At 47.1% G+C, this 257,719-nt stretch overlaps 1 protein-coding gene across 2 annotated transcripts; it reads left to right on the plus strand.

Annotated features, from left to right (window-relative positions):
• Positions 1-47,478: 47,478 nt before the first annotated feature.
• SLC24A4 (solute carrier family 24 member 4) lies at positions 47,479-241,720 on the plus strand. Of its 2 annotated transcripts, none has more exons than XM_055555672.1 (17): positions 47,479-47,740; positions 49,791-49,901; positions 176,742-176,818; positions 179,979-180,053; positions 182,822-182,906; positions 183,435-183,538; positions 184,325-184,399; positions 187,130-187,155; positions 189,663-189,716; positions 191,581-191,723; positions 196,494-196,663; positions 200,363-200,567; positions 222,512-222,678; positions 227,901-228,015; positions 232,320-232,432; positions 232,772-232,837; positions 234,224-241,720. In XM_055555672.1, exons 1-17 carry the CDS (start codon positions 47,611-47,613, stop codon positions 234,374-234,376), a joined length of 1,869 nt encoding a protein of 622 aa, XP_055411647.1. In that variant the 5' UTR covers positions 47,479-47,610; the 3' UTR covers positions 234,377-241,720. The 2 variants fall into 2 exon arrangements, with proteins under 2 accessions (XP_055411647.1, XP_055411648.1); XM_055555673.1 differs by having other exon boundaries at positions 191,581-191,666.
• The last annotated feature ends 15,999 nt before the right edge of the window (positions 241,721-257,719 follow it).

A 257,719-nucleotide genomic window follows, 5' to 3' on the forward strand; every position in this document is an offset into this window, starting at 1 on the left:
TAAGACCCACCTCAGCTACTGATTAGCTCAGAAACCTTAAACGAATCAGTTCATTTCTCCAAGACTTGATTTCCTCATCAACAAAATGGAGATAAATGCACCCACTTCCTAAGGTAGTTTCGAGACCCTGCTGCTTCTACAGCTCAGTTCTGGTCAGGTTCTCTCACTGAAAACTTTCCATTCCCATTACTGTGTTGTCCAGTATGGTGGCCACAAGTGGCTATTTCAATTTCAATTTATATTGATTAATGTGAAATATAACTGGGTGTCTGGTTCCTCAGTTGCACTAGCTACATTTCAAATGTTCAACACCCACCTGGGGTGGGGAGTAGAGGCTGCCATATTGAATAGCACTGAAAGTTCTATCAGACGGCACTTGATAAGCACTGCCAAATTCTTGGTCCCGCCCTGTCCTCCAGCTCTCCTGTCCACCTTTTGAGAGGCTGTAAGGAATCCCACAGGGGCCCTCGGAGGAGAGTTTGAGAACCACTAGTTCATAGGCTAAGGTTCAGACTGCTTTGCAGCCTGGCCCCAGCCCACTGTATTCTCCTCCTCCATCTCCAAGTTGCCACCCCCTCCCCAGCACAATGAGTTTCCTCTCCCTAACATGCCCACCCCCCTCCTCTGCTTGTATCATGTAAATCATCTTCCAGGAACTGGTTTGAATGCCCTGAAGTAGACTGCACTCAACTAGAAGGGTTAGTCACTGTCTGAAGGCTGCAGTCCATGGGGTTGCTAAGAGTCGGGCACGACAGAGCGACTTCTCTTTCACTTTTCACTTTCATGCATTGGAGAAGGAAATGGCAACCCACTCCAGTGTTCTTGCCTGGAGAATCCCAGGGACGGGGGAGCCTGGTGGGCTGCCGTCTATGGGGTCGCACAGAGTCGGACATGACTGAAGCGACTTAGCAGCAGCCTCCTTTACTGGTACCTTAACTGTCTTGGATTGGACCTGTCTCCCTAAACAGCCTGTGAGCTCCTGGAGGGCAGGGGCCATGCCCTTTATCTCTGTATGCCTGGTACACGGGCAGCACTTAGGAAATGTTAGTGAGGAGCATGGACGGAAGTTGGGTGGGGCCTTGCAATGGGCCTGTCTCCCCAAGTACACTTATGGAACTGGGGTGCTGTTCTGTTCTCTCAAGACAGCAAACTCACACTGACCGCTGCATACACACAATCCAGCCCCGTTTCTGCACGGCTGCCTGCAATTCTCTGGCCTGTCCCCAGTGCTGGCAGGACACGTGGCTGGGCCAGGCCTAGAGTTCCCGGCTCCTCATTCTTCTCTCCCATAAACATTTGTCAGGCACCTACTACAGGGATGGCAGTAACTGGGGGAAGGGGAGTGGAGCCCAGGCAAAGCAACACTATCCCCTGCCCTCATGAAGTTCACATTCTAAGTAAAATAAGCAATAAATAAGTAAAACATCTCTTTTGTCAGATGGTGCAATGGAGAAAATGAAGCCTGGAAGGGGGAGAGGGAGGGTGGGTATGGGGCAGGAGAACCATGCTGAGGGCATCATGGTGTGAAGGAGGGTGGGCAGGTGGGTTTCATGGGAGGTGAGTGACACCAAGGCCATGTGGATGTCTGGGTGAAGGATGGTCTGGACAGAGGGGACCACAAGGACAAAGGCCCTGCGGCGGAAGGATGCTGGGTGTGCTTGAGGTCAGATCAGACAAAGCCTCGTAGGTCTCTTACTGTGGACTGAGCTGTGTCCCCTCCAAATTCCCTTGTTGAAGTCCTAACCCTCAAGGTGGCTGTGTTTGGAGGCAGGGCTTTAGAAGGCAAAGTTAAATGACAAGGGGTTGGGGGGTGTCCTAATCTGATAAGTGAAAGTCGTTCAGTGGTGTCCAACTCTTTGTGACCCCGTGGACTGTATGTAGCCTGCCAGGCTCCTCCGTCCATGGAATTCTACAGGCCAGAATACTAGAGTGGGTAGCTGTTCCCTTCTCCAGGGGATCTTCCCAACCCAGGGATGGAACCCAGGTTGCCCACATTGCAGGAGGATTCTTTACTGTCTGAGCCACCAGGGAAGCCCCAAATCTGATAAGATTCTATAAGCAAAGGGAGAGAGATACCACATCAGTGAGCACACAGTGAAGCCAAGCGGAGGGTCTCACCGGAACCTGACCATGCTGGCCTCCTGATCTTGGCCTCCCAGCCCCCAGAACTATGAGAAATAAATGTCTGTTGTTTAAGCCCCCCAGTCTGTAGAATTTGTTATGGCCACTGGAGCCAACTAGGCCACCTCTGTAGGGACTCTGGCTTTTACTCTGAGTTGGGAGCCCTGGGAGGGTTTGAATTTGAGTTGCATGTACTGACCTATGGTTAAAAAAACTTGTCTGGCTTCCTGCCCAGAACAGAGGGGACAAGGGGACAGGGAGACCCAAGAGAAGTCTGTTGCAAACGTTAGTCAAAGTCCACACAAGGGGATATACTTCTCAGCAACAAAAAGGAACAAAGTGAAACCTACCACAACATGGAAGAACCTCAAGGACACCCTGCTAAATGAAAGAAATCAGACACAAAGACCACAGACTGCATGATTCCACTTACATGAAATGTCCAGAAAAGACGTGATGGAATGTTCTAAAACGAGACTGCGGTGATGGTTATGTAACTATAAATTTACTCAAAATCATTGGGTTGAACCAGAGTGATAAGAGGGGAAGTGGTGAGAAACAGGCATTATTTTGTGGGGGCAACAAATAGGATTTGCTGACAGATTAGACGTGAGATGTGAGAGAAAGAAAGAAGAGGCAATTAGTGTGTTCATTCAATCAGTCATGTCCGTGCTCATACTAACAGAACTTACTATGCTGCAGACCCTGGTCTCAATCCATTACAAGCCCATTTAATCCTCATAAAAATTCTACGAGATAAAGATTATGGACCCCATTTTACAAATGAGAAAACTGAGGCACCGCAAGGTGAAGCAACTTACTGATGGTCATGTATTTAGGATGAGTCCCGAGAACTAGATGAATGGAGTGGATGTGTACTGAGATGAGGCAAGCCTGTGACAGGAGTTGGTTTGTAGGGACAGAAGGTCAGAAGTGCTGTGTGGACATGTCAAGTTTGAGAAGCCCGGTGGACTCATGGGATAATCAAGTCACACGTTTCAAGGAGGTTGCTTTGCTGTAGGACCCTCTTGCCTAAGCTTAAACCAAAGGTGTTTTTACTTGGAAATGCAACTTGGAGCTGTCCTAGCTCCAAGTTGGAGCTGGTGGGATGAGATGGGGGGCCTGAGCCCTAAACAGCTGGGAATGGGATGTCAGAAGTGGTAGTGGATTGGGTCAGTGGAGTCTGGCCATCATGGGTGGGGCACCTGATTTTTTGCCCCACCCTCAGGACAAGCCAAATGTGAGGACAAAATTTCTGATTTCCAGACATGAGTCAGCACACCTGGTGAGTCTAAGAACCTCAGGCAGTGAGTAAGTTTCTCTTCAGCCAAGCAGACAGAGCCTCAACGCAGAGATTTGGGTAATTAGGATCATTTGGGGAATTAATTGACCTGATTTGGTCTCATCTGGACTACACAGGTCTCGCCAACATTTGCGTTAAATTAGAGGTTGTTCCCTGTTGACCCGCTGGTGGGAGACTCTCTGAGTGAATGACTTCACCTGGCTTATAGAGTTAAATGCAGCGTCTATACTTCCAGCCCTGTGGTAGGTGGGAACCCATCAGACTGGCTTCTGATAATCCACAGACCACTTACACAGAAGGCAGGCAGGCAGGCTAGGTGATCTTCAAATCCCACCTGTATTAGTCAGCTAGGGCCACCATAACAGAGAACCACAGACTGAGTGGCTTAAACTGAAATGTATTAGCTCACAGTCCTGCAGGCTAGAAGTCCAACGTCCTGTTATTGACAGGGTTTGTTGTTCCTGAGGTCTCTCCTCTTGGCTTATGGATAGCCGCCTTCTCCTTGTGTGCTCACGTGGTCTCCCTTCTAGGCCTGTGTCCTAATCGTTTCTTATGAGAACACCAGTCATATTGGATTAGGGTCCATGCTAATGACTTCATTTTAACCTAATTACCTCTCTAAAGACCCTCTCTCCATATACATTTGCATTCTGAGCTACTAGGAATTAGGACTTCAACATATGGATTTGTAGGGACACAGTTCAGTCCCCAACTCCATCCACAGTTCAGGAATTCAGGGTCTGTTCTCCTTGCTAACTCCCCATGAACCTAGGTGTGACATCCTCCCTTGGGCCTCAGTTTCCCCATCTGCTCTGCCTCCCTCACCTGGGAGGCTCAAATTAGTTACTGTTCAAGAAAGTGCTTGGTCATCTCCAAAGGGGTGGTCCTGGGAGAGACAGAAGCACCCCCCAGGGAGCATTTAAAAAATTTATTTATTTTTAATTGAAGGGCAGTTGCTCTACATTATTGGGTTGGTTTCTGCCATACATCAACATGAATCAGCCATAGGTACACGTATGTCCCCTCCCTCCCATCTCCCAGCCCTCTAGGTTGTCATAGGGCTGCAGTTTGAGCTCCCTGAGTCATACAGCAAATTCCCACTGGCTATCTACTTTACACATGGTAACGTCTTTGTTTCCTTGTTGCTATCTCCATTTGTCCCGCCCTTGCCTTCCTGCCCTGTGTCCACAGTCTGTTCTAAGTCTAGGTCTTCATTGCTGCCCTGCAAATGGGAACTTTTTTTAAGTCTACAGCTTCACGCTTTGGGTTGTGACCATAGAAGGAAGACCTCAGGACTGTTTGAGGGCAGGAGCCAGGAGCTGCCCTGCTTCTGGGGGACATTTCCACACCAAGAATGGTCCTCTGTCATTCACGACTTTCAAATATCCTCTGTGTGTTCATGTGGGTCAAAAAACCAACCGATAATCATCCGAACCTAGCACCTAATTCTATTTTACGTGTAAACAAAAAGGATTTTGTTTTGCGAAGTTTAAATGTATACTTTTTACAGGAAGGCACTGCCAGCAAATCAAGGGAAGATTGCGCCTTGTTTTGTTTGGAACTATATCAAAAATTATTCATCATTTTAGAAAACTCACATTTTTAACAACACGTTCAGTAAACAGCCCTCTAATGCAGTGCTGTGCACGGCGCTTGAGTCATTGGTAAGACATGCTTGTACCAGCTTGCGTGTGTGGCTGCCTCGTCCATTTCAGCTAGAGATACAGGTGTCTCCTCAAGCTGTCTCCTAGCTTAACTGTGAAATGAAAAGCGAAACTGTTAGTTACTCCATCGTGTCCAGCAACACCATGGACTGGAGCCCGCTGGGCTTCTCTACTCATGGGATTTGCCAGGCAAGAATACTGGAGTGGGTCGCCATTTCCTCCTCCAGGGGATATTCCAAACCCAGAGATGGAACCCGAATCTCCTGCATTGCAGGCAGATTCTTTACTGCCCAAGCCACCAGAGAAGTCTGTGAAATATATTGTCCTAATTTACTTTCCTTCCATCCCTTTTACTTTTTTTTTTTTTCCCATCCCAGGGCATCATATATTTTCTTAAAATTATGAGTTGGGTAGTTATATTATCTATGAATTTCACTTAAAGATTGTAAAGTGAATGCTAAATATTTCTAAATGGTGCCTCTAATATAGGGGTTGAGAAATTCTGCTCAAAGGCACCACTTGGGTACCGACTTGTGCCCGGCTGGTCGGTGCGGCTCTCTGGGGATTTTGCATTTCTTCAGCCCCAGGGCACAGGCGCCCTGACATCTCAGGTGATCTGGTTGCAGTGATGCTCCCTCAGAGAGAAGGGAACTTCTTTGCTCTTGTCATTTCTCCTGCCTCGCACCCGGTGAGGGGCTGGCATCTGTGTTGGTCACTACTCATCACGTTAGACGATAGAATCGGTCATGGCTGAGGTCTCTGGGCTTCTGTAGGTGAGGGCATGGCTGAAAGCACAGCTCCCCCGAGCCCAGCTACCTGTACCAAGCAGCTGGCAACAGCCCGAGAAGCCAAGTCACCCAGAGGCTCGGCTGGGACAGAATCCTGGGGACAAGGTCGTCACCGGCAACGACACTGGGCAGGGCGGGGTGTGCGTGCAGCCTGCACCCTGGGGCAGGCCACCCTGCCGCCCTGACACTTGTCTGTGCTCCAGCTTTGCTCCCAGCCTGGGTTCCAGCCCCTCCCCGCCCTGGGGCCTCAGGCTTCATTAGCCACACGGCACAGAAATGAAGTCTGGCTCCCCTGGGACGGCCACTCTCCCCGGGGTGCCGCAGATCGTGCCCCAACCTCTCTCCCTGGCCCGGATTGGCCTTACTGCTCCAGGTGACACAGAAAGTCCACCAAGAGAGTCCTCTTTGGCATCAAGCCAGAGATGGCCCTGCAGTTTCCCTCGGGGCACCTGCTCTGCGTTTCCTGTCCCTCTGTGATAATATCTCTCCACTGCCTCCTCCTCCAGGTCATTTTCTCTGATCTTCCAGCTGAGAATTCCGAAACACAATGCCCTGCCCCTTCCTTGAACCCCACCGCAGTTCCTGGGCTCCTACAGAGAGATTCTTCAAGCATGCCTCACTGCTTATCAACATGCAGATTCCCCGGTTGCCTCTTGGACTCGCAGAATCACAGTTTCTGGGGATGCGGCCATGGAATCCATTTTTTATCGCTCATATGAGCTCCCTGGGTGATTCCAGCTTTTTGTCTAAATTTGGGGCATCCTGACCTACAGAATAAAGTTCAGTTGTCTTTGTGGCACTAGCGTCTTTCACGGCTAGGCTCTGGTCTAATTATCCAGCCTTGTTTGTCACAACAGGACTCAACAGTGATCTTGTCATTGTTCCTTGCAAGTGTGGGTCCTACCCTTTCCACATTCCTCTACACATGTTCGTCCTTCTGTCTGGAAGAATGGTCCCTCCTTTCCCCCTTGCAAACTCCTGCTGCTGCTACTGCTGCTAAGTCGCTTCAGTGGTGTCCGAATCTGTGCGACCCCATAGACGGCAGCTCACCAGGCTCCCCCGTCCCTGGGATTCTCCAGGCAAGAACACTGGAATGGGTTGCCATTTCCTTCTCCAATGCATGAAAGTGAAAAGTGAAAATGAAGTCGCTCAGTCGTGTCCGACTCCTAGCGACCCCAAGGACTGCAGCCTACCAGGCTCCTCTGTCCATGGGATTTTCCAGGCAAGAGTACTGGAGTGGGTTGCCATTGCCTTCTCCATGCAAACTCCTACACGCCTTTTAAGACAAAACCCAACAGCACCTCCTCTGGAAGCCTTCCCTGATTGCCTCCTGATAAGTCCTTGTGGCTGCAGAGCAAAGTCATACCTGCTTATAGCACTTTCCATCCTGCTGTGTCCTCATCCTTCAACCCCACCTGGCAATGCTCCTGCTCCCTGTCAGCCCCAGGTGACAGGAGGACTGTCTTCTTTCTCTTTGAAACCCCAGCAACTAACATACTATCTGGTATATCCTTGGTGCTTGGTAAATTTTTATGTAACTTTTTAAGTGGTCTCTTGGACATTAATTTCCCATCTCTTCTTAATTGGGGTTCTGCCTTAGGGTGCTGGGCTTCATTTAAACCTTGGTCGTTAAAGAGCAGTTCCTTTGTTTCTTCTGCGTGGTTCACATTTAGCCAAAGAGATTTATTTCTCCAATAAACCCTGCTCTCCAGACAGCCACATTCATCTGCTCCTCCTACTGAGAAATGGAGGGACAGGATGCATGTACATTTCTGGTGCTGGGGAATGCAGAAGAAAGGACCAGGGAAACTGGGTTCAGTCTTACCACCAGCCAGCTGTTGATCAAGGCTGCTTGCCTGGCGTTTGTTTCCTCTGTTTGCAGGGTTAAATGAGCTTCTTTAGGGGGAAAAAAATCTCAGAACTCTTTTCTTCGTTCTATTGACTGCTCTAATTTTTAATATGGAAAAAAAGAGAATCTCGGATTCTTGTTCTAAAAGGGTAGCTAAGCTGTCAGGGAAAGCAGAGCTGACGGGTGTGTTACTAGCAAACCCAACTGACTCCAAGTACTAAGCTACAGAAATGCAGGCTGGGGATATTTCCTACCTCCTGGTGACCCAAGACTGCTGGAGAATTTCTGCCTGACATTGTGAATTCAGGTACAAACTTGGTTTTAAGAGTTGGGGTTGGGACATCCCTGGGTCTTGTGATTGAGAATCTGCCTTCCAATGCAGGGGACATGGGTTCAATCCCTGGTTGGGGAACTAAGATCCCACATGTCTTGGAGCAACTAAGTCTGCACGCCACAACTAGACAGAAGCCCACTTGCTGCAACTGAGACCCGATGCAGCCAAACAATAAAAAATAAATATTTTTTGGAAAAAAAAAAAAAGAATTGGGGTTGATACTCATCTGATTTCTTCTGCATGGATCTCTTCCTTTCTGTTTTTCCTGTGCGAGAATTTGATATCTTGAAGGATTCCTGCTGCTAAACTGTTTTTGTAGATGCAAACCAATTGTTCTGGTGGCGAGGCTATTGTATTCCCTGCCAACTTATCTCCAGGAGAATTAAGGGGTTTAGGGAAAGGGGAGGATGGCAAGCACTAAATGAATTGGCTGGCTGCTGAATTGGACACAAACAGTACGGTCTTGCTCCTAGAATTCTGGAAGTTCAGGGTGAGAAGGAACTTTGGAGGTCATCTTGTCTAGCCCCCCTTTCCGCGCTTGGCCTACCTTTGTGACATTCCCAGCAAATGTTGATTATCTAACCCCCATGCAATCACTTCCCATGCCAGAGAACTCATTACTCTCTTAGGCAGCCCATTCCATTTTCTGATTGCTCTGCTTGCCAGTTTTCTCATAGGGTTCAGTTCAGTTCAGTCACTCAGTCATATCTAACTCTTTGTGACCCCATGAACTGCAGTACACCAGGCTTCCCTGTCCATCACCAACTCCTGGAGTTTGCTCAAACTCAGGTCCATCGAGTCGGTGATGCCATCCAACCGTCTCATCCTCTGTTGTCCCCTTCTCCTCCTGCCCTCAATCTTTCCCGGCATCAGGGTCTTTTCCAAGGAGTCAGTTCTTCACATCAGGTGGCCAAAGTATTGGAATTTCGGTTTCAGCATTAGTCCTTCCAATGAATATACAGGACTGATTTCTTTTAGGACTGACTGGTTTGATCTCCTTGCAGTCCAAGGAATTCCCAAGAGTCTTCTCCAACACCACAGTTCAAAAGCATCACTTCTTTGGCACTCAGCTTTCTTTATAGTTCAATTCTCACATCCATTCATGACTACTGGAAAAACCATAGCTTTGATTGGATGGACCTTTGTTGGAAAAGTAATGTCTTTGTTTTTAAATATGCTGTCTAGGTTGGTCATAGCTTTTCTTTCAAGAAGTAAGCGTCTTTTAATTTCATGGCTGCAGTCACTGTCTGCAGTGATTTTGGAGCCCCCCAAAATAAAGTCTGCCACTGTTTCCATTGTTTCCCTATCTATTTGCCATGAAGTGATGGAACCGGATGCCATGATAGGGTAAGCTGATACTTCTAGAGGAGGGCCTTGCTTGGATTGTTTGTGTCATGTAAAGAGAAGTTAAGGATTGGAGGTTTTCTCTTGCTCAAACTAACCATCCCTGGTTCTGTACACTACCTCTGTGGGGGATGGGAACCCACATCAGTGTTACACTTTTCCCAAAGAAAGGAGGTGTTGTGACAGGAGCCCTTTGGGGAGAGCTCCCCAGTGGCACAGTTCACTTACTTCCCAGGACAGGCATGTGAATTCCATCCACAGTTATTCACATCCAAGTGGCGGCTGTCACTACCTCAGTACTTAGTACCTTAGTACTTAGTACCTTAGTACCTGGGCACATACAGGGTACTCAGTAAATATTTACTGGATGAATACAAGGATAGATGGATGAACGGTTAGATGAACGGGTGACTGGTTGAATAAATAAATAGATTAATGGAAGAGTAAATAAAATTATGACTCACTAAAGTGGAGAAGGCCAACCTAGATGTGTTTGGATCAATCAATCAATGTCTATGGAACCTCTGCTATCCTATATTGTGCTGAGTAGAGGGAAGGAATGCTGGGGAGAAAAATGAGTGGTTTACAAAGAAGTATAGATATGATCTTTGTCCTAATGACGGAAACAAGCTGGACCCAAACTTGTGAAAACAGCTTCCTCCCTCTCTAGATCTGATTGTTGTTGACATCTGTCTGTAGCAAGTTACCATCAATGTAACTTTGGCTCTTTGGAATTCCATCCTGTGATTTGGGATTAAAAGAAGTTACAGCTGGAAGGGGCTTCCTAGGTGGCGCTAATGGTTAAGAACCTGCCTGCCAATGCAGGATATGTAAGAGATGTGGGTTCAATCCCTGGGTTGGGAAGACTCCAAGGAGGAGTCCACTGGGATGGCAATCCACTCCAGTATTCTTGCCTGGAGAATCCTATGAATAGAGGAGTCTGGTGGACTACAGTTCATATTGTTGCAAAGAGTCTGACACGACTAAGTGGCTAATACACACAAGAACTGGAAGGGATATTAGTGATCAATCAGTCATGTCCTCTCTTTTACAGTGAGCACCTGGAGATGGGAGCCAGTTGCCCAAAGCCATGTAAGTCGTTAGTGACAGGGCCACTCCTAGAATTCCTGTTTCTCAACTCCCAGTATAGCACCTCTTTCTAGCATGCTTTCTTTGCTCAGAGAATATCTGTTTTAATCCACATTCATTGTGAACTTGCTCCAAAATGTCTGCTTTGCAATGACTTTGCAGACCTAGCTGGCTTTGGATTCCATAGACATCATTCATTTGTTCCTTCTCTATCCAGCCACACTTGGGGGGAATATTTGTTATTTCACTTAGACCATTAGTATTAAGGATAAATGATGCTCTGTATATTTATTTTAAATAACTTGGAAAATAGTCTCCTTGGTTTTTATGTAAGGTTTGCAACAATCTTCCTTGGAAGCCAGTGTGGAGATGAAGAAGGCTACGTGTGATTTAAATTTAAAGATGGGCCAGATATGACCTGTGATCAATTTTCAGTGGCTCTTGTGCACTTGGGTTGCAGCGACATTAAGGAAAGCTTGTAAAATACCTAACTGAGCACTTAAAAATCTAATAAATAAGAAATACAATGCCACTGTCAGAAGCCGTGATGGAGGTTGGAGGGAGCCAGGGAAGTAATTTGTGCAATAAATCCTGTGAATTCCTATTATTTTTTTCCCCTTCAGACAGGCTAAAAATAGAAGTCCCAAATAAATAAATATATATCAGAGGAAGAAAAGAGAAAATGGTGATTTGGAATGAATCCCTTGATGGTTTAAGCTGACAATCTAGAAATTGGAATGAGAGATTATAAGTATGGGGTATGATATCACCATGTCTTTTAGGGAGCCATATTTGATTTGGCAAAATACCTATTAATTAAGGGCCAGTTGGGGGAAAATGTTGCCATGTCCCTTAGAAACAGATCAAGGCAAATAAGGTAAAGACCCAGGAAAGTATGAATTTAGTCCTTATTTGGCTGATGTCTTCTGGACATTCCAGGGTCTGAGTTCTTTATGGTCATTAATAACCATGACCGGAGGTGTTTCAGCTCTGAAGTCTCAAACCATCTGGCTTCCCCTCCTATCATACAACTACTCTTCTGATGACCATCAGTGACTTCTTTTTCACTGAGGCCAATGGACACTTATCATATTTTATCCCTTGCTTCATGTGGCACTGATACTGACCCCCTGAAATGTGCCTTTCTCAGCGTTCATGATACCTGCAGCTTGTGCTTTTCCTCCTATTTCTCATCCCTGTGTTCTCAGTATCCTTTGCTGGCTCCTTATCACCACTTGTGTTTGAATATTAATGTCCCAAGGGCTGTCCTTCACGCTCCTCTCACCCCACACATTCTGAGCAGCTTTGAGACTCTCAACTTTCTGTCTTCACCCATTATATGTCTTAGCTCCATGTTTTCAAATTCTTTCTAGATCTGTGCTGTTTAATATAGTTGCTGCTAGTAACATGTGGCCTTTTAAATTAAAAATCTCAAAATAAAAGAAAATTTAACAGTTGGATTTTCATTTGCATAAACCACATTTAAAAAATTGAAGTATAGGTGATTTACAATGCTGTCTTAGTTTCAAGTGTACAGCAAGAAGCTTCAGTTATACATAAATATATATATATATACACATATATATATATATGTCTACTCTTTTTCAGATTCTTTTCCATTATAGGTTATTACAAGATATTGTATGTAGTTCCCTGTGATATTCTGTAGGTCCTTGTTGTTTATCTACTTTATACATAATGATATGTATCTGTTAATCCCAAACTCCTAATTTATTCCTCTCTGCCCCCTCTGCCCATTTGGTAACCATAAGTTTGTTTTCTATGTCTGCGAGTCTATTTCTGCTTTGTAAATAAGCTCATTTGTGGCAATTTTTAAGACTCCATAGATAAATAATATCATATGATATTGTCTTTGTCTGGCTTACTTCAGTTAGTATAGTAATCTCCAGGTCCATCCATGTTGCTGCAAATGACATCACTTCATTCTTTTTGTAATGGCTGAATAGTATTTCATTATATATACATATACAACATCTTCTTTGTGCATTTATCTATCGATGGCCATTTAGGTTGTTTCCGTGTCTTGGCTATTGTAGACGGTCACACAAACCACATTTTAAGGGCTTGATAGCTGGGTGTGGCTTTCATGTTGGACAGCGCAGCTACAGAACACTACCATCATTGCAGAAAGTTGTTTTTTTTTTTTTTGTCCAGCCCTGTGGCTTGTGGGGTCTTAGCTCCCCAACCACAGATTGAACCCGGGCCCTTGGCAGTGAAAGCACAGAGTCCAAATCATTGGGCCACCAGAGAATTCCCCACAGAAAGTTCTGTTGGACATGCTGTTCTAGTTATTGCCACCTGAATAGTTGGAGAAGACTCTTGAGAGTCCCTTGGACTGCAAGGAGATCCAACCAGTCCATCCTAAAGGAGATCGGTCCTGGGTGTTCATTGGAAGGACTGATGTTGAAGCTGAAACTCCAATATTTTGGCCACCTGATGTGAAGAACTGACTCATTGGAAAAGACCCTGATGCTGGGAAAGACTGAAGGCAGGAGGAGAAGGGGAAGACAGAGGATGAGATGGTTGGATAGCATCACTGACTCAATGGACATGGGTTTGGGTGGACTCCAGGAGTTGGTGATGGACAGGGAGGCCTGGCATGCCGCGGTTCATGGGGTCACAAAGAGTCGGACATGACTGAGAGACTGAACTGAACTGAATATTCCACAAACACCTCAAATTAATCCTGCCTCAAGTATATTATCAGATTAACTTTGGTGTGCATGGAAAAGGCTGACAAAAAGACACAAGAGAGGGGGAAAAAAAAACACCTTTCAGTTGTAAGTAATATAAAACCCATCTCAATGGTCTTAAATCATAAGGGGAGTTTTTTGAGCCATGTTACTAAATGGTCTAAAAGAAGGGCGAGTTCTAGCAATTCAGCAACATTATCAAGGACTACTATCTCTCTACTGTATCTGTAGCGTTGACTTCATCCAAAGGCCGGCACCGATTATAGACACAAGGTGGCTTCCAGAAACTTCCAAAGCAACAAACTTCCTCACTCTTGTTCAAGGAAGACAGGGGTAGTTTCAGGTACAGAACACAGTGTTTTTTTTGTGTGTTTTTTTTTGCAGATTATATTCCATTATACCTTATTAGAAGATATTGGTATAATTTCCTGAGCTATACAATTGATCCTTGATACTTATCTACTTTATGTATAATAGTTTGTATCTCTGGGCTTCCCTGATAGCTCAGATGATAAAGAATCTGCTTGCAATGTGGGAGACCAGGGTTCAGTCTCTGAGTCAGGAAGATTCCCTGGAGTAGGGAATGGCAACCCACTCCAGCATTCTTGCCTGCAGAATCCCACGGACAGAGGAACCTGGCAGGCTACAGCCCATGGGGTCACAAAGGATCAGACATGACTAAGTGACTAACACTTTCACTTTCAGTTTGCATCTGTTAATTCCTTACTCTGAATTTGGCCCTTCCTCCCTCCCTTTCCCCTTTAGTAACCTTAAGTTTGTGTCATATGCCTGTGAGTCTGTTTCTGTTTTGTATATAGATTCATTTGTATTAAAATTATTTTTTAGATTCCATGTTAAGTGATATAGTATGTGTCTTTCTCTGACTTATTTCACTAAGCATTATAGTCTCTAGATCCATCCATGTTGTTGCAAATGGCAATATTTCTTTTTATGGCTGAGTAATTTTCCACTGTATATATGTACCATATCTTCTTAAGCCAGCTATCTGTTGATTGGCACTTGGGTTGCTGCCATGTCATGGTTATTGTAAATAGTGCTTTTGCCTTGGCATTATCAATCAAAATCTTGAGATTCACTTTGGTTGGACCAGTGCATGCTGACTGCCTATGCCTGAACCAATCACTGTGGCCAGAGGCATGGAAAGTAGACTGGCTTAGTGCAATGGTCCATCCCCAGATCTGGAATCACTTGGAATGAGCTTTTCCTGATGCACGAGGGTTCTCAGACAGGAACTGGGAGCTTCAGGGAAGACATGACAGAAACATGAATCAGAGGTCTTACCCACAGACATCTGAGAGGAGGGGATAGCATGATTTTAAAAGGAGATTGATCAGTGGAGTTCATTTTGAGTCTGCTTTATTTTCCAGAGAAGGCAGCGGCAACCCACTCCAGTGTTCTTGCCTGGAGAATCCCCATGGACAGAGGATCCTGGCAGGCTACAGTCCATAGGATCACAAACAGTCGGACAGGACTGAAGCGACTTAGCATGCACACACATATTCTTTCTCAAGTTGGGGAAAGAAATACAAAGAATCAGGAAAGGGGATGGGAGCAGACATACCGTCAATGAACACAGCACCATACTTCCTGGTTCAGACAGGCAAAAGGTAAAAGTGCTTCTCCAGTGGTACAACCAATTGTGATAGATGCCAAAATTAGAACAGAAAGCTTCTCTATAATTTTTATACAGCTTTATTTGTTTGCCAATACTCCATACCATTGGTAAGAAAAGCAAAAAGTCTTCTTAAAATTTCTGGAAAAATGCACTTTGTTGCATGGGACCAGAAGACAGTAAGTTCACGTCTTTTCAGCAAGTATTAGGACAAGTATTCAAGTGGATCAGACTGAAACTGCTTTCCTTCTGCATCTAATGAGCATCTTAAATGCAGAGAGAGAAAGCAGCCTCACAACCTCCATTAACAAATAGTACTTTATTCAGAGAGCCTTAAAAATGTCTTTTAGCTTTAAGTATTTGTCCCATCTAGAGGGTATCCAGTGGAGGGGCTTCAGTTTTCTTTAAGTAATTTGGTGCTGGGGAAAATTGTCCAGAACTTGTTGAAATTTTTTTTCCATAACTGCGGGTAAAGATTTTTATCTGAAGTTGCTTAAGATTATCTTTTTCAAAGTCAGAACTTCGGAAATGTGTCCACTGTGGCAAGCCATCCTGATAATTGTCTACAAAGCTCTGGAAAGTGGTGGAGTAGAAACCATCCAGTGTTCTGGGTTCAATTGTATTCCCCAGAAAGATATGCTGAAGCGCAAACCTCCAGAGCTTGTAAATAAGATTTTATTTGCAAATGAGGTCTTTGCAGATGTAATCAATTAAAGATGAGGTCACACCCAATTGGGGTGGGCCCCAATCCAAAGACTGGTGTCATCTGGATACAGAAATAGAAGCAGAGGCAAGAAGTGAGGACAAAGGCAGAGGCGGGATTGGTACAGCTGCCAGCCAAAGAACAACCAACACTGTTCGAAGCCACAAAAGCTGGAAAGAAGCAATGTAGACTTTGTCCCTAGACCCTTCAGATGGTGTCTGACTCTGCCAACACCTTGATCTTGGACTTCTGGGTCCAAAAGCATGAAAGAAAGAATTTCTGTTGTTTGAAGATCCCCTCTGTGTGGTAGTTTGTTATGACAGCCTGAGCAAACTCTTACAGCCACCATGGGCTCCAAGGTCCTCTCCCAGTTAGAACAAGACCCAATCTCTGCCATCCCTGGATCTTCAGAGAAACTCAGGTCCTAAACTGTCAGACTGACTCAGAGTGACCTTGCAAATACCCCATTCTGCTGCTATGGCCACCTGCTGGAGTTGCTGTGTCATTTTTTTGCTTCCCAATCTTTTTTTAAAAATTATTTATTTATTTGGCTGTGCTGGGTCTTATTGCAGCATGCATGACCTTTGTTGTGACATGTGGAATCTTAAGCTTCAGCATGCAGGATCTAGTTTCCTGATGAAGGGTTGAACCTGGGCTCCCTGCATTGGGAGAGTGGAATCTCAGCCACTGGACACCATGGTAGTCCACTGCTTCCCAACTTTGAAGACTTCTTCGACCTTCTGAGTTAAGTCTCAACAGCCAGGTAACACAATTTAGTTACAACAGGGGAGATTTGGAGAGAGAAGCCATACATGATCCAATTTTCGGGGTATGAAGTCACTCCTGAGCCCAAGAACTTTTGCACCTTCTGGTAGAAGGCCATTGACTACAAGAGCTACTTCTGAAATCTAATGACTGGAGCCTTGGATAAGATGCTTAAGATATATAAACCTCCAGTTCCTAATCTGTAAACTGGGTCTATAATTCCTGCTCTGTCAATTTCTTGGGGTTTTGGGGGGATCAAATGAGAGCGAATATGAGTGAACCAGTTTGAAATGAAAATTGCTTACAAATCTAAGGTATTGATTTTTATCAGGATGGCCACAAAACCCAATTTCTAAGGAGGGAGGGAGAAAGTGTTAGAGTGGGAGGCTGTGGGAATTTAATACCAGGATGTTTCTAAAGCAGAACTCAGGATGGAGAACTGCTCAAGGTCAACCAGCAGAACCAGAGATCTTTAACCAGAGTTTGGCTCTCTAAAATTCACCATTCCTCACTCCAACAGCCTGTCAGTTCAGTTCAGTTCAGTTGCTCAGTCATGTCCAACTCTTTGCGACCCCATGAACTGCAGCACACCAGGCTTCCCTGTCCATCACCAACTCAAGTTTGGAGCATGCTCAAACGCATGTCCGTTGAGTCAGTGATGCCATCCAACCATCTCATCCTCTGTTGAGCCTTTCTCCTCTCACCTTCAACCTGTCCCAGCATCAGGGTCTTTTCAAATGAGTCAGTTCTTCACATCAAGTGGCCAAAGTATTGGAATTTCAGCTTCAGCATGAGTCTTTCCAATGAATATTCATGACTGATTTCCTTTAGGATTGACAACAGCCTCTACACATTTGTTTTTTGTTTTATTTATTTATTTATTTATTTACTTATAATTTTTATTTAGCAGGCAGGTCCCTGGTGACTCAGATCCCCTGGAGAAGGAAATGGCAACCCACACCAGTATTCTTGCCTGGAGAATCCCATGGACCGAGGAGCCTGGCAGGCTACAGTCTGTGGGGTCACAGAGTTGGACTTCACTTTCACTTTCAATTTTTATATTATATTGGAGTATAGTTTATTTATGATGTGTTAGTTTCAGGTGTTCAGCAAGGTAGTTCAGTTATACATGTCCAACTCTTTGCGACCCCATGGACTGTAACCTACCAGGCTTCTCCGCCCATGGGATTTTCCAGGCAAGAGTACTGGAGTGGGGTGCCATTTCCTTCTCCAGAGGATCTTCCCGACCCAGGGATTGAACCCAGGTCTCCCGCATTGTAGGAAGACGCTTTACCATCTGAGCCACCAGGGAAGTCATAGTTATACAATTACATATATCCATTCTTTTCCAGATTCCTTTCCAGATTGTTGTTGTTCAGTCACTCAGTCATGACTCTTTGCAACCCCGTGGACTGCAGCAGGTCAGGCTTCTTTGTCCTTCACTATCTCCTGGAGTTTGCTCAAATTCATGTCTGTTGAGTCGATGATGCCATTCAACCATCTCATCCTCTGTCTCCACCACCCCCTACCCTTTTCTTCTTGCCCTCAATCTTTCCCAGCATCAAGGTCTTTTCCAATGAGTCGGCTCTTCAAATCTAGGGAAATACTAGAATATTGAGTAGAGTTCCCTGTGCTATACAGCGAGTCCTTGTCGTTTACCTGTTTCATAGATAATAGTGTGTCTATGTTCATCCCAAACTCCTAATTTATCCCTTCCCTCCCGACCTTCCCCCTTTGGTAACCATAGGTTTGTTTTCTAAGTCTGTGAATCTGTTTCTGTTCTGTAAATTCATTTGTATCTTTTTAGATCTCACATGTAAGTGTAATTATATGGTATTTGTCTTTTTCCATCTGTCTTACTTTACTTAGCACAATAAAGACTATACTTTCAGGGATCATTTCTAATAGTTTGTTACACATTTTCTTCTTTAAATTATTTTTTATAATTTAGGACATTTCTGCCTCTGCTTCTCCCCCTCTCAATTCCTATCCTCTCTCTATCCTCTATTCCTCACCCTCTTTCTCTCCCTCTCAAACCCCATCTTTCTTCTGAAAGGTTTCAAGTAGAATGAATTCAGTGTTCTCAGCCAAGTCTCTGCATAAAGAGCTCACTATGTACTTTAACAAAAATTATCTTCTTTGAAGAATCCCTACTTTAATCTCCCCCAAGGCAGGTTTTTGTGGTGTTAGAACAAAATGACACAATTCTCTTCAAACTAAAAGCCTTATTAAGTAGCATTCAGAAAATCTTGCCGCTTCCTCTTCTTACCTTCCTTGTAATTGGAGGCTTAATTAATTGGATGAGTTTCAATGATTTTTTAATAGCATGTGGTTATTAGGACTAATCAAATACTCCAGAATAATTGTCTCAACTTTTAGAGGGGGGTGATGAACATCTCTAACATTGTTAAGATTTAAAAAATACAGCTTGACTGAGTTAAAACTTTGTTCTATATCATGCATGTCTCAGTGGGGCTGAAACCAACACATACCTGAGCCAACAGCCTTTTCTGGCAGATGTGGACCCAGCAGGTGACCCCGACCAGGAGAACATCTCTTTCATGTGAGGTCTCTTGTCAGGCAATGAAAAGCTTGGTTGTTTCAGGGAGACCTGTTTGAAGATCTGATTACAGAAATGGGGGAGAGACCTTTCGATTATATCATGTGGTGTCATCTCACCAGGGAGACAATAACCACCACCCCAGGCTGGAAATGCCTCCATCCCTACTGACTATGGGACTTCAGAAAAGTGTAGGGGTCATGAGATTCTCAGCAGGAGAGTGGAGCTTAATGATTCCTGCCCTTACCTGCCCTGTCCGCAGGAGAGACTGTCAGCAACCTTGACATCAAACTGCAAAACTGTGTAAGTGGGAAGTGCTATTCTCCATGTAGTAAATGATCTGAGCAACCAGAGAGAGACCAGAATGGAGCTGGTAGACGTCCCCTGTACCATGACTTTCTTTGACTTAAACATCAAGTGAGCTTCCAACCCAGCCCCTGCTCAGGAGTTGGCCTTGACACTCTGATTCAAAGGGGACGACTCTTTAGGACTCCCTGACATGTCCTTCCCCATTGATTTTGCACTATCCACAAAGAAAGTGTCATACCCAGAGATCTCCCATAGCAAACTTAGTCCTTCCATCCCCCGTGGTCCTGCGGCTCCGGTGGCTGCTCCCCTGTGGTTGCTGAAGGCCAAGCCTTAGAGCACCAGTGAGGGGGAGGCCGCCCTCAGCTTGGTACCTCCGGCCGCCGACTGCGACTCCCCCCTCGAGTGGAGACGCACCTGCAGGTCCAGACACTGCCGCCTGCCGCTCGTAGGTTTCAGGGACAGTGGACCACACCACGCCTCCATTTCCACCTTTGATCAGAAAGCTCAAAACAAAACAAAGCCTGGCCCCAGGACACACGCCTTACTCTTGTCAAATCTCCCCTCTTTTCTAAGGCCCAGGGCACAAGGAGGGGCTGGACCTGTCTCTGGCAGGGAGGGTGCTCTGGGAGGTCCCAGAGAATTGGTCCCCAGCAACTGTGAGGTCCTTGCTCGGGGGCTTTGATGCAAGCTTCCCTGCCAGGGAAGGTGGTGGCGCTGGTGAGGCCATTCCTCAGAGTCTCTGCCACTGGCTGGAGCTCACTCTCCTTCTTTGGCACCCTGATCCATGGAGTGGGCTGGCAGAGAAGCGGCGGGGACGCAGGGGTCCTGGGAAGCTTGGGGATGGCCCTTCTGCAGGCAGTCCTTCAGAAGGAGAATGAGGCTTCTTCACTCTTGCCAGTGCCTGCCTCACCACCTTCCAGCAAGAAGGAGAATCCCTTCCCCTCTGTGGGCAGCTCTGGTACTGCCTTCAGTGGCACATGAAGGTCGTCTCTGGTTACCCCCTTCTTCCCTGCGGTTGTAGGCCATGTAGTTTAGCTCCATTACTAAATTCATAAAATTGAGACAAGGTGTAGCGGTCAGATTGGAACCTGTTCAAGGGGACGAGAACTGAACCTGGGCTTAAGAATCCAGGAAATATAAGGTTTCCTGTGAACGTCTCTTCCGAGCCCATATCTGGTTCTTCCAGATTCCCAAGACAGGAGCCTGGAGTCATCCTCCCAACCCCTCCCACGACCCCACTGATCTTCAGTCAGTCAGCAACTGCAGTCCATTCATCTCCTAACTTTCTTCCAGGTCCGAACCCTGGTGCCTGCCCCTTTGCCCCATCAGGCTTAGTCCACACTTGGCTTCCTCCATGTGATTTCCTTTGGTCCCTCTTCAAACCATCTTTTCATACAGGCTGCATAGTGCTTTCTTTCAAAGTTGAGTCTGACCACGTCACTCACTCACTCACGCCGAATCCCCAGGGAGCTGGTATTGTCTCCAGGACATGAACCCAGCCCCGTGGCCTGACACCCAAGGTCCTTGAGGAAGTGGCTGGCTTCCCCAGGAATGCTTCAGCCATTGCTTGGCACATTGTCTTTCTCCCTGTTACTGTTGTTTCTCTATTCAGGGGTGTGCCTGATTTTTTCTTTATGTGTAACATTTCTGAAATTCATACATGTCTGAAACTGACACACATACTCTCATCCCCCACCCCACCCCTGCCCCTAGAAACTTAATAAATCAATGGTGCATCACAGAATCAGAAGCGTATTGGATCAGAGGAGACAGCGTGGCAAGTGGCAGAAGTGACCATCACTTTGGCAAGTAAGGCAGGAAATGGGGAGAGCTGTTGTGTTCTCAACTTGATCTAGTGGAGCTGTCTGAAGGGGGATAGGAAGGGTCGAATTGGTCTTTTGGCAAGATCTGACTAGAAGTCCAGTGAAGAGTGGATTGGGATAGGGGTTCCCAACCCCCTGGCCACAGATCAGTACTAGTCCGTGACCTGTTAGGAACCCGGCCACACAGTAGGAGATGAGAGGCAGGTGAGCTAGTGAAGCTTCGTCTGTATTTACAACTGCTTTTCATCTCTTATATCACCTCCTGAGCTCCACCTTCTGTCAGATCAGCAGCGGCATTAGATGCTCACAGGCGCTCGAACCCTACTGTGACCTGCACATGTGAGGGATCGATGAGAGTCTAATGAGAGTCTCTCTAATCCTGATGAGAGTCTAATGCCTGATGATCTGAGGGGGAGCTGAGGCAGTGATGCTAGCGCTGGGAAGCAGCTACGGATACAGATGATCACTAGCAGAGAGGTTTGACTGTGCAGGGACCATAATAAATGAATTGCTTGTGGACTTTTACCAAAACCCTATCAGTGAGTGGAAAGTGACAATTGGCTGCATCTGGCGAGTGGTATAATTATTTCATTATATAGCACAGTGTAATAATAATAGAAATAAATTGCACAATAGATGTAAAGCACTTGAATCATCCCCAAACCATCCTCCTGCCCCCGTCGGTGGAAAAATGATCTTCCAGGAAACCAGCCCTGGTGCCAAAAAGTTTAGGGACGGCTGGATTGGATGATGGAAGGGGGATGGGAGAGAGAGCAAGACTTTAGAAGCTGAAATGTCTAGAGGGCACTTTGCAGATAGACTTTAAAGTAGGGCCCCTTAATGTACAGTTAGTGCACATCGAGTGTGAGCCAACTTTTTCTGTAAAGGACCAGATGGTATCTCAGACTAATGAACGTCTTTAAGATATTCCGAAAAGCCTGCTCGGTAATCCTGCTTTAGTAACTGAGTGCATTGCCCAGTCCTTTCTAGCCAACAAGCATTTCCCGCAAGCTGAACCTCAAGTTTAATTGGTATTGTATCCTCTCGCTCTCACACATGGATGCCAGGCACAGCTTTAAGTACTGCGGATAATTCAAAGGTAATTAAGACCCTAGGAACTCAAAATCTAGTCAAAAAGAGAGATCAGCTGAACAACCAGAGAGGGATTCAAACATGCTGTATGAGAGATGTGACCCAAGGGCCATAAGAATACAGCTTCGATCTTTCTGGTCTAACAGAAGGCTTTGCTGAGAGCTAACACTGGAACTGGTCCTTGAAAGATGGAGTAGGGTTTGTCCTGGAAGAGGAAACAGCCTGAGTGGAGACACAAGGTGAAAATGGTGTGTTCTGGAAGAGAAAAGGGCCCCCAGAAAGAGAACTAGGGTGGACTGAGTGAGTGCAGAGCCTGCAGGAGAGCTTAGAAAGGCAGATGGGGGTGGTGAGGGGGTGGTGTAGGCTGTGGAGGGCTTTGCCCACCCTGCCAAGGCCATGGAGTCTGATCCTGAAGGCACAGCTGACCAAACGAAGACAAATACCGATTGCTCCCCGGAGCCTGAAATACTAAACTTGGACATTAAAAATTGTAAAAGTTCTCCTGCCTTCTCTGCTCTGACAGCTACCTCAGTTGCAGTTCCAGCCATGTCTCAGAAACACCCCCACCCCCACCAGCCCCGAGTTCTGTTCAGCTGCTCTTGGCCGTGACGTGACAACTCTTCTTCCGAACAGTTAAATGCAAATTTTGGGTCTCCTCAATCTATTTCCACTTATTCCCTATGGCGATTGAAAGATTTGCCTGATGGAAAGTGGGAAGACAAATTGTCTTCTCCTTGGAGACATCATCTCTGTGCCTGCCATTTAGAAATGATTCCAAGTTCATGCTTTGTGAAAAAAGTTACAAATTTCTCCCCGGCCTGGAGTTAGTGTACCCATCCATGAGTGACCTCACCTGGGTCTAGGTGTGGTGTTAGCTGCAACACCCCATTGGTGCAGCCTTGGGGAAGCGAATGAAGTCACAGATCAAAGTCACTGCTCTGCATTCATTCACTTATCAAATATTTATTAACCACTGATTAGGTGCCCAGCACTGGGCAAGTAGGAGGTACACACACGTGAATCAAAAAGTGCAAGTCAAATAGCACCACTTTGTAAAGAAACTGTACTCTAATAAAAATTAATTTAAAAAAACTACAAGTCTTCCCCGACTAGAATATAAGGTCCACGGAGAAGGGACTCGGCTTGTCTGAGTCATGGCTTTATTGCCAGTCCCTATCCTGGAGAAGGATATGGCAACCCACTCCAATATTCTGGTCTGGGAAATCCCATGGACAGAGGAGCCTGGTGGGTTACAGTCCATGGGGTCACAAAAAAGTAGGACACGACTTAGCGACTAAACAACAGCAATTATAGTACCCAGCACATAGTGGTGGTGGGGGGTGGGGGTGTGTGTCAGTCAATATTTTTCCTAATGAATGAAGGAACAAAGGCATTTCTGTTGTAATGGAAACAATACTGGAAATCTGGGTTTGAATCCTGGGATCTGAGTGTGAGCAAGCCAGTTTCTTTATCTATAAAAATGACTTGCTTCATCAATTAAGTAATTGAAGCTTTGATCCTAATAATATTGAACACCTATAATTCCACATTATGTCCCCATATATCTTCCTGCATGGGAGAAACCAATCTAACAAAATACTATAAACGTCATGGGTTCCAAAATCTACTCTCTGGGTCCCAGATAATATCAACTGATACTAGAAACAGGGGAAACCAAGGCTCCAAGAGAATAGAGAGAAAAATACAGAATGAGTAACTGCTGCTTTTCTTTGTCAGTGTGGTGTTCAAGAGCCAAAAGAAGGACAGAAGCCCCACCAATTCCTGCCCCAGCCCAGATGTGTGGTGCGAGTTGATGGAACTTTCTCTAGCCCCCTCGTTACACAATCAGCAAAGTGACGTGATCAGCAGAGAGCTGGGTGCTCTGCCCCCACTCCCCTCTGCTTTTTGGTCAAGTGAGTCGCGATGGTCAGCAAGCCTGCCCTTCCTGGGCAGTTATTACAGTTCAGATAATAGACCCACAGGCGTCAGCCCTGCATTTATCCGCTCACAATGGCTCAGTTCTGCACCGCAGCATTATTCCAAGCCCACTTTGAAACAAACGCGCCTTGAAACACACATAGATGTGTCCCCCTGCCCCCACGTCTGCTGGAATCTTGAAAAGACACCTCAGCGAAACCAAGCTGGGCTATAATGAGAAAGGGCTGTTCCTGAGCACGAGCCCCAGGGCCAGCAGAACTTTAATCAATAAACTCAAATGCCAGGTGAGATTGAGATGCAGAGGCAGAGTGAGATGCCAGGCCCTGCCTGGCTTGCCGAGTTCCAGCTGATATAGGGCTTCTCCCAGATTTGGTCACAAACAGATGCAGAGGACATGGGTGACCTGAGATATTTCATGATGTCCTGTTTAGATGAAAATGCCATCTTCCACCTCTCTGACTATCTCCTTTCATGCCTGAGGTGTCCAATGGCAAGCCAGTCTTTTACATTATTGGAGGCACTGGGTCCCTAAAGCTTCTCTCTAAATATCGGAAGTAGGAGATACACTTTTTGTCACCACCATCCACATCACTGTCCCCATGGTCATCAGCTGTGCTCTGATTAGTTTTCACAGTTACAAGGGGCTCCTGTTGGTTTGCCATTTAACCCTCGCAATACCCCGATTGAGGTACGTGAGGCAGAGACTCCCACTTTTATAGATGAAGAAACGAGACTCATACAGGTTCAGTGACTTACTCAGGGTCACCAGCAAATACACAATAGGACCAAGGACTCTTATGGTTGGGATGGACTCAGAGCTCATCTAGTCCCAGGCATCTCTTCTCAGATGCCTCTTAGCCTCCTAGGCAGGCAGTCGCTTCACTTCCACTTGGATGCTTCAAGCAGTGAATTTACTTCCGTACAAGACAAGGGCTCGGTTCCACTGTTTCTCAAGCCTCCTCATCATTCTGTTCTCCTTTATATTACGGAGCCCACGTCTGTCTGCCTTTATTTGATGACCCTCTTTGGCTACATGGAGTAGGTTGAGTCCTTCCCTATGAAAATCTTTTCTGTCTTTGAGGATTCTTATGCCTTCCATTCCCAGGTCTTCTTTAAGCCAAAAAACTCGCCAAAGTTTTAAGAAACCCTCACTATCATTGTCAACCATTCTTGAATGTGTTAAATTGTCAATATTCCTTTAAAGATGGAACCTATCTGAAATTGACATGATAGTCTACCTGTGGCCTGAGAAACAGAGTAGAACCCTTACTATCCCCTTCTTGGATTAGGACCCTGAGCCTGTATTAATGCCACCAGAGTCTGCAGAAAATCTACCCTTCACCTAGAGTAATGATATGTAGGGAAGGTAAGATTTGATAAACAAATCATAGAATAATGAGACAGAGGAAAGGTAAGATTTACCAAAAGATCCTGGAACAGCAAGTGAGACACAGGAAAGGTGAAATTTGATAGGAGGGAAGCACAGAATGCAGCAGCAGAGAGGTTACCCTGGGGACAGGATGGTGGGGACCTTGTGGGTGTTGGAGCTGCTAGAGAGGACAGGCAGAAAGTCTAAGAAAAGAGGCCCTTGGGTCAGCCATACACCCACCTTCTCTGCCCTCCCCTGCAAGGTCCCAAGGGCTGCTTCCATCCCCATCTTGTGATGGCCAGGGTGACCGAGGACATGTACAGCAGAAATGGCTCATAGTCCACAGTCTGTCCTCTCCTGCCATTAGTTAGAGAATAACAGGATCAGAGCTGGAGAGGCGGCCCCCCAGTTGAGACTACATTTCCCAGCCCTCCTTACAGGTGGGTGTGGCCATGTAACATTTTCTCCAGTGGACTGTGAGCCACTTGCTGGTCTAGGTCTGAGAAAAATTGGCAGAGCTTCTCTAGGACCTTCCCTCTCTCCCCCTCCCTCCACCAGCTGGGATACAGGATGTGGCAGGGACCCAACTTCAGCCATCCCCAAGAGGATAAAACCTGTGGCAGTGGTTCTCAAACCCGAGCTCATCAGAATCACCCAGAAGGCTTGTTAAAACACAGATTGCTGGGCCCACCCCCAGTGTTTCTGGGGTGGGGCCTAATAATCAATTCTGACAAGTGATTTCTTTTTTTAAGAAAATTAATTAATTTTAATTGGAGGCTAATTACTTAACAATATTGTGGTGGTTTTTGCCATACCTCAACGTGAATCAGCCACAGGTGCACAGGTGTTCCCCATTCTGAGCCCCCCTCCCACCTCCCACCTCCCTTCCACCCCACCGGCTTTGACTGCCCTTCTTCATGCATCAAACTTGCACTGGTCATCTATTTTACGTATGTTTCAATACTATTCTCTCATATTGTCCCACCCTTGCCTTCTCCTACATAGTCCAAAAGTCTGTTCTTTACATCTGAGTCTCTTTTGCTGTCTTGCATATAGAGTGGTTGTTACCATCTTTCTAAATTCCATTTATATGCATTAATATACTGTATTGGTATTTCTCTTTCTGGCTTACTTCACTCTGTATAATAGGCTCCAGTTTCATCCACCTCATTAGAACTGACTCAAATGTGTTCTTTTTTATAGCTGAGTAATATTCCATTGTGTATATGCACTACAGTTATCCATTCGTCTGCCAATGGCCATCTAAGTTGCTTCCATGTCCTAGCTATTGTAAACAGCGCTTCAGTGAACATTGGGGTACATGTGTCTCTTTCGATTCTGGTTTCCTCAGTGTGTATGCCCAATAGTGGGATTGCTGGGTCATACAGCAGTTCTATTTCCAGTTTTTTAAGGAATCTCCACACCGTTCTCCATAGTGGCTGTACTAGTTTGCATTCCCACCAACAGTGTAAGAGGGTTCCCTTTTATCCACATCCTCTCCAGCATTTATTGTTTGTAGACTTTTTGATGGCAGCCATTCTGACCAGTGTAAGATGGTACCTCACTGTAGTTTTGATTTGCATTTCTCTGATAATGAGTGATGCTGAACATCTTTTTATTTGTTTGTTAGCCATCTGTGTATCTTCTTTGGAGAAATGTCTGTTTAGTTCTTTCTAACAAGCTATTTCTAACAGGAGATACTGCTGCTAATAATTAGGGGGCAGTCTGCAAATGACACCTTAAGAATTTCTGCCTCGAGGGGTTGCCTGAGTTTAAGGACACAGTGAAGATATTAGAGACTAGACCTCAGTGAACCTGGGTACACAGAGGCACCTCTGAGGGATTCCTGAACCATACAGGGTGGAGGGCCCAGGACCAAAGTCTGGGCGTCTCTGGTCAAGTCGGCATGCAGAAGGGTGAGCCATGCTCTGGCCTCTGCTGTGTGGTGATACAGTTTGCAGCTCTGAGCCCACAAATCAGGATGTACCAATGACTCAAGATTCTGTTCCTTTCAGTTCTCTGAAACTGGGCTCTGCTCATCTGAAGAGATCTTAGGAGATGTCACCTTGGATGTGGGGTGCCGGCCCCACCCCTGACCTGGGACAGGGAGACGCAGTTCTCCTGCCATCCAGCAGACCCTTCTCTGTCAGCCATGATGCTGTCCGCCTGGGGTGCCTGCTGTTTGTCTGGCTGCAGGTTCCCCGTGCTGACCTGCTGGGGGACCTATCAGGACCAGCAGGAGCATCCCTGTGAGCGCCCCCTCTGCCCTCAGGCACTGTACCCACTCTCTTCTGTGCTTCCTCCCACTTTGATCCACTCATCTGTTTTATTCATGTCCTGATAGCTGGATTCGCCTCAAAAGGGTTTTAAGGTAAATTTGTTTTCTGGACCTCACAAAAGCCTGTGAGGTAAGGATTATTATTTCCATTTTAAAGTCCTTGAACTGCTGCTTAGAGTGGGGACATAGCATAGCTAGTGGGCACAGCTAATGGCAGAACTGGGATTGGAACATTGATCTTTTTGACTGCAAATCATGTTCTCTCTTCTTCCCCAATAGGTATTTTTTTTTAAAGATATGAAGAATTGATACATATAAAAGAATATATGTAAACTTATGTAGATTATGTGCTATGCTTAGTTGCTGAATCGTGTCCGACTACGTGACCCCATGGACTGTAGCCCTCCAGGCTCCTCTGTCCATGAGGATTCTTCAGGCAAGAATACTGGAGTGGGTTGCCATGCCCTCTTTCAGGATGTAGGTTATAACCCATAACCAAAAAAAAAAAAAAAAAAAAAGCCCCCTGTGAACCTGCCCTTGGGTTCTCCGTGGGACATGCTGCCTCCACACAGACATTGCCAGGGACCCTACCCTCCAGGGGCCAAGCTGAGCTGAGGGCGTTCTGGTTTTTTCCTTTGTTCTGTCGCTTTCACCTCCCCTGGGAGTCAGGCGTGCCATGCTCAGCTTGGAGACAGAGAAACCAAGGTGCTGAACCTCTCCCAGCCAGACCAAGATCCCAGGTGGGGTCCCAAGGTGACCTGAGGTTCACAGAGCCCAGGGCGTCCTCACCTGGCTGTCTGTCACACCCTCTGGGCCCATTTTCGAACACGTGGATCCCTGGTCCCCATCCCTGATCTCCAGGGCTGTGGTCCAGGGCAGTATTTTTTCAGAATTCCATAGGTGATGACCCTGGTGCAGCTGGCCCACAGTCCAGGTTGGGGGACAAGGTTCTTGGGCCCCAGGCTACACCGAGCGACCTAGGGAGCTGGAGCTGGAGCTGCAGAGCCAAGGCAAACACATCTACTTGGCTTTGCCCCCTTCCAGTTCTCAGGGTGACCTGCAGCCACGGGAGGGTGGGGGTGGGGTGGGCTCCTGATACAAACATGCAAACCTTTTCCTCAGCACTCCACCCCAAAGGCTGTCATTTCACCTAAGACCAAGGTTAATGAATGAGTGTCAAGGGTTTCTAATATTTGTTGTTTATAAGGTAAGATGAGCCTATTGCTAGAGCTGACTGAAGACTCTTAATTCAGTATTCTACTGAGAAGCCTGGCTGTCACCCAGCTCTTGGCATCAGAAATGGCTGGGAATCCTGCACTTTGGGAAGGAATACACGCTGCCAGAGTCCCACTGGTGCTGCCTGTGCTGTCTATGTTTCCAGCTTCACCAGCGGCATTGGTGGCGAGCTGTCTGGTTAACCCTGCCATGTGCAGTGATGTCCATTTGCATCAGCCGTTTGGGGAATCTATCATTTTCCAATAACTAGATGCTAACATTATATTCGGGCTTCCCTGGTGGCTCAGTGGTAACGAATTCGCCTGGTAATGCAGGAGACATGGGTTTGATCCCTGTTTCAGGAAGATCCCCTAGAGAAGGAAATGGCAACCTACTGCCATATTCTTGCCTGGAAATGCCCATGGACAGAAGAGCCTGGCGGGCTGCAGTCCATGGGGTCGCAAAGAGTCAGACACAACTTAGTGACTGAACAACATCAATAACGTTAAATTCGCATGCAAACTATCCACACTCCTGTTGCAAAGACAGATGTGAACATGCACTTCGGTACCCACAAATTTACTTGGATGGTGGCATTGCATGTTACCACACAGTTCCTTTTCTACTGAAAATTGGGACAGGTGGGGGCTAGTGGTCCACGGGGCATCTTTTATCCAATCGGGTCACCACACGACAAAGTTTGAGAGCCATCGACAAAGTTTGAGATGCCTGAGCCTCTAGGCATTACCTCCTGGAGTTGGGAGGGACTTCTGCCCCAAAGTCAGGGAACCTCAGAATCTGCTATGGTTTCTTTAATAAACTAGACCCAAGAGGTAGTTTCTTCCAATTTCTAAGTCCAAGACCAGGCACATGTACAGTGGCTGCCTGCCCAATAACGTGCTATTTCATTTACAGCAGCCCAAGAGCGTAGCTTGGGCGTGTTAATATTGGATTATTTCTCTTCATAGTTAGCTGCCTCCTCACTTCCCTGTCTCCATGGCAACACTTCTCAAACACCACTTCATACTCTGAATACACAATGTAAACAATCTGCAGTTGAACATTTCCCAATTTAGGGGTTTGGAGCCACAGCCAGCAGGCCTGCCGTTAGAAATAAAGGCGAGACTCCAATCCTGGGAAGCCGCTCAGAAGCAGTGCGCTGTGAGAACACACGACAAAGGATACCCGAGCCAAATTCTTGATGGATAAGAAGCCCAAAAGTCACTCAGCAATACTCTGTCCTTTCTTAGTATATGCGGGACTCAGGGTGACTCACTGAACTGGCAGGGACTCCTCTGTCATTTAGAGACAGAGGCTTGAAAGAGAGAGAGAGAAGGGAAGTGACTTTCCTATTGTCACACGGGTTGTGATGGAGTGAAGACCAGAACTAGGGCGAGTCCAGGGAACTGCACATGCTCACCTCGCATGCGGTCCCCCAGCACCTCTGTGCTCATGATAGATATTGTTGGTCCATCCTGGAATTCTTTCCCGTTGAGCCTAGATTTGTGCTTCTCAATTCTGGCATTATCACTCTGGGAAGTCATTGCCAGTTGATTGGAAATGGCATGTGAGATGGTGATGGTTTGCCATCCAGCATGACCAGTGCTAGATCCAGTACTGCAAAAAGAATGGCATCAGTGTGGGTCACTTGTATGTTCCAGAAGCCTGGAGATCCAAGAAATAGGAAGATAAGGCAGGAAGAAAGTAACTCAATAGAGCATCTTCTGGGAGCCAGACGCTGGCCAAGGTTGGTGTTCCCATAAGCATATGACCCAAAAGATGCCCATTCAAGGGGCGTCAAGGGTTGGCTCAGACCAGGAAACAGTCAACAGAGGGGCAGAGCCAGGTGGAGAATATCAGAGAGGAGCTAAGCATGGACATTACAAGAAGCATAAGGCAAAGCGAGTCCATGGAGGCTCCAAGGAATGGACGGGGGGAAGCTGAGATAGAAGAACAACCCCAAAGGAGGAGAGTGGAGCCAAAAATGGGAGACCAAGCCAAGTGCTGGTGGGTGTGGGGCCCTGGGGGAAGCACAGCTGATAGGCAGAAGTGGGCAGGAGTGTGGCAGAGCAGAGAAACTTTAGAGAGGCAGGAGACTGGTGAGGGTGCCCCTTTCCTCCAGGGGTCTGGTACAGGGGCAATGCTGGTTGTCCAGAGCCACCTGACATGGGGCTTCCTCAGCAGCTGGGGGCCACACCATTTGTGTCTCTTGTCTTGAGAACTGCCTCCTCTGGGCTTGCTGGCTGCAGAAATGCTCCCCGAGGCAACCCAGACTGGCACCCCACCTGTGCTTCAGGGAAAGGCACTGATCCATCCAGGCAAGGGAGCCTGGAGGAAAGCCACATGTCCTTTTTCCCCCTGGCCCAGAAGAACACCACTGGGTGCTAGGAGGGCCTCAGTGGGCTCCAGGATCAGGCAGCTCTACTGTAGGAATTTCCCCCACTGAAAAAATAGGGACTCAGCTTGCTAGGTGGGGAATGGCTTAGGACCCCAGTAAAGGCATTGTTTTTTTCTCTTCATCAAAGGAGATATTTTTCTTTCTAGTCTCTACCCACGTATAGTAATGCACACATTTTCCACATAGTTATAAGCATTGCAAGGATGATTGTTGGGTTTTTTAAAATAGAAAAATCTCGGATCTTTTACTTTCTAAGTCTTAGCAACCCTTAGCATCCTTTGATTTCTGAGCAAATGATCACATGAGTGCTGTATCTTTAGCAGAGAACCAAAGTGCACCCCTAGCCTTAGGGAGTTGAAGACAGACTCAGATAATGGGTCCAGAAAAATGCCTCCAGTGGTGTCCAATGGGAGGAGGTTGCCATTCCAAAGGGTGAGCACTGCAGGGAGTGGGTGAGGAGGGGGATTCCCCCATTTAGCTGCCAAACAGACTTTGGAGCAGTGGAGGATGGAGTCCATCATTTCTAGATTTTAAACAAGCAAACAGAAGGGGAAGCTCATCCCTAATATAGTTGATGCACAGTTTCTGCCTTGTCATCTGCATCCCAGGGGCCCTGATTCTGCCTCTTCAGCCATCAGAATGCTGATGACAAAGGAGTGCATGGCCAAGGGGGGTTTACCAGTTGTCCGTACTCCTAGGGATGGCATATCAGGTTTCTCAGTGAGACCAGGGCAAGTCCCAGATCTATAAATGTCCCTGAGAGTCAGGCCTGGGCTTCAGGTCCCCATTCAGTAACCTGTGCTAGGCTGATCTTGCCTGGGGCCCTCTTAATGAGGAGGCAACATCCTTAGGGCATTACCATGGAATGAAGTTAAGATTCACATCAAGGTTCTAGGCTGTGATGCTCTGGGGATTGCATCTGAGCATTAGACCTGGGGCACTGAGAATGCCTTGGATATTGTTTCTGCTTTCTGTTCGTCCTCCTGCCTCCTCTCAGAGGAAAGACAAGGCTGATTACAGCATCCCCTGCCAGAGAAGACCTCTTTGCTGGGGCAGTTTGCTGAATGGAAGGAACTGCAAGCCAGGACACAACCTTCTGGCTTCACCTATGACTCACTGTGACCTTGGGAAAGTCTTGTCCCTTTTCTGGGCTCCAGTTTCCCCATCTGTAAAGTACAGGGATTATATAGCAGGATTCCTCAAAACAGCAGTTCTGTGGGATTATTAACTGGAGATAAGAGCAGAAAGGAAAGTGGGGCCAAATTAGTTTGGGAAATGTAGAATTCAGCAAAATAAAAATGCTCCATTGCTGTGGATGTTCTCAGAGTCTTTAATACACTTTGCAGGTTTCCAAAAGATTATAGCATAAGGTATTTCCAAAATTTAGGCTTCCTTGGTGGCTCAGTGGTAAAAAATCCATCTGCCAACGCAGGAGACGCAAGAGATGCAGTTTCTATCCCTGGGTTGGGAATCCCCTGAAGGAGGGCATGACAACTCACTCCAGTATTCTTGCCCGGAGAATCCCATGGACAGAGGAGCCTAGCAGGCTGCAGTCCATGGGGTCACAAAAGAGTCAGATACAGCTTAGTGACAATAGCGCATTTCCAAAATTTATTTAAACACAAACCTTCTAAACTCTTTCAGGGTCAGTGTTAGAATTCCTTTTCATTCCTTGGAGAGCCTACACAGTCATTGATCTTCACGTCTTTGAGCATCTCAGGCTGTTTGGTTTTTCAGTTTGTTTCTAAAATAGAAATAGTCCTTGTGAAGTCTTAGGGGTGGGGTGAGGATTCACCTTAAACCAGAGGCTCTTGAAAGTCCTTGGAAGATGGTTTTGGTAGGGAAGGGTTTGGGAGGGAAGTTTCTGTCTCTCCAGCAGAAACTGTATTCCAAAGCAGGTGTGTCTACTTTGTACACTTTTCCAGGGGGACCAGAGTAGAGCATTTGTCAAATTTTCAAAGGCATTTATACCCCAAAGATGGTGAAGCCTTGTGTTCCTATTTTGTCGGAATCTGAATGAGACTTTGAAACCTTTAAAAAGTATTTATTTATTCGTTTTTGGCTGTGTTGGGTCTTAGTTGCGGCACGCAGAATCTTTGCTGAAGTGCATGGGTTTCTTTCTAGTCGTGGCCCGTGGGCTCTGTAGTTGTGGCATGCGGGCTTAGCTGTCCCGCAGCACGTGGGGTCTCAGTTCTTTGACCAGGTATCAAACCCGAGTTTCCTGCATTGGAAGGCGGGATTCTTAACCACTGGATCACCAGGGAAGTCCCGAGACCTTGTTATCTTGATTGGAATCAGGGCAGTGAGGAACAGGAAACAGAAGTGACTGCAAAGTGGACAGAAGATGGGGAAAACAAGAGGGTCCAGCAGTGACCATACAGGGCAGGGTGCAGCATTCCCAGTTTCTTCCCTCTTCCCCCTGTGAGTGCCTCTAAAAGTCACCACGTGATTCTTTATCGATGGAACTCAGCTACTGAATATTAATGCTCCAAGGCAGGGAGAAAATTACCACTGCCCCAGAAAGTCTCCATCTCTTACAAGTCGCCAGGGCTCCATTTATTAAATTCTTGCTCAAGGGCACAAATGTCCAGAAAGTATGTGTCTCCTCAAGGCCAGATACTTTCTCTTCCTCAAAGACACTGGGGCCTCCACCTTGGACTCCATACATGAAAACCGGTGAGGTTGCTGAAAAGCTGAGAAAGGGTGGCAGGAAACTGCCCTGGTTCCACAAGCAGAGTCCACACAGACCAATGTGTCTGGAGGCACTGGGGCATTCGCAGAGGTGGTTCAAAGAAGATTCTGGTGGAACCAAAATCAGAAGACTATATCCACAAGACTTTGAAGTGTTAATTCAGCAGAGTTCTCAAGTTTACCTCTCTGACCATCCTTTGATCACTGGCCTTTGCAACAGAATACTAATCATAAGTTTATGCATTATTATTTATCAGCAGCTCGGGGGATTAGAATTCTCTCTGCTTGAACGGCCTCATGACTGTTTACACACATGACCCCAGGAAGCACGGGGTTAGCAGCAGTCCAAGGGAAGAGCGTCACTTACTGTATCTGCTCTCACAAAAGCTCTTTCTTTATATCTTCAGAAATATCTCCACCCTGCAGGTAAGAATTGATGTTCAGAGCCTGGGTCAAACGGGGGAAGATAGGAAGTTCAGACCCCAAAGCTAATTGACAGCATTCATCCAAAATCCTTTAAATTAATTTAAAATGATGAGTCATACCCACCCATCCACATTTCGTAACAGTCATGAAAGTATTAGTGTTTCTTTGGGGGGCTCTTTATTATGCAACCCAGTGATGAATCTCCTCTGAGCCTTCAATTCCCTCAAAGAGTTGCAGTTTGCTAATTCATTTTCCAGTGGGTTGAGTCTGGGTTGATCCCAGCCTTCTATTTAGCTTCTTGTTTCAGCTTAAGGATGGTGGACCATGTGAAAGTTGGTGTCTGGCCTAAAAACCTTGCTTGATGTTTTAAAAAGACTTTAAATCATCTACCAAAGCAGAATCATCCATCCATTCTCGTAACAGGTATTTACCAATGGCTTAGATGTGCAGGTATGAGGGGAAACACTGAAACCACCCACCCTGGCCAGGCACCGCAGTGACCATTTGCATGAGTTATTTTATGACGAGAGGTCCTGATAAGGAATATGGAACTAACAAGCCACCATCAACCGGAAGAATTTGGGGACAGGTCAAAAGGAGACACCAGTCCATAATGTCATACAAACCTCCCAGAATCCTCCTTGCTGGAATCCATCTTGGCTGAGCGATGCGTGTGCCATCAGGAAGGAGGCTGAGTCAGAATGAGTGTCCAAAGACAATCCGGAAACTAATCGTATCATCATAAGGCTTCCCAGGTGGCGCTAGAGGTAAAGAACTCACCTGAAATGCAGGCCATGTAAAGAAACATGGGTTCGATCCCTGGGTCAGGAAGATCCCCTGGAGAAGGGAATGGTAACCATTCTAGTAGTATTGCCTGGAGAATCCCATGGACAGAGAAGTCTGGTGGGCTACAGCCCATAGGGTAAGAAAAGAGTCGGACACCACTGAAGCAAGTGAGCACTCAGGCACTGTCAACATAAAAGCCGTGAAAGGTGAGCCTGGGAGCCACGTGTTCAGAGCAGTTCTGCTCTCCATCCGGGCACCTGATCCCAATAAAGTCTCTTGCTTTTGTTAGCACGTGTGTCTCCTTGGACAATTCATTTCTGAGTGTTAGACAAGAAACTGCTCATGGGCCCTGAAAGGGATTCCCCTCCGTGCAACACAGGCGGGTGAACTCTGAACTTCCATCTCACTCTGGCTTTTCTGGATCTCAGTTTCCCCACCTGTCAAAGGAGGGCTTGGACAGGAAGCCACCTTCTTGGGGCAGGACAATGAAGAGCAGAGATCCTGGATCCAGACTGCCTGGCTTTGAATCCCAGCTTTGTCATTTACCAGTTGGGTAAACTGATGATTACAGCCTAGTTGGGAGGATTAAGAGATATAAAGTGCTTTGAACACTGCTTGGCCCCCGAGCAAGGATTGATAAATGGGCTATACTGTTATGATTGTTCTTGTTAAGGCCCTGGAGAGATGACTCCGTGTGCAGGGCACAGACCCCCTTGCTATATCCGCGGCTCCCCAGCTGCTCAGCTGGACTGCATTTCCAGCCTCCCTTGCAGCCCTGGCACATGGCTGAGCTCTAACGTCCCAGTGTGGGTGGAAGTGAAATCGCCATGTCCAAGTCTGACTCATAAAAATCTTCCCTGGAGGTTGAATTTTCCATGTTTCTCCCACTCCGTTGCTTCAGTGCAGGTGAGCTTGGCACCCCTAGAAGCCCAGTGCTGAAGATGGTGTGGCCACGAGAGGGAAGGGACTGGGAACTCCATCTCACCACTTGGAGAAGTGCTGCCTGCCTCGACATCCAGTTCAGCCTAAGCCAGTGAGATCTGTGGCTGGGCACCAGGCTAGTGTGGACATTCACAGCAACTCAGACATCTTTTCCAAGGGGCCAGACCTGCTTGTGGTTGTTCAATGTCTTGTCTCCAAGTTTCTGATGTTATCTGGGTGACTGAGCCAAAGGACACCCAGTTCTCTGGCTGGGGACAAGAGCTTGTATGTCCAGCAAGCCCTGGACTTCTCTCTGGCAAGCTCCCCACAGACAACTGCCCGAGTCTGGCCACCCGGGCTGGCTGCCCTCACTTTCTGGACAATGGGGCTGTATTTCTGCCCAGATGCCACAAAGAGCTACTCAGGTTCCCCAGCAGCAGCCCATGTTAAAAGTACTCCATCTCAGTCATCAGGTCTTGGTCCTCCCCTGTCTTCCCCATGGTGGTCCCTTGAGTGGGAATTAGCAGGAGGGTTGGGGAGAAGCCTCCAAAGTGGGCAAAGTGAAACTTTTCCTCGTTAGAACTCAAACTGTAACACCCTCCCTGATGAAGCCAGGGCTAAAAGGATGCTCACCATGTGAAATTGGTTTCTGGTGGAGAGTGGTTTGCTGACCGTGTACCTGAGTTGGAGCCACGTGTGTTCCCGTGGTCCAGAGGCACTTATTAATTCCCCTTGTGGCTGAGTCCCTCTCCCTTTGATGAAAATCTCCTCCAACACTTCCTCTGTCCCTCTCTCCCCACCCTTGTCATTCTCCTCCTGGCGTGACTGACATTTCTCCCCGTGTATTCAGGCCCTTCCGGAGATGCAGAGAAGTCAGGGCTTTTGAGGTCTGAGCCATTAGAAAGAAAGAAAAGTGAAAACAAAATAAAGCACTTCCAGAGAAAAACAAGAACCCAAGTTGCTCTAGCCTTTGGCTGAGCAGTACATCAATTATAAAGGAAAACCCAGCTTTTGTGCAATGTCATGTTACATACTGAGCTTGGAGAGGTCAATCCAAAAGCAGAAAATTAGCAAGGGTCTAAATTGGAGGCACCTTTGAGCCGCGTCCCTTGCCAAAGAGCCCTTCCAACTGTCCCTTGGGGTCAGCCCTACCTGCCTCATTTCTACTCTCAGACTGACAAGCGCCAGGTGGTCAGAGAGGCAGTGGGCAGAGGGCACTCAGGAGTCTGCACCTTGGAATGGAGACTTGGACTGTGGCTGGTTACCCTGGGGATTTTGGCCAAGTCACTTAGTCTCCTTAAGTCACAATTTGACATCTGTGTGGAGGCTGACAGTTGCCCACCTAAATCCTTCCTCCTCTACTTCCACAAGCACAGGATCCTCCTGGGCACAGGCTGCTCAGGGAGGTGTTTTCAGCCTTCCTTGGGCAGGCTGATCACGTGACTAAGCTTTTCGCCAATAGACTGTAAGAAGTGACACAGACTGGGCCAGGACTTCTGACACCAAGTGTTTCTGTTTTGTGCTCTCCTCCTCCGTCCCGTGGATTGCAACCCAGGCATGCTGGTGAGCCAGCTCTGACCACGAAGATGTTGAGAACGCCCTGGAGGGTGGAGCGCCACAGCATGGCAGGAGCCTGAGAGACGAGGAGGAGCAGAGCCACCTTACAAACCTGGATGGCCCTGTGGGGACTCTCGCATAAAAGAAACGACTTGTTCTCAAAGACACTCTTGTTGTTTAGTCACCAAGTCATGTCCGACTCGTCTGTGACCCCATGGGCTATAGCCTGCCAGGCTTCTCTGTCTGTGGGATTTCCTAGGCAAGAATATTGGAATGGGTTGCCATTTTTTTTCTCATAGGGATCTTCCTGACCCACAACTCCTGCAGCTCCTGCATTGTAGGCAGATTCTTTACCGCTGAGCCACTAGTGAACCCACTCTAAGACATTCTTCAGTTCAATTCAGTTGTTCAGTCGTGTCCAACTGTTTGTGACCCCATGGACTGCAGCACGCCAGGCTTCCCTGTCCATCACCAACTCTCGGAGCTTGCTCAAACTCATGTCCATCAAGTCGGTGATGCCATCCAATCACCTCATCCAGCTTTGACTAGATGGACCTGTTTAAACATCTTTCCTCTGCTAGTTGGCCTTGACTGAGATTTCCTGTCATAGTCAGTAACCAGGAGCTGACCCAGGAAGTAAACAAGGACATCATGTACAGCCTTCTATCTCTACCCAGTGAACTAGTTAGCACACTCATGAGATCTATCAGAAGGAGGAGCTGTGGCTTGGTGTGGTAGGTGACGGGTATGGCTAATGAGCAGAATATGTGTGTACTTAGTCCCTCAGTGGTGTCTAACTCTTTGCGACCCTATGGACTGTAGCCCACCAGGCACCTTTTACCATAGGATTTTCCAGGCAAGAAACTGGAGTGGGTTGCCATTTCCTGCTCCAGGGGAACCTTCCAACTCAGGGATCAAACCCATGTCTCCTGCATTGGCAGGCAGATTCTTTACCACTGAGCCATCTGGGAATGGGCAGAAGACTGGCTTCAAATCCTAGCTGTACCTCTAACTCCTTCTGCAACCTTAAGTAGGACACTTAATTGTGAGGATCCTTAGCTTCCTGAAGCATCCATAAAATGGGGATGCTAATTCTGGATGTGCCTGTTCCCCAGGGGTATTATGGGAGTCAAAGGACACAAAATGGTGAAAACCCCACATATGGCAGTTGCCAATGGGAGAAACAGGTCAAGTCATATTTGCTGAATGTGCAACATTGTCTCTTCCTTCCATCTGTATTTGCTGAGCATCTACCAAGTCCGGTGAGTGTGCAGGGGAGGTGTGGTTCTTGTCCTCACAGAGCTTAGAGTCTGCTGGAAACTATACACAAGGAAATGGCTGATCACAACACAGCATGATGAATTCTTTGACAGAAACACAAGGCGCCAGAAAAACATAGAAGAGGATGCTCTTAACTCAGCCTTCAGTGGTCCTGGGAGGCTCCTCAGAGGAAATGATATATCCTTTAAGATTGGAAGCAACAGAAAGAGTTAGCCAGGTGCCTTAGTCCAGGCTGCTTTAACAGAAGTACACATAGCAAGTGTAAACAACAGAGAGTCATTTCTCAGAGTTCTGAAGGCAGGGAAGTCCAACATCATGGTGCCAGCAGATTCAGGGACTGATGAGATCCACTTCTGATTCATCGATGGGTATCTTCTTGCTATGTCACTACAAGAGGAGTCCTCTGGGGTGCTATTGTGTGTGTGTGTGTGTGTGTGTTAGTTGCTCAGTCATGTCTGACTCTTTGCAACCCCATGGACTGTATTCTGCCAGGCTCCTCTGTCCATGGAATTCTCCAGGCAAGAATACTGGAGTGTGTTGCCATTTCCTTCTCCAGGGGTGCTATTATAAGGGCACTAATCCCATCCACGAAGGCCCTACCTTCAAGACCTAATCACCTCCTAAAGGTCCCACCTCCTAACACCATCAAATTTGACAATAGGTTTCAACATGTGAATTTTGTAGGGACACAAACATTCAGTTCATACCACCAGGAAACGTAAGCTTTGGAGGTGGCAAGGCATGGCCATGGAAAATGAAACAAGGGTCACCTTTGAAGAGCAAGAAAGAGCCTGAAAGAGGTTTGAACAGCTGGAGCCTGGAGTGAAAGTAAGGGAATAATGAAAGATTGAACTGGAGGCACCAGGAGGTTCTGGAGCAGGCTGGGTAAAACAGTCTTGTCTGCAGCTTGTATGAAATACCAATGCCCAGCTCCCACCCCCAGGTGGTTAAAAACAACCCAGGTGAATTGAATGCAGCCAATATTGAAAGTACTGATTAGATCAAGCAGTATCTTATTTGTTCAGTTCAAGAGCTTGAGGTCTAGCTTGAAAGCAGCAGGGTATCTCTGAGGATTCTGTGGGAGGAAAGGACATAACTGGATTTTTCCTTTACCCTAGCTGCTGGGTAGTCATTTCCAGTAGTCATGTGTGGATATGAGAGTTGGACCACAAAGAAGGCTGAACACTAAAGAATTGATGTTTTTGAACTGTGGTGCTAGAGAAGACTCTTAAGAGTCTCTTGGACTGGAAGGAGATCAAACCAGTCATTCCTAAAGGAAACCAACCCTGAATGTTCATTGGAAGGACTAATGTTAAAGTTGAAGCTCCAATACTTTGGCCACATGATAGGAAGAGTCAACTCACTGGAAAAGATCCTGATGCTGGGAAAGATTGAAGGCAAAAGGAGAAGGGGGTGGTAGAGGATGAGATGGTTAGATAGCATCACTGACTCAACAGACATGAATTTGAGCAAACTCTGGGAGATACGAAAGGACAGAGGAGCCTGGCATGCTAGTCCATGGGGTCATAGTCAGACATGATTTAGCGACTGAACAACAACAAGAATAGCTGCTGGATGGAGGAAGGAATGTGATGTAAAGACTGGGTAAGAAGGCTGCTCGGGGGTGCAGGTGAGGGATGGAGCCAGAGCTGATATGGGGATGACAAGAAGGGGACAAACCTGAGGCCTAAGTGACAACAGACCGGAGGGAAGTGGGGAAGAGGCAAGAAGACAAGAATGAGCCCCAGATTCCTGACACAGGGCTGAGAATTCCTGAAAAGACTCCAGATATAGACACATGAGTCAGTAGCAGAGAGTGAATAACTTCAGCCGGAGAATTGATGAGCTTTTCTGGGAAGAGGGGTATAAAAAGAGAAGAAAAGAGAGCCTAGGACAGAGGCACAGAGGACCAAAGGAAGAGCTGGTTGGAGAATGAAGAGAAAAACTAAAAGCACACACTGTTAAGATCTTAAGTTAAGGATGTGACTATTGTAAGAAGGGTATATTCAGAGTGTCCAATTGTGTTGAGATGCATCTACAGGTCACTGGTGGCCTTGACAGTGAAGATGAATGGGAACTTGGGGTGGCACTGAAGTGATGGTGAGAACGGGCTCCACCTAACAGAGGCAACTATTCTTTATCTTTTTCACATTGTAACCAAGCCATGTTCATTTATTCATTCCATAAATACTTCATTTATTAAGCACCTAATGTGCTGGGCACTGTGTTCAGAGCTGTGGATAAGACAGCAGGTCCTTGAAGTCCTCACTGGCCAGGAGGAGACAGATACTCTCATCCATTTCACGAAACCACGTGATGGAAGTGCTATATTGGCGATGCACGCCAGGGGCTTTGGAACAAGCTGGACCAACTCTATCAGGGAGGGGGAAGGGGCAGGCAAGAAAGGTTCCAGAAAGCAAGGGAGCGGATTGAGGTTTGCACTGGTATGGCTGTCATGGGGGTTGCCCACTGCAGAGTGCAGAGCTCAGCCTGGCAGGGGAGGAAGGGCACTTCTGGCCCCTCCCATGATGCTGGGGCCATGTGACTAGCTTTAGCCAATGAGTGATGAGTAGTGGTGTGCAGAGCCCAGAGTCCTCGACTGCCAGCTGAAGATCCTCTAGAGGGCTTTCTACCCTCTGGCATGATAAGCAGCGGTCTTTGAGATTGTGGCTGCTCCCAAGTACCCAAGTAACTGCCCTCAACACACACACCTCTTTATAGATAAGAAACGTAGGGGAGTAAAAACTATTTTCCATCCACCTGTCTTAGGTTCATGGGCCCTTGTAAATTAGACCAACAAAAGACAAACTAACAAGAGGGAAAAAAACGAGCTTATTAACATGTGCATCATGCATACACATGGGATTACCCGCTAATGAGTAATTCAAAGGGGTGGTAAGAACTTGGGCTTACATAACATTTTAATGTACATTTCATATACACAATGGAATATAAAGTAACTTCATATACACAATAGAATATTACTCAGCCATTAAAAAGAATGAAAGAATGCTATCTGCAGCAACATGGTTGGACCTAGAGAATGTCATGCTGAGTGAAGTAAGTCAGAGAAGGAAAAATATGACATCCTTTAAATGTGGAATCTAAAAGGAAATGATACAGATGAGCATATTTATGAAACAGAAACAGATTTATATTGCCAGGGGGAAAGAATAGGGGTAAGGGATAGTCAGGGATGTACACACTGCTGTGTTTTACATGGATAACTAACAAGGTCCTACTGTGTAGCTCAGGGAACTCTGCCCAGTGTTATGCGGCAACCTGGAGGGGAGGAGAGTTTGGGGGAGAATGGATACATGTATATGTATGGCTGAGACCCTTTGCCGTCCACTTGAAACTCTCATGACATTGTTAATCAGCTGTACTCCAATTTAAAATAAAAAGTTATAAGAGGTACATTTTCAGAGAAGTGAGAAGACAAAGGAAAAAGACTTTGTTTCTAGGGGTGGCAAATTTGTGGGAAGGCAAATGTAAGGGCTTCCCTGGTGGTTCAGTGGTAAAGAATCTGCCTGCCAGTGCAGGAGATGCAGATTTGATCCCTGGGTTGGGACAATCTCCTGGAGTAGGAAATGGCAACCCACTCCAGTATTCTTGCCTGGGAAATCCCATGGACAGAGGAGCCTGGCAGATATAGTCCATGGGCTTACAAAGAGCTGGACACGACTTAGTGACTAAACAATAACAACAGCAACAAAAATATAAGGGGAGATCAATGGTGGATAAGGGTGAATTTTAGCAAAGTTTGTAGCTAGATTCCTCTGGTGCTGTCCCTGGGTTGATAAGAATCTAAAGTAAGGAGGGGGCACATCTCTACAAATTTATTTCCTACATTTAGGCAAATAGGGGAAAGGCAAGTAGAGGAAGCTTTTTTTGTATTTGCTTCTTCTTATTTAGCTTCAGCTCAAAATAATCCTTATGCCAAAGTGGCATGTTTTGGGGTCAAATATTCTGCTACCCTGAAGCAAACTTTTGTTGTTTTACCATATGTTATGGTTATCAGGGCATAACCTAGCCCAGTGGCTCTCAAAATATGGTTTCTGGACTAGCTGCATCAGCTTCACCTGGGAACTTGTTAGAAATACAAATTCTCAAGCCCCGCCCCAGACTTCAGTTCAGTTCAGTGGCTCAGTTATGTCTGACTCTTCGACCCCATGGACTGCAGCACACCAGGCTTCCCTGTCCATCATCAACTCCCGGAACTTGCTCAAACTCATGTCCATCGAGTCAGTAATGCCATCCAACCATCTCATCCTCTGTCGCCCCCTTCTCCTCCTGCCTTCAATCTTTCCCAGCATCAGGGTCTTTTCCAATGAGTCAGTTCTTCACATCAGGTGGCCAAAGTATGGAGTTTCAGCTTCAGGATCAGTCCTTCCAGTGAATATTCAGGATAGATTTCCTTTAGGATGGACTGGTTGGATCTCCTTGCAGTCCAAGGGACTCTCAAGAGTCTTCTCCAACACCACAGTTCAAAAGCATCAATTCTTTGGCGTTCAGCTTTCTTTATAGTCCAACTCTCACATCCATACATGACTTACTGAAGCTGAAACCCTGGGGTGGGGCTCAGCAGTTGGATTCTGAAGCATGAAAACTGCTGTCCTAGGAGTTGCCAACTGATACTGCCATCTGGAAGACAGAGCAGGAGGAGTTACAATTCACAGAGAAAGTCATTCTGGTAAACTTGCAAAAATGAAGAAGAATTAAATGGTGGGGCTCTTCATATCATAGGAATGAATTTTTAAGAAAAAAAAATATTTTACGTATCTCCACCAACTGAGCCTTCCTATCAAAATGGTGAAAACTGGTCACGTGGACGGTCTCCTGCTGTGTCACATGACAGAAAACACTCTTGCAGAGGGAATACTCGGAATGCACCGTCACTGAAGCCAGAATTAGGCTAACGAAGACAAACCCAGAAATGCACTTTCCATTTGTCTCCATGGCCCTGCTTAGAGAATGCTCCTGGATGCTTTGAATTGAAAAGAACATAAGACCCAATTCTCTCTTCTGCAGGGTGAGTCATTGGAACTGCAGCAAAGGCTATTTGGTAATGGGCAGTATTTAAATGAAGCAAAAAGTACAGTTTCAAACGAATTGCTTTTTAAACTGTCAAATAAAAGGAATCCATTTGTGCATATGAAATTATTCCAAGGGTTCTATTAACTGAGAGCAGGTGAAAGATGTCAAAGAAACGTTCTATTAAAGAGCAGGTTAAATGTTTAAAGACAGACACCTGATGAGACTCCTTTGGCCTGTTTTCTATTCAGAAATGTCTATTTTCGCCAGCCCTACATGAGCTCCATGCACAACAGTTTTAAGAGAATATTGCATGCTCAGTGTCTAAGTCATGTCCAACTCTTTGCGACTCTGTGGACTATAGCCCGCCAGCCTCCTCTGTCCATGGGATTTTCCAGGCAAGAATACTGGAGTGAGTTGCCATTTTCTGCTTTAGGGGATCTTCCCAACCCAGGGATTGAACCCAAGACTCCTGCATTGGCAGGTGGACTCTTTATCACTGAACCACCTGGGTATTCTAGTAATAAGATTCCATTTTTAAAGCTTCAATAAGTTTTTTTTTAATTGAAACATAGTTGATTTACAATGTGGTATTAGTTTCAGCTGTACAGCAAAATGATTCAATTATATGTATATATGTGTGTGTTTTCAGATTCTTTTCCCTTATGGGTTATTACAATATATTGAGTATATCTTCCTGTGCTATGCAATAGGTCCTTACTGGTTATCTATCTTACACACAGTAGTGTGTATATGTTTATCCCAAACTCCTAATTTGCCCTCCCCACGCCCCACCCCCCAACACTTTTTCCTTTAGTAACCATAATTTTATTTTCTATGTCTTCAGGTCTAATTCTATTTTCTAATACAAATGAGTAAGCTCACTTGTATTATTTTTTAGATTCTACAATAAGTGATATATAATATTTGTCTTTGGTGTATTTCACTTAGTAATCTGTAGGCCCATCCATGTTGCTGCAAATGACATTATTTCATTCTTTTTAATGGCTAAGTAATACTCCATTGTGCAAATATACCACATCTTCTTTACACACTCATTTGTCAATGGGCATTTAGGTGGCTTCCATGTCTTGGCTATTGTATTATAAATGTGCTGCAATAAATCCTGAGGTGTATGTATAATATGCCATTTTGTTCATTAGAGTTGCCTTAACCAATGTGATCTGAATGCTGTCTTGTGGGTGGGATGAAAGCATATTATCACTTTAACTCTTTTTCACTTGGCAAAAATAGGATGTCACCAGCTCTTTGCTAGCTTTCCAAATGCCACATTTAACACTGTTTTATGGTTTTTTATTTGCTATTGCTAAATAGCAATCTTTGTATAGCCTGGTCATTAAGGAAATTCTTCAAACATATGAAAAGTGGTTTTTTTTGGTCCCCAGCAGGGATGCTTGGTAGAGGTCACGCATATAGAGGGAGGTCCTCAATGGTAAGGCTGCTCTACAGACAAAACAGAGCCCTGAGCTGTTCTATACAAGGCCTACCTGGCTGTTTCCATCTCATTTACTCTAGGGGTTTCCACTGCAATTAGTCTTGTGTTCATGCCTTCAGTATCCGTGGGTACTGAAAAGGGACTACGGAAAATAATTAGTGAAACTTCTCCCTCCCCTGGCCTTCCAGGTATCTCACTTGTGTCACTGTGCCAGGCCAAAACAAGCAATGCTTAGTCTGAGAGGAACTGTGCAGATGGTGTCCCACTAAAATCAGGGGGACAGATTTGAAAGGGTCGCGCTTCCGACACTTGAATGTACACACAAACCTCTTAGGGGGTCTGGTTAAAAATTCACATTCTCAGTAGGTCTGGGCTGGAACCCTAGAGCCTGAATTTCTTGCAAGCTCCCAGGCAATGCTTATGCTGCTGTGGACCACATTTTGAGTAATAATAAAATAACACACATTCTGCAAAAACAGTGACTTTTGCAACTGACTCTGTTAAACCAGCATTTATCTAAGGGTCTGGCTCCCCTTTGATTTGGGGTTCCTTGAAAGCAGGAACTGGATAGTACACATATTTTGGTTGTTTTGTTCTCTGACTGGCACTTGGCGCTGATCCCGCAACTCGGTGGGTGTGTATTTATTTAATTAAACAGACCTGGCCTTGTTCCAAAAAGGATTTTACATGGACTTAACCCCTAGCACGCTCTAACTAGGTGCTCTATGGCCAGGGGAAGAAGTCATTCCCAGGGGTTGAGGCCCTCTCGCTCAAGGTCCCCACCACCTGCTTGCACCTGGATTACAACTCAGCGGCTGCTCTTCTGAAATTCTGCCTCCTGCCCCATTTTTAAAGCGGTTTACACTAGAGGGCCGATCAGAGAGAAGAAGGAAAAACAAAACCAAACCCAGAAAGCCCCGTGAAGCTGTACGGCTCCAGAACATCAAAAGCTCAACTCTCCGCGGCGGGGCGGCAGAACTCTCGGGTTTCTCTCCAACGGGTCTCCTGCGTTTTGCAGGTCAGCGTTGCGCCCCCGCCGCCGGCTCCCCCGCCCTCCCCGAGAGCCCTGCAGGAGCTGGTCCCCGCGGGCGCGGGCGCTTGTTGGTTTGGTGCAAACGTTTGTTATCTCAGCTAGAGCAATTAATCTTCTGCATCTCCCGCCCCGCGGGGGTGTAGGGGCCTCGGGTCGCCTCAGGGGTCGTGCAGAGCCCGGACTAGAGCGACCGCTCTACGGAAACCCTAGTTTCCAGAGTCCCTGCGGTGCCATAACCTGTTCCTTTCTGCAGCAGCCCCGCAGGGTTAGAGAAGGGCTAGTTTCGGCTCCGTCGGGGCGGGGGGAGAAAAAGGGAGAAGGAGGGAGATTGTGTGGGTCAGTAGTTGAGCCTCGCCGGGGAAGGGAGGAGCGCACCGGCGAGTGCGCCCTAGGGGAGGAGTACACGTGCTGGGGAGGAGGGGCAGGAGGGGAGGAGAAGGGAGGCGAGAGCTGCAGGCGGGAGGCGCCACGGCCTCGCAGACGCAGGCGCCGGTAGCCGGAGACAAAGTTCCCGGGGAGAGCTCACCCCCGGAGGGCCGACGTCTAGGCGGCTCGCGGCGAGGGTCGCAGGTCCCGCGCGTCCAGTCTGCCTCCCGACTTGAGCGCACTGGGCCGGCCCGGCTCGGCTCGCCGGGAAGCAGGGGAGCATCGCTGGCCGGCGACCGCCGCCAAACTTGGAGGGGGAGGATGCTACGAGTGGGAGCGGCGGCGCGGCGCGCGGGGGCGCACTGAGTGCTCCCGCGGGCGCCCCGGGGCACTGCTCCCAGGGCTGCGGCCGGGCGAGGGCGCCGAGGCTGAGCGGGCAGGTAGCGGCACCAGCGCCGGTACTGCGCCAGCCCTGCGATCCAGGGCCGCCAGCGCCACCGTACCGGCGTCGCCTCCTTGCCACCGAGCCATGGTGCGCGGAGCGCGCACACCGCGCGCGGGACTCTGAGCTCCGGCCGCGCCGCGCGCCCCCCACCTCCTCTCCCTGCTTCCCTGCTGAGCTCGCCCGCGGGCCATGAACCTTTGGCCTGGAGCCCCTGGCCTCTGAGCCTCGAGTCGCCCGCTCCAGTTCACGCCGCTCGGCCCCAGATAGCACTCCGGCCGCTGGGGCTCCCCATCCTCTGACAGAGGCGGCATCCAGGCGCTGCGGAATGGCGCTCCGCGGGCCCCCCGGGCCGCGCAAAGTTCGCAGGAGGCGAGAGATGCTGCCGCAGCAAGTTGGCTTCGTGTGCGCGATTTTGGCCCTGGTGTGCTGTGCGTCTGGCCTCTTTGGCAGCTGGGGTAGGTAATGGTGCGGGCCTGCCCGGGGAGTTGGGGGGTTTGGGCTGGAAAATCGCGGGGCATTTCTGAGAGGTGTTCCCTCTCTTCCCAGCCAGGTTAGCTCCAAGGGTTCATCCAGTCCCCTCCCCATCAGGCAGGTAGAGTGCACCCAGGAGGGCTGATGGCTACGCTCTGAGCGCTGGTGCCTGTTCCCCTGAGCTGCGCGCGGCCGCTGGGGGCTCAGAACGCGGCTGCAGGTCTGTGTTACTAAGGCGAAAGCATGAACCACTGGCCCCTCGGCGCCAGAGTTCTGTCCCTGGGGGTGCCCAGGGAGTGTGGGGAGCGCAGCGGCGAGGTCCATGTATAGATTCTCTTGGCGTGGGGCGGAGGAGACTGAATGGACCTCCTTCCAATTTTGCAGAGCACGGAAGATTGCTTTCCGCGTCCCTCGAAAACCCAGGTTTTGAGGCTGGGAACTGAGTCTCAGCTCTCGCCCCCGCCCCTGCCGAAGGGGCGCCCGGGGTATCCTGACGCGTCCTCTCCAAACCCTAAAAATGGTGGGGCAGTCTGTCCCCTGGGGAGGTTGCCGCTGTGTTTCAAAATCACTTTTCAACTCCTCTTAATCCCCGCGGAATTAGAGTGTTGGTGCCTGGAACCACTATCCACACGCCTTGCATCCGAGAAGAGACAAGGAAATTTGGGAGTTGCTTAGGATATGCACATTTAAGATGGAGAGAAAAAGAAACTTACAGAAAATGTTAGGGATGGAGTAGGGGATGTGAGCCCAGGTGGGACCTTCAGAGACATTCAGAGTGGCTAACATTCCCATTGTATGGGTGATGGGGACCTTTTAGTGTTGTTTTTAATATTCTATTTTAATTTTTAATGTTCTCTGGCAACTTTATTTCAACTTTTCAATTGAAGTATAGTTGATAATGTGTTAGTTTCAGGTGTACAGCGAAGTGATTCGGTTATACATATATGTGCATATGTATATATGTGTGTATTTTCAAACATTTAAGAAAACGAAAGAAATGCTGTGATTTAACAATCAGGATATGGGGAATAAAGCAGATGGTACCTTCTTGAGCAGTTAGGGACAATTTAGAGAGGCTCATATTGATTGATAAAAATCAGGTGGCACTTTATTAAACTTTATACAGCCTTTCAAAACTCAAACTTTGTGATTTGAGGATGAAAGAGTAAACAAAACTTGCCGTTTCCTAAAGAAATCCAGAAAGGTTTTTTGAACACCATAGTACCTGGTGCTTTGCAATTGGGCAAGTTGATGTGTTTTCTCCCTCAATTACACACTAGAAATAACAAAATACCTAGAGGCTCTTAGATGTCAGCATTATAGAAGAGGTATTATTACCCAGCTGAAGCAGTGTGCACCTCAGGAGAGGTAAATGAATACTTTAAAGGTCTTAAAGTGAGAATTATTTTTTATTTGCTGGATCAGGAAGGCCTTTAGGAGTTCAGCTGCACTTGGTCATCAGCATCCACTCCAGTGATCTTCCTGGTTACTCAATATGGCCCTCGGACCATCAGAATCGGTGTCACCTGGGAGCTTGTTAGTGTAGAATTCCAGGTCCTGGCTCAGACCTACTGAACCAGAATGTGCATTGTAACAAGGTTCCCAGGTGATTTGTACGCACATTCAAGGGTGCGAAGTCCCGGGCCAGACCCCATCACCTTTCTGCACCTGTTTGCTGACTTTATCCTTCAGGGCTGGGATACCTGAGCATGTTTGAACTTAAAGAACTTAATGGTCACCTGTCTAAACCCTGTATTGCACTTGTGAGGGGCTGAGACCGAAGCAATCTTGGCCAAGGTCAGAGCGCATGCTGACCTATCTGGGACTAGAAACAATGAACTAGATCTAGGAAACAGATTACTGTAGGTGAGCAGGTGATACTGTGCTTTCAGTAATGGTATCACTCCCTGCAGATGGCTTTAAATAGTCAAACAGGGCTGTTGCTGACAGAGCTAGATATATGCTGTATGGCCATTGTAAGAATGTAGGTGCCATGTTGATCTCATGGTGTCTGTGACTTATTTTCCAATCCAGGGCACAGAACAGCTTCTGTGAGCAAATATGTTCTCCCAGACACATGGAGAAATAGAAGGCTGATGGCACCAGTGAATGGGACTGAGGCAGCTAAGAATTGCACAGATCCTGGTAAGAGATTCTTCCCAACGCATTTGACTTGGCCTCAAGATGGTATGGATGTAGACAGTCGTCACCAGAGCTGAGAAAAGATGGTTTTGTGACCCTGAATGGGAAAGGGTAGCAATAAGGAGTTGAAGCTAACATATAGACATTAATCAGTTGTGCTGCTAAGCAACTCACGTTCTTTATCCAACAACTGAAAAGGTCACATTGGAGAGTTTTCGATTTTCAGTTTTTGTTCTCACAGTGCTACTGAAGGGTCAGTGTTCTGCCTGCACCCCCCATTTTGTTTGTCTGGATGTCTTCGTTTTCTTTCCCTTTTGCTCGCTGAGTCCATCTGATGGAACTCCAGGGGCAGCACACCCAGCTGCTCTGGGAGAGGACACTTTGGGATGACCCACCAGGTCATACCACCCAGGGTCGCTGCAGGGGTGGGACACACTCGGGCCCCTTCTCTGGGAGAGGAATTCCAGGTATCATTACAACCTGAGAGATGGTTCTCCTCGCCCTGGGAGGTGGTTTGATGTTCCTCTTCAGACTTCTCCAGGGGGTCAGAGGCTGTAGGGACCCAGTCTTGTCTGTTCTTCTTGCCAGACACAGGCTTTGCTTAAATGGGTAGAGATTTCTTCCCAGGAGCTGTACTGGCCAGCTAATGGAAGCTCAGATAGGCCAGTCCTAGGTTTTAGCTTCAGCTCCCAAACTTGGGGCTCCTTGTGCAAAGGACTCAGTGGGATGATGCATTTGAAAGCTCTTTGGGAACCATGAAGTTTTATCTTCTTATTTTAAAAAATTGAAGTACAGTTCATTTCTAATGTTGTGTTTCAAGTGTACAGCAAGGTGATTCAGTTATACGTAAATGTCTATTCTCTTTCAGATTCTTTTCCATTTAGGTTATTACAGAGTGTTGAGTACAGTCCCCCATACTATAGAGCGCGGGTTTATACTATAAACCTTGCTGTTTATCTATTTTATGTACAGTAGTGTGTATATGTTAGTCCCAGGCACCTAATTTACCCCCATCTCTGTGGTAACTGAAAGTTGCTTTCTATGTCTGTGAGTCTATGTCTGTTTTATAAATAAGTTCATTTGTATCATTTTTTAAGTGTCCACATATAAGTGATATATTTGTCTTTCTTGCTTGATATGATCATCCCTAGGTCCATCCATGTTGCTGCAAATGGCATTATTTCACTCTTTTTTTTTTTTTTTTAATAGCCCAGCAATATTCCCTTGTGTGTGTGTCTTCTTTATCCATTCATCTGTTGATAACATTTAGGCTGCTTCTGTGTCTTGGTTGTTGTAAATAGCTCTGCTATGAACACTGGGGAACATGGAATGCATATCTTTTCAAATTATGGTTTTCTCTGGATATATGCCCAGGAGTGGGAGTGCAGGATCACGTGGTAACTCTGTGTTTAGTTTTTTAAGGAACCTCCATACTGTTCTCCATGGTGGTTTCACCAATTTACATTCCCACCGAGGGTGTAGGAGGGTTCCTTTTTCTCCACGCTCTATGGAGGTTTTATTTTAGATGGATACCACTCAGCTTTTCCACCAAGTTGCCAAGCAAGTCAGTCTTTTTAGATGTCTGTTTTCTTACCTGTAAAATGGGAAGAATAGAACTTTGCCTCCTACTCTAGGGTTGTTAGAAGAACCGGGTGAGGCTCTGCATGGGGCTGTGTGAAAAAGGAACCAGAAACCCGGGCCAAAGGAACAGGTTAGGAGGCAGTCTTCCTGTGGCTTATTCTCATGGGAGTGCCAGCAACGCAGTGCTGCGCTCAGTTGCTCAGTTGTATCCAACACTTTGCGACCCCATGGACTGTAGCCACCAGGCTCCTCTGTCCATGGGATTCTCCAGGCAAGAATACTGGAGTGGGTTGCCATTTCCTTCTCCAGGGGATCTTCCGCACCCAGCGACTGAACCCGCATCTCTTGTGTCTCCTGCATTGGCAGGCAGATTCTTTACCACTAGTGCCACCTGGGAAGCCCTTGTTTTCATAGGCAAGTCTTATCCACATTTTACAGGCGGGTAAATACCTAGGGAAGAGACAGGAGTCGCTCAAAGTCATGAAACTTTTAAGTGGGGAAGCTGGTCCCGGAACCTAGGCCTGTGGGTCTGAAATGTTTGGTTAGTTCCATGCACCGAGGAAGGCCAGGGCCTTCCCTCAAAGCCTGTTTTCAACACCATCAACTTCCCTTCCCTCAAAATGCTGTCTGAGGAGTCCATCTGGGACACAGAGGTTTAGGTAAATCTCTAAATTGTTCACCCTCTGCTTGATGGGGATGGGGTGGGTGAACTCGCAGAGAAGCCGCTGGGATTCCCTTTGAACTCCCTTCTGTCCTGGTGACCCAGTGGGCAGTGGTGCTGTCCCGCATTTCACCTCCCTCAGCACATTCTTCCAGCAGCAGGAAGTGGCTGACACATGTGTGGGACTAACCCGTGAACATGTGTACAGCCAGGAACTGTGGCTGGGCCCATCCTCTCATTCCAGTCTCCTGAGATGCTAAAATCAGCACCATCCATGTGGGGAACGCTTTTTCACCCTGGGTAAAGAGGGGGAGTGCGTTCTGGACTGATTTCTAGCTCACCAGGCTCTCATCCCGGACTGGCTGTGTCTTCCTCCTGTAGCTTCTGTCACGTGTAGTCTGGGCACATTGGCTTAGTCAGGACCCCATTTCTTAGGTTAGAGTCTCCTATGCCCTACTGTTGCTCCTATCTCTTCAGTGTACTGTCTGATCAAAAATTATTCCACTAACTATGGAGCAGTCAGCCCTATTTGGCAGGAATGCCTGGTTTTGTCCCCCTTCAAAGACGGAAGCAGGGAAACTGGCAAAATGTTTAGCAACAAGTCACTCGGATTGGGCTTCCCAGGTGGCACAAGTGGGAAGGAACCCGCCTGCCAATGCAGGAGACACGAGAGACACGGGTTTGATCCCTGGGTCGGGAAGACCCCCTGGAGAAGGAAAGGACAACCGACTCCAGTATTCTTGCCTGGAGAATCCCATGGACAGAGGAGCCTGGTGGGCTACAGTCCGCGGGGTTCCAAAGAGTTTGCTTTGTATCAGCTGTTTCTGGGATAGTGTCCTGCACGATAGAAAGGACTCGGTAAATATTGGTCAGGTGATGGAATGAAAGTGCCCTTTCCAACAGTAAACACCTCAGTGTTTTTGCAAAGGTGAGGAACACAAGGCTCAGAAGTTTAGTGACTCCCCAGGATCTCTTGGCTGGCATGAGCATCCTGGGGTCACCTGGCTCTGATCGCATGCCCTCCCTATTGCACTTGCCCCTGCTCTCTGCCCAGGCCAGATGGGGCCGAAGCCTGAGTTCCCTTCCAGCCTCTTCATCCGAGGACCATGAGAATATCTAGCCCCCTTTCCATTTCACAAATGGGCACTTAGTGGAGGCAGAAGCAAATATAAGAGGCAGCCCTTGTCATCAAGCAGATCATAGTCCAGCAGAGAAGACAGAGGCCCAACCCAGGGGACTCAGGGACACGGGAGGACTGCAGAGGTCCTCCGGGCAGCAGCCTCACAGGACCACATCAGGGGCTTGGAGAATGAAGGATGAGTCCAAGGCAGTTCTGCAGAGTCTGGGGGTCTAGATGAAGCAGGCCTCTGCTGCAGTGACAGAAAACCTCCCCAAACTGGGTTTAGCAAAAAAGGGGATTTATTGGCTGAGATCAAAGGTGAACTGTGATGCTCACTTTCTGCCTCTGAGCTCGGATATCATCCAGCGTGCAGTGACCACAGCTCTGGCTTTAGGTCCTCCCAGACCCCAAAATGCTGGACAGAGTGCTGCTGCCTGAGGTGTTTCTGCAGAAGCCCCGAGGTTCTGGTGGGTTGGTGTGACTTGAGTCATGTGACTTCCTTAAGCCAGCTGCTTGGCCAGGGGAGTGTTGGGCCTGGACCTGCTTAGAGTTAGGTCACAGGCTCTGAGTCTGGAGGGATGGGACTGAAGCTTCCTCCTCCAACACCTGAACTCCCCTTGGGAGCCAGCAGGGGTAGGCATTTTCAGGAGGTGGCTTTGTAACAGTCCTGTTCTGGGGTGCTGTGATGAAGGTAGACCAGAGCTCCCTACCAGTTAGTGTCGGGGTTGTGGAGGGGAGTGGTGACAAGGTGGCATTTGATGGCTGCCTTCTTTTCTACACAGTTATAGAAGCTGCCGGTAAAGAATCACAAGTTTCTTGCATCCTCTGAGAATCCACCGTGCATCCCTCTCCACCAGCTAGACTGCCCCCTTTGTGCTCTACCAGATGGGGTCTTTTAGGGATGTGGTCTCCCCATGTGGTCTCTCCACATGTTTCTTCATGTGGAGCTTGAAGAAGGGCCTGCTGTGTCAGTTCCCAGACCAGAAGCATTGCCCACAGTAGGTGCTCAGCAATCATTAGTTCATGTTTTCATAAGAACCTCCAGGAAGGAAACGTGTCTTATTTTTATTCTCCCCTCAGAGTGCAACCTGTGTGCCTGTCAGCTTTGTGTCCTAAAAACACAAATGGGACCCTGCTCTTGTCATCCCTTAAGACTTGAGGTGGAAAGTGGGCTCTTTTCTCAGCCTGGGGTCATCTCTTCAGATCTCGGTGGTGGTTCTATCTTGTTATTTGTGCTTCAGTGTAATTCCCGCGTGCCCCCCTCCCCCACCCCAGCCCCCGCTGACCTCATCACGTTATCCCATGCTGTTTTTATGACATAAGTCTCTGCTGTCTAAAATAATTTAGTTATTTCTCATCTGTCTCCCCTTGAGGGCTACCTAGCTCACTGCTCTATGTCCAGAAGAGTGATTCTAAACCCTGGCCGCACGTTCAGATCACTGAGCACTTTATTTCTGGTTGTACTGAGTCTTCACTGATGCACGTGGGCTTTCTTTAGCTGTGGAGAGCAGGGACTACTCCGCGTTGTGGTGCCCGGGCCTCTCTCGTTGTGGGGCTCTAGGCACACGGGCTCAGTAGTTGAGGTACATGGGCTTAGAGACTCCAAGGCATGTGGAATCTTCCCGTACCAGGTATCAAACTTGTGTTGCTTACATTGATATGTGGATTCTTATCCATTGTGCCACCAGGGAAGTCCCCACTGAGCACTTTTGAAATGCCCGGGCCCCACCCTGGAGTGTCTGATTGCCTTTCTCTGGGGTACAGCCCAGAACTCAGGACTTGTTCAGACGTCTCCAGCTTATTCCAAGTTGAAGCCAGAGTTGATGCACTTGCTGGGCTGCAAGTCTGGCTGCTCAGTGAGGTTGGCATCACCTGGGATTGTTAGGGATGCAGAGTTTCAGGCCCACCCCAGACCTACTGCAGGGTCAGAGTCTGCATCCTAACAGAATCCCGCAGGGGGCTCCCATGCCCACTGAAGGCCAAGCCGCACTGGGTTAGGACACTGTCTGCCACTTTGTAGACTTTCAGTAAGTATCTGAATGTTAAATGAAGCCTCAGACTTGGTCTGACATAGTGATTTTCCTGAAACACAGTTTGGTTTCTTTTTAAATGTAGGGAAGCTAAAAAAAAAAAAAAAATAGCAAAAAACAAACAAACAAACAAAAACAAAACAAGCTTCGTTTTGACCACTGAAGTCTATGGAAAAGTCATTTATTTTTCTTCCCCCAGAGGCACTGGGTCCTCCCTATAAAATGCATGAAATAGGAATGAAGGACAGGACACTGAATCCTGTGGGAACTGCCTTAATTTGGGCTGACAGACAAAGCATTATAGGCTGGGTGGCTTAAAGAGCAGACATTTATTTTTACAAACTTTTTGTTGGAGGATATATTATGCTGTTTTCTGCCATATATCAACATGAATCAGCCATAGGTATACATATGTCCTCTCCCTCTTGAAGCTCTCTCTCATCTCCCACATCATTGCACCCCTCTAGGTTGTCACAGAGCTCTGGGTTGAGCTCCCTGTGTCCTACAGCAAATTCCCACTGGCTATGTACTTTACATATGGTGATGTACATGTTTCCATGCTACTCTCTCAATTCGTCCCGCCTTCTCCTTCCCAACTGTGTCCACAAATCTATTCTGTATGTCTGCATCTCCATTACTACCCTGCAAGTAGGTTTATCAGCAATATCTTTCTAGATTCCATATGCATGCATTAATATATGATATGTGTTCTTTCTCTTTCAAGAGCAGATGTTTATTTCTCAGCTCTGGAGGCTGGGAAGTCCAAGATCAAGGTGTTGGCTAGTTCCATTCCTAGCTTGCAGATGCCTTTCTTCTTACTGTGTGTCCATATGGTAGAGAGAGAACTGGAGGTCTGGTCTCCTTTCCCTTTATTTGAAGGGCACTAATCCTCTCAGGCAGACTCCACCCTCATGACCTCAAATAAATCTAATCATTTCCCAAAGGCTGCACCTCCAAACACCATCACATTCAGGGGTTAGGGATTCAACATAAGAGTTTCAGGGAGACACAAACCTTCAGTCTGCATCAGGACCCAAAGGGTTTCCACACATCTCTCTGTGGTGACAGCTGGAGTGTTTGAAGACAGTTGAGGGTGGGACCTGTGATTCTGGGAGGTTCTGAGAGCTACAGATGCCTGAGCCTGGCACTGACCTGTGAGATCCAGTGATGGACACATTCTGTGGCTGACTTTTGGAGCTTCTGGGGACCACATAACTCCTCCACCCCCAATCTTCCAAGATGGGTTCCTTTGTGTGATTGCCAGCTCCCACTGGTCTTTTCTGATCACTCAACCCAAAGTAGCCTTCTATGTCACTGATTCTCTTGGTTGAGCTTTTAACAGGCTCTATATCTACTGTTAAATTGTTTGCCTCTCTCAACTAGGATATAAAAGACAAGGCTCATTTGCTCTTTAAAACCATAATAGGTACTTCAGTGTTTCCTTTTGTAAAATGATGGTGGTAAGGGGGTGATAATTGCATTCATTTCATAGGGTTGTTAGAATTAAATGAGTTAATACCCATCAAGCATTTATACACACATGTTCACACATCAGCTTCCATTTTCATGATTATTTTTTTAATCTGCTTATCCCAGAGATGACACAGTGCCTGTGTATTATAGGGGCTGGAAAACTATCTGTCAATTGAATTTTATGAGGATAAGTTAAGAAGTAAACATCTTACCACACACTGTTTGTTTTCTCTTCTGGAAATACATTTACGTTTCTTATTTGTTTTTAACCTTTTGGAGGTTTGGGATGCTGGAGGATGGTGTACCTTGCAGAACTTGCCTCTGAATAGAGAAACTGATTTTCATCTCTTGGCATTTGGGCGGCGTTTTATCCTTTGGCTTCTCAGCTGGGGTGGGAATGCCTTCCCCCATTCTTACACTGCCTTTTCCCACACATTTGAGATGGAATCAGTGGCCCTGCCTCTGCCATGTCACTCCTGTTCATTTGGGCTTCCTACATCCTGTGCCTTGTGCTTGAGAAGGGAGAGAGGAGCTTGGTTCCCCCCATTGATGCTGGAGGAATTTTCTTCATCATGTTTGATATTCCTGCTTTTCACATATGTCTTTTGAAAGGGCTCATGGTGCTGTGTCTTTGCTTGGGTGGCCATAACAAAAATATCATAGGTTGGGTGGCTTAAACAACAGAGATGTATTTTCTCACAATTCTGGAGGCTGGAAGTCCAAGATCAGGATACCAGCATGGTCAGGCTCCTGTGAGAACGTGCTTCCTGGCCTATGTGTATCCTCACGTGGCAGGAGAGAGTGAGTGAGAACAACTCTGCTGGCTCTTCCTGTGAGGCCACTAATCCCATCAGGTCCAAAGCCATCCTTCATGACTTGTGCCACCCACGTGACCTCCCAGAGGCCCCATCTCTAACACCATTACCTTGGAGGGGGGCGGTTAGTGCTTCAGCAAAGGAATTTTGTGGGGACACCTTCAGTCCATATGGAGTAGGAAATGACAACCCACTCCAGTGTTCTTGCCGAAAATTCCATGGACAAAGGCACCTGGCAGGCTGCAGTTCATGCGGTCACAAAAAAGTCAGTCATGACTGAGCATGCATGCATTCAGCCCATCAGAGTGTCCACAGAGGGCAGGCCGGGGCGGGGGAAGAGAGGGCAAACAGGTTCTTGAGAGGTATGTGAAGATGAAGGGAGGCTTTAGATTTTCAGGAAAGCAGAGGTATTGGATCACATTCTAGGTGAAGGATCTTTTGCAGTCAGCCTGGCTCTGATCTACTTTCCCTTTCTGTTCCAGGTCAGGGCTACATGTATAGACCAAGGGGAGAGGAGAGGGGGTGGGAGGGGGGTGTGATGTCCTGCACACAGGAGCTGGTATTGAGCCGGGATAGGAGGACATGTGATCACGGAGGAGGAACCCACTGCTGTGGGTCCCTGTAGGCGCCCCCAGTGTGGGGAGCAGAGGTGCAGAAAGCACGAGAAGGCAAGAGTAGGAGGAGGGGACCCAGAGCTGCAAAAAGTACATCAGGCCGCATGGGTGTGGAGGTGAGGTGGTACCGGAGACGAGATGAAGTGTCTGGATTCTGAACGAACGTCTGTTCGGAGGCTGCTCCAGCAGGCTTGGGAAACAAGTCACACATCCCAAGTTTGAAAGTTGTTATGTAAAAGCAAATGCTGCTTTGGAAAAGCAAGAATTGAACTTATCCCTGTGGGCAGGGAGATCACGGTTCAGTTTCTGCCCCAGGCGGCAGAGCGGGCGGTCCAGCCTGGGCAGGGGCTTTCCTGCAAAGGGCAACCTCCAGAGGAGCCAGGTGGCTTCTTGGGGCCGTTGTCACCATCTGCCTTGGCACAGAGATAGGCTGGCACAGCCACAGGTGGAGGCCAAGGAAGAGAGCAGCCTGTCATCGGGGCGATCACTCTGGGCTTTTTCACGTGGTGAAGTGGATATGTTAATACAGCGGATCAAGTGGTTTAGGAGCCAAAGTCTGGGTTCTAATACTGGCTCTGCCAAGATCCTGCTTGGCCCTCGGGGTTGGTCTCTCCCCTTCTACTCCCCCTCCTTCCCCCACACCCCTATCCCTCTCTCACAGCCCCCACCCTCCAAAGCGAGATTACATAGGATACGTGCAAAGCCTTCCAGCAGCCAGACAGTGGTCCTGTCCAGAGAGCGGCAGCTCTTTCCTTCTTGGACATGGCAGCTTGTGGTGGGGAAGGCAGACGTGTGGGTTTGAGTCCCACCTCACCCATACTGCCCAGCCACGTGACCCTCAGCGAGTTATATAATCTCTCTAAGCTTCAGGTTTTCTCTTTTGTAAAATGAGGATAGTAGCATTTCCTACCTGCCTCGTAGGGCTGCTGCAAGCCTTAAATCCCACGATGGATGATTGAAGTATCTCAGGGTAGCTGGCACACGATGTCTGTGGCCATCATTATAATCACGGCTAATACCAGTGTACTGTGGGCAGGAGCTATTCCATGTGCCTTCTGGGTATTAACTTACTTACTCCTCATAAAAACCCTCTGGGTCAGTGTTATCAGTGTCTTCATTTTGAAGATAAGGAAAAGGCGACTCAGAGAGGTTAAGTGACCAGTTCAAGGTCACCCAGCCAGCAAGAAGAGCCAGCTATGTGTGTGTGCTAGAGAGAATCCACAGAACTTTGTTTTAGAGTTGTTTTAGGTTTTTAGAAAATTCGAGAAGAAAATAGAGTTCCTCTATTATTCCTCTTTTTCCCAGCTTCCCCGTTAATACTTGGCGTTGCTGCGGTACATCTGTTGCAGTCGATGAGCCAATATTCGTCCATTACTGTTAACCACAACCGTAGTTTACATCAGGATTCACCCTTGGTGTTGTGCACTCTCTGAGTTGTGATATAGACCTGTAATGACATTGTATCCACTCGAACAATATCCTGCAGAATGCGTTCACTGCCCTGCACGTCCTCTGTGGGGCCAAGCATTTTAATTTGGATGGCCTGAATTGTGTGCCTACATCCTTATCCATAATTATGAATAAACCGGGTGGAAAAAAGATAATTTAGAGATGAGGACTTGCGTTGCAATTCCAGCCTCCGTCACTGACTGGGTACCCCCCCCCCCAAAGGAACAGAGAATGCCTGTCCATTGCAACAGCAAACATCTGTGTGGGCCTCTCTTCTTGGTATGCTTCTAATACCAATTTGTTTGCAATCAAAAGTTTTTTTTTTTTTTCTTTTTGCCTTATCCAAACTATGGGGGCCATCTGCTAGCAATCTCGCCTCCTTGCTGGGCCATCTGCTCCCCCCGTTGACTTCCAGATTCTCCGCTCCTGACGCCATGCGGGCCTCCCGCAATCCAGAGCGCCCACTCGGCTTCCTCTTGAACTCTGAGGAACGTTCCTCCTTGAGTTAAAAATGGAAATCATTAAGCATTGCCATGTGTTTGCCTTGGGTGGAAGAGATCTAGCCGTTCAACTCAATAGCAAAGTCAAATGCTTGAAAAGGGTTTTTTTTTTTTTTAAAAAAAAAAAAAAAAAACATTGTCCATTATGAAGAGGCCATTGGAGCATAGCATTTGACGAAAAAAGAAGAAAAATAAATGTGCCGGAATAATTTACAGTTTCTTCTGAAAGGGCAGTGCATGTCCCCTTTGGGAAAGGAATAGGAAGGTCACTATGTGGCCGAGAAGCAGAGGAGCTCGCTGCCCAGTGGCTTGTCCCCTTGCACATGGGAAGGTGCCCCCAGATTCTGAGTCCATGGCAACCTTTGCTAATTCAGCACAGGAGGGGGCTGCAGCTCTCGGTCTCAAGACATTGCCTGAGGACCTAATGGCAATGTGTATTTCTCAACTGTCTACAAAGCCTGAGATGTACTAGGCTGTGAACTGGGGGCGGAGCGGGGTGGGGGAGGGGATCTAGTCTCTGCTGTCAGGGAATAGGCTTTGCACGGAGGAGTCGGGGGCTTAAATAACAGTCGCCTATGGCAAATACCTCTGGAGGAATGAGTATGGTGGATCAGGGCAAGGGTCCCCTCCTTGGAGAAGGTGAAGCCTGATTGAGCCCTGGAAGGGTAGGAGGTGGTGGTTGAAGTGTGTTCTGAAGTGGAGGGCTTGGTCCATAGGAAGTTCAGTTCAGTCCAGTCCATTCTGAAGATCAGCCCTGGGATTTCTTTGGAAGGAATGATGCTAAAGCTGAAACTCTAGTACTTTGGCCATAAGAAAGTGCTGCACGAGAAATCACAGCTTTATCTCTTACCTGAGCAATGCTCACTAGCAACCACTGCCTTATGCTCATTGGCTGTCCATGGGGAGAGAGAAAACAAACACCTCCTAAGATTACCATGCACAATAGTTAAGTAATTAGGCTTTGGGGATTTAGCAGGGAGTCAGTGCTCAACCAGGGCTAGGCTGAATCAGATTACTTTGATTTTTTTTTTTTAAAGCAGAAGGAGGTAGGGTTGGGCCATATGCTGGGGCTGCTCAGGATGAAGTTGGCAAATGGTTTCACGTTGCCTCCACCCCAAGTCACCATCCAGGCAGTTCACCCCAGTTCACAGGTTGTGCTGGGCCCAGAGCAGATGGTAAGCTAATAGAAATATTTTCTAGTCTTTCCACACTAGCCTGGGAGCTTCTTGAGGGCACGGCTGTGTCCCCTGCATCCTTGGCTCTAGAACCGAGGCTGGAGTCGGGCATGAACTCAGTTTGCAGCAAATAGTGGTTGGACAACAGAGGTCCCCGTTCTGCCTGGCAGGGAGCTGCAGCCCACGAAAGCAGCTCCTGTCTCCCCCGCTGTCCCCACTTGCCTGTTGATGCTTTGGGACAGATCAGGACACCCAGCCAAGAGGAATTAAGAGTTAAGAGCTCAGGGGTTAAGAACATGGACTCTGGAGTCAATGTGCCTGGTTTCCAATCCTGCCTCTGCCCTTACTACTTACCTGACCTTGAACTAATTACTTTATCTCCTAACGTCACAGAAGGGGCAGGGTTTGTTTTGTTCACTGATATAGCCCAAACTCTAGAATAGCACTGTATGTGTCTGTATGTGTGTGCATGTAGAAGCCCATACAGCACCTTCCTCATGGGGTTGCATGTTAGTCTACATAACGTACTTATAGGACAGCTTGGCACAGAGCAAATACTGAGCAGATTTTTGCTGCTGAGATTACCTCCAAAAGTTAACTCAAATTGAACATAATTTTACAGGATGAATTTTTTAGAAACAAAGGAATGAGGGTGAATTTTGTAAAGGCAGCACTTGCTTCATTTCGAGTAGAAAGGTTAAGAAATCGATATCTGGACCTATGTGTACTGTTGGCCTTTTGCATGGTCGATGCTGAGATGGCCCGGACCATGCAGGCTGCAGGAGGCTCTGTGTGTTCCCCATCTGGTCCCTTCTGTTGGTGAAGGGGGACTTAATGAGTGCGATCTGGAATTTGGAGATCAGAGTCTGCATTCTGGCCCGGATACAACCTGCGCAAGTGAGTCATTTTGGCTATTACAGCCTTAGTTTTCTGCCTGTGAAATGGGCATCATGATGACGCTGTTTATCCTAAGGCTTTTAAGGATCAAGTGCCAGGTGCTATATAAGTATTATTACTACTGTTTGCATAACCATGTTGTTGTTTAGTCCCTAAGGCATAGCCTACTCTTTTGTGACCCCATGAACTGTGGTCCATCAGGCTTCTCTGTCCGTGGAATTTCCCAGGCAGGAATACTGGAGTGGGTTGCTGTTTCCTTCTCCAGGAGATCTTCCTGACCCAGAGATCGAACCAGTCTCTCCTGCTTGGCAGGTGGATTCTTTATCACTGAGCCACCAGGGAAGCCCTTTGCATAACTATAATAGATGCTTAACCTTTTGAAGAACATTCCTTCATTGTGAAATGGAGAAAATCAGTTATTTGGGCCTTTTCAGAACTGACTCATTAAACCACAAGTAGGATTCGGTGCAAGTGCTGCACATGGCCCGTATGCAGGAAAGGCTCCCTTCGTGGAATGTCTGGCTAGGAAAAAAAAGATGCAGGAGGTCTTTAGAACATCTTTCCAAATACCAGCTTTTATGACCCACCTCATTGGTTTATCTCATTTCACTTTATAAATGTCTGACTGTTGATTCCATTATTCATGCCTAGTTCAGGGACTAGCCTTTTAGCTGGGTCAATCCCATACCAGCTGGTTCAACTCTGTACTTAAGATTTATGAAAGATTTAAGATTTATTAAAATAATCACATGGATGAAAAAATTACTTAGAAGGCCTCCTGAGGGCAGTTTCTCTGAGCTCAGGTAGGAAACCATCTTTGAGTTTAGTACTTGGCGGCCAGATGAGTGTAGATCGAATAACACTATCTCCTAGGCCTGTGGGGAAGTGAAAACTGACCTAGATGTGACCCTGCCTCCAGGGAGCTCTTATTCCAGTTGACAGGCTCAAAATACAAAATTGAGTGTAATACAAGTAGGAATATGAAGTGTTCCAATCCTGGGGATTAGAACCCAAGAAGGACAGGTAGGTCATAAATATCAGGATCCAAGAGCATCCTGTCAAAAGGGGGCCCTGAAGATGGGCCTACACATTCCCTTGCTGAGCCTTGTAGCAATCCTAGGAAGATAGGTGGTAGGTGGGTATTACTGTTGTTTTTATTATATTCAGTTTACAGAAGATATGAGGGAGGCACAGAGAGCTTAAATAGTTGGCCAAAGTTCTCCTAACCTGGAATTGGCAGAGTGGGGACTGGAACTCAGGCCACCTGGCCCCAAAGCTTGTATTCTTTGGGGAAGATGATGAGGGGTCCCCTGGGTGAGGGACAGTTAGTTCTCGGGGTAAGCTTGGAGCACAGCGTGTATGGGCGGGTGTGGGAGGCTAGTCATCATGTAACAAGCATGTTGGACCAAGAGACTCAAACATCAGAAGGCCTTTGTCCCCTACCCTGTAAGCAGTGAGGGCCACGGATGGTTTCTGAGCAGCTCTGTGTTTTAGGAAGATGACTTTGCTGGCACCATGGGGGATAACTTTAAAGTAATAACTTTAAGGTAATAAAGTGAACGTTCTTAGCATCATGCCTAGAAAAAAAGTGAAGACAGGGAGAACAGTTATGAGCTATTGCAAAGAAATTTAGGCAAAAGTGGTCGTCTTGTGCCAGATGTGGAGGACTAGATGAAGAAAGGCATCTTCTGCAGGTCTCAGCAGATGTTGGAGGTAGGAGCTGTCATTTCTGACCACAGATGCAGATAAAGGGCCTGGACAAACCACCATTTTCCAAGATGGAGGCCTGGGAAGCACCCCTTTGTTCTTTAGACTTGGACCCCTCTGTAGGGACCCTCGCCCAGAACCTTGTACTGAGCACAATGGCTGGTTTCTGTCCTCTATTTTGTGTTCTGAACTCATTGGCTCTCAGTATGTGAGGCCCTCGGTCAGTGCTGAGGGTAGGAAGAGAAGGCCCTGTTCTCGGTGAGCCCACAGGTGTGATTGCGACGTGTGACCTGGAATGACGCTCTAATGCCCGGCGTGGCTGGAAGACATCATGCAGCATTGAGATGTGCTTTGACGCAAGTAGTGTTTGCTGGACAGATGGGAGCATGCAACATTCCTGGTGCTGGGTACAGTGGTTGCAGAAATAGGGTGGTAAGAGAGGACCCGGCTGGATCAGGGGCAAGAGTGGCCCTTTTCAGCTGGCTTTGCTCAGGTGGGCATGATGGGCCCTGTGGCTGCATCGTGCCAAGCATGAAGGGCACTGCTCCTCCATCTGGCTCGTGCAGGGTGAAGGATGCAGTTCTTGGCCTCGGGGCGCACAGCCAACTGGTGAGGGAGCGTGGGTCACCTCAATCCTCGTTCTCCTTCTGCACTCTGCCCCCCGTGTTGGGACACCTGGGTTATGACGCTTTCTGTATCAGCTGGGCTTAAGCCCCATGGGATTTTGCAGAGGCTTCAGTTGCAGAGGCTTTTGCTGTAAGTGACACATAGGCATTTAAACAAAACCAGACTTAGCAGAGAGAGAATTCTGTGGCCCTTATTCTGGGTGATAGCCAACACTCAGAGCCCCACCGAGTCCCACTTCTGTAGCTCTTTGCCCACTCTGAGTATGCAGAGGGCCAGCTGAGTGCCTGTCCTGGAAGGATTTGTGTCATCGCGAGGGCCCCTGGCAGAGTGCCAGCGCTCCAGCCTCCCTTTGTGGGCTGGTGGCCTCTGGGTCCTACCTTATTTGGAGGTGAACATCAGGACAAGGACCATTCACGTGCCACATGAAATGCCTTCTGTGCTGAATGGGCTGCCTCAGAGTGGCTGATGACCTTGCCTGACCCTCCCGTCCCCCACAGTGTGGAGGAGCATTGGGTGGGGACTCCCGGGATGCAGGACTTTGCCTTTACAGGACTTGGATGAGAGCCAGAGATGGGAGTCCTGAAGTTGAAAGGCTGGTCTGCAGTCTGGAGAAGCCCATTACCAGAAAGAAGTGGAACCTCTCTGGAGACCTGGAGGAGTGTCGATAGAGGTGATTAATGGAGTAGATAGAATGACTTAGAAGCAGAGATTAGAGCAGCTAAGTCACTCTGGTTTATTAAGCCTCTGTCAAAGCAGACTGTGTTGAGAGGAGGCACTTGACATGGTTTGGCAGTGATTTCACCTGGTTGCAGGAGGCTGTACCTGGGGAATCCTCAGACCAGGAGGGGAAGAGCCTCTTAAAGGAAACCTTGGCTCATCAAACAGCCTCCCCAGGAAAATGGAAGCCCCATCACCTGGGCTCTTTAAATTAGATGGGGCAGCATGCTCTAGGGTTTATAAAGGAACTGGTAGCAGAATGAACTGGCTGTGCTGTTCCATCTTTTCTCTAATTTCTGAGTAATTCTTCTACGGGCCTCAGAGGGGGCAAACCCTTGAAAGAATTGCTTTGAAACTTCTTTGGTCACTTAAAAACCTTGCTTGTTTTTCCTTCACTGGCAAAAATCCCAATGTAGCGTGGTGTGACAAGTATCTAAATGACTTGAGGGCTTTGGGTGGCCCGTATGCATTCGGAGGAAGAAAGGAAGAAGTGGAAGGGATCGGTATCTAATTTGTAGACCACAGGCACTGGGCAGGCATTGCTGCTGCTTCCACAGCCTCTGAGCTCCAAGCTCACGGTGAATATTTAGACGCACACAATGGAGTCAGAAGGGCCCCGAGAGATCACAGCGGTGCATGTGTTAGAGCACAGAGCCGTGCGTCTCCATCGTTAATGTGCTCACGGTCACCTGGGGACTTGGTTAAAACGCAGACGCAGAAGGTCTGGGGGATGCCTGAGGCTCTGCATTCCTAACAAGCTCAGGGGAGATATCAGCACCGCTGCTTTGGAGTACAGTAAGTCTCCTACGTACGAAACTTCAAGTTTCAAATGTTCAAAGATGCAAACGTGCGTTCCATAAACATCAGGCATTGAGGGATGGAATGGGGAGGTAGGAGGGAGGGGGGTTCGGGATGGGGAACACATGTATACCTGTGGCGGATTCATTTTGATATTTGGCAAAACTAATACAGTTATGTAAAGTCTAAAAATAAAACAAACAAACAAACAAACATCAGGCATGAGTGACATTGCAGCTTGCCCTCCGTCTCCTATTGCTGACGATCCTTCAGCTCTACCATCTTCCACCTCCTCTCCCTCCTGCCATCAGAACCTCTTCCTGCCTGTTCACTCGATGCCAGCCCCTGTATGCCAGCTGTTGTACTCGTGTACTTTTCGAGGTACTGTGCTTTAAGATTAAAAATGCTTTCTTTATTTTTTTGTGGTTGTTTTTTTTAATGTGTTTGTGTGAAAGGCATAAACCTATTCCAGCACAGTACTATATAGCCAATCATGTTAGTTGGGAACCTAGGCTAACTTTGTTGGACTTAAAAACACATTGGATTTACAAACGTGCTCTTCGATAGAACTTGTTCAAATGTAGGGAACTTAACTATAGTGAGAGTAGAGGCTGCCTGTCCTAGATATGAGTCCCAGCCCTGCCAGTGAGCCGAGCAGCCTTGGGCCAGTTACTTGGCCTCTCTGAGCCTCAGTTTCCCCAGCAATGAAATGAGGGCTATATTGCTTACCCAGCAGGGGTCTTGGTAGAATTCAGTGAGATCCTCCCGTTAGCTGCTTTGCTTAATGCTCTAGCAGCTACATAGCCAGGGTTCGGATATGGAAAGCTTGTGTTTAGTGCTTGGTTCAGCATTCTCCCAGTTGCTTCGATGAGCACGGGTCCTGAAGGTGATCTGCCCTACTCCCCGTCTCTTGTTCAAAACAGCATTTGTGATCAGATAACTTTGGGGAAGACTTGTAAAGTCTGCCTCTAGTGGAAACAGATTGGGTCACAATAGCATGTTCAAGTTGAAATAGTCTGCAGTCAGAAAACATTTAAACTTAAGAACCTGTATAATGGAAAAAGACATGAAAGTTACCATTTAAACCATTTTAAAGTATGAAGTGTAGTGACATTAGGTGCAGTTTGCATAAGTGTGCAGCCCTTACCACCATCCCCCTCCAGAACTTTCTGGTCATCCCCAACTGAAACTCGACTGAAACTAGAGATGACTCCTTCCCCCTCCCCCAGCCCCTAGCAGCCCCCATTCTCCTTTCTGAATTTGACTACTGTGGATACTTTGTATAACTGGAATCATATAGTGTTTTCCTTTTTGTGACTGGCTTGTTTCACTTAGCATAATGTCCTCAAGGCAATGGCACCCCACTCCAGTGCTCTTGCCTGGAAAATCCCATGGATGGAGGAGCCTGGTAGGCTGCAGTCCATGGGGTCACTAAGAGTCCGAAATGACTGAGCTACTTCACTTTCACTTTTCACTTTCATGCCTTGGAGAAGGAAATGGCAACCCACTCCAGTGTTCTTGCCTGGAGAATCCCAGAGACGGGGGAGTCTGGTGGGCTGCCGTCTATGGGGTCGCACAGAGTCAGACACGAGTGAAGCAACTTAGCAGCAGCAGCAGCCTCAAGGTTCATCCATACTGTAGCATGTGTCAGAATTCCCTTCCTTTTTCAAGACAGAGTAATCTGTTGTTGTGTATAGACCACCTTTTGTTTATCTATTCATCCATCATTGGATATGTGGTGGTTTCCACCTTTTGACTGTGGTGAATAATGTTGCTGTGAATATAGATCTACAAGTATCTGAGCTTTAAACTTTTTTCAACCTAGTATTTCCCAAATATTGTGGGAGGTGGGGAGAAGTTTGGGTGGAGAAATGCTGAACAGTCTAGCCCACTCTCTCCAACCCTGTATATTACAGCCCTGGTGAGACTCCCAGGTCTGTAAGCTGAAGTTCTTAACCTGCTGTGTTTTAGACTCACCCAGGGAGCTTTTAAAAAAAAATTATCCATACCTGGATTCCACCCTGGGCCAATTAAATGAGGACCTTTAAGGTTGGGACCTGGAGAGAGGTATTCTTAAATCTCCCAGGTGACATTAACAAGGAGCTGGGGTGGGAGGACTTACTGAGGTTCACACACAGTGGCAGTGCATGGCTGGGGTGAGAGCGGCGGCCCATTGAGTCCCAGGATGTTGCGTGCTGCAGTCTCTGCATGAGTCTCCATCACCCAGATCGAGCTCCTGCCCTGGCATTCCTGCCATGGGTGCCCAAGAGCAAGGGGATGACCTTGTGCTTAGCAGTCCCTTGGGTTCCCATAAACCCAGGCCATATTGACAAGTGTATTTTGTCCCCCCACCCCCATGCCAGGGGCAGGCCTGTGCATGTGTGGTCACTAAGGCTGCCGTTTAGTGCCCAGATGTGGACTTGCCACAGCATGGCATGCCTCAGAGCTGAATACAGAGGAGACAAAGCTTCCTGGTTTGGGAGGGTTTTGTTTACAGAGGATAGTAGGAGCACCACTGTTCAACTACTTCTCATCCAGGAAGATGGCTGTGGATTCTCCTTGTCACTTTGAGAGATTGAGTTTCTGGCCTTCATGCTGTCAGCCAGATGGCCTGGGCTGGTAAACGCTCCTCCTCCCTGAGACAGGGACTTGCCTCAGCAGGACTTGACCTTGGGAGCCATTGTTTAGTGGTCTGCCATCCATGTTTAATTTCCAGGAACTGGTGATCTTGATTACCCAATCGCACTTTGGTCTGATGTGTCATAGTGTGGAGGAAAAACTTAAAGGCATTTAATAGGTGTTTTTTTTTTTTTTAATAGCATACCATGGGCCCAGGAAACATGCCAAAGGACTGTTTTTCCTCCAAGTTAAGCCTTCCAGCTTGGTCCTCTCTTCTTGGGAGTGCCTGGTCCTGGGATTTTCTGTAGGGAGACCTTCAACCCCGAAGAGATCATGGCAGTGTTTTGCTCTGTCCCGCTGGTAATTTACCAGGAAGCTGAGGTGAGATAAGCACCAGAGGGTTTGCTCCTTTCCTGGGCCCAGAAGCACAATTTGCAGAGCTGGTGAACCCATGGTAACCAAGCCCACACATTCACTTCAAACTAGTAACCAGTCCCCTCAGTAGGCAAGCTGCAGAGCCCAGGGACAGGAAAGTCCCTTTCTGATTTGGTACCTCTGACCATGGTGTCATGATGGTGACCTTCCCCTTCACCCTTTCCAGTGGGAGAGAGTGGCACACGTGGTTTGAACAAACAGGCAGAAATATCTTCAAGCTGTTTTACTCCATAGAGACATGTGATATCAAAGGAATGATTTTTTAAAAACCCTCACAATCACAAGGAATGATTTCAATTCTTGACCACATTGTCCTCTTAAGGAGTCTTTATGACTTCTTATACTCGGGTCTCTATCCATGGTGCAGAAGGACTGTTTCTTCCTTTTTGTGCATCAGGCTCCTCCATGCCCATCTTCTCCTCCATGCCCAAAGTGGGTGCATCTCCTCCATGCCCAAAGGAGCAGGTGCTTCTTTGTATTGGCTGTGAAAATCCATCACGAAGAGTAGACCACGAAGCCTGGGGGTTTGCATTTTAGGTTTGAAGAGTCAGGCTAGGAGCCTGTGTGGGTGAGTCGGTCTGGAACTTACTCTGAGCTGCAGGCGTTCAGCATTGATCATCTGGCAACCAGCTTTGTTGACTGTTGAAGGCACATCACTACTCAGCTCACACCATTCGTGGTGTAGCTGCCTGTTCAGTTCACCTGTCTTAGAAGTCCACCATTTCCCTTTCTGCTGCATTCCTGGTTTCATATAACCCAATGTCAACATAGCAACAAGGGACAGAGGTGACCCTGAAACTATGTAGTAGACGCAATCTCTCATGGTCTGTTTGCTATGGTTTGTTCTGGCTCATCTGTTTGGTCACCTCTTTTCCTCTCCTGTAATTGCATCTTGGGAGTTGTCTTTTGGACACAATCTGTGTCTTAAATGGTAGTACCCTGTTGTCTCTTTCTAGGAGTAGTTGGCAGAGTGAGATGCAGTTTGCAGACTTATCAGAAATTCACTGTCATTCTCCATTCAATTTGAATAATCATTATTTTGAGTTGAGCTAATCCTCGAAGCCAGATTTTTCCAGTTAGCTTCTCCCTGCCTCTCAGATTGACTGGGTCCCCCCCTACCTCACACCTCTCCTGCTGCCTCTGGGGTTGAAGTCTGCTCAGATGATCTGCTCACTCATTTATTTACTCATTTGCTCATTTACCCAAGAAATTCAAGAGCCTCTGATGTGGGAAGCATTTTGCCAAGTGTAGATGAATCGAACAGGGCTCACCCTAACATACAGCATGGAAGGAAAAAGGAAGCATGAATCCAGTTATTAGCACATCATGATGAAGAAAGTAAATGCTTTTGCCAAAAAAAAAAAAAAAATCCCCAAAGTCAAATGGAAATCTAACTCTTTACTCTGAAAACTCATTCGCACATGAAATAAACATTGCTTAAATGCCCACCCTGCGCAAATACCATAGGCAGAAAGACCAACTCCAATGTCAAGGATCCTAAATTATAATTTGGCTTCCTTGGTGGCTCAGTGGTAAAGAACCCTGCAATGCAGGAGACATGGGTTCAATTCCTGGGTTGGGATGATCCCCAGAGAAGGAAATGGCAACTCACTCCAGTATTCTTGCCTGGGAAATCCCATGGACAGAGGACCCTGGTGGGCTACAGTCCATGGAGTCTCCAAAGAGTCTGACATGACTAAACAACAAATTTAAAATCTGACAGGGAGGTGAACTGTGAAGGACCAGTAACTAAAACAGTCTCTGGGGATACAGGGGCTTTCAGATGTACATACCTTCAGAGGCAGATAAAGCTGTGTCAAGGCTCAGAGAAGCAAGAGATTGTCCCTCGTGGTTGATCGTGGAGGAGCTGGCCTTAAAGATGGCATGTACAACTTTAGACCCCATGGATGGAGGAAACTCCATGAACCTAGGCCCTAATCCGACTCTTTAAGACCCCATGGACTGTCACCTGCCAGGCTTCTCTTCCCATGGGATTCTCTAGGCAAGAATACTGGAGTGGGTTGCCATTCCCTTCTCCAGGGGATTTTCCCAACCCCGGGATCAAACCCAGGTCTCCAGGCCCCAAGGTAGAACTTTATGTGATTATTTTCATGTCTGCAGTTCCTTATCTCCAGCTCTCCCCATCTAGGTAGAAATGTGACTTGCATTATAGGATATTCAATCCACTGATGTTGGACAGGGACATGAAGCTTGTTTTGGGACATGAAGCTGCTCAGGGGCATGTGAGCAGATGTGACTGATACTGTGTCTGCACAGAAGCGTTAAAAGCCGCTGTGTGTCTCTGCCAGCTCTTTCTCTTTCCCCTTTCTCATGAGGATGGCATGTCCTGGATGGGCCTTATCCTTCTGCCTGGATTCTAGAATGGGAAGACAGGAGAAGCTAACTTATGATTGCCAGTATACAATGCAAATATGAAATAAATGTGTGCTGTATGCCCCTGGTATATGGGGCTTGTTTGTTACTGCATCCTAACAGTCATCTAGTGAAAGCTGACTGATAACAGCCTCAGAAAGGTGTGTTTTGCACACGTAAAGTGAGGGGAGACTTGTGGAAGAGAGATTGCCTTAGAAGCAGATGGACAACAGGCTTCTGTTGTCCAGCTAAGGAGTTTGGATTTCTTACTGAGATAGTGGGAGTTGGGGGAGGCTTCTGAGCCAAGAGTTGATGGGATGAGGAACGTGCTTTGGGAAGATGATTCTAACCTCAGGACAGAGGATGGAACGGGTCCTAGGGAGATGTTTGATGCTGTTTAGGTTCCAGGCAGAAGAGGGGAGCAGGAACAGTGGAGTAGAGAGAGGGTCCAATTTCAGAGACTAGGTCGTAGTCAGATTGACGTAGACCTGGCAGCTGCCTGAAGGCGGGGGAGAGAGCGGCATGGGGACCAGGTTCTTGCTGGGGTGGGAGGCGCTTTGTCTTGTTAGACCCTCCATAAGCAGGGGGAACTGGCACCATCTGGCCAGCTCACCATGTGTCTCAGCACCGCCTGTTTCCAAGATGCTTCATTTTGCTGTGTCAAGACGAGAGATCTGGGGAGACATGCCAGGCACTGGGTGGACTTCAAGTTCACTCCCAGCTTTGAAACACTCAAATTCTGCTGCTGCAAGAACTGTTTTGCTAACAGGGTAAAGGTGTGACAGGGCCTGACCGAGGAGGCAGATGGAATGCCCAGGGGGACGGGGTCCAGTCGTGGTGCAGTGTACCCCAGAGCAGAATGCAAGGGGACCCCATGAGGGATTGGGGATGTGACTTGCCCCCATTCAGTGATCAGTGTGTACTTGTCCCCTGTGTCCAGGGGGATTGCTTCCAGGGACATCTGAATCCCAGGGTGTTCAAGTCCTTTGGATAAAATGGAGCATTAGAGTCAGCCCTCCTTGTCCACAGGCTGAGGTATGAATTTTGATCAGTGGTTGGTTGAATCTGGGGATTCGGAGCCTGCAGATACGGTATACCAACTATAGTAGCATCACTCCTTCATTAATCATTCAGCAAAGTGGTTAAAGTACCAACTCTGAAGCTGGATTGCATAGGTTTGAATCCTGGCTCTGCCATTCACTAACAATGATGTTGGGCAGGTTATTCATTAACCCTTCTGTGCCTGAGTTTCCCCATGTGTAGGATGGTAATGACATCCCTGAGGTGAGTTGTCTTAGGGTGCAATGCATTAACATGAGTGTAGTACTTAGAATAGGATTTGATACACAGTAAGGACTGTTGACGGAGAAGGCAGTGGCACCCCACTCCAGTATTCTTGCCTGGAAAATCCCATGGACAGAGGAGCCTGATGGGCTGCAGTCCATGGGGTCGCTAAGAGTCAGACACGACTGAGGGACTTCACTTTCACTTTCACTTTCCACTTTCATGCATTGGAGAAGGAAATGGCAACCCACTCCAGTGTTCTTGCCTGGAGAATCCCAGGGACGGGGGAGCCTGGTGGGTTTCCGTCTATGGGGTCGCACAGAGTTGGACACGACTGAAGCAACTTAGCAGCAGCAGCAAGGACTGTTGAAGTAGTGGGGTAGGATGGGGCAGTATTTATTGAGCACCTACTAGGTGCCAGGTACTGCTCTAGGCACTGGGGATGCGGCATTGACTGGAGTCCCTGCCCTCGTGAAGTTTATTTTAGCGAAGGGGGCAGCACGTAAATTTACAAATAAGTAGATGTCTAAGATCAGATGATAAACAGCACAAGGAAACATAAACTGGGATAAGGAGATAATGACCAGGGTGAGTTAGGGGGTTTTCAGGGGACTTTTCTGGTGGTCTAGTGGTGAAGATTTTGCTGTCCAATGCTGGAGGTGCAGGTTCGACTCCAGGTCAAGGAACTAAGATCCCACATGCCTTGGGGCCAAAAAACCCAAAACAAAACAGAAGCAGTATTATAACAAATTCAGTAGACTTTTAAAATAGTCCACATCAAAAAATCTTAAAAAAAAAAATAGAGTTTTCAGGAAGGCTTCTTTGTGGATGGGACCTCAGTATGGTGAGGGAGGGCTGTCTAGCCATCTGCCGAAAGAAAGGGAAGTTGTGTTTCTGGATAAGGAAGTAGAAAGTGTAAAGGCCCTGAGGAGACTTTTTCCAGAACAGCAAGGCTATGTGGCTGGAACATAGTTTGCTCATTGAAATACTTCCACTTCTTTTTTAAGGAAATTGAAGTTTTCTGTTTCTATTGCAGGGTCAGTTTGCATGGCAGATGGGATACACAGTGGTGCTGGAATATATTGTTCTCAAACCTAACATTGTTTTCGGAGCCTCAGTAAAATGGGAACGGTCGTCAGCAAATGGTCCCATCAGCAAAATGGGAATGGTCTTCCTTACTCCCTTGGGATGGTTGTGGGGAATACATGAGGTCATGTGTCCTCAATCTCAGCACCGAGGATGTGTTCCGTAAACATTAATTATTAGAAGCCTTGGGAGAGAGTAATCTGAGGGAAGGGATGGAAATGTCTCCCCAATATAACATGTTGCGTTCAAATCTGAGGTCATAAGGGAGTGATGGATCATTACTGTAACCGTCTAATTAAAAAGGCCTTATATCCAAGCTGTTATCTATATTGCAGTAATAGCTACTTGTGGTGGTAATTTTACTTGCAAAAGGGGGGAATGACCATGGCATCTGTGAAATGGCATTGAACAAGGGCTGTGGTTCTCAAGTTTGGTTGCTCATTAGACTCACCTGGAGGATTTAAAAAATCCTGATGCTGAGGCCACATCTCAAACAAAGTAAGTCAGAATCTCTGGGTGTGGACCAGTCTGCAGTAGTTTTTAAAGCTCTCTTGGTGATTCAGATGTGCAGCCATGATTAAAAACCACTGAGCTGGGTTGGAGGGGGGATGACCTCTTGTTCTGGAAGATTCTGCAAGGAGACTTGGGGGCATGTGTGCCAGATACATGATCCTTCCCCCTGTGATACGGGACTGCGGCAGGGGGTGGTGCTGGGGTAAGAATGACCTCGAGTCAGGACTTCACTAAGCTACTTCCTCTATAGTGGTGTAAGCTACTTTCATTGCTGGTATGGTTCATTTATGCAGTGGGACATAGCTTGATTTTTAATCTTCTAAGAAAAGTGTCATAAAAAGTAGTGCTTTACAATGGCCTCCCTGTGTGTCACTAAAAAGAGTGCAGGCTCTCTGGTAGGTTCTGATGTCAGTCTCCTAGTTCTTCCTTCTGGGGAGTTGGTGATAACCCTTAGCCAGTGTGGTGATGGGAATTAATGTGATATACTCTTGAACCCGTCCAACGTCCTACCACAGATTCATTCCACCTCATTTGTGTTGGGATGCACCAAACCTTTCAAGGAGTAAAATACACCAGCTGCCTGGTATGTCTCCTTGTGGGTTAAGACCACACTAACAGCACAACACAGAGTCAGTAACACAAGCTTCAAGGTAAAGTAGCGGTCAGGAAAGAAAGAGGTGTCTCATTAGGTAGTGAGCTTCTAGTTATTTCTATTATTTCCCTTCTTGCTTGGGTTGCCAGGGAGCTCTTATGCTCATTTGCCTTAGACTCAATAAAAAAAAACACACTAATTCTCAAGTCCTTCTTTACTATTACTTCTCCACATAGCTACTCGACTTTCAGCTGTCTTCTGATTTCAAGTATTTGGGCTATAAAAATACTTGTAAAGCAAATAAATGCTAGGTATTTTAGATATCACCCTGTGCCTCAGTAGTTGACTGCAAAAGAGCTGCTCTTATCATGTTCAAAGAAGTTGTTGGGATATTAGAGCTTCTTTTGTGACCCTGACACCCAGGCCCAAGGAGCAGAAAGACTTGCTCAGGAGATAAGACGGTGCCAAGGAGCAAGCCAGGCACTCAGTATCAGATGCACAGGAGTCTGAATCCTGGCTTCTTCATTTACTAGACATGGGAACTCAGGCAGGTTTTAACCTCTTTATAAATTCCTTATTTATGAGATGGAGACCATCCTAGCTTTGCAGGTTTGTTGTGGGGATTGGATGAGTTAAGGCGTATAAAGCACTTGGCAGGGTGCCTGGCACTTGAAAACAGACACAGTAGCATTTTTTCATGATTATTGCCAAGTCTGGGGTCAGCAAAAATCTTTCTGTAAAGGGCCAGATAGTAAATATTTTAGGTTTTTCAAGCTGTATGATGTCCATGGCAATCGTTCAACTCTGCCATTGTACGACAGATTTGTGTGTGTGGACATGTTGCAGTAAAACTTTATTAACTCTGAGCTGTAGTTGATGACCCGCCCTGGGTCACACAACCAGTTGGCGGTTTCCTGATTCCATCTCTGGGGCCCCTTCCTCTGGACTCCCCACTGCACACCATCATAAATGGAGACTGCACAGTAATTAGTCTCATGGTGTCCAAGCTATTAGTTTTCTGGGTTAATGTCTTTTTCCTAGGGTTCATATGAAGACAGAGTTTCATCTTGAGAGATGGAAACAGGATCAGCATGCCCATGCATTTCCTCTGGGCTTCATCATCGTCTTCTTTTTTCAGTTTATTTTTGGCTGCACTGGGTCTTCGTTGCTGCACACAGACTTTTTCCCTCTAGTTCTCTAGTTGCCGTGAGTGGAGGCTACTCCAGTCGCAGTGCTCAGGCTTTCCATTGCAATGGCTTCTCTTGTTGTGGCGCAAAGGCTCTAGGGTGCTCGGGCTCAGTAGTTGTGGTGCACAAGCTTAATTGCCCCGTGGCATGTGGGATCTTCCCAGACCAGGGATCGAACCTGTGTCCCCTGCAACTGGCAGGTGGATTCTTAACCACTCTACCACGAGGGAAGTCCTGGGATTCATCTTCTGATGTGCAGGGGGGAAATGTTTTTGAAGCACGTGGTTCTGAGTGCTCTCTTAGGGGAAGGCTTGTTGGAACCCAGGGCTGCTGAGGGATGGGGCCAGGTTCTTGTGAATGTGGGAGCACCATCACTGAGAACATTACATGGGAGTGAGAGTCTAAACTCAGGAAGGAAAGCAGGCTCTGCCTAAGGTTTAGCCACTGACCTTGGCTGATGATCTGAAGTTACCAGCTCTTAGGGAGGCAGCAATGCATGCAGTAACCTCAGGAAGGCTCATAATGAACCATCATGGAACAGCCTGCAAAAATGGGGACACTCCCCATTCCAAGTAGGAAGAGTGATGCATGGATTACTGTGAATCACAGCCTCTCCTGCCCACCTCCCGATTTTCAGTGTCCTAAATAATAAGTGACTGGATGATATTTCATGAGCGTACAAGGCATATTCTTTTTTTTTTTTTTTTTAAACATCAGCCCCCACCTTTTAGGGCTTCCCTAGTAGCTCAGCTGGTAAAGAATCTGCCTGCAATGCAGAAGACCCTGGTTTAATTCCTGGGTCTGGAAGATCCACTGGAGAAGGGATAGGCTACCCATTCCAGCATTCCTGGGCTTCCCTAATGACTCAACTGGTAAAGAATCCATCTGCAATGCAGGAGACCTGGGCTCAATCCCTGGGTTGGGAAGATCCCCTGGAGAAGGGAAGGGCTACCCACTCCAGTATTCTGGCCCGGAGAATTCCATGGACTGTGTCATCCATGGGGTCACAAAGAGTCAGACATGAGAGCACTTTCACTTCCCCTTTTCAATTATTTGTTTATTTGTTTATGGCTGTGTTGGCTCTTGGTTGCTGCGTGCAGGCTTTCTCTAGTTGCAGTGAGTGGGCTTCTCACTGTGATGGCTTCTTTTGTTGCACTGCACGGGCTCTAGAGAGCGTGGGCTTCAGTCGTTGTAGCTCTTGGGCTTAGTTGCCCCATGGCATGTGGAATCTTCCCAGACCAGGGACTAAATCCCTGTCCTCTGTATTGGTGGGTGGATTCTTAATCACTGGACTATAAGGGAAGTCCCTTTTAAGTTTTTTTTTTAATTCAACTTTTAATTTTGAGAGCTGTAGATTCACACAAAATCGTGCAGGGAGATTCCATATACTCTTGTTTTCCATAATGGAGATATTTTGAAAAACTATTGTACAGTATCACTGTCAGGATATTGCCATGGATGCAATCGAGATACAGAACGTTTCCATCATCCCAGGGATCCCTCATGTTGTCATAGCACATTTTAAAATATAAGCTTTTATTGAATTTGGGGGCATTCAAATAGAGTAGCATACCAGCAGAACGGTTCAATCATTTTAATGACTTTCTTTTTCAAATACTATCTGTGAGAGTCTTGTTTCCGACAGCAGAATGTCTCCTTTCTGAATTATGGATAAAGGAGCTTTGGAATTGATTGTCTTCCTAAGAGGCTGTACTTGTGGGTTTGAGGATGCTCCACAGCACTGATCCCACAGGGCAGACACCTGCCACTCAACCTGGTGGACACTTGGTCAAAAGGAATCATTTTAGGGATGATTGTAGAGGGGAACTTGCCTGAGCTCAGAATAATGCATTTATAAACGATGGCTGCAGGCTTGCAAATGTGTTGCTCTTGCTGTTTAGTTGCTCAGTCATGTCCAACTATTTGCAACTCCATGCACTGTAGCCCACCAGGCTTCTCTGTCCATGGGATTCTCCAGGCAAGAATACTGGAATGGGTCGCCATTTCCTTCTCCAGGGGATCTTTCTGACCCAGGGATTGAACCCACATCTCCAGTGTCTCCTGCATTGCAGGCGGATTCTTTACCACTGAGCCACCAGACCCTATTAAAGTCTCTGTATCTAGAAAGACAGTGGAGAGTATTAACTGGTGAACTGACTCTGGCATTTTATCATGGGCAGCTAAGTACTTTTTGGGGAACTGCTAACATTGGAGTGTGGAGGAGCCCGAGGAGCCAGTTGCTCCTCGGCATAACCCTTGCTGCCAGGTTATAAAGAGAGGAAGCTACCAGTCAGATTCTGCCACGTGTGAATGTACAATCACTAGTGAGAAATGAGGCTCTAACACACTGTCCTTTTAGGTATGCTGAGCACAACTTGTAGAGAAGATCAAGGTAGAATTGATAACATATTCATGTGTCAGGATTCAGTGAACCTTATAGTCAGGATCAGACTATCAGAACCCATCCTGAGCCAACAGTCAGGTTGAGACCATTTGGCAATCAGGCAGCATCCTTAAGGATGCAGGCTTCACTTTCTGGTTTCCCTGGGTGGGGATGACCTTCAAAATATCTCAGCCTATCCACCCATCTCCAAGGTCACTGATTTAATCAATGAGAGTCCATTTCTAACACCCAGTATGTTGGTCATCAAATTAGGATTCTGTTTACCAGTATATCCAAGTCATTATGCAGATTATCAGAGTTCCTGAGTTGATGGGGAATAGAAGCAGCTGAAGGACCTGGGGTTTGGCCATTCATCATGCTAACTCACTACCCCAGGGGTGGGAATTCTAGATTAGGGCACTGGCATCCTCTAGGGCAGGGGTCCCCAACTTCAGGATCTAATGCCTGATGATCTGAGGTGGAGCTAATGTAATAATAACAGGGGAAAAAGTACACAATAAATGTAGTGCACTTGAATCATCCTAAAACCATCCCTGCCCCTCTTTCCTGGTCTGTGGAAAAATCATCTTCCATAACACACACACCGGAGAAGGCAATGGCACCCCACTCCAGTACTTTTGCCTAGAAAATCCCATGGACGGAGGAGCCTGGTAGGCTGCAGTCCATGGGGTCTCGAAGAGTCGGACACGACTGAGTGACTTCACTTTCACTTTTCACTTTCATGCATTGGAGAAGGAAATGGCAACCCACTCCAGTGTTCTTGACTGGAGAATCCCAGGGACAGGAAGCCTGGTTGGCTGTAGTCTATGGGGTCGCACAGAGTCAGACACAACTGAAGTGACGCAGCAGCAGCATCACACACACACACACACACACACACACACACTATCTATACTGAAAGCTCTGAGTAAATTACACATCTTTTAAAAAGTGGTCGCAGGACAGACTGAAATACAGAATGCCACCTTTAACACTTATAGACTGTGGGACTCAGATTTGTTTAACTGCCCCGTTTCCCCATCCATGAAGTGAGGATAAGATCTACCTTAAGGCTTGCTGGTAGAGCTTAAGAAATGTTAGCTGCTGTTGTTAAGTGAAAAGAAATGCTTCTGAGCTTTTCTTCTGTCTCCATTGATATGAACAAGACACGTGCCCTTTAGAATCATTCTTTAGTGCTCCTTCTCTGATGGTAAAGCTATAGGCTTCATTACAGCAGAGAGATGGGAACAAGAATGGCAGGGGCTGGGGGGAGTAGAGGAAAGGAAATGGCATTCCAGCACCTGCTCTTTGATCAGCACTGTTGTGGGTGACAGTGAACAAGAATCCTGAGCCCCAGGGAGAAGTGGGGGCTTTCCTGGGGAGGAGAGGCCTTGAACAAAAATTCAAGAATGAGATGAGCTGTGAACAGGTGCAAGAGGCAGCCAGAGCAGTCAAGGGGCTTGATCTCTTAAGAGAAAGCTCCACCAAAGCAGGGATATCTGACTTGAGATATCATAATAGACAAGTTAGGAGTTACCTCAGTGGAGAAAGATGGAAGAGAAAATGACAGGTGCAAAGGCCCTGGGGCAGGGAAGGATGTGGTATAGCAATACAGCCAAGTCTGGAGTGTGTACAGTGATAGAGGAAGAATGCAGGAGGTGAAGGTGTAAGGGTGGTGGTGTTGCTCTAAAGGTTCTAAAGGTCACTCAGTCATGTCTGACTCTCTGTGATCCCATGGACTGCAGCACGCCAGGCTTCCCTGTACTTTACCATTTCCCAGAGTTTCTCAAATTCATGGCCATCGAGTCTCTGATGCCATCCAACCATTTCATCTTCTGTCGTCCCTTTCTTCTTCTGCCTTCAATCTTTCCCTGCATCAGGGTCTTTCCCAATAAGTTGGTTCTACTTTGCATCAGGTGGCCAAAGTATTGGAGCTTCAGCATCAGTTCTTCCAATGAATATTCAGGACTGATTTCCTTTAGGATGGACTGGTCTCCTTACAGTCCAAGGAACTCTCAAGAGTCTTCTCCAACACCATGCTTCAAGAGCATCAATTCTTCGGTGCTCAGCCTTCTTTATGGTCCAACTCTCACAGTCATACATGACTACTGAAAGAACCATAGCCTTGACTAAACGAACCTTTGTCGGCAAAGTAATGTCTCTGCTTTTCAATATGCTGTCTAGGTTGGTCATAGCTTTTCTTCCAAGAAGCAAGCATCTTTTAATTTCATGGCTACAGTCACCATCTGCAGTGATTCTGGAGCCTAAGAAAATAAAATCTGTCACTGTTTCCATTGTTTCCCCATCTATTTGCCATGAAGTGATGAGACCGGATGCCATGATCTTAGTTTTCTGAATGTTGAGTTTTAAGCCAACTTTTTCACTCTTCTCTTTCACTTTTATCAAGAGGCTCTTTAGTTCTTCTTCATTTTCTGCTGTAAGGGTGGTGTCATCTGCATATCTGAGGTGATTGATATTTCTTCCAGCAATTTTGATTCCAGCTTGTGCTTTATCCAGCCTGGCATTTCGCATGATGTTCTCTGCATATAAGTTAAGTAAGCAGGGTGACAATACTCAGCCTTGCCATACTCCTTTCCCAATTATAAATCAGTCCATTGTTCCATGTCCGGTTCTAACTGTTGCTTCTTGACCTACATAAAGATTTCTCAGGAGGCAGGTAAGGTGATCAGGTTGGTATTCCCATCTCTTTCAGAATTTTCCACAGTTTATTGTGATCCACACAAAGGCTTTGGCATAGTCAATAAAGCAGAAATAGATGTTTTTCTGAAACTCTCTTGCTTTTTCAATGATCCAGTGAATGTTGGCAATTTGATCTCTGGTTTGTCTGCCTTTCCTAAAACCAGCTTGAACATCTGGAAGTTCATGGTTCACATATTGCTGAAACCTGGCTTGGAGAATTTTGAACATTGCTAGCAGAGAAGGCAGTGGCAACCCATTCCAGTGCTCTTGCCTGGAAACTCCCATGGATGAGGAGCCTGGTAGGCTGCAGTCCATGGGGTCGTGAAGAGTCAAACACGACTGAGCGACTTCACTTTTACTTTTCACTTTCATGCATTGGACAGGGAAATGGCAACCCACTCCAGCGTTCTTGCCTGGAGAATCCCAGGGACGGGGGAGCCTGGTGGGCTGCCGTCTGTGGGGTCTCACAGAGTCGGACACAACTGAAGTAACTTAGCAGGTAGCAGCAGCAGCGTGTGCTGCTGGTATTAAGTCACTTCAGTCGTGTCTGACTCTGTGCGACCCCACAGACAGCAGCCCACCAGGCTCCCCCGTCCCTGGGATTCTCCAGGCAAGAACGCTGGAGTGGGTTGCCATTTCCTTCTCCACTGCATGAAAGTGAAAAGTGAAACTGAAGTCGCTCAGTCGTGTCTGACTCTTCATGACCCCATGGACTGCAGCCCACCAGGCTCCTCCGTCCATGGGATTTTCCAGGCAAGAGTACTGGAGTGGGGTGCCATTGCCTTCTCCGACTAGGGTGTGAGATGAGTGCAGTTGTGCGGTAGTTTGAGCATTCTTTGGCATTGCCTTTCTTTGGGATTAGAATGAAAACTGACCTTTTCCAGTCCTGTGGCCACTGCTGAGTTTTCCAAATTTGCTAGCATATTGAGTACAACAGTTTCACAGCATCATCTTCCAGGATTTGAAATAGCTCAACTGGAATTCCATCACCTCCACTAGCTTTGTTCATAGTCATGCTTTCTAAGGCCCACTTGACCTCACATTCCAAGATGTCTGGCTCTAGGTGACTGATCACATCATCGTGATTATCTGAGTCATGAAGATCTTTTTTGTACAGTTCTTCTGTGTATTCTTGCCACCTCTTCTTAATATCTTCTGCTTCTATTAGGTCCATACCATTTTTATCCTTTATTGAGCCCATCTTTGCATGAAATGTTCCCTTGGTATTTCTAATTTTCTGGAAGAGATCTCTAGTCTTTCCTATTCTACTGTTTTCCTCTATTTCTTTGCATTGATCGCTGAGGAAGGCTTTCTTATCTCTCCTTGCTGGTCTTTGGAACTCTGCATTCAAATGGGTATATCTTTCCTTTTCTCCTTTGCTTTTCACTTCTCTTCTTTTCACAGCTATTTGTAAGGCCTCCTCAGACAGCCATTTTGCTTTTTTGCATTTCTTTTTCTTGGGGATGGTCTTGATCCCTGTCTCCTGTACAATTTCATGAACCTCTGTCCATAGTTCTGTCATTCAGTATAGGGAATTTTTTAAAAATTTAGTCTTTGAGTAAGTAATGTATTCATGTGATTCAAAATTTCAAGAGGACCAAAGGTAATACCTAGAAATTCTCCGCAGCCACCCCCCCATCCGCCCACAGTTGTGTCTGACTCTTTGCAACCCCATGGACTATAGCCCGCCAGGCTCCTCTATCCATGGAATTCTCCAGGCAAGAATTCTGGAGTGGATTGCCATTCCCTCCTCCAGGGGATCTTCCTGACCGGGGATTGAATCTAAGTCTCTTGAATTGCAGGCAGCGTCCTTACCACTTGAGCCACCAGGGAAGTCCTGCTGTCCGGCAGCCCCCATATCCATTTCACAAGGCAACCCTTCTCCAGTGTTGGCATGCAGCTCTACATAGAGCATGGGGCTGTGTGATGGCTCCTATAGTTCACACAGTTAGCATAGCAGACACATTGTTCTGAACCTTTCCTTGCTGTTGAAAGCTATTGCAGATCATTAGTAGATTAAATGTGGGTTTCTTCCTCTTTAGCCTGCATAGTATTCTGTTGTAGGATAGGGCTGTGATCTACTGAGCCAGCTCCCTCATGACCCACATATGTAGACAGGTGAAGCAAAAGAGAGCAAGGAACAGAGCGTTCCCTGGTGATCCAGGGGTTGGGACTTGGCCTTCCCATGCAGGGGGTGCAGGTCCAATCCCTGGTTGGGGAGCTAAGATCCCATATGCCTCATGGCCAAAAAACTAAAACATAAAGCAATCAATGTTATAACAAATCCAATAAAGACTTAAAGGATCCAGATCGGAAAAACTTAGAAAAAGAGAGAGCAAGAACAGTGGTGTGATGAGTAACTTAGAAGGGGGATTGCTGGCCAGAGAGTATGTGAATTTGGGATTTTGACAGCTGGTACCAAATGACCCCTCATCGAGTTTGGATCAGTTACCAACCTCTGTCCCACGGAACCAAGGATGAAGAGCCCATAGTGTCATCAGACTTGTCGAGACTGCCAATCTGGCGGCTGGTAGAGGGGTGGGTGGAGTTTTTGTTTCTCACTCATGAGCAAGGTTGAACATCTTGTCCTGTTTGAACCATTTTATGTCCCTCTCTGTTTACTATCATTTACATTCTTTTCTATGTAGACACTTAATCAATTGCACATGATGGCTGTCTTCTCAGAAAGAGGAATTGCCCCCCTTCAGGGATCCTGAATGAGTTTAGAGAGCCCTGATGTGGAGGGCCTGACCCAGCAGGCTAGGGGAGGGGCAGGGAGTGCTCAGCTCCCGAGGCAGCTGTAACCTTCCAGGGGTCGGGGCTTCCACCCGCTTGTGCTGCCTGCATCTACTGCGGTCCTCTCTCCAGCTTCCCGCGTAGCTGGCCTGCACCTGCCTGCCTCTACTGCGGACTTCTCTCCAGCATCCTGCATAGCTGGCCTGGACAGAGGGACAGTGCTCTCCCTTTATGAGAACTTGAACTGAATCACCTCCCAGTTTTCCGGGCCTTCCTAGTGAGCTAGGCGATAGGGTTCTCCTGTTGGAACCCAAGGCCATGTCTTAGACCCTTCCCTGCTCCCTGGTTGGGTGTCCTTAGCCCCTGGCCAGTCTGGCCAGGGGATCGTGGCCCTCACTGTCCTGACCTTGATTGCTTTTCTGTTCATTCATTTGTTCATTATCTATTGGCCTGCCTACAATGCGACCAGGACCTTTGTAGTTTGGGGGTCACAGTAGAGATGAGAATGGATGAATGCCCAGAACTTACAGCCCAGGTCGGGAAAGAAACAGGATACACAGGGAAAGTATATAACCCACTGTAATAGACCCTCTGTTGTACACACAGATCTCCTGGGGCACCTTGTGAGAATGCACATTGTAATTCAGGCAAAGCCTGAGATTTTGCATTTCTAACAATCTCCCAGGAGATGCTGCTGATATTGGTCTCCAGACCACACTCTCAGAAACAAGGCCCAAGAAGGTGTTAAAAGCAATGGGGGAGAGACTTCCCTGGTGGTCCAGGGGTTAAGAATCCACCTTCCAGTGCAGGTGACATGGGTTTGATCCCTGGTCGGGGAACTTAGATCACAGATAGTGGTGGGGCAATTAAGTCCCAAGCGCTGAGCCTGCACACCACAGCTAGAGAGCCTGGTGCCACATCTAGAGAGACACTTGAGTGCCGCGACGAAGGCACCAAGTGCTGCTACTAAAAAAAACCTTAACAATAGGGGAAAACATACAGCAGGGAAAAGGGGCCCTGGGTGTTCTTGGGGGTGGGGCAGCGGGAGTATCCCATGGGCTCCCCACCCCAGGCCTCGCTGAGAAAGTGATGTGTGAACCGGAATAAGAAGGAGGTGGGGGACAGGCTTGCAGACACTGAGGGGACAGCCAGCGCTTGGGCCCTATGGCAGTGGGAGAAGGCCGGGTCATCAGGGGGACAGCAAGGAGGTGCATGTGGCTGGAGTCTTGTTTAGTCACCAAGTCGTGTCCAACTCTTTTGTGACCCTGTGGACTGTAGCCCATCAGGCTCCCCTGTCTATGAGATTTCACAGGCAAGAACACTGGAGTGGGTTGCCATTTCCTTCTCCAGGGGATCTTCCCAACCCAGGGACTGAACCCATGTCTCCTGCTCGGCAGGTGGATTCTTTACCACTGAGCCACCAGGGAAGCCTGGCTAGAGTCTGGTGGGGGTCATCAGGAGAGTAGATTGTGGACATGGGGCAGAAGGTCTCATAGGCTGTGGAAACATGAATGCTGCCTTCATTTAGATAATGACAATGACCCAGTAGGTCTCACGTTCAAGTTGAAGCCAAGATCAGAGAGATTTGATGGTTTGTCTGAAGACAGCCCCTGAGCCCAGGTCCTCAGCCTACAGATTTTTCTACTTGGAGATGCAAACCTGCAAAGTGTGGGGACTTGGTCAGTTCATGCAGAAATTGGTCTAGTGTTTCGAAATGCCTTTTTGCCCAAATACTGGAAGCAGGAGTTGCTGGGGAAGGGCAGAGGGGAGGCTCAGGGCAGCTGGGCCTGGGAGTGCCATCTGCCCAGGCTGGGGGTGTCCACCGGGGCTGGGGCCCCAGGTTTGGAAGCTCCCTCTACTCTCAAGCCGAGGTCACACGCAGTGGCGCTTAGTGATGCTGGCTCCATGAGCTGGTGGGTAAGTGGTCCTGAGTGTGGTCTCAGCAGGAAAGTCTTTCCATGTGCAGGCACTCACCCTTTCTCATGGTCCCCTTGTTCCCTGAAAACTGGGTTTGCCTCTTGGTGGGTATCGAGCCAAAAGACCCAGCCATGCCAAAGAGCCAGAGAAGGAGGGATTTATTACTTGCAGTAAGTAAGGAGAACACCAGGGATCTTTCCCAAAGGAGTTTGTCCCTGAACAGCACAACTGGGGGGCATTTTAAGCTAAGGGAGCATGCATCTTCATGAGGGCACTTGTACAGAGAGTAGGTGAGCATAGACTTGGGACGAGAGTCACGCTAGCTTGGAGGAGTCCAGGTCTTAGTTGCTGGAAGTCATGAGAGGTCAGCACCATCAGTTCTCTGGCACCATTTAGTCTGGAGGCTGATTGTCCGAGGGGATCTGGACCCCGTAAAACAACTCAAGAATGTGCGTCAGGCTATTCTTCACCTTTGAAACAGAACTGGCAGTCTTTGTGACTGATTTATTGTCCCCATTGTGGTTATTTCCCCCAGCCAGGCAGTAAGCTGCTTGTTCCCGTGTTCTTTTGTTCCCTTAAAATCATTAACTACCAGGAGCTGTTCTTCTGCACAGGCAAGCATGGAAGCCAGGCTCAGACCACAGAGTGGCTTCAGCCTACAGTCGCTGCTCTTAAGTCAAGAAAGCCACGCCTGGTTCTCTTCCCTGGGGACCCCAACCTTACCTGCCTACAACCCTGACTGGCTGACGTCATGTTTGTTTCCTTGTGGGTGTGTGCATGTCACAGAAGGGATGAGGTATACACTTGCCTCACGTATACCCAGTCTAAATAGGAAGCACAGAGCTCTGATGACGCTGATGTGACATTTGCCATGTTTTTCTCTCTTGCAAACCAGCATGCGCATGCCGCCCTGTGGACTGTTGCAGGTAGCAAAGCTGAGTCTCTGAAACCAGAACTCCTGAATTTGAACCCCAGATCCTCCACTCACTAGCTGTGTGAAACATTTGGCCTTTCAGCGCCTTAGTGCCTCTGACTGTAAAGTGGGGACAACGATGGCAGTGCCTTGGCTGTCGTAAGGATTAGAGGAATTAATGGATTGCATCGTATGGCATGGGGCCTGGCACACAGAACGAGCTTAGTGAATTGCACCATGCCCTCCTCCTTGATGAAGCTTCAGTGGATTCTGGGGATACAGGATGAGGCCCAGTCTCTGCCCTGGGATGCTGTTCAGCCCTCTCTGGGATCTAACCCCCGTCCCCCTCTCTGGCTCCTCTCTTCTCATGCCCCTCGCTTACCTGATAACCCAGGTATGCAGATAACCCACTCTCACAATACATTACACTCACATCCCCGAGCATCTAATGCTAAGCTGACATGCTCTACAGCTCTCGGAGTACAGAGAAAGCACTTTAAATGCCAAAGGAATCTTACAGAGATGTTGGATGCTGATATACAGGTTTCCCAGGTAACTGGACATGGGACATTTGCTTCTGTTGGGCCTGAGTGGAGTTGTTCTCTTTGTATTTTACTCACTTGTATTTCTAGCTTTGATGAATAGTCATTGGATAATTACATCTGCTTTCAGTATTAGAACCACATTGCTCAGTTTCTTGAGACTGACACTCGGGCTGTTTCATCAGAAAATGTCAAGTCACTGCTACAGCCTTCCTTGGAAGGGTAAGATTAGGGTCGTCTCTGCCAGAAGGACTTGGCACAATCAGGACCTAGGGAGAGGTTCTTCTAAAGTCAGTAACAATCCAGACAGAAAGCTTGGTTGCAAAAAGGAATTAGATATCTTGGTGTAAAACCAGAAATTGGTCAGTTTGATTAAATTTTATTTTGGAAGCTTAACTATGTAGAATACATGTTGCATTTCACGACTTGAAGAGACATTTGCACGCTCACACGCATAGTATTATTCATAGTTGTCAAAAGGTGGAAGCAGCCCAAGTATCCATCAGTGAATGAATAGATAAAATGTGGTGTATACATACAGTGGAATGTTATCCAGCTTTGAAAAGGACCTCCCTAGTAGCTCAGCTGGTAAAGAATCTGCCTGCAATGCAGGAGACCCCGGTTGGATTCCTGGGTTGGGAAGATCTGCTAGAGAAGGGATAGGCTACCCACTCTAGTATCCTTGGGCTTCCCTGGTGGCTCAGCTGGTAAAGAATCTGCCTGCAATGTGGGAGACCTGGGTTTGACCCCTGGGTTGGGAAGATCCGCTGGAGAAGGGAATGGCTACCCACTCCAGTATTCTGGCCTGGAGAATTCCATAGACTGTATAGTCCATGGGGTCGCAAAGAGTCAGACACAACTGAGTGACTTTCACTTTAAAAAGGAAGGAGATTCTGATATGTGCTACAACCTGGATGAAACTTGAAGATATTGTGTTAAATGAAATAAGCCTCTCACAAAAATATAATCCTGTGTGATTCCAATTATATCAGTTACCTAGAGCAGTCTGTTCAGTTCAGTTGCTCAGTCGTGTCCTACTCTTTGCGACCCCATGAACCGCAGCACGCCAGGCCTCCCCATCCATCACCAACTCCCGAAGTTTACCCAGACTCATGTCCATTGAGTCGGTGATGCCATCCAAACATCTCATCCTCTGTCGTCCCCTTCTCCTCCTGCCTTCAATCCCAACATCAGGGTCTTTTCAAATGAGTCAGCTCTTCGCATAGAGCAGTCAAATGATACAGAAAGTAAAATGGTAGTTACCAGGGGCTGGCAGGAGGAAGGAAAGTTATCACTTGATGGGTCCAAAGTTAGATTTTTACAACATGGAAAGAATTCTAGAGATGGAAGGTGGTAATGGTTGTATAACAATGTGAATGTACTTAATGCCACTGAACTGTGTACTTTTAAAAATGATTAAGATTGTAGAGTTTATGTATATTTTACCACAGTTTAAAATTTTTAAAGAATATATGTTGTGTTTCAGAAATGTGACAAGTAAAGGAAGATCGTCTCAACCTGTCTTGGGCTGTTTTTAGTGGAATGAAATCAATGGAAGTCTCTCAGATCTCCCTAAAACACAAAACTAAATGTGAACAAATGTTTGTTTTTGGTTAAGTTACCTTCTGAGCATGTTCCTGGAAGGCCTGCTATTTGAGGCTGCTTTGGCAGAGAGTGTGGAGTGGAGAGAGAAATTAAAACTGGTTCTTTTCTCCTGAATTCTCCTCTTCCAAAAATTGCTTGTTTCAGTTCTGCCTAGAGGGGACATAAGGTAGAAATATTGGGTAGAGAACTGGAAAGGAAAAAGAGAGTATGCCCAGAGAGGCCATTTAAATGCATTCAACTGGTATAGGTCTTTCTTTTTCTCCATCTAAAGGGCAAACTGGTGACCCATTTTGAAACATGTTTATTTTTAATTAAGTTGACCCTTAGAAATGATGGGCTTCCCTGGTGGCTCAGACAGTGAAGAATCTGTCTGCAAAGCAGGAGACCTGACCTGGGTTCGATCCCTGGGTCAGGAAGATTCCCCTGGAGAAAAGAATGGCTACCCACTCCAGTATTCTTGCCTGGAGAATCCCATGGACAGAGGAGCCTGGTGGGCTACAGTCCATGGGGTTGCAAAGAGTCAGACACAACTGACTGACTTTCACTTCACTTAGCAATGATAAAAATACTGTGAGTTCTGCTGTTTGCAAGCACAGGTTGAAATCTTATGACATAGGAGAAGATATTATTTGCTGATCAACCGGTGTTCTGTATAAGCCAGGAGGCTGGTGTGCAGGAGTGGTGGGTGGCTTGACTGAGCTGCCCAGTGACCACCGCTCAGCAATCTTCACTCATTCTAGCATGGAGAGCTCCCATATCCAGTGGCCTCCTGGACACCTCCTCTGGGATGTCCACCAGACACCTCCAAGTTCACACGATCAATGCAGATTCTTGATGTCCTCCCTTATCCCTCCCATGCCAGCCCCAGCTCCTCACCATCTCAGTGACATCACCAGCTGTCCAGGTGCACAAGCTGGAAGTTATTAGATGTCCTTCCTTCCCACACCCCGCAGACGGCCTGATCAGGCTCCAAAGCACACCGTGAATCTGTCGTTTTCTTCCATCTGCGTTATCACCTCCCCAGTCCTGGTTCTCATCCCCTCTAATGTAGCCTGGGGTGACAGTCTAACCCATGGGGCCTGTCCTATCTAGTGTAGCCTAGGGAGCTGTCTGCCCTTATCTTGCCAAGCCTCTTGGGCTCCTTGAGATGAGTCAGGGAGCATCTTACTGAGCCCCTGGCTGTCTCCCTTCCCCACAATCCACTTCTCAAACAGCCACGACGATTGTTGAATCCTTTCTAAAATTATCAAATACTATACCACGTGTGCAAATATATGCATAAAACACAAATATAAGTATGAAAGTGAAAAAAGCCAAAGAGTCGCTCAGTTGTGTCCAACTCTTTGTGACCCCATGGACTGTTCAGCCTGCCAGGCTCCTCTGTCCATGGGGTTCTCCAGGCAATAATACTGGAGTGGGTTGCCATGCCCCTCTCCAGAGGATCTTACTGACCCAGGGATCGAACCCAGGTCTCCTGCACTGGCAGGTGGATTCTTTACCACCTAAGCCATGAGGGAATACAGCATTATAAAGTGAACACTAATAGAAAGGTCACTCAGGTCAAGAAATGGAGCGTTGTCACAAACCCCAGGGGCTCCCTAGCATGTCCTCTGCCAACCACACCCCTTTACTCCAGTAACCACCTTAGATGTAGTCTAAGATGTAGTCACTGCCTTGCATTTCCTAAACTAGGTAACACTAGTTTTATTTTGCTTTAAAAGCCTTTATATTAATGGAGCTATATGAAAATACACACACATTTGTGTCTTTTTCTTTTACTGTGGTTTTGTCCATGGGTTCCTTGTAGCTGTAGTTCATTGTCATGGTGTTTATTTCAGACAATACGTTGTTTTATACACTGCTGTGCATTTTATTGAATTCAGTTTATTCATCCACTTGCAGTGTTAGATGTTTAGCGCTAATACCAGTCATGCTCCTGTATCTATTCTTGTCCATGTCCCCTGGTCGATGGGCTAACCCTACTTCTAGGGCAAGCTCTAGAAATGGAATTGCTTCCAAACAGCTTCCACGGTTTTTGTATCAACTTACCTTCCCTCTAGTTGCATTTATGAGTTTTAGGGCACCATATTCTCATCAACACATAGAATGGTGGCCTTTGTAACTATCACTCTCTGCGTGGGGCTGTGTAAGTGATATCTTATTGGAATTGCACTTGCCCAGTGTCTTAAGAGATGGAACATATTTTCATCAGTCTAATAGCCATGAGACATCTTCTGTGTGAACTGCCTGTTTTCATCTTTTACTCATTTTTCTATAAGTTGTCTTATTGACTTGTAAAACTTGTTTGTGTTTTAGATATGGATTCATTGGGTTTTGCTACAATTACCTCCCAGTCTGTGACTTGCTTTTTTTTTTTTTTTTTTCTCTCTCTCTCTCAAGGGTGTCTTTTGATAAAGAGAGGTCTAACTTTAATAGAGTCAAATGCATCAGTCTTCCTAGTTAGTATGCCCTGTGTTTTGATAAAGATTGATTTCCCTACCTCAAAGTCACAAGGATATTCTCTTGCCTTGTCTTCTAAGAACTCTGTTTTTAATTTTCACCTTCAATTCTGTAATTTGCCTGAGAATGTGTAAGAAAGAGGTCCAGTGACACTTTTTCTGGTAGATAAACCCAGTGTCCTATTAATGAAGGGTGACCTTTTAAAAATGCAAATCATGGAGTGTCACCTGCTCCTTTGAATCAGCTGTATTTAACCTCAAATAGCTTCTAAACCCCTTACCTCTTTCTTACCTTCCTGTTTAACCGTTTTGGCTCTACTTCTGTTTCTCAACTGGGTACTATAGCCGAACAGTCTAAGGCACTGGAGTAAGGCTCCAGTCTCTTTGGAGTTGTGGGTTTAAATCCCACCGCTGCCAAGAAGCACTTTGGGCTTCCCTGGTGGCTCAGACAGTAAAAAATCTGCCTGCAGTACTGGAGACCTGGGTTTGATCCCTGGGTTGGAAAGATCCCCTGGAGAAGGGAAGGGCTACCCACTCCAGTATTCTTGCCTGGAGAATTCCATGGACAGAGGATCCTGGAAGGCTACAGTCCATGGAATCATAAAGAGTCAGACATGACTAAGCAACTTTCACCTTTGTTTCTCAAACAGACCAAGCTCATTTATGCCTCAGGGCCTTTGCACTTGCTGGTCTCTTTCCCTGGAATACTCTTCTCTCGGAGTTTTGCCTGGATATCTCTTGTATATTTAATATCAGTACCACCCTCTCAGAGAACCTTCTCAGTTTACCCAATAGATCTCTCCCCTCATTGTTCTTTCTCCTGTATTAAAATCATTGGTCATGTCTTAAACTATTTTTCTTTAATTTCTCTCTCCCTGGTCAAATATCACTTCTTTGAAAGCAGAGATTATTTGGCTTGTCTTCTGCTGTTTCTGGTCCCAAAACATAGCCTAGTTAATAGTAGAAGCTCATTCACTGTTGAATAAATCAATCATAGTTCTGTGAAATAAATTCTGAGAAAAATAGCCACCAGGTGCCACAAAGGACTTTTGAAAAAATTTTGAAGATGGTTGATGTATGTTGTGATGATTCTCATTATCGAACTCTTACGTAGTACTTATATGTACTTGGCACTGTTTTAAGTTGCTTCCTCAGATGAGGAAAATGAGGAAGAGACACAATAAATACTTAAGGTCACCAAATTGGAATGTCAAGGAGCTGGGATTGAACCTAGGCAGGATTCATGTGCGCTGTAAAATTCAATGAATGAGAAAGGGAAAAAGTGTGAGAGAGCGTCAGTATCTCTCTGGAAATTTGCAGGTGTCCCTGAGGAGCAGCAGAGCTTACCAAAGCATCTCCCACCGTGTTGCATAGGGTTCTAAACCCTGAAGGTGATCCATTGATAAAAAGGTGCTGGGAAATGTGTATTTTGTGTCCTTTGGAGAGTCACAGCCCAAGTTCAAAATAATACAGGGAAATCCTTTACCATGCAGCAGGAACTCTCTCCTGTTGAGCCCAGCATTTCCCAGTTTGTATGAGCACAGCCTCCTTTCAGTATAACTATCAATACTCCATTGGTTAGTGTTCTATGAACACATTTTGAACACACAAATAACAATATGCTATAATAAATAAAACAGCATCTGTGCTGTGCTTAGTCGCTCAGTCGTGTCCAACTCTTGGCGACCTCGTGGACTGTAGCCCACCAGGCTCCTCTGTCCATGGGGATTCTCCAGGCAAGAACACTGGAGTGGGTTGCCATGCCCTCCTCCAGGTAAATCACATATATATGTATATGTGTGTGTGTGTGTGTGTGTGTGTGTACACATATATAAATATCTTGCTTCTATATCTTTACTCTGGGTTTTTTTACTAAAATAATTATTCATAGGTATGTACTTATTTGCCATGTGATTGTTTTCTGGTTATTGTTGTAGTTTTTTCCTGCTCTTTTCCCCTTGTGATTGGATGACTGTCTCAGTGTTGTGTTGGAATTCCTTTCTCTTGTGTATGTGTATCTGTTGTTAGGTTTTTGATCTGTGGTTATCATAAGGTTCATAGATAACAATGGCTCCGTCTTTCTCTTTCTGTCTCTCTCTCGTGTGTGTGTGAAATGTATACATATATAAGTGTATATATAATGTGTATATACACACATATTATTTTAAGATGGTGAACCCTTAGGTTCGAACAGATTCTGCTGCTGCTAAGTCGCTTCAGTCGTATCCGACTGTGTGCAACCCCATCGATGGCAGCCCACCAGGTTCCCCCCCACCCACCCCGTCCCTGGGATTCTCCAGGCAAGAACACTGGAGTGGGTTGCCATTTCCTTCTCCAATGCATGAAAGTGAAAAAATAAAGTGAAGTTGCTCAGTCGTGTCCGACTCCTAGTGACCCCATGGACTGTAGCCCACCAGGCCCCTCTGTCCATGGGATTTCCCAGGCAAGAATACTGGAGTGGGCTGCCATTTCCTCCTCCAGGGGATCTTCCAGACCCAGGAATCGAACCCACCTCTCTGTGTCTCTTGCATTGACAGGCGGATTCTTTACCACTGTTGACACCTCAGAAGCATATTTTGTTTTATTTATTTATTTTTTTGTTTTGAGTATTCCTTAAGTGAGCCTTCCCAGGTGGCTCAGTGGTAAAGAATTTGCCTGCAATGCAGGAGACGTGGGTTTGATATGAGTTAGAGATTAAACAACAACAACATTCCTATAGTACTAATTGTGGGTATAGATGATTTTATTCCTTTTGTCTTTTAATTTGCCATGATCTTTGTAAGTGATTGATTTACTGTATGTTTGCTTTTACCAATGGGATATTTTCTTCGATAACTTTCAGATTTCTAGTTACAGTCTTTTATTTTCCACTTTAAAAAGTCCCTTTAACATTCCTTGTAAATCTGGTTTAATTGTGTTGCAATCTTTAGGCTTTTGCTTGTCTGTAAAACTCTTTATCTCTTCTTCAAATCTAAATGATATCCCTGCTGGGTAGAGTATTCCTAGTTAATAGGTTTTTTCCACTTATCACTTTGCATATATTGTGCAATGCTCTTCTGGGCTGCAAAGTTTTTGCTGAAAAGTCAGTTGATACTTTTATTGTGGTTCCTTTGCACACAACTCACTGCTTTTCACTTGCCGCTTTAATATTCTCTTTATGTTTAATTTTTGCCATTTTAATTATAATGTTTCTTGATTGGGACCTTTTTAGGTTCATGGAGTTTGGACTCTCTGTGTTTCTTGAATCTAGATGTCTGTTTCCTTTCCCAGGTTAGGGAGGTTTTTCAGCTATTATTTCTTCAAATAAGTTCTCTGCCCCTTTCCCTCTCTCTCCTCATTCTGGGACCCTGTAATGTGAATGTTAATGCGCTTGATGTTGTCCCAGAGGTCTCGTAAACTCATTTTTAAAAATTCTTTTTCTTTTTTTCTGTTTGGATAAGGTGGTTTCCACTACCATCTTCCAGTTTGCTGATCTGTTCCTCTGTATCATTTAATCTGTTTTATCTCATTTATTGTATTCTTCCGCTCTGTTTGGTTCTTCTTTATATTTTCTGCTGCTGCTAAGTCGCTTCAGTCGTGTCCGACTCTGAGACCTCAGAGATGGCAGCCCACCAGGCTCCCCCGTCCCTGAGATTCTCCAGGCAAGAACACTGGAGTGGGTTGCCATTGCCTTCTCCAATGCATGAAAGTGAAAAGTGAAAATGAAGTCGCTCAGTCGTGTCAGACTCCTAGCGACCCCATGGACTGCAGCCCACCAGGCTCCTCCATCCATGGGATTTGCCAGGCAAGAGTACTGTATTTTCTACCTCGTTGTTAATCTTTTCATTGTGTTCACCCATTCTTATCCCAAGTTTGAATATTTTTATGATCATTATCTTGATCTCCACTGGGTAGTTGGCCTATCTCCACTTCACTTAGTTCTTCTGGGGTTTCATGTTGTTCCTTTGTTTGGAACAATCCCTCTGTCTCCTCATTTTGCCTAATTCTGTGTGTTTATTTTCGTGTATGAGGTACGTCAGTTACATTTCCTGATCTTGGAGAAGTGACCTCATGTAGTAGACATCCTATGGAGCCTTGCAGCAGACTCCCCTCCAGTCACCAGAGCTATATGCTCTAGGTGTTGTTCAGCCCCTAAGTCGTGTCCAGCTCTTTGTGACCCAAGGATTGTAGCGCGCCAGGCTTCCTTGTCCTTCACTATCTCCTGGAGTTTGCTCAAACTCATATCCATTGATCCGGTGATGTCATCCAACCATCTCATCCTCTGTTGCCCCCTTCTCCTCCTGCCCTCCTATATGCTCTAGGGGTGCCCCTTTGTGGGCTGTATGGGGGTGGGGCTGACTACAGTGGGTGAGCTGGTAGGTGCAGCTGGCTCTGAGCCTAGTTGGCTGCCAGGCCCTGCCTTGTGTGGTGACTCTGGCCCCACTATCGGACGGGGCTGGATCCCAGGGTGGGAAGCAGGAGTCCTGGGGCTGCTGCTGGACCACAGGAGGACCCCAAAATGGCATTAGCCAGTGCCAGTGTTCTCATGGTAGAATGAGCTCCCCAAAGTGGCTGCCACCAGCATCTCTGTCCCCAGGGAGAGTCCCAGTTGCTCTTACCCTTCAGTGAGGCTCTCTAGCATGGCCAATAGGTCTTCTCCACCCAGGCTCCTTTAAAATTACTATCTCTGTGCTGGGACTTAGCATCCAAGAGCTTTCGTGTGTACTTTTTAAGAGCAAAGTCTGTTTCCTACAGCCTTCTGGCTCCCATACAGAAGCTCCACTGGCGTTCAAAGCCAAATGTTTCAGGGGCTCCCCTTCCTGTTGTAGGGCTCCTAGGCTGGGAAGCCAGTGTGCGGCTTGGACCCCTCATTCCTGGGGAAGGACCTTTGCAATTGTAGTTGTCCTCTCATTTGTGAGCCGCCTGTTTGATGATGTTGGTCTCGACCATCCCTCCTCGCCATCCTTCCTGCCTTGTGGTTCCTTCTTTATATCTTTGGGCTTCCCTGCTGGGTTAGCGGGTAAAGAATCTGCCTGCAATGCAGGAGACCTAGGAAACGTGGGTATGATTCCTGGGTCGGGAAGATCCCCTGGAGAAGGGCATAGCAACCCACTGCGGTGTTCTTGCCTGGAGAATCCCATGGACAGAGAAGCCTGGCGGGCTACAGGCCATAGGTTCGCTAAGAGTCGGACATGACTGACGCGACTGAGCACACACACACATATCTCCTCTCCCTCCCTCCTGTCTTATTGTGATTCCTTCTTTATAGCTTATGACCAACCTAGATAGCATATTCAAAAGCAGAGACATTACTTTGCCAACAAAGGTTCGTCTAGTCAAGGCTATGGTTTTTCCTGTGGTCATGTATGGATGTGAGAGTTGGACTGTGAAGAAGACTGAGCGCCGAAGAATTGATGCTTTTGAACTGTGGTGTTGGAGAAGACTCTTGAGAGTCCCTTGGACTGCAAGGAGATCCAACTGGTCCATTCTGAAGGAGATCAGCCCTGGGATTTCTTTGGAAGGAATGATGCTAAAGCTGAAACTCCAGTACTTTGGCCACCTCATTGGAAAAGACCCTGATTCTGGGAGGGATTGGGGGCAGGAGGAGAAGGGGATGACAGAGGATGAGATGGCTGGATGGCATCACTGACTCGATGGACGCGAGTCTGGGTGAACTCCAGGAGTTGGTGATGGACAGGGAGGCCTGGCGTGCTGCGATTCATGGGGTCGCAAAGAGTCAGACATGACTGAGCGACTGATCTGATCCGATCTGATCTGATAGGTTGTTCCTGTAGATAGTGACTCTCATATCTTTCATAGATAGTGACTCTCATATATCTCATAGATAGTGACTCTGCAAATGGTTATAATTTTTTTATATCCTCACGTAAGAGATGAGCTCAGGGTCTTCCTTCTCTTTCATCTCAGCCATGCTTCTCTATGTATAAGTCTATGTATAATTTAAAAGCAAGGGAAGAAGGCATGTAAGCACAACTCTTATTAAAATCTTTGTCTATTTCCTTCCTGTAACTTTGTTATGAGTTTTAAACATACCTGACTATATTGAAATCTTTATAAAGATTTCAATAAAAGAAAACTTTGTATTAAATTTTTCTTCCATTTAACATTTGATTAATAAATATGATTTTTGAAAAGATTATTTAAAATTTAAAAAATTTGATCCTCCCCTTTTTGATTTTATGCCCCCTTCACCTAACCATTGATCTGTTCTTTGTATATATGAGCTTGTTTTGCATAGATTTGATTTTTTTTTAATTCTATATATAGGTGAGATCATATGGTATTTGTCTTTCTCTGACTTATTTCACTTAGCATAAATGTACTCAAGGTCCATTCATATTGTGGCGAATGGTGAGCTTTCATTCTTTTTATGGCTGAATAATATTCCATTGTATATATACCACATCATTCTTTATCCATTTATCTATGGATGGACACTTAGGTTGTATCTAGAGTTTGGCTATTGTGAATAATGCTTTAGTGAACTTAAAGGTGAATATATCTCTTTGAATTACTGTTTTCATTTTCTTCAGATAAATATCCAAAAGTGAAACTGCTGGATCCTATGGTAGCTCTATTTTTACTATTTAGAGGAGGCTCCATACTGTTTTCCGTAGTGGTGGTACCAATGTAGATTCCTACCAGCAGTAAGCCAGGGTTCCTTTTTCTCCACATCCTTGCTAACACTTGCTATTTTGTTGTCTCAGATAACACCCATTCTGACAGGTGTGAGATGATATCTCATTGTAATTTTGATTAGCATTTCCCTGATGACTAGTGATGTTTGAGCCTCTTTTCATGTGCCTGTTGGCCCTCAGTAGGTCTTTGGAAAGAAGGTCTATTCAGATCCTATCCTCAGGTTGTTTGGGGGTTTCTGCTTTTGAGTATTTCTTTGGAAGAAATGATGCTAAAGCTCAAACTCCAGTACTTTGGCCACCTCATGCAAAGAGTTGACTCATTGGAAAAGACTCTGATGCTGGGAGGGATTGGGGGCAGGAGGAGAAGGGGACGACAGAGGATGAGATGGCTGGATGGCATCACTGACTCGATGGACGTAAGTCTGAGTGAACTCCGGGAGTTGGTGACGGACAGGGAGGCCTGGCGTGCTGCGATTCATGGAGTCGCAAAGAATCAGACACAACTGAGCGACTGAACTGAAGTTTTAAAAATATATTTGTGATATTAATCTCTTACCAGATACATGATTTGCAAATATTCTCTCCCATTCAGTAGGTTGCTTTCTCATTTTGTCGATGGTTTCCTTTGTTGTACAGAACATTTTTATTTTGCTATAGTTCCACTTGCTTATGATTGCTTTTGTTGCCTCTGCTTTTGGAGTCAGATCCAAAAAATCACCACCCAGACTTTAAGGAACTCTTGTGTTTTCTTCTAGGAGTTTTATGGTTTCAGGTCTTAACATTGAAGTCTTTCATCCATTTTGAATTTTTGTATATGGTGTAAGATAGTCGTCTAGTTTCATTCTTTTGCGTATGGCCGTCTGTTTTCCCCAACACCTTTTTTGCTTTTTAATGTATTTGGCTGCATAGGGTCTTCAGCTGCACCGCATGGGACCCTCACTGTGTCACACGCGTGCTCTTTAGTTGCAGTGCAGACTCTCTAGTTATGGCTTGCGGGTTCTCTACTTGTGGCGTGTGGCTGAGTTACTCCAAGCATCTGGGTTCTTCGTTCCCTGACCAAGGATTGAATCCCTGTCCTGTGCATTGTAGATTCTTAACCACTGGACCACCAGGCAAGTCCCCTCCAACACCTTTATTGAAGAGACTGTCTGTCTCCCACTGTGTATTCTTGGCTCCTGTGCTGCAACTTAATGAACTATATGTATGTAGGTTAATTTCTGGGCTCTCTAATTTATTCCATTTATCAATGTGTTTGTTTCTATGCCAAAGATTACTGTTATAATTACCTCCTGAGAAGTGGCTACACCATTAAATAAAAAAAGACTTTACTTCAGTCGTTTGATTTCTTGGTGGTTTCTAACTTCTGCTATCATAAATAAATAGTGTTGGGATAAATGCCTTCTGTGATAAAGCTTTTAAAAATACACTTAAAATTGTGACCTTAAGATTCTTTCCTGAAAATGGAATTACTTGGGCAGAGTATACACATTTTTAAGGCTTTGATCTATTAAACTGCTTTTTAAAAAAGAATCATGCCAGTTTGCTATCTGCAGGGTATAAAATTCTTGGTTTTTTAAATAGATGTCAGTGACCTGTTTTTAATTAGAAAATTCTACTACGAGGTGGATAATGGGTGCCATGAATTTTTGCATTCTTACAATTAAACTTGTTTCCCATGTGTTGAAGTGAGACTGTTGTTCAGGAATCATTCTCCCACATTTCACGGTTTGTATCTTTTCTGTAAATAGCTAAAAAGTCTGTTCCTTATCTGTCTGGGGATTTTGTGGCTTTACAACAAATGTGGATTTAAACAGACTAGGGGAAGGCCTATGAAGATACTAAGATTCAGCATGGTTGCACAGGGCTTGGGGTCACGTAAGAGCTGTGTCCTTGGTGTGGGGGTAATCCCTCCTAGGTCAAGCCCAGTCTAGCATTTGAGAAACTCAGAGTCTGCATGCAGTTCATTCTCCGGCTCACAGCGGAGCTGACAGAGAATATGAATTTACGTCTTCCAGGTCATTTACATTTTAACAGTGTCTTGAAAACACCCCTCTGTGCAAACCTCCAAAGTCCATAACTAAAGGGATTTCAGGTGCTTTAAATGGTTAGTGGAGAAGATGTTTTGGTCCGAGATGCCTGCCCAGTAGTGATAATAATACAGCTTATATTCCTGTTTAATTTCCAACAGCCCTACACATTTCCTCCTCTCACTTGAGCCTCACAGAGGCGCTATGAGGGAGGGAAGATGCTCACTGTGTGTTTTTAGATAAAGTGATGCCCCCCTGGACAGGTACAGGAGCGGCTCCTGGAGGAGTCAGTGCTCACTTGCTGGACCATCCATTACCACCACTAGATCTGTAAATGTTTTGAGGATGAGTGTCCTTTTATCTGTGTTGGTGGTACCTGCACATTGCCTTTCCTCCATGAGTCATTTATCAGGGTGATGGATAACCTTGATCCTAGGACCCACGGTCTTCCTCCTTTGTACTCTCCACCGTCTTCCTCCTTCATACTCACCAGGCTTCCAGGTTACCACAAGGTCTCTCTGAGTTTCTACAGCACAAAAATCCCCAGTGCCCAACTTGGCTACACAGTATCATCTTGTTATTTCAAAGGACTGGCCGATTCTGTGTGCGTAAGTAATTAGAATAAAACTGTCCAGCCTCAAGTACACAATTGAAGTGAAATGGAACGTTTTAATCTTATAAAAAGACATGGCGTTGCCATGCTCCCAGCAAGCTTTCAGGTAGGAGGCGTCAGGATGGAAAAAGCCACAAGTGTTCACGGCCAAAATCTGCCTGTGGCTGGTGAACATTTCAGGTTGGCCCACAGTTGGCATCCCTCCCCACACGTTTCTCATCTCGAGGATGTTGACGGATTATGTAATAGAACATTTTTTGCTGAAGATAGCATTTGAAACTGCAAAAATGTTCCCTGCACTAGCTAAAAAATGTTTTGGGGAAAAAAAGTCTTAGGCTTCAGGCTTTCTTCTTGGAAAATGCCAACAGGGGTGGAGAAGAAGAGTAGTTAGGGAGAAAGGGGTCCTTGTGAAGGTATGGGGTGGGGCTCAACTGATTTCCCTAAAGCTAAGCTCTCAGCTGCGAGAGTTTCTGGTTGCTAAGTCGCTTTGTAAAGATAAAGCAAACGAAGGTTGAGATGGAAAGGAAGTGAGTGAATGGAGGACGTTTCAGAGGCAAGGGCAGCATGCCCAGTCAACACCTTCAGTAAATCTGATGCTTGCTGAGTGCTGGGACAACAATTAATGAAAAGTTCTTGTCCTCATGATGCTGTGGTCTAGTGTGTGGGCAAAGAGAAACAGTAAATAAACACGGTGTTTGGTAGAAAAACCCAGGTGACAATTACAGAGACGAAAAGACTCCGCTTGAGTTGGGGTGTGTGGGATGGGGGTGGGGTAAGACGATGAGCTTAGCTTTAGTGTTGTTGAATTTGTGGTCTCCGTGGGTCCTCCAGGTAGGAGCTGGTGCCCAGCTTGGTGACTGGAGTTGGAGCCTGGAGAGATGCGGGCTGGATATGGGATCTTCCAGGGTTGGGAGGGGAAAGGAGAGCCTTGCAAAGCATCCCATTCTGGGACCAGGAGGAGAACCTATGTTTTGCCTGGCTCACAGTGCTCAGGGAGGCTCCATCATAGTAACAAATCCTGACAATGGCCTGGGAACACAGGGAAGTTAGAGCAGGTGTGGTCCCCGGACCAGGTAACTTGGGCATGCAGCCCAGGACTTTCCTATCTTTGCTTGGCTGGAGTGAAACAGAAACCCCAGGCCTTGGCCTCCCTGTGGGATCCCAGCCTGATTCAGGTGGCCCTGGGGGCTGACCTCAGGGGCCTTTCAGGTCGCTAGACTCTTGGCAGCTCAGGCCCAACCTTCTCTGTGTTGCTTCCCCCCAGTCTCTGGAGAGAGAACTTCCTTTTCCAAGGTGCCTGGATGGCAGCATCTTAGTACCTCATCCCTCCAGGCTGGGGTGCTGCCTGACTTCTGGCCCTTTCTTGTGCTCTTGGTCCCTATGTTTCTCCTTCTGGCACTTCAATCCTTCCCCTCCTCCCAGTCCCTCCATTCTCAGCTCTCCTGTTCATCTCTTGTTGCTCAGAGAGGCCTGGGGGCTGGGTACCAGGTGGGCAGCTGTAGATTGGATTGACTCCACTGAAATTTACTATCAAGTCATTAAGCCAATATATTCACACAGCCACTGACGCAAATGGGCATCCCTAAGAGGGATTTTGAGGGGCATGGTAGAGATGGCTTCTGGCTTAAGAGCTTCCAGGGAAATGGAAATTTGGGCTTAAAAATGAGGACTTTTAGAAAATAGTTCCCTTTTACCCCACCCCCACCCCATGTAACACTGGGATCTGTGCTGGAGTGAACATGTTTTGCTCAACAAATTTTGCAGAATGAAGGTGCAAAGAGAGGAGACAGCTTGGGGCAGAAGCTGCAATGCTGTTGGTATTCAGTCAGCAAACACTGAATACCTACTGTATGCCAGAGGGTGGCGGCTGGCAAGGAGCACACGTGATGAGGCCTTTTCTCTGGCTTTCTCTTAGCCAAGCCTTGTATGCCTCCTCAGTCGCTCCATTCCTGTCCGACTCTTGGCGACCCCATGGACTGTAGCCCACCAGGCTCCTCTGTCCATGGGATTCTCCAGCAAGAATACTGGAGTGGACTGCCATTCCTTTCTCCAGGGGAATCTTCTTAATCCAGGGATCCAAACCAAGCCTCCTGCATTAGAGGCAGATTCTTTACCCACTGAGGCATCTGGGAAGGCTAATTAAGGATATTTGGAGTTTGTTGGAACAAAGGAAACAGAAGGATCCCCGAGGAGGGGAGAGTTCCTCCGATTTCCCAGTCCCTTGTCTCTCTCTTGGGTGGTGGGTGCTGCAGCGGTATGTGAGGTGCATAAGTCAGGCAGATGGCTCAGCTGGTGCCTGGAGGACAAGCCTGTCCCCACCAGGGTCTCGGATACGTGAAGCCAGAGCAGACCCGCTGAGTGCTAACTAAGCACCGCATCCGGATGCGGGGGAGTTGCCGCTGTGCAGCGGGTGCGGACGTCTACAGTCCGGGAGAGATTCTGTTTCCGCACTCCATCTGAAAGCCACCCTGTGTCCCGGGGTCAGGTGGCCACCAACTCACGGCCAGTGGCTGCTGCTCGGCCAGCACCACTTAGGACACAAGGCCCATGAGGACTCTACGCCGTGTGAAGGGTTCAGGTTAATGATGCTGAGGGTTTGCCCTCGGCTCTGTCGTCCACGTGGCCATAAGACCGCCTTTCTGAAGGCGGTCACTGCCCAAGGCCCTGCTTTGTTAACGTCTCCAGAATGCACCACTGCCCTCAGGATGAAGAAGAAACTTCTCAGCCGAGCGCTGAGGGCCCGGCTGGAGCTCTGGGCCCGGCTGTCAGGGCCCCCTCGCTGCGCCTGCGCACTTCTCTGCCGCGTCTCTCGCCCTCGAAGCTTCCTCTGCACTCGCTCCCCTGTCCCCTTCCACTGCCCCGCATCCTGTTATCTGGTGACTTCAGCTTCTTATTTCAACACCCAAATAAACATATGACGCCCTCAGAGTGGGTTACCTGTTGTTTTTTTTTTCCTTTTCCATTACTGCTTTTGTAACATCATTAGATTATAATAATTAGTGCATCACACATTACTGTCTTTTCAGACGTGCTTAGAAGAGCTTCCCTGTAGCTCAAACGGTAAAGAATCTGCCTGCGATGCAGGAGACCTGGGTTCAATCCTTAGATTGGGAAGATCCCCTGGAGCAGGGAACGGCAACCCACTCCAGTATTCTTGCCTGGAGAATCCCGTGGACAGAGGAGCCTGGTGGGCTATGTCCATGGGGTCTCAGAGAGTCCGATACGACTGAGTGACTACCATTACTTCTACGACCAGATGTGCTGTGAGCAACTCAGCTCACCACCCAGCCCGTGGTTGGCACGTGATGTTCCCAAGCCTTTAGCAGATTGGCCCGAATCTGTCATGGTTGTGGTCCCCTCCTCGGTGACCCCCTGCTAGACTCTTGGGGGCTGGAGAAGGGTGGGAAGGACAAGAGGAAGTGACAGGGGAGAGCCCTGAAGTGACGGGGATGGGACGGCTGCCTTTGAGGATAAAAGGGAGAGACAGGGAGCACACAAATGTTTATCCGTAAACACAGGATAAAACAAATGTGTACACAGACAGCGACACCCGTGCAGGTGGAGGGGGTGGGTGGGGCGACGGTGGCTTTAGGCATCAGGAGGTGGCAATGGAGCACAAGGTCCATCAGAAAACAGCCTTTTGCTCAATTCCAGAGGCCCTGCCCCCGTCACAGGAGGCCGGAAGCCAGGAAGGAAGGACTAAATGCACATTTGCTGTTCCCTTTGCACAGAGAGGGCTCCCCCCATCCAGGGGTCTCTTCCACCTCCATCAGGTGTTCCCTGATGATCCACGGAAAAAATGGAGCCCCCCCTACTCCTCCAGTGACAGACTGCACTAGTGACCGGGACAGCCTTGGTTCCTGCTTGAGTGTGTCCAGCAGAGCCTCGCCCAGCATCCAGCATACACCAGGGGCTTAATAAGTGTGTGTTGAATGAAGCTCGTACCCGTCTCCCTCCACTGGGGCCCAGCAGCCTGCTGACTTCCCAAGCCCACCCTGTGGGCCCCGTCTCCCTGCCTTGCTCCTGTCTTTCCCTCTTTGCCTGACTCTCCTCCCTCTCAGCCTTTCCCGCTTCCTTTGTGCGGTGCCTCCCTCGTGAAGCCCCCCTGGATAGACCCCACAGTGTCAACTGGGCCCTTCTCCTTCTGTATATCTAGGCCGCTTGGTGTGACCAGACTCACAGTCCGACTACCACTTGTCTGTCGCCACCGGGTCCCGGGGGCTCCCCAAGGGCAAGAGCCACTTCTTCATCCTTTGGCTGCCAGGACACAGCGTGTTGTCTGGCACATCTGTGCCCACTGGGAAAAGTCTGAGTTGATCTTCATTCGCCTCCCAGGGCTGTTGGAGCCTTGATGAGGCTGTCTTGATGAAATTGGGTCTGCAGATCAGCCAGATACCTACAGTGGTCTCAAGGCTTGCTATTGTCTTTTTTTCCCCTAAATATGTTTAAGAGTCAGTTCTAATGAGGCGGATGAACCTAGAACCTGTTATACAGAGTGAAGTGAGTCAGAAGGAGAAAGATAAATACCGTATTCTAATGTGTATATATGGAATCTAAAAAAATGGTTCTGAAGAATTTATTTACAGGGCAGCAGTGGAGAAATAGACATAGAGAATAGACTTATGGACATGGGGAGAGGGGAGCAGAGGGTGAGAGGTATGGAGAGAGTAACATGGAAACTTACATTACCATATGTAAAATAGACAGCCAACGGGAATATGCTGTATGGCTCAGGAAACTCAAACAGGGGCTCTGTAGCAACCTACAGGGGTGGGATGGGGAGGGAGATGGGAGGGAGTTTCAAAAGGGAGTGGATGTCATGTTGAGGTTTGACAGAGAAAACAGCAAAATTCTGTAAAGCAATTATCTGTCAATTAAAAAAAATTTTTTTTAAAAGAATACACAGAACATTGAGTGAATGAGTGCTAGAAATCTAATGCACAGAGTAGTGAATATAGACAGCAGTTTTTTATTATGTTTTTGGTGCTACTTCACTTTTTTTTTTTTTTTTTTTGCTGCATTGGGCTGCATGTGGTGTCTTCATTCCCTGACCAGGGAACCTGCACCCCCTGCATTGGAAATGCTGAGTCTTAACCACTGGACCATCAGGGAAGTCCCAACAGTCTTGTATTATAATCATCAAGGTTGCTGTTGTCTTAACAATCCTTGTTTTGGAGTGGGTCTGAATGGGCTCATCGTTCACATGTCCAAAGGGCAGGAAAGCCTCCCTGTCTGGCTGGGCTGACCTCTAAGCCCTAGCATTCATGATGGGGAACCAGGCTGGAGCTCTAGGTGCTGGTTTCTGCTTCTCCTTTCCTCCAAGGCCCTCCCCTCGTGCTCCCTCTAGCACGTCTTAGCTGTGACCTGTTGTCAGCTTCCTTCTCACTGTGAAGGCAGGACTGTAGCTACTCACTCCTCTGTCCCCAGGGCCTGAAGCTCAGACAGGGAGCACAGTTAGGGAACAAACCAGCCTCGGGTCCTCACATCCCTGGGGTGGTGTGTGCTGTGACAAGGAGGTCCCCAAGCAGGTGGAAGATGGTTATAATAGCAGCTTATATTCACTGATTACTTCCTATGTGTCTGCCACTGTTCTTGGAATTTCATGCATAGACTATAACTATTCTTTTTATCAGTTTTTAATTTTTTCTTTATTGTAGTAAAATTGATGTGCAGTTCTAAAATTCACTTTTTTCAAAGTCTTTATTGAATTTGTTATAATATTGCTTCTGTTTTATGCATTTTGGGTGGCTTTTTTTGGGTTATGCTGTATGTGGGATCTTTGAAAGGCAAAGTTTTAACCACAGGACCACCAAGGAAGTCCCAAATTTCACCCATTTTAAAGTGTACAGTTTGAATTTTGTTCATTGTGTGAGACTCTGTAACCATACTACAGTCAAGATGCAGAAATTTCCTTCACTCCCAAAACTCCTTCATGCCCACTTTTGTCCTTGACCCCTCAGTTCAGTTCAGTTCAGTTGCTCAGTCGTGTCCGACTCTTTGCAACCCCATGAATCGCAGCACGCCAGGCCTCCCTGTCCATCACCAACTCCCGGAGTTCACTCAGACTCATGTCCATCGAGTCAGTGATGCCATCCAGCCATCTCATCCTCTATCGTCCCCTTCTCCTCCTGCCCCCAATCCCTCCCAGCATCAGAGTCTTTTCCAATGAGTCAACTCTTCTCATGAGGTGGCCAAAGTACTGGAGTTTCAGCTTTAGCATCATTCCTTCCAAAGAAATCCCAGGGCTGATCTCCTTCAGAATGGACTGGTTGGATCTCCTTGCAGTCCAAGGGATTCTCAAGAGTCTTCTCCGACACCACAGTTCAAAAGCATCAATTCTTCGATGCTCAGGTTTCTCCACAGTCCAACTCTCACATCCATACATGACCACTGGAAAAACCATAGCCTTGACTAGACGAACCTTTGTTGGCAAAGTAATGTCTCTGCTTTTGAATATGCTATCTAGGTTGGTCATAGGCTGCAGTCACCATCTGCAGTGATTTTGGAGCCCCCAAAAATAAAGTCTGACACTGTTTCCACTGTTTCCCCATCTATTTCCCATGAAGTGATGGGACCAGATGCCATGATCTTCGTTTTCTGTTGAGCTTTAAGCCAACTTTTCCACTCTCCTCTTTCACTTTCATCAAGAGGCTTTTTAGTTCCTCTTCACTTTCTGCCATAAGGGTGGTGTCATCTGCATATCTGAGGTGATATTTCTCCCAGCAATCTTGATTCTAGCTTGTGCTTCTTCCAGCCCAGCATTTCTCATGATGTACTCTGCATAGAAGTTAAATAAGCAGGGTGACAACATACAGCCTTGACATACTCCTTTTCCTATTTGGAACCAGTCTGTTGTTCCATGTCCAGTTCTAACTGTTGCTTCCTGACCTGCATATAGGTTTCTCAAGAGGCAGGTCAGGTGGTCTGGTATGCCCATCTCTTTCAGAATTTTCCACAGTTTATTGTGATCCACAGTCAAAGGCTTTGACATAGTCCATAAAGCAGAAATAGATGTTTTTCTGGAACTCTCTTGCTTTTTTGATGATCCAGCAGATGTTCGCAATTTCATCTTTGGTTCCTCTGCCTTTTCTGAAACCAGCTTGGACATCTGCAAATTCACAGTTCACGTATTGCTGAAGCCTGGCTTGGAGAATTTTGAGCATTACTTTACTAGCATGTGAGATGAGTGCAATTGTGCGATAGTTTAAGCATTCTTTGGCATTGCCTTTCTTTGGGATTGGAATGAAAAATTGGGATTGGAATGAAAACTGACCTTTTCCAGTCCTGTGGCCACTGCTGAGTTTTCCAAATTTGCTGGCATATTGAGTGCAGCACTTTCACAGCATCATCTTTCAGGATTTGAAATAGCCCCAGGCAATCATTGATTTGATTTTTGTCACTACAGTTTTGCCTTTTCTATCAGTTCATACAAATTAGATCATGCAGAGTGTAGCCTTCCTCTTTGGCTTCTTTCACTTAGCGTAAATTTCTTAAGATCCACCCATGGTAATGCATGTCTAGATACTGTACTCCTTTTTGTTGCTGTGTAATATTCCACACAGCATGCTGGGACTAGACCCCCGTCTCTTGTTCTTAGTTTGGTGTCTTCTTGGCCACTGTGTAAAGCCTCCTTCCTAGCTTTGGTGGAAGATTCTGAGCTTTCCATCTGGCTTTGAGTCTCAGGAGTAGAGTGAGGGAGCAGGTAGCTGTCAATTGTTGGGTCCTTATTGTCACTTTAATGCTGTCTGGTGCAGCAGGAATAAAGCAAAAGGCTCATCCAGGGTGTTGCTCATTTGGAGGTTGGGAGGTCAGTCCTTTGACACTCATCACCTGGAAGCAGGACTGTAATCACTGCTTCTGCCCAAGCTCTGTGCTGTTTTGGCGAGAGATGGAGACACACTTCCAAGAGCTATTGAGCACTTGTTACGTGAAGTCAGGGGCTGCTATTTTCTTTCTTTATTTTTTAATTGAAGGATAATTGCTTTACAGAATTTTGTTGTTTTCTGTCAAATCTTGACATGAATCAGCCATCAGTATACGTATATCCCCTCTCTCTTGAATCTCCCTCCAGAGGCTTCTACTCAAACAGTGTTGTACTGAGTCCCTGAATCCTCACCACAAGGCAGAGGGAAGACAAGTTTATTCTGCCCAGTTACTCAGCAGCAGAGCTGGGATTCCAACCTCAACCGCAGACATGCTCTTAATCCCACACCGTTTGCGGAGCACTGGAATGGAATTTAGTTTTCCCCAAGGTTGGCCCTGGCCTGGTTTGGAAGATGATGAGATTTGAGGTAGTAAACTGAAATGCTCTGCCTAAGAAATGAACAAGAATAAAGGGATGTCAGCAGGTAGAAGGTAACTCTTTATAAGAGAAACAGCAAGAAAAAGAGGGTCACAGGCTGCTCAGGGGGAGAGACTCCCCATTCTGAGTCATGGTGGGGGTTCAGAGAGGCTCCATAAGGCTCCTCTACAGGTGGTGTTTGCACTGTTACACCAGACCTTCAATCGCTGCGATGCACTTTCTGGTCTGGGGTGCTTTGGGGAATGAAAAAGCAGGAGATGACATCAGAGCGTGGGGCAAGGTGGGGAAAGGCCAGTGTTTGCTGCCTGAGTCTCAGGGTGGAGAATGGGCATTTGAGAGAAGCAGAAACTCAGAAACAGGAGTACTTGGAGAGTTGTCAGAGTATAGTTTGAAAAAGGTAAACATAATTCTCATACAAATGGAGAGCAAACACTTGTCAAGACTTAGTTAACTCATTAATGACAGAACCAGCAGGATGACAAAGGTGTTCTAGGAAAGATACAGAAGGAAAACATCCCCATGACTGAAAGGATGCTGGAGTCTGATTCAAGGGAGCTACCAAATCAACGGACATCCTTTAGGGAATGAAGCTACCACCTTTGGGATCATCTTTTATCCGTCCGTTGACCAGTTCTCAGTGAGTTATCCTCCAAGTTTACTAAGTCTGAGACAGTGTTGTTGTTCAATTGCTGAGTCGTGTCTGACTCTTCGTGACCCCACGGACTGCAGCACTCCAGGCCTCCCTGTCCTTCACTATCTTCAGGAGTTTGCTCAAACTGATGTCCATTCAGTTGGTGATGCCATCCAACAGTCTCATCCTCCGTCGCCCCTTTCTCCTCTTGCCCTCAATCTTTCCCAGCTTTGGGGTCTTTTCCAATGAGTCAACTCTTCTCATCAGGTGACCAAAGTATTGGAGCTTCAGCATCAGTCCTTCCAGTGAACATTCAGGGTTGATTTCCTTTAGAGTTGGCTATTTTGATCTACTTGCTGTCCAAAAGACTCTCAAGAGTCTTCTCTAGCACCACAATTCAAAAGCATCAGAAGGAAGTTATCGAAATGACGTTCCCAGGAGGACCAGGTGACCTTTTGCTGGACGGGTTAGATGCTGTTCCAGTGTGATGTTGAAGGGACAGCAGACATCCATCTGCCTTATTTCAGAGTTGGATAATTTTTCCTTAAGTCTTTAGTGACATCTGAGGAGAGGTGCCTCTGAATTTCCTGTCATGGGTGGGTTTGGGACTCTTGCTGCTATTTAAATATTAAAGGACACAGGTCACTGTCAAAGGTAATGGATTGAAAACACACATCACCTTCATTCCTTCCCAAAATCCCGTTGGAAGACCAGAAAAATGGTTTTTCTTAAGAACTAGAATCCAGGAAGATAAGAAAAAGAAAATATCAAGAATTTTGGAAGCTGGGGAGTAGAAATGTGAATAGTAAGTCATCTTGCAAGTGGAGGGGACAGTGTAAACTGGGGGGAGGAGTACAAGTACCTTTATAAGTGTTGGGGGGACGTGATGGGCTGAAGACACAGGGGTCAGTGGGAGGTCAGGGAAGCAGTTTGATGCCCTCTCCTCACTCCTCCTCCCCTTAAGACAACCAGACTACCCTCCCACTTTCTACTATGGCAAAAAAAAAAAAAAAAAAGAGGGATTATTTTTTAGATAGAGTAGAGCCAAGAAAAGGGATTAGGAGAAGGTTTAGGGAGCTGGCTGGAGACTCAGAGCTGTCTTCCCCTCTCAGCTTTCAACAAGCTGGCAGCCGATTCTGTACCCACTCAGAGGCAACTGGGAAGTTCTCTGGGGACTGATCAGCCTGAGAATAAGGATCTGAAGACCTAACCTCCAGACGTCCCCACCTAAACACCCTGATTGTGCTACAATGAGATGTTCAGCCACCAGCTTCACGCATGTGCCCTGCGTGTCCAGGCAGCTCTTCATACCTCTCTCTTGAGTCCAGATGACCAAGACTCACCTGGCATCCAAGAAGAGCGTTGGCTTTGTAAGACAAACAGAAGAGAAGCAATTTAGAGTCAACCCAACTATGCATGGGTGGGGCAGATGAAAGTTGGGGCCCGGCATGTATTCCTAGGAGGAAGGTAGTGTTTGAGGTACTATGGCTCAGCGGTAATGAATCTGCCTACAGTGCAGGAACTCCTGAAGACACGGGTTGGATCCTGGGGTTGGGAAGTTCCCCTAGAGAAGAAAATGGCAACTCACTCCAGTATTCTTGCCTGGGAAATCCCATGGACAGAGGAACCTGGTGATATACAGTCCGTAGGGATGCAAAGAGTCAGACATGACTGAGCCACTGAACATGTGCCCATGTAGTATTCTTGCCAAAATCTTTAGTGTGGATCTAATCCTGGGGACACAAATTCTTGTGTGGATCAGTCTGCAGGAAACTTATGTGGAAACCTCAAAGATGGCAATGAGAAGGAAAGTTTACCTAACTCTAGAACAAAAGAGATGAAGATGGTGTGTCTACCAGATGCCATGGTTGGATCCTGAACGGGAAAAAGTATATATTTGCAAAACATGTTTCAGGGATGGTTGGAGAAATCTAAATGTGAGCTCTATGTGAGTAATATATTAAGATTAGATTGCTTGACGGTCACGGTAGTGATGTGGGTAGAAACAAGGTCTCTAAATGTTGGTACTGTTGATGTTTTTGGTCAGATCGTTCTTTGTGGGGGACAGGGGTGATGACCTGTACATTTTAGGATGTTTAGTAGAATTCCTGGTCTCTACCCCCCAGATTCTAGTAATACCCTCTCAACTGTTGACAATAGATACTGTCTCCAGACACTGTGAAATTTCTCCTGGGAAAGGAGGCAAGGAGAGGGTAAAATTGCCCTTGGTTGAGACCCCTTGGCATGAAGGAGAGACTGTTCTTTTTCTAAGGAGAAAGGGATTAAACTATTGAGTTGGCCAAAAAGTTCATGTGGTTTTCCATAAGGTGTTATGGAAAAACCTGAATGAATTTTTGGCCAACCCAGTACTTAGGGCTGAATTTCACTTCAGCAGTTTATCTTTGAAGGGTTTAACAAAACAAATGTATGGTACAGAAAAAGAGTGACAAATATTATCTGGTTAGTCTAGGTGAAGGGTACATGGGAGTTCATTACATAATTTTTTCTTTAAATTTTCCTTTGGGTTTGAAAATTTCCACAGTAAGATAATGTAACAAATTTGCAAAGGAGAAGTCATAGAACTCAAAAAAATGGCTAAAAGGTAAAAGTGAGTCTCCTAGGTATGGAGCAGAAATTAAATACAGGAGCTGCCTGAACCTGCCACATATTAACCATCTGACTTTGGGCAACTGTGTGACCTCTACAGATCTCAATCTCTTTGTTGGGAGAATGAAGCTCATCATTTCTGTCCTGCCTCCCTCACGAATGGAGAAGGCGGTTGCTGTCTCTAATATGGAACACATTTCTCTGACCCTTAGACTTCGTGTGAATGGGGTTTATGTACATTTCTGATTTGTATTCATTCACGCGTTCATTCATTTGTGAAATATTCTTTGACAATAGTTCAATAAATAAACATGCTTGTCTTAAACAGGAGGGGGAAAAGTAAGAAAATTAGAGATCAGAAGGTCCAACATTAGAATAATATTCTAGGAAGAGAGGATAAGAGAAGTGGAGGGGCAAGTTATTAAAACTAATTCAAAAACAATTCAAGAATAATTATTAAGAATAATTCAAGAAATTTGGTATTTTTGTAACCAAATTTCCCAATGAAAAGCCCACTAAGTTTTTGGCAATGTGGATAAAAATGGGCCTTGCTAAGGCTTCTCACTGTGGAATTGTCCCCAACGTTTAGTAAAGTGTCTGAAAGTTTCCAAACAAGGAGAAAGAGGTCACATGGGATGTCTTGAAAGACCAGGGAGTGACACCTTGGAAATTCTGGAAGAAAACCACTCCAGCCTAGATTCTCTGTCCTGATGAGCCTCTGATCGAGGTTGAGTGCAGAATAAAGGCATTTTCAGACATGTAGGGTCTCAAATGTATCTTGGTATCAGCCACTTTGCAAACACACACTCGTGTCACACGCACTCTGGGGTCTGCTCCTCAGGTGGCCTTTGGGGCTTGGCTCAGTGTCCCCAGCTGGCACTGGCCCTTCCTCGGTCATCAAGGTAGGGGACTCCATCCTCTCTCCTGTGGGCTCTCTTGTCTGTGCTGTTGGCCAGACTGACCACCTCACTGGGCTGGGCTCCTGGTCCACCAGGGAGATGATGCCCAGTGGCGTTGGGTATTTCCTCAAGTCTGACACTAGCTCTGAACTTGGCCTGTGTCTCAGGAAGTGTAGACTTCAGAGGTCGTGACCCTGATTCTCTCTCAGACTGTCACAGTTGCGAGTATGTGAATCAAGAACAGAGAGATTTGTTCAAGAATCCAAGGATCTGGGATGTAAGGATGGCTTGGAAGGGAACAGGCAATGATGTGTTTATATAAGTAAAGCACAACGTGAAAGGAAGACTCCAACCTGTGGACGCCAGGAAGGGCTCTCAGGGTTCTGAGCTGCATTTTGAAATTGGCGGGGCCGGGTGCGGGGCAGGGGGAGGGGGGGGGGTGTTGTGCAGGACTTAGGCCAGCAGAGGGGGGCTCTGTGTGAATATGTGCAGCCATGAATCAGTACTGGGGAGAGGGCTTACAGGTAGAGGGGTCCCCTGTGAGTTTGAGATTCCTTGCAGTTCTTGGGAACCAGTCAGAGCATATGAGTCTCAGAGGACAGACCCACCTTCCACGCCACCTCCCCCCAACTGAGTGAAAGCAGCAAGGTGCACGGGGAGCCCACGGCCAGGCTGGCTTTGACCCTGAGTAGCCACTGCCCACAGGTATTTGCCACTGGGGGCCTGAGTCTGACCCAGGAGAGAGGAGTGTAGGGGCTCCACTGAGCTCTGCCCCTGGGGGTGTCTCAGAGGTAGGCAGGGTATGGGTGGAGGCTTCTCTCGTAAGTTCTACTGCATATGCTGTGTCTCATGGCCACGAGCTCTGTTTGACCACATGGATTGTGAGCTGGGATGTCTCAGCATTGTATCATTAGGGAATTTTAGGCAGTGATTTTCAGCAAAGTGTGCCCCAGAATCTGGAAGGAGATTCACTTCCTTGGGCCATCATCAGACTCTGAGCCTTTCTGATCTCACTTCTGTCCACAGTGGGGATGATGTCAGCCTCTGGGTTTCACAGATGTGGGTGGAACATTGCCCATTGCATTGCGTTTGTAATTCCATTGAGCCTAAGAGAAAGGGTGGGAGGGCATTACTGGAGTTCTTAAGAAAATTGTATATTTGGAAATGGAGGCTCTGGGAGGAGAATGCCTTGCCCAGGGTCCATAGGGAGCCAGGGTGAACTGAGATGGGTACCCAGGGTGCCCGGCATCCAGGGGTGCATGTCCCCTACATGGGGGTACAGCCCTGCTTTCCTTCATTGATTGTTTTATCCTACAGTCACTTATCAGACATCCTGAGTGACAGTGTTAGGTTTTGCAATAATTATTCCCTCTTCAGGTCTTTTACATATCAAAGAAACTCACCATGGAGAATAAGGTTGGGGAGGAGATCTGTCTCCACCCCTAATGTTTTTTGGGGGGGCCATGTTGGGTCTCTGTTACTGCACATGGGCTTTCTCTGGTTGCGGCAAACGGGGCTGCTCTTTATTGTGGTGCTCGGGCTTCTCCCTGTGATGTCTTCTCCGTGTTTCGGAGCACCAGCCCTGGGTGTGTGGGCTTCAGGAGTTACGGCACGTGTGCTCAGTGGCTGTGGCTTGTGAGCTCCAGAGCACAGTCTCAATAGTTGTGGTGCATGGGCTTAGCTGCTCTGCAGCACATGGAATCTTCCTGGACCAGGGATCTAACCCCTGGTTAGATCTAATCCCCTGCATTGGCATTGTTACACTGGACCACCAGGAAAGTCCCCCCAGCTGGACTTTTAAGATGAGGACTGTGAACTCCATGGATCTAGACAGCCACATAGCACTTTTCTAATGAGAAAAAACACCCTTCACTTAGCTATGTGTGGGTATGTGTTTAACCACGGCCAATCTCATTTTTTTTTTAAGAAATTTCAAACAAGTATAAAATTAGAGATAATAGTATAATGAGCCCCCACACACACACACATATCCATCATCCAGATTCATGGCCCATCCCGTTTTATCGCTATCCCCCTACTTGCCCCTTCCCATTATTATTTTGAGGCAAACTCCACACATACAGGATATCATTCATCAGCTATTCAGCATGTATCTATAAAAGGCTTTTAAATGACATCACCACTATTGCATGCCATTCTTGCATCTGAGAAATAAACTGTTTTTATGCTTTATTCGAACTAGACCTGGGTCTCCACTGCCTCCTTGGGAAAAGAAGGCCCCAGCCCAAAGGCAGAGGGAAACTCAGAAGTTCTTTGCTTTCGTTCTTCCCTGGACATGGCTCCTGGAGACAGAAGAGTGGGTTCAGGGCCTGTCAGGAATGATTTAGATCCTGGGTGATTTTTACCCCACCTCTCCTGAGCCCTCGTGGCTCAAGCGGTAAAGAATCCGCCAGGTGGCGCTAGTGGTAAAGAACCTGCCTGCCAATGCAGGAGACCTGTGAGACTCGTTGGATCCCTGGGTGGGGAAGATTCCCTGGAGGAGGGCATGGCAACCCATTCCAGTATTCTTGCCTGGAGAATACCATTTACAGAGAAGCCTGGCAGGCTGTAGTTGATAGGGTCGCAAAGAGTCGGATGTGATTGAAGTGACTTAGCACTCAATACAGGAGACGCAGGTTCAATCCCTAGGACAGGAAGATGCCCTGGAGTGGGAAATGGCAACCTACTCCAGTATTCTTGTGCCTGGAGCATCCCATGGACAGAAGAGCCCGATGGGCTACAATCCATGGGGTCGCCAAGAGTCGGACACAAGAGTTGGGTCCCTCTTGTGAGATTAAATTGGATCATCTTGAAGGATGTGTCTCTGGTCATGGTTCTATAAGCCGTTAGTCTCTTGGAAGGTGGCATCAAGTCACAAAGCTGAACTCCATAAACAGAGGACAGGTGTTCTCCCACAGCCAGGGGTACTCCCATAGGTAGGTGCCTGGCAGGTGGGCACTGAACCTGTTGTATCTTTTGCAGAAGCCTTGGGCATTCTGGAAAGAAGAGTCCCTTGCAACAATCCCCTGCATCCACCTCCTCTTCCTTAACTCTCAGCATCACTGGCTCTAGCCACATTTTCCCATTATGCTCAGTGTTTGAGAGCTCAGCCTGCATTTTAAATTCATGCTCTCAATATACTGAGCCTTAAAAAACAGGACATTTTAACACCATATTACACAAAGTTAGGGGACCTTTAAGCGTTGGGTCCAATGTTTTGCAATTTGCTTGCTTGCCCTATTTTTGTTAATAGACCTCTAATTCTCCTTAAACATTCGCTCCTATCTTTTGCTTTTATTAAATTTTGAAATGCACGTGTGCTTTTGAGTCCTCTGGGTAACAAAATGTCAACAGATTATAGAGTACATTTTTTTCCATGCCTGCTCGCCTGCAGAATTACAACAGTAATCTAAATCTGATTAGAAATGAGGTCATGACCCCCCCAACACTCACCACAGAACCTCTGATAATAAGACCAGGGAAATGTGAGACATTAAACCAGTGATTAGGTCCCCTTCAAAACAGTTAAAACTTTGTGCCGGATTCATTTCTAGGGGTTGAGCTTAGTGGAATGAAGTATCATTCAGTCCTTTATGCCCATCAGTGATCTGAGTGCCTGCAGAGTAAGGTTCATGAAGCATGTGATCGAGAGAGAGTTGGGAGATGGTGTTTGACTCCCACTGGGGATGGCTGTAATTTAAAAAAAAAAAGAGAAGGGCTGGTAAGAACGTGGAGAAATTGAAACTCTCCTACACCGCTTATGAGGATGTAAAATGGTACAGCTGCCAAGGGAAATAGTTTGGAGGTCCCTAAATAAGTTAAACACAGAAGGTGTCTGTTTTTTCCCCCTCTGTGGTCCATCTGCTGCATGCTGCGTGCAAGACTCTGGGCTGGAGCTGAAAAGCCCTGGAAGCCCCTTTGCTAGGTGCTGGGCGGGCCCATACCTGTCCAGCTCCTGCTGAGGGGTGATGTGTGTGTGTGCCCTTGTCCACAGCTGGGACCTGCAGGTTTTTCCAGGCATGGATTAGCTCAGCACCAGGATCAGCTGCTTAAACCAGCTTTAGTTCAGGTACCAGCAGAGTTTGGGAGTTCCTGGGACCAAAACCAAAGTCAGTGGTTCTCGACTGCCTCCCAGGGGACACATGTCAAGGTCTGGAGACATTCTTGGCTGTCACAACCCCCAGGGCAGGGATTTTTTAGGGCATCCAGTGAGCAGAGGCCAGAGATGGTACCAAACGCCGTGCGATGCTCAGGACAGCTGCGAGGACAGGTGACTTTCTGGTGCAGAATGTCAGTAGTGCTGGGGCTCAGATCCCTCTGCTAAGCACATCTGTCAGGAGGGCAGGCTTGTTTGGTCATGGCTCTGCTTGGTCTGGTTGCAGTGCACGGGCTCTTGGTTGCTACACTCGGGCTTTCTCCAGTTGCAGCAAGCGGGGGCTTTTCTTCATTGAGGTGCACTGGCTTCTCTTTATGTTGTCTCTCTCGTTGCAGAGCATGGGCTTAGTTTCCCTATGGCATGTGGGTTCTTAGTTCTTTTAACAAGAACTAAGGATCGAATCTGTATCCCCTGCATTGGCAGGTAGATTCTCAACAAATGGACCACCAGGGAAATCCCAGGAGGGCGGGTTTATGATGCTAGGGAAACACCCCAGAGGGGACCGTTCCTGCCTGCCACTTGTGTCCCATTTGTTATCTCAACAGCCATGTAGGCACCTCCCTACTTCATGGAGGAAGACAAGTGAGACCCAGGAGGGATCAGTGACTTGTTCAGGGACAATTAGAAAAGACCCTGATGCTGGGAAAGATTGAAGGCAGGAGGAAAAGGGGACGACAGAGGAGATGGTTGGATGGCATCACTGACTCTCTGGACATGAGTTTGAGCAAGCTCTGGGAGATGGTGAAGGGCAGGGAAGCCTGGCGTGCTGCAGTCCATGGGGTTGCAGAGTTGAACGTGACTGAGCAACTGAACAACAGCAGCAACAGGGAACACACCTGCCCCGTGGCCAGGCTGGGATTTGAACTCAGGTCAGTCTCCCTCCAGGACCTGTTTCTTCAACTGTCCATCAGTAAAAGAGGGAGAATAACACATGTCTAGGCCACTCTATGGAGACCAAATGGGTCAGGTATGTTTTATTTAGAAAAACCAACATTACTCACCGCCTCTTGCCTGGGAGCCCTGGGGTATGGTCCTTGCTCACAAGGCACCTAGAAATGTAGTGGGGGGTGGGGGACAGACCTTAAAACAAATTAAATCTACCATGCTAAGGATGAAGAGCTTCAGGGAAAAGGGTGCACCCAAGCTGAAGAGGTGCTGCCCGAGCTGAGTAGTCGGCCTATAGAAGAAAAGCAGGGAAAGGTGTTTCAAGTAGGTGGAACAGCATGTCCAAAGGGATGGGCTTATGAACCAGTGTGGAGCTGTGGCAGGAGCCGAACACCAAACTGGCTCCAGAGGCCCAGGTGACGGAAGAGAAGCATGGCTTTAGAGTAAGGGGACCTGAATGCTGTGCAGAAGGGCTCAGACTTCATCCTGAGAGTGAGAGAGGGGAGCAACAGGTCAGGTACATTCTAGGTCAGGCATCCTGGCTGCTGTGTGGAAGAGCGACCTGGGCAGGTGATGGGTCAGGGTGTCAGGTTGCTTTACGCTGTGAAGTTGGGCTGAATCAGTGGGGATGGAGGGGTGGGGAGGAGGGGACAGATTAGAGGCAGGAGGTGAACCAGGCAGAACTCCATGATTGGTTTGGTCTCGAAGGAGAGAGTGCTGGGTTTCTAGCTTGGTGAAGGGGGGTGTTAGGATTCTACCTAAAAGGGAGGATGCAGGAGATTTGGGGGTGGAAGGTCTGAGTGAGTCACAGTGGGACCAGCAGGGGGTTTGTCCAACACGTGGTTGAGTCTGACCTTGGGGCGGTGGGTGTGTGTGCGGATTGACGGCTCTCACTCATGATCTGTGAGATTCCTCCAAGTTGCGGGAACAGCAGCTCACTCTTTTTCACTGCTCTGATTCTGTGATATGACTACATAAGGGATTGGTTGGTCCATCCAGCTCTCGGTGAACATTTAGTTTGGAGCCATTAGGAATAATGCTGCAGCGAGCATCCTTCTGTTACCAACTCCAGTCCCTGGATTCTTTCATCAACACAAGTGGGCAAGAGGCCAGAGGAGGAATTCAGGCAAGGCTTTCCTGGGGCTCCTACAGCCCCGGGGCATGAAAACAAGCAGCAGGTGCCCTTGCTTGTTCCCTGAGTGGGGGTCGAGCTAATTCCTTAAGTGGGGTGAGGGTCAGGGTCGGCTAAGAGGGTGAGGCGGGGGAGGGAGGGAGGCTTAGGTAATCTGCCCACCTTCTTGCTGATGCTGTGTGCTGGGATCACGCCCTGCTCACTGCTTTTGCTCCCAGAGCCTCAGAAATAGCGTTGATTTGTGGCCTTTTTTGTATCTTCTTTTAAAAATAAGTTTTATTTATTATTTGTTTGTTTTTAAAATTATTTGGCCATGCCACATGGCATGTAGGCTCTTAGTTCCCCAACCAGGGATCAAACTCATGCCCCCTACATTGAAAGTGTGGAGTCTGAACCACTGGACCACCCTGGAAGTCCTATATCTTTTTGTTTATAATTGTCCCTGAAATGTGTGTTCAGGTACAAGTGCAAACTCAGGTAAAGGATGCCAGGTCCCAGGCTATCTCACTTATATGTGCTTCTTGGGAGCCATGGTCTCTCATTTTTGTTGACTGTTTAGGAGTAGAACTGCTGGGTCATGGGGATGTGCGTAGACATGTTTCACAGACTTGGCCACACAGTTTTCCCAAGTGCACCTCTCTTCACTTCCACCAGGGCCTATGGGGGGATGGTTCCTTTATGTCCTGACCAACATCTCTCTTCCGGTGCCTTGTAATTTTAATATGCATGTCTCTGCAGATGAGTGTCTGGGCACCTCCACCTGAGTTTATTGGCTATTCAGTTATCTCTTCTCCCCCCTGTGATGTGTCTGAGTCTTTGTCCCGTTTTCTATACCTGCTAGGTCACTTCAGTTGTGCCTGACTCTGTGCGACATTATGGACTATAGTCTGCCAGGCTCCCCTGTCCATGGGATTCTCCAGGCAGGAATACTGGAATGGATTGCCATGCCCTCCTCCAGGGGAATCTTCCTGACCCAGGGATTGAACCCACATCTCTTATGTCTCCTGTATTGGCAGGCAGGTTCTTTACTGCTAGTGCCACCTGGGAAGCCCCCAACGTTTCTATTATATTGTCTTTTTCTGATTAATTTGTACCCATGTCTCTTGATTGTCAGATTTGTGCGTCGTGAGTATCTTCTTCCCTTGTGGCTTAGCTGGTAAAGAATCCACCTGCAATGCAGGAGACCTGGTTTCAATCCCTGGCTTGGGAAGATTCCCCTGGAGAATAAAAAGACCACCCACTCCAGTATCTTCTTAGGTCTTTTAAGAGTATCTTCTTACCCCCATGTGTTTCATTTGTACTCTTACTGTTGTTTTTGAATGAAGGTTTTAAATCTTAATAATTCAAGTGAATAATGACAGCAATGAAGTAAACATCTTTATTAAAACTGGAGCGAACTGGTAGCTTAGAACAGCAGTTCCCAACCTTTTTGACATCAGGGACTGGTTTCATGGAAGACAATTTTTCCATGGACTGAGGGGTGGGGACGATTTCAGGATGATTCAAGTGCTGTAGGGTTTGTGCTCATATGAGGATATAATGCCACCACTGATCTGGCAGGAGGTGGAGCTCAGGCAGTAATGCTAGCAATGGGGAGCGGCTGTAAATACAGAAGTTTTGCTCCCTGGCCTGCCGCTCACCTCCTGCTGTGTGGCCCGGTTCCTAACAGGCCACTGACCAATACTGGTCCATGCCCCAGGGGTTGGGGACCATTGGCTTAGAAGACAGAGGAAATCGAGTACTCTGACTAGTGTGACTGCTTTTTTTTTTTTTTTTTTTTGACCGTTCAGTGTGGTTTGTGGGATCTTAATTCCCTGACCAGGGGTTGAACCTGCACCCTCGGTGCTGAAAGTGCAGAGCCCTAACCCCTGGACTTCCCGGGAATTCCTGCTAGTGTGATTTAAAATGTCTGGTTTCTTGAGAGGAGAAAGGAGGCCTCAGAGTGGATCTTGAGTCTTGGATCGTTATTATTTAGGTGGGTTCCCAGGTCTCTGGCTATAAAGGGGATGCCGTCTGCCTGGCTTCCCGGGGTGTGCGGAAAATCCAGGGAGTTCACTCAGATGTATTGTATGTTCTCAGAGATTCTGCTCTGAACCCAAAGGCAGAAGCGAGGCCCCAGACCACATCCTCTCTAGCTGCAGGGGCAGCCTCGTCCCCCACAACCACAGCAGGGGCTGCTGGAATAACTAGCAGGAAGAGGATCAGGCTCGGGCCTGAGGTAGGATGGGGGGAAGCTGGGTACCCCTACCCTCTCTGTTTCCCCGGGGTCTCCCTCTTTCCATCCAAGACCTGGGAGCCCTGGAGAAAGGAGGCTTCAGGAAGCTGGCTGGTCTGGATCCCTGGCACCAGGGATTGTGCCACCCTGGCAGGTGCCTGGTTTGAAGGGGCTGAGGCTCGTTCCCACAAGGACCAGCACTCCTGCTGGAAACCCAGATCCCTACCACTCAGCACAGCCTCCCTTCCCATCACTTATGCTCCAGCCACTTGACCTTCCTGTTCCTCGATCACATCACCACTTCCTGCCTTTGCCTAAACCATGCCCTGAGCTAAAGCTTCTGTCTCCTCACCCACCCACCAGCACCACCCCGCCCTGCTTTCCCATCATCCAGGTCTCTGCTCCTGGTCTCCCCTCTTCGGTGGCCCTTCCCACTCTCACCCTCTCCTGCCCTGGTCTCTTCTGGAGCTCGCCTCTCCCTGAAGCTGGGCCACATGGCACAACTGGGTAGGTTCCCCCTCCCTCCAGCACGGACCTCACCCTGTTTGCTGCGGCCCCGTGGCCTGTAGGTGTGCCTGACACTTAGTAGGAAGTCACAAACTCTGAAGGCAGAGAGATGCAGACCCACAGATGACAAGGAGTCAGTCCTCTGCCACGGAAGGCGGAACAGTGTGGCTGAATGAATTCCACGACCAGAGGTGAGAGGACCCCACCTTCCATCTGTGCCCTCTGATTTAAAGAGGACTAGGAGCAGAGCTGGAAGCTCTAAAGGCCAGGTTGAGTTTTCTAAGAGGCAGCCAACCATGATCACTCTCGTAACCTTTGGCCCTGTCGGTCTGAAGGAGGGGACAAGCAGGTGGCCACGTTTCCCAGCCTCAGGGAGGGCTCTGACCTGAGAAGCCTGCTTCCTGCTTCTCAGAGTCACATGTTGCTATGACAACCGCAGCCCCATGCTGGGCTCAGAGCAGGGCCAGGTGGGCCTTTGCTGGGGCAGGCAAGTGTAGGGCAAGGGTGGCTTTCTGGTGTCTAGGCAGACTCGGTCAGTGTGAGATCCTGCTCTCTTGGAGTTGGGTTTTCAGCACTCTACCCCTCACTAGTGGGGCTTCAACAACTGTGGGATATTGGCCTTTGCAGAATTCTACTTCTGAGACAGGTGAGGTTTATCAGCCCCAGAAGGAACTTGTGGGTTCTTCTCAGGGTCCCTCAGCACCTGGAACTCTCAGCCTGCGGGCGAGCCTGTTCCCCCTGCCCCGTACAGGTGTCAGGCTGGGTGCCCGGTGGGCCAGATGCTCTGGAGGCACAGGAGCCTGGGCTAGACATGAGATGCTGCTGTTTGTGAGCCAGTGACCACGGACAAGGGAGGTGAACCCTCCAAGCCCGAGCTGTCTCTTGTGTGAAAGGGGCATCTCTCCTTTTTCTGGGACCTGTTGTAAGGATTCTGTCAAAACAGCAATCCCAGGAAGATGTGCACCAAGTAAGGGGTGGATGGCAGAGATGCCCACTGATCCACAAAATGCAGCCTGATGGTCACTTTAAAAATCTGAATTGCATTTGTATAACAGTACTTTGAAGTTCTTCAATTAAGTGATATTATTTTGCTTTGCTTTTTGTTCTTCTAGGCTCAGGATTTTCTTTTTTTTTAATTTTTTTTATTATTATTTTTTTTACTTTACAATAATGTATTGGTTTTGCCATACATCAACATGCATCTGCCACAGGTGTACACGTGTTCCCCATCCTGAACCCCCCTCCCACCTCCCTCCCCATACCATCCCTCTGGGTCATCCCAGTGCACCAGCCCCAAGTTTCCTGTATGCTGCATTGAACCTGGACTGGTGATTTGTTTCTTATATGATATTATACACGTTTTAATGCCATTCCGCCAAATCATCCCACCCTCTCCCTCTCCCACAGAGTCCAACAGACTGTTCTATACATCTGTGTCTCTTTTGCTGTCTCGCATACAGGGTTATCGTTACCATCTTTCTAAATTCCATATATATACGTTAGTATACTGTGTTGGTGTTTTTCTTTCTGGCTTACTTCACTCTGTATAATAGGCTCCAGTTTCATCCACCTCATTAGAACTGATTCAAATGTATTCTTTTGAATGGCTGAGTAATACTCCATTGTGTATATGTACCACAGCTTTCTTATCCATTCATCTGCTGATGGACATCTAGGTTGCTTCCATGTCCTGGCTATTATAAATAGGCTCAGGATTTTCAATCATGCCTGAATAGTGGAATCACCTGGAGAACTTTAAAACGTTTTTAAAAATTAATTTTTTTAATTAAAATTTGAGGTTCCCCATCCTCTTCCAGCATTATGATGTCACCACAGGACCATGGCCTGGGCCCCAGCATTTTTCCAAGTTCCTCAAGTGATTCCAAGGCTGAGAAGCCCCTGTTTTAAGACATTAGGTCTATTTTTTTTTTTTAATAAATAGAATTTATTTTTTCACTGCACAGTGCAGCATGCAGAATTTTAGTTCCCTGACTGGGGGTGAACGCACACCCACTGTGGTGGAAGCTTGGAGTCTTAACCCCTGAACTGCCAGGGAAGTCCCACGAGTATTCTTTGATTCACTGCCTTTTAGAAATCTGTAGGATCCCCAATACAGGTAATTTTAAAAATCATGGAGGTTCTTAAAAGAAACTTTGCCTTATTGTGCAATTTGTATCTATCATCTTGCTGTTATTTGAAGTGTGTGGGTCAGCTCCCTAACTGAAAATCACTGATTTTTTTTTCCTCGAGTCCTCTAAACCCCTTCCTACCTCAGGGCTTTTGCACTCCCTGTTTTCTCTTTCTAAGCACTCTTTCTTCCCAGATCTTGATAAGGCAGGATCCTTGAAATCTATTCCCGGCTAGCTTAAATGTCACCTCCTCAGAGAAGCCGTCTCGGACTTTCCAGGCTCATGCCATGCTCTCCCTAGTCACACCCTATCACATTGCCCTTCATGGCCGGAACTGCTATAATTACTCTGTTTATTTCCTTACTTATTTCTGGCTGCTGTGTTCTGGAGCGTGAACCCTTGAGAGCCTCACTCTCCGTTCACTGCTGGATCTCCAGGCCTGGCACGTGCGAAGTGCCCAGTGAGGCCTGTTTGAATGTAAATGGGCTTGAATGTGCATCTCGGGCATTTGTGAGACCCTTGAGCACAGGCCCAGGGGTTGTCCCTGTAAGGCCTTTTGCAGGAGTACAGGCGCAAGTGGTGCTGATACATGAAAACACATTAACCAACTTGTTAGAGGATGAGGCGTCTAAACTAGAAAGACGAGTCTGTTTTAGGATTTGCTCTAGACTATTACAGGGAGAGGGGAAATGAAGAGGGTACAAAACTGTAGTAGAGAGCTCTCCCTTGAGGTCATGTGGATATTCCTCTCAGTTCACTTTAGTTGCTCAGTCGTGTCCGACTCTTTGCCACCCCATGGACTACAGCACGCCAGGCTTCCCTGTCCATCACCAGCCTCTGGAGTTTACTCAAACCCATGTCCATCGAGTCGGTGATGCCATCCAACCATCTCATCCTCTGTTGTCCCCTTTTCCTCCCACCTTCAACCTTTCCCAGCATCAGGGTCTTTCCCAAGGACTCAGTTCTTCACATCAGGTGGCCAAAGTATTGGAGTTTCAGCTTCATCATCAGTCCTTCCAATGAATATTTAGGGTTGATTTTCTTTAGTATTGACTGGTTGGATCTCCTTGCAGTTCAAGGGGTTCTCAAGAGTCTTCTCCAACACCACAATGCAAAAGCATCAATTCTTCAGTGCTTAGCTTTCTTTATGGCCCAACTCTCACATCCATACATGACTACTGGAAAAACCATAGCTTTGACTAGACAGACCTTTGTCATCAAAGTAATGTCTCTGCTTTTTAATATGCTATCTAGGTTGGTCATAGCTTTTCTTCCAAGGAGCAAATGCTATCATAGCTTTTCTTCCAAGGGTATTCCTATGGATATACTGTAATGATAGAGGCCAAATACTACTATGCTATAACCATGAAGATGCCAAAAGTCAAGTGGTAATCTCTGGATTGAAGGATAGCCAGGAATTTCATTTTATGATTATTTCATATTTTTAAAATTTTCTCTGGACACATTTCCTATAACTAGATATATTAAATTGTACAGTGGTCTAAACACTGACTTGCAAATATATATAAATAATATATATACTATATATACACACACACACACATATATAAGTAAAAGTAATACCTCTGGCTCTGAAGCCAGATGAACCTGGCTCTATGGCTTGCTAGCTCTACCTTAGGCCAATTAACCTCTCTAAACATCAGTACATCATGAGAAATACTGAACTGGATGAAGCACAAGCTAGAATCAAGATTGCTGGGAGAAATATCAATAACCTCAGATATGCAGATAACACCACACTTACGGCAGAAAGGGAAGAACTAAAGAGCTTCTTGGAAAAAAAAAAAATAAAGAGCTTCTTGAAAGTGAAAGAGGAGCGTGAAAAAGCTGACTTAAAACTCAACATTCAGAAAACTAGGATCATGGCATCGGGTCCCATCACTCCATGGCAAATAGATGGGGAAACAGTGACAGACTTTATTTTGGGGGACTCCAAAATCACTGCAGATGGTGATTGCAGCCATGAAATTAAAAGACGCTTGCTACTTGGAAGGAAAGTTATGACCAACCTAGACAGCATATTAAAAATCAGAGACATTACTTTGCCAACAAAGGTCCGTCTAGTCAAAGCTATAGTTTTTCCAGTAGTCATGTATGGATGTGAGAGTTGGACCATAAAGAAAGCTGAGCGCTGAAGAATTGATGCTTTTGCATTGTGGTGTTGGAGAAGACTCTTGAGAGTCCCTTGGACAGCAAGGAAATCCAACCAGTCCATCCTAAAGGAAATCAGTCCTGAATATTCATTGGAAGAACTGATGCTGAAGCTGAAACTCCACTACTTTGGCCACCTGATGTGAAGAACTGACTCATTTGAAAAGACTCTGATGCTGGGAAAGACTGGAGGCAGGAGGAGAAGGGGACAACAGAGGATGAGATGGTTGGATGGCATCACCGACTCCATGGATATGAGTTTGAGTCAACTCCAGGAGTTGGTGATGGACAGGGAGGCCTGGCATGCTGCAGTTCATGCGGTCACAGAGTCGGACACGACTGAGTGACTGAACTGAAGCCTCAGTATTCCCAGCTGTTAAATGGGGATAATTAGTCTGCCTCAGAGTTGTGGTGAGGATTAAATATGTTAATATACATAAACTTTGGTTAGCACATAGGAGTGCTCAATATGTATTAGTATTTTTACTATTACTGGGGTATTAGTATATTTTAGGTTTCAGTTCAGTCGCTCAGTCATGTCTGACTCTTTGCAAACCCATGAATTACAGCATGCCAGGCCTTCCTGTTCATCACCAACTCTCAGAGTTTACTCAAACTCATCTCCATTGAGTTGGTGATGCCATCCAGCCATCTCATCCTCTGTCGTCCCCTTCTCCTCCTGCCCCCAATCCCTCCCAGCATCAGGGTCTTTTCCAATGAGTCACCTCTTCGCATGAGGTGGCCAAAGTATTGGAGTTTCAGCTTTAGCATCAGTCCTCCCAATGAACACCCAGGACTGATCTTCTTTAGGATGGATTGGTTGGACCTCCTTGCAGTCCAAGGGGCTCTCAAGAGTCTTCTCCAACACCACAGTTCAAAAGCATCAATTCTTTGGCGCTCAGCTTTCTTCACAGTCCAACTCTCACATCCATACATGACCACTGGAAAAACCGCAGCCTTGACTAGACGGACCTTTGTTGGCAAAGTAATGTCTCTGCTTTTTAATATGTTATCTAGGTTGGTCATAACTTTCTTTCCAAGGAGTAAGTGTCTTTTAATTTCATGGCTGCAGTCACCATCTGCAGTGATTTTGGAGCCAAAAAAGTAAAGTCTGACACTGTTTCTACTGTTTCCCCATCTATTTCCCATGAAGTGATGGGACCCGATGCCATGATCTTAGTTTTCCAAATGTTGAGCTTTAAGCCAACTTTTTCACTTTCCTCTTTCACTTTCATCAAGAGGCTTTTTAGTTCCTCTTCACTTTCTGCCATAAGGGTGGTGTCATCTGCATATCTGAGGTTATTGATATTTCTCCTGGCAATCTTGATTCCAGCTTGTGCTTCCTCTAGCCCAGTGTTTCTCATGATGTACTCTGCATATAAGTTAAATAAGCAGGGTGACAATATACAGCCTTGACGTACTCCTTTTCCTATTTGGAACCAGTCTGTTGTTCCATGTCCAGTTCTAACTGTTGCTTCCTGACCTGCATATAGGTTTCTCAAGAGGCAGGTCAGGTGGTCTGGTATTCCCATCTCTTTCAGAATTTTCCACAGTTGATTGTGATCTACACAGTCAAAGGCTTTGGCATAGTCAATAAAGCAGAAATAGATGTTTTTCTGGAACTCTCTTGCCTTTTTGATGATCCAGTGGATGTTGGCAATTTGATCTCTGGTTCCTCTGCCTTTTCTAAAACCAGCTTGAACATCTGGCAGTTCACGGTTCACGTATTGCTGAAGTCTGGCTTGGAGAATTTTGAGCATTACTTTACTATCTTCAAGACCCAGATAATCACGATGGTGTGATCACTCACCTAGAGCCAGACACCCTGGAATATGAAGTAAGTGGGCCTTAGAAAGCATCACTACAAAGCTAGTGGAGGTGATGGAATTCCAGTTGAGCTATTTCAAATCCTAAAAGATAATGCTGTGAAAGTGCTGCACTCAGTATGCTAGCAAATTTGGAAAACTCAGCAGTGGCCACAGGACCGGAAAGGGTCAGTTTTCATTTCAATCCTAAAGAAAGGCAATGCCAAAAAATGCTCAAACTACCACATGATTGCACTCATCTCACATGCTAGAAAAGTAATTTTAGGTATACCATCTCATATAATCATTTAATCCCCCAAACAAACCTGTGAGGTAGCTGTAGAAGCAGAAACTGAGGAAAATGAAGCAGAACTTGCCTTTGGTTGTTGTCAGACCCCAAATGGGGGCACAGGTCTGAGCTATCTTCTCAGGAGGTATCTTCTCATGCGTTGACCACCTGACCCTACTTGGACACTAAAGAATGGGTCAGTTCTATAAACTGGTCCTGGAGCAATTCTTAGAGAATCTTGTGCCCCTAGAAGTGGCCCTGGGTAAGGATTGCGGTGAGTGGTGGGGTTGGGGTCGGGGGCAGGGTGCAGGGGGTAGGACAGGAGACTTCCCTGGTGATCCAGTTGCTAAAACTCTGAGCTCCCAATGCATGGGGCCCGGGTTTGATCCCTAGTCAGGGAACTAGAGCCCACATGCTGCAACTAAAGAGTTCTCAGGCCACAGCTGAAAGATCTTGCAGCTAAGACCTGGTGCAGCCCAATAGGTAATACGCACATAGTTAAAAAAAACAAGTGGCCCTGAAACTCAGAGGGTCCTGCCTTGGGCACTCTGCCCCCCAGTGGCAGATACAGGAAGTGCGTCTGATCGAGGCCACAGAGCCTCTTGGCCTGGTATGAAGAGTCAGACAATCTGTATCACCAGCTGCGTGTCTTTGCTCACTAGCAATGAAGTCGTTGGCTAATCTCTCTCATCTACTCTGCCTTCACCCTGCCTCCCCTGACCCCAGCCTTTTCTGGACAATTGCAGTGGTCTGTCTGCCTCACTCCCCGAGCCTTCGTTCATAGCGCTCCTAGGTGTCTCCATAACCAGCAGGTGCATTCTTGTCACTTTCATATGTTAAGGCCCTCCCTCTGTCTGGCCCTGGCCCTGTTCACTAGCCTCATTTTGTGCCCCTCTCTCCTGCACACCCCTGTGTAGACCAAAGAGGGCACCAAGGAAGGGAAACTGGGTTGTGGAATTGACAGACTGGGGCAGGCAGACACAGGCACAGGTGTGAGCCGAAACACCCTGACCTCTGCCTGCTCCCTCCTGGGTGCCCTTCCCCCTCTGTTTCCAGGCCCCATCCCCATGGCCGTTAAGGCTCAGCTCCCTCTCAGCTGGTAAAGAATCTGCCTGTAATGCGGGAGACATGGGTTCGATCCCTGAGTTGGGAAGATCCCCTGGAGAAGGGAAAGGCTACCCACTCCAGTATTCTGGCCTGGAGAATTCCATGGACTGTATAGTCCATGGGGTTGCAAAGAGTTGGACTTGACTGAATGACTTTCACTTTCAAACCATTGAAGGACTTAAGCTTGACTCACATGCAATAGGAACGGAATAAACATCTAGTGAAATGAATTTTTGATTACCACGTGGGCATTGTGAATCTTTGAGTCTTCCTTGCCCTGTGTTTCTCCCCCCCAGCTCAATCCTGAATGTATACTCCGTAGCTCCTCTGGAGAGAGCCTGGCAGGCAAGGCCTTTGGGGTAAAGTAATGCTGGAAGTAGCATAAGAAAAGAAAATGACAGGCCTCTTTAGGCAGAGGTTTTAGTCTCTGCTGTAATTAAAATTTGCTTTAAATTTCAGGACTGCATTTATCCAGACTGAAGGGCAGGCTATACAGTATAATGTGGTCACATTTTAGAGCTGATTTTTTTTTCAGGGACGTTTAATGGAGGTTTTTAGGTCAATTCTGATTTCTCAAAACATTATCTGCGTATACATCCGGAGCCTGCTCTTGACTGTGCTGCAGAGGAAATGGGGTGATAGAAAGGTGAACTGGGTGAGAAACCTGTCCTCAGCAGACAGCTGTAAATAATGTAGGACAGGTAGAATGGTCTCCGGGTGCTAGGAAAAGGCAGCAAGTTTGGAACCCTAGCAGGTCCATCCTGGGGGGCTTCATGGAGGAGCTGGCCATCTAGGCAGGCCTTGGAAGACACTGAGGCTATAAATACGTGTTAACTGCTCCTGGGGAAAGGCAGGCCAGGTGGAGGGAGCAAGATAAAGGCCCAGAAAAGCAGCTGGCTCAGAAACCAGGAGGCTGCTAGATGGGCCCAAGTGGGACCCAGGAATAGGGAAGGAACAGGCTTGAGAAGGGAAGTTGGGGTCGAGTAGTGGAGGGTGTTTGGGAGTCACAGCTCTGGCAATGGCTGCCCGTGGCATGCAGGAGCTCTTGTCACTGGGGGCATTTTCCACTGCTGGGGCTATGGGGATGGCAGTAGACACGAACCTGCCAGCTGGTGAATGGTGGGTGAATGTTCCCACTCCCTGAGCTCAGAGGGCAGCTTGTAGGGGCTGGTTACTAAGTGACCCATCCGCACGATGCAGAGAAAGGATCTGGCTTCTCTCTGCCTCCACCCCCACTCCCATCTGTTCTTTGCAGCCTGACGCAGATTGACCAGTGCTAAGAGGAGAGTAATATTTAAGAGACTGAGCTGGCGGGTGGGTGGTTTGGGGAGCACCCACTGCCAGGGCTTGAATCCTGGCTCTTGCTTGTGCTGTGTGATTTCAGACAAGTGATTTAACTTCTCTGAACCATCATTTCCCCATCTGCAATCGACAAAGTAGTTAGGATAGCGCCTGAGAGGTAAAGTGGTTCTGAGCAATAAAGGAAGCCATTAGTGAGACTTAGAAACCATGCCTGATGAATAGCAAGTGCTTAATAAGTGTGGGCTGCTGCTGCCTTGCTTGACTTAACTGTCTTACTACCCAGTTTGGGTCATGCCTTAACTTTTAGCATCTCTGCTAAGACACAGTGCCTCCCAGTTCCCAGGTGTTCCAAGAGAGATCTGGAGGTAGTTCCCATCTGCATGGAGCAGCAACAAGCTCAGCTGGAGGTCAAGGTCGCATAGCTCCATTTAGATGTGCTTCCAGGGCTTCCCTGGTGGCTCAGACAGTGAAGAATTCTAGGTGGTTCAGTGGTAAAGAATCTGTCTGCAATGCAGGAAATGTGACTTTGATCCCTGGGTTGGGAAGATACCTGGAGGAGGAAATGGCAACCCAGTCTGCTATCCTTGCCTGGGAAATCCCAGGGACAGAGGAGCCTGGCGGGCTGCAATCCACGGGATCGCAAAAAGCTGGACACGACTGAATACGCACATGTGCATTACAAGGCTTCCAAATAGTGACTCGGCTCCCATAGCTTGCTCAGGAACAGGCATGGGTGTTGGTCACACATTCTAGGTGAGCTGGCACCTGTGTGGTCTCGGCGCACCCCTGTCTCCAGGTTAGGCTGAGCTGGGCTGTCTCAAGGACTGTGTCTGCCTATCCCGTGCGCCTCCCTTCAGCCCTCCATGTGCTTCCTGAACTTGATGTCTCACCTCCCAGGATTTGTGGGGAGAGGTGAGAGGACAGCAGAGGTGAACCCTTATGGGAGAGGAGGGGCTTCTAGGTGGCAGGACTCTGGATGCTCAGAACTTGTGTCCCTTCAAGGCAGCTACCACTCTGGTGAGGCTGCCAGGCCCTGCACTGATTTGGGAGGTAGGGAGGGGGTATCTAGAAGATCTGTGAGATTCCTCAGAAGGGGAATTTTCAGACTCCAAATCTCCATTCCTGGGAGCATGTTTCCCTGATGGTTTCATCTTTTTCTTTGGTAGATGCTCAGTGGGAGCAAAGTGGCCCTCTGGGGAGAGGCGGCATGGAATGTCATATGACAAGCACTAAAATGGAGTAAAGTCTGGGAGTTGGTGATGCACAGGGAGGCCTTGCGTGCTGCAGTCCATGGGGTCACAAAAAGTCGGACACAACTGACCAACTGAACTGGCTGAAAACGGTGTTGGGAAGAGAGGGGCCTGGGTTTCACTCATGAGAACCTTGGAAAAAGTCACCAAAACCCTCTGCCTCAATTTTCTCAGCTGTAAAATGGGTTCAGACATACTTCCCAAAGTCACTATGCAGATTGACTGAATGCACATAAAGCACTTAGTTATCTCTCCTGCTGTAATTCCCTGGGAGAGCCTGAAACGAGCAGGGCGCCCGGGATCCAGCTGTGAGCAAGACCCTGCCCAGTGGGGTCTGCTTTTTGGGGGAGGGTGGGGTAGCCTTTAGCACAGTGCCTGCTGTTAACCAGAATTGATGGTATTTAAAGCCAGCTTCTTTGTCCCCTCTCTTTTCCCCTCAAAAGGCAGTTAAATCAGGGAAAGTCAGAGAAGAACGTTGTCCACAGCAGGAGCCAAAGCGACAGAAAGGGGTTTGTTTGGCGTTTCCTTTAATCTGTGTTTAATGTGTAAGCAGATTATCTGAGCAGAACTGGGGCTTCTGTGCGGGATGATTTGCCCGTCTCTGGCCTGGGCAGCTGGTGGTGGAGTGACACCACCGTTGAGGCTCGGTTCATGATTTCTGTTGAAATTCCAAGTAGTCCTCGGTGGAGAGATGTGGGCGAGAGGAGGAGGGAGCAGTCTTGCACATTGCTGCAAAAACGTCTTCTCGCAGCCGTCCATGAACGCAAATCCCCTTTGCCCTTGACGCTGCAGAGGCTCCTGCTCTCACTCCCACCCTCACGGCGTGAGTCTGTCTTCCTTCCCGGGGACCTACCTCCGCCAGCCTGCTATTGTGCTGTGGGATCTGAGGGAGAAAATGGAACAGCAGGAGCTGAGGGGGACTGGGGGCGACAGGCAGGGGTGAGGGGGAGCCGTCTGCCTCTGGAGAGGAGTGTTTGTATCACTGACGTTTAAAGTTATATCAATATTTTTTTAATCATGGGAAATATACATAAATTTTATAATTTATCACTTTTTGTGTTTTTTATCATGGGAAATATACATAACATAAATTGTATCATTTCAGCCACGTTTAAGTGTGCAGTTCACTGGCATTTAGTGCCTTCACTTTGTTGTGCGACCATCACCACCATCCATCTCCAGAACTTTCCAGACTAGAACTCCACACCCATTCAACACTAACTCCTCATCCTCCACTCCTCAGTCCTTGGCGCCCACCAGTCTGCCCTCTGTCTATACACTTTTGACTACTCTGCATGTATTACTCAGTTGTGTCTGTCTGAGCCACGAAGGAAGCCCCTTTGATTACTCTGCTGCTGCTGCTGCTGCGTCACTTCAGTCGTGTCCGACTCTCTGCAACCTCATAGACGGCAGCCCACCAGGCTGTCCCGTCCCTGGGATTCTCCAGGCAAGAACACTGGAGTGGGTACTCTAGTCGCCTCTAAATGAGATTATGCAGTATTTAGCTTTTTTTTTTCTTTTGACTGGCTTATTTCATTTGGTGTAATGTGTGCGAGGTTCATCTGTGTTGCAGGTGTATCAGCCCTTCGTATCTCTTTAAGGGTGAATAACACTCCATGGAACATGTTTACCAAGTGGTGCTTCTCCACTGAGTCATGGATGGGATGTGGGTTGCTTCCGCCTCTTGGCTATTGCAGATAATGCTGCAATGGACATGGAACTACAGTATCTGTTTGAATCCCTGCTTTCAATTCTTTTTTTTTTTTTTCCTTAAATTTTTTTTTTGGCCATGCTGTGGGGCAAGCGGGATCTTGGGTCCCTGACCAGAGGTTGGACCCCAGCTCCCTGCATTGGCAGCTCGGAGTCCTAACCCTGAGATGGCCAGGGAAGCCCCTTTGCTTTCAGCTCTTTCAGATGCATACCTGGGAGAGAAATTTCTAGATCATCTGGTAATTTCATGTTTAATTTTTTGAGAAACTGCCACACTTTGTAAACGCTCATGCACAGTGTACCCCTTTATTGCCTGCATCTGGGGTTGACACACCCAGCCCTCCTTCGGTGCCCATTCCTATACTGTTTTCCTCTGTTTTACCGAATAAAGCCTTGAGAGAGACCTTAGAACCTGTGTGAGAGAGAGAGGTCTGAAGCGTGAGGAAGGCTTTGTCCTTGTCATGGGAGATGGGCTCCCCAGGACTCAGTATTGAGACCTGCAGCTGCTACCACCCAGCCTGGCTTCCCAGCCACATGCTCTTTGGTTCTTGGAAGCTTCCGATGGCTAGACTTCCAACCTTGTTGGTTGAAGAAGGACCACAGGCATTGACTAGGGACACTTATCCTCTGGGCTTGACTTTAGCCAATGGCCTGGGTTGAGCTCTCCCCTTGTGGCTTCCAAGCCATTTAATGTCTACACTTATGCAGTTGCAGAGTGGAGATGCCACCCTTCCCCTTTCTCCTCTGGGTACCAAAGAGGAGGAGAGAGAACATCAAAGGTGTCCTAGATCATCTAGGGTGGTCAATACCAGTTCCAGCTGGTGGTTCTGGAACTCATGTTGTCGACCCCAAGGGATGTCAAGGCTACTGGTGTTCAGGTAATTGGGACAAGGACTTGAAGCTCTGGGGCAAACGCCCAAAGACCAAGGCTGGTGCCCGGGAGAGGTCTCATGCCCACCTCTGGTCAGCCTGCATAGGGAGTGGAGAACACCTTTGGTGCATGTGTCCTGATTTTGTGTTGCATTTCATGAAAAAACAGAAAGACCTACTTCCATTTAGATATGTGCACTTGAACATTTATGTTAGAAATACCATAATAACTAGGATTTTCTTCAAAATAAATGGTATGGGAAGACAGCGGGAGCCGGCACACCTGACGGGGATATGAGATGAAACCCTGAGTTGCTAGTGGTTGAAGCTGGGTGGCGGACACATGAGCACTCATTACACTATTCTCTCTGTTCTTGTGTCTGACCTTTTCCATATTGAAAATTAAGAAAAATGTAGCCTTTTCCTCCACCCCATTCTTGGAAGGAAACTAACCTGCCCCAAGCACTTCTTACGTTTGGACGCTTCTCTAATCTATTAAATGCTCACAACCTATGAGTAGTGGGTGCTGTTATCCCCATTTTTCAGGTGGGTAAATGGAGGCATCTTGACATTTCAGCAGCTGAGTGGCTTAGCTGGGATCTGAACCAGGTCTGGTCCCCTTACTGCTGCTCTACCCCGTGGAGCTGCTGCTCCTGGAAGGAGAGTGTCAGCCCCGGGTCTGTGCAGCCCCGGGTCTGTGCAGCCCCTGGAAACCAGTGCCCTGGGTGACCCCTGACCCTGTCGCTGTGGCTTCCTCAGGAAGCCCTGCCTGCAGAACCTAGAGATCCTTACAGGAAGAGGTAATGACTCGGCCCAGGTCACTCAACTCCACCAGGGCAGAGCAACACTTGCATGGGGCCGGTGCTCCGGGCCCAGCCCCCAGGTACCATGCGCCTCATTAGCACGGTCTCATTTCCTGTGTTCTCCCTGGGCTCCTGAACTTTGCTGTTCAAATCTCCCCTCACCCTGGGGCTCCTGCATTCCCTGTCGAGTCTCAGGCCCAAACATCCTCTTGTACTTGTTTTCCACCCTGTCTTTTTGGTTTCTTAACTTGCCTCCTCTGCAGATGCAAGCTGGTCCCTCTGCACGGGTGGCTTCATCCATCCTTTGCAAAATCCATGTATCCCTGCCCCATCTCCTCCCTCCTCCCGGGCCGTTCCTGCCTCCCTCTGGCCTGTGTCTCCCAGCTCAGCCCCCCGCTCATGCGCTGCTGCCCCGCTGCCCCCATGGTCCAGGTCGACGGCTTCCTCCCACCCTCACGGAGGGAAGTGCGTTTCTCTCCACTCACGCCAGGGCGTGCCACACCATCTCACCTTCCCCTGAGCAGAGGGCACAGCCACTGCCAAACAGGACCTGGATTCCCGGCCTCCTACTCGGTTTCATCAGCCTGTCAGCCTTTATTCCATTTAAGATATTTTTAAACCCTCTTAACACTTCTGCCTTAGTTTTAACTCTCCCCCCCAGTTAAAACATAGCTCTCCTTCCAGTGGATTTTCCCCTGAAGATGTGACAGTATATTTTCTTAAAATGGCTTCTGGAACTTGATTCCTTCGCAACACATTTGAAATGAGAACCTCCACAAAAATGATAAAGCGTTTTCCTTGGCTGTACTGTGTACCCTGCATCAGACTAGATAGGGGAGAGGGCTCCTCTGTGAGTCCCATAAGCCTTCCTGGGGACCCATCTGTATCATTGAATTTACTTGTCACCAGATGAGCCTGGCAGCACTTTTTTTTTAAAAAAAACCAAAGCACCAGGTTTACCAGGGAAAACCGCAGTTCCTATTTTAGGAAACTTGAGTTGACTGTGAGCAGGCAGTGGTGTGGTATTAGATCGAGCTAGGGTAACAGACCCTCATATTTCAGCGTCCTAGCGCCATAAAGGTTTTCGTCTCACTACATAACACTCCAGGGTGTGTTCTCGGCTTGCAGAGCATCTTCCACATGGTCACTCAGGGACCTGGGTTCCTTCCATCTTTGGCTTTCTCTCTCTAGGGCTCTGGGGAAAGAAAACGGTGAAGTAAACACACCTGCTGCTTGATGACCTTGGTCTGAAAGGATGTATCGCTTCCACCGTTTGCACTTATGCCCCGCCTAAGTGCCAGTGACGCTGGAGGTGTTCCAGTGGGCTGGCAGCCCCAACTGGGTTCCTAGCACAGTGCCAGCATCACCTGCCAGCCAGGTGCATGCATCATTTAGGATGCGAAGCCCAGTCAAGCCTTTGGATGACAGCGACTTCGGTCAGTGTCAGGCTTGGCTGCCTAAGAGGCCCCGAGTGAGAACGACTCTTCTGACCCAAGTTCCATGTGCTCTGTCCTGCCCACTCTTCCCACCCAGCCCCCAACCAGGCCAGGCCCACCAACACCAGCTCTGGCTGCATGGCCACCCTCCTCGAAAGCACCTTTTTCAAACTCTTCTTTCCTTCTCCCCACTCCCTTACGGATTTTACTGATTCTTCTCTTTCAACAGTATCGGAAACTCTTTGTATAGTGTAAGTTTCTAGAGATCAGGCAGGATTTCTGCATTTAGATTTAGTGTGTAAAAAACTAATATCTTGATCTGAAAAATATCGGGTTGTTATTTATCTTCCCACTTTTAATTTTAGTGTCATTGAAAGAAGTTCAGTTCAGTTGCTCAGTCATATCCAACTCTTTGCGACCCCATGAACCACAGCATGCCAGGCCTCCCTGTCCATCACCAACTCCTGGAATCCAGCCAAACCCATGTCCGTTGTGTCGGTGATGCCATCCAACCTTCTCATCCTCTGTCGTCCCCTTCTCTTCCTGCCCTCAATCTTTACCAGCATCAGGGTCTTTTCCAATGAGTCAGCTCTTTGCATCAGGTGGCCAAAGTATTGGAGTTGCGGCTTCAACATCAGACCCTCCAATGAACACGCAGGACTGATCTCCTTTAAAATGGACTGGTTGGATCTCCTTGCAGTCCAAGGGATTCTCAAGAGTCTTCTCCAACACCACAGTTCCAAAGCATCAATTCTTTGGCGCTCAGCTTTCTTTATAGTCCAACTCTCACATCCATACATGACTACTGGAAAAACCATAGCCTTGATTAGATGGACCTTTGTTGGCAAAGTAATGTCTCTGCTTTTTAATATGCTATCTAGGTTGGTCATAACTTTCCTTCCAAGGAGTAAGTGTCTTTTAATTTCATGGCTGCAATCACCATCTGCAGTGATTTTGGAGCCCAGAAAAATAAAGTCAGCCACTGTTTCCACTGTTTCCCCATCTATTTCTCATGAAGTGATGGGACCAGATGCCATGATCTTTGTTTTCTGAATGTTGAGCTTTAAGCCAACTTTTTCACTCCCCTCTCACTTTCATCAAGAGGCTCTTTAGTTCTTCTTCACTTTCTGCCATAAGGGTGGTGTCATCTGCATATCTGAGGTTATTGATATTTCTCCTGGCAATCTTGATTCCAGCTTGTGCTTCTTCCAGCCCAGCGTTTCTCATGATGTACTCTGCATACAAGTTAAATAAGCAGGGTGACAATATACAGCCTTGACGTACTCCTTTTCCTATTTGGAACCAGTCTGTTGTTCCATGTCCAGTTCTAGCTGTTGCTTCCTGACCTGCATATAGGTTTCTCAAGAGGCAGGTCAGGTGGTCTGGTATTCCCATCTTTTTAAGAATGTTCCACAGTTTATTGTGATCCACACAGTCAAAGGCTTTGGCATAGTCCATAAAGCAGAAATAGATATTTTTCTGGAACTCTCTTGCTTTTTCCATGATCCAGCGGATGTTGGCAATTTGATCTCTGGTTCCTCTGCCTTTTCTAAAACCAGCTTGAACATCCGGCAGTTCACAGTTCACATTTTGCTGAAGCCTGGCTTGGAGAATTTTGAGCATTACTTTACTAACGTGTGAGATAAGGGCAATTGTGTGGTAGTTTGAACATTCTTTGGTATTACCTTTCTTTAGGACTGGAATGAAAACTGACCTTTTCCAGTCCTGTGGCCACTGCTGAGTTTTCCAAATTTGCTGGCATATTGAGTGCAGCACTTTCACAGCATCATCTTTTAGGATTTGAAATAGATCAACTAGAATTCCGTCACCTCGACTAGCTTTGTTTGTAGTGATGCTTTCTAAGGCCCACTTGACTTCATATTCCAGGATGTCCGGCTCTAGGTGAGTGTGAGTGATCACACCTTCATGATTATCTGGATTGTGAAGATCTTTCTTGTACAGTTCTTCTGTGTATTCTTGCCACCTCTTTAATATCTTCTGCTTCTGTTAGGTCCATATCATTTCTGTCCTTTATCAAGCCCATCTTTGCATGAAATGTTCCCTTGGTATCTCTAATTTTCTTGAAGAGATCTCTAGTCTTTCCCATTCTACTGTTTTCCTCTATTTCTTTGCATTGATTACTGAGGAAGGCTTTCTTATCTCTCCTTGCTATTCTTTGGAACTCTGCATTCAAATGGGTATATCTTTCCTTTTCTCCTTTGCTTTTCGCTTGTCTTCTTTTCAGAGCTATTTGTAAGGCCTCCTCAGACAGCCATTTTGCTTTTTTACATTTCTTTTTCTTGGGGATGGTCTTGCTCCCTGTCTCCTGTACAATGTCACAAACCTCCATAGTTCATTAGGCACTCTATCAGATCTAGTCCCTTAAATCTATTTCTGACTTCCACTGTATAGTCATAAGGGATCTGATTTAGGTCATACCTGAGTGGTCTAGTGGTTTTCCCCACTTTCTTCAATTTAAGTCTCAATTTGGCAATAAGGAGTTCATGATCTGAGCCACTGAGTCAGCTCCCGGTCTTGTTTTTGTTGACTGTATAGAGCTTCTCCATCTTTGGCTGCAAAGAATATAATCAATCTGATTTCAGTGTTGACCCTCTGGTGATGTCCATGTGTAGAGTCTTCTCTTGTGTTGTTGGAAGAGGGTGTTGGCTATGACCAGTGCATTCTCTTGGCAGAAGTCTGTTAGCCTTTGCCCTGCTTCATTCTGTACTCCAAGGCCAAATTTGCCTGTTACTCCAGGTGTTTCTTGACATCCTACTTTTGCATTCCAGTCCCCTATAATGAAAAGGATATCTTTTTTGGGTGTTAGTTCTGGAAGGTCTTGTAGGTCTTCATAGAACCGTTCAGCTTCTTCAGCTTTACTGGTCAGGGCATAGACTTGGATTACTGTGATACTGAGTGGTTTGCCTTGGAAACGAACAGAGATCATTCTTTCATTTTTGAGATTGCATCCAAGTACTGCATTTCAGACTCTCTTGTTGACTATGATGGCTGCTCCATTTCTTCTAAGGGATTCCTGCTCACTGAAAGAAGAGACAGTCACAAAAGATTTTTTTTCCCCTTTTCTTCCAAGTCGCATCAGCATTGCTTGATTTCATCCTGAGATCCCCTCTGCCTGCCCCTTCTCTTCTGAATGTCTGGGCCCTGATGACTCCATTTGAATCCTGGGCCAGTTTTCCATGCTTCATGTACAACACTGTTTCTTTTTAATTTTTATTTTTAATTGGATAATTACTTCACAGTATTGTGATGATTTCTGTCATATATCAGCATAAATTAGCCATAGGTACACATATGTCCCCTCCCTCCCCATCTCACCCCTCTAAATTGTCACAGAGCACCAGCTTCGGGTTCCCTGTGTCATATGGCAAATTCCCACTGGCTGTCTGTTTTACCTGTGGTTTGATCTATGTATTGGGGCAGCAGCGTCTCGTCTCTGGCTTGTGGCCAGAAGCAGCCTTGTTTCCAGTGACTTCTCCAGCAGAGGGACATGCAGGCTTTGTTATTGCTTTTCGTGCCCTTCTGGGTAGCCCATGTTCACTTTTAGGACCACTCTCTGAAGCAGGCCTTGGAATGGGAGATGGGCACCCAGATACCACAGTGGTGGAACTGTAGAGCCGTCTGAGTTGGTGGCAAAGAGTAAGAGGGAGAAACAGTCAGTTAGGATTGACTTTACTTCTCCATCATTCAAAGAATCCAAGCTGCTGGTGAGCATCTCCCCTTCGGGAAATTTCTATGGAATGATTTCTGTTTAGAGGCTCCAGGAGTTCCTACTGTTGTCCTTCAGGTGGTTACCGAGTGTCTCCTGCAGTGCAGTGGGTACAAGGGACTTGCCCCACATGGATACTGGCCATCTGAAATAGAGGCCAAACAGGTGCCAAGGGAGATGGTCACAGTTTCTATCTAGTTCTATCCAAGAAAAGATTTTAAGAATAAAGCCATGAGTCCTAATTTTCCCTTATCATTAATTCTCACACTTTGGATTTCGCCATTTGCTCTTTTTATAAATTAGAATGTTTTACTTGATTTGGGCAAGTCACATCTATAGGCAACATTGTTAAAATGCATTAGAAATGCAGACTTCTGCAAACAGTTAACAAGGGTCATCCAGATGAGAAATTACTGCACTTGTAATACTGCTTTTATCATCATACATAATCCTACAGAGTTTTGTTCAAAACAATCATAAAAGAGACTAGTATCATGTTTTTTCTGTAGAAATTCAGATTATTCTTCCTATAACTTTGGAAACTACTCTGAACCATAAATAGCTGCTTAATGTGCAGTCATGTAGGGTATCAGCAATACCATTTACACAACTGTGAATGTTGTTAAATTTTAAATGATAAGGTAGAGTTGAAAAAGAGGTACTAAATTGAATACTGTCATTCCAGGCTCTTCTGCTTCAGGGTCAATTTCCTGGCTCCTTCCACCCAAAGAAAGCAAGGTGCCAATTAAGAACTGCTTTGAGACTAGAGCTAAAGGGTAACTTCCCCACTCAAAAGCCAGACATCAACTGATAAGAAGGGAGGGCAGAAAAAACAAAGGGATTCAGTAGGAGAGGGGCTGAGTGACCTCCCAGGTGGATAATGTAACCCAGCAGTTCTGAACTTGACTCCAGATAGATTTATAAACTGTCCTTCTATTTTTCTTTAGAAATTGTGCACCCATCTTTTGGCCTGATTTTTTTTTAATTGAAAATAGTTGTTTTACAATGTGTTAATTTCTGCTGCATAGCAAAATTGATTCAGTTATATGTATGTGTACATCATGGTTTATCACAGGATGTTGAGTATAATTCCCTATGTCTATCTATAGTTCCCTTGTTGCTTATTTTATATATATTAGTTTACACCTGCCAGCCTCAAATTCCCACTGTATCCCTGCCCTCTCCCGTCCTCCTTGGCAACCATGAGGCTGTTCTGTATGTCTGTGAGTCGATTTCTTGTTTCATAGATAAGTTCATTTGTGTCATATTTTAGATTCCACATGTAAGTGATATCATGATATTTGTCTTTCTCTGTCTGACTTACTTTATTTAATATGATAATCTCTCAGTCCATTCATGTTGCTGCAAATGGCATTATTCCATTCTTTTTAATGGCTGAGTAGTATTCCATTGTGTATATGTATCACATCTTCTTTATCCATTCATCTGTTGATGGACGTTAAGATTTTTTTCCTTGACTATCATGAATAGTGCTGCAATGAACATAGGGCTGCAGATATCCTTTTGAATTATGGTTTGATCCAGATACTTATATATGTCCAGGAGCAGGATTCCTGGATTGTATTGGCCTGACTTTTACAGCCAATTATTTCTGCCTGACTGAGGAGCTCGGATATCTTGGTTAAGGGTTAATCTTGGCTGTACTACTTTTAAAATATTATTTATTTATTTATTTGTGCTGAGTCTTAGTTGAGGCATGAGAACTCTTAGTTGTGGCTTCTGGGATTTAGTTCCCTGACTAGGCATCGAACCATGGCCCCTTGCACTGAGAGAGCAGAGTCTTAGCCACTGGACCACCAGGGAAGTCCTTTGACTGCACTATTTTTAACTTGCTCTGAGTTGCCATGAGTGGAAGCCAGGCTTCCCAACCCCACTGCCTCTAACAAGGCAGTGATGCACAAGTGCTCTCAAGACCAGTGGTTCTCAGAGCAGAGTCCTCAGCTTAACCAGAAGACTTAGGGGGACTCCGGACAGGCCAGAGCTGATGTTAAAGAAAAATTTCCTCTGGTTCTTATGGAAAAATGACATGTGTGTGTATGTGCTAAGTTGCTTCAGTCGTGTCTAACTCTTTGCAACCCCATGGACTGTAGCCCACCAGGCTCCTCTGTCTATGGGATTGTCCAGGCAAGAATACTGGAGTGGGTTGCCATGCCCTCCTCCAGGGGATCTTCCCAACACAGTGGCTGAACTCATGTCTGTTACATCTCGTTCTTCGGTAGGTGGGTTCTTTACCACTAGCACTACCTGGAAAGCCTGGACAAATGATGTACCTAGGACTAACTCCAAAAACTTCATTTGCAGAAATTGTGAAGGGTAACTACCCGGCCTAGCTATTAAGGACTGCTTTGCTAACACTTTTTATTTATGAACTAAAATTTCACGAGTGTCTAGTATTTGAGGGCCCTACTTCAGGATTCTATAAGAAGTCTGGATCCCACTCAACAGCTGGTGATACTGCCCAGTTCTGACTACACATGTATCCATCGAGTTGGAATCTCCTTGACTTGGAGGAAGTTTGCTTTACAAGTGCCCCTCTGTTTATTGTCTTGAGATGCTCATAGTTTTTAATTGCTGCTGTTCTTACTTTTCATTTATAAGCAAATCCCTATTAGTTGGGCTTCATCGCCAGTTTAGTTTGGTGTGGGCTGTATGTGTCAGAGCACAAAGTTTGCCACACCTTCGTATTTTGGCTCGTTATCTGCCAGTAGTTAGACTGAGATTTGTATATATTCTCATTTGACTAAATCACACCCCACTTCTCCCATCATCCCCCCCACCTTAAATTGACTAAGGAGTGATGCTTCGTATCCATCATGAAATTCTTTGTCCCCTGAGAAGTGGGGACAGATGAGGTTGGGTGAACCCCATATGCTCTTATTCCTCCTTCATGGGCCATAGTGTAAAAAGATAAAGACTGAAAAATGAGAGCGTGTAGAGAAAAAAGAACCTTCCTACACTGTTGGTGGGAATGTAAATTGGTGCAACCAACATGGAGGAAAAAAACTCAAACTAGAGTTAGCAGAAGATCCTGCAATCCCATACCTGAGCATATATCCAGATAAAACTATAATTTGAAGAGATACATGCATCCTAATGTCCATAGCAACACTGTCTACAATAGCCAAGACATGGAAGCAGCCTAAACAGCCATTGACAGATGAACTGGATAAGAAGATGCATATACACACATGGAATATTAGCCGTAAAAAAGAATGAAGTAACGCCATTTGCAGCAACATGGATGGACCTAGAGATGATCATACTAAGTGAAGTAAGTCAGACAAATACCATAAATATCACTGATATGGGGAATCTAAAATATAATACAAATGAACTTATTTACAAAACAGAAATAGAAAACAAACTTATGGTTACCAAAGGGGTTAGCAGGTATGGGGGAGAGAGATAAATTAGGAGTTTGGGATTAACATAAACACACATACATACTACCATATATTAATATAAACAGGTAAACAACAAGGTTCTATTGTATAGCACAGGGAACTGCACTCAGTATCTTGTAGTAGTGAAAGTACTATATGAAATGTAAATGAGTTCATTTGTATTATTTTTTAGATTCCACATATCAGTGATATTGTATGATATTTGTCTCGCTCTGACTGACTTCACTTAATATGATCATCTCTAGGTCCATCCATGTTGCTGCAAATGGCATTGTTTCATTCTTTTTTATGGCTAATATTCCATGTGTAATAACCCATAATGGGAAAGAATCTGAAAAAGATTGTATAACTGAGTCACTTTGCTGAACACTTGAAACTAACACAACATTGTAAATTAACTGTCCTTCAGTTTTAAAAAGTGAAAGATGTGGGAACTCATGCTCAAGGAAAGACCAGGATGCAGGAATCCCAAGGAGGGAATGGAGACCAAACTTAGGGAGGGTGACTTCCTGCATCGCCATACAGCTCAACGTTGTATTTAAAAGCACACCCACAGCTTCTTTGTCTTAAGAGTCAGTTTCCATCTAGCACATCTGTGGCTCTTTCTCTGCAGTGGGACAAGATTTACACACAGCGTGTTTGACTTAGTGTTCTGCTTCTTCGTCTGTCTTCTCTGTTCTTGACTGTATCTCTCTTTGAGGGTCAGAATTATGTTTCCTATGTGCACAGCAGTCTGCTGAGCTGTGATGTTAACAGATCTAATGGGGCATTTGAAGGGCTTCCTGAATCTCTGTCACAGCCTCTGCTCATGATGGCCCACCTCCCCGCCACCCATACACCCTATTTCTACCAAAATATAGATAAGAATTGGAGTCTTCCTGTAGCATGGAGGGTTATAGGGCACCATCTCCATGCTGGGCTCTGTGCTGCCCCAGGGATCCTAACAGAGACAAGCCACTGGTTCCTGCCTTCAAGATGTTAATAGCATTTTCTCATTGTCTGGTAGGTAGAAAGTATAATTTTCTTCTTATTGCTCTAAGTTTTGACTGCTTATAAGGTTTGTATAGAGAAGCATCCGGGAAAAGGAGACATTCTCTGCCATTTTTGCTATAGTAATACACACCAGAGGTTCCCTGGTTGCTGCCCTGAGGTTGGAGGATGGTGTGAAACATATCACAGTGGGTAATCTGAAATTCGCATTTAGAGTGCAGAGGTGGCTGTTCTCAGAGTCCCCCGGAAACTTAGCCTCCCTCTGTGCCTAGCTCTTTCTGCTCCCGCCTGGTTCTCCCGGCTGTGATATTGGAAGGAGTCCCTGAGCACCATGTGGAGTGACCATCTGTGACTGACGAGGGGTCACAGCCTGGAGATACGTGGGTGTCTGTCTGTGATGAGCAGAGTACCGTTCTCTTTCCTTAACTCTCAGTCCAGGGCTGTTCCCCCCATTGTTGAAGGAAGAAAGACCTTTTGCCTGAGAATAGTTGCTTTGTCATCCTGTGGGGGTTGTCTGTGCTCAAGAGGGATTTAAACTGACAAAGGAAGGGGGTGTGCATGAGTAAAGATGTAGAGGTCAGCCTGGCCAGACATTGTGTGTGGGACAGTGATCAGGCTGTCAGTGAACAGGACTGGGGTCACACACGACCCCAAGGGAATGGCTGGCAAGATTGGAATTGTTATCTTGTTGTGTAGTCGCTAAATCATGTCTAACTCTTTTGCGGGCCATGGAATGTAGCCTGTTATGCTCCTCTGTCTGTGGGATTTCCCAGGCAAGAGTACTGGAGTGGATTGCCATTTCATTGTGCAGGGGATCTTCCCGACCCAGAAATCGAACCCGCATTTACTGCCTTTTCAGGCCAATTCTTTACCGCTGAGCCACCAGGGAGGCCCTGAAATTGTTATCCAGGGCAACAAATTTTGGAAGGAATGAGTTTCTCAAATGAGGTGTTTCTGAAAGTTGTGTTTGTGATTATCTAAGTTGCAAATTGGGATTTGTAAAAGCTAAAGAGCAAGCCTACCTGGTAGTGAGGCTTTTCTGACCTACGTTTTTTCTCACCCTAAAAATAAAAGCAAAGGACTTATGGCTATTTAGGACTCGTAATATTACTGGGCTTAGGTTTGGCCACTTAAACTGAAAAGCCAATAGTTCAAGAGGCAGGTGTCAGTAGAAGGGAAAGTTGCTTTAATCAGAAAAAATAACAATCTGGGGAGAAGGTGGACTCATGTCCTGAGACCAGCTCCCAAGATTCTGCTCAGCTGTGACAGTTTTTCAAGGGAAAATGGAGGAAAAAATCTCAGGGAATTGTTGAGGCAGCAAGTTGGGTTCTGGGTCATTCTCCACTGAGTGCAGGCTGGCTGGCTCTGTCTTCAGATGTTACCTTTCCCGCGTGATCTGCCTGCAAGATTGTTTATGGGGCTGATGGAGGTAGAGAGCTAGTCATTTTCTTCCTACTTCATTCTTCATTCCTCTTTTTATCTAGGAAAAGAATCAGCAGGTTAGGCAAGGCATGATGTGCATTCAGGAAAACATAAGTCAGGAGTTCATTTCAATGGCTTAGTGATCTCATTCCTATATTTAGGTTTTTAAGGTTAGAAGGGGGACAGAAATGGGTCAACAGGAAAGGGGCAAAAGAGCTGCTTTCAATTTTCCAGTGTCAGACATCATTCCATTTCTATGGGATCAGAGGCAAAGGTCCATCTTCTGTAACTCCTTCATGCTGACGTAGGGCACCATATTCTCAGAGTGGAAGATGTCAACATGGGTAGCATCTCTTTGCTGACACTTTTAGTTGCCTGCTTGCATATATGGGCAGAGCAAGCTACAATTATTTTCGATGCTCATAAAAATGTAGTATTATTATGAGCAATGATGTTAATCCTATTCTCTTGACTCCAGTTCTTAGAACTGAGCTAGCCATAGACATGGGGTTGCAGAGTTGGACACGACTGAGTAACTAACCCTATAGACGCGGTACAGCTCAAGGTGGAATACCTTATGTCATGGCTGCAGTCTGGTCATCATGCAATTAGCTTTTTCCCTCTCCTGACAGTTACAGGGTCTGTACAGCAACTCAGGAATGTGTATCAGAGACTGAAAGAGAATGTGGCTCTCTTGTCCTAATCATTAGCTGCTCGAGCCTGCTCTTTTGTGGGAGTCCTGGGAGGCTTCAGCTTTTCTACAAACAAGAGGCAGGGGACTTAGAGGGGTTTTTGTACTTGACATCAGGGGAAGGTACTATAAGGTTCTGCTCAGTTTCAATAGAATATGTAGGATTCGATATATACACTATTGATACTGTGTATAAACAGATAACTAATGAGAATCTAGCTCAGGAAACTCTGCTCAATGCTCTGTGGTGACTTAGATGGGAAGGAAATCCAAAAAAAGAGGGGATGTACATATAACTGATTGACTTTGTTGTACAGTAGAAACTAACACAGCATGGTAAAGCAACTATACTCCAATAAAAATTAATTTTAAATAATTTAAGAAATAGACTATGTAGGATTTGGCTCCAGAGTGGTCTGGAACAGAAAACTTAATGGAGGTCACAGCGAACCCAACCTGGCTTCTCCTTTTTGAGAACAAGCCAAGCACCCAAAACAAGGGCCCAGCAGGGCTGAACCCTGAGCTCAGGGCTGTGAGCACAGCTGCCATGGCGCCTCCACCCGGGCCCTGGCTCAGGGCTGAGCCTTGAGAAGGATGGGCTCTTGCCATCACCCCTTCGGTCCACACACCCCCAGCATAGGCCTGGTTTCTGTTTTCTAACCGTCCTGGGTGTTTGTGAGTTTAAGTTGGCAGAAACGCAGGTGGACTGTGGTGGGGGTAAATTGTCATCAGAAACCACTGGGCAACAGAAAGGCGGGTCAGTGCCACCCTGGGGGTGGCCTTGTCCCTAGGGCAGCGGGGGCCACCGAGGGCCTCTGAGAAACAGCCTGGCACAACCACGGCAGGGCTGAGAAGAGCCTGGCAGGGGGCGTCCTCTAGAAGTTCAGGGAGCTGGGCATGTGAGAGCCGTTTTGGAGGAAAGAACTGGTGGGCTTGTTGGAGATAGGAGGGGATGGATGGGAAAGGACATGAAAGGGGTGAGCCCCCAAAGCCTGGTTTTACTGACATTTCCTCCTCTTCCTTGAAGCTCTCCATGCCCTAAGAAAAAGCCTGGGGACTTCCCTTGTGGTCCAATGGCCAAGACTCCCTGCTCGCAATGCAGGGGGCGTGGGTTCAATCCCTGGTCAGGGAATTGGATCCCACATGCTGCAACTAAGACTTCACATCCAGTTAAGTTCAGTCGCTCAGTCATGTCCGAATAGTTGCGACCCCACGGACTGCAGCACGCCAGGCCTCCCTGTCCATCACCAACTCCCAGAGCTTGTTCAAACTCATGTCCATCAAGTCAGTGATGCCATCCAACTAACTCATCCTCTGGTGTCCCCTTCTCCTCCTGCCTTCAATCTTTCCCAGCATCAGGGTCTTTTCTAATGAGTCAGTTCTTCTCATCAGGTGGCCAAAGTATTGGAGCTTCAGCATCAGTCCTTTCAATGAATAGTCAGGACTGATTTCCTTTAGGATGGACTGGTTGGATCTCCTTGCAGTCCAAGGGACTCTCAAGAGTCTTCTCCAACACCACAGTTCCAAAGCATCAATTCTTTGGCACACAGCTTTCTTTATGGTCCAAATCTCATATCCATATATACTGCAACTAAAGATCTCACATGCTGCAATGAAGACCCCGAGCAGTTAAATGAGTAAATAAATATTTTTTAAAAATAAAGAAAAAGTGCTTTGCTTCTTCCCAGGACCCTGACCAGCCAGGGGCTTCTCATTTGGTTCTCTCACACTCATCCCACCTAATGGGCCCAAACAGAGCCTTTCTGACCCTCATGATGTGAGGAGGGGAATTTCTATGGCTGTTTGGGCATAAATTACCACCAAGAGGGTGGGCTACACTGGATGGAGTTACCACATGAGGGACCCTTGTCTTCCTGTGGGGTGGCCCGTCCCCACCCAACGCCTGCTGCTGTTCCATCCTAGGATCCTCCTGACCCAGGGCCAGCCAGACCGAGGAAACCTGGCTGCAGACTTGGCAACCATCCAGCACTTGAGGATGATCACGAAACTCCCGGAGGGGGATTCCAGCAAGATTTAGGATCTTAATTAACAACTGTAACAACCTAATTCTTCTCAGCCTGGTTAGATGACATTTAAATGCCAGTACTCTCCTAAACTGCCTGCTGAGAGCCCTGCTAATTTGTTCAGGCCTCAATTGATGGTAAAATGCATTCTCAGTAAGATACAGTTATCTAGACTCGGGTTCTCAAAAGATAGCATGTTGTTAATTTCATGTACACCGAGTTAAAAATGTCACTCCATGGGATCTAAATTACAGTAAACTTACTTACGCAATTGAATCTCACCTCAACTTTGGCACCTACTAGATAGGGATATGGAGAAGGAAATGGCACCCCACTCCAGTACTCTTGCCTGGAAAATCCCATGGACGGAGGAGCCTGGTAGGCTGCAGTCCCTGGGGTCACTAAGAGTCGGACACGACTGAGCGACTTCACTTTCACTTTTCACTTTCATGCATTGGAGAAGAAAATGGCAACCCACTCCAGTGTTCTTGCCTGGAGAATCCCAGGGACGGGGGAGCCTGGTGGGCTGCCGTCTATGGGGTCGCACAGAGTCAGACACGACTAAAGCGACTTAGCAGATAGGGATAAAGCTTTCCCATTTGGCCGGATGAATCCAAACAGTTCCAATTAGTGGCAGTTGGATCTGAGGTTTCTTTTCTCCTAGAAGGGGCAGGACAAATATATCTAAAGGAAATTAGGAAAAGGCAGTTGGATTTTTATGAAACGTGGCTAGAAAATAACATGATATTCCTGTTACTTTTCATATGCAAGGTGTTACCTGAGGAAGAAATCAGTGTTTCCTGGTGTGGACTTTTAAATGTTGCCTCATATGTGGATTGAAAGCCATGTTATTGCCTCAAAATTCAAAATTATGGAATTTTGAAGCATCTTCAGTTACTTCTTCCTGCCTTTGTTTTCCTTTGGTAAGATATTGGAGCTGGAGCTCAGCTGGCTGCCAAGGCTTTGCTCTACAATGGAAGTGTGCCAGCCCCTGGCCCTCTGGTACCTCCAGCACATTCTTCCAACAAGTGTTTCCATCACATTGGTTAATTAAGACAACTGTAGCAAAATTTATTAATTGCAAAGGTATTAGGTTGGCCAAAAAGTTTGTTTGAGTTTCAATTACAGAAAAACCCAGTTGAACTTTTTAGCTAGCCCAATAGTTAGATACTTGAAAGTGGCCTAAAGAAAGCTTTGCAGAGAAGAAGAATTTGTCTTGAGCTTTAAAGGTTGAAGGTAGGAGTTGGGGAGGTGAGGCACAATTTCAAATCAAGTCACCAGTATGTTGGAACTGGTGGTGTTTTGTTAATGATCTGTATTTGATCAACTGGAAAAGATCAGAAGCTGTGGGTTCAGAACTTGGGGGGAAGCACATCCAGCCACCTGGAGGCGGGTAAGCCAGAGGACTTGGCTAAGAAGCTCCAGCCACAGTTGTCTCATTTGGACAATGGGGAGCTGCAGCTCTTACTCACAGCCTTGAACCTCAGGTCATTAGGAGTGCCCCTGCCTCCCTGCTCCTTGCGGAAGTATTGGACAGTATACATAGCTCAACACGGAATCATCTAAGATGAGAGACCATGTTGTCATGAGCTGCAGTGATGTGGAGTGAATTCCTTTCCCCTGACTGCCCTGAAAGCACCCTGAGAACCTGCGGCTGCTGCTAAGTCACTTCAGTCATGTCCGACTCTGTGCGACCCCATAGGTGGCAGCCCACCAAGCTCTGCCATCCCTGGGATTCTCCAGGCAAGAACACTGGAGTGGGTTGCCATTTCCTTCTACAATGCATGAAAGTGAAAAGTGAAAGTGAAGTCACTCAGTCATGTCCGACTCTTCGCTACCCCATGGACTGCAGCCTACCAGGCTCCTCCGCCCATGGGATTTCCCAGGCAAGAATACTGGAGTGGGGTGCCATTGTCTTCTCCACTGAGAACCTGGGCCTCCTCTTATTTTTGCTTTGTCTTGTTTATTTCTGTGGGCTTTGGTGCTTTGGGGGAGAAGCCTACTCCCACTTGCAAATACAAGTGTTTTTGTTGATATCCTTGATGCCTGGAGTGAACAAGTGTGTTTGAGGAGCTGTTGGCGAAAGGAAATAAAGAAATCTCTAAGTCTCATCTTTCTTTCTGCCCAGTGCCTGCTTGAAAGGAGAAAGTGGGAAATGAGGGTGAAAGCCCAAGTGGAAATGACGGTTTTGAAAGCGTCTCCACTCACGCAGGTGTCCATCTTGTAACCACAGTTCCTGATTTCCCACAGCAGAGCAGGGGAAACAATGAAAAGACCCCAGCCTGATCACTTGGTCTCATAACAGAGTCAGAAATCACCTGCCTCTTGGAGTTGAGTTAAGCAGCAATGCTCGCTGGTTAAAATCACCAAAAATCTATCGTGTGCCTGGTGCTGTGTTGAAAATGGGCAGCATCAAAGGGAAAACACAGAGTGTACTCAAGGAACTTGTGCCCATGGTCTGGTGGTAGATCACTGTGTACAGCTGTGCAAGTACACTGCACAACTCTAGGGGGCGCCATTCAAGTCAGACATATTGTTGACTTGTCACTTTATTATGAGATTATTCCAATAGATAGAAGCAAAATATGTTGAGGAAGAGACACTTTTTTCCCTAATTCTAGCACCCTATGGGCTAATATAGTCTGAATGTGGAGGCAGACAGAGAAACCGTTGCAGGACACTGTGCCAATGGCCAGAGGGGACATGTGTGCAAAAGAGAGACTTAGTAGAAGAACCCTCCATATACCTGAGAGAGTAGTGGAAGGCTTTGCAAAGGCAGTCCTCTGGAAAACCATCTCCCTGAGCAAGGAGGCCGTGTCATCTAGTGGGAAAGACATCAGGTTCAGCACCCAGATTCCTGGGTTCAAATCTCAGACATGCCCCCTTACTGTATGACCTTGGACGAGTTACCTAGCCTCTCTGTGCTTTTCCTGAGTTGCTACTAATTCTCCAGTAATCCTCAGGACTTGTGTCTCTCCAGCCAGGCAAATGGTTCTTTAGAAATGAAGAATAGAGCAGAGTGAGGGTGCGGGCAGGGAGGCATCTCAGTCCTGCCCCTATGGACTAATACACTCACATCCCTCCCTGCAAAACGCTCCTGCCCTTTCCTAGGGTACAGGCCCGACAAAAGCCAAATTCACCCAGTAACAACAAAACTCATTCTGTTTTTCCTCTAAGCACCAATACTCACAAAAGTAAGAGAAATATGGGTTAAACACATTCAGATCTTCAAGGCCCAATTTCCTTGATGATGGGCTATGTTGGCTCCATAGCATTTAAGTGCTTGATAGTTGCTGATTATGGTCCTCAGACAATGTTTATCAACTCCTACTCTTGTTTCAAGGTACAAGGGCAAAGCTGAACAAGATTAATGTTCGCTGGGATAAGTAAACCTTATGTCAAAAGCAGGACATAAAACTGGTTACCCTGGCTTCTAAAAATATCTCTGTGAGGCAGGCAGGATTATTGAATGCTAAGGGTGCTCACAACTTAATTTAATATGTGTGCTTATAGTTTTGTCGTGTCCAACTCCTTGCAACTCTTTGGACTGGAGCCCGCTCGGTTCCTCTGTCCATGGGATTTTTCAGGAAAGAAATACTGGAGTGGGTTGCTATTTCCTTCTGTAGGGGATCTTCCCAACCCAGGGATCAAACCCATGTCTCTTGTGTCTCCTGGGGACACTGGGGAAGTATTTGGTATGGCTACCCACTAAATTGGGATGGTCTTGAAGTTACATATTGGTAGTAGAAGCTTTCTGGGTGTATCTCCTTGAGAACAGCCATGAAGGGCATCCCAGCTCCTTCACATCACCTAAGTGTGATCCACAGACCATGAACAAAACCCCGAACTCTAGATCATAGAGGCGGTTGCTTCAACACTGAGAGCATATGTTAGGAAAATCAGAAAATATTATTCCTTTGAATGTTAAGATAACAACCACAACAGTAACTGAGAAATCCCCAAATCTCAGTAGTACTTAATTTTTCATTTGTTCAGCAATTCAGTGTGAGCATTTGGCAGGGAGCCGTCCAGGGAATGACACAGGGATCCGGGCTCTTCCTGCCTCCACTGCCATCCTCAGATGGCCTCCAGGACCCCCGTGGAAGGTGAGAGAGGGTTGAGAAGAAGCAGCTTTGGCTTCTGAGGGACTTTGGAACAAAGGAGACACATGGCACACACTGGTGGTCTGGCTGATGAAGTCCTCTGGGTGGACAGCAGTTTATACCAGCAGCAACCCTGTACTGTGGAAGGGAGCATGGCTCTTTAGGAAACCTCCCCCTCACCACCGTGCCGTCATGAGTAATAGTGTCCCCCCATCAACACACACAGACACACATACAGACACACACACACACACACACACACACACCCACCCACCCACCCACCCACCCCTGAACAGCAGATTATCTAAAGCTCAGAGAGTACTGGCTGGAGTTTGAGATCCTGGAAACAGGACTTCAAAAATCAGGGAGAATTATCCTCATCTCTTCTGAATACAATTAGGGCCAGCCTTTAGTCAAAATTTGAAGTAGGCATCTTCTCACCTTGATATCTTCTTTCTTTTACATCGTTCTAATGCCTTCCTCCTCAGACTCTGCTAAAAATCTCTATTTGAGCACTGCATCCTCACCCCCTCCATTCTGAATTATATCCCTGTTCCTGCATTATATCCCTCCCTTCTCTTCAGTACTGCTGATGCCCAGTATTAAGAGGTGAAGTTGATAGGAGTTATTTATACTAATATGTAGTTGACTGACAACTCTTTTTCTCTGGGAAATAATTGCATTTTTTAAAAGAACATGTTTGAAAAAGCTTTGCTCTGGGTTTGTCAGACACTCAGTTCAGTGACTGCATTAGAAAGAAGTGAGGTGTGAAATTTAAACACAAATGTAAAAGAAACAGGAAAAAAATGAATACTGCCCTTGGTGCCTGGATGCTATGCATGTCCATCTCCCTGAGCAGAGAGGAATGCAGTGTAGTGATGATGTGCTGATCACCTCAGTACAAGCCCCTATTTTGCCTCTTGCTGTGTGACTGTAGACAGGTTACCTAACCTCTCTGTGCCCTATGCTCGGTTATTGTAAAAATTTCCACCGTACCCCAGGGATTGTGTGTTCCCAGCCAGACAGACCAGGTAGATCAGTTCACCCTTGTTCATCAGTTCCCAGTTCACACTGGGAGTTGGATCACCTCCAGAGAAATGACATGATTTAAGAACAGGGCGAAGTAGTTGTTTGTGTTTGTAAGAAAGTGGTAAATATGAGTATTCAAGTGGGAGATTTTCTATCAGTCCCTGAGTGGTCAAGATGGTGCCTGGAATTAAAATATTTAGCATAGGCCATAACCACATCAGTGGTTTCCAGCATTGAGGATTGATTTCAGCATAGAATCAGTTTGCAGGATGACCTGAATCAGTGAAGGCAGAGGGAGATATATATACACACAAATATACATATTTACATACATACTCATAATATATACATATACACATATGTGTGTTTAGTCACTTCAGTTGTGTCCAAATTTCCGCAACCCCATGGACCACGGCCCACCAGGTATACGTATTTTGGGGAGGGGGGCCTACATTTGTTTTTAGTATGGTTTCAGACAAAAATGATTTCCAGTGAACCAAAGTGCTGACTTGTAATGGGATGCTCATATGGTATGTGTGTGCTTGTCCTTGCTGCAAGAGTGTGTATCTCTTTTATTTTGCATCCACAAGGGGGGATGAGTCAGGATGGAAGAAAAAATGGGGGGGGGGTGGCTAAATTGACCTGGGATTAGAATCTATTTTTGTACTTGTAGTTAAATAGAGTCTTCTGGGTTTATTTGTTTAAGGAAGTGGCTTACTTCATTATTTACTTGGTTGTCCCAGAATAGCAAGAGTCAGTGCCCGTGTGTTGAAAAGTACAGATGAAGCTTTTCTCCCTCTGCAAGCGTGAGTTTGTGTTGCCTTGGAAGCCTTCTAGGTGGGCTAGTTATCTTGGGGGTAGACCACTCTTTGTTTCACCTCTTCCTTTGTTTTAGAGCAGGTTAATCTATACCTGTTCTGCCAACAGGGAGTTTCCCTGTGGAAAAACTTCGGGCGGATGTATTACTATATGCCTTTTCCTCACGTGGGGAACTTTGATGCCAGTATGTGAGGATTACAAGGCATTATTGTCAGGACTAAATAGAACATCCTGGGGGCTGGAGTTTTCTGAGAGAGAAAATAAGCTGCAGGAAATCTGGCCTGAGGACCATCTGGCTGAGTCTTTGGGGATGATTGGGGGTGTGAGTGAGGATTTGGATGGACTTTCTGCAGACAGAGATGGGGCTGGGTCAGGACGGCCTATGGAAAACAGTGCCCCAGTCAGTTCTGATAAAGTTCAGCCTCCTCAGGCCTTTCCCATCTCAGCCAGGGTCCATAGACACGAAGGGGTCTGGCAAGCTGACGTCAGCAACCCCAGGTTGTAAGAGGAGGCACTGTTCAGCAGCTGGATGGAGGAATGGACCGGGGGTGGGGGGTTGCCGGCGCTATTTCCCAGGGAGCCTGTTTTCTGCAGGGCTGGACAAAGATGAAGGCCGTTCGAGGCTGTGAGGTGCAGAGCAGGAACTGAGGAGCTGTTCCTGAGGAGCTGCTCAGGAACAAGGGATAGGGAATGCAAATGCATTAAATACTTTCATTATTGGGAGCTTTGCAGCTGCTGCTGACCTTCTGTCTTTTTGTTCGAGAGCAGGTTGGGTTTTAGAACTTTTTATTGACAGATAACATGCATGAAAGTGGACTTAATACATTTTCCCAAAACCATGCATAACCAGGTCACCAGCACAAGATCAAGCAACAAAATATTACTGGCCCCAGAAGGCAGCCTGCACCCCTTTCTGGTTGCCCCGGCCTCCCTGGCTGTACTGAGCCCTTGCTATGTACTGGGCCTTCTTCCACATGTTTATATAGACCGTCTTGCTCCATTTTCTGAACAAGCCTCAGAGATAGCAACTACCAGCGTGGCTGTGTCACAGGTGGTACACATAGACACAGCAAGTTAAGAACCCCACCCAAGGCCACACCACCAGCAAGCGGTAGACCCGAATTTAAAGGTGGTGAGAGGTCCACCTTGCCCATGGGGCCTCTGGGCGGAGATGGGGGACACTTGGACGTACTGCATTTTGCATACCAAGAAAACAGAATAGCCAAGTGTAATTATTCATTTAGTACTCTGATGAATAAACTGTAAATGCATCCCCAAATGGAGGTCTAGACATTCTGATGCCTGCACATGTGGGGGTGTGTTCACCCCATGTTCACGCAGTGCACTTGGGTGTGAGCACCTCTTGACCAACTCTGAGCCCTTCCCTCAGTTGGAGAAGCACTTCTCTGGTTCAGCCCTCTCATTTACAGATGAGGAAGAGGGTCCAACCCTCTCATTACAGAGAGGAGAAGTGACTCACGGAAGGTCACACATTCAGTGAGGGTCAGAACTAGGACTCAGACGCGAGGGTGTGGACTCCTTGTACAGATCTCTTTCCTTTCTGCCCTGCAACACCCCAGCTCATCAGCTTCTCTGTGAACACATTTCATAGACACTCACAGTTGAGCTGAATAGTGCAGAGCCTCTCTTGGGTCACTGGCCGGGGTCCCAAGCTGCCTGCCCGCATCCCCCCCTCCAGCCTTGGAATCAAGGTTGGACACTTAGTAGGCTCCTTTGCCCACTTATTCTCTCTGCCCGGTGAACTGCTGCTGATAGCCACCATCTTCCGTGCCCAGTGGGAGGCCTGCCCCTTTTCTGACCATCACTGGGACCAAGTAATTCCCTTCTCTCATTTCGGCTCTTACCCGACACGCAGTGAGAACTGGCACCCCTCCAGTCTCTCCCAGCCGGAGCCTCTCTGGGTTGTTTGTATGATGCAGAACAAGGTCCCTGAAGCTCATGCGTGCTCTGAACCCTTAGTTGGTGGGGGAAGACAAGAAATCCATACTGCCTGCTGTTGCTTCTCTTCCAAGAGCTTCCTCCAGCTCAGTGTGTTGGTGCCCGGGGATTATGTGCCTTCATTCTTGACCCAGTGTGATTGAGCACCTGCTGTGTATAAGGGACAATGCCCAGAGATAAATAAGACAGATGTGAATACTTTAGATGAGGCCATTTATCAAATAATCCTCTTAGATGGACACTTTATCACATGCAGTTCCAAGATCAAGGCCTCTGCCTTCCTGGGTTTCAGTCTAATAGCAGCTGGCTGATTTAGGACTTCGGTTGAAAGTGACCAAGACGCAGCCTGGACTGGCATGAGCAAGTGATGGGAAGTGATTGGCTCCTGATCTGGGAGGTCTGGGGCCAGCTGTAGGCATGGCTGGATCCAGGGGTCAGTGGGCAGCAACAGGATGGGCCCAGCTCTCTTCCATGCTGCTTTCCTTCCCAGCCAATCTTGCTCTACACAGGGATCCCGGAAAGTCACAGCCTGAATCTCTCATACTTTTAGGTTCAGCAGAAGAAAGCTTCCCCTCAAATTCCTGGGACTGACTCTCATTGGATCATTGGTTCACCTATCTCTGAACCAACCTCGTAGCCCTAGGGAGGGACCAGCCCCACACTCATCAAATGGCCAAGAACAGGGAAAAGGTGCTCCCTTGAGGAGAACAAGGGTTACAGGATGCTGAGCAGGCCAAAACAAGGACATCAACCCTGTCATCCACCCCAGGACTCTGAGTCCCCAACTCTGGTATAATCTAGCTCTCTCTGAGTCCAGCAGACCTGCGTTTGGGCCAGGCACGTTTGTCCTCTTGGTCACAGGGTGAGGGGCCACAGCCCCCAAGCCTTCCTGATCGTGCCACCTCCATATCATCACCCGCCTATATTCATGGCATCTCACGGCCCTCTCATCATTCTAGCCAGAAACCACAGGTGGTTGGTCCTCCATCCTGCTGCTCAGGCGACCCCAGTATTTGTACACCTGTCCCTTCCTCTCCATCCTCAAGTTACTCCAGCAGCTTCTGCCTGAGGTCCCTGCTCCTCACCCTCATCTCCCCACCACTCCAAATGATGTTTCTAAAACAGACATCAGCAAACTATGGTTCAGGAGCCAAATCTAGTCCCCACCTGTTTGTAGATAGCCTACATGCTAAAACTGGTTCCCACATTTTGAAATGGTTGAGAGAAACGTGTAAGAGTAATCGTTCATGATACTCAAACATTATGTGAGATTCAAATTTCAAAGAGCATCAAGTTTTATCGACACATAGCCACACGCATCTGTTGATGTGTGTGTATATGGCCGCTTTCATTGCTACCAAAGCAGAGATGAGTTATTTTCGAGACTATATGGCCCCCAAAACATGAAATACTCACTATCTGGCCCTTTACAGAATTAAGTTTCCAGTTGTTGGGGTAAAATATTCTAATCCTGTCATCCCTGTGCTCAGAAGCCTTCGAGTGCTTGCTGGTGTCACGGGGACATAGCTGATTGCCACTCTGGCACTCAGAGCTTCTCCTGATGGTCACCTCCCTTACTTCCTAGGTCCTGACTGCACAGAATTCCATGACTCAGGGGCTCTCTCCTTCCTGCCTCAGCATCCAGTTCATTCCTTTGCCTAGAAAGCTCGTCTCTCCTTCCTGGGAGAGACCAGGAAATCTTTGGAGCCCAGCTCTCTCATCTGCCGCTTTTTCCCTGAGTCATCTTTTCTGAGTTGGAGGTAATTGTTTCCTCTTCTGTATTCCACTAAAGCTCGGTCCCTGCGGCATTTGTCGTGTTACAGTCACCATCCAAACTGCACGTTTCTCCTCCCCGCTAGATTGCAAACACTGCTGAGTTTATCTGTCCTTCCTTGCAGCCGTTGGCACAAACCCTCCCAGTAGATGGTACCTGCTCGGTACTTGTCAGAAGGAGTGGAAGTCAGAGTCTGATCTGGAAGCAGCTTCTGTTTGAGGGACAGACCTGCTAGTCGTATAGGAACACATGCATTGGAAAGTGCAGCTTGCCGAAGAAAAATATGAAACTATTATAAGACAGAATGACTAGGAATTGATTAACTTAATGTGATGTGAAGGGGGGAAGGGGAAGAAGCAGAAGTTTCTGGCATGTTCCTAGGCTCCCAGTTTGGGTAGAGAGGGTCCTGTGAGTGGGGAAGAACTGTGCTTAACAGCATCTGGACTGGTAAAGCCACCATGCACAAGAGGCAGAGTTGGCACGTCTTAGTTATAGGAGGCAGAGAGAGGCAGGCAGCAGTGTGCAGTGGATGAAGACAGTGGCCATTGTTTTAACGTGTTTCATTCACTAGACAAGCATCTCTCAACCCAGACACTCACTATTGGCATTTGGAGCTGTATGATTCTTTTCTCTTTTTTTTCTAAGATTTTTTTTTTTTTGGATGTGGACAATTTTTAAAGTCTTTATTGAGCTTGTTAAAATATTACTTCGGTTTTATGCTTTGGTTTTTTGGCGGAGAGTCATATGGAATCTTGGCTCCCCAGCCAAGGACCGAACCTGCACCCCCTGTACTGGGAGGGGAAGTGTTAACCACTGGACCACCAGGGAAGTTCCAGGGCTGCACAGTGTTGGTTATGGGGGCTGTTCTGTGCATTGTGGGATGTTTAGCGGCATCCCTGGCCGCTGTACTCTAGATGCCTGTAGCGCCCCTGCCCCCAGCATGCCAACAAAAGGCATCGCCAGAGCTCGCCTGAGCAAAGGGACACAACTGTTCCTGGTTGAGAAACACTTTCCCAGTGACCGCTTCTCACACTTTCTGTGGTGAAAGACTTGTTTCTTTATTTTTGCCAATACTCTTGAATATGCTACAAAAGCGTGTTCGTAAAATACTGGAAAAATGAATCCGTCAACAAATGATCACGTATTTGTTTGTCACAGCATCACATTGCTTGCAAGTGTTTCATTGGTTTCATTGCTTCTTCGCACTCTGTTCTCCTCCCGTAGTGGACCAGTAACAAAGAGTTTGCTGAGCACACTTTAGCACAACTCTAGACCCGGGAGAAGGTTACGAACCTTCATTCTCTGCTCGAGTAGAAGTGAAGGATGGTTGCCGCTGAATGGGTATCACTTTCACACCGTAGCAAAGTGAAAAGGTCATGCGTGGAAACATCGTTAGGTCGGGAATGGTCTGTGGAGTGCTCTTGGGGAGGAGTCTGCATTGCTGGGCGGACGTGTAGAGGGAGGCGATGGAGGCTGGTCGTAAAGTGAGTCTCCTTTCCCTACCCTAGTGATCAGCGTCTCTCCCGCCACATGCAGTGTGTCCTACATGGAGGGGACGAGACACGAATGAACTGAGCTGAGGAACAGTTGGGTCAGGCATCTCATCAGGGACCTCTTACTCTCCTCTTCCTCAGGTGGAAACTGAAGCCGCTCTGTCAAAATGACATTTAGTGGCAGAACTGAGGCCAGAACTGAACTTTCTGGACTCAGTCCAGTGACCACTGTCGACTCTTTTTTTGAAAATGAATTCGTTTCTGGCCGTGCTGCGTCTTCGTTGCTGCACTGGCGTTCTCTAGTTGTAACAAGCGGGGACTCCTCTAGCTGTACTGTGCAGATTTCGCATCGCAGTGCTTCTCTTGTTGCTGAGCACAGGCTCTAGACACATGGGCTCTGTAGTTGTGACTCACAAGCTTAGTTGCTCTGTGGCATGTGACATCTTCCCGGACCAGGGATCGAACCTGTGTCCCCTGCATTGGCAGGTGGATTCTTTACCACTGGACCACCAGGGAAGTCCCTCATTATCTGATTCTTGACTGTCTCTCAAATCTTAATTTTGTTGATATTTGAGAAGGGGGAGCATGGGCCTGAGTTTCAGTGAACTCATGTGGATCATTTTATAGTTTGTTCTGTGCTTCGATGACTCTCCTGTTCATAACAAGCTAATAACCTCCTCAATCCTCACAGTGCTTCATGGAAACTAAGTAATTTTCCACAGGCTCACAAAGGAAGGCCAAGAACAAAATTCAGACCCTAGTGACTCTTCATTGGAAATGTTTTTGACAGAATCTAAGGATGAGAGCAAGCATAGAACTTCGAATTAGGCAGACTTTTTTGATCTTCTGATCTTAGGAAACAGACATTGTGTGTCTAAATTACAACTGTCTGACATTCAGGGACTGTTTAGTTAAGCATCTACGGTGTGCAACACCCTGGGAATCCATCAGTCTGCCAGCCTCCTCCTTTCTGCTTGTCACCTTGCTTCACCCTATTAGCTGAGCTCCAGTGGCTCAATGGTCTCATTAGACCTGTAAATGTTGACAAGGCCACCGAGGGACTGCCTGGGATTAGCACAAAAGGAGAAGCTGTTGTGTCCTTTTCAAGAGGGTCTCAGTGGGCCTTGCCGAATATAACTGATGACCTCAGCCTCTGTTTGTACTCAATCCTGACCTGAGGCTTCTTGCCTTGAGGCTGCTCAGGGGACCAGCATGGATTAAGTCTGGGAAGTGAGGCAGTTTTATAAGCCAAGGAGAAGGATGGCCAGACAGGGACCCTCTTGAGTGAAGGCTGGAGAGACAGGGCAGGGCCTCGGAGTGCTGAAGTGGGGTGACTTTGACCCACAGCTGTGGCTTATCAAGCCAGTGGCGATAGCAGCCTTCAGGTCCCTCTGCCAGGCTAGCCCCTTGGTGTCCTGGTTTGGCCTCATAGAGGGCAGGAATGGCTCCTCGTTCTCTGTATCTCAACCCCAATTTGCCAAGATCCTTGGCAAGTCAAGGTCCACCAGAAAAGCAAAGCCAGTAGGGGATACACACACTCTATATCTGTATGCATTATGCTAAGTCTCTTTAGTCGTGTCTGACTCTTTGCAACCCCATGGACTGTAGCCCACCAGGCTCCTCTGTCCATGGGATTTTCCAGGCAAGAATATTTCCCAGGGACTCCAGCTGGAGTGGGTTGCCATTTCCTACTCCAGGGGATCTTCCCGATCCAGGGATCAAAGCCATAATTCTTTCATCTCCTGTGTTGGCAGGTGGGTTCTTTACCACCGGTGCCACCTGGAAGCCCCTATACCTGTATATGTGTGTACATATCCATAAAGAGATTATTTCCAAGGAATTAATTCATATGATTATAGGGCCTGGCAAGTCTGAAAACGGAGGGGCAGGCTGGCAGGCTGAAAAAGACTCTCAGGAGCTGATGCTGCAGTCTTTTTCTTTTAATTAATTTTTATTGGAGGACAGTTGCTTTACAACGTTGCCTAAGTTTGTTGTTGTTCAGTCACTCAGTCATGTCCAACTCTTTATGACCTCATGGACTGTAGCCTGCTGGGCTCCTCTGTCCATGGGGCTCTCCTGGCAAGAATCGTGGAGTATGTTGCCGTTTCCTTCTTCAGGAGATTTTCCTGGATCAGGGGTCAAATCTGCATCTCCCACACTGACAGGCAGATTCTTTACCACTGGGCCACCAGGAAGCTCTGCTTTAGCTTCTATACAGCAAAGTGAGTCAGTGACATATACATATATCCCCTCGTTTTTTAATTTCCTTCCCATATAGATCACAACAGAGCATCAGGTAGAGTTTCCTGTACTCTACAGAATTTCTCCTTTTTCTCTTCCAGGAAACTTCAGTTTTTGCTCTTAAGGACTTCAACTGATCACACAAGGCCCACCTACATTATTAAGGGTGATCTCCTTTACTTAAAGTCAACCAATGGTATTTGTTAATGCACATCTACAAAATGGCAAATAGATGGAGAAACAGTGGAAATAGTGGCAGACTTTATTTTTTGGGTTTCCAAAATCACTTTAGATGGTGACTGAAGCCATGAAATTAAAAGATGCTTACTCCTTGGGAGAAATGTTATGACTAACCTAGACAGCATATTAAAAAACAGAGACGTTACTTAAAGTCTAGTCAAGGCTATGGTTTTTCCAGTATTCATGTATGGATGTGAAAGTTGGACTATAAAGAAAGCTGAGTGCCAAGGAATTGATGCTTTTGAACTATGGTGTTGGAGAAGACTCTTGAGAGTCCCTTGGACTGCAAGAAGATCCAACCAGTCCATTCTAAAGGAGATCAGTCCTGGGTGTTCATTGGAAGGACTGATGTTGAAGCTGAAACTCCAATACTTTGGCCACCTGCTGCGAAGAACTGACTCATTTGAAAAGACCCTGATGCTGGGAAAGATTGAAGGTGGGAGGAGAAGGGGAAGACAGAGGATGAGATGGATGGATGGCATCACTGACTCAATGGGCATGAGTTTGAGTAAACTCCGGGAGTTGGTGTTGGACAGGGAGGCCTGGCGTGCTGCAGTCCATGGGGTCACAAGGAGTCAGACACGACTGAGCAATTGAACTGAACTGATCTACAAAATACCTCCACAGCAACCCCTAAGATTTATGCTTAATTAAATGATTAGATATATTGCCTAGCCAGGTTGGCACATAAAATTAACCATCACTTCTATCATATAGCTTGGCCCTGATCTCAGGACCAGAGTGTGTCAGAGGTGAAAGGAGAGGCCATTCTAACCTTCCTCCAAGTCCCTTGCTGGCTCAGGGGGAGCCTAAATTACACTCTCTCTTTGCAAATTGTTCACCCTCCCTTAGCTTTGTCCTTGGGAGAGGAGGCAGTCCTGAGCCCAGAAACGGTTCCAGCATCTGTCTTTCCCCAGGGATTTGCTTGAGCCTGTCCAGATGACCCTAGTGGTGAAGAACCCGCCTGCCAATGCAGGAGATATAAGAGACGTGGGTTTGATCCCTGGGTTGGGAAGATCCCCTGGAGAAGGGACTGGTAACCCACTCCAATATTCTTGCCTGGAAAACCCCAAGGACAGAGGAGCCTGGATGACTATAGTCCATAGGGTCGCAAAGAGTCAGACATGACTGAAGCAACTTAGCACGTCTAGGAAGGGGATGTACTGAATGTCTATGTCGGAAATGGTGGAAGTCTTTCCTGGCACACAGGCAGGGGTTGACTTGAACTCTCTTGACTAGTTGATAATGAGTATTTACTAAAGGGCACTTAACTTCTAACGAATAGAATAACCCTAAAGTTTATCATCAAACTGGTACACTTGGGAGAGTGAAGGGGACATATTAATCATTTGGGGCAGCAGATGTGAATAAAATGGTTTGGGAGCATATAAAAGACTGAATAACAACCATTATTATATTGTTCTTAAGAACTCATTAATGCAGAGTGGTCTTCCATGTTCTGTAGATAAAGGTTAATCAAGTCAACAAATAATAAAAACAATTATGGTGTTGAGCTGTGTCCCCTCAAAGAGGTATCGAAGTCCTAGCCCCTGGCATCTGTGAAAGTGTTGGTCACTCAGTCATGTCCTACTCTTTGAGACCCCATGAACTGTAGCCTGCCAGGCTCCTCTGTCCATGGGATTTCCCAGGCAAGAATACTAGAGTGGGTAGCCATTCCCTTCTCCAGGGGATCTTCCCGACCCAGGGATCAAACTCTGGTCTCCTGCATTGCAGGTGAATTCTTTACCATCTGAGCCACCAGGGAAGCCCAGCATTGTGACTGGGATCTTATTTGGAAATAGGGCCTTTGCAGATGTAATTAGTCAAGATGGGGTTATCCCGGAATAGGGGGTGGGCCCTAAATCCAATGACTGGTCCCTTACAAGAAGGCCATGTGAAGACACAGAAACACCCAGAGGAGAAGCTGTATGATGACGAAACAGAGACTGGAGTGATGTGTCTATAAGTCAAGGAACTCCAGGGGTTGCTGGCTGTCACTGGAAGCCAGAAGAGAGTCAGAAACACATTTCCCTGAGTCTCTGGAAGGAACCAACCCATCCACACCTTGGTTTTCCCCATTTCTAGCCTTCAGAACCACAGGAGAATAAATTGCTGTCATTTTAGGTCACCTAACGTGTGGTACTTTCATACATAAGCCCTAGGAAACGAATCTGGGTACCTCCTATGTGCCAGGATCTGGTGGACGTGCCAGGGTTACATCAGGGACCTCCAGTCAACATGGCCCAATCCCATGAGGGCTCACAATATAGAGCTCTGTCCCTGGGACTTGGCACAAACTTCTGGTTTCTGTATATACAGCCAGACAATAATTGTTTCTGCATATTGATCAGACAACATGCTATTTTTGTTTAATACATGAAAGAAGTCATGCTAAGAAAAGTTGTGCCTATGAAAAAGCTGTCTGTCTTTTTCATAACTTAATAGCGCTACGTGGTACCCGCTGGTGAGTAGTTCAGAGTTGTGTTGCTGTGTAATGAACAGGAGTCTTGATGACTGATCCCCTTCAGATATTTTATTGGCCTTTCTGGAAAATGCTCTTGTTGGATTCAGTTGGATTCAGTTGGGAATTGGGACAAGCAGTAGAGAGGCTGGCCCTCGCTGATCATGTCTTGACCATCTGGACCATTACTCTGGCTGGTGGGCCAATCACTGTGGCTTATGGTTGGGCGTCCTAGACTGGCTGTTACAGAGGACATGAGTCAAGGTTCTGCTGTCCCGTATGGCCTGGCCAGTATCTGTTTGCATGTTTGGGCTCTTGTCCTGCTGCTGGCAACCAGTAGTGATGCTAGGAAAGCTCTTGACCTGTCTGGAAATCCATGTTCTCTCTTCCCTTGAAAATGGGAGGTTAAGGCATTGTCAGGGGGCAGGACGAGGATGCCCAGCATCAGGGCAGGGAGAGAGGTGGAGACGGCAAGGGTGGCTTAGAAAATGTTTCTCAGGTGATTTTGGTAAGCCCAGGTCCCCTCTTGAGTGGAGAACAGCTGGGTCACGTGGCATCTGGAACTTCTTCCAACCATAAAATCCCACAGTGGTTTCTCCTGGAGAGAACAATACTTCCACTGGACCTTCCAATCATATTTTTATTTTTTGTGGTGCTTAATCTCTTTCGGAATGTACTGAAATGAGAGAGCAGATTTTAGACTCATTTTCATGCTGGTTAAGCCAATGATTTAATCTAATTATTTTTACTCCTGTTTGGGACATGGGAGTGATGCTCTAAAACCTATCCATTTCAACTGTTGTCCTTGAAAAATATGCAATTCTTTGCAACATTATTTTAAACCATAGCATTGGAGGGAATCACGACTTTCCTTTTCTTTTTTTTTGCTTTTGGTTTCTGGCACATGGGTGATATCTAAAACACAGAAGTTGGAATGATAGAAATTTGAAGCTCTTTCAGTTACTCCCCAGACCACCCGTCTAGCTTTCATAGTTTCAGCATAAACGTCAGGGCTTAGAATATGGGGTTATTTTTAACCAGGATAGAAAGTGAAGAGAGAATGGCATGTTTTGAGGCAATTTTTTTACTTTTGAAAAATTCAATTCACAGTTTCTATTCCCAAAAGGGAATACACTAATTAGGAGGTTTAAGAAAGATCAACATCTTATGGAAGCACATCTTTGTCCAACATGCTCCACCAGGAAGGATCGTGGCTCAGCACCCAGGCAGCAGTTTGGAAAACCAGGAACTGGGAAAGGAGACCAGCTAGCCACACCATCTCCTGGTCATCCTTGCAGGCAAAGCCCATCCTAGCAGCTCCTGGGTTCATGTCAGAAGAGAAGTGGAAGGCCAAATACTCATGACTCAGCAGGCATTTCCTGAATACCTACCTTGTGCATGGCAACCCACTCCAGTCTTCTTGCCTGGAGAATCCCATGGACAGAGGAGTCTGGTGGGCTTTGGTTTCCATGGGGGTCACAAAAGGTTGGACATGACTGAAGCGACTTTGCACACACACACAAACACATACCTTGTGCCAGGACCTGGCAGTTCACAGATGTAACCAGTGCAGCCAGAGTGGAGCAGACTGATGAAACTGTCAGGGCTGTACCACACAGGGCCTTGAAGACCTTGGGAGGGTTCTGGGCATTCATTCACAGAGGAGTTGAAAACCATGGAGGAGTTCTAAGTCATAGATGCATGTGAAAAAGCTTGTCTGACTGCTGTGTAGAAAACCTGAAGGAGCACATTGAGAATAGATGTGGGGAGGTCAGGCAGGAGGCGGAAGTGGTCCAGCCAGAGAGGATGCAGATGATGGAGATGAGAAAGCTGATGGACTCAAGAGCTGTTTTGGAAGTATGATTATGGAGAATTGGCCCAAAGAAGGCAAAATTAGCTTTTAGGGCAGTAAATAGAAACCATTCTCAACATTTTCAACAGAAAGGAATTTAATTCAGGGAATTAGGTTCTTACAAAATTGCAGGAAGGGCCAAAGAAGCAGGAATTGGAAACGGAATATTCAAATTCATGAACATCGTATGTTCAAATAGGGAAGTATAGGTATTATTGTCAGGACAGACATTCAACACTTGGGTCTCCAAACCTTTGGTTTCCAGAGGAAGTCTCTCTGCTTCTTTTCTGTCCTCTGAATCTGCCAGATTGGCAGAACATACTTCTTAATCAGAACCCTAGCTGCAAGGCTGTCCGGGCTCCACAGAATATGAAGTAGGACTAGTATATGTAACTATGCAGTGCATGGCTTGTACTCCCATACTTAGTGCCCTGGATGGGAAGGCTCATGGAAGGAAGTCAAAACGGATGCTGAGTGCCAACTGGCCTGTCCACCCATCACAGGGCATGAGGGAGGAGGAGGTCATCAAAGATGGCACCAGACCAGTATGAAGGGTGGGCCATTCACTGGGGGCAGGTTTAATGTATTTATAAGGTGACCAGGGAGGGATGTGCAGTTGCCAGCTGGGTATGTTAGGTCTTGAGCTCAGGAAAGACTGAGATCTGGAAGAACTCTACAGAGATCAGAAAATCAAAGCCAGGTCACCTGGTGAGTAGAGGGCTCAAGACAAAGCCCCTAGAACCCCAGCATTTGGGGTCCCACAGAGGAAGGGACCCTCTAAAGGATTGTGTGCACATGAAGACAGTGTGGGGTCAAAGAAACTAAGCGAGAATGTTGCAGAAAGGCGGGGTCATACAACTGTGTGGGAGACTCTGAGTGCATTTTGTTAAATGAAAGAAGCCAGACCCAAAAGACTGTATATTCCATGATTCCATTGATATGACATTGTAGAAGAGGCAACACATCAGAAGTTGGGGCTTGGAGAGGGCTTGACTATAAAAATGCCATACAAGGGAATTTAAGGGTGATGGAACTCTTCTGTCTCAGAGACCTGAGGATGCATAGAAGTGCATATCCCAATGAATGAATTTTACTGGACATAAGATGGATGGATGGATGGGTAGATAGATAACATATATATTCATTCACACCTTCATATATGTGTTCATTCACACATATAGGAAGTGGTCAGTTTTATTAAATGTTTCAAGGAAGTCAAGGAAGATGAGTGATAGGTTTCCCCCAGATCCATGGACTAATGGGCTAGACTTTGGTGTGGGTGGGCCCTGGGCTCTAAGTGGAATTGACCTAAGACAGGCGATATGCATTTCTCTTCTCAAGAGCATAACTTCTTTTTGTTGTTTTTTTTTTAACTTTTTATTTTATATTGGAGTGTAGTCAATTAACAATGTTGTGATAGTTTTGGGTGCACAGCAAAGGGACTCAACTGTACGTATACACGTATCCCTTCTCCCTCATACTCCCCTCCCATTCAGGCTGCCCTAACCCTGAACAGAGTTCCCTGAGAGCACGACTTCTTCCCATGGCCCGCGGAGCTTCCAGAAGTACGGAGTCTGCTCCTTGGTTAAAGGAGACCTCAGTCCTGAGATGTGGGTAAAATGCTTAGGTGAAAATAGCCTGGCATCGGTTGGGCTCCCAGCCTGGGTTTTTCTCTCTCCTGTGTCAAACAGTGATTTTACAACTGCAGGTGACTCCTGTAGCTTCTCAGAGCCTCAATTTCCTCATCAACAAAACAGAAATAATGATCTTCTCAGGACTTGACAGGCAGATTAAAGAACTTTGGAGGTCAGTAACACAGCCTTCAAAATTTGACTCCAGAGAAAACCATAATTCAAAAAGACACATGTACCCAGTATTCATTGCAGCACTTTTTACAGTAGCCAGGACACGGAAGTAACCTAAATGCCATCAACAGGTGAATGGATAAAGAAATTGGGATACACATATATATGATGGAATATTACTCAGGCATAAAAAGGAAGAAAACTGAGTCAGCTGTAGTGATGTGGATGAATCTAGAACCTGTCACAGAGTGAAGTAAGTCAGAAAAACAAATATCATACATTAATGCATATATATGGAATCTGGAAAAATGGCACTGATGAACCTATTTGCAGGGGAGGAGTAAAGATGCAGATGTAAAACACAGACTTGTGGACACAATGGGGGAAGGAGAGGTGGCATGAATTGAGAGGGTGGGATGAACTGAGAGGGTGGCGTTGACATATGCACTACCATGTGTAAAATAGATAGCTGTGGGAAGCACAGGGAGCTCAGCTCGGTGCTCTGTGATGACCTATAGGGATGGGATGGGGAGGGGACGGGGGAAGGCTCAAGAGAGAAGGGATATCGGTATACATATAGCTTATTCACTTCATTGCACAGCAGAAACTAACACAACATTCTAAAGCAATTATCCTCTGGTCAAGAAAAGAGAAACTTGACATGGGCATCACTCTCTGCACAGGCTTGCTGCCCTTCCCACCTCCTGCAGGTCAGTGACCCCTGGCTTCCCCGTGCCTCACTATCACAGCAAGCTTTACCATCTCTCAATCATATGTTCACTTGTCCAATTCCCACCAGCCCCTTAAGAGCCCATCCTCAAGGCTCAGCACTTAGCCTGGTGCCTGACGCATAGTCAACTCTCAAGAAGCATGTATTGACTTGTACTCATTCAGGATCAGGGTGTTTGCCATCCTGCTAACCAGTCACTTGCTGAGTAGTTCTTGCTTTCTCCAGAAGTCTCATCGCCCTCCAAGGTGAGGAGCTGCCAGGCCTGAGGATGCTCATAGATGCATCAGACTTCATCCACCTGCTCCCAGAGAGTCCAATGCCTGCTGTGTGGGGGCTCAGTAAATACTTGTTAAACAAATTCATACATTTTGCAGCTAGCAGCAATGTCAGCCAAAGTATAGAGCTTTGAAAGGGCAACATGAATTCAGGGTTTCTGAAATATAATGGCATCACCCATCTAACTGTGTGTGTCAACAAAAAAGGTCAGCTGTGCCCTAGGGGTCTGGTTTGTGTTCGAGAACTTGGTAGCTTTTGGTGGGGAAGGGATGGCAGATGTCCCCTGGGGCCTTATGGTTTTCCCTCCAATGTTTGCAGGCATGCTAAGTTGCTTCAGTTCAGTTCAGTTCAGTCACTCAGTTGTGTCTGACTCTGCAACCCCATGAATTGCAGCACGCCAGGCCTCCCTGTCCATCACCAACTCCTGGAGTTCACTCAAACTCACATCCATCGAGTCGGTGATGCCATTCAACCATCTCATCCTCTGTCGTCCCCTTCTCCTCCTGCCCCCAATCCCTCCCAGCATCAGAGTCTTTTCCAATGAGTCAACTCGTTGCATGAGGTGGCCAAAGTACTGGAGTTTCAGCTTTAGCATCATTCCTTCCAAAGAACACCCAGGGCTGATCTCCTTTAGAATGGATGGGTTGGATTTCCTTGCAGTCCAAGGGAGTCCCAAGAGTCTTCTCCAACACCACAGTTCAAAAGCATCAATTCTTCAGCTTCAGTCATGTCCAATTCTTTGCGACCCTGTGAACTGTAGCCTGCCAAGCTCCTCTATCCATGGGATTCTCCAGACAAGAATATTGGAATGGGTTGCCATGCCCTCCTCCAGGGGATCTTCCTGACCCAGGGATTGAACCCGAGTCTCCTATGTCTCCTGCATTGTCAGGCAGGTTCTTTACCACTAGTGCTACCTGGGAAGCCTGCGTAAAACTCTGGTGTTTAGGAAGGCAACTGACAGGAAAGACCTCTTGCCCTAGTCCCCCACCCCCACCCCCTGCACACAGTGGAGGGGGTGTCCAAAACCAAGAGTGATGGAGAAACCAATTATGGGCACTGAGGTCCACAGGAAAGAATTCTAAGAGAGGAGTTGGGAGTAGCTGCTGGGTCGCTGGCAGCTCCTCCACCCCCACCCCGCAGTGTGGACGGTGCTGGAATCGTCTTCGGTGTTCTGAGCTCCGCTCCACCTGCAGACACATCTCTTCCCCCTCCCCACACCCACCACCCCCAGATTTCTGTGGCTTAAAGGCTTAGGTGTGACCTCAAAAGCCGCTTGTGTGCACCCTGTTGATTCCTCCCTTCTCCCTGGTGGGGATTTCATCAGGTAGGGCAGCCGCAGCTCCCTCTCAGACATGCAGGCGTCCTGCCCTTGAACATGGCCGGGGGCTCATGATCCCAGCAAGCCCAAGAGAGGAGAAGAAGGTTTTCTCAGGAAGCAGGGATTAAACTGCACCTGCATTCAGGTCCTAATGTGGCCGGTCTAATCATGCTCACCCTTTGCCCCACTAAGCTGGCTTTGTCTTCTCTTTGATTTTCACAAGCCAAGGCTCGTCCTCTGGATCAGCGGGAACTGACCTGGTGTGGAGGGAGGAGTCTGTCCATCAGTGATCCTCAGAGTGATGGCAGCCTAGCTGGGCTAAGTGCCATGCATACATTATCTGTATCACTTAATCTTTACTGCAGTCTGGCAGGCAGGGTCTGTAGCATCCCCACTTAGAGATGAGGTCACAGCCAGGAGGTGTTCAGTAACTTCCCAAGGTCATACAGGTTACAAAGAACAGAGGCACTCCCTGAAACCTGCAAGTTATCTGCTTCTGGAGACAAAGCCCCGAGCAGCTGCATAGGCTGCCTGCAGTTGAAAATTGTTGCTGTTGATGACAAAGGTGGGAGGGATGGAGTTCCTGCTATTAATACATTGGCTCTGTGGCCTCTACACTCCCCCCCTCCCCCATATGCCAGTTTCTAGAGGATTTGATTCTTGAATTGGGGAGTGGATGGGTCCCAGTTACCAGCTGCCAACTGGGGAGGGCAGAGTGACCATATCCCTGCTTGTAGCCTTAATATCCATGCCAGGGCATGCCGCACACAATAACAACTATTTCATCCCCTTGTGTGGTAGCAGATTGCCACAGAAGAAACGGAAAGGACAGAGAGGTTAAATGACTTGCCCAGGGTTCCACAAGCTGATGGGTAGTTGAATCAGGACCCAAGTCAAGTCTCCATGTCCTGGTACTGCGTGATTTCCATCTGTGTTAGAGGGTTTCCATGCTAAGTCCTGGCTTATGTGGTCCCTGAACAGATCATTTCCCTGCTGAGTCTTATTTGGAAAACAGGGACATTTGTGGCTGTGGTGCCTACCTCATGGGCTCGGGGTGTGTCCAGAAGACTTGGGTAGGTACAGAGGGTGATGGGTCATGAGCAGCTGGTGGCTCTTCCAGTTACTCTGTCTCTGCTGGCAGAACTCAGGCCATGATGGCATTTGCTCCCCTCCACAGCCCTCTAGCGTATGCACAGGGTCACAGAGCAAGGTGCTGCGGCTGAATCAGTAGAAGCCATTTCTCACCAAGGACAAGGTAATTTATAACCCACATCCCCCTCCCCACTGGAGCCCAGACGATATGTCCTTATAGCAGAAAGGCAGCCTTACTTGTTTCTAATTCTCAAAGAGTGCCCAGGATTGGATAAATCACCAGCTCACAAATCATTGGTTTGGAGAATCAAAAACTGACTCAAATTTTCATGGCAGAAATGTCTGTTTGATCTGCCCTTATATCCCAGACAGTTCCATTTCTCCTGGAAACAAGATCCCGGACACAAGAATGCCAAGTTTTTCTCTCTATAATTCTCCATCTCTGAGCCAAGCCTTGAAGCAGACTCCTGCCCTTGAACTGACAGCAGCAATTCTATTAAAGAAGTTTGATTACAGGGGAAAAAAGTGAAAGAATCTATATTTCATTAAATGCTGCTTATTTTAAAGTGGGAACATTTTCTGAATGTCTAGGGGAGCTAATAATGTTTTCTAGGTTTTATTGGGAGACTTATCTTAAAAAGCAGATTTTTTTTTCTGTTTTAAAGGAAAACCCATCACTTTTAGAGCCAAATTATATTCACAGAGGAGGGACTTTTATCCTGGAAGTTTATAATAAGCATTTGGGGCTTCCTAGGTGGCTCAGTGGGTAAACAATCCGCCTGCAATGCAGGAGACATGGGTTCGATCCCTGGGTTGGGAAGGCCCCCTGGAGAAGGAAATGGCAACCCACTCTAGTATTCTTGCCTGGGGAATTCCATAGACAGAGGAACCTGGTGAGCTACAGTACATGGGGTTGCAAAGAGTCAGACATGAGTGAGCAACTGAGCATGCACTTATAAGCATTTATTGAGTGTCCACTCTGAACCAGAAGAGGTATCATTCTAGGTATTTAAGAGTCTTGCAAGAGTAATGAAAACATTCTAACAGGATGAGATGATGTACATTGTCATTTTTGTTAATAAGTGAAAGTCGCTCAGTTGTGTCTGACTCTTTGCGACCCCATGGATTACACAGTCCATGGAATTCTCCAGGCCAGAATACTGGATCAGATCAGATCAGTCGCTCAGTCGTGTCCGACTCTTTGCGACCCCATGAATCACAGCACGCCAGGCCTCCCTGTCCCTCACCAACTCCCAGAGTTCACTCAGACTCACATCCATTGAGTCAGTGATGCCATCCAGCCATCTCATCCTCTGTCGTCCCCTTCTCCTCCTGCCCCCAATCCCTCCCAGCATCAGAGTCTTTTCCAATGAGTCAACTCTTCGCATGAGGTGGCCAAAGTACTGGAATGGGTAGCCTATTCCTTCTCCAGCGGATCTTCCCAACCCAGGAATTGAACCGGGGTCTTCTGCATTACAGGTGAATTCTTTACCAACTGAGCTTTGAGGGAAGCCCTTTTTGTTAATATAGGGTTGGCCAAAAAGTTCATTTGGGTTTTTCCAGAAACCCAAACATACCAGAAACATGGTATGGAAACACCTGAACGAACTTTTTGGCCAACCAAATATTTTAGCATTTTCAATTGACTGTTAAGGTCTATTGAGAACCTACTGTGTGCCATGACAGTGTGGATCAATGCCTTCCCGAAGCTTCCAGTATTCGATGAGGACCAGTGATGAGGATATGGGGATGTGGCAGTGTCTGATGGAGAACCTGCAGAAATGACATTGAAGGATACTTACCTATTGGTCACCCATTGGGGGCGGTTGTTTTTCAGTCGCTAAGTCATGTCCAATTCTTTGTGATCCCATAGACTGAAGCACACCAGGCTTCCCTGTCTTTCACTATCTCCCGGAGCTTGCTCAAACTCATGTCCATTGAGTCGGTGATGCCATCCAACCATCTCATTCTCTGCCGCCCTCTTCTCCTCCTGCCTTCAATCTTTCCCAGCATCAGGGTCTTTTCCAACAAGTCAACTCTTTGCATCAGGTGGCCAAAGTATTGGAACTTTAGCTTCAGCATCAGTCCTTCCAATGAATATTCAGGGTTGATTTCCTTTAGGATTGACTGGATGATGAGAAACAGTTATTCCTCCATTGCAGGTGAGCATTTTGAGGCCAAGAAGCAAATGAGTTGTTCAGACTACTTGGGCACGTCAGAGACAGAACCTGCTTCCTGAGTGTTTGATTCCCAAAGCAGAGGGCTCCCTGCCTCACGGGGCTCCCCCCACAGTCCAGAATGCCGTGAGCCCAGAGCACATGGTACCCACCCCACAGGGGCATTCTTGGGGCCAAAGATAGGTGCATGACATGGTGCTCAGTGACCTGAGATGCTGCATATACTGGTGGAAGCGTACCTGGCACTGGGGTGGACCTGAGAGGTCAGGAGACAAGGGTGGTCCTAGCCCTGCCTCCTCCCTTGTTCCAGCTTGGCTTCAGCTCCCCTTCCAGGGCTTACCTGGAGCCTCGCCTCCCATGGACCATTTTCCCTGCTCTGTGTGGTTCTGCTGAATGAGTGCTCAGCAGAGGACAGATTTTCCTGGTGCCCACAGTGCCATCCCCATCCCTGACAACATCACTTGACCTCTCTGGGATCTCCACTTCCCCACCAGGAGTGACAGATGTGTTGTGGGTGGGAGGAGAAGGTGGGAGAAAGGGCTGGCGGGTCCAGAGCGGAAGGTCTTTGTAAAGAGGCCATCTGTCCCTGAGCTCTGAAGCGACTCCAACCTCTCTTCCTGGAGCTGCTTCTCAGCTCTGACTTGACAGTGGTGAGGGAAGAGAATTCTAGAATCCTGGGATGAGGGTGCTGGTTTGAAGCTCGCCATGAGCTTGAAACACTTTAAGGCATGTGATTAAAGTTAATCTCACCATTTTACCAATGAAGAAACTGAGGCACAAGGAAGTTAAGGAACGTATCCCTGTTGACCCAGCCTGTAAATATTAGAGCTAAGACCTGAACTTGGCCATGTGAACTCACAGCCCGCTCAGAGCAAGACAACTGTCTCCAGCCTCAGCAAGACTCTTGGTGGGGATTGTGTTCGTAACAGATCTGAGTGTGCGTTGAAGCCAGTTGGAAAGCTCTCTGGTAAGAATGTGATCAGAATTCTTTGACAGAATGAGGAACCATCCCCTGATTTTCCTCTTTGGCATCTTTCGATTTTTTAATGCTTTTTTTGGTAACAACTTTGTGCCAAGTCGCTTTTGTGGCCAACTCTTTGCGACCCCATGGACTGTAACCTGCCAGGCTCCTCCATCCATGGGATTCTCCAGGCGAGAATATTGAATAGGTTGCCATTTCCTCCAGGGGATCTTCCGGACCCAGGGATTGAACCCGAGTTTCTTCAGTCTCCTGCATTGGCAGGAGGGTTCTTTACCACTAATACCACCTGGGGTCACAACTTTATTGAGATATAATTCACATACTATGTAGGTCATCTGTTTAAAACACAGAATTCAGTGGCTCTTCATATTTAGAATTGGGCAAGCATCACTGCAAACATCACCCCAGAAAGAAACGCAGTATCTCTTAGCTGTCATCCCCCAAACACCATACCCTCCAGCCTTGGACAACCATTAATCTATCTCCATCTTTATAGATTGGCCTCTTCTGGACATTTTATATTAATGGAATCATATAATAAGTAGTCTTGTGACTGACTTCTTACAATTCTTTCACTTAGCAAAATGTTTTCAAGCATCCTCCATGTTGTAACATGTATCAGTACTTCTTTTTATCACCAAATACTATTCCATTTGTATGGATGTATCACGCTTTATCCTCTCATCAGTTGGTAGATGTTTGGGTTGTTTCTGCATTTTGGTTATTATGAATAATACCACTATGAACATTCATGTACAGGTTTTGTGTGAACGTATGTTTTCCATTTCCCCTGGGAAGATACTTGGGAGTAAAATTGCGGGTCAAACTCTCTGTTTAATCTTTTTAGGAACTGCTAGACTGTTTTCCAAAGAGACTGCACTGTTTTCCATCCCTACTAGTAATGTATGAGGGTTCCAGCCTCCTTGCCAACACTAGTTTTTATCTGTCTTTTTGTTTATAGCCATCCTAGTGGTTGTGATGTGTTTCATGCTCTCTTTTTTTAATTGCAAGGGATATACAAACCATGGTCAACTCTAAGGTACTAGAATATCTGGATAATCTATATCCAGCAATGTTTTCCTAAGAGCTCAGATCTGCCACAGAGGAGAAATAGCCAGCCTCTCCCCAGGTCCAACACCAGGGGCCTCCACAGTTCCATGGCCAAGCCCTAGGGACACTCCGTGATAACTAACACCTTACCCTGTCCTCTTGTCTTCCAGCGATTCACGAGTTCCCCACAGACCTGTTCTCCAACAACGAGCGACAGCATGGGGCCGTCCTGCTGCATATTCTTGGTGTAAGTGGCCCTCTTGGGGTGGGACATCCCTCAGTTTCCGGCAGGGGAAGCCTGTCTGCAGAGCACAAGGTGTCAGAGATCTCACCGTGTTCTTATAAGAGCCCTCTGAGAACAGGTCCTGGACGTGTTTTAACCGCAAAGAAATGAAGTGTTAAGGATGTGAAGTGACTTGCTCAGTGTCGCACAGTGAATGGCCCCAGAGCCAGGACAAAGATTCACGTCTTCTTGTGCCTCCTTTTCTGCTTTTTATAAAACGGGAGTGATGGCATCTCTTTCCCAGATGTGTAAATACAAGCGAACATGGGTCACATCCTTCAGACATAGCAGGGAATGGGATAATGCTCTCCAGGACTCCCCCCCACCATGTTCTACCATCCTGACATAACTGCGGTTTGAGACTTTGGTGCCCTTCTTCTCAAAATTCCTCGGTATTAAATGAGCCTGGTGAGCAGCGGCAGAGTTTGAGTAGCGGTTCAAAAAGGCATAGTGGGCTCAAACCTAAATGATAGGTAATAATTGCTCTTCTCTGCATGCGAACTACAGCCCACAGCCATTGTCCATACTTATAAATGAAGTTTTATTGGAACACAGCCATTCTCATTCATTTGTATATCATCTGTGGCTGCTTTTCTGCTTCACTGGCCGACCTGAGTAGTTGTGACAAAGACTCTGGGGTCCACAAAGCCGAAAAAGATCTTCTGTCTGTCTCTTTGTAGAAAAAGTTTGCCGGCCTCGTCATCTGATGCAGGGAAATGAAAGCGCTTAGGGTTTAATTTTCTACTTTGGATCTACCACAGCAAATGTTCCTCCTGATGTGGTTCCCTGACCGCTCAGCACCATCTGCTTCTATATTTAAACTCAACCAAGTATTCATCTTTGCAAGAGATAATTAAGCAAGGGAAAGCTGGGATTCTCACATAGATAGTAGCCACCTGAGAATAAGGGGTGAGTGAAGTTTTAATTAACGGGATAAACCATTAATGAAAATGAAGATTGTAGGCAAATTTCAAGTGACAGTCTTGTGTATTATTTCTCAAAGGGAGTTATTATCTTTCTAGTTTCTCTGGCTTTCCCCTGCCCTCCCCATTCACTGAGGGGATGTGGATTTGACCAGTTAGTCCCACAATCTGTCCCTCTGCCTCACCAATGTCTTGTCAAAGCCTTTTTTTCTGAGCTTGAGAGGTCCTCGGGAATTTTGCAGGAACCCTTTTAGAGCATGCACTACCCAACTACATCTGGAAAACAAACTCCAGCCCACTTCCTGTGTTTATAAATAAAGTTTTATTGGTAGGCAACCACCCTCATGTCCATGGCTGCTCTTCTTCTACAGCAGAAGAGTTATGACAGGCTGTATGGCCTGTAAAGACTCATCAGACACTTTAAGAAAAACTTTGCTGAGCCCTTCTTTAGAGCGAGAAAAAACTTGAGCTTTGGAGCCAGGTTTTGTCTGTAGCACTAAGAAGCTTCTCAGAACTTCCCGCCCAAGTGAAGGAAATAGGGGTGCCATCTTGGCCCCCTTTTCTCTCCAGTGTTTCTGAGACGTCAGGGGAACCAGAGGCTCTTTGCCTGGGAAATGCTGTAGGGGCAAATTTCTGAGGGTATGAATTTAGGTTGGGATCCTGAGATTTGTAGCAGTGTCTCCTGTCTCTCTCTCTCTCTCCACATTCCCCATACCCCCGGTATTTGTTTCTTTTTGCTTCCCCCCAAATGATAATGAGTCAAATTCAGGGATAGCCACACCTGGACTCCAGCACACATTTGCCTTGGATGCTGTGGTCACAGTTGAATAGATCTCCCACTTTATTGGTGGGCTTCCCTGACAGCTCGGTGGGTAAAGAATTCACCTGCCGATGCAGGAGGCACAAGAGACATGGATTCGACCCTTGGGTCGGGAAGATCCCCTGGAGTAGGGAATGGAAACCTACTCTAGTATTTTTGCTTGGAAAATTCCATGGACAGAGGAGCCTGGAGGGCTACAGTCTATGGGGTCGCAAAGAGTCAGACACAACTGACCGACTGAGCATGCCTGCATGCATGCAATTAATTATAAAGTTGTTGGAATATCACACCATTTTAGCTGAAGCAGCCCAGCCTTTCCCTCTTTTGTGAATAGGGCATTCATCTCGCGTTTTCTCTGAAGGAAAAAATGGCTTCCTCCAGTGCTCAGCATAAAATCCCATCTCCTTTCCACAGATTCTGGTCCTTGCCGCTCCCTCCAACCTCACCTTAGTCGTTTTCCACTTTACTTTCAATCTGTTCTGCCTGCACGAATGTCCTTGCTGTTTTTCAAATGCATCGAACACACTCCTGCCTCAGGACCTTTTCACATGCTGCTTCCTAGCCATTATAGATACTTTATTTGCCTATTTGTCCCCCACAAAGAGGCAGAGGCTTTTCCTGGCATCCTTTTCACCTTATCCCTCATGGCTAGAATAGTACCTGGCATATAAGATGAGCTCAGTAAAGTCATTTGGGTGGACAGGTCAGAGAGGAGTTCTGCAGATAACATCATCTAAAAACTACTGATCTGTTGTTGCTCTGTCATCAAACAGAAGAAAATGAGACTTGGAGACATGACTTACCCAAAATCACAAGGCAAAAAATTCCCAGGATTAGCCCTAGAATCTGGATTCTGTCCCATGAACCTCCCAATGTTCAGTGGCTCATGTATTTTAACCTGGACCAACATCAAGCAGCATCCCAGGAAATGCTGGGTCTCAAGTTGTCTGTTTTGACAGGAGGTGGGCAGTTGGTGACAGGAAATGATGCCTTTGCTAAAACTCAAAGAGGGGAAATCAGGATGATGATTATTTTAAACTCTTAAGGTGATGGTTTTAAATGCTTTCCTTCTCAGCCCTTGAGGTTTGGATCTTGCCTGTCGAGGGCCTACTTGTGTGTTGGAGAGAGAGGGTTGCTTGTTTAAGAAGAGAGGAAGGGACACAGGACTCTGTGGACTGACTTTTAGTCCCCTCTGATGCTCAACGGGTTATTTCTCCTGTCTGGGTCCCATCTGCCAGTGAGGGGATTGAGGAGAAGCACACCCCAGTGGTGCTGGAGTTTTCCTAACCCAAGCAGGCTGGTTTGGAGCGCGATGGATTCCTGGCCATGCCCACTGCTGGCGGGAGTCCTGGCTGATGCTGTCCCCCTGTTTCCTTTGCAGGCTCTGTACATGTTCTACGCCTTGGCCATAGTGTGTGATGACTTCTTTGTTCCGTCTCTAGAGAAGATCTGCGAGGTGCGTGGGAAGGACTTAGGACCTTTGGCAAAGCCTGGGTCGGGGGCTGGGGGTGACTGACACTTGGCATATCAGTACCAGGCCAAGAAGTGGGGAACACTCTGGCAATGAAGGTTGTCAGGCCAAGTACTTGGCATGGCTAGTGCAAAGCCTCGCTCTGAAGTTCCAGATTACAATTAGGGGGTGGTGTCTTCCCCCAGAGCTTAGCAGAAGAAAATGCTCCCCCAGTGAAATGATTACCCAGGACCTCTGGCTTCATAGCACGTGCTGGTAGTCAAGCCAAAGCTGGTTAATTAGGGAGCATTTGCCAAAACCAGCTGCAAGTGACAGGTACCAGGTGGGGCTCTGTGTCCCCAGGGAAGATGCTGAGCTGCAATGGCAGGGAATGCCTTTGGTCCTAACCTTTGCAGCCTGACATTGTCTCCTTTTAATTCTTTTATTAAGTTTTCCCAGTCCTGCCCCCTCCTCCCTCAGCTTCTAGCCAAGGAAGGAAAACTGTCTCTGTTTTTAGCATCTGCTGTGTTCAGACTGGGGGCTTCCCAGGTGGCGCTAGTGGTAAAGAACCTGCCTGCCAATGCAGGAGACACAAGAGATGTGGGTTCAATCCCTGGGCTCGGAAGATCCCCTGGAGAGAGGGCACGGCAACCCACTCCAGTATCCTTGCCTGGAGAATCCCATGGGCAGAGGAACTTGGCAGGCTTCAGTCCACAGGGTCACACACAGTCGGGCAAGACTGAAGCAACTTAACACACGTGCACAAGTACAGACTGATCTGGGTGTCACTGCACTTTATCCACTTGAAGTCTCCCAGCTATTTGAAGCCATACTGTCATTGGGACATTTGCAGGTTGGACATGGATTGTTAGGGGAGGGCACATCCCCATTACTTGAGCTCCAGGAGGACTGGCTGCTTTTGACCTAGTTCACTAAGTGGTGAGTGACCTGGCAAAAGTGTGCAAAGGCCCTGCCTTCCCCTTGCTCCACACTTGACCTCTCACCCCACTCAGATCAAACCATATGCTCTTCTCCAAGACACCTGTCAGTGAGAGAACTGAGCCAGAGGAGGAACAGAATCAGGAAATGGCTGCTGGGATGTCAGGGTTGAATGTTCAACCTAGAGGCAGCCCTGGGGTGGTGGGCTATCACTTCTTCAGAGGAGACCCTCAGGAAAAACAGTCAACTGGTCTTTCCAGAATATACACCCCAGAATATATTGTGGGTCGCAGCCACAAGATTGGGTCCCCTGCCCGCTTTGGGGTGACAGAAGCCCATAGACCCAGGACCACATTCAGTGGAGATGCTAGACAAGGTTACCCATCTCCCTAAAAACACAGAGGTGAGCAAGGGTGATGGTCCTGGCTTAATAGGAAGACTGATGGAAGGGACCTAGTGAGAGCCATCAAAAGTACTGAGGATTCAGAAGGAGGGAGGGAGCATCTCTGGGGAGAAACCGAGGAAAGCTTCATGGAGGAGGTAGCATTTGGCCCAGGCTTTGGAAAGTGAGAAGTTCCACCAGCTGAGTGGAAGGAGGTCATTCCAGAGGGAAGGAGTGACCCAGGCAGAGGCAGGAAGGAGGCAGGACAGCATATAGCATGGTTTGGATTCTGCTAAAATCTATCATAGGTGCTTTGATGGCCGAACCTCTGTGACACCTTCTCTTTGGCAGGGCTAGGATGGGTGGGCTTCTGCATGGGGGGGGTCAATGCTATGCCCCCATCCCATTTTCCACCAAACCCACAGCTCCAACCCCTCTGAGGACTCCTTCCGTAGCAAGCTTACTGAGGAGGTTGTACTGGCCCAGGGAATGGATTCCTCAGTGGCTTCAGAACCCAGGCTCCCCAGAAATGCTTTGGGAGGTGGGGGCTGGAGGAGACCAAGTCTTGCTCTGAGCCAGTATTCCCAGAGCCCTTCTAAGGACCATAGCCGGGCACCTTTAAGTTGGCATTCAGGGGGACCCAGAATTTCCATGGTTTTCCCAAGTACCCAAAGCCCCCAGCCCCAAATTCCAGATCAGAGGATGGGCCTCTGTGTCCAGAACGTGGTCTCACCAAGCAGAGTGGGCCTAGATAGTTCTAGCCCTGTCCGAGGGCTTGGCAGAAGAAAATGCTCCCCCAGTGAAATTATTACCCAGGACCAACTCAACTCTCGGGACAGGAGGTGAGGTCTATTCCAGTGGGCAGCCAGGTGTCCAGCCTGCCATTGGGAAGGCCTTCTGCAATGCAGGGGCCAGGCTATGCACCTGAGTTTGCCACATCCCACAACCTGATGTATGGATGTTCACATGGTACCCAAGATCTGCGTGAGCATCAGAAGTGACAGGAGCTAGACTAACGGGCTCCCTGATGATCCCCAGCTCCTGTTCCAGGCATCCAAAGATGAAAAGGACCCATCTTGTCATCCACTGGGGGAAACATGCACGTGGACCTCAGATCCTCACTGCATGAGTCATGTTTCGGCTTCTCTTCCCTGGGGGAGTGGATGACTCGTGGTGGCCCTTTTGAAAAGTCTTCATCAAAGAGAGACTATTTAAGCATTCAGACAATGAACAAAAATTGACAGATGGAGGAGGGGGAGAGGGGACTCTGAGGTGAGCAAACATCAGGCAGAGTGGAGGAGGGCATATGCTTGGGATGAGCAAAGAGAGGCCACCAGCCCTGAAGCTTGGCTCTGGCTGCGGGGCTGTGCCCCGCGCTCTCCATAAGTGTCCAGTAGGCACGCTTACTGCACCCGCAGTACAACCTGAGGGTCTGCGGTCACTTCTGTTTCAGAAACTCCATCTGAGCGAAGATGTGGCTGGAGCCACCTTCATGGCTGCAGGAAGCTCAACACCAGAGCTCTTTGCCTCTGTTATTGGTAAGAAATCCTATCAGCTTGAGACATGGGATATAGGAAGAACCCAGGTTGGGTGCCCAGACTCTTGTGGGCATGTTTTTTCAGCTCTGAGTGTCAGTTTTCTCATCTGTAAAATGAGAGACATGGAGAGAAAGTGAATTACTCCACTCCTGGGGTGTGGAGTGGAGTAGAGTACTCACAGGTATGGGGGTTTTTTTGAGGTGATGAAAACGTTGTAAAATTAGATTGCAGTGATGATTGTATAATTCTGACTATACCAGAAAATGCTAAAGTGATATTTTAAATGGGTGAATTTTACAGCATGTGAATTATCAATAAAGCTGTTCCCAAAAATGGGAGGATTGGTATAGCGGGTCCCTAAGGACTCTTCCACCTCTGGTTTTGTCGTTCTCACCAGCATCTCGGGTGTTCCCTGGTAGTAAGAACAAGTCCTGTCCATTCATGGGGTGGGGGACACGGAACCGGCCAGGGTCTGAGGAAAGGGCAGGCCTGGGCTTGCACATGAGGTTTGTGCCTCTTTCTTCCCAGGCGTGTTCATCACCCACGGAGATGTTGGGGTCGGAACCATCGTGGGCTCTGCTGTGTTCAACATCCTGTGTATAATCGGAGTTTGTGGATTATTCGCAGGGCAGGTCAGTGGTGTCTCTCTTCTCATGAAATGACATAGGGATAGCGTGGGAGAGACCCAAGGCCCATCCTTAGCCATGCCTGTAACTCCCTGTGGCTTTGAGTGGGGGTGTCCCCTCCAAGCCCCTTTCCTTGCGTGTAACAGGGGTGTCCTGTGTTCCTTCCACCCATGGGTCTGAGAGCAGAAAGAGCGTCAGCTGCCTCCTTGGCTGGTCTCGGGGTGGGTTGTGGGGTGTTTGTTTGACAGCAGTAAATATTTAAGAAGCATTTCCTATAACCCTGACCATGAGCTAGACTCTGGACTTACTTGGGGCCTGTCTTCTGCCTCCCTATGGGTGCATGAAGCTGGCTTGTTGATTTCCTATCACATCTTCCTGATCCTTGGAGCCATAGGGGGACATTAGACTTGACCTCAGAGAGTCGGGCTCATGGAAAGCTCTTTCTGGCCAGGGAGGTAGAGGGAGGCAGCCAGTCACCCCCAGAAAGTTCTAGTGCTGAGAGAAGAGTGAGTGTCTCTGGCCTCCCCCAGCCATGGCTTCTCCTGGGATACGTGCCATGTGGTCACCGTGAAGGAGCAGGGGGCAGCTTTGCCATTACTTATGAATGTGAACACGCTGTCCTTCTGTCCCCAAATATGACCAAGAGAGCAAGGTGGCCTGGAGCAGCCAGACACGCTGTGGTCCTGGTGGACAGTTAAGATGAGCTCCAAGGGCATGTGTCTGCAGCTGCAGGGGTCTGGGGGCAATGGGACACCCCCCAGCTGGTGACGCTAATGGCCCTTTGCTCGGCAGGTGGTCCGTCTGACGTGGTGGGCCGTGTGCCGAGACTCCGTGTACTACACCCTGTCTGTCATCGTGCTCATTGCCGTGAGTTAACGCGCCCTCCCCTGCCCCACTGTCCTGTCCCTGGCACTATGACCAGAGAACCCACGGCGCCCCGCCCTGGGGTGTGCTGGCCACTCACTGTGGTCAAGTTGACCTATTCCCCTCCACGGTGCTTCCCTGTCCCAAAAACCTCATACCCAATGCCTTGGTTATCAAGCACATCCAGGTACCACCTTGAGGGCAGAAAGCCCTTGAAAAAGCTAAAGCAGGCATCATATGGTTGATGCAGTTAAGCTTAAGAATGTGCTCATCAGAGGCCTTCAGATCCTCACTTAGAGCCAGTTTCCCAAGGAGCAGAGTTTCTGGTTTCCTAGCTCACTGCAGAGCTGGGAAGAGAGAGACCAGCTGGGAGCCCTCAGGGTAGGCAGCTGGGAGCAAGGATGTGGGCAGAAAAGGCAGAGGGCCTGAAACAGGGACCCCTGAGGGCTGGGGTGACATCCTACATACCACGTGACAGTGACACAGCAGTGAAGCCCGTGGCACAGTTTACTGCCGAGGACCGTGTCACCCACAGGGGAGCAGTTTCCGTCCAAAAGGCGCTTTCAAGTGACTGCATGAGGGCAGGTCACATCAAGAGGGCAGATGCATGTGGCATGCCCAGATCTCAGAGTATGAAATGTGTTCTAGAATAGTTCTCCACCTAAGGACATCTAGAGCCAACTGGATTTGATAACCATGATCTTTGTATTAGTTAGCTGTTGCCATGTAACAAATTTCCCTCAGTACTCAGCAGCTTAAGACAGCAAACTTTTATTGCCCCCTTTTTCTATGGATCAAATCCGGGAGTGGCTTAGCCAAGTCCTCTGGCTGAGGATCTCTCATCTGTGTACTCACCGGCCAGAATACAGTTATGTCAAGGCTCCCCTGGGCAACAATCTGCTTTCAAGATCCCTCATGAGGCGGTGGGCAGGCCTCAGGCTTGTCCATAGAACAGCTCACATCACTGGGGACTGCTTCCCCTCCCAGCAAGGGCGAGGAGGTGCCGAGATGGAAGCCACAGTCTGTTTGTAACCGAATCTCGGACGTGACAACCCTCACTTTTGCCATATTCTGTTAGGAGCAGATCCCTAAGATCAGGCCACATGCCAAGGGGAGCTTGAATGTCAGGTATCTGAGAGACTGCCCACCACACTCCCAAAAATGAAAGTTAGAGGTAAAACAATTTACCTATATATGATTTTGCCAAATCAGCATAATGCCCAAAAGCATATCATAAAAGACAAAAGTAATGTGTAATAAAAGAATACATCTAGTGTGTAACTGTTTGGGCAGGAAGATGCTGGAACGCTAAGTGATGTAATCTGTTGCCCTCACACAGGAAGTCTCCAGGCCCTCTGGCTGCCAGTGCAGGCTGATATGCTGGACTGGCCACCCCGTGAGTGGTGTTGACATTGATGATGGAATTTTCTGAAATTGTGAATGACTCCTGATAAAATCCTAAACTGAGCCAAGTACAGTCATCCCTCTCCACTTGCGTGATAGCTAACTCACTAGAAAATTAAGTATTTATTAAAACTGTGTAAAAATACTTTAATTTATAAAATGAAGTTAAGTTCAAGGCTCAGGTCATTTTTTTTGCTGCTGGCTTAAATATCTAGCAGGACATATAAGATGTGTGTCAAATATGGATAACTCCTCTGGGAGAAACATTTTACATGTTCGAGACTGACTGGTGTCCCTGGTCTTCATCCTCTAAATGCCAGTAGCCTTCCACTGGGTGATAAAAAACTGACACTGTCCCCATACGTGTCCCCCAAGTTCCCCAGATGGTGATCAGGCTCCCCTCTGCCTCTTCCTCAGAGCCTTGAGTCTGGGGAGCCTCAGAGCAGTGCCCAGCCAGGATGACCCAGTCCGAGTGGCTTCCCAAAGCAGATCCTGTGTGTGCTGCCCACCTGACAACCAGCAGAGGGTGCAGTGGGCCCAAATCCAGACTGCAGTCCGTGGCCTGTCCTGGCATCGTGTGTAGGGACCCCGATGTCTCCAAGATCTGATTGGTGGGGCATAGCCCCCTCCTGTGTGCACTGGGCCTGGCCGGGGCAGTTACAGGATGCCTCCCAGGACCACAAAGGCATCATTTGTCTGCATCCCACATAGGGGATGCTGGGTGGAGTTGTTGGGCAATGTCAGTGCCCTCTTATGAAGCTATGGCAACCTCACCATCACCCTCGGCCTCCCTTCAAGTGGTACAAGTGGGTCCTTTGTCCTCAGAGCTTCCAAAGGGCTTATTCTTTATTTTTAAGACAATGACACCCTTTCCTCCCCACCCACCCCACCCTACCCCATCCTACCCCACACAGAAGTACCAAAGATGGAGGGAGAGAGGGATAGATAGATAGATAGATATGCAGGCACAAACATACATACAGAGATACCTTTTCAGTTTTTAAGATTCTTGATTTCAGCAACCCTATTCCATTAATGAGGGCAGACCCCTGCAGATGGGCCCCTATGGCTACTTGGATTATCAGAAGGCCAGACCAGTTCTCTTTGGAGACCCACACTAGGCCTCACCCTGCAGCATCTGCAGACCAAGGTTTCCACTAAGGAAGGGTCACTTCTACATTTGAGAAACCCAGACCTAGAGAGAGGTGCCAGCTTTCTGTGAAAATCAGAGCAAGCTGGTGTGCATCACTTCACGGTACTTAGGGGTCTGTGTTTGTTCTTCTTTTGGAGTAAATCTGTCCCCCACTCTTGTTTCTTTTGCCTTCCCAGTTCATATATGATGAAGAAATTGTGTGGTAAGTTTTAAACATTTGTTTCTTTTCATTTTTCATTAGTATCCTTCTTTGTTGGGTTCACTGAATCTTTTTAAAAATTATTTTTACAAACATAAGAACTTGTGAAAGTAAAAAAGGCTATCATTCTTTTGTAATATTTATTTATGCTTGACTGTATAGAGTCTTAGTTGCAGTATACAGAATATTCATTGCAGTGCTCGGGCTTCTCTCTACTTGTGGTGTGGCCCCAGAGTACATGGGCTGTCTAGTTGTGGTGCATGGGCTGAATTGTCTGTGACGTGTGGGATCTTAGTTCCCCAACAATGAATGGAACCTACATCCCCTGCATTGGAAGGTGACTTCTTAACCACTGGACCACCAGGGACGTCCCCAAAAGGGTATCATTCTAAGCAGTCATACCTTTATCTATCCTTTCAAAGTGACAAAGATTGTTTTCCTTAATATTCCCACCCTGCCAGATAGCAAGATATTTCATAAAGCTAAAATAATGAAGACAGTATGATGTTTTACACAGGAATAAACATGGGCCAATGTGGAATATGGAACCGAGAATGCAGTAATGGGACCAGTTCTGGGCTGGGGCATCATGACAAGGCAGAGAGATGGGGATGGGGAGGGGGACAGCCTCAGGTGCTGCAAAAACAAGGAATCCATGTAGAATCCCTCACACCTTATATAAGAATAAATCCCAGAGGAATTCAAGATTTTGCTGCAAAAAGCAAAATTAAAGCGTTTTAGGGTAGAATATAGAACTCATCTTTATGACACTGAGGTTGGAAATGATTTCTTAATTAAGATACAAAAGGCACAAACTTCTAAAGAGAAGGTTGATATTTCCACTCCAACCTTTAAGGCATGAATGTATTGGGTTGGCCAAAGAGTTCATTCAGATTTTCCCCATGATGTTGTTGTTGTTGTTCAGTCACTAAGTCATGTCTGACTCTTTGCAACCCCATGGACTATAGCACTCCAGGCTTATCTGTCCATCACTATCTCCCTGAGTTTTCTCAAACTCATGTCCATTGAGTCAGTGATGCCATCCAACCATCTCATCCAGTCGCCCCCTTCACCTCTTGCCCTCAATTTTCCCCAGCATCAGCGTCTTTTCCAATGAGTTAGCTCTTCGCATCAGGTGGCCAAAGTATTGGAGCTTCACCATCACATCGTATTTTCCATAATATGTTATGGTAAAAACCCGAGCAAACTTTTTGGCCAACCCAATATCTTCCACAAGCCATAAAAACATTCTCTTCGTTGACAGTGATTGAGATCTGTATCCTGTATGTGATTATTTGTGGGAATGTATTCATGAGGCCTGACGTGAGCAGCTGCATGCTTTGGGACCAGAGCATACTGGTTCTGGGTCTACCCCACCTGTGAGCCAGAAAGTCTCTTTCTTCTGGGTCTCCTCTTCCTCACCTGTAGACAGAGTTCTGAGGGGCTGGTCAGATCATCGACAAACCCCTTTGTCGCTCTGCTGGGCTCAGGGCTCTGTCAGCAGAGGAAGAGCGCCCCAAAATGACTGCAGCTCATGCTGGGCACTTAGTAGGTCTTCAGGATACATTCCTCAGATGACCCAACGAGTTAAGCCATGGGACTGCCCAGAGGCTTGTGTTCTGAGCTACAGAAATCCCTACCATGTGTGGAGCTGGATGCTGCTTCTGCAGGACGACAGGAAGAGTGCACCCCAGAAAGACGCCCACCCCACCGGCCCCCACCTCATGTTCTACCCAAGAGGCTACTGTGCCCGGCCTCTCTTCAGGCAGTTCTTAGGGCACCTTCCCACCTGTACCCCCAGCTCCTCTGGTCTCTGGCCAGAATCTCACGTGACCACAGGGCCCTTTAGGGTCAAGTCTGCATGACTCCTGGCCACTCCCCTCCCTTCCTTGGGATGAGGTGCTGGGCTTAGTCACTCAGTCGTGTCTGACTCTTTGCGACCCCATGGACTGTAGCCCTTCAGGCTCCTCTGCCCATAGGGATTCTCCAGGCAAGAATTCTGGAGTGGGTTGCCTTTCCCTTCTCTAGGGCATCTTCCCAACTCAGGAATCGAACCCATGTCTCCCACATTACAGGTGCATTCTTTACCATCTGAGCCACCAGGGAAGCCCAAGAATACTGGAGTGGGTAGCCTATCCCTTTTCCAGAGGATCTTCCTGACCCAGGAATCGAACCGGGGTCTCCTGCATTGCAGGCAGATTCTTTACCAGCTGAGCTACCAGGGAAGCCCTGGGATGAGGTGGTTCCTCTCTTTTCTAGGTAGCTAGAGGAGCTCCTCCTGAGTCCCGCAGAGCCCCTGTAGTTGAGAAGACCCCAGCCCAGCCTTCTGTGTTACCAAGCGAGTGCCAGATGGCAGGACAGATGGGGGCTGGGCTGCTGGTCCACCGGCCTGGGTCCTGGGTCAGGGAAGGTGACAGGACACCCCGCTCTGCCCCACCCACTGTGCCGGGCACGCCCAGCCCCAGCCTCGGGCTTCCCTGGTTCTAACCAGCCTCTTTTCTCTCTCTGAGGTGGGAAGGCCTGGTGCTCATCATCTTGTACGTGTTTTACATCCTGATCATGAAGTAAGTGCCCTTCTCCTCTCCTGGGCTGTCTCACCCGTGGTTCCACACCCTGCTGCAGCCCTTCGTCAGAGGCAGAAGAAAACCTCGGTCAGCCCTTTCGGTCATTTTTGGCCACCCTGTTTCTCCAGGGGACACCCTGCTGGGGCAGCCAAGGTGGGAGAGAGATATTCAGACCCTGCTGTACGGTACCGTCCACACTTGGGTCAGGGCGGGCAGCTGGTGGAGGGAGGCTGAGGCCGCTCCCTGAATAATAATCAAGGACCTCTCTCCCACCGTGTTCCACAGTCTTGGCCCCAGGGTGACTGCTCTTGTTTGCTGTCTCTATAAATCCCCTGATAATTTAATGCCACTCTTTCAAAAGAGCCAGGCAGCTCCAATCTCTCCAGACTCATAAAATGCCACCTCTGGAGGCTGTCACCCTTGCACAACTGCAAAGGGTACCGCAGGCAGTTCTAAAGGTGCAGACGCTGGGGGGGGGGGGGGGGTGTGCACCCATGAGGCCCTCTGGAAGCTTCCCCCGGTCAGAATCATCTCAGAACTACCCATGATGAGTAGCATTCAGTCATAAAAAGGAAAGTATGACTCACGCCTGATGTGGAGGAACCTTGAGGGCGCGACACTGAGTGAAAGGAGTCAGGTCACTAAAGGACAAATACTGGGCCACTCCACTTCTGTGAGGTGCTGAGGAGACTCAGATTCCTAGAGGCAGGCAGCAGATGAGAGCTTGATTACCAAGTGCCTGGGGGAGGGCGTCATTAATGATTCCTTGACGAATGAGAACAGAGTTCTGTTTGAGATACTAACAATTTGAGGACTAGACAGACAGTGGCGACGGTTGCACCACCTTAGAGATGTAATTATGGCCACCGAAATGTGAGCCTGAAAATGGAAAATAGTTAAAACAGAAAATTTTATGTCAGATGTATTTTTCCACAATTGAAAGAAAAAAAAAAAAAAGCTACCCATGAGCTAAGCCACATTCAGATTTTTAACTTTCTCCTCACACCTCCACAGATAATTAAAAAAGAAAACACCACTGAGGTTTATGAGACTAGGAATCCCCACGCTGACATAAAACACGTATCGTGTTTTCTAAAAATGGATGGTAAGCTGTCAAAACTGCAGAATTGTCTTTAAAGGTCTCCTCTCTCAGTGCCTTTGGGTGAGGCCAGCAGCCTGAGGTCTGGGACGGAGTCTCCTCTCTGTGGGGACAGTGACGCTGGCCAGATGGTGTGGGGACATGGCCTCCGGGCACCCACGGGAGCAAGGCCAGGCCTGGGAGCGCCTGCTTTGGGCCTCTCCTGAGGGCTGAGCTGCTTTTGTTAGGGCAGGCTTATGGTGTGCCTAAGTAGGCGTCAGTCATTTTCTTGAGTTAAAAGGTCTCTTATGACCCCAGGAAGCCCATTCAAAAGGGGCAGGCCCCATTGTTCCAGGGTTCCTGTCAGGAAACCCTGTCAGCTCAGCTGAAAAGATTAGGATTAACATAAATACGCTATTGATACTATGTATAAAATAGATAATGGGAACCTACTGTATAGCACAGGGAACCCTACTCATTGCTCTGGGATAAATTTAATTGAAAGGAAGTCACAAAAAGGAGGGGATATCTGTGTGTACGGAGCTGATTCACGTTGCTGTAGGGTAGAAACTCACACAACATTGTAAAGCAACTATTAATATAATTGAATAAAAATTAATTAAAAAAAAACCCTTAGCTCCCCACCCCCTCACCCAAGGCCAAGCTCACTGCAGGTGCGCAGGGGAGGGGGGTGGGGAGGAGGCCCCTGCCCACTGCCCCGCCCTTAGGCACTCCCCTGCCCGGCCTCTCCTGCCGCTCTGACCTCCCGCCTTAACTAACTTGCAGGTACAACGTGAAGATGCAGGCCTTTTTCACAATCAAACAAAAGGCTATTGCAAATGGCAACACGGTCAACAGTGAGCTGGAGGATGGTAATGGTTACTGTGATAATAGCTCTGATGACCCCTCCCTGCCATTGCTGGGGCAAGGTAAGGCTGAGCAGACAGGAGGGGCGCACGTGCCATTAAAATCACACACACACACCATAAGCTGTCGCTGTCTCCCTTGGTCACAGGACCCTACATGAGGAGGGCAAGTGATGTGTGAGCTGTGGCTCAGATGGGAGAAGGATGAGCCCAGGGTCCACGGTCACGTTCCCCAGGGGTCGCCCCAGGCCTCCTGAGGAAGGCTCAAGGCCTGCCTGGCTTTCCCGACATGCAGTGAACCGTATCTCTGACCCATGTCAAAGGCCAGTGGCAGGAATCTGAGGACTTGGGAAGGCAGAGCAGGTGGGGTCCCCCTGTGGTTTCTCAGATGCCAGGCCCGGTTCTGGAGACCTCTGTTCTAGAGAGACCGCTGACTCATTGCCCCGAGGAACAGCAAGGCTGGGAAGGATGCCATGGAGCTGGAGAGGAATTCCAGACCTGCCCCCAAAAGCCCCCCTGGAAGCCCCTTCTCCTGGGGCTGTGGCCTGGTCTCCTCAGCTTCTCCCTGGACCTTTGGGGATTCTGGACCTCTGAAGCCAGCCCGAGTCTGTCAAGTACCCCCAAATGTTTGGGCCTGACCAGCTACTGCCTTGGGAACCTTGTCCTCAATTCTTTTTAATTTTTGGCCAAACCTTGCATCATGCGGGATCTTAGTTCACTAACTACGAATTGAACTCGTATCCCCTGCAGTGGAAGCTCAGAGTCTTAACCACTGGACCACCAGGGAAGGGTCTATTCTCTATTCTTAATCCAGCCAATTACCAGGTGATTCCATCCAGGGGGGCAGTTCTGCCAGGGAGCCAAGAACGTTGACGCCCTCTGCCACCCAAGACTTGTGTTAAGGTCTGAATAGGTTCTTGGAGTCAGGATCTGGAGGGGGCGGGGGGAACAGCTTTAACTGGCATTGCCGACAAGTTCCACCGACGGTGTTGGTAAAGGTCTCCTTTAACCAGGAGAAAGCACCGTGGACCAGCCTCCTGAGGGGTATTTCTCTTTTATTCCTCATGGCCTTGGGCAAGTCACTGTCTCTTTTACGTCACTTTAATTCCTAATTCCTATAGGCTCAGAAGGGACTGTTTGCCTGTGTCTGGGACACGTAGGGGCTGAAATCTATACTCCTAGGCACTCCCCCAGCCCTCACCCTGGGGTGGGTCAGGGTAGGAGATTCCTCACATGTACACTTGAGCAAGTGCTGGGTTGGCCAAAAAGTTCATTCGGATTTTGGGGAAACCTGAACAAACTTTTTGGCCAACCCAATCTGTTCTGTCCCGTCTCAGGTAACCCCCAGGAGGAAGGCACCTGTCATGGGTGCTGAGTGAGGGGTGGATCTCTCCATGTGGAAGGAGGAAGGCTGCTGGGGAGAGGGTATGGGTGCAGCTGAGGTCACAGGCCCACCCCTGGGGGCCCCAGGAAGGAGGCCAGCAGAGCACAGGCCGGTGCCGTGCACCTGTTTCTTAGACGCGCACAGACTGCCCCAGAAGAGAGCTGTTTCCAGAACAGCTCTGCCAGGAGGGGAGGAAACAGTGTGGCCACTGTTTGGGATTTTTAGCTCCACAGACACGGCAGGTCCAAGGCAGGTCCCCACCCCTCACAGTTTCTTAAGACAGAGGCTCTTCCTGGCCATCCTTGTACATAGAGATCAGGGCTCCTGGGATCCTCTGGACCTTCATGGTGAGAGGAGCGATTCTGTTTACCAAGTCAGTGGGAGATGCCTGCATCCTCAGCTGCCAGCCCCAGGAGCTACCTGCTGCCCATGTGGCTGATGGAGGAGGCTGGTCCCCAGTGCCACATGTCAGGGATGTGAGCACTTCCTCTTCCAGGCAAATCCAGGCTGCCCTGAGGCCACGTGGGGCCTTTCCAGGCCCTCTCTGGTGGCCCTCACTTTTGTATCCATGTCAGTAGGATTTCCCACAAGTTTATTGCTTTCCCCCAATCCTCAAAGTCCAGGACAATTTCTGGAAAATTGGAAGATTAGACACAAGACTGTCCCCTAAGGCCAAGGAAAGGAGGGGACATAGGTCTCCCTCCAGCTCTTATCAGGGTGAATGCACTTAGATAAAAGCCAAGGAGGAAACGGGCTGGGGCAGGGCTGGGGGACGTAGGCCTGGAACTGGAGAGGTTGGAGCCCAGAGACTCAACCCCGGATGGTGGCTGCTCCTTTCCTCTCTGGCCCATGCTCTTCAGGTCTCCTTCCTGGTCTCCTTCGGTGGGCCCCTCTCCCCAGCAGCCTTCCTCCTTCCACGTGAAGAGATCCACCCCTCACTCAGCACCCACGATAGGCGCCTTCCTCCTGGGGGTTACCTGAGACAGAACAGAACAGATTGGGTTGGCCAAAAAGTTTGTTCGGATTTTCCGTCCCGTTTTAAGGAAAATTCCACACCAACTTTTTGGCCGGCCCAGTACTTGCTCAATGTGCACACAGGGTGGGGGGCAGGGTGGGCAAGCGGGGGAGTGTTTGTGACTCACTGAAGGACATTGTTCCCTAGAAGCAGATTGACTTGGGCAGGAGATCACACCCTGGGGTGGGGGGGCCTGAGGAGAACAGGGCTTTGGGATTTTGCCACTGTTGCCACAGAATCTTTCAAACTCAGAGCTCATCTCCCCTGGTCCTCAGGCTCCAGGCAGGTCATATAAACCACCCCATCCAGGGTTGTCAAAGATTGCTGGCTTTCAGGAAGACACACACACACACACAAAACCCTGATTTTGCTGTTTTGCAGTTTTGGTATTTCCCATAGATGTAAAATCAAACTTTTTTAACCCAACCTCTTGACAGGAAAGGAGATGTTGCCTTTTTACCCCCCACTCCTATAAAATGCGCTTATGTACTTGAATGCTCTTAAAGATCATGTAGTTCAGCTCACCAGATCAGCGCAAGCTGGTCTCTTTTTGGGGGAATAGCATCCTCCAGTTTTGTTCTGCATACAGTTTTTTTTTCCCCCCTAAAAGTTTTACACATTTTTTTTATACCACACTTCAATTCTGCTCAAGAAAGCAGAGCACAATACAGCAAGGAAAGTGTCCAGGATGGAGGCAGGTGGGCATCCCATTTCCTGCCATGGCTGGGGGTCTGGCCTTTCCTTGCTGGCTGTCCAGTGGCATTGCACATGACCCTGTAGCCGGGGCCATTTTGACCACCAGCTGGGCTCACTGTAGGACCTTTCCAAGCTTCCCTGGCCCTGGACACAACTTTGTCTTGGAACAGGGAGGGAGCGGGTGATATCTGGCCTTAAACTTCCGGGGCAACATGCTGACATTGGCTGGGTTACCTGCTAAGCAAGCGGTGGGTGGTGCCAGGATGAGATGCCCAAGAAGCCAAGGAGGAGAGGGGCCATCCCCATGGCCAGAGGTCCCGAGCATTGAAGTCCCTCTACTAACACCCTCCTTCACATAACCCCCGGCACCTTGGCCACCATCAAGAATGCTGCCCCAGACTCCCGGCGTCCACCGCACGCTAATCATCTCTGCAATCTCTGTTGGCCTTTGTCTCCTTAACACTTCTCCTCTTCTAAATTGTAAGTAATCTGCTTTGACCCAAGCAATAACACATGCATTTAAGAAACAAAACCCACGAGTTCAATGCACGCCTCATTGGCGGTTAATATTTGTCTCCCACAAATGCATGGTCCTCCTGGCTTTGGTTCTAACCACATGCCTCCTGTCTGCTGAGCCTTGCTGCCTGTTGGGTGAGGGTATGTGTGTCTTGTGTGCATTTGTTCGTGTTTGTGCTATTAACTCTCGTGCAGGTTTGCTCTGACTGCTCCTAGTTACCCTGTTATCCAGGAAGGACACTCATCAGGAGCGGGTGACCAGTGGAGAGGGACGGGCATACCTGCTTTGGCAGCCCCTCAGAGGGGAAGGCTCCCCTGCTTCTGTGTGCTGTGTCCAGAAGGGTTTCTATTTCTGGACCCTCCTGGGCTCTGGAGTTAACTGTCAAGCTTCCCCCAGGGACTCCAGCACAGAGCATGTTCCTGAAGGTGGCGGGGAAGATCCAGGGACCAAGGAGATTTGTTCTTCAGCTTCATGAGTGGAAGCAAAGGGTCAGAGAGTGGCCTCCCTGCTCGAGGGTGCTGGTTTCACTGGAGACACTGGTCTTGGCCAGCAGCTTACTGTGCACCCCTCACAAGCAGGCTCCTCTCCTGGGTCTCAGTTGCCTTCTCAGGGCCTGTGAGCCAGATCTTTGACCTTGCTGGTACCGCCTCATGGAGAACAATTTGGAAGCATAGTGTGCCAGGTGGAGATGACTCCTCTAAGACAGAGCAGGTAGCTTCACAGGAAGCTTAGAACAAGTGCTGTTACCTCCCAGCATTTTCCCTTTAGGGGGCCCTTGTCCGTTTGTTAAATTTTGTCTGAGTCTCTGTAAATGGTGGGGAAGAAAGGTCCCCCTCAGAGTCATTGGTGAGAGGTAGCAGGGACCCAGTCCACTTTGTAGGTGGGCTGCCCCATGAAGCTTAGGTGAGGAACTGAAAGACCCTTACATTTAGCCAAGACTGGACCCTAGAAGAGAGGGTCATCAGTCAGCAGAGGGACTAGCCCTGGAGATGTGCATGTGGTCCTGTAAAAGGGGGACCTTGGGGATCTGTTCAATACTTGTGGGTGGTTCAGACCCAGGTGGTTCACTCTACGAATGGGAGGATCTGCAGCCAGCCTCCCATGTGGCTACCAGCTGCTGAGACCAAGAAGTCTGCCCCTCGGGGGGATGTCAGTCACCCCAGCCCTGGGGTTTTGCCCTGGGGGTTCTCAGCACTAATCATGGCTTTGTGCTCAATATAGTGAAGGAGGAGCCTCAGTACAACAAAAACCCAGTGGTGATGGTGGACGAGGTCATGAGCTCCAGCCCTCCCAAGTTCACCTTCCCAGAGGCGGGCTTACGCGTAATGATCACCAATAAATTTGGGCCCAGAACTCGTCTGCGGATGGCCAGCAGGATCATAATTAATGAGGTAAGTCTCCTTCAAGGCCTGTGAGACCACGTGAGCCTGAAGCCTTGGATGGGTTCCAGCACTGCAGGAAGCCCTGGCTTGTCAGGACATTTCCTGGCGTTGGGCCCAAAGTGTCCTCTGCCAGGCTTGTGTTTATCACCAGCCTGTTGAAGCAAGGAAGCCCAGACAGCACAGGCAGCAAATGATCCTATCAGGAAGGAGTTTAAGGCAGGTAGCAATCGAATACCATGTCTGCCACTTTCCACTAAGTATTTTCCACTGCTGCTAAGTCACTTCAGTCGTGTCTGACTCTGTGCCACCCCATAGACGGCAGCCTACCAGGCTCCCCCGTCCCTGGGATTCTCCAGGCAAGAACACTGGAGTGGGTTGCCATTTCCTTCTCCAATGCATGAAAGTGAAAAGTGAAAGTGAAGTCGCTCAGTCGTGTCCAACTCTTCGAAACCCCATGGACTGCAGCCTACCAGGCTCCTCTGTCCATGGGATTTTCCAGGCAAGAGTACTGGAGTGGGGTGCCATTGCCTTCTCCATTTTCCACTAGAGAAAGAGTGGTCTGAAGTACAGATTTTTTTTTTAATGTTACTCAGGGCAAAAAAAAAAAAAAAGGAATACACACCTATTCTCTATGGATAGAGCAACTCTAGAAGAAAACTAAAAGACTATAGAAGCCTTCTGGTTTGTCTCTCTCAGCATGTGGATCCATTACCTCCTTTGTTATAACAGAAAGTGAAGTGAAAGCGAAAATCGCTCAGTCGTGTCCAACTCTTGGCAACCCCATGGATATATAGTTCATGGAATTCCCCAGGCCAGAATACCAGAGAGGGTAGCTGCTCCCTTCTCCAGGGGATCTTCCCAACCCAGCGATCGAACCCAGGTCTCCCACATTACAGGCAGATTCTTTACCAGCTGAGCCATCAGGGAAGCCCAAGAATACTGGAGTGGGTAGCCTGTCCCTTCTCCAGCTGATCTTCGCAACCCAGGACCCAAACCAGGGTCTCCTGCATTGCAGGCGGATTCTTTACTAGCTGAGCTACCAGTGTTATAACTTATGTCTCTTTTAATGCAACCTCAAGGTAGCTGCAGATTTTCTTTTTCCAAGGATAATTCTCTCTTGATTCCTATAAAGCTAGAGTCATGACCCCCTTCCCATTGCTACCATTCATACTCCTACTGAGTCACACCCCACCTCCTCACAATTCTATCCTTGCACAGCTGTTGCTGAGTCCAAACGTGGTCTGTTCGCCACAGGACAGGCCAGTTAACTGGGAGATTAGGTGTGGAAGCAATGACTAGGACATTATTTGGAAAGCGACTGATTGAGAAGATGGCAGACTAATGTCTCAATAGGACTGAGGTGGGGAGGGGGTAGTTGAGTAGATAAAGACCTTTTTCTTGCAGAAATCTCCTGGAATGGCCAACCTGGGGGAAGAGGGGTGATGTGTTAATCAGAGGGTCAGGCTCCCCTGAGGCAGGCCTTTAGGGAGGGAATGTGTTAATCTCTTCAGGAAGAGGGTCAGGGTTCCCCGAAAAGTATTAGTCAGTCGTGTCCAACTCTTTGCAACCCCATGGACTGTAGCCTGCCAGGCTCCTCTGCCCACGGAATTCTCCAGGCAAGAATACTGGAACTGGAGGTCATTCCCTTCTCCAGGGGATCTTCCTGGCCCAGGGTTCCCTGAAGCATGTTATTACGTATGATTATTATAACAAAAGGTGGCACTAGTGGTAAAGAACCCACCTGCTAATGCTGGAGACAAAAGAAACTCTGGTTGGAAGAGCCCTTGGTGGGGGGGCGGGGAGGCATGGCAACCCTCTCCAGTATTCTTGCCTATAGAATCCCATGGACAGAGGAGCCTGGTGGGCTCCAGGTGAAAAATGTAATTTTTCAAAGGTCAAAGTCAAACGGATCCATCATGGAGTCAGAATTGGTTCTTCCCTGCAACACAGCTATTTGTGGGTTTTTTTGTTTGTTTTGTTTTGACTATAAGGAAGACCTTTCATTTAACCCTTTTTGGGTAGTAAAATATTATGCCTGGGCATGTGTCTCAGATCACTTTTCTCTTTTAGGCTAAATGTTGTGGACATGTTTGTAGGAAAAAACGTTTTAGATTTCCACCCAATCCTAGACTTCATGATATAGGAGTCCCTGCCTAAAACCAATATGAAGCCAGTTAATGGTCAATTCCTCTTTCTTTTGGAAAAAATAACATGCTTCCATTTTAAGTAATAATGACTTTTTTGGCCCATCTTTTTGCTTCTAGTAACCATAAGGATAAGTGTTAGGCACACAGTTATGGAGTAATGCCTTGGGGGCGTGTGTACTGACTCTTGGTTTCCTGCTGATGTAACTGGGAAGGAGATATGTGTCCGTGTGTGATGATTATTACCCACAAGGTTTTAATACTAAAGCATAAATATTTTTAATGAGAGCTAGATAAAGATGAGCTGTGCAAAGGCAAACAGATTTTCAGAAACATGGAAACCTGTTAATTTCTTGGTATGTGGTTTCTCCCTTTCTCCGGTTTAGTAGAAACCCACTGACTCGGCTTCTGCTTGGGTGGAAAGGAGGCAGACTTGGTCAACAGCTATAAGGAAATAGTGGAGGGAAGAGGTCTGATTGGTTCAGAGGACACCCATTACACATGGCCAAAGATTTGGACAGCAGAAGCCTTCCAAATGCCTACTAACCCTATAAGATGCTCAAATTAAAAGGGAGATGCAAATTAAAACCACAATTAGACTCCACCACACATCCACCAGAATGACTAAAATGGGAAGAATTGTCAGTATCAAGCATTGACAGGGATGGGAAGCAACTGAAATTATAATCCGTTTCTGGTACAAATGTGAAATGGTTCAACTTGCACCTACCTTATGATCTCACAATCCCACTTCTAGATAAATACCCCAGAGAAATGAGTGCATATGTCCACAAAAAGGCATGGTCATGGCATTCTTCCTGATAACCAAAAAGAAGAAATAACCCAAATGCCCATCAAGTGGCAAAGGACATATTGTGTGTTATTCACACAGTGGAGTACTATACACCCCTGGAAAATAATGAACTACTGATTCATGCAACAAGATGGATGAACCTCACAGATATTAGGTTGAGTGAGAGAAGCCAAATATAAAATAATATGTACTCTCTGGATCCATTTATAGGAAATTCAAGTTCAGGAAAAACTTAATTGATGTGTATAAAAGTCAGAATGGGGTTATCTTAATTACTTTTGGAGAGAGGGGACCCTTAGCGAGTTGTCTGAGAGGCTGGAAATGTTCTACATCTTAATATGAACCATCACTGGACCATGGTACACAATATAAATGCAATTTTTGCATGATATACCTGAAATGAGATTTTTTGACTATGCAGAGCCTCTCCTGTGAATGTCTTCTGGTGGCTTATGACCATCCACTGGGAAAGTCAGAATGACTGCTTTTATCCAGTGTCATGGGCTAGTTTGTCAGGTTGACACTAAGAAGAAACCCTGGGCTCTGACCAATACCTTTGCTGATACTGGTTCGAGTGGAAACGAGCAAACTTAGCTGGATTCTAAGGTCCTGGAGCCATTTCTCAGGCAAACCCGAAGCCAGGGGTGCTGTTCTAGAAACCCTTAAGTGCCACCTGCCTGTGAGGAACCAAGCAACAGGGTGCAGCTTTGTCACACGCCTGGGTGTCTGTCTTGCCTCCTGTCCACACAGAGGCAGAGGCTGATCAACTCGGCCAATGGCGTGAGCAGCAAGCCGCTTCAGAACGGGAGGCACGAGAGCATCGAGAATGGGAACGTGCCCGTGGAAAACCTGGAAGAGCCACAGCGGGACCAAGAACCCCCGCCACAGCCCCCGCCACCTCCCCAGGAGCCAGAGCCCGTGGAGGCCGCTTTCCTGTCCCCCTTCTCCATGCCTGGTGAGTCCTGGGGGCCAGGGCTCTCGGGCCACACTGCTGGCCAAATGGAGGCCTGGGAAGTACCCCAGTAACCTGTAGTAACCACACTCAAATGCCCAGGGCAGCGGGGCTTTCTCATGCAGTAAAGAGAAACAAGCACATACGTTATTTTTATGGACATGCTCAGACTCTCCAGCCCTTCCAGTGTGGGCAGGCTGTTTTGCCCATGTGTTGCATATTTGCTGGGACAGGATATGCTAAAGCCACACATGATCTTTAGACAGTTACACCTTATGTGTTTGACGATAACTCGTACCTATAAATAAGTTAGAGCCGATGTGGCTCTGGCCCAGGCCTGAGTGTCCTCCCATATCATGGGATGGGCCTGGCGTCATATGACTGCCAGCTCCTCGCTGACCTCACCTCTGCTCCAGCCACACTGGCTTCCTCACTGTCCTTCTCAGAAAGTAGCAGATATGCTCCTGCCCAGGACCTTTGCACTTGCCCTTTGTTGAAATGCGCTTTGTTCTGCTACCTGTATCACTCACTTCCTTACCTTCCTCGGGTCTCTGCTTAAATGTCACCTTCTCAGTGTGGCCTTCTCTGACCACCCTAATCTAAGTATTTTGAATATATATATCTTTTATCTTGTGTGTCTCCCTGGCTAAAAAATCAGCTCCATGCCAGCAGATATCTTCGTCTATTTCATTCACTGTTGTATCCCCAGTGCCCAAACCTGACACATAGTAGGTGCTTAGTAGAGGTCCATCAAGTGAATGATTTCAGGAATTTGTGTGTGAGAGGATCCCCAGACACACCCAATCTGTCTTCATCTTTAGCCATACTCCTCTGCAGTCCATGATGGGAAATAAAGGCCTGAGCTCTTTAGCCCCATCTTGGAGGTTTTTTCTTGGTGTCCTGCCATCCTGAATGGCAGCAGAATTCTAAGATTTTCAAGTCCAAAACTTGATGTTTTCCCAAAAAGATTTCTGTGTTTAACAACAGGCTCACAGATGGCACCTGATTTGGGAGATGGCTTGGGGTGGGGAGAGGAGAGGAGAGGCAGTATAGTCCCAGGGAAGAAGATGCAGGCACAGTCCAGGAAACAGCCTACCTTGCTGGGGGTTCGGACTGAGAAGAAGCTACCTTTTGGGGGTTCTGTTCTCCAGCCCCGGGAGGTGGATGGAATCCCTGTTTTACAAATGTGGGGCCTGACAGGGTCATCACCACCACCCGCTACTGCCGCTTCATCTAGATGCTGTTCCTGACCCTGCTTATTGTCCAGAGCTCTGCAGGAAACCAGGGAAGGGACCTGCCCTTTGGGGCAGCTGCCGTTCTGTAAAGGGAGGCAGCCTCATGTAAGGGCAACTCATCTTTCCATTTCCTTGAAGCTTTGAGTTTGGCAAGACTGAATTGGGTGGTCCCCGGGGCCAACCACCCCCCTCCTCTCATCCTGGTGCCAGAATCTGATGCTCCTTAGACAAGTGGCTTGTGGGAAACCAGGTCTAGCTCCCTGCAGGGACTCTGGGCAGGTCACCTCCTGAGGTGAGGAGCTCAGAATGCTGTTCTCTTACAAGGGCTGGGACCAGATCACTCCCGGGTTCTCTGCACCCATGAACCCTTTCCCAGGGAGCTCCGCCTTTCCTGGCGGGTGGGAACTTCCTGTTGAAATTGGTTCCACATTTCTCTTAAAGCCAGAGGCTCTGGGACATTCCCCTGGGCTGGCCCTCAGCAGAGCTTCCGCCCAGGGCTCGCCTCTGGAATGGGCCGGGGCTTCCTGTGTCCCTGCGGAAGCTCCCTTTGTGTCCCTGCGGAAGCTCCCTTTGTGTTCCTGAGGAAGTGTTTCCAGGTGGCGCCCTGGGAAACCGCAAGTACTTCCTCTCCATCTCCTCTAACCTCAATGTGAGAAGCGGGGGCGGGGGAACGGGGTTGTGTGGCTGCTGCCTGTTTAGGTGTGTCCAGCAGCCAAGGGAAATTGAGGCCAGTGTGGACAGGGGTTCACAGGAATGTGGAGCCAGGCAGCGGGACACAGCACCTGTGAGAGATTCCGCATAGCCAGCTGCAGGCCCTCCGTCCTCCCACTCATCCCCGTCATCTTTTCAGCTAGTCTCTGGTTGTGGCTCAGTGGTGAAGACTCCGCCTGCAGTACAAGAGACTTGGAGGAGACATGGGTTCGATCCCTAGGTTGGGAAGATCCCCTGGAGAAGGAAATGGCAACCCCACTCCAGTATTTTTGCCTGGGAAATCCTACGGACAAAGGAGCCTGGTGGGCAACAGTCCATGGGGTTGCAAAGAGTTGGACACGACTGAGCGACTAAACAACTGGTTGTGGAAACACAATGATCTGAGACCGTGGGGATGCCCTGAGGGGCTTTAGGGGCGGGTGGAGCTAGTATTCTCCTTAACTGGGGCCCAGGAAGGAAGCTGGGGCCAGGGGAGGGATAAGGGGCGGGGCACTGGAAAGAGGGGAGGATCTGTTCCACTCAGAACTAGCGTGGCTGCAGATATCAAGGAATGAGCCCAGGCTGTCTGGTGTGCAGCTCTTCTGTGTGGTTGGGGACAGGCTGGGAGGCAGGTGCTTTAGGCTAGAAGTCCTGGGTTGGAATCTTGGTTCTACTGCTCCAGCTCTGTGACTCTGTTTCATCTCCTAAACCTCAGTTCCTCATCCACAAAATGGGATGAAGGCATCCTCTGTAAGCAGTACAGAGGTCTTTATTCACCCCTTCTGTGTGACACACAGGTGCTCAGTAAGTGTTCGTTTGGATGACATGCCTGCATGTTAAGTTGCTTCAGTCATGTCCCACTCTTTGCAACCCTATGGATTGTAGCCCACCAAGCTCCTCTGTCCCTGGGATTCTCCAAGCAAGAACACTGGAGTGGGTTGTCATTTCCTACTGCACAGGATTTTCCCGACCCAGAGATCAAACCTGTGTCTATTATGTCTCCTGCATTGGTAGGTATGTTCTTTATCACTAGGGCCACCTGGGATGACAACATGCTTTAATCACATGGTTTCTGTTATACCCGGTCTGTCCTGCTTGGACCATAAACAATGTTCTAGAAAGTTCATGGGAGTCAGAATCCCTGGAGGTCTGGCACCGTGGTCATTCCCAGAGTCAGAAAGAGGGAACTTGTGATGGACAGGGAGGCCTGGCGTGCTGCGATTCATGGGGTCGCAAAGAGTCAGACACGACTGAGCGACTGATCTGATCTGATCTGATGCTATCCACCTGTTTTGTGCCAGGCACTGGGCTTCAGGTACTTTGCAGACAAGATGATTATTTCAGTCAGTAAATATTTGGGTACCAGACTCTTGTGGGCCTTGGTGATCCAGGTAGAAACAGGACACCCTGGATTCTGGGAGCTTCCAGGCATGGGGGTTAAATCTGAGCAGATAATTGCATGATACATTTTATGTATCATCTCCTGCCCTCACCACACAGCTGAAGGGTGGAGATGGTGGAAATGCCAGCCCATAGCCCGTGGGCTCTGCCCACCCACATGATGTGTCACTGGGCTTGTAGACCAGAGCCCGAGGGCACCCAGCCACAGCCTGGCTCGGGTGCCCGCCTGGTCTGATGCTGGATTTACATCTACACCCAGTGCAGCTGTGCCCACTTCAGGGCACAGAGGCTGGTAATTGGGCTTCCTGGGCCAGCTGTTGGTGGGGAGAGAGGAAAAGGGGAAGGAACTCTTTCTCCCATGAGAACTGTGGTCTGCAGCACAGGCATTGCCCTGCAGTGGCCAGCCAGTGACCCTGAGCCCCAGTCTGGCTGGAGAGAACCCTTGATACATGCTGTTTGTGGCTGATGTACTGTCTGGGACATTCTCCTGCCCCATGGGCCACACCCTTGCCCTCCAACTGGACTCCTCTTGCTCCCATAAGGGTAAGGAAATCACATCTTGTGTCCGGTATCCTAGCCCTTGTGTCCATCATTATTATAAGTGGCCACATCTACTGGGGTCTTGTGTGTCAGGCACTGAATGAAAAATAGGGAATTCTTACAGGGCTCTTCTGGAGGTTCTGTGTGCCATGTCCTGTTCTAAGAGCTTTATATGTATTCCCTCATTTAATCCTCATGACAACACATAAGGTGGGGACGATGATCATCTCCAGTTTATGGAGAAGGAAAGGGAAGCATAGAGAGGTTCAGTGACTTGCCCACAGTCACCCAGCTACTAAGTGGAAATCAAGGGTTTCCAACCTGGGTGGCCCAGGCTAACCACTCTCTCTTTGTACCGTGCATTTTCATTCCATCCTTGCAGCTATCTTGAGAAGGAGGCATTACCATTATCCCCATTTTACAGAGAGGGAAACTGAGGCTCCAAAAGGAGACTTCCCAAGTCACACAGCTATTATGTGGGGAGCCACCCTTCCACCCTGAGCCTCCTGATCTACAAACACCATCCCGGGCCGGTCCAGTCAGGAGCAGAAATCTAGGCCCTTTGGAGGTTCTTAAACCGTGTGTGTGTTAGTCACTCAGTCATGTCCGAGTCTTTGTGACCCCATGGACTGTTAACACAGCAGGCTCCTCTGTCCATGGAATTTTCCAGTCAAGAATACTGGAGTAGATATTTCCTTCTCCAGGGGATCTTCCTGACCCAGGGATCAAACCCAGGTTTCCTGCATTGCAGGCAGATTCTTTACCATTTGAGCCACCAGGAAAGGCCTTGAATGGTAACAGAAGGTAAAGTTTACTAAACGCTTCCTGTGGACCAGACAGGGTGGTTCACACACACACTCATTAAGTCCTCAGGACCACCCTGGAGGGTGGGTACTGTTATCCCCATTTCCCAGGTGAAGAAGCTGAGGCTCAGAGACGTTTAGCTGCCCACGATCACACAGGAAGAAGGGACAGCACCCCACACTGGCATTTTCACCCCAGACGTGCTTAAGGGACGATACTGTGGCCAACCAGTGGATTCTTCTGCGTTCTTCCTGTGGAGTCCTTAAGAAAATGCTTGTCTCTGTCCATGGTGTCTTCTAGCTGGTACATACGTACCAAGGAACTTGTCTGTGTTAAGAAACCATGTTGAATTGAGTTTGAATTATAGGCCTTTGGGGACCTGGCATGCTCTCTTCAGTCCTCGGATGACACAGCTAAACATTTTGTTCATCAGAAAACTCAGCACAAGCCATCTGAAGATTTCGGGAAGTTTCTAGAATGTCTTCTCCCCACACCATCCCCATCTTCCTCTGTCCTACACGGAACTAGAGAGCCGTGCTGGCTGGGAGGAGAGGGGTCTGCTTAGTCTCTCTGAGCCCAGTAAGGGGGACTGCAGAAATGGAGCTCTAGAAAACTCTGCCCTGCTCTTTCCTCTAAGCCCCTCGGCATGGCTGGGAGCACAGAGGAGAAGCTGCTGCTGCCACGGGCTCACGTACATGTGAAATTCCACACCCAATTTCTGCCTGCTCCAGGCCCCTAGAGGCACACGGCACTTCACCGTAAAAATGATTTGTTCTTGCCTAGGTCGTGGGAGCCGCCAGAGAAATCACACAGTCGGTAGACTGTCTCGTAAGTCAAGGTCAAGATTTCAAAGAAGTGGCCTTGTCAGTCACTGTGGAGCCCTGAGGTGTCAGCTCACACCTAATTAGAACAAACACTGGCTGAGCACTGTAATTTCTTAATATAACAGCTTTATTGAAGTGTAATTTACTTGCCGTAATAGTCACACCTTTGAAGTACACAGTTGAGTGGTTTTTCATCTACTCACAAACTTGTGCAGCCATTACCACAATCGGTTTTCTTTAGCACCCCCAAAGGAGCCCCCTACCTGCTAGCAATTATTCTTCGTCCCCCCGCCCCCCATCTCCTGGCAACTGCTAACTCTGTCTCTTTGGGTTTATCTACTCTGGATATTTTATATAAATGGAATCATTAAATAAGTAGCCTTTTGTGTCTGCCTTCTTTGTTGTTGTTCTTCAGCTGCTCAGTCATGTCCGACTCTCTGCGACCCCGTGGACCGCAGCACACCAGGCTTCCCTGTCCTTCTCTGTCTCCCGGAGTCTGCCTTCTTAGCATGTTTTCAAGGTTCATCTGTATTGTGGCATGTGTTGGTCCTTTGTTTCTTTTTCATGACTGAATAATAATCCATTGTATGGATGTACCCCATTTCTCCATCAGTGGGTGAACAATTGGATTATTTCCGCTTTCTGGTGATAAGTGGTTTATAAAAACAGCTGCTAAAGCATAATAGAGAAAGAGGGTTTTTTTTGGAGGGGGTTGTTTTTTAATATAAATGAAAGCAACATTGCTCTGAATTCTCTGTGGTTAACAACAGATGGTCTCTGAATGGTCTCTGAATGCTATGGTTAAAAGCAATCTGGGGAATTTTAGACCAACTTCTTGTTTTCAAAAGCAAAAAACTGAGGGGCCGGGGCTTGCCCAGGGGTCAGTATTGACCAGATGGAGCCAGGCATCTGGGCCACATGCCCTGGAATCTACTCTGTGATCACCCCACAGCCAGACCAGCGCAGTCCAAACTGGGAGGTGGGAGGTGAAGGGGCTCAGGACCTGTCATGAGCTGGGCATGTGCTGGGGGCCTGAAGTGTCTATGGATGCTGGCAACAGAAGCCCACATGAGCTTCCTTTGAGATAAAAGGGGATCTTAGTTATCATAAGGATATAGGGGTGTTTTGTGGATCCCACGAACAGTTGGACTCACCCAGGGGCTGGACTCAGGGCCTTCATGCGTGTTGAGGCTCTTCCTGGCTCTTGTCTTCCTTTCACTTGCCTGCCTGTCTCATTCTGCTCCTTGGCTGTGGACTGGCTTTTCTCAAATCCACTGTCAGTGCCCATGGCAGACCGTGGCCTCCCACTGGCCCCAGACTGACTTCTGCCATTTCCTGCCTCCCTCAGTTGGTTGCCTAGGGTTGCGTCTGAATTCCAAAGTCCTAAAGGGGAGAATGCTCTCAGCCCAGAGGTCAGGGGCCCACCCCTGGTCAGTAGCCATTGCTGGCCAGCATGGCTTTGGTGGCCCCTGGGAGGGCTGTTTGGAGAGAAGAGATGCTGAGCACACATGCCCGCACCCCTTGTAGGTCTATGACAGGTGCCTCGGGCGTTATCAGGAGATGATGGATGCTGATCGCTGATGTGGCAGGAATAGAATTGATAGACCTAGTAGGTGGGTCCCTTACACAGTGGAGGGAAGGACACTCCAGGCTGGGTACCAGCAATGACTCCCGCTGAACCGGCTGCCACCGCCTCTCCCAGAATTGAGGAGGTGGGGGACTGGGATGTGCTGAAATGTTCAAAAACTCACTGTCAGTCACGACCCAGGAACCAGGAGGCCACTGCCACAGCTAGGCTGCCACCAGCAGCCGCCACCGGGCTGCTGGTCAGGCCTGAGAAGGCATCCCTGGTGCCCATTCAGCTAGCTCCTGGGCAGGAATGCGCCGCTGTAGCCAAAACAGCATCCCCAGAGGCCTGTTTCACAGCAGTGCTTCAAAAGCAGCAGAAAGGTAGCCCAGCCCCTCCTCAGTCTGTTTTTCAAAATAAGGAGCCCAATTTGAGTCTAGAACTTCAACTGCAAGGGAGTCTGGGAAGTGCTCTATGGACACCCTAGGAGGAGGTTGGCGTGGGGGCTGCTGATGCCCAGCTCAGCATGTCCACTCCCATGGGAGCTGCAGGGATGCCTGGAAAAAAGCAGTGAAACTAATCTTTACTGATGACTTAGACCAGAGCAGACCTGGTGAGGGGCTCATGTGGCTTCCAGTTGCATAATGAGGCAGAGGAGGGGGCTGAGCCCTGACCTATGGCTTGGCAGACACGTTCTTCATGGAGCTTGGGCCATACACACATATATGGTGCTTAGAGTCTGCACACAGCCCTGCTTGCGTGTCTGGTGTGGTCCCCATTTCCCGGGTAACTGCACACAGGTTAATAAGGGCCTCAGGCAGGGCTGGTACCCCAGGTCTACCTAACCCCTGAGGGCTGTCCTCGGCCTGGTTCCAGTGTTGACTTTGGCCAGGAGGGCACTCTGCTAGGCTGGAGTGTGTGCTCTGGAATACAGGGGCAGCAGGAAGGAAGGGGAGGCGGCGGCCAGCTGCTGGGTCTATGTCGTTTGTAAGCACTGGGAACCCACAGGCCTGCCCTGGATGTTTGCTGGATGTTTAAGGTGAGAGGGCCTGCCATTGGGCCCGTCAAGCATTCCTGACTCTTATTTCACTCCCCAGGGCCTCCAGACTCAGGGTGCAAGCTTCAGAGGCAGGATGGTCATCTTCGTACTTCTTGCCTTTCTTTTGTTTCCCCGTAGATCCCCGGGGTGGGTGAGACGGGGGAAGTTACCATGTCACAGCTGAGGACGGGGTGGCTCAGAGAGGTTGAAGGTCCACCCACTGCCACACAGTCACGAGTGACAGAGGACAGAACAGCTCTCTGGCCACAAGCCTTGAGGTTCCTGTGGTGGAGTGCAGAGCTGGCCGTAGCTTGAGGTCATCTTTAGAACAAGAGAGGTGAACTGCTGACCTCAGCTCTGGGACCCACTGACATCCAGTCCAGAAGCTTGACTTGGAGGGGGCTCTGGGCATGGATGCAGAGCTGGGGTAAGGGTCTCTGGGGTCTGCACCCACTGAGGGAACTCTGAGCCTGGCTTCTGTGTTGACCGGGGGGTCCTGGTCTGTATGTCTGATCTCTCCCCCTTTTCCAAGAAGAGGAACACTTCTTGGGGAAGCATGAACAGGGTCCCAGAGGCTGAACCATGGTACCTGACTGCCGTGAGAGGGGGAGACCAAGCCAAGGCTGCCTCCCTGGGGACGGCCTTTCATAGCCCCCTACAAGCTCTCCAGGCTCTACACTGAGCTGCCAGGGCGACTCTTACTGGGCCTTTGGTCCCTGTGCACTCAGGCCTGACTGCCCACGTCTCCATGTCAGCCCCCAGAAGGTCCTGACTGCCCACGTCTCCATGTCAGCCCCCAGCAGGTCCTGCCTCTGACCTTGCTGAAGCCTCTTGTTTTCTCTCACACGCTCCCCTTCTGTCTTCCCCTTCCTCCCAAACCTCAGCTTGGCAGCTCAGCTTAATTACAACCCTGATCTTATCTACTTCCCACAGGGTCCCCCCCCCCCTTGTTTCTCTAGTCCCCTTAAGCTCAAAACCAGCATTCAACATGGTGTCATTAAGAGGCTTTGGTATTAGTCTGCCACTTCCTAGCTATGTGACCTTGGGCTAGACAGCTTACTTCTTGAAACCTGTATTCAATTCAGTTCAGTCGCTCAGTCGTGTCTCTTTGTGACCCCATGGACTGCAGCACGCCAGGCCTCCCTGTCTATCACCAACTCCCAGAGTTTACTCAAACTCATGCCCATTGAGTTGGTGATGCCATCCAACCATCTCATCCTCTGTTGTCCCCTTCTCCTCCTGCCTTCAATCTTTCCCAGCATCAGGGTCTTAAACCTGTTTTAGTTTCCATAAAAGCACCCAACCCAGTGCTTGACAGTGGTAGGTACTCAGTAAGTGGAACTTAATTAACCATTATTATCAACAAAAGCTAAAATTTAGTGCATACTCTGCACCAAGTGTGGGCTAAATGCATCTCATATGTTGGCTCATTCTAGTCTCACAATAGCACCGTGTGGTAAGAGCTGTTGTTATCCCCATTTCACAGTTTAGGAAACTGAGATGCCCAGAGGCTAAACACTTTTCCAAGGTCACAGAGGTAGAATATGCCGGAGCTTGGGTTTGAACCTGGCAATCTAACTATCATTAACTGTGCAGTTTCTGTGCCTCTCAGAGAGCAATCAGTTTAATGGTAAGTCTAAGGATAAAACAAAAATGTATTAGAAGTAACTAAAAACTGATGGTAAGATTCATTCACCCCCAAGGAACAAGAAAACTTGAACGGTTCCCCTACGTAAGAGGATTTGTCTGTTTAGATCACAGCCATGAGCTGGAAGTGTAAGGCTCTAATCTGACAGTTGATGACGCTGTCCACCAGCGGGCAGCAAAAGGACTTTCACAGGCTTTGAAATCATGGGACTCGGAGAACAGGCAAGAGGTATAGCGCAGAGGACTCAAGATTTAGGCTCTAAAGACCTGCATTCAAGTGCTGGTACTGCCTCTGAGCTTGTGAGGTTTAAGTCACTGAACACCAAACCTTACCTGTGAAGTGGGGAGAATATCTCCCCCAAGTTGATATGAAAAATAGTGTTTGTGAAAACTACCTCCAAAATGTGTGAGGCACAATACAAATGTTGAATAATGGTGACAGGACTGTTCATTAACCCATCCCTGACAATGCTCTACCCTCAACGGCATCCCCTTACCTCCCCACAAGGACCAGCTCAGAGGTCACTGGCTGGGCATGCAGGGTCTGTTTGTGGCTCTGCCACTAATTTTCTGTGAGGTTTGGGCAGTTCACTAACCTTCATGGGACTTGGTTTTCCTCTTTATAAACAGTTAACCAAGTGAGATTTATCTTGGGAATGCAAGGTTGGTACAACATGTGAAAAACAATAAAACACGCTGTATTATTAGAATAAAGGCCAAAAATTGCACAATCATCTCAACAGACACAGAAAAAGCATTGGTCAAAATCCAACACCCTTTCTTAATGGGGGAAAAACACTCAATCTAGGAATAGCATGAATTTCCTCAATCTGATAAAGGGCATCTACAAAAACCCCCAAATTAATGTCATATTTAGTGGTGAAAGACGGAAAACTTTCCCCCTAAGATTAGAAACAAGACACCTCTTACCTCTTCTATTCAGCTTTGTGCTGGAGGGTCTATCCGGGGTAAATAGGCAAGAAAAAAAACAAAAAGCATTCAATTTGGAAAGGAGGAAGTAAAAGTGTGTTCATAGGTGACATGATCTTATATATAGAAAATCCTAGGGAATCTACCAAAAAACAAAAAACAACCATTAGAATTAATAAACTTGCAGGCTCCAAAGTCAATATACAAAATTCAACTCTATTTCTATACATTAACAATATGAAAAATGAATGTAAGAAACTTCATTTATAATGCAATCAAAAAGCAATAAGTACTTAGGGATAAATTTAACAAAAACAGGACAAGACTTGTACACTGAACACTATAAAACATTATTGAAAGAAATGAAAGAAGATCTAAATAAATGGGAAAACATCCTAAGTTTATGGTTGAAAGATTTAAAATTTTTAAGGTGGCAATAGTCCTCAATTGATCTATAGATTTCATGCAATCATTGTGAAAATCCATGCTAGATTTTTGGGGGGGGGGTTTTGTTTGTTTTTTTCTTTTTGCAGAAATTGACAAGCTGATCCTAAAATTCCCATGGAAATACAGGGCACCCAGAATAGCCAAAACAATCTTGAACAAAATTGAAAGACTTCCTGACTTCAAAACTTATTACAAAGAAATAATCATCAAGACTGCCTGATAGTGGCATGGGATAGAAATATAGCTCAATGAACTAGAACTGGGAGTCCAGAAATATGCCCAGACATTGCAGGAGATGCAGGAGACATGTGTTCAAACCCTGAGTCGGGAAGATCCCCTGGAGGAGGAAATGGCAATCCACTCTGGTATTCTTGCTTAAAATATCCCATGGACAGAGGAGCCTGGCAGGTTACAGTCATGGGGTCACAAAGAGTTGGACACAACTGAGCATTAAAAGAGAAAGAACTTTAAGATCAATAATTCTTGGTAAGGGTGCCAAAATAATTCAATGGGGGAAGGAATAGTCTTCTCAACAAATGGTGCTAGGAAAACTAGATAGCCATATTTTTTAAAAAAAGAAGTTGGACACTTAATTCACACCACATATGAAACTTAATATGATACAGACTTAAATGTAGTAGCTAAAAATATGAAACTCTTAGAAAATATAGGTGTATATATTTGTGACCATGGTTTCTTATATATATATCAATAGCAGAAGTAGCCAAAAAATGAAAATTAAAAAACAGATTTCATCAGAATTAAAACCTTATGGGATTTATGGGATCTATGAAGTAAGTCAAAAAACTCCTGGAATGGGAGAAAATATTTGTAAATTATATTTCTGATAGGGATCTAGTATCAGAAATATATAGTTCTATATATAGAACTATAGAACTCTCAGAACTCAAAAGTAAAAAGACAACCCAGCCTTTAAAATGGGCAAAGGATTTGAGTCAACAGTTCTCCCAAGATTGATAAATAGCCAATAAATCCATGACAGATACTCACCATTATTAGTCATCAGGGGTATGCAAATCAAAACCACGGTGTGATACCACTCACCACTCAGTAGAATGGCTATAATTAAGAGAGACAACACTAATGTGTTGGCAAGGATGTGGGTATATTGGAAACCTCATATACTGCTGGTGGGAATGTAAAATGGTGCAGCATCTTGGAAACCAGGCTGGAAGGCTTTCAGAAGGTTAAATGTAAAGTCACTGTTGTTCAGTCACTCAGCTGTGTCCTAACTCTTGGCGACCCAGTGGACTGCAGCACGCCAGGCTTCCCTGTCCCCCAGAGTTCGCTCAAACTCATGTCCACGCTGCACCATGCTGTGTGGCGCATCAGTTCTAGTTATAACTCCTAGTTACATATGCAAGAGAAATGAAACCATATGTCCACAGAAAAACTTGTACATACATATTCATAAGAGCATTATTCATAGTAGCTTAAAAGTAGAAATAATCCAAATATCCAAGTGATGAACAGGTTAAACAAAATATAATATATTCATATAATGGAATATTATTTGGCCATAAAAGGGAATGAGACACTGTTCATGCTACAACATGGATGAACTTTGAAAACATTCTGCTAAGTGAGAGAAGCTGGTCATGAAAGGCCACATACTATGATTCCAGGTATATAGGATGTCCAGAATAGGCAAATCTACAGAGACAGGGTAGATCACTCATAGAGCTTGAGAGGAAGAGAAATGGGGAATATTGGTAATAGGGAGGGGGTTTCTTTTCAGGATCCTGAAAATCTTCTGAAATTATATAGCCTGAAGGAAATGGCAACCCACTCCAGTATTCTTGCCTGGAAAATCTCATGGATGGAGGAGCCTGGTAGGCTACAAACAGTCCATGGGGTCGCAAAGAGTCAGACACGACTGAGCGACTTCACTTTCACTTTCTAATATACTAAAACCACCTAATCATACACTTTAAAAGTGGTGAATTTTATATCTTTATTATCTCAGTTTTTAATTCGAGTCAATCTAGAATGGTGTTTCTCAAGCTGGATATGCAGCATAAGTAGCACCAGGGAACTTGTTACAAATGCAAATTCTCGAACCAGCTCCCCCACCAACTCCAAAGCTGCCCAACCATTAGCTCCAAGGGATTCTGATTTATATTGCAGTTTGAGAACCACTGGTCTTAGACCTATGCTTTCGTGTAAATGCTCCTAGTTTACCGCCCATGAATACTTCATCCAGTAGCGCACACCCCCTCATACCACAAGTTAACCACTCTAGGTAGTTAATTGTCCACATTATTTTGTTTGAAGTTTTTCATTAGCAACTGCATCTGTTCTTAATTTTTTGCACCAGTATGATTAGCCATCTGTTTTGTTAGAGTTCATTTGTAAAGATTTTTTTTTCACATAATTGTGATTTCCTGCTTCAAAAAAGAAATCTAAGAGGGAAAGAAACACCAGCAGCTCTTCTTTCTCTTGCTTATGTTTGCACATCCGAGTCCACAGTGAGCGTCTCTCAGATGCCCTTGACATTGCACTTGCAGGATGGCAGCTGGCGGTGGGTGGGAGGGGCTCATTGTCAGAGGAGTGTCCCTCAGGATAAACACTGTCACCCCGTAGACCCCCAAACTCTTATCACTTTGCCCCATAAATTAGTCCACGCTTGATGTTACAGAAATCCAACTCAGGTTGGTTTAAGCCAAAGGACCCACAGTGGCAGATTCACTGGGAGAATCTACCTTCAGGCAAAGCTTGACATTGGGCTCAAGTGGCTACAAGACCCTGTCCATCTCTCAGCAAGGCTTTCCCCTGCACCAGCTTCATCCTCAGATAGCTGGCCAAGATGACCACCAGCCGTCTAGGCTTATATCCCAGTGGGTTAACCCAGTGTACATACAAGTGGTGCCTCTGGCTGACTAAGGATTGCATTGGGCTGCATGTAACAGAAAATTTAAGTGACAAAGACTTCACCTCAAGGGGTTTATTTTTAATCACATAGTAAGTCCTGAGATTAGGGAGTCTTGTAGCTCTGTTATACCATCGGTGTTCTATTTCCGTTCCTCCCTCCTTAGCAGGTGACTTTTGTCTTCAAGTTTGCCAAGTGGCTCCTGTGGCTAGTATGTTCATGTTCCAGGCAGGAACAAGGAGGAAGAACAAAGGACAAGAGGTGTGTCGATAAACCGTCTCTTCTTATCAGGAAGATAGTCACATTTCTGGAAACCCCACCACATAGACATCTACTTACATCTCATTGTCCAGAACTGTTCCGTGGCCACTCCTTCCTGCCAGGAAGCCTAGGAAATTAAGGTTTTTAGCTGGGAACCTACTGTCCAAAGCAAAATAAGGTTCTGTTAACAAGAAGGAAGAGATAATGGATATTATAGACAGTGATTCTCAGCAAAATCCACACATAGGTCTCTAAAGGGGTTATCCACTCAAGCCCAAACCTGTGTAAGCCACTCAGCAGCAAGGGTTGTTGACTTGTCCCCTGGTAGATTCTCAGAACCTAGAATAGTGCCAGCACAGAGAATGAACACACTAAGTGTTTATGGAATGCACGGTTAGCCAAGCTTGACTCGCACACCCCACCCATAGAGCTAGGAAGTAGAGTCAACCCTCCAAACCATGTGAATGATGTGGCATGAAAGGTCAGTTCCCTAAAAAAAAATGAGCTTGCTGTTACCAGTAAGGGGGAATGGATGCTGGGCAGGCAAGTACAATAAATGCCAGCACAACCTGGCATTGCTCCGGCTAGCCAGTTCTTAGAGATAGCAAACTACCCATCCAGAACTACACTTTTCATATGCAGACTAACCAAGCCTGAATCACCGGCCTCCATCTGCCTCTCACACGCCAGGAGGCTCTGTTCCCTGGTGCTGAACAACCAGGGTCCCATCTGGCTCTCTCACTGCAGGAGGCTCTATTCCCTTACCCTGATCACCCATGGTCAAGTACCAGATAACTGGAGACAGCCCTGTCCCCCAAGAACCTCCTGAGATTGTTCAAACGCGCCAATCCTAAGCCTGCTCACCCTGCCTTGCACTTGCTCCTGGAAACCACAGCAATCATTTCCGTGTTTGGAGTCTTACAGTGCCTGATTAAACAATGTAGACGCTGAAGACCAGAGGAAGATGGGGGTAGAGGGTAGGGGGAAAGGGCACAGCATGAGCACTGTGAATGTTTTCCACACTTGGACCATGACCCACAGTAATAATTATCTTGCGTGCACACTCACGCACACACACACACATACATGGATATCTATCAAAAGGAAACAGAAGTCTTCAGAGTAATATTTAACTCACTATATACCGTAGCTATAATACTTTTTTCTTTTTAGGGGAATACTAGACGCCACCCACTTAATTGATTTCACAATCCCATCCACTAATGGGTCTCATCCAACAGTTGAAAAAAAGCCATAAAACAGGTCAAATGGAGCATTGTCTCTTAGTAAACAATTGTGGGCCTTGAGGCCTGCTAGCTGAGTGGGGCCAGATCAGATGTCCAAACCAGATGTGAAATCCATACTAGGCAAACTGACATCAGATGCAATTTGGTGCCTGTGAAAATAAGAAATTATCCTTCTGCTGTGGCATGTATATGTACCTGCAAAGACACTCTTAAGCCTGTAAGTGTCCAGGTTTATGATTCCCCAAAGTAAATCCTTCCCTTATATGCAGGGTTTTAGGTCATTTATGGGGATGCCCTCCTTCTCTGGCAGCCTGGATGAGTTGGGATGTGGGTTGAAATTTTGGACAAACTAATCAGGAAAGCTTTCTTCTGTTTGTGCAAGGATTACAAATACAGAAAGGTATATGTAGAGGAAGATCTGGGAAGATAGATGTTTTTCTAGGTGTAGCATCTAGAATGAATTTGCTGATTTCTAGCTAACCGTCTTTTCTTGATTCATAAACAGACTGGATGTTTTTTCTTAGCAAATACGATTTTAGTGACTTAGGAAGATTCAAGCACAGGTGTTCAGAGCTAAAACTGCTATTGCCAGCCTACTTTGCAATTTCGTTTTTATTGAGCTATAATTTATCAACCATAAAATTCATACTTACAAAGTATACAAGTCAATGTTTTTTTAGTATGTTCACAAAGTTGTGCAACATCACCACCATATAATTTTTTGATTGTTTATTTATTTTTGGCTATACTGGGTCTTTGGAGAAGGCAATGGCACCCCACTCCAGTACTCTTGCCTGGAAAATCCCATGGACGAAGGACCTGGTAGGCTGCAGTCCATGGGGTCGCTAAGAGTCTGATACGACTGAGCGACTTCACTTTCACTTTTCACTTTCATGCATTGGAGAAGGAAATGGCAACCCACTCCAGTGTTCTTGCCTGGAGAATCCCAGAGACAGGGAAGCCTGGTGGGCTGTCATCTCTGGGGTCGCACAGAGTCGGACATGACTGAAGCAACTTAGCAGCATACTGGGTCTTCCCTGCTGCACGGGCCCTGCGTTGGCATTCAGATTCCTATCCACTGTACCACCAAGGAAGTCCTGGCTTCTTTCATTTCATACAGTGTCTTATAGGTTCATCCATGCAATGTAGTATCAATGCTTCATTCCTTCTTATGCATGAAAAACATTCCATTGATTTATATGCTACATTTTGTTTATCCATTTATAACCTCATGGTTATTTGGGTTGTTTCCTCTTTGGGGCTGTTATGAAAAAATGCTGCTATATATATTTGAGTACAGATTTTTGTGGGACGTATTGAGGAATTGCCTACCGTTCTTGACTCAAACTTCCAAAATAGTGTTGAATAGAAGTTCTAAGAGCAGACATCCTCATCTTGTTGAAGGTTTTCAGCCTTTCACCATTAAATGTGATGTGAAGTGTCTGGTGTTTGTGGGTGCCCTTTATCAAACTAAGGAAATTCTTTTCTATTCCTAGTTTGCTAAGTGTTTTATCATAAAAGAGTGTTGGATTTTGTATCAATTGAGAGGATTGTGCTTTTTTGTTCATTATTCTGTTAATGTGGTTTATGATTGAATTTCATATGTCAAACCAACCTTACGTTCCTGGGATAAATTCTACTTGGTACTGGTGTATAATTCTTTTTATGTGTTGCTGGATTCAGTTTGCCAGAATGTTAAGAATTTTTGCATCTATATTCATAAGGGATATTGGAATGTAGTTTTGTTTTCTCTTAATGTCTGGCTTTGGTATCAGGGTACTACTGGCTTCATAGAGCAAATTAGGAAGTGTTCTCTCCTTCTTGATCTTTTGGAAGACTTTGCAAAGGATTCATGCTAATTCTTCTTTAAACACTTGATGGAAATACCCATGAAACCATCTGGTCCTGGCTTTACCTTAAGGGAAGTTTTCTGATTACTATTTCAGTTTCTTGTTATGTGTCTATTCAGATTTTCTCTTTCTTTTTGAGTCAGTTTGTTTCTGTCTTTGTGGAATGTTTTTTCTGTTTCACCCAGGTTACCTAATTTTTTGGCACACAGTTATTCATAGTGTTCCTTAATAATTCTTTTTATTTCTGTAAGATTCATAAGTGGAATCCTTCTTTAATTCCTGATTTTAGTAATTTGAGTCTTCTCTCTTTTTTTCTTGGTCACTCTATCTAAAGATTTGTCAATTTTTTATCTTTTTAAGAACAAATTTTTCATTTAATTGGTTCTGGGATTTTTTTCCTATTTCACATACTTCTGCTTCAATCTTGATTATTTCCTTTCTTCTTTTTTTGGACTTAATTGGCTGTTTTTTTTTGTTTCTTAAGTTGTAAAGTTAGGTCACTGATTTGCATCCTTTCCTCCTTTTTAATATAGGAATTTGTAGCTATAAATCTCTAAGCACTGATTTCACTGCATTCCATATGTTTTGGTGTGTTCTCTTTTCATTTTCATTCATCTCAAAGTATTTTCTAATTTCCCTTATTATTTCTTCTTTGAACCATTGGTCGTTTAGGAGTGTGTTATTTAATATTTACGTATCTGTAAATGTTCCAGTTTTCCTTCTGTTATTAATTTCTAATTTCTTTCCAATTTGGAAAGGTTGTAGAATAAACTTTACATGATTTAAATCCTTCTAAGCCTTTGACTGTGTGGATCACAATAAACTGTGGAAAATTCTGAAAGAGATGGGAATACCAGACCACCTGACCTGCCTCTTGAGAAATCTGTATGCAGGTCAGGAAGCAACAGTTAGAACTGGACATGGAACAACAGACTGGTTCAAATAGGAAAAGGAGTACATCAAGGCTGTATATTGTCACCCTGCTTATTTAACTTATATGCAGAGTATATCATGAGAAACGCTGGGCTGGAAGAAGCACAAGCTGGAATCAAGATTGCCGGGAGAAATATCAATAACCTCACATATGCAGATGACACCACCCTTATGGCAGAAAGTGAAGAGGAACTAAAAAGCCTCTTGATGAAAGTGAAAGAGGAGAGTGAAAAAGTTGGCTTAAAGCTCAACATTCAGAAAACAAAGATCATGGCAACTGGGCCCATCACTTCATGGCAAATAGATGGGGAAACAGTGGAAACAGTGTCAGACTTTATTTTTTTTTTTTGGCTCCAAAATCACTGCAGATAGTGATTGCAGCCATGAAATTAAAAGAGGCTTCCTCCTTGGAAGGAAAGTTATGACCAACCTAGATAGCATATTCAAAAGCAGAGACATTACTTTGCCAACAAAGGTCCATCTAGTCAAGGCTATGGTTTTTCCAGTAGTCATGTATGGATGTGAGAGTTGGACTGTGAAGAAAGCTGAACACTGAAGAATTGATGCTTTTGAACTGTGGTGTTGGAGAAGACTCTTGAGAGTCCCTTGGACTGCAAGGAGATCCAACCAGTCCATCCTAAAGGAGATCAGTCCTGGGTGTTCATTGGAAGGACTGATGCTTAAGCTGAAACTCCAGTACTTTGGCCACCTCATGCAAAGAGTTGACTCATTGGAAAAGACCCTGATGCTGGGAGGGACTGGGGGCAGAAGGAGTAGGGGACGACAGAGGATGAGTTGGCTGGATGGCGTTACCGACTAGATGGACATGAGTTTGGGTAAACTCCGGAAGTTGGTGATGGACAGGGAGGCCTGGCGTGCTGCGATTCATGGGGTCGCAAAGAGTCGGACATGATTGAGTGACTGAACTGAACTGAAAGGTACTGATGCCTGTTTTATGACCTAACATATGGTCTACCCTACAGAATGTTCCATGTGAACTTGAGAAGGTGTCTTCTTCTTGAATGTATATATTAATGTTTTTCATCAGATATGCAAAGTTTTTGAGCATGAGTTCTTCAAGTATTCTTCCTACCCCCTTTTCTCTCTCCTCTTTTTTTTTGATTTTCTCATTATGCACACATTGGCATGTTTGATGCTGTGCCACAGGTCTCTGAGACACAGTTCATTTTTCTTTACTCTGTTTTTGTTCCTGAGACTAGATCTCAGTTCACCTGTCTCTGAGGTCATTGATATTTTTCTTCTTCCTGCACAGATTTGCTGTTGAGCCCCTCTAGTGAAATTTTCATTTAAGTTATTGTACCTCTCAACCCCTCTCAACTTTCTGTTGGTTCTTTTTATAGTTTTTACTTCTCTGATGATATTCTCTGATGAGAAATCATTCCTGTACTTCTCATTTATTTTTAAGACATATTTAAAACTTCTTTGAGCACATTTTAAATCAGCCATTTTTAAATACAGCTGATTTAAAGCCTTTGTCTAGTAAATCCAATGTCAGAGATAGTTTATATTAGCTGCTGTTTTCATGTGTATGGGCTGTATTATCTTGTTTCTTTGCATGTCTCATAATTTGTTGTTGATGAAAATGCACATTTAAAATAATGTAACGTGAAGTAATAATAAGAAATCAGGGTCTTTCCCATTCCCATGGTTGTTTGTTGTTGCTTTACTATTGTTGTTGTTGTTGTTTGGTGACTTCTCTAATTCTGTAAAATCTATATTGTTTGTTGTGTGACCCCTGAAATATCTGCTAATGATTACAGAGATTTCTTTAGATGCCTGGCTCAAAACAAGTCTCCTTCTCTTTGCTGGGTTCTGTGTGTGTTTGGGGGCACGCCTTTAACACTCAGGCAGTTTACGACTCCACCTTAGCCTTTACTTCTTGTTTTCTCCGAGTCTCAGTGTTAGGCAGAAGTGAAAGATTAAGGTGTTCTCAAGTCTCTCCTGCATGCTCAGCTGCCCAGTCCTGTCTAACTCTTTACGACCACATGGACTGGGGCCTACCAGACTCCTCTGACCATGGGATTATCCTGGCAAGAATATTGGAGTGGATTTCCTCCTCCAAAGGATCTTCCCGACTCAAAATCAAATCCGCATCTCCTGTGGCTCCTACATGGGCAGGCAGAATCTTTACCACTGAGCCATCTGGGAAGCCAAGTCTTTCCTAAGAATGCAGATAACCCTGGGAACAGCCCTATGCCTGTTATGAACTTTCGTATTCCTAGAACTACCTGGGAGCTTTCCCAAGTCCTCTCGGGATATCTCATTCCCAGCTTTTCCTTTTACGCTTTTTCATTAACCTACTGTTTGTCCAGCTGTTTTCCACCACTGCAGGCAGCACAGTTTTCAACAATTGTCTCTGATTGTTTTCAATAAATGCCCTCAAGGAAAAGGCTATTCATACTGGGTGAGCTCTGATTCAGGTAAAATAAAGACACCTTGAAAGCAGGGCCTTCCAGGAAGCCAGCAGACAGGTCAGATAATGCTAGTCCTCTGGGAACCGACTTGGAAGGAACTCTAATCCTGTCCTTCCCCCTCTGGTGGATGCCAGCCTACTGGTTTTTCAAGACTGCTCCAAAGCTGATGAAAGAAAATGAAAACAAGGCAAGTTAAAACTCTATAAAGTTCACTGTTCTTAATTTTACCCAGATTATTTTCTTAAATAAACACTCCCTGGTTGGCTACAAGGCTTTGGTTAATTTCCAGAATTCTAAAACAAGTTGACTCAGACCATTTTTGCTAATGTTTTCGTTGCGTTTATGGAGGAGAGAATTTTCAGAGGTCCTTCCTCCACCAAATCATTGGCATTATCCACAAACCTGCTTTGAGCGTGCATGTGCTCAAAATACCCAGTGGCTTATTAAGGATAATTACACTATGCTTGTACTCAGTGGCCACTTTTCCTCAGTTAAATTGTTTGTGGATTCCCTTGGTGGGGGTCACTGAGGTCATACCTGTCAGCAGAACACCACATTTTAGTCTTGCATCTGCCACTGGTGGAGTTTATGACCTTGGAGCAAATAAGCTGAGATTTCTAGAGCACCTTCTTTGCCAAGTTCTTTGTGCTGGGTGTTTTATATACATTGTATCATGTCATTTTTGCAACAACCAAGAAAGAGGTATTGTTTCCTTTTAACAGATGAAGAAAACTACTAAAATGCAAAATGCTTAGCATTATGCCTGCTTCAGGTAGCAAATATTCCCTGCATCAGCTATTGGGTTGTCACTTACATCTGTTATTATCAGAGGAGGAAGTGGAGTTGAGGGGATTGCTCAAGGTCATTTGAATTCCAACGCACGTTTGACTCCAAAGCCTATTCATACTCAACATCCCATTCCAGCTGCCCTGTACAAATTTGTTCCAGCTCTGGGTCTCATTTTCCTCACCCTGTCAAATGAAGGATTTGGACTGACAGTGGTTATTCAGTCAACAAGCACTCAACCGTTTTGCTGCGATCACTTCCAGGTTGACAATCCAGAGGCATGTCATTCTGTGGAGTCCGTTGCTGGGAGTCATATTCGTAGCATTTTCTTGTTTGGCATGGAAAGTAAACCTGCAGGTAGACTGGCAGGGGTGTAACCTAGTGTTTCTCCCCCTTCTGGCTCCACCCCACCCCTCTGCAGAGGCAAAAGGGGACAAAGTCAAGTGGGTGTTCACCTGGCCGCTCATCTTCCTCCTGTGCATCACCATCCCCAACTGCAGCAAGCCCCGCTGGGAGAAGTTCTTCATGCTCACCTTTGTCATCGCCACGCTGTGGATCGCTGTCTTCTCCTACCTGATGGTGTGGCTGGTGAGTGGCGGGAGAGGGGGTGGACCGTGCGGACAGCCCCTGCCCGGCACCTGCCGGAGGTGGGAGAGCTAGGATCAAGAGTGACCGCGGGCACTGCTGGATCACCTTCAGCAACTCCCCTACCTTGAAAGACCTTGGCTTATTTCTCAGCAGGAAGGGGTTTCAGCAGAGTCATTTGAAGCTGTGCTGTGTATCGGGGATGCCCAGGTAGACACAGCATGGTCCACAGTGTCCATGGGAGGGAAGGTTACCTTCACATGGACAGCCTGGGACATGCCACCCTGGTGTGATGAGAAGAGGAATGTGGCAGGGATGGCAGACACTCTCTAGAAAGAGCTCTGGAGGGCTAATCACTAGGCCCCCTTCCTTTTCAGCATCCATAGAGGAATGTGATGGAGACTGGAGTCGGAGGGAGACAAACACCAGGCGGCCCTTTCCATAGCCCCTGCTCAGGGATGTTCTTCCCCCCTTCCTATGTCCAGGCACAGATATAAACTTTAGGTAAACTGTTCTAGTCCTCGAAGCAATCCAATGGGGTAAGCAGTTTTATTGTGCCCATTTCACAGATGAGGAACCTGAGGCCTAGAGAGTGAAGTCATTTGTCTGGTTGGTTAGGCAGTTAACAACTATTGCACAACTAGTTACACAATTACTGAATTCTAGAGTTGGGATTAGAACCCGGGTATTGATCCCCAGAGTCTAGGATCTCAACCACTCACCTGAATGGCCTCTCAGTTTGCTCTTAGAATCTTCAGGCAGAGAGGCTTTGGCCTAGCCCCTCTGGCCCCACATGACTGCTCCCTGGGCAGACCTTTCACTGGCTAGGTGGGGCCAAACAGGGCCCCCTTCTTCTCACTCTGTATATCATCTTGTGGGGTTCCCCCTCTTCCTTTCACCCACCTGGGGAGCCTGTGAACAGCAAGAGAAGCGGGTACAGAACCTCTGTATTTCTATTGTGAAGTTCACCTTCAAGCCACTCACACCTCAGTAGTATCCATGCAGCCATTTCACTCTCCTCCTAACACCTGATGCCACCTAACACACAGGGCAAAGGTGTGTGTTGGCCTCAGAGGCACACGGGCAACATGCTCTTAACCCAAGAGGAACAGTTTGGTGGGAGAAGAAGAGCTGTGGGGTCACATGGGACTGGCTGTGAATCCTGGTTCTCCCCACTGGAGCCATGAAACCTGGACAGGGGACTCAGCTTCCATGAGCCACACTTGTCCCCTCTGCGAAATGGACATGATCGCCACTGTCTGCAGGTTATTGGGAGATGAAAGGGTTCTGTTCAGGCATCAGGTGTGAGCTAGCAACATAGCAAATTGATCATAACAGTAAATATCAGCTATGTTCACCATGAGATGCAGCCAACACTGCTTCCAAGCTTGTTCAGATAGAGGTTTAAATCCCCATAGATGCCGAGGTGTGTGTGTGTGTGTTTTCTTATGTAGAAAAGAAGTTGCGAATAGCTACTAACAGACTCCCCCCACCACCGAAAAGGATGACAGTCAAAGATGTTGTTGTTGTTCAGTCACTGAGTTGTGTCCACCTCTTTCTGACCCCCATGGACTTTAGCACTCCAGACTTCCCTGTCCTTCACTATCTCCCAGAGTTTGCTCAAATTCATATCCATTGTGTTGGTAGTGCTATCTAACCATCTCATCCTCTGCTGCCCTCCTCTCCTTTTGCCTTCAGTCTTTCCCAGCGTCAGGGTCTTTTCCAATGAGTCAGCTCTTGGCATCGAGTTGCCAAAGTATTGGCGCTTCAGCATCAGCTCTTCCAATGAATATTCAGCTTTGATGTCCTTTAGGACTGATTGGTTTGATCTCCCTCCAGTCCAAGAGACTCTCAAGAGTCTTCTCCAACACCACAATTGGAAAGCATCAATTCTTCAGCACCCAGCCTGCTTTAGGGCCCAACTCTTACAACCTTACATGACTACTGAGTAGGGTTAAAGGCCAGCCCATGCTTACATTTGATAAAAGGATTCAGCAATTTCTTTTACTAAAGTGCATCCTACAAACAATATTGCAAGTGAAAAAAGTATTTCATGACATTTGAGTGGGTGTGAGAATTAGGGAAGATCAAATTAATGAATGTGTGAAATTTTTTCTTCTTTTTAATTAATGAAAACAACAGTATTGTGAAATCAGTTCTACTAATTAGCTGTGAGGTAGGACATTGAATAACATTCCCATCCCCCTCACCTTGTCTTACAAACCCCATTCCTGCTTCTTAAAAGAGAGTCTTGGCAGTGGCTTGGCTTGGCCAGAGTCATAGGAACCACCTTGCTGCGGCACTCGTACCTGTGATTTGGAACTTCAGCTGGCCTCAGTTTCTGGTAATTGAGTGGTTTCCACAGTAGAAAGTGCTAAAGACAACAGTGCCCTGTTAGCCTGATTTCTGTGAAAGCAAGATACGCCCGGGGCCAGGCGCTTACTTTCCTCATGGGGGCACCAGGGAGCACTGAAGTCTCACCTGCCCATCTTTTACGCCCACCATCCTTCACATCTCTCACCCCTAAAGCTTTGGGGAAAACGATTCTTGATGGTCAGTATCCAAAGGGAGGAAATCTCAAAAATAAGCCATCTGATGCAGCACCTTTGCCCAACTGGGGAGACTGAGGACCAAAGAGGACATGTGACTTCAACAAAGTCAGGTGGATCATCAGCCCAGCTCTGGACTTGGCTCTGCTTCCCTTTCTGAAACCTCAGCATCAGGAGTTCAGAGGGCCCCAGGCTGGAGTCCAAGGATAAGCCATACTCAGGTAGCATCTCTGGTCCTGAATGCTTGGAGTGTGTTCAAGTGTTAGCCACTCAGTCATGACCAATTCTTTGTGACCCCATGGACTATAGCCTGCCAGGTTCCTCTGCCCATGGAATTCTCCAAGCAAGAATACTGGAGTGGGTTGCCATTGTGTGCACACACACAGAGCCTTCCTTCTGTCCTTCCACCCTCCAGCTTCTTAGCCCGGTAGTCCAGTGATATCAGGAAAGGAAAACAAAAGAAGCATCTTCATTATTGCCAGAATAACCAGGCTCCTATACTTATGACATCTGGTATCACCCATTAAGAACATGTCAGCCACAGCCAGGCTGTGCTTGTGGAGACCTCCCTCTTGGTCAGTGTGGGTTCAGCACTGACGCATCAACTCTGTGGCTTTGTGTCCTCAGTCTTTCTCCTTGCACAGCCCAGAGCAGGCCAGTCAGCACACGCACCACCCAGTTCCTGGTGATGCTAAACTGAGCACTGTCTTTGGAGGGTCGAGCATCTCCAAACCCATCTGCAAGCTTTGTCCTAAGAGGGATATTGTTTTAGTCCACAAGCTCTGGCTTCATTCCAGGGCTAAGCTCTGCCCTTGGAAAGCACACTTCATCTGGGCTAATCATTCACATTTTCTGTGCCCCCATAGATTGCAAGATGAGTGATCGAAAGTGAAGGGAAACACACATCTATGGATGTCTCATGCAGCCCACGCACTGTCACCTCATCTTTTCTCTTAATCCTCATTTAAAAGCCCATTTCACAGATGAGGCAACCGAGGCTCAGAGAAGTAAAATAGCTTACCCAAACATTTGCTGGGACTGGAGCCATCAGCCGAGATGTGAACAACCCTGAAAGATCCTGCTGTTCACATTTTCTAGATGGGGAAGTGAGCCATCTAAGGGGTGTTTTGAGTGAGGTTGTCCAAGTGCTTCTAGGGCTTTCCATTCAGCTGCTGCTCACCATTTCCTGAGTGTCAGGCATTTATTAGAGGAGTTATGTGACCATGCTTCAAGATCATTAAAAGCCTGTATATCCTTCAATCCAATGATTCTATTTCTTGGAACTTTTCCTAAGGATATAATAGTAAGATGAGAACCCAGAGATGTTCACACAAGACAACATAATGCTCCAGAGGGAGGATATATATGTACTTATGTATGTATGTGTGTGTATATATATATATAAAACACACACATACATACACTCACAGCTGATCTGCATTGTTGAACGACAAAAACCAACACGACTTTGTAAAGCAGTTATCATCCAATTAAAAAAGCATGATGGCAAGGTTGAGGTGCAGGCTTTAGAGTCAGAAAGAGTTGGCTTGGAATCCCTGCTCTGCTGCTTAGAGACCTGATGCCCACCTGCATTGTAACTTCTCCCCCTCTGACCATCGTTTCCTTGGGCAAAATAATGGTGCCTCCCTCAGCAATGGGTAGTGCCTAGAGCAGATGAGATTGTGAAAGTGAAACACGTGGAAAGGACCCGGTACATAGGAGGTGCTCAGTAAATGTTACAACACGGTGATATTTTAAGAACTAAAACAAGCCATTTCCTATCCACTGGTGATGGATGGACAGGAACTTTTACAGCTATGCAGTGGAATCCATGCACCAGTGTAAAATAAGACTGTAGATGAGTATTTATGATGGCAAGATACTCACATTGTATCATTGCGTGAAACATATAGTCACAAAATATGTGTTGATAGTATAATCTGATTTCATTTTTTTCTAATACAAGCACCAAAAAGAAGGTCAAGGATATATTCTAAAGCCCAGGGATCAAACCCAGGTCTCTCACATTGTAGGCAGATTCTTTACCAGCTGAGCCACAAGGGAAGCCCAAGAATACTGGAGTGGGTAGCCTATCCCTTTTCCAGGGGATCTTCCCGACCCAGGAATTGAACCAGGGTCTCCTACATTGCAGGAGGATTCTTTACCAACTGAGCTGTCAGGGAAGCCCATATTCTAAAGCAGGGGTTTTCAAATGTGGTTCCCAGGTCAGTAGCCTCAGGGTCTCAACCAAATAGGAACTTGTTAGGAATGCAGATTTCTGGGCTTTACCCCAGATCTCCTGAATCAGAAACTCTGGGGGTGGGGCCTGGCGGGTCTTATTTTAACAGCTCACTACAGGATTTCCTACATTTTCAAGTCTAAGACTCACTGGCTCATAAAAAGTGTTAATAGTGGTTGTCTGAGGGTCTTGAGAAATGGTAGGTGATTTTTACTAATACTTTCATTTGACTTTTTTTCTTTTTAAAACAGTAAACCCAGATTACTCGTGTAATCTGGAAAAAAGAATACTCAAAAGACAGTTTTAAAAAAAGAAACCATATTCCAGATTTTTCTGTTGGATGCAGGAGTACTATGTTTAAGTTAAAAACTCTGAGTTGTAAGCAGGGTTTTCAGGGGTGCTCCTCTGTGAGTTGATGTTTCCCCCCTCTTCTGCAGGTGACTATTATTGGATACACCCTTGGGATCCCCGATGTCATCATGGGCATTACTTTCCTTGCAGCAGGCACGAGCGTCCCCGACTGCATGGCCAGCTTGATTGTGGCGAGACAAGGTACGGATAGTGTCTTGGGCCCCCAGCCGTCGGCATTGCCAAGTGGGCCCGTCCCCCTGCCTGCGTTACGGTTCATAGCTCTCAGGACTGGTAGTCACTAAGCCCCGCCGTGGAGGAAACAGTGATGACTGGAAAGCATGGTATAGATTCCATCCATGGAGAGAATCACTACCAAGATCACCTCCTCTAGGCCTCTAGAAGCATCTGTGTGGAGGTGAATAAAAATGGACTTGTTCTGGGAGCTCCCTGGTGCCCTAGTGGTTAAAATTCCAGGCTTTCACTGCAGGAACTGAGATCCCACTAGCTGTGTTGCCAAAAAAATATGAACTTGTTCTGACATCACCAATGTGAGCGAGATTGAACAGAATGGGAGCCCAGAATTTTTATAGCAAATGCACTAATGTTCTGATCCCAGGCAGGCCAAGTGGGGATATCCTATGTCTCCAACTATTTTCTGATTCCTCTTCAAATTCTAGAACTTATGTAATGTTATGGTTTGCTTGGTGGATTTTCTTTGGAGCTAAGTGCTTTGGGGGTGAGCAGGCTAAGGAACAGCGGTATACTCCTTGATGGCAGAACAGAAGGGCTGTGAAGAGCCAGCCTTCCTCTGCTGTTCCTTTGCTACCAGTGAGATAGCATCCATGCCTGGACGTCCACTGACCTTCCTCCATAGACAGCAGTGTGAAAGTGTGGGAGGCAGGAAGAGCAAATAGTGGAGTGAAATCTCAGAGGAGACAGGAGGGGAGAGAAGCGTCCAAACAGAAAATGGATTCAGAAAGGAGGAAAATGTTTTATTTCTTCAAGATGAAAGAAAGGCTGGTTAGTTGGCTGATCGGTCTGAGAAAAGATGAAATGAGGGGGAGGGAAGGGTGGGAGAATGTTTGGCAGGAGGCTGGAGCCTCGTGGAGAAAGGGTACAGCTGGGGACGGCAGCAGAGGGGGGTGGAATTGAACTGAGTGACCTTCGAGGTGACTGTATTCATTTCCCGGGGCTGTCATAACCAAAGTACCCCAACTGGGGTGACTTAAAACAACAGAAATGGATTCTCCGGTCCTGGAGGCTACAAGTCCAAGGTCAAGGTGTTGGCAGGACTGTACATATCTGGGGGCTCTGGGAAGGAATCCTTCCCTGTTCTCTGCCAGCTTCAGGGGGTGCCAGGAATCCTTGGCTTGTGGCTATCTCCCTCCAGTGTCTGCCTGTGTTTTCACATGCTGTTCTTCCCTCTGTGTGTGTCTGTGTCCAAAGACACAGCAGCCACTGAATTAGGGCCCACCTTAATTCAGTATGATCTCGTTTTAATTGGATCACATCTGCAAAGATTCTATTGGCCAATTAGGTCATGTTCACAGGTTTTGGGTAGACACAAGTGGGGGCTGCTATTCAACCCGGTACAGGGAGGAAAAGGAAAGCCAATAAGCCCTGAGAGCCTGGCTGACGTTCGGGGTTGTGAATTTGGGTGGGGTTCTAGCATGAATTTGGAGTTGTACCAGCTCCCAGGACACACAGATGAGTTCATCCAGAGCTGGGGGTGGTTGGGTGGACACAGTGGAAGGTCAAGGGGCCAAGAGAATCTGCCGTTTAAACAACTGGCCTCGGAGTCCAGGCTAGTGGGTCAGGAAAGGGCTCATAATACAAGAAGATTAAGAACTTGGAGGGGAGGGTCCCAGTGTAGTCCAAAGGGGCTCTGTAGGAACAAGAACAGGTGGGGATATCATCTCAGAGTGGCTCCTGTGAAATGTAGAAAGACAGAAACGGAGGAAGGCTGATGTGGGGGTGGGAGTATATAGCTGTCCTAAGGGTGATGCTGATGGGAGTGACAAAGGATCCCGCAGACAACATTAAACGTAAATTCTTTATGGCGGAGGATGCAGAAACCTCTGCCCAGAGCCCCCTGCATGAGGCAGGAGCCGTGAAGTGAGCTCTAACATGCAGAGACTGCATCCTGGGCTCCCTAAAGCCTCACAGCCCACAGTGTGGTCCAGGCTGGCAGCATCGGCTTGAGAGAAATGCAGAGTCTCAGGCCCCATCCCAGCCCCACTGAACCAGAGTCTGCTTTTCAGCAGGACCCCAGCGAGTTGTTTGCTCTTTTTTGTCCATTAAAAAATATTTTATTAGAATATAATCACTTTACAATGTTGTGTTAGTTTCTGCTAAACCACAAAATGAGTCAACTGTATGCATATGTATGTCCCCTCCCTCTTGGACCTCCCTCCCACCCCGTCCCACCCATCTAGGTCATCACAGAGCACCGAGCTGAGCTCCCTGGGCTTTGTAGCAGATTCTCACTAGCTATCTATTTTACACATGGTAGCAGATACGTGGGCTTCCCAGGTGGCTCAGTGGTAAAGCATCCACCTGCCAATGCAGAAGACACAAGAGACATGGGTTTGATCCCTGGGTCAGGATGATCCCCTGGAGAAGGAAATGGCAACCCACTCCAGTATCCTTGCCTGGGAAATCCCATGGACAGAGGAGTCTGATGGGCTACAGTCCCCGAGGTCACAGAGTCAGACATGACTGAGTAACTGGGCATACACACAGTATATATATGTCAATCTTAATCCTAAATATGCATCTCTCCAAAGAAGACACACAGCCAAAGAGGCACATGTAAAGATGCTCAACATCACTAATTATTAGAGAAATGCAAATCAAAACTGCAATGAGGTATCAACTCACACTGGTCAGAATGGCCATCTTCAAAAAATCAAACAATACATGCCAGAGAGGGTGTGGAGAAAAGGGAACCACTCTTGGACTATGGTTGGTGGGAATGGAAATTTGATTCGTTTGCTCTCAAAGTCTGAGAATTGCTGCTGAAAGATTCCTTAGGGGGCTGCACCCACATAGAGCCCAGCAGTCCAACCTGAGAACACGCTCACTCTTCTTTCCCAGACCCGGGCACCTTGGTTCCTCCTGACCCACCCAGCTAGTGCCTGCCTCCTCACCAGGGACGACTAGCTGGCCCAAAACAGGAGCTGCATGTTCCTGTTTCACAAGATCCCAGGAGACTGGAAGGCAGGTTTCCCAGAGATACTGGCCCCAGTAGGAGTAAGCTGCCAGGATTTTGAAGGTACTCAGATAGGTGCCCAAGCAGACAGGGAGGGAGCTGTGAGGCCCTTGGGGAGACACTGTGCTCTGGAGGTCAGTGGATGTCAGCAACAGGGTGGGAGGAGGTAGCCTGGCTAATACCTGGGGGCAGGTGGTCGAACAGAGGTGAGGCGGTCGTCCAGTTGCTGGTCTGAGTCTCTGCAAGCTGCTCAGTGACCAAGGTGACTTTATGGTTATAGGCACGTGCATTTCAGGCTTCTTCTTTCCACGGATGTTTGTGGCCAGATTATGACAGTCGTGTTGAATTTGGGCTAGGGAGCCAGGTTAGAACAGATTTCAGCCAACATTAAAAATTTGTTTTCTAACTTTTGGTACTCTCAGTTATTGAGTTCCTAAGATTGTTTGGCTGGTAGGAGACTGGATAGTGGGGCAGGAGGGGGAAGGTAATGACATGGCCCCTCGCCTCTAAGATGCTCCTAGTCTGGCTGGGGGCAAAGAGTCCACTCTTGGGAGACCAACCAGGCCTAAGACCTGCTGCTCTGTCATCCGGGTCAAGTTCATGGTGCCGTCGCCTGGGTCACAAGTGTGCATCGAGGACAAGGCACCCTCCCTCCCAGAGAAGGTGGGCATCCCAAATAAGGAGAGGCACACAGTGGGTCATCCCAGAACACAGGCTGACACTGCTGGCAGGAGAAATAATGAAGGGCCCTGGGTTAGTTTCCTAGGGCAGCCATAATTACCGCAAACTGGGAGACAGGAAAACAGAAGAAACTGACTGTCCCACAGTCCTGGAGGCTAGAGGTCAAGCTGTTGGAAAAATATGGTTCTTTCTGTCTGCCCCAGGCCTCTCTTCTCGGCTTGTAGGAGGCAGTCTTCATGTTCGGCTGGAGTTCTCCCTGTGTGCAGGGCTGTGCACAAATTTCTGCTTTTCATGAAAACACCAATCATACTGAATTAGGATTCATCCTTGTGTTAACCTGATTACCCCCGTCCGATTCTTTGTGACCCCATGGACTGTAGCCCTCCAGTCTCCTCTGTCCATAGAATTCTCCAGGCAAGAATACTAGAGTGGGCAGCCATTCCTTCTCCAAGGGATCTTCCCAACCCAGGAATCGAACTCGGGTCTCCTGCATTACAGGCAGATTCTTTACCATCTGAGCCACCAGGGAAGCCCTGTAGAGACCCCGTCTCTGAATAAAATCACATTCTGAGGTATTGGGGGTTAGGAATAACCTGTCGGTTGTCCCCTGCAGGCCTTGGTGACATGGCGGTCTCCAACACCATAGGAAGCAACGTGTTTGACATCCTCGTGGGACTCGGCATACCATGGGGGCTGCAGACCATGGTTGTTAATTATGGGTCCACGGTAAGTTTGTCTCACTTCCTTAGTGAGATGACGCTGGACACTTGTGCTTCACAGGGAGCAAGCATGGTGTTGGCCCTGCAGCTAAGAGCTTCAGGGGGGGCACTGCCCCGTCTCCTCTGCAGGCTGGCAGCCGCTTTGTGCAAAGGAGTCCAGAGCAGCCTGGGGGGTACCTGCAAGAGGCAGCCCGTGTTTGCCTGGAACTCACAGGTGCTTCAGCTGTGAACACCCACCTGTTGCTTCCAGAGGAAGGAAAGGATAAGCCCAAGTGCAGTGGGCTCCCAGAACAGATGGGCCTCTGAGCAGCCCAGAGGTTCAGGGCGTGTGTGTTTATTTCTCCAGGTGAAGATCAACAGTCGGGGTCTGGTCTACTCCGTGGCATTGTTGCTGGGCTCCGTCGCTCTCACCGTGAGTTTTTACAATTCTAGAATGGCAGTTTGACACACACATGGTTTCCTTCGATTCTGCACAGTCTCTGAATTCTTCCCCTTGGCCGTGAGGGATAAAGCTGAAAAAACATATAAATTTACAGATACCCCCAGACAGAGTTTGTGCCAAGAATGTTGGCATCCACCACTACACTTTTCCCTAAGCTGGTGAGAAGTCCCCAGAAGGAGGGACTTACATTTCCTCTCTTCTTCCTGCCCGGTCTGTCTCCCCTCAATGATGCGAGTAGGAGACACGTTCCCCCCACCCCCAGTCCACCGGAGCTGCCTTGGGGGCATGATGGTCAGGGCTCGGGGATGGTACATGGTGACACGGAGGTCTCCTTACTTCACAGGCCCCGAGCTGTGGTAAACAATGCCTCGGCTTAGTTTATTCCATCCTTACAAGCACTTGGTGATTTTCTACTTTACAGAAGAAATCAAGGTTCGGGAATTAAGTAACTTGTCCCAGATCACAGGGGTAGGAAATGGCTATTTGCCATAATTGTTCTTTCCCATAACTGTCCCATTAGTTCTATTGCTTAAAAAGGAATCCCTTCTTCATGGACCCCACATTTCTAAAACCTTTTAATGAGGACTCATATCCACTCCCTTCATGAAGTCTACAGGGATAGGAAAAGCTGGGATTTGAACCCCAGTTGGTCTGTCTCTGAGGACCCACAGCATTGGAGGTAACTATGATTCAACTCTTGGGGAGCCTTGATTCATGGATAAGAAAGAAGGTAGTTTCAGAATGGAGGGGACACGTGTATACTCATGGCTGATTCATGTCAGTGTATGGCAAAACCCACCACAGTATCGTAAAGTAATTAGCCTCCAATTAAAATAAATAAATTAATGTAAAAAAAGAAAGAAGGTAGTAATAGGTAGGCAAGTATGAAACGAATGTAGAAAGAGGAAGCATTCCAACCCTGTCACACATACACACACAGGGTCCAAGCTGAAGCTGTCCAGACAGTGGGCCAATGGGAGCCTTGAAGGTTTTGCTGAAGAGGGTTGAGGATGCCAAATTCTAAAGCAAAGGAAGGAGCCAGTGGCAGTCCCCAGTTGTCACTAAAGAAGGCTTGGGAGGCCTGTGCATCCCCAAAAAGGAACGTGCCTACCAGGGGAGGGCCTATCCCCTGAGGACAGCTGCTTTCCTGGAGTCAGCATCCTTTCATCAGACGAGTCTAAAGCCTACAGGGCTCATTCTGATCAAACCAACGATACACCCAGCAGCACCCCTCTGTTCTTGTCCACAGTTTGGAGGAAGTTCTGGGGTTCACCATTCGTGTGTAATTTTCCAGTAAAAGTGCCTTTTGTTATTTCTCTGCTCCCCGAACCCAACACTCGCTCTGTCTCCTTCTAGGTCCTCGGCATCCATTTGAACAAGTGGAAGCTGGACCGGAAGCTGGGGGTGTACGTGCTGGTCCTCTACGCCGTCTTCTTGTGCTTCTCCATAATGATAGAGTTCAACGTCTTTACCTTTGTCAACCTGCCAATGTGCCGAGAAGACGATTAAAACGGAGCCACTAACCCCCCGCCCGGGAGCTCTTCTGGACACTCCGGCGCTGGCGTCCTTTTTCCCTGCCCCTCCCCACCACAGATCTCTCCTGCATCGGCCGCCACCGTCCGTTCTTTCATCCATGGGAAGAAAGCACCATCGTGGTCTGTGTCTGGTCATGGGCCAGGCTGCGGGCGTCATCCTCCTCCTCGGAGTTCTGCCCCCACAAAAAGGCAAGATTCAGAGGCCGCTGTTGGAGCAGCTTCGCAGACCTCCGAGCCGCCGGCCGTAGGGGCGTGGCACGTATCTCCTCTCGGACGCCTGGATCAGAAGGACTTCTGTATGTGGGTTGTCTTTCTGTCGCAAGGCAGCCTCGGAAATGAGGCAGTCAGTGAACACAAGGTCTCCTGGGGCAAGTGCAAAATAGGAGCGTTGTTCTTAAGGGGCCCCTCTGGACCAGAGGGTGTGGGTTCCTTGGGCAGCATGTGCTCCTTAGAGCTTCTGAATCCTGCTGGAAGCAGTCAGGTTTGGGAGAGAGCGAGGCTCAACCTGTTGGGAGTTTGGGGCCTTGACAACAAACACTCCATCCCTTTTCCTGGACAAATTTGGAAGAATAGAAACAGTTGTTCACAGCAGAAGAGAGAAACCAAGTGCATACTCTTCTCATTTTCATTGATACATTCGGAGAACGAGCAATGACACAGTCAAAATAAAATGTCAGCTATAGATCATCATACTTGAAAAATATCATCACATACAAAGGACCTTGATGGGGACCAGAAAGGTAATACTTATGGGAAACAAATCCTATGTGTATCATGTTACGTTGATGCTAAGACGTCTGGTTTGGAACATAGACAAAGTAGAAGACTAACATCTAAATGGGTGCTAACTCAGAGACACAGTGGAGATAGGGCTTTACAGCCATTCATTCCAGACCTGTGGCCTGGGACACGCTGTCAGTTTGGGTTTGTCATTTCTTTGTTAATGCCCTGCCCTCACAGTCACCCTGTTCAAAGACCCAATTGTTTATATGCCCAACAAATTTCATAGCCTGCTGAACTGGAATGCGTGTGCCAGAAGTAATGGTTAATGACAAGAGGAGAGATTTCCTGCAAAACCACCAATTGCTGTCTGGTGAGCTGGAGGCAAGTATGGAAACCATAACTTGGAAATTTTTAGAGCTAAGGTTCTTGAATCTTGTAGTTTGCTATGCATGAAAGGCCAAAGATGGGAGGTTAATTCAAAAATAGAAACATTAAACAATTTTGACTGCTTCGTAGCTCTCAAATATATATTAAAAAGATTTACGAACACAAACCATTTGTGGTTTCTGAAAAGAAAGCACAATTCATTTTATAGAGAGGTGTTCTTTTTTATTTTTTTTAATGTTTCTATTGCAAAGAGTCTATCAGATTTGATGCACTTTTAATACTGGGCTATTTTGCACAGAAGACTGTATGGGGAACGCCCCCATGATGGTATGAGGAAAGGAGGGTTTTAGTGATTCACTGATAATTAATCATGGGTGATGAGTGTAAATCCAAGAGCTGATTCTTTCCCGAGACACAATGGTTATAACCCGCAGTGGAATCTGTGGCTGTGCTCTCTGTGGCCTTTGAATTTCAGAAGGAGGGCATGTTTAGGCTTGTGTCCCTAAACTTTCCTTAGCATGAGCCTCAGACGTGACAGCCCCATCACCGGGTTTCTATTCTGGATCTCCATCAGTGTTAGTAGCTACACCAAGTCAAGACTTCTCCTTTTGTTTCTCTGCTTAGATTCTCAGTGGTCTTCCAGTTGAGGACAAGGGTCATTTTCCTGAGAAATTAGCTAAGTGGGCAGCCAGGGAGCCCCTAGGTTCATCAGCACAAACATTTAGACGCAGAGGGTTTCAGAGTTGTCGGAACCACTCTGCCCACAGAGAATAGCCACCTGGTCTCCTCTGTCTTACAGCCTCATCTGGGTTTCAGAGTGCATCTGTGTCCATTTTTGAATCTCAAAACTGCCCTGTGATGTAAGTAGGGATGATTATCCCCATTTAACAGGAAGTTCAGTCTTGGAGAGGTCAGGTGACTCTAGGTCAATGGCTAGTAAGTTGCAAATAGGAGCCAAGCCCCAGATCGCCACCCGGCTCGGCCAGTCCAGTGTGTGGTCATCCTTGGTCGTGCAGGTGTGGATGTGTCCTTGTCCTTGGGGTTGGCCCTTATTGTTTGAGTCAAAACTTCATCACATTTCTAACTGACATCTGGATGCTCTGTCTCCCATCCTAATATTTATCCCCATCCTATGTCCCTATTATTTTCTGATAAAGATCAAAAAATATTTTTAGCTAGGCCGTATGGGCCCTGATGAGAGCCCTGCTGGTGTTCCGTCTTTGAATCCCTGTGTAGCTTTCAGAGAACACACCCTCATCACCCACCTCTTCCTCACCAGAACCCATCTGAGATGATAAATATGCTGCAGTTCCAATTTGAGACAAAAACTAATGTTTCTAGTATGTAGAACAGCCCTCCTGGCTAATCCTCTTATGACTTTAATGTGCCAATGTAACTTTCTTAAAGGATCTATGCATTTATTGTAGCTAGGAAACTATATATATGTCGTAGGTGAAAAAGTCTCTTTTGTAACTAAATATTTTTTCCATTTCAAGTTTAAAGAATTGCTTGATTAATTAGGCCTTCATTTGAAAAATAATGCTTTCGTCACTGCGCAGGATTACTTCCTTTATTTTATTCCCGAAGCTAATTAGCACAGAGTAATTACTCTGCTATGAAAATAAGCAATCTGAATCATAAACTTGGCTCTTTGAATTGGGGGCAGAGAAATGAACCCATTGTACTCAGATAGAAAACATCTATAAAAGCAGGAGCAGGAGGCTCCTGGCATCTCTGGTTTGGATTTTCCTTTGCCAGCCGAGCATAGTCAAGGGGAAGGTATGCAGTGTCCTGAGAGCCTGGCCCTAGAGGAAGGCTGTAGGTCAGCTGCAGTGAGAGACTGATGTTAAAGGCAGATCAGAATGGTCTCATTCCCATCCTTCCTGTAACCCATGGTCTCCCGACCTCTGTGTTCACCGTCCGTAAGCACCGACCTTGTGAGTTTTCCTCTGTTCATTACCTACTCCTCCTCCCCTCATCCCACCTATTAGGACTCGTTCTTGCTCCTCCAGATGGTGCCTAGTGGTAAAGAACCAGCCTGCCAACGCAGAAGACATGAGACACTCCCTGGGTCGGGAAGATCCCCTGGAGAAGGAAATGGCAACCCACTCCAGTATTCTTGCCTGGAGAATCCCATGAACACAGAGGAGCCTGGTGGACTATAGTCCATGGGCTTGCAAAGAGTCGGACACAACAGCGATAGGGCACATTGCTTCTCCTTGTCAATCTTTTGCTTTTACACACCCAAGCAGCTGAAAAGAATAACCCCTCAGGAGCCAGATAGGTGTGCCCATCCCTCCAGGGGTGGAGGGGGGCAACCCCCTACAGACCCTGACCAAAGACCCCCTCCTGGGCTTCCCAGAGTCCAGGTTCTAAGGGAAGAAACTACCCCCACCTTTCCTTTTTTTAATTTTTTATAAAGATTTTTTTGATATGGACCATTTTTAAAGTCTTTTTAATTTGTTACAATATTGCTTCTGTTTTGGATTTTTGACCAGGAGGTATGTTGGCTCTTAGCTCCCCTACCAGGGATTGAACCTGCACCCCCTGCACTGCAAGGGGAAGTCCTAACCACTGGACCACCAGGGAGGTCCCCCTCTTCCTTTTTGGGGAGGATTTGCATGCCTTGTAGCATCAGTGGGCGCTCAGCCCTCAGGAAACACTGGGCTCCACACACAGGCTGGGAATCCAGGATGAGTGTGGGCCTCCTGGCCTGATGCCCTCCTTTCCTCCTGGCATCTCCCCTCCCTGAGCTCTAGGGCCCCTCCCTGTCCTTAAGGTGGGGGTGGGCAGAGGCAAGATGAACTGGGAGAGGGTCCGTTCTTCCCCTCCTTCCCCAGGTGTGAAATGCGCTAGTGGAGTCAAGGTCTGTACCAGGACAGAGAAGCAGAGACTCTTCGGCTCGGCTGGCACTGCCCAGTGAGCTTGTGGCCGCCCATCCGCCCTGACACCGAGTGGGTCCTTGGAGATTGGGTTTGGCCTGCTCGTGGCCGCCCATCCGCCCTGACACTGAGTGCGTCCTTAGGGATTGGGCTTGGCCTGTCTCTCAGCCCCACCTTTCCTTCCCTGGTGGGAAAAGATGGTTGTGCAGCATATATGACAGGCTCTCAGCAAATGCTTGCTGCTTGAATAAACAAGGAACCTGCTGGTTAGGGTGAAAATCTTCAGGAGATTTTCCCCTGCTACTGTGTTTTAAGGGCTTCCCTTGTGGCTCAGCTGGTAAAGAATCTGCCTGCAATCCGGGAGAGCTGGGTTCAATCCCTGGGTTGGGAAGATCCCCTGGAGAAGGGAAAGGCTACCCACTCCAGTATTCTGGCCTGGAGAATTCCATGGACTGTATAGTCCATGGGGTCGCAAAGAGTCAGACACGACTATGTGACTTTCACTTCACTTTAACTGTGTTTTATATGGGCTTCTCAGGTGGCGCTAGTGGTAAAGAACCCGCCTGCCAAATGCAGGAGACATAAGAGACATGGGTTCGATCCCTGGGTTGGGAAGATGCCCTGGAGCAGGGCATGGCAACCCACTCCAGTATTCTTACCTGGAGAATCCCATGGCGGGCTGCAGTCCATATTTCCGGGTCCCTCTAATGCCCTCTGAACATCATTTCTGTGTGAGTCTTCCTCCCCTTGGGGCAGTTAGCAGATGCATTCAGGATTCCTGAGATGGATCACGTCTCGGCTGCTTTGTCACCACGTGGTGCTCATTCCAGACATTTTTGGAAACGCTCTGTGGGCAGCTCTTGAGTAGCAGGAAGAGCGTCATCCCCCATTTATTCCTAAACCCAATGTGCTGCCCCTCGCCCCTGCCCTCTATGTGGATTCACCCCAAGCATCTGGGCTCCCCTCCAGCTTTCTCTCTGCAGCTGGTCTCATGAGCCCCTCAAGTGCAAAGACGCTCTCAGGACCTTCTGGGCGCATATAGAAGGGGCCTATCCTGCACTGTGTCAGTCATGTGGGTGGTAGAACAAGAGCACCTTGGCACAGGCCCATCAGGCAGATTTTGTGACTTGGCTCTTGTGGAGCCCCTTCGCCTTGCCGCAGACAACTGTTCTCCCAAGGGCATAGTCCATTTAGATTGTTGCATTTGCTTCTTAATAGGGAAAACCAAACTGGGATGCTAGTTTAGTATGCGCTTAATTCCAGACCTCATAGCTAATGGGTTAGTATCCAGAGTCACATGCTGCCCGACCTCAAGGAAATGGTACCTGCATGAAATCAAGAGAAGAGGTGTTTTCTCCCATCTCGCCACCCAGGAGGAGCTGTTTCTTCCATCACAACAGGGAAGCCAGCTCGGTTGTATTAGAGCTTTGATTATTTTATGGGGGTTTTAAAAAATTCTAACTTTTCAGTTGACCAGTGGTTCCCAGGTTCCTTTGGTCTCTGTTAAATCCTCATGCATTGCAGGGGGGCGTGCTTGGTGTCATCTTTTACCTGCACAATCTTCCGGGCTTTCCATCACCTCTTACGGTGTTGGCATCCAGTTGTCAAGGTGGTATGTCCTCCACACACTTCATAACAGGGGCTAAGAACTTATCGTCTTCTAGTTTGGGAAAACATCTGCTGCCCGGACACCCTGATACAGACCCAGGGTCATGGGAGGTGGCTCTGACAGTTAGAAATGCTCCCTGAACCCATGTGAAAGTCAAGCCCTTTCTTTGTGGTGTTTCCACCGTTAGGTTTATGGGTGTGGGGTGGGCTGCTGCTTTATTCAAAGCCCTGTGATACATGCAGGCCTATCCACACCTATTCCCTCCATTGCCAGAATTTAGACAGCTGCTTTTTATGCAACACGTTGGTTGTGACTTATCCACAGTAGCAGCCAATAAAGCCCTTAATCCTGGAGAAAGTGTGTACCCTCCCCATCCCACCACTGAAAAATGTATTTTTTTAACTATTGAAAGTATGCTCAGCTTTTGATTTCTGGGTGCATGGCTTGGTCTGGTCAGCCTTTGTGCATAAAGCAGGGTCCCAGACAACAGAGCCCCACACCCCAACTCCAGAAGGTCCCAGATACCTGGGAGTATCCTGATGAACATGAAGTCCCCTTTCAACAGGAGCGAGGCCTTTCTTCCCACTGAAAATGGCTGGGATGTGAGCCAGACAGCTCTGTTTTTCCAAATCAGATGTTCTGGTGGGTTTTTCCTCTGGCCGCCATGGCATCCCTCCTCTCACCTCCAGAGGTACCTTTCTGAATCCATGGGACACTTCCTGGCACTTTCTCCACCTGCCTGGACCAAGGATATCTGGGGGCCCAGGGAGAGAACTGTGACTAATCCTCTGTGGTTGGGTCTAAGGGAGCCTCCTCGGGGGGCTGCTAGTCTGGGAGGCTAGGTGTCCAGTTAAGAGCACACGCTCCCTGGTAGGGTGCCTGCCTTCTGTTGGGTATCTCCTATCCAGCTGCTGCCAGCCCGGAGCAGTTGCTGGGTGTCTGAATACAAAGAGAGCATTGATTACCTAGAGAAGAAACAGGGCTGCCAGCCAGATGGGGCCGGGCCCATGCACAGATGCAGGAGCTGCCAAAGAACGGGCAGGGGAGGCCTAACCCAGCCCAGGGGCGCACAGGGCCATGGGATCTTCCTGGGGCTCAGATGTGACCTAACAAATAGCAGGTAGATAGAACCAGAGCTCTCATGCCCAAAAGGAACCCCCCCTTAGAAACAACCAAAACCCAAAACTTCTGAGGCTGTTACACATCACCTGCATGAGACATTTCTGGCATACCGCCATATTTGTTCATCATCTCTAATGGGCAAAGCAGGAGCCATGAGCTGAAAAGTTGTAAATAATAAATATATTTGTCCCACTATTTATTTTTTCAATAACTGTGACCTCCTGCACTGTGAATGCTCTGTGATATGAGATTCTTAGTTTAATAAAACTGTCATTAAATTTGAATGAATTGCTACTCTTGATTACTAAACACTGGCATGAGTTTATTCTTATTGTGAAGACAAATCTAGAGTAAATACGAACTAAACCTTTATAAGAAATCTAGCAGTCAGTATTGTAATGCAATCTATGAAAATCTGTACACTGTCAATAAAGTAAATGAACACAAGTTGTCTTTCCCTATAGAGAGCGTCCAGTCATGTTTTAATAGACACATACATATTTGTATTTTTGGAAAGAATTCTTTACACTGGAATAAAAGCCATTTATGGAAACATTTCTATTTGCATATTAAGAAAAATAAACTTTGAAAAGGATGTGGGTTGGTGCTTTTTAATTATGATTGATAATAAAATGAAGCAGGAAACTCATAACTTACCTTGAAAAATAAAAGTGTTAGTCGCTCAGTCATGTCAAACTCTTTACAACCCCATGACTGTAGCCCACCAGGCTCCTCTGTCCATGGAATTCTCCAGGCAAGAATACTGGAGAGGGTAGCCATTCCCTTCTCCAGGGGATCTTCCCAACCTAGGGATTGAACCTGGGTCTCTTACATTGCAGGCAGATTCTTTACTATCTGAGCCACCCAGGAGGTCCACATAACTTACCTTAGCAAAGCACAAGTAAATCCAGAATGATCCAGCCTTCTTCTCTTGTCTCATCAGCAAGGCCAACTTTATGGGCAGGGCACCCATGGCGTCAGCCATACAGGGCCTCACACTCAGAAAGCCCCCAGGCTCGGTTGTCACCATCTTGAAATCGTAAATGATTATTTTAAGGGGACCTCACATTTTCTTTTTTTTAAATTATAGTTGTTCAATATATGTTATAGATGTACAATATAATTCACAATTTTAAAGGTTATACTCCATTTATACTTTTAGAATGTTTTAATTCCCTGATTGTACAATATGTCCTTGTAGTACATGTTTTCATTTTGCCCTGGGCCCTGAAAATTATGAATCTGGTCCTGTTCATCAAGAATAAGGTTATGCTATACATAACAGAGAAGAGATTGGTATCCTTAGGCAAAGAACTCTTGCAAGCTAATAAGAAAATGGCAAAAATGTTTCAATAGAAAAATGATAAAGAAAAAGCAATTCTCAAAGCAGCATAAATGGCTAATTAACAGAGGAAATTCAATCTCACTGACCACAGCAGGGAATACATATTAAATACAGTAAAATATGCAGAGACATAGGTCTATAAGGCCTGAAACAAACAAGTTGGGAGCTGGGTCTTCAATGTGCTTCCCCAGTGGCTGAGATGGTAAAGAATCTGCCCGCAATGGGTCTTCAAACCTATGAATGCAAAACTGAATGTGAATGTTAATATTTTTTAGAATAAGAAAAGAAATCACAAGAGATTACATGTTTTTAAAAGTTGGAAAGTCTCACAAATGTAAAAAAGCCAGTAAAAATACAATAGCATTTTTAGTAATCACCTAACACTCCTTAATAATAGTTTTTCTACATTTTCTGGCTGTGTATTTCTCATCATCTCTTCATTTGACAGTGATTTTTGTGTTCCCATTTGCTATGAGGATAGAAATATAATTCAGTATTTATCCTGGCATGGTTGACTGAAAGGTTTATTTCCAGTTGGAATTAATAAAGTATATAATTGACCAATGTAATCACACAGATTTACTTGCTAAAATTTTTTAGAAAAGAATGTTATGCCATCAGCTCTTGTGTCATGAGAAATTGCAATGAAGGGGTTAATTAACCAGAGAAATTCTGATTAATTCCTTCATTTGAAATGTTTCCGGAGTCCCAGGTGCCTCCGTGCCACCATAAACTTTAACATGCATGTGAATCACGTGGGTGTCTTGTTGAAAAGCAGATTCTGATTCAGCGGGATCAGATGGGGCCAGAGATGCTATATTTCCAACAAGTTCCCAGGTTTTACCAGTGCTGCTGGTCTACACTGAAGAGTGAGAAGATGGATCCATCCCGGGGCTTCCCAGGTGGCGCTAGTGGTAAAGAATCTACCCGCCAATGCAAGACATGCAGGTTTGATCCTTGGGTTGGGAAGATCCCCTGGAGGTGCTAACTCACCCCAGTATTCTTGCCTAGAAAATCCCATGGACAGAGGAGCCTGGAGGGCTACAATCCACGGGGTCACAAAGAGTTGGACACGACTGAGTACAAACGGATCATTCGCGCTCAGAGTATGAGCTGGGCATCTGTGCAGCCTCTCAGACTGTTGTCCATCTGCCACAAGACAAGTGTAGAAACTGAGAGTATAAACATTTATGGCAACATGATGAGTAATTTTATGTCTGAACGTGTTTTTTTATTGCATTTTTCTAGCAATTTTTGTTGTACTCATGGAAATATCTGTCCACAATGAATTAAAAAATTTTAAATATTTTTAAAAAGTCTTCCCTACAGGTTCTACTTCAGATGAGTGTTTAGATGGGTTTGACTCTTTTCTGTGTAAAAGTCAATCCACAAGGTACTGTGGCCTTTGACTTGGTAATTCCAGCTCAATCAGCTCTGAGGATCCTGTAGCCTCAAGTTCTTAATTCTCAGTATCTCATTGTCCCTCAGTCCATCTGGCACTGCGTGGTTTACAAAAACCAGTGGAACACAGGACAGTAACAGAAAATATCTCCATTTCACAGATGTAGGAAATGAGGTTCAGAGGGCATGCGTGCTGTGTGCAGGGCCTCTCGTCCACTCACCATGAGAGCCAGCCTGAACAGCCAGGCCTGGGACTGCCCAGACCAGAGAAAGGAGAGGGTGGTTGGTGGAATCTTGGAGCTCGTTTCCTAGTTGATGTCACAGCTCAGGCTCTATCAGCTTGTTTCTGACGTTCTCTAAAACTTGCTCCAGGCGGTTCCAAGGTCACCATGGCGCTGGTACAGGCAGCACCACAGTCCGATGGTCCACTGGTGCGAGAAGCAGGCCTTCTCCTGGGCTCTTGTTGCCCATTCCCTGGTAGCTCAGACGGTAAAGAATCTGCCTGGAATGTGGGAGACTCGGATTCGATCCCTGGGTGATAAAGATCCCCTGGAGAAGGGAACCCACTCCAGCATTCTAGCCTGGAGAACTCCATGAACAGAGGAGCCTGGCAGGCTGCAGTCCATGGGGTCACAGAGAGTTGGACACAACTGAACAACTTGCACTTTTTCACTTTGCTAGCTGGTGCCCCCCAGGCAGAACCAAGGGGAGGGGGAGATTCTGACCCCTGCTCATCCCCACCAACGAGCTCTCTACTGAGATTCAGCCCACACCTACTGCCTTTAAGGTCTCCCAACCCACCTCTGCCCGGTATGCGTCTTCAGACCATGCTACCCCCAGGCTCTGGTTCCTCTCAGTCACTCTGCAGGTTTTAATACTGCGAATTACGTCCTTTCTAATAAACAAACTCACTCGGGTTCTCCACTTCTTTGTATCTCCCTCTCTTCTCCTGGCATCTCCTCCACCTGCTCCTTAAATTAAAGTGTTTACCTGCATTCCACCCTGAAGCGTTTCTTCTACCTGGTGGCTCTCAATCCTGGCTGACCGTTGGAGTCATCTTGGGAGCTTTAAAATACAGGACTGTCCAGTCAAGCTGGCCTGGGCATTAGGGTTTTAAAAGTTCCTGTGCTGTGCTTAGTCGCTCAGTCACGTCCAACTCTTTGTGACCCCATGGACTGCAGCCCGCCAGGCTCCTCTGTACATAGGATTCTCCAGGCAAAAATACTGGAGTGGGTTGCCATTCCCTTCTCCAGGGGATCTTCCCGACCCAGGGATCAAATTTGGGTCTCCTGAATTGCAGGCAGATTCTTTATCACCTGAGCCACCACAGAAGCCCTTATTTGCAGATAAAAATCCCAGGTAATTGTAATGTGCAACCAAGATTCCATTGATCCAACTCAACCTTCCGAGACACAGCAATGATTAACAGCTTCACTGCTGTCCCTCGAGATAGATACTGCCAGCCACAAGTTTCTCTGTCCCTCCAGACCCCCTCACAGGCACTTTTCACCTCCTAATATTCAGCTTCCCAAGTGCCTCATAGTCAGTCTGATTAGAAATAATCCAATTTTTTAAAAATTTACTTTTGGCTGTACTAGGTCTTCATGGTTGCACATGGGCTTTCTCTAGTTGAGGCAAGCCAGGGCTACTGTTCGTTGTGGTGCACGGGCTTCTCATCGCGGTGGCTTTTCTTGTTATGGAGCACAGGCTCCAGGTGCATGGGCTTCAGAGGTTGCAGCTCTCGCTCTCTAGACCACTGGCTCAGTAGTTGTGGTACACAGGCTTAGTTGCTCTGCAGCATGTGGGATCTTCCTGGACCAGGGATCAAACCCATGTCCCCTGCACTGGCAGGTGGATCGTTCACCACTGGCCCACCAAGGAAGTCCAAAAGTAATCCAGTTTTTTAAAGAGAGAAATGTGCATAATTTTTTTCATAATAGCCCAAAACTTGAAACAGCTCAAATGTCCATCAACAGGTGGATAGAGTAAAAGAGAATATTTAATAACTTATAGAGATGTTGAGGTTATCAATAGGGGGGAAATCTTAAATATTGAACTCCAGGTAATGATATCCTGGCTCAACTGTTTAGGGGTGAAGGATACTGATGTCTGCAACTTACTAAGATACCTGGGTGGGTCATGGACAGACATGTAATACAGTGAGTTTGGTAGTGTTAGTGGTAGATTATAGATGGTGGGTGTATGAATGTTCACAGTACAGGGTGTTTTTTTCTGTATGTTTAAAATCTTTCATAATAAAAAGTTGGGGAAAATCACCAAACTCTTCTCCCACCCCCAGTAACCTTTTGCTCTTCCCCAGTATCTCAGCAGTCATCAGCAAAATGTCAGCTCCTCCCACCGCCCCTGGAGCTATCTTCTTGTTTTCTCCCTTGCGGTCATTTTTGCAACTTCTCACTCACTTTCTGCTCCAGCCTTCAGGGCCCCACTGGCACTGTTTATGTGATCCAGGGCAAAGGCTCTGAGCTGGTCTCCCTGCCTCCACCCTCAGTCCCTTCCCAGTCCAGCCTCCATTCGGCAGCTAGAAGTGAAGTGAAGTCGCTCAGTCATGTCTGACTCTTTGCGACCCCATGGACTGTAGCCTACCAGGCTTCTCTGTCTGTGGGATTTTCCAGGCGATAGTACTGGAGTGGATTGTCATTTCCTTCTCGGCAGCTAGAGGGATCTTCTAATGCAGAAATCTGATTCATCCATCTTCTAGAACTTAGAAGCATTTTGTTGCTGTTCAGTCGCTAAGTCATGTCCAACTCTTTGCGACCCAATGGACTGCAGCACCCCAGGCTTCCCTGTCTTTCAAAATCTCCCAGAATCTGCTCAAATTCATGTCCATTGTATCGAAGATGCCATCCAACCATCTGGTCTTCTGTCGTCCTCTTCTCCTCCTGCCCTCAGTCTTTTCCAGCATCAGGGTCTTTTCCAATGAATCAGCTCTTCTCATCAGTTCAGTTCAGTCACTCAGTCATGTCCAACTCTTTGTGACCCTATGAACTGCAGCCCACCAGGCTTCCCTGTCCATCACCAACTCCTGGAGCTCACTCAAACTCATGTCCATGAAGTTGGTGATACCATCTAACCATCTCATCCTCTGTTGTCCCTTTCTCCTTCAGCCTTTAATCTTTCCCAGCATCAGGGTCTTTTCCAATGAGTCAGTTCTTTGCATCAGGTGGCCAAAGTATTGGAGTTTCAGCTTCAGCATCAGTCCTTCCAATGAATATTCAGGGTTGATTTCCTTTAGGATTGATTGGTTTGATCTCCTTTCAGTCCAAGAGACTCTCAGGAGTCTTCTCCAGCTCCACAATTTGAAAGCATCAATTCTCCAGTGCTCAGCCTTCTTCATGGTTCAACTCTCACATCTGTACCTGACTACTGGAAAAACCATGGCTCCCAATTACCTCAGACCCGCCACAATGACGTTATCTTCCTCTTTTTCCCTCATGATTCTGCCTAGCCTCAGAGACTCTACTGTTTCCTCCGTTTGAAATGGTTTCCCCACCCCTTGTCCTGCAGAGGAGGGCCCACACTTCTTCTTTCAAGGCCTACTTAGGCCTCCAGGCCAGAATGAATCACTTGCTTCAGTTTGTTTTTTAATTTTTTTAAAGAGAGCTTGGAAACAGGCTATGTTTTTTTTTTTTTTTTGGCCATATCCCATGGCATGTGGGATCTTAGTTCCCCCACCAAGGATCGAACGCACTCGCCTTGCAGTGGAAGCACAGAGTCTTAACCACTGGACTACTAGGGAAGTCCTCTGTTTTGTTTTTAATTATCTTTTTGTGTGTGTGTCTGTAAGCTTGTTTCAGTTATTGATACTTTTTGACAATTACGCATTTGGAATTTTCTAGAACTGTCTTGGAGAAGGCAATGGCACCCCACTCCAGTACTTTTGCCTGGAAAATCCCAGGGACGGAGGAGCCTGGCTGCAGTCCATGGGGTTGCTAGAGTAGGACACAATTGAGCGACTTCACTTTCACTTTTCACTTTCATGCATTGGAGAAGGAAATGGCAACCCACTCCAGTGTTCTTGCCTGGAGAATCCCAGGGACGGGGGAGGCTGGTAGGCTGCCGTCTATGGGGTCGCACAGAGTCAGACACAACTGAAGCGACTTAGCAGCAGCAGCAGCAGCAGCAGTAGAACTGTCTCATATACTTGCCCATGGCCTCCACCAACCATTGAAGGTCACCAATTTTGGGGTGTCTGTACTACATCTTTTAGACCAGCCCTTAAAGCTAGAAAGAGCACAGAGTGTTTGGTCACCCCCTGATTTAGTCAGCAAAAATGTATTGAAATCCTGCTCTGCAGCAAGCAAGAAGCCAACTGCTGGTTGGAGAGATGGGAGGCCTCCTGCCTGTCACTTCAAGGGGCCCCCACGTTCTGGGAGGGAGTGAGCGCAGGAGGCAAGAGCACAGAGAAGGGGTACCCAGTCATCCTCACAGTCGGGGAGACGTTGACTCAAGATGAGCCGTCAGGGATAAGGCCAGTCAGGAATCAGGCTGGGAAATATCATACCCACACATGAGCCATGCAGGAGACACATTCTAATCACAGCAAACATTTCATGGTTTAAAAAGAGTCAGTGAACAACCAGGAGAAAATATGACAGAGATGTTCAAATATTTTGTGGATGAAAACAATGTTGTCTGCCATTTCAGTAAACCACGAAGGTCACCCACACCAATCCAGCCAGCCCAGTGCTGCGCCAGAAGGGGAATTCAGGATGAAGAAAAACAGGAATACTGGCCCCAGGTAGTTAAGATGCATATCAAAGGAGTAATTCCAATAAGCCCAGATTCTTGCATCTTCTGATATGTAGGAAAGCTTTAAAATCATTAACTTGAGTTTGTGTGTGTGTGTGTGTGTGAGATTAGCAGTAATCATTTGATGTTCAACTAGATGGGTTTTAGGGGTTTGTTTTCAGCAAACATTTCTACACATTCTGACTCCTCTCTTACCACTTTGGAACAGTCCTCAGAGCACTCTAAGACTGATTTTCTGGCTAGAGTCCTCAGTGCTGTGCTGTGCTGTGCTTAGTCGCTCAGTCATGTCTGACTCTTTGTGACCCCATGACTACAGCCCGCCAGGCTCCTCTGTCCATGGGATTCCACAGGCAAGAATACTGGAGGGGGTTGCCATTCCCTTCTCCAGGGGATCTTTCCCACCCAGGGATCGAACTCAGGTCTCCTGCATCGCAGGCAGATTCTTTACTGTCTGAGCCACCAGGGAAGCCCCATGCTATGCTATGCTATGCTAAGTCACTTCCGTCGTGTCCAACTCTGTGCGACCCCATAGACGGCAGCCCACCAGGCTCCCCCATCCCTGGGATTCTCCAGGCAAGAACACTGGAGTGGGTTGCCATTTCCTTCTCCAATGCATGAAAAGTGAAAAGTGAAAGTGAAGTCGCTCAGTTGTGTCCGACTCTTAGCGACCCCATGGATTGCAGCCTAACAGGCTCCTCTGTCCATGGGATTTTCCAGGCAAGAGTACTGGAGTGGGGTGCCATGCCTTCTCCCGGGAAGCCCCATAGTCCTCAGTAAGTTCCCCAAATAAAACGTAACTCAACTTTTAGGTAGTGTTTATTTTTTCAGTCAACACTATTTCATACTGTATACAAAAATCAACTCACAATGAATGTAAGACCTGAAACCATGAAACTCCTATAAGGAAGTGAGCGGTGTGCTCACTAAAGACTGTGTGTGTGGCTTCGCTCAGTCATGTCCGACTCTTTGCTGCCCCATGAACTGTAGCCTGCTAGGCTCCTCTGTCCGTGGAATTTTCCAGGCAAGAATACTGGAGTGGGTTGCCAATTCCTATTCCAGGGGATCTTCTCAACCCAGGGAACGAACCCATATCTCTTATATTTTCTGACTTGGCAGGTGGATTCTTTACTAGGGTGCAACTTGGGTGCCCCAAACAAAGAGGACTACATCAAGCTAAGAAGCTTTTGCACACCAAAGGAGACCATCAATAAAATGAAAAGGCAACCTTCCAAATGGGAGAAGACATTTGCCAATCTTGTATCCAATAAGGGATTAATATCCAAAATATATAAAGGATTTAGCAACTCAACAGCAAAAAAACCTATATTTTAAAAGGACAGAAGACCCAAATAGACATATTTCCAAGGAAGACATACAGACAGCCAGCAGGCACATGAAAAAAAAGTTCAATCACTGTCAGAAATACAATCAAAACCACAATAAGGTATCACCTCACACCTGTTAGAGTGGCTGTTATCAAAAAGGCAAGAAATAACAGGTATTGGCAAGGATGTGGAGAAAAGAGAACCCTCATACACTATTGGTAAGAATATAAATTGGTGCAGTCACTATGGAAAACAGCATGGAGGCTCCTCAAAATTTAAGACTAGAACTACCATACTGCAACCCCGCTATCCCATGTCTGGGTATTTATTCAAAGAATACAAAGACACGAATTCAAAACGATGTCTATGGACTTCCCTGGTGGTCCAGTGGTTAATAATCTGCCTGGCAATGCATGGAACATTGGTTCAATCCCTGGTCCGGGAAGCTTCCACCTGCTGCTGGGCAACAAAGCCTGTGTACCACAACTTCTGAAGCTTACATGCTCTCGAGCCTGAGGGCTGCCAACTACCGAAGTTTGAGCGCCTACAGCCAGTGCCGCACAACAAGAGAAGCCACCACAATGAGAAGTCCGTGCCCCACGACTCAGGCAGCCTCTGCTTGCCCACGCTAGAGAAAGCCCATGCACAGCAACAGAGACCCGAGGCAGCCAGAAATAATACAGAAATAAATGTTTAAAAGATATATACACCCTTATATTCACCACAACATTTTTTACAGTAGCCAAGATATGAAGCAACTGCCCATTAAGTGAAGAGGGATAAATATATATATATAAGAAAGTGAAAGTCACTCAGTCATGTCCGACTCTTTTCGACCCCATGGATTAAGTCTCCAGGCTAGAATACTGGAGTGGGTAGGCGTTCCCTTCTCTAGGGGATCTTCCCAACCCAGGGATCAAACCCGGGTATCCTGCATTGCAGGCAGATTCTTTACCAGCTGAGCTACAAGGCAAGTCCAATATATATATATATACATATACATATATACATGGATATATATATATATATACACACACATATGTATATATATACATATACAAATGGCAAGATGGAATGGACCTTGAGTGTATTATGTTAAGTGAAAGGAGTCAAACAGAAAAAAGCAAATACCATATGATTTCATTCATATGCCAAATATTAAAAATAATAATAATAAATGAATAAAGAAAGCGAAATAAAACATGTCGATGCATTGTCAAATTCTAGCAAGAATCCTGCTAAGTCAGTTTAGCCAGATCCCCCATCCTCCATCCTGATAACTCTTGATATCTGATCCGGTTTTTCATCCCCGCCCCCCGCCCCGCCTCCAGGTGACGTTTAACCGCACTGCCTGCCTTCAGTGGGAATCTTGTTAGGTCAGCTCAGTCAGAATCCCTCTGACTCCTGATATTTCCCCTTAGCAGTATCCCATCCACTGACTCCCACCCTGCTCCCACTTCCCTTTGTTCTATTCAGATGGGACAGGTTCAAGACCCCACGGCGGTGGTCCTCCTTGAATAAAGCCTGCCTGCTCTTTAACGAGGATCATGAAGACTGTTTTCTTTACCACTCGCCACATGCTGCCTTGGGGCAGGGAGGAGGCGCAGTGCATGATGGTCAGAGCCAGCTGTATGGGCAGCAGAGTCCAGGGCTGGGTAGCACGGCCAGGCACACAGAGAGGGTGCACCCTAGATCCAGGAGCCAGAGCACCTCCTGTGGGGCTCCTGACCCACGAACCACTGCTGATGTGGGCCTCAGGGCCACAGAGCTGGTTGGGGTAGGGGCTGAGGGGCCTGCAGGGCCAGCGAGGCTCCCAGGGGCTGGGCAGTGTAGAGGTGCTACGAGCAAGTGGGCACCTTCCCCTGTCCTGGGAAACCCCTGAGGCCGGGACCAACTAAGGTACTTGGTCACCCCAGGCTGGGGCCAGGCTCATGGGTGTATGGCCTGTGCATTCACAGAGCCCATGCTTAGAAGATCCTACACTTAGACGTTCTTGTGCTCGGTTTAATGTTCTACTGCCATTGTCTTGAAATCTGTATCACTTTTTGAGCCAAGGGTTCACACATTTTCATTTTGCACTTAGTCCTGCAAATCGTGTAGCTAGCCCTGCCCTAGGCCCAGACCCCTGTGAGGGTCACACTGCAATGCCAGTAGCCGAGGCTTCTGTGGATGACACCCCCTGAAAGGCAGGGATCCCACACCTTCCTTTCTGGTCCTCATCATCACCTTGTCTAAGGAGGCAGCAATAATTAATAGCAGCTGAATTGAACTCAAACTTCCTTAAACACACATCTTGGCACCCCTGTCAGGGGAAGAGCATGGGGTGGAAGGCACTACAGAGTCCATGGAGCTGGGCATCCATTCTTCACTTATAAAAATCAATAAGTGGGGAAGGGGTTCCCTGGTGGTCCAGTGGTTAAGAATCTGCCGTACAATGCAGAGGACACCAGTTCAGTCCCTGGTCTGGGAAGATCACACATGCTGCAGGGTAACAAAACCCATGCATCACCACTACTGAACCTGCATGACCCAGAGCTCGAGCTCCGCAACAAGAGAATAGCCCCCACTTGCCGCAACTAGAGGAAGCCCAAGCTCAACAACAAAGACCCAGTGCAGCCAAAGATAAACATAAATTTTTTAAAAATCGATAAGGGAAAAAAATAAAAGGGCTTCCCTGGTGGCTCAGAGGGTAAAAAATTTGCCTGCAATGCGGGAGTCCTGGATTTGATCCCAGGGTTGGGAAGATCCTCTGGAGGAGGGCATGGCAACCCACTCCAGTATTCTTGCCTGGAGAATCCCCATGGATAGAGGAGCCTGGCGGGCTACCGTCCATGGGGTCACAGAGTCAGACAGGACTGAAGTGACTAAGCACAGCACAGCACAAGGGGAAAAAAAAAAAAGTCAAGGAAGGGAAACTGACATTTATCACAAGCCTGCTACTCAACACACAGGGAGCCACCGTCCATACAATCTTCACAAGCAGCTGTGAGGTAGGCGTCCACCCGTCCTCCAGAAAAAGAAGCGTGGGCCCAGAAAGGCTAAGAAACTTCCCCAAGGTCACACAGAGGGCAAGAGTGTCACTGAAAGGGAACTGCACTGTGCAGTTTTGAAGCGGCCAGAGCACACATAATCTCAGCACCCACCCCACCGCCCAGCATCTCCTGAAGGCAGGGAGTCCACGGTGGGGAGTGTTCTTAACCTGAGGTCCCAGGAGCCTCCTGCAGGGTACACACCCCTCTGGGGACTCTCCCCTGGGATGGCAGCAGAGGCCCAGGCGGGGACTGTGGCCAAGAAGACCAGTGCGGGCTCAGGTTTCTCTCACTCTGACCGACTTGTTGCTAACCCATGATTCTAAAGGACACACCCTGGGTTTTCTCATGAGGAAGGTGCCTTGAGGACACCACACTTGATTTTCAGAGGAAGTAAATAGCCCCAAAGGGAGAAGTGAAATAGAAATAAATCATGGCTTCTCTCCCACATCATGATAGACCATCTTTTTTGCCGAGCACGCTTAAACAGAGGTTTAAGATACGATCTTTGGGACTTGCCTGGTGGCTCAGTGGTAAAGAATCTGCCTAAATGCAGGAGACCCTGGTTGAATTCCTGGGTCGGGAAGATTCCCCTGGAGAAGGGATAGGCTACCCACTCCAGTATTCTTGGGCTTCTCTGGTGGCTCAGCTGGTAAAGAATCTGCCTGCAATGCAGGGGACCTGTGTTCGATCCCTGGGTTGGGAAGATTCCCTGGAGAAGGGAAAGGCAACCCACTCCAGTATTCTGGCCTGGAGAACTCCATGGACTGTTGAAAAGAGTGGGACTCGACTGAGTGACTTTCACTTTCACCAATGCAGGAGTCACTGGTTCTATCCCTAGTCTGAGAAGATCCCACAGGCCTCGGAGCAACTAAGTCTGTGTGTCGCAACTATTGAGTCTGTGCTGTACAGCCCGGGAGCTGGAACGACCGAAGCCCCCGCTTCCTAGAGACTGTGCTCTGCAACAAGAGAAGCCAGCACGATGTTCGCACCTCACCACAGATAGAGAGTAGCCACCACTCGCAGCAACTAGAGAAGAGCCTATGCAGCAACAAAGACCCAGCACAGCACAAATAAATAAATAATAAAACACATTTTTTTAAAAAGATACACTCCGTGACCTCGAGGCAAAAAACAAATTAGGAGGATGAGCTATGGTGAGCGTTTCCAGCTCCTCTCAGTGGTGGGCACTTCAGCTTTCTTAGGCAGTAACTCATTTCCCCCTCATCACTATGTTGACAGCTAAGTAAGGTCCTACCTCCAAGGCCTCTCTTCATACTGCTTTCACCTCCCCCTAGGATGCCCTTCCCTTATTTCTGCCTGTTGGAACCTTCCTCCAGAAAACCACCAAAGACCAGTGGCTTAAACAGGATAGGATTTTATTTCTGTCTCATATAGAAGAAGACAAGGGTGCTCATTCTGGCCTGTTGAGGCACTCCATGGCACCAGGCAGTTAAGCTCTTTATCTGTGGTGGCTCTTTCTTCCTCAGGATATAGATTCTGCCTCATAGCACAAAATAGCTGCCTAACTTCATCTTGACTACAACTTCATGAGAGATCCCAAGTCAGATCAAAACAGTTAAGCTGCTTCTGAATTCCTGACCCAAGGAAATTGGGTATGATTAAAAAAAAAAAAAAAAGTTTATTGCTGTTTAAAGCTGTTAAATCTGGGGGTAATTTTTTACACATCAACGAATAACTAATACACTGTATATACAGGTTTAGTTTGTTTATTCAACTGTTCTGAGCCCTCAGTCTGGACACCCATGGATGAATCAGACAAAGTGAAAGACTATCACTTGGAACACGAGGAGAGGGCAGACATCATGTCCTTTGTGTCCTCACCCTTGGAGCCCTTTCTCCACCTTAACACACAGTAGGGTCACAGGACCTGGCACACAGTAAGAGCTCTGCTTTCCAGAGAAGATCTTCTACCTCCTGGCTTGCCTTCTAGTGAGATGAGCCAGCTTAAGAGATGATGAGCTGTTAATGCTCAATGGTCTGGCCTCCAGTCAAAAATGTGGATTCGTTTCTCAGAGGTCACTGTTTCAAAGCCTCTTTCCATTCCCTCACTCCCCATGCTGCCAAGAAGAAGGACATGCAAACCAGGCAGGCGAGAGCCTTTCCTGAGCCAGCTGCCTGCAGCTGGAGAGAAGGCTGCATCCTTCAAGGCTCTCCAAGGCCTGCCTCCTCCTTTAGGGCTCCCGGGTCATCCTTCACTCCGACAGAGAGGCAGCAAAGAAAGAAAACGACCTTCTTGAGAAATGATTCCCCACTCTGAATCTTTATGAATCATACTGTCAGAGCAACTTGAATTATACATATAACTCAGGGCTTTGTTTTCTTAAATAATACATAGGTAACACTCTAGTATGAATTCCACAGAGCCTATTGACTCTTACAGAATGCTTTCACTGCTTTTCACTAAACTCTTGAATCTGTAACCAACGCTATGGTTTCAACGGATGAATGACAGGAATGCTGTAAATAACACAATTTAATTTACACTAATGGATACAACCAAAGCAAAACAATAAATATGTAGTCAGAATTGTACTAATTCATTGATGACATGAGGACTTCTCTACATAACTAGACAATAGTTTTTGAAGACTGGAAGAATATTTGCTTAATTTCTTTGTGCTTTTCATAGCATAATGTCTAAAGAAAATACATATTTTCAGAAGTAGCTTTTTTGAAGTAAAATTGACATACAAGAATTGTACATGTTAAAGGTGTATATTTGATGTCAATATATGTAAATACCAATCAAGCCATCACCACAATCAAGATAATGAATATAACAGTAAGCCACATGTAAATATCTCCTCACATATGACCTAATTTTTCTGGTCATCTCTATGCAGATGCAGTTGACATTGTTGGCTATCTACCCTACATCCGTTCTCTTCTTCCTTCTCTTAATTTTGCTAGGGTTTCAACCGTTCCCCAACATGATCTGAAGGAAGGTCATCTCCAAGCCCAGGACCAAGTGTGGATCTTAATCAACCTAAGCCAACTGGTGTGTGACATTCTCCTGATGACTCAGCTAGACGTGTGACCTAAGTTGGCCAATCACACTGTAGGACTTCAGTTGCATGCTTTGGAAACAGGTTTTTCCCCTCTCTCACAGGATGGCCTTGTAGAGCATGACGTCAATTGCCATTGCAAGCTGTCTTAGAACCATAGGAGAACCAGCCTGAGGTTGAAGTCAACGCTGAGGAGGCCAGAGCAGAAAGAGGGACCAAACCTAAGTGACTGATGATAATGTTGAGTCTTTTTACTAGGCAGCATCCAAGATGGCTCCAAATAGTCCTTGCTCGGTCTTCATACCTTTGTTTAAGCCGCTCCTGCTGTGTGTAGGTAGGACTTATGACTTGTTTCTAAAAGAATAGGGCAATGATGATGATTAGGTGGTACGAGGCTGAGACTTCCATCTTTCTGGCAGAGTTTCTCCATTACCTTCTAAGTGTGCACACACTAATGAAAAAAGTGGCCATATTAGACATTTCCACATGTCCAGGAATGGACATGAAGGTGGCCTTCAGCCAACAGCAGACAAGGAACTGAGGCCCCTCAAGGAACTGAGTCCTACCAACAGTCAAGTGAGTTTGGAAGCAGACCGTTTCCAAGCTGAGCTTTCAGCTGAGACCCCAGCCCTGGCTGACACCTTGACAGCAGCCTCATGAGAGACCCTTAAACAGAGGCAGCCATCGAAGTTGTGCTAAGCATGCCAAGTCACAGAGATTGTGAGATAATAAATATGTTGTGATAAGTCACTAAGTTTGAGGTAATAGATAATAGCAATAGATAAGAAGGCTGTATATTGTCACCATGCTTATTTAATTTATAGGCAGAGTTCAGTTCCGTTCAGTTCAGTCACTCAGTCGTGTCCAACTCCAGTGAATGTTCAGGACTGATTTCCTTTAGGATGGACTGGTTGGATCTCCTTGCAGTCCAAGGGATTCTCAAGAGTTTTCTCCAACATCACAGTTCAAAAGCATCAATTCTTTGGCACTCTGCTTTCTTTACATGCAGAGTACATCATGAGAAATGCTGGACTGGATGAAGCACAAGCTGGAATCAAGATTGCTGGGAGAAACGTCAATAATCTCAGCTATGCAGATGACACCACCCTTATAACAGAAAGCAAAGAAGAACTAAAGAGGCTCTTGATGAAAGTGAAAGAGGAAAGTGAAAAAGTTGGCTTAAAACTCAACATTCAGAAAACTAAAATCATGGCAACTGGTCCCATCACTTCATGGCAAATAGATGGGGAACCAATGGAAACAGTGACAGGCTTTATTTTGGGGGGCTCCAAAATCACTGCAGATGGTGACTGCAGCCATGAAATTAAAATATGCTTGCTCCTTGAAACAAAAGTTATGACCAACCTAGGTAGCATATTAAAGAGCAGAGATATTACTTGCCAACAAAGGTCCATCTAGTCAAAGCTTTGGTTTTTCCATTAGTCATGTATGGATGTGAGAGGTGGACTATAAAGAAAACTGAGCACCGAAGAATTGATGCTTTTGAATTGTGGTGTTGGAGAAGGAAAACTGAGCACCGAAGAATTGATGCTTTTGAACTGTGGTGTTGGAGAAGACTCTTGAGAGTCCCTTGGACTGCAAGGAGATCCAACCAGTCCATCCTAAAGGAACTCAGTCCTAAATATTCATTGGAAGGACTGATGCTGAAGCTGAAACTCCAATACTTTGGCCACG

Source organism: Bubalus kerabau, chromosome 19 (genome assembly GCF_029407905.1).
Source record: "Bubalus kerabau isolate K-KA32 ecotype Philippines breed swamp buffalo chromosome 19, PCC_UOA_SB_1v2, whole genome shotgun sequence".
NCBI lineage: Eukaryota > Metazoa > Chordata > Mammalia > Artiodactyla > Bovidae > Bubalus > Bubalus kerabau.

Coding starts and splice junctions, on each gene's coding strand:
- SLC24A4 (XM_055555672.1), top strand. CDS start 47,611: ATGGCGCTCCGCGGGCCCCCCGGGCCGCGCAAAGTTCGCAGGAGGCGA. Junction 47,741..49,790: donor TGGCCTCTTTGGCAGCTGGG/GTAGGTAATGGT, acceptor TTTCCAATCCAG/GGCACAGAACAGCTTCTGTG. Junction 189,717..191,580: donor TTTTACATCCTGATCATGAA/GTAAGTGCCCTT, acceptor ACTAACTTGCAG/GTACAACGTGAAGATGCAGG.